Raw genomic sequence first — 243793 nt, forward strand, 5'->3', positions numbered from 1 at the left:
TGTGCATGCCAAAACACACTCCTACAGTAAAAGATGGAGTGCAGGCTGTGGCTGAGACGCTGTTCGGCATGGACGGCCACTGCTGGGAATTCATTGTCGTGCGTTTGGGAGAGAAAGTGTGTGTGTGCGTGTGTGTGCTTGGTTTGAACGTCTGCATTTAGACTGCACAAGAGCGTGCGCCGAACAGGACCAGTGTGTTTATGTGAGTGTCTGTCTGAGTCACTGACACACACACACACACACACACACACACACACACACATATATTCACTCAGGTGGAGTTGTAGAGCCCGGGACGGCAGGCCGGACAAGAGTGTTTTCCCGCACCCTCGGGAGGCTGTCCGGGGGGGGAGGAGGAGGGGTTTATTTTATTTTTATTTTGAGTGTTTAATGTATTAAAAGGGGCCGGGGTAATGAATTATAATCTTTAATGCAGAAACCGATCGATACCACCAGAGAATAAATCAGCTTTTACTGAGAGCGTCAAAGCCCCTTAATACACTCGAGGAGAGAAAGAGAGCGAGGCAGGACGGGAGGAGGGAGGGACAAACTGTTTGGAGAGGGAGGAAATATCCTGAATGAGGCAGAGAGAGAGAGAGAGAGATGACGGAATAGAGAGGTGGGGGTGGAGAGGAAGGGATGGAGGGAAGTTATAGATGGACAGACTCACCTTTGGGCTCACCTCATTCAGTAAAAGCCCACTGAAAGCACTGAGATTCTGACAGTTTTGCGAGGAGGCAAGGTTGCCGGGTCAGTCTGCACGCCGCAACACACACTCCGCTCCGCTCGCTGTTCTCCACCTTGTTGTATTGTGTTCCCTTTCAGCCCCCCACCCCCCCTCCCACTGCACACCTCTGTTGCCCGGAGCAGTACTTAATTAATTGAATTACACCACTGCTTCTCGATCAAAGATCACCCCTCCGCTCTCCCGGCTTAGCGCCGGCCCCAACCGGGGGGAGCGAGAAAATGTCTAAAAACAATCCATGAATTATCCCCTTTTTATTAACTCCGAGTGAAGTTTTCGCTCGGGCGTGTGCGAGCGGATTCCAAATCAGAGACGGAAGGGCCTGGGAAGAGTTTAAAGCCGTCTGGGCCCGCTTGATGTGGATAAAACTGATGCCGCCGCAGAGTCGTCTCGGCGAGCGAAGCAAGCCGCCGAGTATTTTGGATGCCCGGCCCGTTCGGTTAGTGGACTAAGTGGTTTAAGTGAGGGTTTTCGGTCGCCGGAGGCTCTTTAGCAAGACACGGTCATTAAAGTTTGATAGCTCCGGCAAGGACTGGGGGTAAAGGGGCGGGAGGGGAGCGATAAGGAAAGATATAGTGGAGGCACAGAGGTGGAGGGAGAAAGCGAGTCTTTGCCGACCAAAAAGAGGCCCGCTGTGAAAAAGAGAGGATTGGAAAGGGTTGGAGGAGGTCTTTGCGCAGGAAGGAAGGCCGCAGGACGGCGAGGCGGGTAAAAGCAATGCTGGCCGGTGGTGTTACTCTACTCCCGAGCTCAATAATTAAACAGCAGAGCAGACCCACGAGATGCGAGCGTGATGTCGACCCAGGCGCCCATCCATCATTCATTGGTTTGGAATCAGGAGTGATTTCTGCATTTAATCACCCATTTCATTACCAGGGTTTTTCCCTTTTTTTTTTTTCTTTTTTTTTTTCTCCTCCTCTGCACGCTCGGACTGAGACCGGCTTCAGAAATATGCCGAACAAACGCGGGTCAGGTTGCAAATGACTACGTTTTTTCTCTCTTAATTCAGCCTCCTCCTTTCGAGTGCCACTCGGAGAATTTTCCACATAATGGGCCGAGATTGCTAAACAAAACAACCCGAGGGGTGCTCTCTCTAACCACGAGCGCTCTCACTCGAGAATTTGAAGCCGTACCCTTCACTTTTTGTCTGTGGGCGCTGTCTGTCTGTGTGCCTGAGGGCGTGTGATTGTTGCATTGCACTCATAATAAGCCTCTGAGTGACTGGCAGACCCAATATCTTGCTATCGCTTCTGCCCTGCACTCACTCAGGCGGCTCGGCGTGCAGCCTCCCGTCATGCATCTCAATTCCACAAACAATGTTCGGAGCCGAGAGAAGGGGCCTGCTTTTTGATTAATGTCACCATGACAACTACATAATTCATGAATTGTATTAGCGTTCCATTTGTCATCTGCGAATCATAATTCAGGATGTGCGTGTGTGTGAGAGAGAGTACGGGGAGGGTTGGGTGGAGAGAGAGAGAGAGAGAGCTACTGCCTGCTATTATCCTTGGTGTCGTCTTCCACACACACACACACACACACACACACACACACACACACTCAAAAACACACAATGCCCTACCAGCAATGCTGACGTATCCTTGTCCTGATCTGGACAGTGAAAGCTCTCTGGGAGCTGCCGATGTGAAGTGGGCCTGTTTTGCTTCATGATGAACTCTCAGGTCTGCTCGTTTGCAAAGGTGTGTGCTCACTCCTCCTCGTTATGTCTGTCTGTCTGTCTGCCTGCCTGTCTGTCTGTCTGTCTGCTGGCAGGAGGCTGACCAGCTCTACACTGACACCATTTGGTGCAGCAGAGAAAAGACTTAAAGAGGATTCTCGTTAAGGCAGCAGTGAAGTTGATTTGCCATTAGATCAATGGCTGGATTTACACAGGACCCCCTAAAACGAGATGGGATTTCCAACCATATGTGAGCCGGATGAGAGGGGCTCCTCGGCGTTTATCCTCCTGTAAACACATCGGATCCGGGGGTTAGAAGGGATTTTTAAGTCAGATTTACGTTTTTGTTTTTGGCCCCTGTGTAAATCCAACCCCCAGACTGACGCCTGCTCTTTTCAGATGTGGAGCGAACTGATACTTTTCATTTTTTCTAATTGTTTTTCATTTCTTCACAGTCTTTGACTGCGGGTACAAAATAATTCATGTGCTTTTAGCTCTGAGGTATATTGGGTTTTACGTTTTCATGGATCTTTGCGGTTTTGGTCCACCACATCTCAGAGTTAATTTTCCACTTTTTATTTTAGTGCCTATCTAACAGCTGCTACTTTTTACCTACATTAACAATCTCAAAATATGCTTTGAGTTCTTACAAAAGCTACGTTTTAGACTCTTAGCAAGCCAACGTAAAGAAAAAACTATTGGAGAAAACTTAGCAGGACCACTGACCATTTTGGTTTCACATACAAAAGGTTAACGGAAGACAAAATAAAACACTTCTCAGCTCCGAAATGTAAAATTTTCATTCGAGGACTTCTAACTCTGCCAGCACCAATCCACCGGGGCACTTCCTCCACCGCTGAACTTAATGCATGCGATGTTTTCTTGCTAATGAAGTCCATTTGAGCGTCCCTGATGTCTTTTCTATGCATCTGCAGTTGAGCGGTATGCATCACACACACACACACACACACACAGACACACACCGTGGCAGGGATTTACATATGCAGGGCTCCAGAGAGGCGGTTCACTCCTTCAAAGGTAAGCAACACCAGAAAACATTTATTGACTGAGAAGTGTATTTATTTATTTATGTATTCCAAAATACTAAGAGGATCTCAAATATTGCAGAATTCCTCCAGATATACAAAGAGTTGGATCAGAACCAGTTTGCTGAAGGCACATATAATAAAAGAGTTTTTGAAGTGATTGTTGATAACAGTTTCTTCTTAGGCAGTCGCCGTGCCGTCACTGGAGTGCTGATTGTCTGAAAGGCAAAGAAAGAAAACCTCACTGTAACGCTGCAGTTGTGTACGAGGCACACGTACGCTTTATTAAAAAATAATATTAGCTGTATTTTGTGTGATGTCGGATGTTATGACCACTGTGTCGGTGCAGTTTAGCTTGCAGCCCGATTTTATTTAGCTTGACATTTAACTTGTTACCCAATAGATATTTTACAATGCCATACACATAACACACTGGCAAAAACACACACAGCTACTATAAAAGCTATCCACCTTAACAAGACATTTAATATGGAGTCTTACAATCTTTTTTTTTCTTACAACAAGTGAAAAAAATCTGCCAGCAGGGTGGGATGATTTCATTTGTCTCCAGTGCAAAATCAACTTGAATTAAGTCACACTCTGTGGATATTCATGGAGGGGTGTGACTGTTTTTAAGATGATGGTATTTGTTTCAAGAAAATTATCTTAACAGTTGAAGCTGCACTGCAACCAAGTCAAATGATTTCATGTTTTCAAGAAAAACACAGCGTTATGTGGCTGGTTAAGGTAAACACACACACACACACACACACACACACATATTTACCTGCCGTCCCCTGCTCACCTCTGTCTGCGTCCTCTTCAATGCTCTCCTGACTGGTCACTGGTGTCTCCGCCTCCTGAGGGGCGCTTGTTTGGCTGCTCTCTCCCTCCCAGAGGACGGAGGAGGCTGCCTGGGTGGAGCAGAGCCGCATGCGGGGTGGAGTCTTGTGGTCACCGGGACTGAATGACTGAGAAACACCGGAGCCTCCTCTGGACAGTCCGAGCCCCCAGCCGTGACGGGAACCCAGTTTACGACGGCCCCCTGAGTTGGAGCGCACGGCGGGGGCCCCGGGCCCTGAGATGTCTGGCTCTGTCTGGGACGGGGCTCTCCTCATGGGAGAGGGAGAGACGGGAGCGCTGCGGGGGTCTGGAAGCAGTGATGGAAGATGAAGAATAAAGGAAGGGAAATGTTTGTAGCTATTTCTATCACAGTGCTCGTACAAATGCAGTTTGAAGTGCTCTTCAAAGACTATTAGAAGTGCAAATATTTTAACTAAAATGAATCATATTCATTTTGACAGTGCATTGCTGTCATTTTGTGAATGTAATTATTGTACAAGACTACTGGCATGGAGACTTTGCAGCCGCTGCTGGCCTCTGCACAGCATTTAACATTGTGTGGCACCAGGTCGGCTTTGGCAGAGAAGCTGCTTTATGGCACAAACCAGGCGACAGTGATGTTCCTCTAGTGCAAACAGAGCTAAAGCTTTCAGTCTCACAATGGCAGCTGGTGAAAGGCTGATGGGAAAATCAGTTCCAACATGTTTCTCTTCTTCAGTAAAGCCAAAGCAAAAGCCCTCGACTGAACAGGATCCTTTTTGTGATACACAGCCACAGAATTTATCTGGAAATAAAGTCATTTTAAAATAATAATAATACTAATAATAATGAAAGTGTGAGAAAGAAACTAATCTCACTATTTTAAAATTCTACATGTAGGATCATACCGGTGATTTTGAATGTTTGGCATGTTAACTACAGTTTATCCACATTTTACATTGCAACAAAACATGCAAATCATGTGAAGCTACTAAAGATTTCACAACATATAATCAAAATTCCTTCATTTTCAAATATCAAATATGCTCAAGTCAAAATTTTTGCCACACACCAATACACTATTTATTTCTACATATTTTTCAAGTAAAAGACATGGCAAGCGGTGCATTTCAAACATGATGAAGCAATACGCAAAACGTGTTCCTTGCCATGTCGGAAAAATGATATTGGGGTTCTAAAATATGACTTGCTTGCTAGCTTGTAGATGTAATGCAAAACATGCAAAATCAGTGATCTGACCCTTTAAAATGCAAGATACTACAGAGGAGTTAGAAAAGGATTGTTCAGTTTCCTCGACTTTGTGTGCAGATGAAAAATTCAGTCTCTTGCTTGGGATGCGGGCTCATTAAAACATACTAGTTCTCTTGTTAGGGAACAGAAACAGGCCTGCAACCCAGTTTGGGCCTTGAGTCACGCTTTAGGAAACCAGGGTTTGGAGAATAATAGAAAACTCAATGCACAGAGGAACAAAATACATCGGGGACAAAAGTAGTACGTCCAAAAGAGAAAGGAAAATTCATGAATGCAAGTAAGGACTTAAGTCTAGGCTTTGAAAATGTCTGCAGACATTTCTTTTCTCCGAGTCAAATGAATGCACTCCACAGTCGAGATGCATAAAAAGAGAATGAAGCTGGTGCGAATCTTTTCTTTTCAACATGTGGTTAGCAGGGAGGGCCAGCCTCAATGGATCTCAGGACTCTTAGGGAAAAGATCTGAGAGAGCGAGAGAGTGCTATCAATGCCAGCCACACTTGGTAGTCATGAGATGATTTGTATGCATGCCTGTAGCCTCGCTTGATGGTGTGTGCATGTGAGCGTATCTTTGTGAAAGAGAGAGAGAGAGACTGTTGATCTGTCTGTGTGCATATGCGTGTATGTGCGAGGTGTCTCACCAGGCTGCGGTTTGTGTGTGTCGGGTGTGTACTCGGTGCTGTCGGCCAGGTTCTCCACGCTGCCCGCGGCGGTGAAAAGGGCGCGTCCCTCTCTTCCTCCTCCCCGGGGCTTGATTAGCTTCTTCATCCTGTCTGCTATCCAGTTGGATTTCCTAAAGGGATTCAGAGGCGGAGGACAGGGACGATTCACAAAGGGGGATAAGTTCAGGGCCAGTGTGTGCGCGAGTGTGTGTGTATGCATACTGATACAAACACCCTGATTTTCCAGATAGATTTTGACTTAAATTTGGCAAAGTCGCAGCCGCACAAAGCAAAAGGTCATCCCAGCAGCCCGCACAGCACAGTACAATGAGATGCTGAGGAGCCTGTTAAGTTGGCAGCGTCCCTGAAATATTTTAAAGGAGCTCCTGAACTGCTTTGTGGAGTCAGCTGCCTTTTGTAATTGTGCTGTAATAGGTTGGAGTCTATTAATCGACTCCAGGTTATGTAATGCTGCTAGAGGGATTGACTGTAAATTTGTGTGTGTGTGTGTGTGTGCGTGTGTGTGTGTGTGTGTACAATGGAACTTACAGCGAAGGCCACTTTGAGTTTAGAGCGTAATGAATGAGAATATTTGGGGAGGTGAGAAGATTTTAGACAGTCATCATAATAGCGATGCATCATTTGAAATTTGGTAAAAGGAGTTAACTTTAAAGGAGCAGTTCACCCAAAATGCAAAAATAAATAAATAAATAAATGAATGAATAAAAATTGTACATACCAGTAGCTGAAAGGACCATACCTGTGATTTTGCACGTTTAGCATAATATCTACAACATGTTTCATGTTTCTGCTCATTCTCCCAAACCACACAGTGATTTCAATTATTTTAGAATTCTGATATCATTTGTCCAGCCATTGGTTTCCATTCCTTCCACTATGATATGAAAATGAACTTTCAGGGACTTCAAACTTTTGTAACAAAGTCGTCCATATTGGTTTTCCTAAAAGCAGCAGCACTGTTGTGTTCTTACTTGAAAATGGGCGGAGTGAAACACTTCCTCCACCAGAAAATAGTGCCCAGGGAAATGAATGTTGACAACTTTGTTAGCCACAGAACCAGAGCATTATAAGGTGGGTGTTTCAACCAAAAATTCATATTTGAAAATAGAAGGATTTTGGTTATTTGCTGTGAAATCATAAGTACCTCCATGTGATTTCCAAAATGCTTTGTTGAAATGTAAAATGTGGGTAAATTGTAGTAAACAGGCCAAACATTCAAAATCACTGCTTTAGTCCTTTATTCTATCTATCTAATTTCTGTGTGATTTAGTGATTTTTCCAGTCACCTCAAACCATCTAACATTGAAAAGGATCACCACTTAGAGGCAGAGACAAACAGGTTGCAGGTGTTCTTTGTCAGGAAATAGATCCCCAGGAAACGATTTCCCCCTGAGTGCTGTGGATTATGCTAAGTATTCATCTCATTGTTTTTTGAGTGAGCTGCTGCTGTTGAGTTTTTCACATGTAATTATTTTTGCAGTTTGAGCACCACAAAACACAAACCATCCAGCCCGACCGCTGTGGGGGAAGGGAAACAGACTGGAAACCTCGCCAAATCACAGTGCACTAGGGAGGAGTGGGAAAACAACTGTTTTTGCATTTTGGATGAACTGTTCGTTTAAGGGAGGTGTTGATGCATGTAAAGGGTGATCTGTGTGTGTAAATATATCTGTGTATTTACTTGGCCTTGCTGGCTGGAGATTGCATGCTGGGCTCCAGGACTCTGTACTGGTCCATAATCTTCTCCACCAACTTCTGCTTCTCCCGACGGAGCTCATTCAGCTTCTCCCTGCAGGAGACCACATGGAGCGTCAGAAGAAAAAAAGGGAGGAGGATGAAAGAAAATGGAGTGGGACGGCTATTCATTTCACCTCATGCATGCATTATCAAAGGGAATATATGGCTTCATTCTGCAAGCACACGTGAGTGTATATATAATATGGCTGATAGTGCGTAATATGGCCCCAGGTATAACTATAACCTCACTCCTGAGTGGAAATGCAGTCAGCTTCACCATTTGAATTGGCTCCTTTTCATGTAGCAGATCAGATAGGAGAATGAGGATTGAAGCTTGGTGATCAGGCGGTCATGCCAGCGAGCAGAGGGTTCGTGCTTTGAGCCAAGGTGAGGGCAAGTGTGAAAGTGAAGTGGGGCACTGCTGAAAAAGAGCGTGCGCACTCAGCAAACGTCCAAAGGATGAATGAAAGCTACAGTAAGAATGTAAGTGCTGAACACAGGCTTCCTGACACTAATGGCTTACCATCAGTTACACACCCAGCTGTGGTGGGAAACGACCAGACATCGTTTAAAGTAAGAGGTGCGTTGTTAGCTATTGCCAGTTACTTTTTTGGAAGGTTTTTCTGTTTTACTGAGTAGCAGACGGCCCAAAAATTTTATTTTTATTTGATTGAGTACAATGAGACAGGCCATGCGCTGTGGTTGCTGCTGACTCCTTTTAAGTGGCATTTTTCAACATTTAACAGAAATGCCACTTCTATCCACAATGTCACTTCTATCCAAATTATATGCTTGAATGACATTTTTTTCAATTTTGCCTTTACAACAACAGGCCAGCTGTGCTCTTTGAGACGCTCCAGCATGCAAACACAACTACCTGTGGCTATGTAGGAGGTCAGTTAAGGTGCAGACTAGAGCAAAGCTCTTGGCAATGCTGAGAAAATAACATCAACGCTTGGATTTAGCGCAGTCAAAGCTGAGTGGTCGCGGGAGTAATCCAGCAATGAATAAGTATGAAAATATACATGAGATGTCATTTGTGAGACATTCTGCTCATCAGAGTCTGGAGGATTAGAGGGGTTGTTAGGAGACGCAAAAGCAAGTGTGCATGCTTTGTATTAGTTGGGGATTGATTTGCTACTGGTCATTTACAGCGAGTGCTGCTGACTGCTTTGGAGTGTGAAATTATAGTCTTAGAAACTCAAATCTATCAATATTACATTAGTAAAGTGCAACCAAAAGCAATATGGAAAATCCATACCAGTGCTTTTATGCACAGGATAATGAAAACATACTGCATTTTTTTTTTTTTTTTTTTTTTTTTTGCCCGTTCCCCCTCACATATTACATATTGCTGTTGTCAGGGAGACAGTGTATCTCCAGCATGCCAACTTCTCACAAACTAAGAAAGAGTGCCTTGTTTTCAGATGGACCGTCAAGACTTTCTGAGTTTGTCTAATTGGTTCTGAAATGCTTTCAGAAGCCCAAGGGTGGTAGATGTCTTTTCAAGCCACACCAAATCATGTAATCCCTCAACTGAAGTTCAAACATGAATATCACCAGAAATGAAGTTATGAGGTTTTCACACGACGGCAGCATAAATAATGTAAGTTAAACAACAGAGTAAAGCTGCTACAAAGTGAGGGGAGGAGAGTTGTGCTCTGCTTCAGTTTGCTTGCATTTTTCTTGTCGGTCATTCCCAGCAAACCAAATTAACTGAACTGCATTTCCTTGTGTGTGTGGCTGTGTGTGGCTATGTGTGTGTGTGTGTGTGTGTGTGTGTGTGTGTGTGTGTGTGTGTGGCTATGTGTGTGTGTACTGACTGGTACTCCCTCTGCTGTGTGTGGTGCTGGTCACGGCGCTCCAGGCTCTGCTCTAGTAAGGCTCGGTTCTCCTTCAGCAAACTCTGGTTCTGCTCCACTAAGTGTCGGTTCTCCTCCTCCATGTTCCCCTTCAGCTGGGTCAACAGCTGCGCGCGTGCACACACACACACACACACACACACACACACACACACACACACAAGAATATGCACATGAAACCCTGGGCACAAATCAAAATAAATGGCTGGAGAAGATCAAAATCCACAGTGTGTGTGAGTGTCTGTTTTAGTACACGTATGCCTTATGCCTCATGCCTAATTAGTCTCTATAAAGGCATGCTTGAGAATGTGTGTATGCATGGTGTGTATGTGGGTGTGTGCACATGTACTCACATATTTATGGAGTGGACAAAGTAACACAAACACCACATGAAAATGGACTTTCTTTTTTAAGTAACTAAGCTACACTTCCAAAAGGCATCTGCACAGGCAATATGAAGCTCTCTTCTGGTCCCTTTGGTGGCTTCATTATAGAACTTTATTTTACATTCTAATGAAAATCCCAAGGTTTCCAAAGATACCAAATATGGTCTGCTGAATTACAGGAAAATCTGTATAAAATGATGCGCAAGACATCTAGATATTTTCTACTTGATGTAATGCTGCAGCCGTAAGTGTAATGTAGAATCAATTGAGCGTAACCAGCAGATACAGAATATTGCTGTGACTTTGTGTTTGACATGATTTTTTTTTTTTTTTTTTTTTAAATCTAACTCTGAAGCTACTTAAGAGAACATCAGAGTTTAAAGAAAAGGTATGATAATAACCAAATTGTAGGTTTGTGATACGGGTTTGAATGCAACATGAGGCAACTAACAAAGCAGTAAGAAGTGAAACTGTGGCTGCCTGAGTTACAAGCACCTCAGTGATAAAAACAGTAAAATTACTATAGCATGGAGAGTAGTCTTGGAAATCACGACTAACTATGGCCTATGCTAAATACAGACAGAGGAAAAGTGGTCACAACAATACAACAACAGCGTCAAAAATAGATGCCCAGTGAACTGATTCAACGCCACGATGAGAATGGCTAAAAGTCGACTGTGTTGAGCTTAACAAAGCCAAACGTAAGGGCGGGCTGCTAAGGAACCACTTGAAAGAGTGAAAGGTGGGCTGCTAAGAAACCACTTGAAATCCAAGGCCAGCACACAAAGTCACATAACCTGCTTTACAGAGCACAAAACCTGGACCAAAGAGCGATGAAAAGCTGCAGTATGGTCTAATAGCCTTTCCCTGCATCTGAATGGAGCAATCAGCGTATGGCAGTCCTGATAATTGTTCACCATGGTCATAGGACAGCTAAACACTTCCTATGGCCTCTAATCATCACATTTGTTAAGGGAAGTTCTAGGCGCAAAGAGTCAAGCAGACTTCCCCCTCCCTCAGTCCTGAGAGAGCAGGAAACTGTCCTTGAGGAAAGGTTAAATATGCCACTAGACACAGCTCGGGTTTTGGGTACCAGCATTACAAGGAGACCTCAAGCTGGTCTGAAGGCAAAGGGTGACGCTGTTCCTTAGGATGTACCTCACATATTGTTTTTTGTTTCTATTGGGTTTTTAGAATGATGAATCGGTTTGCTGATAAATCACACCAAAAGTGGCTTTTTGAACCTCTGATATAATAGAGGTTCCTACAGAATAACTGTAGTAGAAATAATCTGTAAACCTGGCATGCTATTTTATTTTCCTCATGCATTTTGCTTTGTTTCTTTACAGGCATTAATGCGTCTCAGTGATTCTTCTGCCATGAAAAGGCCTGAATGTTCCCTCTGCATTAAAGAACTGAAAACTAACCCGAAAGAATGTCAGTAATGTCTGGGTTTCAGTGGAGAGTTTTTGTGCTGTGACTGACTAAATGTAGTTTCAGAGGCTTCTCCACGCTGACAACACTAATCTTCTGGGGAAAACACTGACTCCTTGTCATTTTGGGGTTGAAAATGGTAATATGTCAGCTTCAATACAACAATATTGGTATCAGCCTTCATATCTCTGTATCAGTCAAACCCTAGTTGCTATTATTTTGTCTAATTGCATTTTCCTCTGTCTTGAATGCCCCTATCCCTGTGTGTTTGCCTCTGTTTGTATGTGTGTGTGTGTGTGTATGTGTGTGTGTCTGCCCAGCTCTCACCTGGTACTGGCTGGTGAGGCGGGCGTTGCTGAGGTCCAGGCTCTGGTTGGTTTCTCTCAGGGAGCTGAGCTCCCCCTCCAGCCGAGTCCTCTCCAGCTGGGTGGCGCTCAGCTCCCCCCTCAGCATGGAGCCCTGGGCCAGCAGCTCTGCCTGGGATGCCAACCACTCCTTCTGCTGGGCCTGCAGCCTGAAGCACCAACACACACTCACTGCTGACATTCTTATGTGTCTTGTAGAGCACTTGAAAGAGCAGTGTGACACTGTTTGGTTTAGTGGTGTTTATGTAAAATGTGATTGTTATGTTATCACAACAACATGATGAGTCTCCAGAAGCCAGAGAGCCACGATAGGAGTTAATCTAACACCAGCTTTGATAAAATGGTTTTAAAAACACTCTGTGGAATGTAATTGGAGTTACTCAATGGACTACGAAATAGTGGCATTATAGAGGTATGTTTTTTTTTTGTAATGAAAAATGAAATGAAACTAACAATCCCGACTGAAGAAATTGGATAATATTAATAATAAAACAGTGGGGGACATTTTATGTTCCTAAAGAGCATTTCAGAGTATTTTGGAGTGAAACCTTTCATGCGAGCTAAAATAGAATCACAGCATGACTCGGTATTCAAGAGATCAGCCTCTGTCTCTTTTCTGAACTGAACAGATACCCAGCTAACATGAACAAAATAATATATTTAATATATTAGTTACAAAATTTCCTAAATGCAATTTAAACACCAAATTCCTAATTGAGATTAAAGGGCATTTTAGACTTCAAAGACATGTATGCTTTGTATTCTGATGCTTTAGTTCAGTATTTTCAACATATGTCATCTGAACCAGCCAGTTCCTGTTTCCAGCTTGGCAACCCATAATGTGAAACCAGTAAGCAATCAAATGCATTAATATGATGATGAGTAATGGTTCATTAACTGATTAAGGTACACAAGTGGCTTATCAAGATGATGATGATCTTAATTAAATCTAGCACGCCCAAAAGAAAAGAAAATCAGTGCTGGTGACTTTTTTTTCAACCTTAAATATGGAGTAAGCCTGCTCTGAGGCTGACATGCACAACACATCAAAGAAATGAGAAAACAAGTCTCCATCTGAAGTGAGCTGCTGCGTTGTGTCACACTTGCCTTTCACACATTCCTTCCTGTGATAAATATCTCAGCATTAATAGTTCTGCTCTCCTGTATTCAAGTGTATGTGACTGCAGGGTGGAGGGAGGACCAGATCTCACGACTGTGAGGCTAAAGCGGCAGACTTGGAGAGTAAGTTACCTCTCATTGTCTTCTTTCACTCTCTCCTGCTCCCGTTCTCGCTCCAGCCTCCTCTGGGCCTCTCCCTCCATCTTCTCTCTCTCCGTCTTCATCTCTCTCTCTCTCTCCTCCAGTTGGGCTTTGCCTTCCAGGAGCGTTGCGTACCTTGGGAACGCAAACACAATATTACACCTTCAAGTATGTAGGACTTAAAATGCATGAGCGCACAAGGGAAACAAAAATGCTGTGTGTGTGTGTGTGTGTGTGTGTGCGTGCATGCCAGTGTGTGGTGTGTGTTCATTCTTGAATTTCTATCCTTATGGGAGCCAAATGTTCTCAGAAGGATAAACAGATGAGGCAAATTCTCACAAGTGAAGACATTTTGCTGGAAGAGGGTTGGAGTTAAAATAAGGATTAGGCTTGGTTAAAGGATAATTCTGGTATTTTTCAACATGGGCCCTATTTTTCCTCCTTTTGGGGTCCAAATGACTGATAGGGACACAAATTTTTGAAATTGGTCCAGTATTGAGCTAGACTGTTTCAGACAGCAGCTGCAAAACAGGCTGCAACCTAATCACACAGGGCAAGTTCACCCATCAAAATCCACTATCTTTACAAGATAGGGACACACTGAATTTGTGGCTAGTTGTGCTACAAATGGATCTTAGCACTTCTGTTCATACACTGCATCTTGCAGACCATCAGGTCTTGACCATTTTGACCAGGAGTACAACTGCCAGCCAAAGAGAAGTCCTACAGTCCTACACCAAAGCACTTTTACCTAAAGAATTTTTTTTCCAAGAGCGGAGAGACCTGCTGCTGATGTTTATCTCTATAGGGATCCTTCCCAGCAGGACATCATTAAGAAGTTAATGGCGACCTGCCGTTTTAACAAAGCTGTCCAAAGTGACCACAAACACAGCGAATAGAGTCAGTCTGCATTCTATTTCAGTAACAGTCTGCAGTCTCCAAAGTGTTGCTATAGGTGGACAATTAAGACTTCTGTATTCCTTTATTCCTGATTATTAAACATGCAGGTTAGCATCTGCAGGCTAGCACTGTCAACTGGTGAGAAGGCTAACTTCTTCTGCCCTCTGGGCGCCGCTATATGGTGCCTAAGGCCATTGCGGCCATTACCCAACTCAGATAGGTTGGATTTCCTTCCTTTCACTCGTTAGATTCTACCTGCACTTTTAATCTTTGCATTTCTTTTTCTTAATCTTTGTATCTTTGATTATGCTGTTTGAACAACCCAATTTCTCTGCAGTAGGCTTGCATTGTGGACCTGTGGTGTTTTAATTTGTCAGTATTGTGTATTTGTGTATTTTCGTGTTTCCATGTGGGTTTTATGTGCTGCATCTGAATTGCCCTTAGGGGACAATAAAGATTTACAATACAATACAATGCAATACAATAGCTTGCACGTAGAGCAATGCCACTGAAGTGAGAACCTGTCAGGACTGATTCAACATTAAAATGTAGAGCATAAGTGAGTGAAAAATATTCTTTCAAAGCTGGTGCCTGAGTACCTAGTTGCCTTTGATAATCACAGTGTCTCTGGTGACACTGTTTGGATCACATCAAGGCATTTTTCAAACTGCTTCTGTGGTACTGGTTGAATGGTTAAGGTCAGTAGGTGATTTGAGGGGCGATACGGAGAGATGCCACCCCCCTTGTTGGCAAAATGAACAAAATGCATCCCCCTTGTTAAACGGCCTCCCTCCTTCTCCATCCCCTTGTAATAGGGAGAATGCAGGGGCAGAGGGGTTATTTAGCCCAATAGCTCGTCTAATCTTCCTGACCCATTGGTCCTCTATCTGACTGAAGTTTGTGCGGCGTTAGGATCTATGGTCCTGACCCTGGCTCTGAAATATCAGCAGCCTAACTGTGCTGTGTCCATCCACGGCGCTGTCCATAGTGCTGAAGTAGCAGACAGATTTGTGATGATGCCTTTTTCTCGCACCCCCCTCCATTTACTATAAATAGTCAATTATAAACTAAACTGTCAAACTAACAAACTATCCCTTTGAGGTGGTTAGGATCTGTGTGGTGGGGCCTGTGTGTTTCTACCTGGCCTCCAGCTCCCTGTGCTGGGCCTCAAGGCTGCGGTTGCTGCTCCTCAGCTGCGAGTGTTTCTCCAGCAGTTCTTCCAGCTCTGCCTCCTGCCGCTCCTGCAGCGCTGTCATTCGCTCCTGGTCCCGCCTCAGCGCCTCCATCCGGGCCAATGACTCATCCCGTTCACGCACCCACACCTTGGACTCGGCCTCCAGAGCAGCACACCGGGCCTCACTCTCGCTACAGCGTGCCAACACTGCTGCATGCTGGGAACTAAGCGATGCTTGCTCTACCTAGATGTGTGATTTCATTACCATTTCATTTGTAAATAGTAATGACACCAAAGTACTAGTTGATATAATAATCTTTAAAAATGCTAAACACAAACCCGAGCTCTGTTCTCAAACACAATTTATCCAAAATGAGAAAACCCTTTATGTCTATGTGTTACCGATGTGTTGGTGTGTTAGGTTACCTGTAGCTGGGTGTTGAGTGTCTGTAGCTGGGTGCAGGAGTCCTGCAGGCCTATGGAGTGGCGGCGTAAGGACTCTAGCTGCTCCTTAAGGTGCTCACATGCTTCCTGGGACTGGGACAGCCGAGACAACAAGGCCTCCTGTCCCGCTATCACCACTGCTTTCTGAGGGTGGGAATCAGAGAGGGAGAGGTGGAGTAGGTAATGTTAAAAATGATGGACGCTTCAATCCAAACCACTGGAAGGCCAGTACAGTACACATGATTACCAGCAGAATCTGTTTGCGCCATTGTTTCCTTATGGAAACAGTGGATACATTCACAAGTCACAGACATCTCAAAATTTCTACAGAGCTGCTGCACTCAACATGGAAATAATTTGAACTCTGACCCTCTGTGCAGCTGACCTTTCAAAGCGCTTCCTGTCAGATTACAGCTCTACTTGACATTTACATTGATGCACTGAAAATGGAGATGGCGAAGAACCTCTGCTTGTGTGCATCTGAATTTTTAGAACTACACAACATAATGTCAGATTTGAAAATAAATCAGTCCTCCCAGACATTGTTGGTAGTTTCTGTTAACACCTTTGCACAAGCATTAATTCAATTAGCAAATTAATTGAACATCCAGTCGTGGGACATGATTCTGTCCATTGTGCACTGAGAGGTAAAAAAAAAACAGGTAACAATGTCCCCCTGTATTGTTAAATTTAACTTCACACAAATAATGTCATGTTTTGCAAAATTGCCAGTGCTGTAAAAAACCCCTTCCCCTCCGAAGAGAGAATTTACCATCATCTAGTGTGTTTATAGCTCCCACCTCCCTGCCACTTCCATGCTGAAATATCAACAAGCCTGCCTACGTCCTCCTTAGCCATGACTGTAGTGCAGAACACTCATCATGTGTGGGCGCCCTCACAGCGCTACGAGCGCTCCCATTTTTAGTATGGATGGTCCCATCAGGAAGTCAACCCCTAACCCTGAGAGCGCCGCTGCCCCGCTTCAACACGGGGAGTGAGACCCCTAACAGCGGCCATGTTAATTACATGCTCTTGTCTCGTCCATTGAGCCACATAAAGAACTGGACCCCTGACCCACACAATGTTAATACAATATTATACCCATTGAATGAAACCCCTGAATATGGCAGTTGTTAGAGTTTATGCGTATGTGGATGTGAGAGGGAGATAGAGAGAGAAGGAGCGAGAGAGAGGCAGGGGAGATAAGGGAGATTAACAGTAGCTGAGGTGACATTATAAAAACTGATGAGAAGAGATAAAGCAGCAGTTCTGAAAATAAAGTGCTGCACTCAGGAAGCGGTGGACTTGGATGACTTGGTAGTTGTCACGCATCCCCACAGCAAGAATTTCAGCTAATATAGATTATCCCCACTCACTCAAGAGGTGCGCAGAATCACAAAGATTGAAAAAGCACACACACATACACAAGATAAAATCAAAGGGATATATTCACCTCTCTCTCCAGCTCTATCAACCTCTCAATCAGCGGCCTCTCCAGCTCCACTGTGGCATCGTCAGGGGGCACAGAGAGGTCATGACCTTTGCCATCTCGCTGGGGTTGATCCACAGTCGGCGTCCCTTGTGTTTGTGATGTGTTTGTTTTGTTTGGCTCATCTGAATGCGACTTCACGATGGCTTCTGTCTCCGAACTTCCCCGTCTCTTTTCCGACTGGAGAAGACATTCGCTTTTCTTCAGGCACTGGGAGAGAGACTCGATTCTACTCTGTGATTGTTTGAGAGAATCAGTCGCCGCCTTCAGCTCCGCCTCAGCTTTTTCTAGTTTCCGGCTCAGGCGTTCAACTTCATCGGACAGTCCCCGAGAACGCACCTGCTCACTGGATAGGTCCTGAGAAGAGATAGGGATGTACTTTTACTTACGTTCCTTCTTATGTAGCTTCAAAGTTAGAAGAACAAACTGGCAATGTCATACAGTTCTTCCAAATTATACAATGTCACCAGCTACGAACATGCCATTGTTCTGTGACTGCAACATTACATCAGATAGAGGATATCTACATGTCTTGTCCATCATAATATACACATTTCCCAGCAGCACATATTTGGTGTTGTTTGAAACCTTTGGATCTCCACTACCCTTTAAAATGAAGTTCTGTGGGGTATGGACAGAGCTTGGCCTTGGAGCCTGCATTTGTGTCAGTGAACCCACCGTTAGGACCAGTGGAGTTAGTTAGGCCAGTGGGTGAAATAAAAATAATACAAATGTCCATCAAAATACATTTTAAATCAATTATATTTTATCCTTAAAAGACCCTATCTTCATACAGTCATACAGTTTAATACTATGATATATGCTATGACTTTATGGCATAAAAATAAGCTTAGAGTGGTAAACCTTATTCCACAAATAAACTGAGTTAAGGTGTTGTCACCCTCCTACATGTGGAAGTGTGCTTGTACCTCCACCCACTGAAAATGACTCAACTACCACTGACACACAGACACACATACACACACACTCTCTCACACACACACACACACACACCCACACACACCTGAGACAGTGAGCTGATCTTGGCCAGGGCGTCTGCATGTTGCTCCTTCAGTTGCTGTTTGTCCTCCTCCAAACTGGATAATCGAGTGCTGAGCTCCTTCTCCAGGTCCTGCAGTTGAGTGCAGAGCTCACTTGACTGAGACAGCTGCTGACACACGCGTCTACACACACCAAGAGCGAGACACACACATTCATACATATGAGGTTAGAGTTTATATTGCAATATGAGCACACGTGCAATCGAGTAGCAATCTCTAATGCCTGGTGAAGATAAACATGTGCCTTGAGTAGGACTAAGGTCCAAGTATGTGTGTGTATGTGAGTGTGTGTGTGTGTGTGTGTGTGTGTGTGTGTGTGTGTGTGTGTGTACCTGTGTTCAGTGTCCAGGGCCCGTGCTCTCTGGTTGCTGTGCTCCAGAGCAAGGCTTGTGCTCTCCAGCTGTTGCCTCAGTCGGGCCGCCTCTCTCTCCCTCTGCCTCCCCTCCTTCCTTTGGCCCTCCAGCTCCAACTGACACGCCTCCTTCTCTTGCTCCAATCGCGAGGCCTCCAGCAGCGCCTGGTCTCGTCCCCGGGCTAGGGATTCGGCCTCCAGGCCAGCCTCACGGAGCTCCGCTTCTAGCTCCTCTTCCCGACGACGTGAGGTCTCCAGACTCCGCCCCTGACGCTCCAGCTCTGCCCTGAGAGTCTGGATGGTCAGCTCCAGCTGGTCGCCCTGTGAAAGGAGGTGGGTAACAAGTTTTAATATAAAAATTAGTAAATTAATAAGATTGTACAGGATAGATCTGTGAGGGGGGAGATGAGTTGTGTCATGCCGTCACAGTTCTTTCTGGTCACCAATAGAGGTCATAGACAACTTAATGCCCCTGGTTTGGCATGACATCACCACTGGCGTGTTTTCCATGATGTAAAAGTATGGAGTTTTGATATACAACAACAAAAAAATTGGTCTTTGGCATTTGTTATTAAATAGCTATATATTTTGCCATGGAAAAGTACCTCGCAAATTGAAAAAGTATTTTTATTATTTAATTGTTACATGTGTTTTATTCACCACTGCAGGTTGATGAAGAAACATGCTCTTTTATTTTCATTTGCCTTGCACTGTTTCCATCCGCACCTCTGAGCCTCTGCTATTCATGCTGTTATATAAATGAGCACTTTTGAATGAAACCACATGCTTTATAACCCAAAAACACATTTAAATTAATTGATTTCTGCGAGTGCTTGCCGTGCTGAGATGCAGGTTGATTTTATTTTCTGTTGCTGTAACTTTAAGTTACTTCAGGTCGTTCTCTGTTCAGTTCACTAACATACTTGCAGAACATTCTGGGACATGGACTATGCTTATCATCACAAGAAATGATTACATATCGCGCTTACTTATGGAATGGAAGGTGGTCATAACTGCCAGTCTTTCTGAATAGGAACATAAATGCCATATTTAGCGCCACTTTGGCACTGTTCTCTTCCTTGGCTTGCAATTTTACCACAAAGAGCACATAAACTACATCACTTTTTTTGGTCACAGTAATCACAAAAGGGTGATGTTTTTCCTTGAATCTGCACTGAATATGCTGTCTTAACAAAGGTAACGCCATCCCCTCCACCTTCCCAACCCAACTGTGTGTACAAGTGGCCTCTCAAATTCTCAAGATAAAAACCCACTTCAGAACCAACTCATTCGCTCAATGCTGGGTGCATAATATTTTTTTTTCAGTGTCACGACAGCTTGACTCATCCATTTGACTTCCGGCTGTCAAAACCACTTATGATGAATATTTTCTCCAAGACTATGACTAGGTTTCAACTATGAATATTTCAGATGGTGAAAAGAATTCATTTGAGCCAACCTCTATCCAATCATTTACCAAGTAATTATTCAAACAAGTTACAGAATAATATGAGTAGCTGATGAAAAAGCCACTTTACACTGGAAAAAAAAAATTTTCCTCCCTTCCTCTTGGTCACTATTATGTGCACTTCGCCTGTCTCCCCCGACTAAAATGACATCTCTTGTGGTCATGACAGTTTCTGTGCCGTGTGTGTGTGTGTCCTCTCCAACCTTGCGCTGGGCGGTGCGCAGGGCATCCACGGTGCTGCGGAGCGTGTCCCTGTCTCTCTCCAGCGTGGCCCTCTCTCCCTCCAGGGTGGCGATGACTGTGGTCTGCATCCTCTGGAGCTCCACTTGGCTCCGCAGGCGACACAGCTCCTCCTCCATAACCAGACCCTCCGACTGAAGAACCTAACGCACCCCAGAAAGAGAGAAAACTGTAGGCCATCTATAGATACAAGCATCGCCCGTACGCACCATCCCATCTATCCATGGAGAGCTGACCATCCCATTCAAAACATTTGACTTTGCAAATTTTGTGCCAGAATGAAAACAATGAAGCCGTGAACTGCATTGTTTTGTGCAATCAGGATCTAAATATCTTTCTAATCTCATTTCAGAACTGTTTCCATAACTGCATTAAAGAAACAGGTCATGCAAGTACCAAAAAAGGCGTCCATCCACGTAGTTTTCCGTATGATTTAGTGAGACTTGCCACAGTCATCCTTGTCTTCCAGCCAAGGTTGTTACAGGTTGGCATTTTTCATTAGTTTTTATATTTATTTCATTTTGACTCTTTTTTCAATTTCAGTGTAGTTTTAATTTGTTTTAAAAGCAGATTTGCTAGTTAAATTTTCACTTTTTAAAAATGCTTGGCTCTTTTTTTTTTTTTTTTTTTTTTTTTGGTAAAAAGGTCAGAAAAAGATTGTTGTAATAAAAACTCAACAAAACACTGTACCATTTTAAAGAAAAGATGTATTCACACAGGACAAATGGCCAACCAAATAAATTCGGACAAAAACTAAGGAAATTTTCTCTAAAACTTTAGATTATTTTAGTTCTGTAAACACACAATACAGTTTCAGTTTATTTTAGTTAATGAAAATGTCTTCTCACACCTGGTTTTCGTTATTTATTTTGTTAGTTTTAGTTTAATGACAATAACCTAGCACCCCGATACAGTGGGACTGGATTGTATTCATTTAAACAAACTGTACAGTATCTATCTGTCCCTAAGTTTCACTCTTTTGGGGTGGACAGATGCAGTTTGCAGGTGTGCTTCAGCAAGAAACAGCTCCTGCTGTATCTCTACACTCCCGAGGGCTGTGGATTATGTCAGGTATGAGTCATTTTTGCAAAGAGCTGTTGCTGTTGAGTTTTTCCGCATATAAATTTTTGATGGTTTGAACTCCACAAAACAATATCTGAATGGACAGATTGCACCAGGGCTTATGGGAAAACATCTTTTCTATTATTACTATTATTATTATTATTATTGCTTTGGGCGAGCTGTTCCTTTATCATCAGGTTTTGCTGTAATATTTTTTTGTGTTTGTTTGGGCTGATGTTAAACTTGGCTGCATGTCGCTTCCATCAAATGCCTGCTGGGTATTGTTGTTGTAGCATTTCATCCATATTACATCTATCCATCTATCCATTTCAACATAATTATAGTTCATCTATCCACTGAAGCAACCATCCGCAACGTCCACACCTCAATTAGCAGCTCATTCATCTGCACATTTAGCCACTCATCCAACCCTGCATCTCTTCCTCCGCCCCTCCATACCTCTATCTGCCTGCGGGCCTCTGCCAGGCTCTCGGCAGCCTTCCTCAGCCTCTGCATCTCGGCCTCCAGCACCACCAGCCGCTGCTCGGCCTCCCAGGCTTTCCTGCTCTGCTCGCCCAGCTTGGTTCGCAGCTCTTGGGCCAGCAAGGCCTGTCTGTCAGCCTCCTCCTGAGCCTCCTGAAGCCGGCTGGTCATGAGCTCCATGTCAGGAGCGGACAAACACAAGGCCTGGTCTGCAGCCGGACTCTCTGCATCAGCTTCTCTGCTTTCCCTCTGCTTGGTTTCAGTTAGTTTTTGGTTCTCTAAGTTTGTTGCCTGGACTTTCCTGAGTTCACTTTCCTTTTCTGGCTTCTCTCTGTCTTTCTCTTTCTGCCCTCCCTCGGCCTCTCCTCTCTCTCTGGCATGGATTCTGTCATAGCTTAAGTCTCCTTTTCCTCCTTCGAGGAGGAGAAGCTCTTCGCCGACTCCTGCTTCTCGCTGGGTACCGATGATTTCTCCTTCTCTCTCCCTCTCCTCCATCCTCCTCACTGTTCCTTCCCCCTCTCCCCTGGAGGACTCAGAGCCCTGGACTCCTCTCTCTCCCCTCTCCTCCTTTCTTTCTAGCCCTGTCTTTCCTTTCTCCCTCCTCTGCTCCTCCATGCGTTGCAGTTTGGTAGTCAGTAATTCCAGGTGCTGTTTCAGGGTGCTGTTTTCGTTCTTCAAGTTTTGTAACTGAGAAGATGAGGGGAAAAAAGGCAGATGGTGAATAATTCTTGTGAGTGCCCACATTTTTCCTTATTTCTGTTTAGTTTTCAAAATGTATTGAATCTGAGTTCTCCAATGAAGCTCTTCTCCAAGAGAATAAGGGGGGAATGGGAAGTTATTCTCTGTAGCAAGCCTACAAGAGGATTTCACTTGGACCTGAAAATCTGAACCAAACCCTAAAAACTATTGTCCAATTGCCAAATGGACATTGAGATACAATATTTTGATTATCCGACCCCAATTTAAGTCTAAAACTTATAATTTATAACTAAAATAACTATAAAAAACTAACTAAAAAAAATATCCTAAGAATAATTTTTCAACAATAGACACACACCCCTAGTCAATGTTTTAACTGATAATAGATAATAAAATAGGCCAAAATTACTCATGGAGTGCAGTATATCATTGGCTCCAGTGCTGCATGCTAATACTAAAGCATACACTACAGTATGCTGAGTAAGGCAACAAGACTGATCCAAAATAAGAAAACCATTTGCTAGTGGTTTTATTTGTATTGCACGCAGATTCTTACATTGAAAGAAAACGGAATTAACATGAATTCAGCATAGCTGATGAAGCCTGGTTTATTTCTGGAACTATTTCAGGTGAGCTACCACCTCCTGCTGAGCAGTGATTTTTAGCTGTTAAGTCTCCCATCACCCACCACCTGCTTACTATGGAAACAGGGAAATTGTCCCTGGATGTTCAAAACAGGGCGCTATTTTTGTATTTCCTGAACATTTTACAAGACTCCTTCACATTACTGCCAGACCTGACCACATATCATTTAGGATCCTTTAGCTTTAGAGCTCCTACAAGTTCTTATTTTCTCACTTTTCACATGCTACTCATCTCCTATTAATCTACACAGTGTACACCTAAAGGGATGGTAAACTAAAATATGTAATTTTTCATGAAAACATTTTTTATTGTCCTCACTGGGTGTAGAAAACATCATGAACCTCTGATTGGCTGACTGAGTCCAAGGTTCAGTTTTGCTGGTGGATTAAAAGCTACTTTCACATTTAAGAGTGGAGACGATCCAACCACAAGACAACCTCAGTTTTTATTCTTCCCACCCCCATTTCACTGACTCTTCAGCTGCACCTGTTTTCTCCTGCCAGGCTCAACAAATGGTAGTAACTGTAACTGTTGGCTTGTGAGCACGGCATCCCAAGGATTATTTTACCAATCTAACATCAGAAAAGGCAGGGGCAAGCAAAGCGCTTTGTCATATCAGCTCTACTATTCCAAGCCTCGAAAGCAGAGATTTTTAGCAAGTGGGCTCTGCAGTATTGTTAGCTATTTGCTACCATATCGTTGCATAACCATTTCAGCTCCAACAAGCAAGATATTTTCACTTTTCTGGTTTTATTAGGCACCAGACAATATTGTTACACTACAAGTGTAACTAAAGCCCACCGAGCCACAATGTATTACTGTAGAAAATGCAGTTTAACTGTAGAAAATGCAGTATATTATTACAGTCATTGACATTTGAGAACTCTCAGATCTTGGTGAAGTACTCAAGAAAAATACAATATTAAAAGATCCCCATTTTTAACTGTCTACCGCCCCTTTAAGCATTATCATGGAGCACTGCAGTTTGCAATCTACAGGACACTTGGATGATTTTAGTGTCTAAGTTCACATGACTAATAGACCAATCTCCAAAAAACTTAAGTTAACTGAGAAATCCTTTCAGATCTGGTTGATTTCAGGCATGGCAGTCAGCCTCTGCTATAGCTTCCCCTCGCCTCACCTCCCTGAGTGCGTTCTGACGCTCCGTCTCCAGGCAAGCCAGCTCATCCTTTGCATCTGGTAAATCAGCCTGCGGCGAGAGATGATGGGCTGTTAGCGCCTTCAATTATTGCCTTTGTCATTTGCTGTTTCATTTACATCTGCGTAGACTCAGATAGCGAGGAGCGAGATGTCTGATTAGGTGGACATGCAAGCTTGGTTTACTCACTCTGCAGAGCATTGGAATGGCTTTCCAAGGCCTGCTAGTGTTCTGACCACAATTCATGATTAAAGTTGTCTCTCCCACCAAGACATGATGACCATATCCATTATAATGCATGTTAAGCAGATGAGGAAAATTCCATAATGGTGAGTTTACATGTGGACATGTCAACCCTCTTATAAATATCCCCTCTTTGATCGATCCCTCCTACAACAACATTTATCTCCACGTCATTCTCTTGTAAATTTAACTGTCGACCTGTCAGATAAGAGTCATGACCTTTGACCCCTAAACCCTGACCTCCTGCTGTGCCTGCAGCTCCTCCAGACGCCTCCTCAGCTCTGCGTTCTCCTGCTCCGCTCCCAGCAGCCTCAGTGTCGACGCCTCGCCCACCTCCACACTCCATGGCTTCAGATCTGAGGCTGGAGGGAGGAAGATATAAGAGCGGGAGAAGCAGAGAGTGCGAGGCATGAGAGGGAAGACGAAAAGACGGAGGAGGGGGAGATGAATTGAAGAAGAAAAGAAAATGGAGAAAAAGAGGAAATGAATATATGGAGAGATTCACTTCATTATTGTTGAATGATAGCCAGTGGGCCGGCATTACCGCAAACATATTTTCTCTTATCAGTTAATTAAAACGTCTCAAGTGACAAGGGGCGGGCGGGCGGGTGCACTGACCAATCGTTTCGCTCAGCTCGTCATCGGACTCCACTTCTGACTGGTGGAAACAGTGGTGAACCACGGTGAGTGGAGCAGGAGCCCCGCTGCTGCTGCTGCTGTGCCTCAGGTCCGCCTCTAGGCTCATGTTCATTTCTAGCAGCTCATCAACCCTCTGCCTCTCAGTGTCCCGCTCCTGCACACCCACATACACACACACACAGACAAATGAACACATAAATGTTAGGTTACAAGCTATACAAATTTCATGGCACAGTTACACACACAAACACACACACAGATTACATTAACATGATCTCTTGAATAGTTGACTCCTCTTTAAATGGCATTTATTACACAGTGGGAAATAAGTGAGCTATTAATTTCCTTACATATCATATGGAAATGACCTTCTCTGCACAAACACACACACACAAACACGAATGTACACAAACCACCAACAACACATACAAATTTAAACAAACACACACACACACAAGTGCACATATGCAAACACAGACATATGCAAACATACAAAGACAAACACATGCTCAAACACTCAGACATACAAATATACACACACTCAAATAATACATAAACACAACGCAAGAAAAACTCAAACAAAAAAGTGTGCAAACACACGCAAGTACACACAAACACGGAAACACACACACTGCTCCACCCACCGCTTGCAGGTCTATTATTCGCTGGCGCAGCAGAAGGTTGTCCCTCTCCAGCTCCCTTAGAGAGGAGCAGCGCGCCCGTGCGTCCGTCAGCTGCTCCTCCAGGAGAGCCTTGGTCTCCTGCAGTGCCGAGCACAGCTGCTGCTGCTCCTGCAGGGGGCGCCGCACATGGGAGGGAACATACAATTACAAGATCAAGTGTAGCCACCATCATGTAAATCAGTCTTTTGGAAGGGAAATTTTATGTCGAGCTCAGCGGGTGGCACCTCAAAAAAACCCCACACAAGCCGAGAGAATCACATCATTTATTTATCTGTTCTTCTTGCTACAATGCTCGCGGCTCCTCCGGCTCTGAAATGCACATTCATCAGCCCGGGCTCCACCAGCCAATATGGTAACAGTATAAACAAATCAGTGCTTCACCGGAACATTTGTTTTGCTCCCCCCTCGGTTTGACAAAAAGGTCAGACACTCGGTTAATGATGACAGAGTATTAAAGAAAAAGTCCAATCACACAATACCCTTATATCGTTAGATCTCATCACCCGCTTTCCCTCTACCTGCCTCGTCTACCTCTACTTCAGTTAAGCCACTCTCACACAAAGTCCCCAGTAAATTACTGGGATAACCTTTCAGGCACCGCTGGTGATTTTCACTATTCACACATGCAGCTACATTCAGGAACATTTCCATCTTGTGCCTTTTCACATATGTCATGGCAATGCCGGAATAGGTGGGGCAAGGGACTTGAGACTTGGCCTATTTGGCCTCATTACGCCACGCTCACGTAGAATTCCTGTTATGTTTTCGTGACTTTGGCATCTGTAACTGTTTAAGACAGCTGCCTATCAATTTCATCCTCTACGCAGACTGAGGGGAGCTCCCTCATTTCTGAACCTGTCCAGCTCCCAGCCATTCTTGTATTGCAGTTATCAAATTACACAAAGAACCTTACCCCTTTACACGCCCTTCCCTGCAAGGGCACATACAGGATGCTTTCATTCACAGCACAGCCTTACCGGCATTTTCCCTGAAATGTTACTTGGAGCCCCTTTCACAAGTGCGCTTAACTCAACGACTTTTACCGACATTAGCCAGAGGAGCTGTATGTGTGATCACACATGTCCACATCAGTTGTTCAGCACTTTATCCTCCCAGCTCCCTAGTACAAAATCTGCAAAATGTAATATTTCCTGAAATAGAGTATTTCCTGTAGATGTGAACGTATCTGACACAATCTCCTGCTGTGTGCCACATGTGTGAAAGGGCAACCGTGCCTAAGTCTGGATCTATTCACATGTGAGAACTGCTTAGGTCTGGAGGTGAGAAAACTGGCAGTATTGACTTCCCTGAACACTGAATATCCCTGCTCCCACTCACACATGACCCCGGCGCAGGAAGTGTTCCTGAACATTTCAGGGAAAAGAATGGTTTTGGAAGAGAATGGCCCTGGTCATATCGCTATTTACATGTTTTGAAACTCACTTTTAAACTACTTCTAAAGATCTGTAATTTGCCATTGACTCCCAGATTAGGTATTTTAATGCAACATTGTTCTTCTCATCTGTCTCAAAAGGATTATTTTTTGTGGGTATACTAACAAAATCACAATCTGATCAGTTTGCTTATTCACCTTGTAACCATGGCATCCCTTAGAAATAGAAACAGGAGAAGTTTTTAAGGAGGGGAAATAATTACAAGGCTGGAGATGTGGAGAGATTTAGTTGTTTTGAGGGTCAGATCACCGAGTTGGTCAGATGTCTGGGTTAGTATTTACACACTATCTAGGTCCAAACTACCCTGATGGTGCACAAAGGGATACGTATAATGCCTACAAACAGGGCTACAAGTCTTAATTTGTTCTGCTCTTAAACTGCTCTTAAATTGTTGACACATTTAATGAGCCAGGAGTGATTCTGTTTTTGAACCAGAACCAATCTCCAGTTACGGTAGATTGTGTCTGAAGCCCAGTGGATTTTCCCAGATTTTTCTGCCAGCAAACCAGCAATGGCATACCCAGTTTCCTACTCTATTGGTTTGATGTTCAGATAGGTTAGACATATGGAGAAAAAATAGTAACAGCAATAGTGAGAGCCAACGGGAGTGAATTTAGCCAGGGTGGAAAAAGTTACAGCCCTTACTCAAAACACAGCATGTCTTATAGCCACTGTCTGCCTCTTCTGTGCTGGAGATCACTGCAAGATTTGTCTAGAGAGAAGATGTTGCTCTTCTATTCTGAGGGGCCAAAGCCTGATGTTAGTGTTGATGTACTACGTAGCTGCAAAATGCCCTGCTATGAAATATCTGGATGTGTTTGGCCAGAAAAATATACGAAATACACTAAACAACCTAGAAATGCAGGGGGCATCACCGATAACTGTTTTTTCAACAGTGTTTCAGGGAGTTTGTTTTTTCCTTTAAAAGAGATTACCTCTGACTTGAAATATTCAGCGGTTCCCCTTTATGCTACGCCCTATGACAGGTCGCTATGTATTTGCAAAGCTTCATTATTATCACTTAATAAAGCGAGATATGAGACCAAGTCCATCCTGCAACCTAAAGTGGGTTGTCACACTGACGCACAGCGAAGGCAGAATGAATCAAATAAGACAGAAAAGGTGACAGTGAGGACACTGTGAGGCATTTTACAAGGATATGGGCACATTTTCTGCTTCAGAACGGTTATACTACCATAGAATAAATCTCATTTGGGTGTAAAAGCTCCAATAACCAAAGCCATCCTCCTGCTCTCTGACAATGGAGCAGCTCCAGGCTGTAAATCCTGATGACATCACACAATATAATCTTATCCTGTGGCTTTGAGCTTTGTTGTTGCTCAGGCTCACTTTTTGACTGAAATGCTCAAAGCCATGTGAGTGACTATGACTTTGAAATTAGGTGGTGCTTCTTAAAAAAATAATACATATTCAGACGGATGGTTTCGTGAATGGAATCATTTTGATGTGGTTTTATAAACTAAGTGTGAGCGTGTGTGTGTGCGTGTGCAAGAGTGTTTGTGCGCTATTTCCAGATAAATAGCGAGTGTGGAAAATGCACTGCTTCCTGCATGATTATTTTTGTAATGTATAAGGGGATTTCCACTAGAGAATGGTGGCTGTGTAAATTACAGGTGTAACAAAGCTATCTGAATGCATCTACAATGTTTTGGTGTGCACCTTGTTTTATGTTATACATAACTCAAGAGTGTGTGTTGTGCTCTGTACCTTGAGCTGTGTGCGTGTCAGTTCCAGGCTGCGCAATCTGTGTTTACAGCTCTGAAGCTCAGTGTGGAGCTGCTCGGCCCGACCCGCGCGCTCACGGGCACAGTCCAGCTCGTCCCGCAGAGCGCGCATGCCCCGCACCTCGCCCTGCAGAGAGCGGTTCTGGAGGAGCACACACACACAAACATACCGCTGGGACCGAGGTCAGGGGAGGCTAAGAACAAGTCTGTGTGGTGCGATAAATCAAATTTTGACATGGTCTCATACAAGAACAAAATTGTTTGTGAGTATGTGGATGTGCACAGTCTTGTATTACCAAACAAATTAAAGGAATAGTTCACAGAAAAATGAAATATTTTTGTGTTTTACCTATTTGCCCCTGTGTAAGTTGATCCTTTGTAAAGTTTTAAGATATGTACTAAATAACAGTGTAAGATGCTATCTTTTGCCCATGCTGCATGAGCTGTATGGAGTCATTATGTTGTCACCTTTTTAGTCTTTAGTTACCTTGAATTAAAAGGTTACTATATACATAGTAACCTTTTAATTCACTGTTTAAATATCTGTTCTGGCATTTATTCCTTATATTCCTTATTAGCGCAAATCAGATAATGTGTGATATGCATGTGTAAACAGAATAATTCAAACAACTTGTAATTGACTTTTTTTCTTGTCTTTTTGTGTGCAATCAACTTGGGAATTTTTATAGTGATATCTGAAAGTAAAATTTGGAACCCCTTTCACCTATGTGTTAAAAAGGGTGTTTTTTGGTATTATATGGTCATATATAGGTGATTTTCAAAACTTTCCACCAATGGGATTTTTGGTACTTTTTTTTCCCTCACTCAGGACAAACTGAGGATACAAAATCAGTTGAGTTTGCTTCTCTTGCAATTTGTCCTAGGTTTTATCATAAAATGAATGGACTATTTGGACTCTAAAAAGCATTACCCATTGACTTCTGTTGTTTTAGAGGCCACTGCTACGGACTTCAATTAGCTTCCGCTCTGCATGTTGTATGGACAAAGGCACTTGTGTTTCCACTGGCACAGGAGTAGATAATGAATGAAAATTTTTTTGTAGTGAACTGTTCCTTTAAGATCAAATGTCCAAACAAAGACACAGATGATGAAAATCCTTGAAAGTGAGAACATGTAACAAATGTGTGCATCTGTTTGTGCATGAACCTCTTTCTGAAGTTTCTTGAGTTGTTCCTCCATGGTTTGAATTTCTTGCTTGTAATCTAGTAGCTGATCACCTTTATCTTCCCTGGAACAAAACAAGCCATATAACTGTCAGCCACACAGCTTTAGCAAGACAAAAAAGTCCTCTTGTCTCTTAAAAGCTGTTAACAGCAGTATATTTTACTTGAGATTTGCTCAAGTCTAATCATATGACTTGCAGTCAACACACTCCTCATAAAATCTGCCACTGGGCGATATATGTAACATGAACAGCTGGTAGAAATATTGGAAAGACAGGTATGTCTTACAAAATGTAAATTAGAATCAATAGTGTAAACTGGAGTAAGTGGGGATTAAAATAATTTGCACAGATTTTATGGTCCTTTAATTCTCCTCTTCTCCGACAGACACACACACATACACACACTCACAGTTGTTGTTTGAGGCGCCGTAGCTTGGCCCTGCTGTCTGCCAGCTGGAGTGCCATGCCTTGGGGTGGCTCCTCACTGTGACCACCCAGGGGTGCCGTGGTTGAGTCAGACTGGGTCTCCCGCTCCCTGCACAGCTCTGCTATCCTCTGGGAGAGAGATAGAGCGATGGAGAGAAGACAGAGAGGCACAGAATTGAAAGAGAGAGTCGAACAGTTCAAAGAAAGTCATGGGAATGAGGAAGAGGGACATGAGATTAGAGGCAGAAAGTGAGAGGAGACACTCAGAAAACTAAACTCTATGAACTCTATAGATAGTATGGGTGGTGACTAATAATGTCTCCCTCTCTTCATGTTGCACTGACTGCCAGCAACAGCGGCCATGTGTGGGTGTCACTGTGTCTCGCTGAACAAATGTGTATGTATATGGCTTGGATGCACGCCTCGATGCAACTTTCAGCTTTGCACAATGTCTGCTTGCATGTCTATAGTTTTGCGATGTTGCATTTCTCACGTTAATGCGAACATGACTGACGTGTGTGTGCATCTTTGCGTACCTCCAGGTGTGTGTCCCTCTGTGACAGCAGGCCTTGGATTTGTTTGGCCATGGAACTGAATACCAACTGTAACTCCGCCCCTTCCACCTGTACTAGCTCCTCCCACTGAAGCGGCAGCACCATCCGTGGATCTTGAGTCACCTGAGGCGAGCACAGTTTCTCAGGTCTCTATGATAACATGTGGGTCTGAGAAACCTGACACAAAATGGCTGCGGGCAATGATTCATTCCTTCAGGGATGGTTCACCCATTTGGAAAAAGATGATATTCTTTCACTTCCTCCCTAGTTGCTCCGTAGGACAGTAGCGATGCTATCTTCCTCTCATTGTTACTGAGTGCTGGATGCTCCAAATGCTAACTGTTAGCCTCCTGCCATTGAGCTGGACTTCCCCCCAGCTAACACTCTTAAAAATAAACACCTTAATCCGCTGAAACTGTTGAATAAAGAAAGTTTGAGTTTGATGATGTGTCGCAGAATTTTTGAAGGCAGAAATAGTGTTAAAAAAGACCATTTTACAGACTCTTTGTGCTGGTCCTCATCACAACGGTGGCTGGCAGGTGTGTGAAAGGTCATTAAATAAGCTAGTCAAGCTAGTTAGCAGAGAGAGGCATTCAAACAGAAGTGCGGCACAACAAAAAACACCAAAAACAGAAGTTCGACCAACTATTTACTTTTGCATTCCAAGGTAAGGTGGATAGCTAGCCTAACATAGCTTCTTCAATGAAGAAAACAAACAATAATAAACTCTAGTAATCTATCTGGGTCCCTTTGGTGGCCCCTGCTCCTCTGGTGCGGAGTGATATGGGGGTGAGGAGGCTACCGGATCTTTCTGGACGGTGATAACAGAAAAAAAAAATCAAGTTTTAAAAAGTAATTTGAGCAAAACTACCCTCCATGTTCACTCAGTGGCTATATGTTCATTTTCATTTCAGGAAGCCAGACTTTGTAAAGTGATGATGAGTGGATTAAGGCAGTTATGTTTTGCATTTGGAGCATCCAGCCAGTATCCAGCACTCAGTAACAATGAGAGGAAAATAGCACCACTGCTGTCCTACATAACAGCCAGGGGGGGGAGATGCAATAATATAATTTTTTCTAAAAAGGGAAAGTTGTGTGAATACTAAGTGCACCTGGAAAAAAAAAAAAAAAAAAAAAACACTGTCTCACATTTCTATGGGAATGCCAATATCTCCTAGGGAAATGTGTCCCAAAATGCCTGACGTGCAAAACAAATGCTCCTTTACACAGATTGAAAATGTGCTCAGGTGGAAGGCATATGAATGGCAAACAGGGGATGCATCCATCCATGCAGGAAAGAGAACCTCTCACCTCTATGATTTATGAGGCTGAAAAAGTTGGCACAAAATGGCTGGCAGGCAACATGCTGTTACTGTAATTCAGGCCTGTTCACACTATAATTTAGACATGCTGGTACTGTAATTCAGACATGCTGCTATGCAACATGCTGTTATTGTAATGCAGACAATTATTGGCATTTATGCTTCATTTTGGAGTACACTGGAGAGTGACGTGCAACAGAGATGTTGAGGCTGGTGGGTCCTGAAGTAGCACCCACGGGTTTTAGAGGTGGTTCTAAAGGGCTGCCAGAAAAAAAATCGGAATAGCTTATTTTCCTACACACTTCATTGACTCAAAGCTAGCGCACCAGGAGAATGTGTAACAGCTTCTATTCTGATGACAAGTTTCACTGTTGATGAAGCATTCCTCCACTAAATCATAGTTACTGCAGCCTAAAAACCAAAATCCTTTCACGTGTGGGTCTTTTGGGTTAAGACTCCCTTCATACTTTGGGTCAGTGTGGGAACGCCTCTCATATTTGGGGGATCGCTGACTTGACTGTCCACTGGACTAGAACGTACCTCCTGAATACAGCTGGCAATGGCTGCCTGGGTCTCGATGTCCAGCGACTGGATCTGCTGAATGAACGTCTCCTTATTCTCACACTGCAAATACAGAGCAAATGAATGGATTCAGAACTTAGAGGCTTGTGTGTGTGTGTGTGTGTGTGTGTGTGTGTGTGAGCATCACGCTGATATGCCCATTTGCCACTATGTAAACAACACGGTGTCCCAGTATTTTGGAGGAGGTGACCACTCCACTTCACACTGTGGTTATCTTCACCTACACCTCAGGCTGGGACATCTCTGAGTACAGCATCAAGCTTACACCATGGCCACTTGCCAGCTACTAAAAAAATTAAGGGGAGTTAATTAAATTAGAGAGCGATATGCTGTAAAAATAAAAATGTTCTCTCTGTACTGTTTTCATACAGGTCATACTAATATTTGGCAACAGAGATGCTACCAGCAGAGTCAATTACCGTTATTCAGCCTGAGCTGTGATGTTGTAGGCACTGCTGATTTGCCGAGGGATTAAATTCATCACATATCTACCAAGTATTGGTGTTAATGTTGCACCAACAACACACATCACAATAGTTTAGACGCAATTAGGATTTTAAAAACAGGGCTAGGTGTGCTGGCTAATGTAGGCTAATGTAATTAGAGCACATAATGCATCTAGTAGCTGTTGATTTATTGCTGCGATGGTTAGTGACAAATTTCATACGAGCTGAATGCATTAGTGAGCATTGATATTAACAGTGAATTAAGGATTATGGAGATTCATGGTTCAAGTATTCACAAGGGCCATGGCATAAAATGTTTTTTGTTATTTTTTTACTTAATATCAGATATCAGCATTTTCCACTGCCATTATGACTGATGTTCCTGTCTGAGCTACACAGACATTCAGTTCATTAAATTAAAAAAATATATATCAGCTAATTTCATACAGAAACACTGGTGTCAGACCATTTTGACCTTGTGTGTGTGTATGTGCGTGTGTGTGTGTGTGTGTGACATCACCTGAACTGCACAACCTAGCAGCAGCAGCAGCAGTCTCCTGAGTTCCTGCACTGCTGCCTCTGAGGACACAAGAAGACCTGTCATCATCATCATCACCATTACCATCACCACCCTCCTGCACACACACACTCACACACTCACACACACTCACACACACACACACACCACACCATATCATCCTCACTATCATTATCACCTTAATGTGCTTCACAGATAGCAGAGATATTGACTCATATAAAGGGTAATTGCTTTACTTGCTGCTGAGAGACGTGGCACTGATACGATCATTGTGTTATCTTGTACCTGTTAGGGGGTCCTGCCCCAGAATGGCAATATTTGGCAGAGGCATCAGTATCAACTGCTGCAGGTCTTCCTGAAGAAAAGGAATTAACATGAGGCGTTAAGAGGGGAAAAAAATGTGCTGTGATCGGCCTGCCCGTCCTGTCTGTCAGCACACGCTAAGCTAAAATGGCACAAGTTTCCACCAGCCTCCTGTGGTTGTAGTGCAAACAAACAGCAGGTATCAGAGAGGACCAGAGTGTTTCTGTTGGTGCATCGAGGTCAAGCAGGCTTTTCCAGGTCAAGCTTGCTTTAGTTTCAGTTACGCTAATTTACTCAGAGGAGTCTTTAAAACATCAGACAAGAACAAAAAGGAACACGTGAAAAGATAGAGGTCCCACCAAAAAACACGTTTTCAGTGTTGGTTCTTGTGGTTGAACTGTGTGGGCAGATTATACCTGATATGAGGGCAGCTGCTACTGATTATTTTCGTTGTTGATTTATGTGTTGATTCAATCATTTTGACTACAATATGTCAAAAATAATGACAACTGCTTATCAAAAGTTGTGATTAAAATGCTTCCTTAGTCTGACCAGAGAGCAATGAAAACACAAGTATTCATTTTTAAAGATATAAACCCAGAAAGTAAGCAAATCTTCACATTTTAGTGATCTCAGAGCAGCTGTAATAATCAAATGTTTGCCATTTGTACTACTTGACAAATTAAACTAAAGCGAATACTCAATCATGTAAATGGCATTTAATTCATTTTCTCTTGATTCTCTAACTAATAAATTAACTAATCATATTAGCCCAACTTCACATCAAAGCTCAAAATCCAGACACCTAAATCCATTACTACCTACCAAAGTGTTGCCTGCTGCTGCAATGATATTTCTCCTCACATTTATTTAGTTGACAGTTTAATCTCAACCAGTAATCAGTTTCAAATAAGTCTCCAAAAAGCCAGGTTTACACTTGCTTTGCTGAAACTAGTGGATCATAATGAGCTAATTGGCCCTGCAGCCTCCAAAAAAAGCAGACTAAGCTCTTGAATCTGGATGTTTCCTGCATGCTTCTGTCCTGGAGGGCCTCCGTGAAGCAGCAGAGACTGGGACAAATCATGGCTAGCAGAGGGTCCACCAGCACTGCCAGCTCGCTGTAGTTTCTCCTTCCCATAACTTGGACAAATCTCGTGGCAGTGGCTAAATGACGCTGAATCTGGATGGCAGATGCCAGAAACCTGGCTTCTCTGGCAAGCAGCTGAATCGATTGTCACCAGAACCCGCAACGCCATGCTCCCCCTACATTGCCATCTAGCGCACTACCGAGGCAATGGCCCCCTTTTCTGAAATCATTCTATCTAACTGCTATGAAGTGCAACTCGCCGACTTCATGCAACCTTGATCTTCAAAAAGATCAGACCCATTTTCCATTTTTAATAGATTTCTGGGAGAGTTTCTCTGTCAGTCTTTTTTTTTTTTTTGTCAAAGAGCCACACACTGGCTTTGGCTAGCTCCTCTCCCAACTGCTCTCAAAGTCTGTTCATATCTTTATCTGATCCATCAATGCCAAATCATCAGAACACAGAAAGAAGTCATAATTACAAGTCCCTCTCATTTCATCTACGTGCGGTGAAAAAGGCAGCGGCCCAAACACCCTCCCCCTCAGCAACAATGCACGAGTGTGCTATCAGAGGCATGTGCAGCCAACCTGAAGTTTCTCGTCCCTCAGGGCACGGAGGATGTGAGCCACTCCGGCGCTGCGCTGGCCACGCTTCGCGATGCCAACAGACTTCTGAATGAGATTAACCCAGCCTGACAATCATACAGAAGCTGTCTCTTGTTAATGGCACAGTAATATGTGCTCATGAACAGCCCTCCATAGCATTTCTGATGATACTGCCAAGACATGTGCTTGAATCGCTCCCACTCCCCGATCTATACAAAGAAGGGATTTTGGCATGCTTCCTATCATTTGGTACAATTATGTACCCTGCTTAAGTGAGAGATTAACAACGTGGGTAATACATGGGCAATTATCTCTACTATGAGATGATTCTTAAAACCTTGCAGGAATGATGCCCAGGCCAGTTATGCTCAAGGTTAAGTTCAGACAGAAGTGTATTCATAACGTTTCCCAGTGACACCGTAGTAAATGAGAAGGAATTAGCCTTTATCCCTTGGTGAGTCTAGTGCCTCTGAAAATAATCTACTCTTGCATAGTCCTGCACTTGGAGGAAGCTTTTTCATCAAGCTGCTAGCCACAGAGCTACATTTAGTCCATTTGCAACTTTTATCTTTTCTAAATTTCATCTTTATGTCAACAATTGGGCCTTACGGTGTTTGGACCGCTGATGGTTTTCATTTTACCTGCAGAGAAGCTCTTTTAATGATTTCCGGTGGTTTTAATGATTTCGTGGGCCGCCTTGCTTCTCCTTTGTTGCTTGCCTTCCAGCTGTATGGATGCTCTTACCCAAATCAGACATAAGCTGCAGCTTCTTGAAGTTAATCGAAGCATCATTTATTGATATTTCAACCTTCAAAATATCATGATTTGCTTAGGGCCAAGATCTTTTTATCCAGACGTGCTTGAAAAGGGGTCAATTAATTTATAACTGTGAGAAAATTAACATTTTAAATCCCACCGATACAAAATGGCCAACTAAAATTCTCCATTCACGTGTGTTGAAAGCTTTTGAGAGAAAATACAATCGAGTAATAGAATAGAAGAGAATAGAACAGAGAAGTGTAAGGCATGCAAAGCCCCGTGCAGCTTCTTCAGCATATCTCTCGGCAGAGTGCTGTGTATTCATGCTTGTGACGGCACAGTAGCTATATTAAAGCACTGAGGTCACAGCAGAGAGAATTAAGCCCTGCCTGGCCACACGTTGCTGCTGTGGCTTATATGTTTCACACTCCTGACAGTGTAACACACAGATCGACACATAGCATGAGAAAACAAGAAGAGAACAACAAGTAAAACCATGGCATATGTGAAACCGAACGTCCACTGGGACTCAGGAGGCTATTCTGAGTGTACCTGTCTACATTCTGGCACAATATAACCCTGCAAGACGTCGCTAGCGTCTCATGCTGTTCCGTGTTCTTCCAGGGACATTTAGTGATTCATTGAAAATAAGGAAGCGAAACTGTGATGCCTCATGTTTTTGTGTTTTCACAAGCTAGGCAATGGGTGTTCAGTCAGCGAGACTGTTTAGGGAGGTCTGCTTGGCCCAGAAAAAAAGGCTTCTGAATCATCCTTAAGGGAAAGATGTTATGTCACTTCCTCTAAAAGCCACCAGCACCTTTGATACCTGTTATAAAATGCATGACACTCTAAGCTGTGCATCTTTTTCTTTATTTAACTCCCAAACCGCCATTGCAGCTAATAAATTCAGTCCACAGCCTCTTCCTCTCTCTCTCTCACGCCATTTGCCTCACTATTAGCACAGATGCATCTACTGAAGATAAAAAAAACTCTATTTCATCTTCCCCTCCTCCTCCTCCTCCTCTTTCCTCCAAGTGCCCCGTTACCCCCCACACGCACTTTAAACTTTTTTACAATGTCCTTAGGAGGCATATTCATCTGTTGAGGATGATAGTGGAGCTTTGCTTCACTCCTCCTTCTTGCCCTCTGTTTTTACAACCTTACAGTGAGACAACTGCCTCCCCGACTCTCCACCATCGCCCTCTCCTCCCCTGCCAGTCGCTGTGGCTTAAAGGGATATTTCAGTTTTCCTACAAATGTATGTGCATAGAGTTAAAAGACAATTTCCTAAAAACAAAAAAAGGAGTTCATTCTTAACCCCAACCCCATTCCCAAACCATTTAAAGGATTTCAATATAATTTGTCACAGAATTAGTTTTGCCTTAATGTTGCATTTTTGCCCACTGCCTTGCCGCGGCTATATTGAAGTGAGGTTCAGCTGACCAAATGCAGTAACCGCATCCGTCAGTCAAACCCATCTAGACTCAACCATCAAACTACATGCTTACGCCACATTTTTATAAGGGGTTATCACTTCAATTGACACAGCTGATAGAGTGCACCTTTAAGAGGAGGGAGAAGTATTGCTGTAAAAGTCAGTTCAAGTAGAAATAAAAAAGTAGCTCATGTAAAATGTACTTGGAGCAAAAGCTGCTGAGCAACTTTTCACAAAGCATAACCATGCAGTTCTGAAAGACAGAGGAGAGACTTCTTGTAAGAATTACAAGAACTAGATTCTTGAAATTCTTTCAACTGACTTTACTTCAAGAATCAAAGTAAAGCCAGATTATTCTTCTGTTCTTGACTGATTGTGAGTGGCTCCACAATGGGACGCCTGACAGTTTTTGCTATGGAGAGCTTGCAATATTTGTAGGCTACTTACGTTATATTTAATTTGGTCAAAATATGCTCTTGTTTAAAAATTAGATTACTAATTTAAAAAGACACAACTGCAGAGAAACTGTTCAGTTACAGTAACAAGACTAGGCATTTCCATCCTTGTTGTTAACAAACACTAGTAAATTCTGTTTCAACTAGCAACCAAAACACACAGTTACACAGCGCATGTGCTTGTGAAAAGGACTGAATGCTCTCTATCTGTGTAAGTCCAATAGGTTTCCTCTACAGCTGATGTATCCATTAAAGAGAGGGAAGGTTCAAAACTTTTGGGAAAACTTGTGATTGCTCTGTTGACTCCCTCCCTCTCCCTTTCTCTCTCCTCCTGCTGATGCCTCTGACACTTTTGTCCTCGCCCCCCTCCTCCTCCTCCTCCCCGCGACCCCTCCCGTACCTGATAGTAGGCCCTGAGGTGTCGATTTAAAATGGAAAAGTTCTGGACTCTCAGCATGTGGTCGTCTCTGTCGCTGAGGTACAGCTGCTCCACCTTGGGGTTGGGGTCTCTGGGACAAACACAAGGAAGACAGAGCGGTATATTTACTGCGGCAGGATCAAAGAGCATCCAGCAACTAGCGCTGTGCATCTCTCCAGACGGGAAAATCTTATGCAACGGTGCATTTGAGCGTTGACTGAATAAAATTTTAATGAGTCTGAGAAGTAGGCAGCGAGAATCCACATGCAATCATTTGTTGGGATAAGTTGGCTTAGGTCAGGCCAAATTAATCAGTCGTTCAGCAAATACTGGCTGAGATTTTTGTCTTGCCGCTTGTGAGGGAATTGGTTTTATTCTGCCGAAATTTGAATGTGAACATCAGGGATTCAGCAGCGGTGACTAATCGGGCTGCACATATGCAGAACCCCGTCTCATCATTCACTGGCACAAACGCGCATGACCCATATGCCATATGCCTTTTATACTGGTTAGAGTACAATGCTGTGTTTTGACAGAGAGCTTGAAATTTGTCCTAAAGTTTGTGCGATGTAATTAATTTTATGCAAAGAGAAGAAAAAGCAAGTCATCTAAATAAAGGCTTTTTAATCGTTTTTACCTCAAAAAATATGCCTGTTATTTGGAGAATGGCCTCACTGGCCTATTTCCACAGCATTTTTCAACTTGTTAATAGAAGCCACAGCCAGTTTTGCAACTGATCTTAGCTCACAATACATTTATTCTCCATTTTTCAACAAATGGCTGCAGTAAAGTGAAAGAGCACTGCAAATGAGCTGGTATTACAGAGTGCCACAGCACCCTCATCATACCCTTATTTTTCATTTTGAAGAGTCACTGGACCTCTACCACTGCAACTTGATGAGGAACGTCCTTACACTGAATAAGCTCTCATTTTCTTTTATTATCCATGGTCACTTCTAGCATATAACTCTTTAGTTATATGAATATGATGGAGTTGAGTCATATAAATACTTAAGTTTTGTCTTGACTGCAGAATATCATTCAATGTTAACATTCAAGATTCTACTCAAAAATCAAACTAGGCGTATTATACAGAATTAAAGGATGTTTTCCTCCGACCATAAAACTACTGTGAGGCCATCCTTGACTATGAAGGTATTCTTAAACCTGAACTTACCAAGACTGAGACACGACGTTTGTGTTAGCTTAGCATAAAGACTTGAAGTCTGTGGGAGTCGTTAGCCTATCTCCATCAAAGTGAAACAATAAGCCTTACAGCAACTTTTATTTTCACGGTGTATCATGTGTACATGAAATATATGTCTTTGAATTTTAAAAATGAGACTTGGTTTGGGGAGAAGTTCATTTGTGATGGATCTACCTTAACCTCAGCTGTGCTCAGATCACTGTCAAAGATGGAAGGATTAACATGTTCAGCGATCATAGTTCCAAACATCTAACTTCTCCTGAAATGACTGAACTGACTGAAAAAAAAAATCCAAGAGGTGTATTTCAAATCCAAATGATACATTGTGTAAATAAGACAGCTTCAGAGTTTCTGTAAGATTTATTTTTTCACTTTGAGGGAACTACGCTAACGACTCCTATAGACTTCAAGTCTTTATGCTAAGCTAACACAGAATGCTACCCACAGGAACCGAACCACTGGACATACAGAGGTGAAAATGGTATCCAACATCTTGCCTCAATCTGGGTTGGTGGGGAAAAGGGAATTTTGCCCAATTCCTTTAGAGCATTAGTATCTGATGTCTTTTTATGATTTGTGCAACTTTTTATTAATTTCTTGTTTGTCTTATTTCTGCTTGCTGATTGTATCCTTGTCTATCGTTAGTTGTGTGATTTCTGTTTGCTAATTGCATTCTTGACTAATGAATGTTTCTTGTTCTCAGGTCTCTCTTGGAAAAGAGATCTACATGTTAATGAGACTGCCTGATTAAATAAAGATTAAATAATTAACTGGTGTAAAGTCAAACGTTGTGCATTCAAGCAAAACTTACATGACCCTCATAACCTCATTGAGGAATATCCCATTGGTCAGTTTCAGGTAGCGCTGACGGGCGCTCTGGGAAATGGAGTTTACTTCCATGTACTGGCTGTAGAGAGGCACGCCGTCCTCCCTGTCCACCATGCTCTCAAACAGCTGCACCTGTGACAGACAGGGAGGCACAGGGGACAGGGTGGAAGAGGGGAACGAGGCATACAGGCAGGTGGAGGGAGAAAATGAAGACAGAGATAGAACAGGTACAAACGGAGAGACAGAGAGGGAGAGATGGAGAGGTGAAATCATTTTCACACAGGAAGCCACTTTGAGTCGGTGCAGAGCAGCACCTGTCTGGACAGGTGGGCTCCGTGCTGTCACACTGGGAAGCACTTCACAGAGACAGGCGGCCAGGCAGGACCGCAGCCAAGGTCTCTCTCTCTCTCTCTCTCTCTGTCTATCTCTCTGTCTCCACTAGCAAGAGCTGTGCCAATGCAAACTGCAATATAATGAGGTTTATTCCCAACTAAACCCCCTAAAAACTGCACCGTGGGTAAACACAGGAGTAATCTCGAGCCGGTTCAACTGATAATGTGAGACGCTAAACACGGTGGCAGGATGGCCCGATGGTTAGCGAGGCTGCAAGTGTCCACCCTGCTGAAGCGTCCTTGAGCAAACCTCTAAATCACAGAGCGTGACCTCTGACCCCCCCTGAGGAAGACAGAGGATTTCCCTCCAGGGATCACTTTACATTATAAATACTAGGCCTATTCACCAGCCTGAGAGAGGACGTCCCCCTCCCTCGTGTTGTCTCACTGGATGGTTACCCAGGTGGAAATTCATCGTCTTACAAATGCAACACATCCTCAGCTTTTACGAGGTGAGTCCAGGCTGCTGCGCTGAATACACCAAGAACAATGGAGCAGCATTATTCTCAAATCAAAGAGCCCAAGGACACGGAAGAGTCAAGCCTAGCAGCCTAGCAAGCCGAGCAAGCCGAGCTGGTCATAAAGAGGCAGTGGAAGCTGCCAAAACGAGAAGTACTTTGTTTTGCTGCTTGGTAGCCACACAATAGGAAGAAGACATAATCTATTTATTTTCCTCCTTTTTTATTATTATTATTCAACTACTTTTTTTATTTTCTGTGGTGAATGAAATGGGCAGCAGGCTATTCTAAATCACATGTCTTAAGTATTTGTGACTGGAAATAATAATGTGGAATTTACTGCATCTGAACCAAGCAGCAGCAGTGGTCAGACTTGAGAGAGAGAGAGAGAGAGAGAAAGAAAGAAACAAGAAAGAGAGTCCCCACCACTCCAGTGCTGTAGCCTATATTTCTCTCTCTCTCTCTCTTTCTCTCTCAGGGTCCTTGTACAAATGATGACCTTTTCTCTAACTGTGAATGGTAAATGATAGATGACGTACCCATCGCGCCAACGCGCTTTCCATGAATTCCTCTATTATCTCCATAATGCTCGAGTCCATTGTTGAGCCACGAGAGCTGTGTTACACTAAAGACGCCGCTTAATTAAAAAATGTTATCACGGCCGCGCGTATAATAAATCAAAAAGGAGCGACTCCATCTTGCGTCAAGTGAAGTAGTTTGACATTTCCGCGGCCCTTCCCCTGCCTGCCTCCTCCTCTCTGTCAGCCTCTTCCTCTATTCTCTCTGTCAGTCGGTTTCATTGCAAAACCGCACCGGAATTTTCAAAACACACATGTTGCATTTCTGGGGCCACCATTCTCTCACCTCTACGCTTAAAACTAGGCCTACAAGTATTTACCGCCCTATGTGGTCTAGTTTTTCCTACTTTTCTATATATATAAAAAAAAAATATATATATATTTGTAAATGTAAATGACATTCATTCAGAGATCATTTCTGTATATGCTTGAAAAATATTGTTTTCCTATATGCTGTTGACAACCTGGAGGTAGATAACAGCCCCGTCCATAATATATATATTTTTACATTCTATTATAGGTCAGATGAGTAGATCAATATGTTTGAACTCTTTCATATTTCTAAACCTATTTTTGCTGTGATATATTGTGTGAAATATTTTTTTTTTTCCCGGATGGGTAACCTATTCCGATGAAATCCCCGCTCAAAGCCACATAAGGTGACGGGAGGACTTAAGTTGCATATTACAGGCTAATTCTATTGCCTCCGGCTGAAAGCGTGAAAACGACTCAGGTTATATTACCATAAAGCTGTGGGAGCTGTAATGGTGCCAGTAAGGCTCCGGGTTCCAAAAAAAAAAAAAAAAAAAAATGTTGTCCTCGCTGCCAAATTCATGCTCTGTGCAACGGCGAACTCTGCTGGGGCCAGGGAGTAAGTTCAGTGGTGCTTTTCTGATTCATTTATACCATATCCTGCATATAGTTATTATGTCGTCATTTAGTTATTTAGTTATTATGGACTGCTCCATTCAATAACAGTGCCTGGAGTGGAAGCGTGTAATTTAAGGTGGGCTGTATTTGCCCTAGTTTACAATTATCCTATAATCCTCCTTATAATAACCATTCCTGTTTGGTTAGCCTAGATATTTTATTATGGCCTTATCCTACTTACTTACTTATTTAATAATTTGGTCAGGTATTTATTTATGTGTTTCTTTCTTTCTTTATTTTTTTCATCTCCCATGGTATTTACTTTTGGATTACTGTAGCTGATTTCTGTAAGGACTTGAGTAGGCCCTTTCTGAATGACACTTTAACACTACATTAACAGTTTCTTCAAGTAACAAAAAATAACATATTTCTACCACCACTGACAGCATGTTTTCACCTGCTGCTCAGTATATACACTGTATCAAAAAAGAAAGCATTCAATGAGTGTCTGTGATAGGCTTTTATTTAAGAAGAAGAAGGAGAACATATTGGATAGCCCTGTAGGCTGTAACAGATCACCAGTTAAATGTTTTTGTATTAAAAAGCAATGTTAAAAACAAATGTTCTGCTTAGTCAAATGGTCTATAACATTGTCTACTAGTGAATGCTGTGTGACTGAGTATTCCTGTGTGCTGTCAGTGTGTGCTGATGCTGCTTGTGCAGCAGTTCTGGGATTAACCGCGCTGGGATTATCAGATTGTTTCAGGGCTGCCAGAGTAGACAAGATGACAGCTTCATATAGGGCACTAATAACACACTCACCTATATGCATGCACTCACACACGCACGCATGCACACCTACTTAATCTGTATAATTCTTCTTACTGAATTTAGATAACCCATAGTCACTTAATTGGCTCACCTATTATAGTATGAGTACAAAAGGAAGCAGACACTACAAAGCAGTTAAAAATGTCTACCTTTAATATATTTCATGCACTTTGCCAAGTTAACACGTTCCTAAGCATTTCAATGCAGTTTAGTACAAACTCTACAGCTTGCTGTGAGATGAATATAGTGCACATGGGATGAGCTTTTGCTTATTATGTCTTTGCCAAATCTTAGTCAAAATGTATTTAAATGTGTTCTCATATCGGCGTTTATTGCACAACAAATATTTCAAATTTGTATGTATGTGTGTGCAACACCCTTTTTAAGACTGCATGGACTCTCCTCTAGTTACAACAAGAAGTACTACACATCTCAACAGATTCTGTGATGTTTACGCGCTCAAAAGATCCTGCACAGAGGGGATGTTTGTTTTGCCATCTGCACAGGGCCTGATAAGATTCCCCATGTGTTGCCCTGGTTTGGCCATGTGAGAGGGAGCTGAGGCTGCTGCATTGGTGGAGCATAAATCAAGCCTAACATGTCAAACCCAACAGTTGTATCCCGCCACCAACCACACACACCCCAGCCTCCCTTCCTCCTCAGCACATTTGGTGGTGCTATCCTTTAGCCGGAGGTGGCAGCGTCGGCAGCACCCTTGTCTTCTGCTGGAGCCTCTGCGTCGCCGGGGTCGACCGGCCCGAGCTTTAACAGGGTGAGGACTTGGCTTTTGCAGTCCTCAATGGTTTCCGGAATGCTCTTCTCCAGGAGGTAACCCTCGCTGTCATCCTCTGGGTTCTCCAGAGCCATGGCTCCCTCCGTGGCTGTCTGGAGATACCGCAGGCTCACAAACACAGATGCCTGAGTAGAAAGAAGCGGTAATGATATGTAATATTACTAAGTAAGTGTCACCATTACAGCCTGCCACTGAGGTCCTTTTGTGGAGTGATGTCTGGGCAAAGAGCGGCAATGCTGTGACCATGCAGTTACTGAGTCAGACAGTGAATACACAATGGGTTCACCGACAGAGGTACCTGGAGAGAAGTGTCAGCTATGTTATTATCTCAGTCAATTCTCTGATTCATGAACACTGATATCATGGAGAGGGCGAACTTGTACCATCAATAGCATTGCTGAATCCCTTCATCCTTGAGGTGTCAATTCTTTTTGTCAGTGGAAATAATTCTACCCTGCTATATTGCAGGCTTGCAACCTTCAAGATGTGGAGATGAGGACTTGGCACTGTTAGCACACTGAGGGATGAATTTTGAGTTAATAACTCTAAATATCCACAATTTTATGGAATGACCCCTGAATCAGAATGGGCTCCCAAACAGTGAAGTCCAAATAGGGAAGAGCAGACTCTTGAGCAAACCATTCTAGCACGAGCTCAGTGCATCTTGTGACCCTGCTTACACATGGTATTATCCATCAGGGAGGAGCCAGCCCTGATAAGATCTGCCATGTCATTGGACTGTGGATAATGCCAGGACAGAAAAACAAAACCTCTGATAACCTTTTGGCAGTGGTCACTATCAGCATTTGCGTGAGCACCCAGTGACTCAGTTCTGTATCAGTTCTGTCAATCTCAATGTCAATATCAGGCACAATTCTCACCCTGTTATGGTACAACAAAATCAGATGTTAAATAATCCAATGTTATCTACAGTTCAGCTTGAGGCCTCAGCAACTGTACACATGGTAATCTGAAGTTGCTGTCATGGTAAACTAGAGAAACCATGGATCACTGAATAGCTGGATCAAAAAGTATGGATTTTTTGATGCCCAGTTAAAAATGTGAATGAGCATCCTGTTCTAGCCAAGGGCATCGTTGTTTATTTGAAGAGGTTGTGCTGTCAATATCGGGTGAAGTCTGTGTTTGATTAAAAATTGATTACAGAGAAGAAGTGAAAATTGATGTGTATCATTGATGCTTTTGTTTGCCTGTATCATGGCGGCCTACATATGAACTGTCATAATGAACTGAGCTCTGCTCATTTTCTGTGTGCTAGGGTAGCTTAAGGACAAATGTATGAATCTCTTCTCCCAGTGTGGCAAATGCCCGGAAGAAAAATAGCACAGCTTAATTTAAAATGTCAAAGCTTTAAATAAAATTGCATCAGTCAAAGTGCTGTGCCTTTGATGTGGCAAGAGCCATTCTCGATTATGGCTCTGTTATTTCTGCAGGCATTTTGATATGTTATTACTGCTGAGCAAACAGGGTAGGAATTAATTGTTTCACTATCATTGCAGAATGTCTGTTTTGACCGTTCCTGTGTCATCATCATGTAACCCACCTGCATGAAGATTACTGACAGCACACCAGGCCCAATCCGATTCATCAATCCCATGTAGTATTCGACCAGAGCCTGCCTGCAGCCACGGTTGTACAGATTGAGCTCCTCTGTTTGCAGCTCGAAGTTGTAGTGGGCGTTTCTATCCAGCAACTGGGTGTGCAGGCAGGGGCGTGGGGAGGCAGGGTTACAGCAGCTGAAAGGAACGCCATCCAACAGGTAACGGCCATCCACATTACTCCGAACACGACTGGAGAACAAGGAAGCAACAGGAGGACAGTGAGGGGCGCAGATTAAAAGACAGGAACGGAGCCACAGAAGGGGGCTCAGTAAAGTTAAAACATTGCAGGAGATTCCTGTCATTTTTTTTTACATCCTGCCTTCCCTGAAAGTAAAGGCCAGATGTTCTAGGATGTTCTAAAACAAATCTCTTCCAATAAAAACTTTCTCTCTCTTTCCCATCTTTCTTCCTATAGTAGATGGATTTAACTTAACTTCCTCTTCCTGCCTTGCAGTCCTCTCATTCTACACCTGAACAGCTACACTCCTGTTGACCCAGTTTCTTTGCTCTTCCTATCTTGTCACCTCCCTGCAGCTCAAAATGTGTTCATCTCCTTATTGCTGTTCACTCACTCCTTGACTTCCTTGGAGGTGAAGTCCAGGTATCTGTTGCTGATCCACTGGACTTCAAACCAGTCTCTGTAGTTGTTGTTGCCACAGCAGCGCAGCTCCATTTGCAGACGATCAATGGTCTCCTTCTGGAAACAACGGCCTGGCACATCTGTATCCCGGTAGAACCGGATTCCATTCCTGAGGCCCACCTGAAGATGAAGAAAGGAGAGAGAGAGAGGGGGGATAGGAGAGGGGTGTGATATCTTCTAAGAACCCATTTTTACACACAACTATTTTGAGTGTCCATTGGGCATCTCTACTTTGTTGAGAGTTTCAGTCCAATTTGTGCTAATCACCATTTGATAATTACTCTTACAAAAATGGCTTCTGGATTGCTGATTAAAACGTATTGTGAAATAATTTTAAAGTTGTTTTAGATCATGCCCTAGAAAATATAAAATGCTCTTTGTTTTCAACAATGCACATTGAGCTGTCTTTGGTTTCAAAATGCTATGTACCAATTTGGGGTACAAAACTCTCAAACTGTGGTCTATATACTCTAAACCCTATCTCAGCCCCACCTACTAGCACCCAAACATTAGCCTAGGCCTCCTAATATTTAGGAATTTAGCATGCACTGTCCAGAGAGCAGAGAGAGGTACCTTTCTTCAAGGATACCACAATAGAAGACATCCTATGGTTATGGGACAGTCTCTTTACCCACTGAGTCATCCACATCCCCATCCTGTCCCCAGGGCCCTCCCACCCCCCGCACAAAAGTCTGCCTGCAGTGGGCGCACCTTTATGGTCTCCTCCAGGTGTCCCTGCAGGGCAAAACACAGCACCATGGCAGCAAGGAGCAGAGAGCAGAGGACCACAGCCATGGCAAACCAGCCCAACAGGAATGGCTTCCAGCGGGGGAAACGCGTTGCGTCCAGGGAGTCCTGACAAACTCGGCTGGCAAACCAGTTGGTGCCAATGGAGGCCAGGCCCACCATCATCAGGATGTTGGGCACCACATGGATGTCTGTATAATCCATGATCTCCACAAGGAAGAGCACAATTAAAGTTAACAGTCACCACATGGGCTAGAAATAAGCACCAGCTGACAGCAGGGCACTTTGTCATTTCCCCTGCCCACTTTAGCAGGTAATAATCCTGCATTTAATTAGCCTTATCTATTCTAAAAATGACTTTGGCGGATAAAGGAATCAATTAGCCAGTGGTATTCTGAGTCCAAAGGTTAATGTAGTCAGATGCTGAAAATTTTAGTTTAATGCCCTGGTTACAGCAAAAATCAGCTATTATGGGCTGACGTTTTAAAGCCTGCCAGCCCTGAAGAGCACCTTTACCCCGCTGTTGTTGTTTCAGAGCATAATTACTCTTAGAAAACTCAACCCAAGCCTTGTGTATTCATGTCCTGTAACATCTGTGCAGCCATCTGCAGTTTAAATCAAGAAAAAGGAGAATGATCTCTGCTTACGGATTCTCTTTGAGTAGCACTAATTTAATCTCCATCAGGAATAATCACTGTTGTCAGTGATCTCTCCATAAGGTCATGTGTAAACTGTCTAAATGAGAGCAAGAATCTCTGCTGCCATTTGCTTTAGATCATATTCGGTACCACAAGTAAAATGGATACCAGCAGGTTGTGAATCAAACTGTAGGAACATACAGGTCCCTGACTGTTAGCTGCAAAGTAAAGGCCTTTTTCATGGTATGTCACTTTTGTGTCATTGAATTCATGGCTCAGTTCCAGATAGTCAGATAGTCATCTCTACGGCAAATCTAATAAATAAACAAATTAAATATTATTCCAATAACACTTTGTCAATACATTTCCTACACAGCTATCAAATCTGCCTCCCTCATTGCAGATCAATAAAGATCTGAAGGCATGCACAGATGGCCTTCAGCTTTCCTTGTGCAACTGATTGGATAGCAATCCCTCTAGTTTATTGGACGTAGACCATCAGTGATCAATTCAGCCCACTGGCCAGCTGCTCTGGGCAAATTCACCAATCGGGAATAAGCCACGACCTTCACTTGCTGTTCACAGGGTATACACAAGAAACCTATTTCTTGATGTTACCAAGAGATGATGCAGAGAAAATGATGCAGAAATAAACATTGCCTCATATCTCTGTATTTCATTAAATAAACATTGACACTAGTATTTTGTGTGTGCTTGTGGATAAAGATGCAGCACCTCAGTAATAATCAAAGTAAACAACCATAAGCAAAAGCAAACCTTTTGTAAACAACCGTAAACAAAAGCTTTTTTTTTTTTTTTTGCTTGCATATAAACCCAAGTTTGTGTATCAATGAGTATGTTTGCAGTGGTGTTTTTTAGGCCTCAGCACTATTTGGCTTTCAAGCCATTAAGTTGACACTGCTTTTATGCGTGTGTGCATGTGTGTGTGTGTGTGTGTGTGTGTGCTAGCCTGAGATGTCTACCTCGGCCCTGCGGATCAGCTCTGTCTTAAGGTAGACCCCCAGACAGAAGAGAAAGCCCCCGGATAGTACTGATAGCCAGGAGAGCAGCCACAGACCCTGGGCCAGGCGCACCCGCCTCTGCAGGGGAAACGTTATCTTCATCAGCACCATGGCTCACTATCACGCACCAGTCAACCGAGAGAGACAAGAGAAGAGACGGAGAGGTAGTCAGGAGACAGCTGAAGAGGACACGAGAGCCAGTGAAAAAGGGGGCTCAATGAATTCTGATCAAAGGTGGAGCTTTGATCTAGACGTGTAAAATAAACAAGATGGTGGTTTCAAGGTTGTTGCACAAGTTGCGTTATAAGAAAACAGAGCAAGCCAGACACTTGTTGCTTTGGTAAGTAATTAACAGGTTGAGCTCATCTAAGTTGTTCCAGTCGGAGGGGATAAGCAGCTAGATCCCTTAGATGGTGAAGGACGCGCTCGACCTCTGAGGATAATCCAAAAACTTTCACTTGGATAATGAAATTTTCCCAATAGAATTCTTTATAATCCAATCCTGTCTCGTTGTACCTTAGAAAAAAAGTAGAAAATTGTTGATTTATGAAATATGGACGATGAGAGGTATTCCTTATCCTGGAGACGAAAAGTTTTCTCTCAAGTCATCGGTCACATCATCGTAGGGCCCACCTTCAAGTTGAAACCCACAATTTTTTCCTCTCGTTGTTGTTGTCTTCTGATGGTGCCCCTCTGGGTCTGTGCATGTGCGGTGCCCCCCTATACCGCTGCACCCATGGTTGGAGGACACACAAACTGGCCAAAGTCGAGGGTTTGGAGCCGTAATCCCCCCATCATAGTCCTTGGGATCCTATTAAGGCCCAGGGGCCAATGGGAAAGCAGGCCAGTGTCTGATCAGCAAACTTGTTGTGATATAGACAAGTAGTCAGACAGGGCCTGCGAGAGATTGGACAGTTATGACAGGAGGAGTTACTTTGAGACCTATCAGCACAGGTGGTGCGGTGGATGTCTCAGACCTGCAGGGAATATGAGAGAGAGCGCCAGCTGAGGCTAAAAAGTGTAGGAAGGGAAGGTCTGGGGAGAATTTGATTTTCTGTCACCAGTCCAAGAACTATACACAGTATTATGACACAGGGATTGGGGGTGAGAAGACAGACGAATAAACAGATCGAATACAGACCCAAATGTTTGTCCATGGTTGGGGACAATTATGAACAAAAGTCCCAAGTTTGAACCTAACCATGGGTTATAGCTAGGGTCAGCTTTGGTCTGTCTAGTAATATTATTTGTCTAGTATTATTTAAACCAAACGATAACAAGTCCTCTACCTTGTCCAACCTGATTCCAGATAATGGCATCAACCTAGTCTCATTGGGACCCTGACTATTTTCCCAGGCCCCTATGTTCCCTCAATATAATTTTTTATACACAGTTATCAAACATCATATACTTTCAGATTATGCATTTTTGCTGATATACCCTAGATATTGTGGGCATTACTCCTCTTTTTTTATGTTGAGGGAACAGAGGATTGTGTATGTTGCTATAGCGGACTGTGCAAACTTGCCAAAGGTCAGTTGAGGTGGGGACCATTTAGATTCAATTGATAAAAAATGTGGAATAAGCTGTCATTTGATGATCAAGTCTATATGGTTCTCACCTCCTCCAGATTCAGGAGTAGGAGGTTTTTGCAGAGCCGGGTTTGAGGGCCCACACACAATTTTGTTTTTTCCCCGTTAACTGTACTGATCCATTTGTTCCTTATAAAGAGTTTTATGAGCACATTAGAGAGGTGATGTAGATGCTGCTTTATGGGAACTGAAGCAAACTTTTGTCTTGTATTGAGTAAGCTTCATTGGTATTTAGGCTAGTAGCCCATATTTCAATATTGCTAAAGCTTTGGTTAAGCAATAAATGAGGCTCTATACTTACAGTTTTGTCAATAAAGGAAAACAAAATCTCAACCCCTCTTGTCAAAATTAAATAAGTCAGTGGAAGCTTTTTTCTCATGTGATCTTCTGGATTTTACGGCCTAACACCTGTTCCTAACAGAATTCAATGCAAGAGACCGAAAGGGGCGACACAAAGAAAAAATAAAAAGCAACCAGTAGTTTCAGTGATGTCTGAACTTGCAGTGAGCATCAGCTAGTGAAGCGACTGGCACCTCTTTGGGCTAAAATATTGATTGCTATGCCTCTGTGTCACCAACATGTCGCGGGTGTATCAAGCCTCTAAAGCTCTGCTATTGGATGGAAACTACAATGAACTTCCGTGTTCATCATGCTGGGGAGGGTAGAGAGGGATGAAGAGAGGCTTATCTGGGAAGTAGAGCAGCTTCAGCCTCTCTGTGGTGTTTCCAGTACAAGACACACAAAAAATAAATAAATAAATAAAAATAAAATAAAATAAAATAAAAAATAGATATGGGTGGAAATTGAAAATATTTTTTTACAAGTCATTACATTAATGTTACCCACCATAGATAGGTGCTCACTCATTTTTTCAGAAAAAAGATGGGAAAAGTGTGCAAAATAAGTAAACTCCCATTCTGCAAGATGATTGGACTATGAACTGTACTATGATGCTGTCTGATCCTATCAGGACACTTTCCAAGGTGATTTTACAGGGTAATCATTTGCTTTCTTCTAATGTGGGTTAGGTGTCATCCTTCACTGACTCACTAATAAATTGTGAACTTATTCCACCATTTTGTCAGTGGAGTGTAAATGTTCCTCACTTCGGTCAAACACAGATAGGCAACTTTGCACATTGCACCTTTAATGTTATTATATGACTAATGGTGCTAATGCCAACAATGTTAATCGTCTGTAATGTTAGTAGACCTTTTTCACGGCAGCCATTTTGATAAATAGCAGAGTAAACACTGGTGTTATTAATGACAATATTTAAAATTAAAGTTAAAATAAAGTCAAGTTAAATAAAAAATTTCTGTTCCATTTAATTGTACCAGAGGCTTTTCAGTTAGCCAGCAGTGCTGTGTTACCCCCAAATGGAACAGAAACTTAATTATTAATGGTCTTACTTGTGTTTACCTGCTATTTTTGTGAAAATGGCTGTTGTGGAAAAGGTCTATAAAAGTGTGTTTTAATAACAGCAACTTTGGAAGCAGCTTGACCATAAACACTGTTTCAGATATAGTTTTACTGAACACATACAATCGGATTATGTGATTTTGTTCATATAATAACAGTATGCAAACCATTCTATTTATGTTGTAAGAACAGCATGGGGCTTTTTCACATCACACTGAGGGAGCACTGGGCCCATGGAGGGACCCCTGCCAATCCAGGCCAAGGTGGTTTGTCCCAAGGAAGGTTGTCCGACCAAATCTAGTTCCCTATTGTAACGCTTCATGTTCAGTGATGGATTAAGCAACCAAATCAACTGACAGAAATTAGAAAATCTAATTATCTTTGGCTGGGTTTGTGCCATCAGAATAAAGTACTGAGTAAGCCACATGTGGTGATTAGTGTCCTTAAGACAGCCCGCTGACAGATGGACTGGGCTGGAGTGAACATTGTCCCCCAAAATGAGCTGTGGCACGGTGATCTGTATCAGGCTGAGGCAGAGGCTGCTGCATGGACAGTGAAAGCAGTGAAAGTAGCACGACGGGGAGGACAGTTTAAACTCGCTGGGGATTATGTGAACTGAGTGCAATACAGCGAGGGAGGTTTAGGGTGGGGTGGGGTGCGGGTCAGAGGGATTAGATTATGATAAGCAGTTATGACAGGTTGAATCAGAGAGGAGGCTATAGTTAGTTTGAGGACAGTCTCGCGTTGCTAGGCCACCACGTCTCGCAACACTCAAACAAAATCAAAAGGACCATGAGGGATTTCCTTCCTGCTGGTTTACAAATGATTCAGTGGGTTGGCTCAGAAGTCAATACCCGCCACAGAGAATATTGTGTATAAATGTTCCACCATTCACTTGAAACCGTCAGAAATGTCATCAGAGAGTTTTGGTTGTGTAGGGGGATTTCTGACATAAGGAACCCTTTGAAGCTTGCCATCAGTGTTCAGTATCAGTGTGAGCACCAGACTGAGCATCTGTTACATCACTTTCAATTCCTGACTCATTTCGCCGGCAAAAGTAGGCACTCGCCTTGACGTCAATGGCACGTTGCCATGACACATCTTCAAAATTGCTGCATTGTTTCCACTGAGAGAACCGCATCATCTGCACTTTCTTTGATATGATACTCTTCAAAGGTTTAGGTGACGTTTTCCTCCAAGGTGAGTTGAATACTTACAGTCATATTTATTGTCCCCGTGTGTGTGCTGCAAAACAAGCACGACAAACCACTTTCTGTTGCTCAGTTTTCCCCTTTTAATCTCAGATCTCATATTCACAATTAGTGGAGAAAAGTAATGCTACATGGCCATCCAGTTTTAAACAACAGAAATAAATACTCAAAAAGTGGTGTTACAAGAGGTCATGGCAACTTGTAATTTATGAAGTCCATGTGAAAATGTTTACAATTCAAGCTGAATCTAGTCAGCAGTAATAAATGTGCTTATTGTTATTTTATTAATGCAAAATATGGTTCAGTATGGTGGTAGAACAGCAGTGATGGTCCAGTTGCACACTGAGCTGATTTACACTGGTAGTAGTCACAGTTACATAATGCAGATGAGTATAGTGTACATTAATTGGGGCAAGGGTATTATACATATTAAAATATAGAAACTGACACAGTGCCTAAATATAACTATACCTTTACATCTCATAACTTAAATTCTGCCTACCACAGGACATCTAATCAGGAATCCCTTCATTTTAGAAAAGTATGGCCAATATATCAATTCATACATCACTAATTAACATTGACACACATATCTGCATGTAGGATAATATTAAATATTTGATTACCTACTATCTAAGTTAAAAAGATATTTTAATTTGGTAAACGAGTTCAAGGGTTTAATATAACCCTATATGAGTTGAAGAGTGGTTAAGCTATTGGTTTGATCTGGGTATCTGTCATTTATCCACTCCATACAGTTATTCCTCAAAAATATGCACAACAGTGAAGGAAATAGGGATGATATTCTGTTCTGTAAAGTATCAAGAGTTAATTTACTTTTATCAGTAACAAAAGCTTAAAGAAAAAATATCTTTGCCCTGCTCTTGACATAGATAGTACAACATCTTAGCAATAAAAATGAAGTATACTTGACCTTTAATATACCCCTGTTGGTGATAATAGAGACTGAACAAGTAAAATCTAATATTACTGAAGTGTGTGTTAAAAAAGCCAATATTCTGCCAAATAGAGATAAGTGGATATCTACAATCGCTGTGATGGGTTTGAAAACGTAAGATTCACTCCACTGGTAGCAATACCACTCTTCGCTTAAAGAGTGCATATTTGAAATGGCTGAATTGGCAGCACAGCTGTGTTCAGAAGAAAAATTACCCTGAGAAGAAGCTTTAAACATTACAGGCATTAATAGTACATAAGATCTCCTTCACTCTCAGTACCCGATGAGTTCAGACTCTTTGTGCTTCTTAATCTTAAAAGCCTTGACTTTTATCTTCCTGAATAGGCTTAGAGAGTGAAATTCACCTTTAGCTGTGGAGCACAGTGCCGGAATGGGAAACCATATTAATACATGTACTGATAAAAATGCCATGAAATGTCAGTCAGACTTGAAATGCAACATTATCACAACTGCATTTCATAACCAGCTTTTTTGACATAAGATTATTGATCCTGTAAACCAAGAGCCTTGTGCAGGCTATTTCAAAAGCTTTTATGTAATCTTCTGAGCAAAATTCACTTTATTTTTTCTTTCTTTTTTTGTAATTGTAGTATTTTAAAAAAAAATCTTTTCTTGATTTTTCATCAAATTTCTTTTTAAAATTATTATTTTTTTTACTTTACATTTTATTTCATTTTAAATATATGATTATAATAATTGTAAATATAAGTTTTTCAAAAATGTTCTTGTAAATTCCCCTTTTTTTTATAATGGCAATTTACTGGTCAGTTTGGGCTAATTTGCTCATCACCTTTTTTCCCAGGGTTAAAATTAGCGCTTAAATGAAAAAACATTTTTAAAAGCAAACTTATATTCATTCCATTTATCTTCGAATATATAAAATGTTCAATGTACAATGTATTTTATCATTTAATTGCTCCCTTACTCAATTTAATCACCGTTCACTGCTACATTAATATAATGGGAATTCCTTTCCATGTATCAGCGTTAATGAATAACTTTCATGTTTTAATGCCAGTCAAAGAACGCATACTCCTCTATGCATTGAGACATTCATCACCATTCAAATCCCACTTGGTTAACCTAGAAACTGCATTGTGCTCAAGCCAAGGCTGTTCCTCTGATTTCCTGAAAAGCTGACATTTTAGAGAGTCAAGGTTTTCATCTGACAGAGATGACAGATGGATTCCAGTCCTGGCTGATTAAATATATATACACAGCCTGTCTTGCTGTTGGATTACACCTCTTTTCACTCTGCCACCCTGCCTGTCTGTTCTCCCGCGGCTCCCACCCACTCCTGCCCTCCCCGCTGCTCCTTCCCTCCCCCGGTCCCCTCACGGGGGCGCAGTTGCTGCATGAAATCATCCAGGATCCTCTGGGCTGACAGCGAAGTCACGTCCCCGGCAGCCTGCTCCAGCTCGGCCTCCCTCACCCCTTCTTTGCCTCCCTGACCATCACAAATGTCACAGGCCTGGTAGAGGCTGGGAGGGGTGTCAGCGTGGTTCACGCCCAGGGAGGGGTGCTGTTGTGCTTTGGGACAAACAAGCCTGGGACTGGTTTCATAGCTGGCAGCCATTTTCTTACAGATAGCCGTGCTGATGTCGGCTACAGAGAAAGGTGGGCTGGGACTTGACTCATGCTGGTCTAAGAGATGGTTCTCCTGTTTCCATGGCATGAATGCTGTGACCCTCGGCGGACTTGCCTCTGACTGTTTCATCCAATCATGTGGCACTTTCTCCACTTTGGGAGTGTGGGATTGGTTGTTGACTTGAGAGGAAGTTGCAGGGTGGCTGACTGGAGTGGCAGTTTTCAGAAACGTCTGGATGGCCTCAGAAGAGTCAAAGTGCTTTTCCAATAACTCTTTTATCAGGCAGGGCACCTGTGAATGAAATATCAAACAAGAGCAGTGACATTTACTCTGGATTCACATGACAGACAAACTGAGATGCACAGAGTTTTAGACAGTGCTTTTATAAACATTATTTTATTTACTGGGGGTCCCAGATGATGTTTGTAAGTCATGGGAACCTCGTATCCTAACCGCATTCAAACATTGGATGTCCCTGTGATCATCCAGACCTGACCTGGATGTAATCAGACTCAAACTGAGATCACAATTTTATATAAAACAACACATGAATCCACGAATCACAATCCATAAACCCTGATTTAAGAGAGGCCACACGAAACACATCTGACATTTTTGTGAAAATGTGACAGTAAAAGGTTCTTCATATAGTTCTTCATATGTAACTTCAAAATTAGAAAAATACTTTGTTCCTCGTGTTGTAAAATAATATCACTTCCATATTGTGTGAGCACCTCTCTGCATGTGGATGCATGTGTCTGTGAGTGTGTGTAAATGTCTGGTATTAAATGCCTGTATGTGGGTTTAAGCATAAGTATGTAGAAATGTGTGTTTCCAGCCAGCAGAGGGCACTCTGCTCACATTTATGTTCTCCAGGGCAGCGATGGTTTTGTGGGCGTCTTCCAGGTCTGAGCTCAGATGGGCTATGCGGTTTATCAGGTACTTTCTCTCACTGCTCAGATTCTCCGACTGCACACACACACACACACACACACACACACACACACACACACACACACACACACACAGAGTAGTTAAATAGTTTGACATTAACAATAAAGCACCTAAGGGACTGTGACAGCAGTGAAGATAAGGTCCTTAATATTATGTGCATGTTCTCACCGCTATGTGCAAGTGCTCCCCCAACAGGTTATTGGCCTGTCTCGCCCCTGAGTGTGTCTCCATAAGGCTGTAATAACAAAAGAGGAGAGGAGACACCTGTAAAAGCAGTGATTTGTTATATTCTGTACTATAAGAGCTGTGTCCGGTGAAAGGGGAATCTGAAACCCTCACAACATTTCTAAAACCATTGATACCAAAACCGAGGTCAGTCTGAGCCGACTGCCTATTCCAGCTCCTCCAGTTGGTTAAACCATGTGTGGAATTTGCCTAGCAAGCAGGAGCAGCTGGTGGGTGGTAAATAAAGGCCTGACAGATAGGGCCAGAGTCAAAACAAGAGTCTCACAGGAGAGTGTGAGGGGGACAGACCAGATGTCTTGAATCTCTCTCTCTCTCTCTCTCTGTGTTGGTCGAGGCTGCAGAAACATGACACACAAATGCGCAGGAGCAAATGTGCGAGGCAAATGTGCATTCTTCATCCAGTATGTTCCATGAGTCAATAAATCTATAGAGGCCGCCATACAGGGGCATAGTTTGACTCGATTGATTTCTGACCAGAGGATATGTATTGAAGTGGCTTTGGAGGCACAACAAGTTCTTATGTCAACGTGCTCTCATAGGGACATACCCGGATTATTATATCATCACGCTCCATGTGAGAGTCACGTTTTACTTGCATGTTCTCATTGCTGTGTAATTCTCCTAGTGCCTACTTGTGCAAATATTCCACAGACTTGTATGTATGTACAGTATAAGCAGCTCTCAGCAATCACACTGCATTACATTTCTTATTAATTGTCCTGTTGATAACTGCTAACCTTTTATACTTCTCCTTGACTTGGCTGAGCTCCTCCCTGGTCCTGTGTAACTCTGCCTCCAGGCTTTCGATGCACACCACTGTCTGCAGCAAGTTCTGGTGAAGATCTGCATTCTCCTCCTGCAAGGCCCTGAACACAGAGGAATACTGGGAATTGGAGTTTTGTCAAAGGACTTATTTATACCATACATAATTATATAAAGTGTGGGGCATGGAGACCAGGTTGTATAAGGATCAGAGTCTTTGTCGAGATACATAACCATAAAAATGCTATTTTTAGTATACTATCAAACACTTTTTTATGTGAGTTTTTTTCTCCTCCACCAGTATTCACCATCCTCCAAGCCCTTGTCATGAGAGTTGTATTTGATTTGACCTGGAAAGATGCATTTAGAAATCAGTGAATATTGACTGTCATATTTCCATAGAAGTGCAAGGCCACACAGATATAGTTTTCTTGCCACGGATGTTTATTATGCCATCAGCGTGGAGCTGATTATCTAAATGCATTCCATAACCAGCCAGGAGAGCAGGGAGACAGGATGCTATTTGGCGCAGTCAATAACCAGTGGCCCATCACAAAATAAGGGATGCTCTTTAAATTTCAATGCAGCAAGAGAGAGAGACAGAGAGAGAGTGTTTGGGAAGAGAGAAAGCAAGAGATGCTGAGACAGAAACAGAGAGAGGAGAAAATGAGACAGTGTAATGCACACTTACTGGAATTGGTCAGCACCACAGGGTGGGTCCTATTGAGATAGAGAGAAAAGGATAATGGAACGGTGAACATTGCTGATAATAGTCAGCTACACATATGAGGTAATTTGGGGTGTAATTTTTTCCTTGAACGGTATAATCAAGCATATATTGCTTTAGTTTTTTACAGACCCTGACCATAACAGATAATAACATTTTAGCATATGTGAATGTGTATATGAAAAAGACCTCTCCAAAAAGAAATGTAATGGGAGCTAGCCACTGGATAATGTAAAATGGGCTATACCAAAAAAAGGAAAAAAAAACTGGCATTTTTAAGCTCATATTATTGGCATGCGAAATGTTATTCCACTGAAATGTCAGTAAGCCCCATCTCTTAATTCCTTAGAAAAATGTTAAAGTACACAGGAACATGTCCAGGCTAGGTGGAAATCACACAGGCTGACAGCAGGATATAAAGAACAATGCACAAGAATGAGAACATGAGAGATTGAACTGAGTTTTGTGGTGAGAGAGCTGCTCCCAAAAATGGAGCCTGCGGCAACTGACTGGTTCTGTGAAGCAAATACTGAGCTGGAGCCAGAATTTACTCCTTTTTGCGTGTGTGTGTGTGACTTCACTATTATCTTTTGCTTAACTGAATCTTAACCAGGCAAACCAAATAAAGAACAAATCCTACAGAGCAATCACATGGAATGCAGCAAAACGTTATGTAATGTTGCCTGGTGTGTGTGCTTGAGTGTGTGTGTGTGTGTGTGTGTGTGTGTGTGTGTGTGTGTGTGTGTGAGTTGTGTCCTGAGCAGATACTTATATAAGAGCTAAGTGATACTTGTTGTTTATCAGCCCACTCGCTCCTTTTGAACAGTTTGTGTGGTTGGCATGGCTGCTAGTGTGTGGTAAGAGATTTGTCACTGCGGAGGTGTATTGTAACTGTCTCTCTATCTTGACACTGTGCACTTACAGAGCACACAGTGGCTCTTAACAGAGCCATAAAAATAACTGGTTATGTCAATTACATTTATACGTGAAAGAGATTCAGTGGGAGTTTCTGGAGAGCCCCAGCTTCTCCTGAAAGCACCAAACTGTCCTCTGCTGCATTGTTGAAGTATGACTCAGGAAGCAATGCATAGTGAAAGCTGACACATCCCACAAAGCCTGTGATTCAGCTACCCTCTGCAAGAGAGGAGCAACACTCAGCCATTTGTTATGCTTACCCTCTTATGGCTATAGAGAGACGCTCTCCCACTGATGAAGTACTATGACTTTAAGAGCTTAAAAGCTGAGTCATTTCGCATTGAGACCCACAATTCATCTTCTATTTTTAAAGGGGCATGACTCATGATAAAACACTCCAACGTATTTAGCATACTAACATGATTAGCATTATTCTGGCATGGTGCTGTTTGAATGGCATGTACAGAGTTGCAGTGTTGCAGGCCTGACGCTGCATTTTGATGCATACCAAAATAGCTTTTGTATTTGTAATATGTCCCATATCTGACATTTACAATTTCACATATCTTCAAGTCAGCAATGAAATACATGAAAGGATCTTAAACAGTTTGAGTCATATCTTTCTCACACATAGCCTTTTTTTCTTTCTTCACTTTTGTCTCATAATAAGCTGTCAGCCACATTGACTACATGGCCAAAGTATGTGGACACTTTACCACCATGCCCATATGTCCTTTTCGAACATTTACTTCCAAATTATGGGCAATAATGTTGGGCTGGTTCCCCCTTTGCTGCTATAACAGGCTCTGCTCTTCTGCAAAGGCTTTCCACTCGATTTTGGGACATGGCTGCAGGGATTTGCGATGTGGTCTGACTCTGCATTCCAAAGGTGTTCAGTGGGATTCAGGTCTGAGCTCTGTGCAAGCCAGCCAAATTCCTCTACACTAGACTCAGTAAAGCATTTCTTGGTGAATTTTGCTTTGTGCTCAGGGACATTTTCATGTTAAAACAGAAAGGGGCCCTCCAAAAAACGTTTGCCACAAAGCTGGAAGCATACAAGTCTCTATATTGTCATTGTATTCTGTAGCAAGGAAATGTCCTTTGATGTGAGTTGAGGTGGATAGCCTAATTATGGGTGAGGTGTTCAGGTGTCTACATGCTTTTGGCCATCTAGTGTATATTGTGTATAACACCTGTCCATTGAGTATTTGCTCCATCTCTACTCTTGCTCTACTCTCTTACCTTTTCCAATTAAGGGTTCAATGCTGACGGTTCTACCTGAACAGGGCATGATAGGTGTAGTCAGTGATTCTGGAGAAAGACTAATGATATTTAAAAATCAATGATTTCAGTGAATATTTCCTCAAGTCCAGTAGCTATCCAATCTGTGTGTTCGATGAAAAAAAAAAGTGGTGTTACTATAAATGGGAGACAAACAACAGGGGCCATTCGTGGTTGTGCACAGGACAGGAGGAAAGGGAGTCCACTTTTAAAGTATGTGGCCCATAACTGGATCAGGTGTACAAGAGTAGAGCTGGAACAAAAACCTGTGGGACAGGTCATACTTGAGGACTGGGTTGAGAACCACTGATCTAAGGCATGTACGCTCGTGTGTGATGTTGTCGTTTAAAGCTTTTTCTTTCATGTGTTGCATATCCTCTGCCTTTACTCGTATTTTTCCTGCCTTATATTACTGTACTTTATGCAGTAAAGCACATACATCATGGAAGGAGACTTAAACAGAGGCATCTCTTGTGGTGAACTCACCCCGAGCTGTTTAGGCTGCCCTGCGTACACTCCCCAAGAATGATGGGAGCCACTCTGCTCTGAGCTCTGACTGGTGGCGGTGGACTCCGTATCTCTGATCCTGAATGAATCTGATTTACTGGATGTAGACTCAGATCTGAGGCCTTGGCCTGAAGCCGGGGCTGGGGATGGAGGGGAGTTGGTTGGCCCTCTGTGCCCAGGTCCGGTGTGTCCTTGATGGTGCTGAGGTGGGCTGTGGGAGGTGGGAGTCTGCTGCTTGCGGTGGTGGCGGTGTTTGGGTTGTATGGGTTCAGGACTGGTACTGGTTCCATCTGTGAGATGAGGGCCACATCTGCCATACTGGTCCCTGACCATAGGGCCCTCAGTTGGTGACAGCCGTCTGTCTTTACGGCTGCCCCCATGGTGGGTATGGTGGCTGCGGGTGTGGGGGAGGTGATGAGGCGGAGGGCTGCCATTGTGGTTCCTATCTGCATAAGAGATTAGTCTGTTAGGACTTGAGTGGCCGGAGTGTTTCTGAGTGTGTGATTGAGGGTTGCTGCGATCAGATTTCTCTCTTCTCTTACGATGCTGCTCCTTCTCCTCTCCTGAACTCTGTTTGTGCTTCTTGGGGGGAAGCTGAGGCTTGGCTGGATCAGGTGCTTGGCCTGAGGTGGAGGTCTTCCCAGCATCTGGAAGATTTTTTATCCCCAAGGTGCTGAGGTGGGATGGACTTATAACCTGCTGTGTAATCTCATCCAGGAAGGCTGAGAACTGCAACTTCCCTTGCAAAAAATTCTCCCTAGCTTTCTCTATCTCTGCTTGTGTAATCCCTTTCCCTTTGTCTGCACTCTGGCCTTGTCCCTTGGCCACTCTGGGGGACAACACCTCCATTGACTTAGCTTTACGTATGTCTGCATGAGTCTCCTTGTTCTTGAGGATCCCCTTACTGGGTAGCTGGCTGGAGGACACCGCCCTCTTAGGAGGCTCAGTGACCCCAAGCAGAATGTCTTCCTTGCTGAACGCCAGGCTTCGGCTCAAGCTAGCCGTTTTAAAGAGGTGCTGACCCCCTGAGAGCTCACAGTTTTGCAGACCTTCATCGCTGCGGCTGTAGCCCCTGTGAAGAGCAGCAAAACTACCCTTTCCTTTCTGCGGTGACCTCCGATTTACCTGCCCATAACGGTTGCCATGTTTGATTGTTGCAAAGACTATGGGCTCGCTGCCATCATCCTCCTGGAAACCTCCATGCACATCAAGGATGTTGGAGCAGGACAGGGAATGCTGGGGCCGCGCAGCATGATGAATAGTGAAGGGATCATTTGTACTTGCCTCTGTGTACCAGGATGATGAGGAGGAGGAGAGGGAAGAGGAGGAGGCCCTAGAGAGAGTTACAGATGTGTGGTGGTTGTAGAGTATCTCGTCTTCCTCATCATGGGGAAGTTGCTGAGAAGGATGGTGATGGCGACGGTGGCGGGGATGGTGGTGCTCATGTTGAGGTTCATCTTGAAAATGGTGGTCATGTTGGTGATGTCCATGGCTCTCATCTGTGTTTGTGTCAGTGTCATCTAACTTTGTGTGGCTGCAAGATGAATATAAGTGAGAATGGACAACTTTAATGATGTGCCTTTGCATATCATTGTTAGATATGCATTGCCATGGCTGTAGTGTGTGAAATAGTATTTGTGCAAAATTTTAACAATTGCAGTGTCTTTATATTTGATTTCAGGGTTGAATTACTGTTGTCATTATGCAGCATTTTCTCTAAAATGGCAATGCTCAGCATGTTCTTGACTTTTATTTCCTAACACCCCTCCACTTTTATGAAACTTAATCCATCAAACTGAAATGGACAATCCTACCTGTGTGGCTCAGTCTCATGGTGGTGATGATGATGATGATGATGATGATGAAAACGTTGTTGGGGATCCCCTTGACGATGGTGGTGATACTTCCTTGGCTTGATCTCATCCTGGGCAGGGGGGCTGTGAACAGGCATGAAAAACTTCTCCATCACCTATCTCTTTAGGCTGTATAGCGGATCCTGATCAGTGATGAGTGAAGAGTTGGTCCTTAGCTGTCTCCTTGGCTCTGCAATTGTGGCTCTGGCTACACGTTGTCTTTTGATGCCCCAGAGATCATCACTCCAAACCAGAGACCGGTCTGCTGCTTTTGATCAGCAGTCTAGCTACAAAAATCTAGTGCCACATGTGGGGAGGTTTTGCCAAAGTCAAATAAAACTCTCAGGTGTCAAAAGGAATCTCAATCTGTTGGGTCAAAAACATCAGAGGCACAAAAAATTGATTGATCTCGCAGTAATTTCAACAGAAACTATTGAAATGAAATATGGAAATGCCAAAGTATCTCAGTAATTTATCCAGCTGTTGGGTAGTTTGTGTATCGGCATGTATTAATCAGTCTGTCTGTCTCAGCATCTCACTGCAGAATAATGGGGTGGCAGTCAGTTAACAGGGATGTATGCCTGGATGTCAGTCCGCTTGTCACTTCACATCTGATGTAACAGGGCTGCTCATTGAACCAGCTGAGAGCACGAGACCATTGTCCTCGTACAGGAGGCGATCGAACATGGCCCTCTGAAACAGGATCGTTAACAAGGTTCATTTAAACTACTGATATGGCGTGTGCTTTAGTGCAATGAGGTCCATGTGCTTGCCCATGTCTCCATCCCATAATTTTGTTTAATAGGTTGCAATCCTATTAATTTGAATTTGCACTGATTTTGCAAAAAGCATACAGAAAAAAAGACATTGAATTGCCCTATTGCCCCATTGATTTTGAGGGGTTTCCGGTTGTCATCTGCCTGAGGCCTGCGTGATTGAATGTACTGTGTTACCATTTCACAACTCCACCTCTTCCCATACAGTCATCATTTCCATAAATGTCATCACCATCACGACTGATGACTTTACATCTATTCCTTCTTAGCTACTCAACACCATCATCTGAGGAAAAGCAATGACAGTCACGCAGTGCAAGAACACTGATTGAGTACACCTTTGTTAAGCAAGTAGTTCACACCAAGGTATTTATAAGTCTATAAGTAAAAGAACTGTCTCCTCACATCAGACCTTTTGTAGGTGTGACATTGAATGTACCACCACCAACGACACCGGGGGAAATCAATTCATTGTAGTTACAAGGGGCTGAAACTCGTCCAGAGGACAACACCCCACACCCGGCTCTTGCTGATCAATAAAATAGAGTTGTTGTGACAATGGTTACATAAGAGACTGCTGCCTGTACTTGTCTGGTATAATCAACATAGTGGGAGCCAGCACTCTGCAGATGATAACACGGCGTGTCTGTTTAATATTCAGCTGCTTGAACAAATGGGCTGTTTCAAGCAAAGCTGCCCAAATCGAGCATAACCCAGTACATAAAACTAGGCAAAAAAAGTTCTGCTTTTTCAGTCTATAATTTCTCCCCTTTATTTATACCCAATAGTATTGTATCTTATACCGTTGTAAAGCCTGATTCGTCCTCTTTCCAATGAGATACAACTTGTAAGGATCCTGCATTTCTGGAATGAGTGACACCGGTAATTGTGTGGGAAACGACCAATTTTTTTTTGACAAAATCCCCAGCGATGTTTTTTCAGTTCATCATTTCTCCCATTTAACAATACCGATTGGTGTTGTCTTTTATACCGTTAGAAAGCCAGATTAGTCCCCTTTTCAATGAGAAATAAGTTGTAAGGATTGTCAATCGATTGGTATGACCAACATGGCTAAACATGTCCCCTCCCCCCCTTTTTGAGGGGAGCAAAATCCCATTCAATGTCCTTTCAGTCAATCAAAATTCCCTTCAGTGTTCTTCTGTTGACAATTTAAATTGTACTAACAGGTGTACCTAACTGGCACTTGACAGCATATGGCTTATTGTGCTTCCCACCTGTTTAGCTGTGTTGCCTCATCCTTACAGTTATACCCTATTGTAAAGGGGACTGGCATTCCAACAGTATAACTCACAAATCCAACTGGTCTTATCACAGGGAAGAAATGATCAACTGAAAACACATTGAATGGGATTTTGCTCCCCTCAAAAAGGGGGGAAAGAGGACGAATCAGGCTTTACAGCGGTATAAGATACAACACTATTGGGTATAAATAAAGGGGAGAAATTATAGACTGAAAAAGCGGTGCAGAACTTTTTTGCCTAGTATAGATAGATAGATAGATAGATAGATAGATAGATGGTCATGTTAAGTTACGGCACTAAGGCAGAGAAAAGTTTTTTGATGATTATAAATGGCATGCTATAGTTCCTCAGTGTCATCCAAATTAACTAAATCAAATGTGTGTAAAATGTTGCTATTTCTTATGTTTTATACAGCTAAAACAGCCTGTGGTAAAACTGACCCCAAAGAAATACTGATGCATACAAAACGTGCCCAGGATATTGAAAATATATTATTTTCTTTTATGTGTATCCACTTGCCCTCATTAAATTAGTAATAGTCATGAAATATGAAGCAAAAAATTATGTTGTCTATTTAGAAGAGTTAAACATTGAATGGGTTCAAACTGACCCAAAATATAATAGGAGGGTTAAAACAGTATAGCCAAGGCTGCAAATGAGAAAAAAGGGGAGATCACTTCTTGTCATAAACAGGCATGAAAAATGTCATTTTGACTCCATACTCCCTCTGGTGGTTAAAAAAAAAAGTAATTGCTACTCTATCACTCCTAGTAAATTTCCACAAAGTTCCAGCCAATTTTTAACCCTTCTTTCTGGATGTTTCTGGTTCTGTCACTTTTCAACTATCATCAAACACCCTGTTATGGCATATATGTCACTGGCTCTTTAGTTCAGGCTGAACTGGACCCGAGACATACACAAAAATAACTACATCTTATATAAAGTAGGTTTATAAATAGTTGGTGGTATGGTGCATGTATATTCTCTAAATCCTGCCACCCCGACATGCAATTACATACTAATCTAACTAAATAAAAACAAAGACGTTCCATCTGGGACAGGCCATCTAAATAAAAGAAGTAGATGAGTTGGCCATTTCCCATTGTTCATCAATCACATCAACAGCACAGCACTGCGACAAACGGCAAGTAGATCCGGAAAGCCAAACACATTCTGGTTTGATCCGGTTTGAAAAGCCTTGTTACACTCAGTTCAAGATTCATCCGAGCAGCCGTTCCTATGACGTCAGCTGTTTGACTGTTACTAGTTATGATTTGAATAAACTAGGGCTATTTTACACCGTTTTACATTATGATTAGTGTTATATGTGTTGTCATATAGTACTTGTGAAGTGAACTGCTATCCTCAACACGTTCGTATGATTGAATTCCTCCCTGTGATCTACAAAAAATGGAGATATCAGAATTATATGTATTTATTTTTGTGTTGATCATGGATCTAAAGGTTTCCATATACTGAGTTTATGTCCACGTAAACTCACAGACACACGCAAACCTGGTCGCAAGTAACATTAATAAACCAGTTTAACAGTTGTTGCTTTGTCATGCTACTGTGGATCTACTTCCTGGCGGATGAATACCCCCGCAACTGTAGCCGATTCACCCTATAATATAAAAAGCTGTCCTGACGCCATTTTAAATCACACTGCAGCTGCGAGCACGGCGCGTTATGGGAGGTGCAGGTTATGAAGATCTTTTTGAAATTCGTAGGAGGCACGATTTCGTACAATATAGGAATTGAGTTTTATTGTTGTTATATGCTTCAGTTAACTTAGATCTAAGAGGAAAACAGGATTTATATTAGCTACTAATCTTTTTAGAAGTGTGAAGAGGGCCCAGGCCCGCTTAGGCCTTGTTACCTGTTAAAGACCAAAAAATCAAGAATCGGCAAAACTGTGTAGTATTTTCAGTTGTCCTTTCGGGAATTAATAATGTCAGTTATGTTAGTTGGTATATTGGCTCAAGATTTAGCCAATTGATGTTTGTGTTTGTTAGCTATCATGAAGCCCGACGAGCCAGTTGTTTATCACCGTTTGAATAACGAAAACAGCGACGGTTAATTAGCCTTTACCATATGTCAGCACAGCAAAGTGACTTTTTAAAAATACAACATTATTCTGACTATTTGATAGTCAGAATTATGGATTATAATTTTAGCGACGGCAGTTGGCTCCAGGCCACGGCTGTGACGTAACCTGTGCCTATTGGTTGATTTAAATAACTCTGTTTTCAGTTAAGATGAGACGTTATCCTAAACAGATACAGCTGTTGTTAGCGGTCAAGAAACATGCCGTCTCTTAAACGGCAGCCAGTTTACTAATACTGATATGGTTAATTTCTTGTTAATGACCAGTCAGGTCAAGATGGCGTCAAGAGGTCGAAAGGGAGCGGTCAGTCTACCAGCTGTTCAACAGTCAGCCTTATCTAGGTTGTAGTTGATTTTAAGGTGTTATCTCGATCTTATCCTGGCATAATGTTATCAGTTCTTTGACTAATGCATTAGCATTTGAGGGTGACTCATAATAGACCCTTTTTATGATTTTTAAAGTCAAGCTGGTTAAAAATTATTCTCAAATGGGAAATTGGAGACTTGTTTTTGAAAAATAGAAATTTTTGTGCATGATAGAAAGCAACGTAGGCAATGTATGGCAGTATTCCTCAGAGGCAGTTAAGCCATAAATGGCAAGGACAGAGTTGGCAGCCAAGTTGCTTAGAATGAAAACCCAGGAACCAGATCAGTTTTATTGAAAAGAAAAGAAAATGTTTGTACAAGATGGAAACAGAAGACAGTACTTGATTTTTTTTTTTTTAGACATCAGTTAAAAATCACCAAAATTCAAGTGCACAGAATCTGAATTATCAGATGTTATCAGACCAGACTTAAATCTTAAAAAAAAAAAAAGTAGTTAAGCTATTAAGTTCTGTGAAGAAACCAAAAGTAATCAAGAGATGTGCAAAAATAGAAGCAGAAGTCAGTACTTTATTTTTAAGACATCAGGAAAAAAATTTCCAGAATTCTTCAAGAGCACAGAATCTGATCAGAGGTCAGACCAGACTTTAAAAAAAAAAAAAAGCAGCAGTCAAGCTATTAAGTTCTGTGACGAAACCAGAAGTAATCAAGAGATGTACACGATGGATGCAGAAGTCAGTACTCAATTTTTAAGACATCAGAAAAAAAATCGCCAAAATTCAAATGCACATAATCTGAATTATCAGGTTATCAGACCAGACTTAAATCTTTAAAAAAAAAAAGAAGCAGCAGCAGTCAAGCTGTTAAGTTCTGCGAAGAAACCAAAAGTAATCAAGAGATGTACAAGATGGAAGCAGAAGTCACTACTTTATTTTTAAGACATCAGGAAAAAAAAAATTCTTCAAGAGCACAGAATTAATGATCAGAGGTTGTCAGACCAGACTTAATCAAATCTTGAAAAAGAAAAAGAAGAAGCAGTCAAGCTATTACGTTCTTCGATGAAACCAGAAGTAATCAAGATATGGTCTTGCAAGATTTTTTTTTGGCGAGCTGTAAAGCCAGGAAAATGGGCAGTAGTGGTCTCAGCCTTAATCTGTCTGAAGCATGTGGCCTCTGTTGGCCTGAGCACTTAAGCAAAATTGCAGTGCTTATTTATTTTTGCTTTTTTTTTTTTTATCAAGTTGCACTTATGCCTTTTTTTTGGTAAAGGTGAAGATGTCTGTCCTAGAAGTGGGAGGCTTTAAGTTATTTTTAGTGCAAGCATTGGCATGCATTGCTGAAAGAAACAACAGCTTTAAGGAATGCAATCAGAGGCAGATTTTAAGAAACCACAGGCTTTCAAGCAACAAAATAGAGCCCTAGTGGTAGCTCAAGGAAATACAGGCTCAGTTTATGCCAGATGGACTTTGTTTTGAGTTGATTTTTTTTTTTATACACTTGCTGTAGCGAAGACAGAAGATTTTTTTTTTCCTTTTTTTGTGGAGAAATGGACTGAGTTATCGTGAGGAGAAATGGACTTAGTTATTAGAGGAAGATCACAGGACCAGCGGGGGAGTGAGGCCGTAGGAGGCGGGTGGACCAGAGTGGAGCCAGGCAGGACCAGAGGGAATCAAGGCAGGAGCAGAGGGAGCCCATGGGAGGAGCAGAGGGAGCCCAAAGGAGGAGCAGGAAGCAGCAGCAGCAGCAGCAGTCGGGTGTACACCAGAGGGAGCCAGAACCACAGGGCAGGGTAGCAGCGCAGAATGGCCACCACTGATGCAGTTGTCCAGAGCAAGCCAGCCAGTGATGAGAGGGTACCGCCTGCAGTGAGGGAGGGGCAGGGAGCGCCATTGTCTACTAGCTTCACCAGTTTAAAAAGTGTTGGGTTTGTATGTTGGGTAGAGGTATCTCTGTACAATTCACAGGCTTTTAGTAGTAGTTAACTTTATCTTTTGGAACACAATTTCTCGCACAGTTTTCTCTTCCTCTTTTCAGGCAAGGTGTGTAAAGCGTTATGTACCCCGGTGATCCCTCCTGTTGTGCGCTACTTGAATGTGGTGATGTCTGCTGTGATGAATGCCTTGGTAGTGTGCTGGCGAGAGGACCGTCCTAAGGACTCCCAACCTCAGATGTAGTTCTCCCAGCCGGAGGAGCAGGCAGTCCTTTATTGTTCAGTAGATCTTCCCCAGAGAAGTTGTCTGCAGTGGAGTGTGAGAGTGGATGGTCTCCTGTGTACCCGGGTGATAAGCGTATACGGCAACTCTTCAGTGCTGCAGCAGCGCCGCTTTGGTAAACAGCAGCTGCGTCTACTGTTTAGCAGTGAGTTTAATGCATGAAATGTACATGTGGGTGTAACTATCCTGTACATGGAGTCATTGGTTATAGTAAATGGTAATGATCTTCAATCAATGTTTGTGCCTAAGTAGCAGCCATTTTTGGTCAATGCGTTTCTTTGGGGTTGAGGGATGGGTGGGGGGGTGGTCTTAAAACGTGTGTCGAGTTCTTCTTTTCACAGGCCAACCCCCAAAAGCCGCCAACCATCGCAAGAATCCCTCTGTGCTTTCCGGCGATAATCAATACAAGTGCATCATATTATCTGTAGTGCTAAGGATCGGGATCATGTGAATCCACTCCGTTTAAAGACATGTAGGAAGGTATTTGGTACTGCCCATATGTGGTAAATTCAAGTCTTCATATTCTGCATTAAATTCTGAGCATATTGTTAAATTGGGGTCCATGCACATCTTGGGAAAATGGGGTGGTGGGGTGTGGGGCGTTAATCAATCTCTTCCTAGACTTCACAGCTTCGTGTTCTGCAACGCAAAAAGATCCAAAGGGGCTTGAATAGGAAACGACAAGGTGCGCCCCACCAGAATCAAGTGGACATTTTGCTTCGCAGCGTAGCAACATCAAAATCAAACTAGTCCTCCTCGTGTAGCAAGAAGCTTGGTCTTCCTTGGGAGTGTGGTAACAAGTCCTTTATTAGAAGCCATTGTAATCGTTTTCAGGTTTAAAGTTGCATTGTGGGGTTTTGGGGATGGGGGCTGCTTACTTGTGACTCTTGCAGATAAAGTAATAAGGCCCGCCCCTCATTAATAAACCTACTTCGAAGGCCCCGTCTACTGTCCATAAGGAAGGAATCCACCGCGCTCAGGCTTGTGGTATTTAAAATGTTTCTATTGGCAAATGAATAGTTGAAGTAAATGTTGCTTGAGTTGTATTCATAATGCAGTGCAGTTCACTCCTGTATACCAGTAATACACTTGTAGTCCTGTAACTGCTTCATTGTATTGTTTGGGGTCGTTATCATGTGGGAGGGAGGCTTCTTTTCCCCTTTGCATTTTTCAGTGTGCTGTGTCCTGTGCGCTTTCCAATACTCAAGACCATCAGGAACTCTCCTAACTCATTGTATGTAAAGATTTTCTTGCGCATCAACATCACGTAAGGTCACTAAATGTGTTCATGTTTTCTCTTTAACATTGATTGTTTGGCAAAATACCTCCATTGCAATTCCTTTGCAATTAGTTACTATGCTTTGTATTGATAATACAATGAGTGAACTATCTGTAAAGGATTCAATTATTGCATAATAAATGCATAGCTTGTTGTGGTTATACAGTTTTGGTATGCATTTGTCCTTTTTGGGGTATTGGGGCTTGTGTGGGGGAGCTTTCTTGTGCTTTTTCAGGTATGACTAAAGCTTGGAGCTTTGTAGAGCACGGATGTGACCTGGGCTTGATGACAGCTTTTTCAAAGTGGAAATTGAAGGCAGATAAGTTGAATTCATGAAATATTGATGTCTGAAAGCAGAAAACAATTGAACCTAGAGAAGACACTTTGAATGGGCTCAACTGCCCTGATTGGTCTTGACATGGAAACAACTTGCAATGCACTTGCAATACTTGAATGTAGAAATTGCACCGCTGAGCTTTCTTACAAGCAAGTCTCTTTGTGATAACGGGAAGATCTGATGGAACTTCATTGATTCTGACGTTATCCACAGTAAAGCATTCAGTGTCTGGGTAAGGATAACAATAGTCAGTTCTATGATACTGTAAGGGGATAGGGGTGTTGCTTGTCTGCCTTTTTTGATCTTACAGAATTGCACAAGGAAGAATGATCTACCTAAGACACCACAGGAATGACAGGAATCATCCCGCCCTTTGAATTCAGCCCAACAGGCAGTTTGAGCTTGGGAGAAAGGTTGTCTTTTATACATATAGATTTGATTGTTAGCCCTCAGCTACTGGCCCTTGCGCAACTGTGTAAGTGGCAGTTGAGTTATTGTAGTTAAACTACCTTAAATGATTTGCAGTCGCGCAACTGTGCGATAGTTTTCAAAATTAAGTAGCTGAGGATAGCTGTGCATTGTGCAGCTTTGATTTGGACTGAAATGCAGCGCAAATGTGTTGCTTTAGTTTGTGTTGTGCATTGGTTTTGGTTCGGTGTATCCCTGCACTTTTCTCTTTACAGAAATCACTATCAAGACTTCTGCTTCAAGCACGAGTGAAATCTTGTAACAGCGCATGTAGTAAGGTGTTGGCTTCTAACTTAAATTATAGTCACATTAAACTGGACTCCTGCAATGTTTTAGTTTGACACAATGGACATCTTGAACTGGCTTTATGTTAACCTCAAATCATCAATAACATCAATGCTTTACTGGCATTCTTGTGGCCATAGGGCCCTATTGCTTTGCATCTTAAACCATAAGATGAGTAGAACTCGAAGTCTTTGCGTACTCTGTGGTGGGTGTGTGTTGTGTAGGTCACTCTTTGTTTCAGATCATTCTCGTCTGTCCACTCCGAACACGCCTGCCTTTGAATGCAAAGCCATCTGTGGAAGCTGTCAGCGAATGAGTGTGGTCCTGAATGAAGTACCAACCCTCTGTGCGCCTGAGCTTAAACCTCAACCCCTGACGTCCTTCGAAGTCCCCCCACTCTGTGTGCTGTGTGTGCCTCTCTTTCCCTTTTGGTTTCTTAGGTCAAATTGCTCAACTTAAAAATTGTCTTGAATTGGCATCTGGGATGGCCTAACTCTGTGATGGAAGATTGCGAATCCAGTCACAAAACGATCAAGAGCCGCAAACTTGTCTTGCTAATGCAGCAAACTCATGGGTGCTAAGTTAAGTAATTTCGGTTCCTTGATTTTTCTTTAACATACCATGGCTTTAATGTGTAACTTAAAACGTTGCATGCACATCAGCTCTGCATAACATTTTGATTACATACTTCACAACATAATGTTCATGAAGTCACTGTCAAACATTGCAGTAGATTGGCTGGGGTTGTGGGGAGGGGCAACACAAATCTTTCTCTCTTTCAGATTTTTCATTCAGCTTAAAATCGCTACTGAGCCAGGCATCATGGAATGATCCGTGACTTGGTACAGCCAACCTCTAGCATAAATCCTTAATACCTCCAGGAGGTGAGCGTCGTTGAGGAAGAGTAGCCTGCTGTGGTATATACTGCGACGTCAGTCTTGGTAAACGACAACCATGTTGACTCAATTTGCCATGTTGGATGAGCACTTGATATCGTATCGGGGTTTTGTTTGGGGGGAGGGGGTGGGGAGGCATAAACTGTCCTCTTTTCTTTTCCATTACAGCTGTAAAGTTAGCCACATGCAAGCAAGGCTCGGCCGCCAGTACGTGAATCCGGATGAGTCGATAAGTCACACTTTTGGAAAGCAATACTCGAATATCACCAGTGATACATAGCACTAAAAATGGAAACTTGAAAGAATATCATGGAATCATCAGTAGCCGTGCACCAATGCAGTGTCGCTGTGGGGAGTGCTGGGGACGGGGAAACCAGTTGTCTCTCTTCTAGTTTCAGCCTCGTGACCAAGAGAAATCCTCAGGTGGTGACAGGATATTAGAGCAGCCAGGTGTTAAGGGGTTTTCTTTTCCTGGAGGAACAAACTCTTGAGTTGTGTTCCTCCAGGTTTTGCTTTTTGCCCTTTACAGCAACTACAAAAAAAGCAAAAGACTCCGGTGGTGGCACTCCTGACTTTGTCGGGACGGGGTTCAATTCCCTGCGGTGTCTTGCTTTTCAGTATGTTGTTTAAACCTGTCATAAGTAAGGGATTGGCAAACAAGTTATGGAATAATACCAAGTAAGATGTCAGGCACATAGCACTAAGTTATAACAGCTAAGATAGCACCTTTTCCTGTTTTCCAGGACTCGGATTGCAGAATACAAAGTAATGACTTAAGAGCTGTAGTATCATGGTAGGAGAAAACAACACAAGAACCTAATCTGCATTTTAATAAAGTCAACAGTTCACCATATGGTCTCTGTGTGCACTCTTAATCAAAAGGTCAATGGCTTGAAGAATCTAATGTGTGGTTCCAGCCCTGTGTTGCTCAGGAACTCAGAGTCAGACCACCTTTTCATGTCTCATCTGACTGGAGAGTGACCTGGTGTCAAAGTGCCTCGCCATGCAGAGCTGGAGACTGCAAGTCCTCATACCAAATGCTCTGCTGAGCAGCCTCATTGAAGAAATGTTACTCATGCTACAGTGTGGAATGTGCCTGTTCACACTGATAATTAACTGTTTCTAAGTATCACTGCCATATCTCATGTCATGCAAATCACTAAGGATGTGTTGCTAGTGTGCATGATAAGCAAAACAGATGAATTCAGAATTCATTCAGAATCACATGAATTCCTGCCACGAGCTCATTGACTGAGCAAATGGTTGCAGCTCAGCCCCCGTCTGTATCCTAAATAAACTGTCCAGTGCCATCCAAGAATCTGCTCTAATGAGCCTTCTCCTGGTGAAGACCTGTCACTGCTGCCATGTAACCAATCTCCTGTAGGAGTGAGTTCCATTTACAACCAATGGCACAGATCTTGACTTGTTCACATCCAGTTATTTTATTAGCTGGTCCTCTGGTGTTTGTTGTTATTTTGTTATTCTTTGTCTATCGTAGCTTGCACATGTTTAGAGAACAAATGTGTTAACCAATAAAATCTTTACACAGGAATCTTGCTCAAGTGCTTTGTTTATGGAATGCTTAGCCTCTGGTAGCCAAAACAGAGTACTTTATGTTGATTGATGAATGACATTTTTGAATAGGCTTGGATCACAGTCACCCCTATAGCAGGGCCTAAAGTGGTCTTGTGTATTGTTTAAGACTGACGTCTGTTTTATCATAGCATTCAAGGCACATTTAACCAAAACCGCTCATGTATTTGCTACAGACTCATGAAATATAGATATGGGCAATGGCCATTTTTACACTAAATGACTGACATTTTTTAATGATATGGATTAGTGCCTGGTCCCTAATGCTGGCAACAAACAGGCTGTATTGTGCAGCATCATGACAACTTAGTGGAGAAAATGAAGCATGTCATAGCTCTTGTTACAGCTTCAGAAATCAATCTTCCAACACCCATATTGTAAATAAAGGAAATGATGTATATATAATAATGTTTATGAAAAGCACTCATTTATAAATCCCTTTATGGCAGTCTTTCACTGCACATCTATGATAAAGACCATATTGCCAACGTTGTGACAGTTTTTAATTTTCATTAGTATTTAAATTTCGTTTTGAACTTTTGTTTTGAATTTCACTTTGATTTGGTTTTTAAGCGGGTTGGCTAGTTTTGAAAAAAATTTTGAAAATACAGTACACACATGAGCATACAATACAGTAAAATTAGTCAGGATAACGCAATAAAGTCGCAAGACTCATTTCCATCGCGGTCCAAGAAATTCATGGCAGGGAGGCAGGCAAGAATATGTATAAATAAGAAACTGCAACTAATAACTCATGTTCACCATAATGTACACAGATAACTAAATACATACTAAAAACAGCTAAAAAATGGAGGACAGATTTCATATCCACTCAAAAACCTAGGAATTCTATGAAATAAATCGACAAAGACGACAACAAAAGATATTGCCTCAATAATTTTAGTTTATTTTGGTTAATTTTGTAAACGCACAATGCATTTTCAGTTAGTTGTCTTTTTTGTAATGCCTTCTTTTTTTTTTTTATTTATTTCTATTTCATTTAACGGGTTAGGGTTACCTAACCCTACCCCTAACCCTAGTTTTACGTTATTTCGCAGTTTTTTGTTAACGATAATCACCTTGCCATATACCGGTGATTCTTTCTGTATTTGTTCAAAATGAGTCATAATTTCATGTTAATCCACAGGCAGTATAAACGGTGACTGAGCAGCAAGCTGTGAGCCAGTCACCACCGGCGGAACCACTGTCAGCGAGCAAAGTTTTTGCGGAGCCGTTTTAAGTGCGTACGAACAGCTTGCTAGCTTGCTAGCGGGGCTGGCAAGTTTTTTTTCTGTTGTGTGTATGTGCTTGATGCGGTGCGGAGGAAAGAGGAGATGTGGTCCTTTTTCGCCAGGGATCCCGTCAAAGACTTTGCCTATGAAATTCTGCCGGACACCCAGGAGAAGTCCGGCTTATGGACACTTCACCGGGGGAAGAGAAAGGTAAAGACCCGAGCAAATCACCGCCGAGCCGCGACGAGCTAGCCGAGTTAGCCGACAGCAGCTCGCCTTGATACGGCGGCCTGTACTAAGCTAGCTAGCGTTAGTGTTTGTTCGCTGCTCTATTTTAGCAACTTTACACGCCAGCTGGTTATATTTTGCTTACTTATTTATCAGGCATGTCTATGTCTTGCTGGTCCATCCTGATAAGTCGCTGTCACTGGCAGCCGTTCGTGTCAGTTGTGAGGCTGCTGCAAGGCTGAGCCGAGTTAGCTTTGTTTACTCCGGCACACAGACACGTATTTCTCGCCACGTCACCCCGTTTCAGCTAAGTTAACATGTGTACTGAGAAACGTTTAAGGACTGGTGCTGTGGCAAATAAACAAGATTATTAGTGTTTTAGCACCGGCAGCGGCTAGTTCGATACCGTCACTTTCTGAGCTGTAAAGTCAGTGAGAAGCTGAATCTGTGGCCGGTCAGTGTCAGCCCCTCACTGCAGCCACAGAGCTGCTCACACGGGACCAGCCCGGCTCCAGCTCCCTGTTCGCAGCACCATGCCAGCTGATCATCATATTTGCTCTGCATTAATGCTGTTGACAGACTGCTAGAGTGTCTTGATCGTCAGTTTATAAGCTTTGACTACATGTAAATTAGGCTTGGGGCGATATAGTTATCTCACGATTCCTTACTAGCACGGTGCTGTTTCGATATGTATTGGGATTCAATATTATGATGTATTGCGATTTTATTTTTTTACATCCACAGACGTGTGGATGTTAAGTTTCAAGAGGTTGTGATTATCTTAAATGTCACAGTATGACTTTTTGATACAGTGATGTCAAGTTTAAACAATGGTCTCGAGTCACTACAATGAAATGGCTCCTAGGGGGGTTAACATCATCACACATGAATCAAATGTGGCTCATTGAATCCACAAGAGTCTCAGCTTTCCAGTCAAACCCAACTTATGCAACTCCAAGACTGCTTAGGCTTCAGTCGGCTCCAATATACCATTTTACAACAGGCCAAGAACATGTTTTTACTGCATGTAAACAACTGCATCGGCTGTGCCCCAAGCTGCATGGGATAGCAGGGTGATGTACAACGTGGGCATGTCTGTAAAGGAGAGACCCACAGATATCCATGGAACCCATTTTAATTAAGATATCTTGAGGTCAGTGGTCAAGAGAGCTTGAAAATGCCAGTTTTCCCTTGCCAAAATTTAACCAAACTTTGGAGCAGTATTTAGTCCCCTTGCTGACAACCCAGCATGACATGCTTGGTATGCATGGATTCCTCAGGCTGTCTAGTTTCATATGTTACCATTATCTTTACTCCAGTATCTTTAAATCTATTCAGTAATTAAAAAAAAAAAAAAAATCATAAAATGAATTGTGATACTTAAGTGAATACATTTTTTCCCACCCCCATTGCTTAAGTACCTTGATCTTCAGTTTATAGGTTTTGCGCTGAGTAGATTGTATGCAAATGTATAAAATCCCTTTCTGTTTTGCATGAGGAATCACTGTCTCTCTCCCTTTCTTGCCAGACAAATGGAGAGCCGGTGTCTGTGTTTATGTACGAGGTGGCTCAGGGAACAGACCAACAGACCCAGCTTGCCAAGGCTGCCTTTAAACGGATGAAGACCCTGCGCCATCCTAACATCTTGGCCTACGTTGATGGATTAGAGGTGAGAGAGAGACCGAGACAGAGAGTGACTGAGTGATTTTTGCACCTATTCTTTTTAGCTCTACACACTCATTGTATATAGCGCTGGAAATCTGCTTGTTTAGAAGCCATGAATACCCATGTATGATAACACTATTATTATGTCGTGTACCATATGATCATTGTCTGGTTTCCACTGTGTCCTCTCCTCTGCATGTTGGTTTTCAGGGAGAGGTGAGTGTGTTGGCTGCTGTAGGCAGGAATTCATGTCTGTGCAGTAGTAGTAGTGAGTAGTGTACCGCATCATGTAAGATGTAGCCTGCAGATTGTGAACAGTACATCTAGTATTGCAGTTATGCTATTAAAGGACCTTACCAGTGATTTTTCATGTTTTGTGTAAATCTGCAAAATGTTTATGATTCATGTTTCTGCAAGCAGTTGTGTTTTAGAAGTGATCATTTTCCCTCCCTTTTGTCCAGCCGTTGGTTTCCATTCATTCCACTACAATATGTAAATGAACTTTCAGAGACTTCAAACTTTCTTTACACCAGTATTTCATCACTGTAATAAAATCGTCCACATTAGTTTTCCTAAAAGCAGCAGCACTGCTGTGTTTTGATGACTTGAAATTGGGCGGAGTGACACAGTCCCCTTTCTACCGGATAAATAGTCCCCGGGGAACCGTTTTCTTTACACGTCCAGTTATTTTAAAAAAACATTTCAGCTCCTGGTATTTGTAATGGTCACACTTTTAATGGTTACTGTCAAATTAGTCCCCAAAATAAAAAAAAAAATGGAATCATAAAATTTAATGGGTTGTATGAAAACTGAGCATTGCCTGGTGTATTGTCACCCTTCTGTCTAAACGTGTGTATTTCTCGAGGTAAAATCCTTTGAAACAAGACTGTGCATGCAAGAGCAAGCAATGACTCACTCCCTGGAGTGGAGTAGACCTTGCAAAAATTAAGCATTTTTATTTATTATTTTTCAGTGGGGTCATGTTGTGGTGAAATAATGGTGTTGATTATAATGGTAAACAGTTTTGAGTGTTTAGCTAGTGCATTTGCATATATTATATGCAACTAAAGCTATATAAAGCAATATTACATGCATTTTTTAAACAGTAAAATGACCTTTAGCAATGTGAGTCATCACAGTGGGTCTCCTCTCTACCATACAATTTACAGCCACCCTGTTTTTATTTCCTGGTTTTAGCTTTCTAAATGTATGTATTCTGTATTCTCTGTATTTATTCACATCACCCAGCCCAATAGTTGAGTGGCATCACAATAACGCTCGAGCTATTGAACTACCACATAGTTATTGTTGATTTTGCTTCCTGTTGACCTGCAGACAGAAAAGAGTCTGTACCTGGTTACAGAGCAGGTGACCCCCCTGGCCACCCACCTGAAGGCCCAGGCAGAGAAGGGTGGCTCTGGGGAGCTGGAGGTGTCATGGGGACTGCACCAGATAGTGGTGAGGACAGGAAAACCAATTGACACTCAGTTTTGATTGAGCGGCTGTTTTGTCAGCTGCTCCTCTCATCTCTGTTCTCTGTGAGGCATCCTCTCTTTCTCTTTCTGTGGCTCTCACAGAAAGCACTGAGTTTCCTGGTCAACGACTGCCACCTGCTCCACAACAACCTGGGACTGTGGGCTGTTTTTGTGGACCGGGCCGGTGAGTGGAAGCTGGGAGCCCTGGACCATGTGGCCCCAGAGCAGGGCGACCCCAGTGGGGCCTTGCTGCCTGCCCCCAAGACTGTCTACCCTGACATGGAGAAATATGACCCACCAGAGATGCCCAACAGCAACACTGGAGAGAAATGGTGAGTGTGTTAGACGAGAAATCCATATTACGAAATAGGGAGGAACAATAGGGCCTGGTGATTCAGAACAGAGGTTTATTACTGATTTAATTAGTTTAATGTAGGTAGGTTCATTCTTCGCAAGGTTCGTTTGATACAAATAAAAAATACGTTGCGAAGACACATGAAAAATGGTGTGGATGGGACAGTATTTAACTTGTTTGCTATGAATCTACATTTGCGTTTGAATTGAAGCATATGTGCATGTTTGTTCCAGGGCAGGAGAAGTATGGCGGATGGGCTGCCTGATATGGGAGGTGTTCAATGGGCCGTTGCCACGTGCCTCCTCTCTTCGCTCCTTGGGGAAGGTAAGTCACACTAGCAGGTATTTGATAACAGACCAGCTCTCTCAATAGCAAGGATCTTTTAGAAACACAGCCAGAAGGTCCATATAGTCTTGAAAAATGAGGAATATTTTAATTGTTATAACTTCTTTTGCAAGGATGTGGGAACATTTTATGTACAGTTTGTAAACAAGTGACATTGTGATCAGAGGAGCTGTCAGACCAAGTCTCAAGTGGGAAACCTAAATGAGTAGGTATGGATGTCTGTAAAGGAGTGAATGGGTAAGCAAGTTGACATCAGAAAAGAGGCGTGCATGTGTAGGAATTCTTCCTTGGATAATTAAAAGTAAAGAAAAAGAAATTTGAGTTTACGTATTTTATATTTAAGGATTGCTGTTTGTCATTGTTTGAGCTCCTTGGCAAGAACATGTGGTCGAGCTCCCGTCTTACTGAACCTCGTAGCAGTGTTGAGAACAGGCGAGTAGTGTTGTTCACAGTGTGGCGCCCTGTCTTCTCTGCGCCTCCAGATCCCCAAGGCCTTGGTCCCCCACTACTGTGAGCTGGTGGGGGCCAACCCCCGCGCTCGCCCCAACCCGGCCCGCTTCCTCCAGAACTGCAGAGCCCCCGGAGGCTTCCTCAGCAACAGCTTTGTTGAGAGCAACCTTTTTCTGGAGGAGATCCAGGTCCATACACACACACACACACACAAACACACACACACACAGGCTCAGTTGTGCATAACAGTGGTTTTGTATCAGTGGATGAAGTCTTCTGTGTCTTCTGTAGAAAGTTTTAAAGACTAAAAAACACACAAAGATCAATACAATCCGAGTGTGGTGATGTTGTCTTTACTTTGTGAGTTGATCCTAAAGAGAGATATTCCTTTTTTGTGATTGCGGCACTGAGCTATTATTGTTATTATGTATAAGACACAGAAGCTGGTATTGTATCATTAGTGATAACAATATAACATTTAATTATTGACCAACTTGCCAGTTTGAGTACAGAATAGATCCCTTACTTTCACTAAAGAGCATGGGCTATCTATATATTTCAGATGAACTCTTTATTCTCCTGTCTTGTCTTTCTGTGGTTTCTTTGGAAAATCAAAGCCCCACTTGTTCTTGATATTTCTAGTCGACTTTTTCCATGGGAAATTTAATCTGACTCTACGCCCTTTAAATGTTTTGTCTCTCTTGTGCATACCTGCTTGCCTTTCTGTTCAGATCAAGGAGCCTGCAGAGAAGCAGCAGTTCTTCCAGGATTTGAGCGACAACCTGGACTCCTTCCCTGAGGACTTCTGTAAACACAAGGTCTTGCCTCAGCTGCTCACCGCCTTTGAGTTTGGCAACGCCGGCGCCGTCGTCCTCACGCCGCTTTTCAAGGTGACTCATTGGACCTTTAGGAGAGATTTTTGCATAATATTCAGTTTTACTCTGTATAATCTAGATCGTCTTGTAGCAACGGTTTCGTCATCTTCTCTCTCTCTCTCTCTCTGCTAGGTGGGGAAGTTCCTGTCAGCAGAAGAATACCAACAGAAGATCATTCCTGTCATTGTGAAGATGTTTTCCTCCACGGACCGAGCCATGAGGATACGATTGCTGCAGCAGGTAGGACTGTGAGGGAATTTTCTCTGAAGCTGTAGGTCACATTTAGGTCCCTTTGAGCTGCTTTCCGTCTTTGTGCTGACATTGTAAGAAGCTGCACTGATTCAAATAGTTTTTCATCAGATTTGTATGTGTCAAGAAGGGTATAAAGTCCCAGGGGTCATCTTTGGGGTTGCAGTTTGAACTCAAGGTTCTCGGTGAGCAGAATAAATCAAAATACTTGCTCAACTACATCTCAAGAGAGTGACTGCCAACGGGCCGCCCATGGGCCACATCCAGCACACCAAAGCTTACTATTTGACATGTCGAATATTAATGAATTCAGAAAATGTGAAGAGGAAAAAATGCGTTCCAGTATTTAGAATATCTAGCATTATTTTAACCAGGTTATTGATAACACTGGATAACATCCCCACACAGGTTAATTACATTGTAGTCTCCAACACTATGTCAGAAACAAACAAGAGTCCAGTTGCGGGTGATAATGACATAATAATAATAAAAGAGATCTGGTAATCTCAATGTGACTCACATGGTTAAATAAAGGTTTAAGGAATAAATAAAAAAAAAAGATTTTGGGATGTCTTGACAATGTGCCAGTTATCCATGGAGATATTGCTCCATAGACACAGTGATTTGTGTTTAGCTGTATTTTTTTATATAACAGGTAGATAACTTGGCAGCTGCCCCAAGGTGGCCCCAAGTTTTTGTGTCCCTGCTCTAAATGGGGCCATGAGGCAGAATTGAATGGACAAACAGGGCATTAAGTATCCCTCCTGGCTTTTATCTGACACATTATTAAAACATAGGTGTGTTTTGTCCTCCCTCTCTCTCAGATGGAGCAGTTCATTCAGTATCTGAATGAGGCGGCGGTCAACTCTCAGATTTTCCCTCACGTTGTTCATGGCTTCACGGACACCAACCCTGCCATCAGAGAACAGACTGTTAAGGTAGTACAGACACTCGCATACAACCATATTGTATACCATGAGCTACAACATATGACTTACATGTATTTTGGTAGTCAAGCCACTGAAGCCTCTGCTGTACCTCCTGTCCTCCAGTCCATGCTGCTGCTGGCTCCCAAGCTGAATGAGACCAACCTGAACCAGGAGCTGATGCGCCACTTTGCCAGGCTGCAGGCCAGAGATGAGCAGGGCCCAATCCGCTGTAACACTACAGTCTGCCTGGGCAAGATCGCCCCCTACCTCAACGCCGGGGTAAAGCACACACATGACATTGAAATGTGGATCTAAGGGTGGGCAACATAAAAAAAAATCTTTGCGTGAATACCTCAGTAATGATATTATAGGGATAACTATTTGTTCTAAAATATTTAAATCCATCTCAAAGTCAACATGATAACCTCTTATTTCTGACCTCTTCCTTTCCTCCTGCTGTCACCCCTCTCTCCACACAGACCCGACAGCGTGTGCTGATCTCAGCCTTCTCTCGGGCCACCAAGGACCCCTTCCCAGCCTCGCGCTCTGCTGGTGTGCTGGGCTTCGCCGCCACACACAACTACTACAGTGTAACAGAGAGCGCCGCACGAATCCTGCCCACCCTCTGCACCCTCACTGTGGACCCTGATAAGACTGTCAGAGACCAGGTAAGAACCACTGCCTGACGGACGTGTGTGACTGGATTGTGTGTCTTGCAGCCATTACACTCCACTGCAGAGCCATTGCTGTGAAAAAGTTCTATTGACAGTCCCTCATTAAGTGTTTTTGCATTAACCACTTCAAAAACATGCCATTACACATTACTACAGACTTCTTCTGAACCATATGCATACAAACCTTGCATGTTTACTCTACATGTAATTTTGTGTTGACACTGGCCTGAGCTGCATTGTTTCTGCTCAGTGTGTGTTCCTTACTCCTCCCTCTGCCAGGCATTTAAAGCCATCAAGAGTTTCCTTTCCAAGCTGGAGACAGTGTCAGAAGACCCAACCAAGCTGGCTGAGATAGGTGTGTAAACACAATAATAATGTACCATTCTTATTAGTCATTAGGTGACAGAACAGCTTTTAATTAAATATACTTCTGAGCTATGAATAACTTTTGAAATGTATGTACTTTTTGATGTTCTACATAATTTAACAAGACTGATATTTGCATTTTGAATTTCAAACATCGTGGATGTTCTCTACCACGTGCAGTTTAATTTGAAATTCTCTTACCTGTCCGTCTCGCAGAAAAGGATGTAGCATCGTCAGCTCAGCCAACAGGTGTGTCATCCAGCTGGACAGGGTGGGCTGTGACCGGCGTGTCCTCGCTGACCTCTAAGTTGATCCGCAACACGCCAGGAGGGCCAGAAGCGGGCGGTCCGGCAGAGAACAGCGGGCCGGACCAGGCCACCAGCCCCACCAGTGCCACAGATGGAGCACCTGCCTCTGGTATGGAGAAGGGATGCTTTGGATGCCAGTCAGCCCTATTACCATGATACATTTATTTAAGCAGGTTGTTTTTACAGCATTTTTTTGTATAGAGGAAGGTCAGATCTTTAATGGGGAAAATACCCTACAAATGTATTACTATTAGCAGGTCTTAAAATGTTTTAAAACTGGCTTTCTGAAACTTGCAGACACCCTTGCTTTCATTCACAGAAAGGCAACTTTTTATCTGTGTTTCATATTGGGTGTTGTGGAGAGACAGGAAAGGGAGATCAGAGAGAGGTTTGTGAGGAGATGGAGCCTTTGCATACAAGTCAGATGACAGTTAGACTTCACCTTTTTTTTTCCCACAAACAATATTCTCAACTTTTTTTCATTTTCTCTCCTTCTCCTCCTCCTGCTCTTCATTTGTGTTCTTCCAATCCCAGGCTCTGAAGCTAAAACACCACAGGCCTCTCTAACTCACCTTGCTGCCTCTAGCCGTGCCAACCAATCACAGACTCTGGAAGTGGCAGACAACGACGATGAGCCAATAGGAGACCGCTGGGATGACGAAGAGGACTGGGGAAGCTTGGAGGTATGATTGTGATATACAATCATACCTCCAGATATACATATTATTGATTCTGTCATCACACAGTTTTCATTTGTAAATCTCATAAAGCGCTGACACTTTTTCCCAAAGGACCCAGAGAAAGGTCAGACAGACCCAGATGACTGGAACACAGACTGGTCGGGAATGTCGTCCTCCAAAAAGAAGGCCAGTGACAGAGGAGTATGTATTCTTTAATTTTGACATATTTTAATGTTACCACTACTCAAATGCTACTTTTACTATGACTTTTTCTTGCAATACCACCAATACTTTTACTATAACTGAAACTACTACTACTACTACTGCTGCTACCTCTACTACTACTACTACTACTACTACTACTACCGCTAACATCGACAGCAACAACGATAACAATAATAATGCTAATAATAATAATGGTAATCATTTTTATAATAGTAATAATTCTACTAGAACTAAGCACTACTTATTACTCTTACCTCCAGGTGGGCCGCTCATCCTCCACAGCAGTGAAAAAGCAGAGCTCTGATTGGAGCAGCTCAGGTTGGGACGCCGATGACAGCTGGTCCAATGAGAAGGAGGGTCAGGGTCAGAGTTCACCGGGTGAGGAGGGCTGGGGTAACGACTGGGGGGAGGACGAGACGGACACGTCCTCGACCAACAAGACAGTCACGCTGCCAGAGGGGGTGCGGCTCGCCAGCGAATACGACTGGGACAGCAGCACAGCCAAAGGAGCCGGGCAGAACGACCTGTTCGCCAGCCTGTCCCAGAGGAACACAGCCAGCACTGCCACCACAGTGAGGAGGGGGAGGGTGGTGGGAAAGGCAAAAAGATGGAAAGGCCAAATAAATTAGATGAAACTTGAATGATTTTTGCTGAAGAAGTAGCTTCTAGAGAGGAGGCAAGAAGACATTAGAGAAAAACTGATGAGGTGATGATATAAAATAAGGAAACTGATGATACAGAATCCCCAGACCTGGTTTAAATGAGGTGAAAAACCGGCTGCCTTTGAATATTTAATCTACATGGAAGAACAACATGGACATGAGCAGTTCAGTGACCCGTATGTGTGTGTGTTTTCTCCCCGTCAGGCCGGAGCAGGCTGGGGCTCAGAGCCAGCAGGAGACTGGGGAACTGAGGAGAGCTGGGAGTCAGTGGATGGAAGCCAGGGTAAGTGTGTTTTCAGACACATGGGAGGCTTTAACTGCAAGTCTCTTACATCTGTTAAGATGTTTAGACTATGTTTTTTTCTCCCTTTATGATTTTAGTAGAGTTTTAGAAAGAGCCCTGCATAAAATATAGGCAGTGCACACAATATTTGTTATGATCATATTTGAATTGAGATCTTTTGTCCTTAAATGGAGGGAAAAATTATAGTGTACATAACATGACATTTTTAGTTTTTGATCATAAAATCCTCTATAGTGTTATAGTGACTAGGTCCACATAGTGATCTGTGCAGACCCTTGCAGATGCAGAGGGCATACTTTGGCCTTTAATTGGTCATTGAATATCTCATGCCGGTGTGCTGTCTGTCCACCAGGCCTCAGCAAGGCCGAGTTGTCCAAGAAGAAACGGGAGGAGAGGAGGAAGGAGCTGGAGGCCAAACGGGCAGAGCGCAAGGCTGCTAAAGGCCCACTGAAACTGGGCGCACGCAAACTGGACTGAGGGTGACAGAAAGAAATGAATGAGGCTGGGGAGGGGAAGGGAAGAATACAGAGTGCAGTGACTGGACCCAGACCCTGGAGATGGAGATGGGATGGACATTCCTTGACTAAAGGACCTGAGAGAAGAGGTGACAGTGGTATGAAGGGGGATGCTGTGAACCTGCCTGCAGTCACTGCTTGCTGGCTGAGCAGAGAGCAGTGTTGTTGCTCAGTAGAGAGGAGGCACTCTGCCTCATGAGTCTCTACCTTTCTCTTCACTGAGAAACTGTGCCACAATCCAAAGGTGGATCCCTGCAGAAGAGAAGAGTTGAAAAGAGGCAGAGACGGAAAAGAATAAAAGAAAAGGTTGACAACCAGGAAGCAACACAGAGCAGCACTCCTCGCAACTGAGGCCCAAGTTGGTCAGACTATCAGGGGAAACTGACTTGTCTCATAGGATTCCCCCTCCTTTCCATCTTTTTTTTTTTTTGAAATACTTTGCTCAGTTGCAGTTGTAAAGTAAGTGTATATAAGTGGTGCATCTTGTCTCAAAATGACATGAAGAAATGACACTTTTTTTAATGGAAAAATATATAGTAATATAGCAGAATTTCAGAATCAAACGTGTATTATACCGAATGTTGTTCAGTACACATGCACACACCAAGGATATGAATGTTTTAGTTCAGCTGTCACTGATTACAGAGTTAAGACTACGGTCTATCCATGCATGCACTTGTATATGTGTGGTCTACCAAACAATCTTATGGCAACCGATTTCCAATGTGTTCTGTTTACTTTGCTCATGGCATCGCAATACTGAATTTAACTGTGCTGAACCATTCTGACAGGTGACACGTGACTAGAACCATGTACTAGAACAGCCAGGCGATTGGAATAAGCAGTCAGGTTGGGGCTCTAAGGCATCTGAATGAATGAATCTGTCTACCTAGCTCTGTTTATGTTTTCCATGAGGTTTAGTGGGGCGGTGGAGGGTTATTGAGATTGAAATTGATTAATTTCAAATTCTTTGCAAGATCTTACATGCCATTGTACCTGTATAATCCCACAGACCCTGTTAGCATCAATGAAATCACCCTGGGGATTAAGATCTGCCTAGCAACAGTTTTGTGCACTATTGGGGTTAGTCACGATGAAGGAAATTTAAGTTTCCTTTTTGCTTTTATTTGTGCCTTTGATTTGCTCTATAGGCTTGTATACAAGTGTTAATGAATCCAGGTAGACCTGACATGTCTCATGCCACCAGATCCAGATGCAAGATCTTCGCTTAAAACTCCTTTGTGACCCCACAGCCGGCCACTGCCTGTGACAGACAGTGCTCTGAGGCTTGGTGTTGCCTACTAAGTGGAATGCTATATAGATATGACACAGTCCATCACCATGGGAGGTCAGGGTCCTTGCATGGGCGTGGTCCGGAAAGGAATGACATCATTCTTAATACTGTAATGAGGATGGATCCTGAATATGTCCTTCCACAATGGAGCAATGTCTGGATGCATTATTTTACAGAGAATCCAAAACATGTACCAGGTGAGCTGTTCTAAAATAATAATAAAAAAAAAACACATACAAATCGTAAGTTACTTTTTTTGTTTGTTTGTTTGTTTTGTTAAAAGAAACACTGTCTATTTTGTATGTAATGCCTTTTTTCTTGGACAGCGGAAGATGTACAGACCCTTATGCATTTTCTACTAAGTTGATTGACTGACTCCAGTGTTGTGCATGAAAGCATACGGTGTAATTACACAATTGAGCCATCAAATACATAGGGGGACTTTTTGTTTATTTGCTGGATTAAGGAACACCAGAAATGGAAGCATGTAAAAGTTGAAATTTATATAGATATTGAAATATTGATCATCACAGAGCAATGAAAGTGCACTTAAAAAATACTGACCTAAAACCTAAATCTCTTTGAAACTGCCTTGAAATTGCTTGTAGGCTACAATAGAAAACAGTTCTGTCAGCTGATTAGTTCTAATGCTGTAAAACTCACTGAGTCAACCAAAGGCAGATAGATTAGCTGACAAAATGTTTGGGCAAGCTGACAAGTGTTATAATTGTTGAACCCGACTGATGAACAGCATTCTCTCTTCAGGTTTTCAGCTCAGACTGTTCATACATGTGTCAGAGCTTGAGATGATTTAGTTTCACGCCACCAAAGGGGTGTCTGTAGTGGATGGGCCCCACCAGTGTTGGGACCCTAGTATGTGTGCTTCAGGACTGACACTAGAATAATAATGAATGAATAACCATCTTAAATCACACCTTAAATTCAAAGCCAGGAGAAAAGGAGAAAAGCTGCTGAAACAGCCAAATGTGCAGTATATCATATTAATTTCTTTGATTATTTTTCTGAGAAATAATGGGTTCTTTGTTGGCTGTTCTAATTTGTGTAAGGGGGGAAAACGAGTTATGTCTTCTTTAATCTCCAGCCAGACTGACTTCATTCACTCAGATGTTGCTGCTCCATAGCTCATCAAGTTAATAGTGGAAATGATTCTTACTGGCCTCTATGTTAATTGTGTTCATAATATTTTTAGTATATTTTAGTACATTAATAACCAGCTAGGTCATGTGCAGAGTTACAGAGCTTCACATGGTCCAGAAAATAAATTAGATATTTTTACCATCAGCTCTGATAGTGAACCTACAGTCCACTCAAGTTTACAGAGAACCACATTTTCCGTGTGCGCTTTTATTTATTTATTTATTTTTTTACTTAATTTAATTTTTTTTAAATTTTTTATTTTAGTTGTTGTGTATTTGATCATTTAAAATAAGAAAACATGAGCAACACTACATATAGTTATTTTTTATTTATTTATTTATTATTATTATTATTATTATTATTTTAGTTAAAGTACTTCTCGTGTTCTGTGGAGTGTAAGAGCTTTATTTGATCATTAAAAATAAGAAAACATGAGCAACACTACATATAGTTATTTTTTATTTATTTATTTATTTATTTATTTATTATTATTATTATTATTATTATTATTATTATTATTATTACTTATTTATGTATTTATTTATTTATTTATTTATTTATTTATTTATGTATTTATTTATTATTTATTTATTTTTTTTAGTTAAAGTACTTCTCGTGCTCTGTGGAGTGTAAGAGCTTTAGGAGCAAAACCCTGCCAGGCAGCTGAACCACCATCCTGCCGGTGAGCTACAGCCGGATGACGGGCACAAGAACAGGGTTTATTGACCGGGAAGTTTCAACATTTTTCTCAATATATTAGTCAACTTAGACTAAAAATTGCTGGCTTGTTTTTGAACTATACAAACTGAGCCTCAGTCGATAGCATTAGCACCGAGGCAGGCACGGTGCTAATTACTTTGACTGCTAGCTAATTCACACGAATAACCCCGCTGGCAGACAGTGCCATGGAAACGGGCCTCATGCTGGTCGTCAACAGTAACTCAGCACAAATTCCTCAATACATGTCAAAAATCGATAAAGGGTTTTAACAATGAAAAATAGTTGCTGTCATTTTGAAATGTAACTTGTATGACTTTGGAATACCAAAAGGGATAATATTTTCAGTTTTGGGCGAACTTAGCAAAATGGTGAGAAACGATATCTAGGTTAACAGTTAACGAGCTAGCGATAACTTTGAACTTGATAACGTACCTCAGAGGGTGTTGGAGGCTGAAAAATATCGCATTTTCAGTCATATTAACCTTCAAAAGTAATTTTAGCTTTTAGTTTAGCATAATTTATTGTTTATGAGTGTCATGCATCACAAATGATACCCAGCTCACATGTAATGGGCTTCCAAAACACCAGCTCTAACAAACATAACCACAGCTAGTCTCAAACCGTTCAGAGGTAAAGAGGCAACTGAATAAATTAAAGATTAAGCAAAGGCATTCAAATAAAGGACGATGCTTTCTTTCTTTCCAGAGCTTTAGGTAAATAGTCTTGAAAATCTCAAAATGGTGTATTCAAAATGGTGCAGTTTGACAATGTGCTTTTTTCATAGTGGAGAAATCAGTTCATATGTGCCTCTCTCTCTCTCTCTCTCTCTCTCTCTCTCTCTCTCTCTCTCTCTCTCTCTCTCTCTCTCTCTCTCTCTCTCAGTGGGGCACAAATGAGGTGTTAATGTCATTTTGCAGTTAAAAAAAAGAAAGAATATAAAGGACATGCCTCATGGAACAGGACTTGGTAACAGTTACTTTTTCTGAATCACTTTATTCAAACATGAAACTCACCAAGCACAAGCAGCATTTATTCCAATATTGTATATTAATGAAGGCTTGTGCTTCACCCTGCTCTCTGACGCCCACCACAACACTTTGTGGAAGATCCTAGTGGGAATGTGGGCAGGACAGGCAAAAGTTGGCAGGTTTTAAGTAGCATAAGTGCTTCTTGTTGGATTAATTGCATGGCAAATTGAAGGTTGATCCCAACAGTTTAGAGAAGGTCTGAGCTAGCAGGGCTCATAGGGTCTGTAGTAGTTTTCACATTGATTTCAGTGATGAAATGGTGTCATGTTTTGTTGCAAATGGAATTACAGGTGTTTAAAAGTGTTGGATGTGGCTTGCAAACACACAGCATGATCAGATATTGTATGCTTAAAAGCTGCTGGTTTTCATAGTTGAGTTTGCAGGCTTTGGTGTTTATGATTATTTACTAATTAGTTTGATCAACTGATTTTTTTCATTCTTTTTGTTTTACTCTGCTTTTTTTCCAGGTAAGGAATGTTGTAATGGAGGCGAAAGGAGGAGAAATCTAGAAGGATGGATGTGTCAGAGGATGACAAAATGTGAGTGTAGTTCACAGGCTTTGGTGTACAAAAAAATGTGTCATATATATATATATATATATATATGTATATATATATATATATATATATATATATATATATATATATATATATATATATATATACATACATATATATATATATATATATATATATATATATATATATATTATATATATATATATATATATATATATATATATATATATATATATATATATATAATCCAATTTTCATACAGGGATCAATAAAGCATTTCTGATTCTGAGATATATATATATATATATATATGTATATATATATATCTCAGAATCAGAAATGCTTTATTGATCCCTGTATGAAAATTGGATTAGTTGCAGTTGCTCAAATTCTTAAGAGAAACATATTTTATAAGCATAAATTAAATTATAAGAATTAGAAAAAAAAAGTGCTTTAGTAAATTGTGAAAAAGTATGTGCATCATGTATAAATATGTGCATTAGTCCTACGTGTGCATTAATCCTAGTTGTAAAAAAGTTTGTATAAATATATGCATTAATTCTACAAAATAATACAACAATGAATACCAAAATAAGAAATTGAGCACATGTAAATGTACCTATATACACCATATACACACAAGGATATTGTATTTTTGCTATGTAGACCTCTGTCCACAACCATGAGTGAGGAAAATAATTTCTTTTTAAGAACAGCCCAGAAAAAGGGAATTTTGGCAGAAACTTATTGTGCTGTGTGTGTGTGTGCATGCGTGTGTGTGTGTGTAGGCAGCTGAAGGTGATGTCTGAAAAAATAGCTGAGCTCGATCACAGCCAGAGCCAGCTGAGGAAGCTGAATGTTGACATGAGGCACTGGCTGGAAGTAGCAGATGATGAAGTGGCTCAGCTGCGCATGGAGAACGAAGTGCTCTCAAACAAAGTGAAGATGTAAGCAGCCACACTTTACTCCCTCTCTTTTCGTCAGCAGCAGCGTATCAAATCTAACTTCAGTGGGCCGACCGCAGCCGCTGGTAACCGGCTCCTGTAATACCACTGCACAGGGACAGCCAGTCATTCATTACTTATGAGCTTGTTCAAAATGACATATCAGCACACTGAAAACTTAAAAAATAAACGGTGATTGTTTTTGCCTTCATGTACAAGTGATCTGAGCAGCAGTGTGGTGTTTTCTTTTTTTGACCCAGTGTATTAACGGTGTCAGCGTCTTGTGTGTGCAGCATGGAGCAGGTGGTGAACGATGCAGGGCACGTTGAAGCAGAGCTCTGCAGGGTCAGGACTCTCCTGGCTGAGGAACAGGCCAGGAACAGCTGCAATCAAAAGGAGATCCAGAAATGGGTGTGTGGACAGGCGTTTCCTCACTTCCTCATCTTGTCCTTGTCAAAAATGTGAAATACTCTGCTTACTTATTAAGATGGCACATTAGCTCTTGTGTCGTCTTGTTTAACTTGCAGCTGTCAGGTGCATGTTAAATCGGTTCTGTGTCGTTTTGAAAATCTGCTTCAAAAGCAGAGCTGCTGGTTGCCTAACTTTGAATATCTTTACATTTTGGTTATAACTTGCTGCGGTCTTAGTGCTGTTGGCGAGTTGAGGCAGCAAGTTTTATGATTTTTGTTATTTTTCATCCAATGCTTTGTATTCGTCATGATTGCTATCTCTTTGTTTCAATAGGGAGGTATGGCAGCAGGGTTTTTAAGATACAGTCCAACCTGAGCCAGCAGTATGAGCACCATGTCATTGTAATTAAGGATATGTGCTGATCACCCTTAGTCTTGTTTTTGTTTTGTGCAGGTGAGCCAACAAAATGCCCTGAGGGATCAAAATGAAAAGCTCATGGCTGAGGTACGGTGTCTGTTAGCTTTTAGAAGAAAAACTTACTGCCAGCACAGCCAGATTATAGATTCTGTTCCTCTGACTTGGAAAAATGCAGCCATCATGTGGTGTATATCTGGAATCACACTAAGCAGGGACAAAGTGGGTCTGATGTCAAAAACTCTGTCCTGCAGTGTTTTTCTGTGATTGCAGGTCACTTTGAGCAGAGGCACAGCTTTACCTGGCCTCACCTTTCACAGAACATGAATCTTAGGTTGTTTTTTTCATCAGCTGAACTGAACTAGCATTTCATTTCAGGAGTGTGACAGAAACTTAAAAATGCTCTTTGCACTTTCCCTCTGACTTGGTTCTATGCAGTGGAGCCACCTGCAGCAGCAGACGGAGTCGGACCGGATCTGCATCAGCAACCTCCGAGCTGCACTGCAAACCCTGCAGGTAACACCAAGTCAACTCATTCTCTGGTTATTTGTACAACTGCTCAGTATTTGGATTAGACCTGGTTTAGACCTTTAACATAATGAAGCTGTGTGTTTTTTCAGTTTGAAATGGATGAGACTCAGCTAGGGCTGAAGTGTAGGGATGATGTTATCCATCAGGTAGGAACAGACTCAAATGCAAGTATCAAGTATCAAGCTTGAACAAAACTCAAGGAGATCTTCTGAGGGATACTAATAGGGTTGGGCAATACTGACCAAATCATTCACAATATTTTTGACAGAACATCTTGATACTGATATTGTGACAGTATTGTTGGAATGTCTACTGGTACTCTCATAACATATTTACATACAAGATTTTTGATAAACTGTTATTTGTAATGTGGATATGATGACCAAGCAGCTAGAGACACATAATGGAACAGCTACAACAGCCTGATACGTTCAGAAAACTGCAGCCTTTACTGTAATTCAGCCTTTAAAACCAGGAGGAGACAACACGTATGCCGTATCACAATACTGGGATATCTAGAATCCCAGACTATATCTAGACTCAAATCATGATTTTGGTATAATATCGATATATTGCCCAGCCCTAGGTACTAATCTCTTGCTTTTTATTCCAACATTTTTACTTTTAAAGAGGTTTATAAAGAAGTCACTTATGTTTTAATATTTGTAATATTTTGAAGATCTTATAATTGGTGTGTGTTTATGTATGTGATAGCAAAATTTGAGTTTGAAGCACTGCGGGGAATCGGCAGAGGAGTCATCCAACGTAATAAGGGTATGGACATTCACTCACCACTGTCTGACCACTAACTCTGCCTGTTACATTTGAAGGTATCAGAGACACTGAACAGGTTTTGTAAACTCATTATACTGATTCTTTGCCTAAGTAACAACAAGCAAAAACATCAGTGAAGAGTAGAATGTGGATAAAAATACAAAAAGTGGAACATCATGAAGATCGGAGCTGCAGAGTGTTTTATCATTAGTTTTTATCAGATTTAGGAGCTGTCTGATGTATCTACTGCAGGAGCTCAGGCTGAAGGTGCAGGACCTGAGGAGTCAGCTGGAGGCCAGGCAGGATGACGCCTCGTGGTGAGACAAACTCTCTGCACTGCTCTGCCGCTTTATCATTCCCCGTATGGGAACTAAATATAGTGATGTCCACTGAGTGTGTTTTCACTCATCTGTCTACTCTTGGTTTCCAGCGCTAGACTGGATGATTTGATGGGAGGAAAAGATGGATCAGCTGCACGCCCGCTGTCTTTTGCAGAAGAGATGGCGCTGCTGGCCACTTCAGTTGTGGTGAGTCAGGACGTGCTAACACGTCATACTTTACACAAAGAGCCAGTGGCATTACAATGGGAAACAGCCATGCTCTCTGAAGCTGACAGTATTTTAGTAGGACACGCTTTATAGTATGAGCCATTCAGTCACAACAGAGAGGAGCAGCTGACAGTTTAACAGTCACCTTGCCCTGCTCTGCTCCTCTGCCTCCATCACCAGTGTCAGTGCAAACACTCTTATCTAAAATACACAGAGACCCAAACCAGCAGCCCATGCAACGTGTTTGTTTATACCACCTACATTTATTTTACAACATGAACAAAATGCTGCTCTTTTTCTACAGAAAAAGCAGAATAGTAGTTAACATAATGTGCATGTACTGAACTGTATCACCCTGTTGTTAGACTGCTGAACCAGAAACAATGTAACCCAAGAAGGCCTCAACTCCCCTTTTTGATAATGAAAATCATTTTATTTGACAAAAATAAAGAAATAAAGCATAAATAAAGGTAGGCTGATTTATGGCATTTTTTTTAGATCAGTCAAAACTGAACAAACAGAGACATTACTGTGCATTAAAAAGTGCATTAAACAGCACACATGTAGTCTAATTGTAGACTAGAATAAAAATTGAAACAAACCTGACTGAGGAAAAAAAAACAGCCTAGATTTGAATAACACAGAGAAAAAATAAAAATAGAAAATAGAAATAGAAATAAGCTGACTTCTTTAGCCTAACTCTTTTTAGCCATCAGCAACTTGACAAATTGCCTCAGCTTGGCACCTCCACTTTTGGCTTTTGTTAGATTATTCTTCACAGAGGTCCTGTGCATCGCTGTCCTCACTCTCGTCCTACTGGCTCCTCCCACAGAGGGTCGTCTTCACTGCTGACCCTAACTAGCACTGTGTCGCCACCTGCTGTTTTGAATGCATAATGACATGGAACTGTCTAGTCCTTGAATATAGGACAACCTCATCCTACACATACACACATACACATCCTGTATTTGTGCAAATACAAATACTAATACAACCCTGTTTGCACTTAGCCATGCCCCATTTTGGTAATGCTATTGTCACAGGAAATGACCAATCAGTGTGAAAGCTGGTCATTGCTTTCCTGACCCCATGACCAACCTCCCCGCCAGATGTATTATTGTTTCATTATCTTGTGATTACCCTGCATTTCCACAAGTGAGCATTAGAGTGCCCCACTTTGAAGCCCCCACTGTTAAGCATTCTGTCTTCTCAGGAGAGCACTGAGGCTGTGGAGCAAGAGGCCACAGTGAAGCTGGAGAGTCCACCTGTCCGGGTTCACACCAAAAGGTACTGAGGCTTTGCATCATTTGACAGCTCTGATGGGCTTCAGTACAAGTTTGACTCAAATCCTCCTGTCCTTGGACACTTTTTATTCTTGGGACTTTTTACTGAATGGTTTGGATCAGGGTTAGTCAAACAGGTGCTGAGAGTCTGCAGGCTTTCATTCCAACCCAAAACTCCACCAGGTGATTTCACTGATCACCTCACTTTCAGGGAGAGAGGAGGAACTGATCAGTGAAATCACCTGGTGGAGTTTTTGGTTTGGAATGAAAACCTGCAGACTCTCAGTCCTCCGTAGCACATGGCTGACTAACCCTGGTTTAGATTCTGTCTGCTCACTCACCGTCTTCCTCGTCCTTCTGGCATCACTCACCTGTGTGTGTGTGTGTGTGTGTGTGTGTGTGTGCGTGCGTGCGTGTGTGTGTGTGTGTGTGCGTGTGTGCATGTGCATGTGTATTTCCAGCTTGTGGTGCAGTTGCACAGGCAGCCTAGCTTTCATGGTGAGCTTCCTGATGTCTCTTGGTGTTTGGACGTATTTTGGAGAAACCTTCTGGAACTGCATGTGCTGTATACTAGAACCTTTCTGCGATGTGCACTATGTGGGCTTGCCTCCCATCTAACTCCCGTGATGCCTTCACATATTTGACACTCCCTTAAACTCCATCAGCTTATTATTAACTAATAAAATGTCTTTGTATCTAACTGCTAGAAGCAAGTTTTTTTTTTTTTTTTTTTTACTGATTCTCTGATGTTTTTTGAAATATTAAAAGCACAGTTTGGCTTTTTTTTTTCTGTCCATCACATTCTAAACCCTTTCTATTCAGACCGCTGTTGCATGAACATTCAAGGAAATGTTTTAGTCCATATCATAATGAAATTTTAAAAATGTCTGCTTCTCTCAACGTCATTGTAAATGAGGCCTCAACCTCAGTGACCATTGGGAATAAATAAAGGTTGAATGAAAAATAAAAAATGTCCTCGATTGCTAGAGGGTTAGGGTTAGTTTAACAAAGTGTAATAAAGGTTTGATTAAGGTAATCACTAGGGATAATGTCTTTTACCCAGACTCACCTCATCAGACCTCATCAAACATGAAAAAGTGTTAATTTATACATTGAATGTGTAATATATGGTAATATACAGATATCTGTAACCAATTTACAGAGTTGCCTAACAAAACATTTCTGTATTTTAATGCAAAAGAGAGAGAGATCATTTTAAAGTTGTGCCATATATGAACATACTCACTCACACTCAAATCAGTGAGAAAATGTTACAGGTGTCTTTACATGAATTGTTCCTCTTGGTTGGACAACATGCAAGGTCTTGGTTTTGCCTCATTAAATAAAGAAACAGTGCTTTCGTTTTATTTTGAAATGAGTGCATTAAATTGAATGCTTGAAATTTAGCTTGGTCCTTGCAAACCATATTTAGCTCTATTGTGGACAAAGGATCCTTAATATAAAACAAAAGAACAGTACACATGATAAGAAACATGTTTTACACACCAGTATCGCAGTCACAGCTCTATCAGTGTAAAATGACCTCTGCCGTCCTTATGCAACTAGCTCGCCTCTGCAACAAACCACAGTCCGGTGCATTTTTTTTGTCTGTTGTGGGCTGAATGGTGGCCAGCAGTAAATGCCAAACATTTCATGTACATAATGTAATCTTGAATACAGACAACGGATGAAATGAAGTATCACTGCATAGATGAATTTAACTTTACTCTAGACGGGAAGGGCAACCAATACTCCTGTCTCCGCCTGGCTGTCTATGCTGTATTTAACCTGTGGAGTGGCACTGTTTGCAAGTGTCTTGCTCCAAACTGAAGGGACTAGTTTTTTTCAGTTTTTGGACATATGGATAAGTAAAATTATGATTTTGAATGGACTGTGTAGGCTTGGTCCACTTCCCTGTGGCATATGAAAGGAGCCGATGCTTAATTCTGAAAGAAAGACAGCAATCAACCTTCACAGTTAAACTTTTCTTTAATCAAAGTGTAGATCATTAAATGTCAAATAAACACCAACTGTTACAAAATACATCTAAAACAGTGAGTCATTTTTCAGAGGCAAACTGCAGGCTCTTAATTTGTTTAGTTCAAGATCCACATTTTCCCTCTCACTTCTATGTAACCCTTACTGCAACAGTACTCTATTGTATTGCACCTTTAAATTCCTTGACCTTTGTGTGAAACATAGTATCACTTTCATTAAACTGGTTAAAGTTTATTGTTGGACATTACTATGTAGTAGTATGTCTAAGGAAGTGATGATAAAGAACTTTGTTTTATAAGGTTAATATTCCTTTATATGCATCTCATTTGTCAGTGTTGTTAGTGTTTTTTGTTTTTTTTTATCTAGTCAAGTGAACACACTTCCACAGTATAAGCAAAATCATTTTCCCATTTTGCATATTGTTTCCAAGCTTAAAAACACAAATTTCCAAACTATATTCCTTTACAACCTTCCCTATTTATTTTAAGAACTTGAGTAGAGTAAATACCAGGCACAATCAACAAATCAGTTATATGAAAGATTATAAAGTATTCCCTATTTTATGTTAAAACATTCTAGCTTAGTCTAGCTGTCCTCATGGCACCATTGTTATTGGCATTACCTGGCTGCTGTAGACCAGAGAGGGGCTCATACCTCTTCTCTCACAATATTGTGCTTTTGTCTGCGGTCTGTATAAATGTTAAAAAGATTGGAAAAATATGAGGCTTTGATCCCAAACTAATCTGTTCTTCCCTCCTATGGAAACCAAAGATGAAATGCGGGACAGATGCAGAGAGGGTTAACATTACACAAAGTCGTTGAAGGTACAACCATCAGTCCATGGGGTGGGACAAGTTTGGGGCTGCTTTGGGATTTGGGCTGGAGAAATGCTGATACACTAACAGCCGCTGACTTGCAGATGGTTGGAAGTGACTCGGGCAGTGTTATCTGTGGCTGGGAGCGCTCAGTAACATTTAGGTCTTGCTGGTGATCAGGTAACCCTTTGAAACCCAGGAGCCTATTGACAGGTTTGACCTCACGCCCTCAACAGAATTTGCTGTATTTCTTTGAAAATTTTGTGAGATATTTATTTATTTGGTCTTTTTCCTAATAATTTTCTGGATATTTTCTCTCTTTTTAATTTTATTTATTTATTTATTTTTACTAATTTCTTGCTATTTTTTTATGCCATTTCTTGCCATTCTGCACATCACCATTTTTTATTTTTTTCCCATGTTTCTGAAGGAAACCAAGAGAATTTGCTGGGGTTTCAAAGGGTTGAACAAGCCAACAGGTGAACTGGGACATCAATCACTGCTTGCTGCTCTTCTCTTTGCTCCCACCTCCAAACAGGGCTCCTGCCAGGGCCACCAGACCCAGGCCCACCACTGTGGCCACGCCTGCTGCTACGACCACCTCTCCTGCCTTACGCACCTGTGGGGCGACACACACACTTGAATTTGCAGTTGGGATAGCAGTACAACAAACAGAGCCCTGACATTAAATTCTCTATTAAAGTTATCGATAATTACGGAAAAAAATAACATTTATACTAGCAGTTTTATCTGATATTTGGGGGTACTTTGCACCTATTCAGGAGGCAGTTTTATTGATCTGTGAAATCATAAACACTTTATTTGTACCACTAAGATATTTTATTTTACATCCCAATACATCACATCTCCCAGACTTCTTCCCCACTGCTGGAAACCTCCCTGTCTCAAACTATTTCCTCCTCCACCCATTGGCTGGTGACCAAATTCTGGGGCTGTGTGTGTGTTTGTGCGTATGTGTGTGTCTGTATCCAAGTAGCAGTTTATATGACGTTAGGGTTTTTTCTACACTGGCGACATGATGCCAACATTTTCTACTGCTCCTGGCTCCGTAACTGATTATTTACTGATCAGACACTGCTACATTATTCTCAGCCAGAGCGCACAAGACAGAATTGGCCGGCTATAGGCTCCACACATCAGCCATGGTGGCCCCCAGGGGACAGTTCTGTTAACAGAATTGTGAAATGTAAAGAAAAGATTTTCATCAGCTGGGGTTTTTTTTTTACCCATACCCTTTAATTTAACAGACACTTTATGAACCTTCAAGAGCCTTCTGCTCCAAGTCTCACTTCATGTCTGCCCCTGCTCTCCCAAGTCACATTCAGGATCTTTGTGACAGACTTTACTCTCACCAGAGGGAGAACGTGTGCTTGTGACAGATCAACGCCGGCCCACCTACCTGCCGGGACTCGGCCTTGCCGTAGCGCAGCTCAGTAACAAAGTGCTCACAGTTGCCCCTGAAGACGCAGTAGGGCAGCTCCTCTCCCACCAGCGAGCGGGCCTCCCTCACAATAACATGCACCGGGCGGGGCTCGTACTTCTTGTCCAGGCTGTTGTTGATTTGCCAGTGGTCGGTACCCACCACATCCCACAGCTCCTCTCTCTTCACTATGGCCTTCTCATAGAGGACAGACATCATGCTGCTGGCTCCTGCCCCAGGAACCTCGGCTGAGGACAGACACCGACAGGAAATATAGTTACACAGGGACTGAGTCAGAGCTGCAACATAGTTTATGACTTTGGGTGAGTTTTTTTTTTTCTTTAAAGTGTACTGTTTAGTGCCTTCAATCACATAGAATTATATCATGCATGCCATCAGTTAACCAAGAAAAGGTTAATTTATTTATTTCATACCCAGACATATCACCAGGCACTTAACATAAAAACAAGAAAGAAAAACATAAAAGCCAAACACATGATCTAAGCCATACTGTAGTCTGCACAGCTGTAAGTCACAGTTAAAGGATCTTAAATGACAGGTTATAGACTTGGTCAGTGTTTGTGTCCAGCTGCTGAGTGACTCACATGGGGGTGCCAAGTGCACAACATAGCCGTCTCCTATGTACACAGCCCAGTGCTGATAGGTGCCACGGAAAATCTCCACCAAGTCCCCAACCTCGGGCTTCTCGTCATACTTGAGTTGGGTAATATGGAGGGAAAAAAAGGGAAAAGCTGCTTGATTTAGCAACAGACTCGTGTGTTTGGCAACAAAGCTAGACATCTGACCCGGTTGGAGATAAACCAGCTCTGAAGGGAAAATGCATTCATGTAAAAATGGCCTGTGTGACCAGACCACACTGACAGACAATATACCCACCTTACCTCACTGCCTCAGTATACAATATGTTATCCTATCTGATACTGGATATTAATTATATTTGTTGTTTTCCATAGGGCTGACAGCCTACTCTGCCACATGGAAATTAGGTTTACGATTACACATTATGAGTATGCATCCATTTTGTATATTTACATATTCTATATCAACCTGTCTTGATCGATCTGACATACTTTCCATTGTGTAGACTTGTAGACTTACCAGAGTTGGAGCCATGACAGTTTCGTTTCTGTGCCTTTCACTGACTTCACTTCCACACACCAGCTGCAGGAGTAATCATGTCGTCAGCCACATTTTAGCAGAATAGATGCACATTAATGCAAATATATAACAAAGTCCCCTACTTATCTCAACGGCTAATTCAAAAAGCTGTCTTTCCATTGACACAAAACTCCTATCGCTAATTACTAAAATGATAAATTTTTAAATTTTACGCCTGACAGAGCAGCTGACTGACCAACTATTTCCATTTCACTTTCAAAGACAGTATTCCGTGGTTAAGACCAAGAGATTGTAAATGTCAGTTATTTAAATCGCTCGAGCTGATCAGTGTTTAGCTGTGACATTTTTTTTTAAAAAGTGCGTTTAATTCGCATTTTTAGCTAGTTCGCGTCGAGTAACGCTGCTCAACACGGTGGCATCACGGCATCTTCCAGGCTGTGACCCTGACAGCTAATACTACCGATAAAAAATTATCTGCATCATATTCTGACCTTTACTGCCTGTTTTACGACGCGCTTCCAGTCGGAGACGGAGATGTAGAGATAATGCTCGCCGTCAAAAATCAGCTGGCAAGGATCAGGTGACCGCCCGGCACCTGCGTCAAGTTACACAGTGCAGCCCGGAAACGAGAGGGGTGTTCTTCAAAATAAAAGTCCGCCGTGGTTTGCCAAAGATAAATATCGGCGTGTGCGACACAGTGAAACATATTTCGCTATGTTACGCGATTAAAAGAACATTTAAGGTTATTTATTAGTTATAGTATTTGTATACATTTATTATCCTTCGTTTTCTCTGTTACGCCAGAGGTGCCCGCCAGCGATGCTTTTACTCTTATAGTGTGCCACAGGAAATCATTCATATATTATGGCTGTCTTGACACTGTCATCGCACGCTGAGGTAACTTGCACATGCTGCCTTCAGGGCTGTCGGAAACGTCGGTTTTTGTTTTGTTTTCGTGTGTTTAAGTGCAAATAGACACAACATAATAAAATGGTAACTATAACTGGACAGCTCTGATATTTTATGATAACAAGGTGTCCAGACATATGACGTTTAGTATATCGTGCAGTTCGCAGTAAAACGCGAGTGCTTAGTGTTAACCTTTATACGGTCTTTATACGGTATATTATTGGAAATCATGTGATTGCTTGCGAGTAATCCCGTTAAACCGGCCTTTTGTTCCAGTCGCTGCCGCTAGATGTCGCCAATGATCTGAATAATCCGTATTGGCTTTCCTTCTGTAACGGCGAAGAAGACTCGACTTCCGGATTTGGGGCGCCCTTTCGGTATTTTGTCCTGAAAAACTGACCAAAAATACAACATTTAACTCTCACTGCTGGTTTCGCCAAAGCCCGTAGCCAAGAGCTGGCTTTAATGTGATGCTTTAATGTTAAAAGACCAAGCGATGTCTGTCGTTTTTGACGGGAATCCTCTGAAAGCGATGCAGAGCTCACACACTCACACACCGCAAAATGCACTGAGGTGAGTAGTAGTAGTGGAAGCGGCTCCGCTGCTAGGAGCCGACAAGTCACTTTGTACATTTAGCAGCACTTCTGTGTTTGATATTTACAGTGACACTGCCCGCAAGTGTGGGCCTTATCCGAATGAAGAATGAGAAAGTAGACGAGACTGTAGTATTAGGTCAAGCTCTGGTGGAAAGTTACCAGATTAACAATAGAATCTTTATGGCATTATTGGCAATGATGTATATATGATGTGTCCATATGGATGGGACACACACACACACACACATTACCCCGTATTCCCCCCTCCCTCATCTTTTTCTATTATGGTTTCAACTAACGATTATTTTGATGGCCGATTAATTGTATTTTTAAATGAATAATTTATTCTCACGGTCAAATATAATGATATAATGGCTAAAGTGATGACTTCAGATTGTTTCCTTAGTCTGAGCAGCTAAAATAATCCAGATTTTATATTGATGTGAATTAAGGCTCGCCGCTATATCATTATCATTTCGTTATCTACATATGAATATGCGTGATATTAATATTAATATCTCAAAGGCAGCGATATGGACAATATCAAGTTTAGCGTTAGGATCAGCCTCAGATATTGATTGGTCTGTTCTGATCAATAAAATACTTGAAATACGTGAAGTAACTGCACTTTCTACATCCATGCTCAGTATTCGCTGTTGCTGCGCTTAAAATTTCAAATAAGTGCGAGCCCATAGTCATTATATATTATCTAACTATCAAGATATTTGGCATAAATATCAAGGTATGAAATATGAGATTTTGTCCATATCGTGTAGCCCTAATGTGAATGAAGAGAACTAAGCAAATCTTACCATCTAAGTGAAGATTAGAGATTTTGACTTAAACTGGCTTCAATGATTAATTGATTATCAACAAATCAATTCATCAGCTAATCGTTTCAGCGCCAGACTAAACCAAACCGTCTCTCTGTTGCCTCTCCTCCCCTCCAGCACCCAGGAGCTGTACCAGGAGATCAAGTCCTTCATCAGTGGTGTGGACACGGTTCAGGGCCGGAAGCTCAGCGTCCGGGAACATGCCCGCTGCGCCGTGCGCCTGCTGCGCTCTGTCCCGGCCTGCAGAGGAGCGGTGCTGGAGCATCTGAGGGGCGTGTACGATGAGCACGTCTCTGCCTTCCTGCACAGCCTGGAGACAGAGGGAGAGGCCAGCACCGGGGTCGGCTCCAACCTGGAGGACATCATACAGGTAGGGCGGCACGACCTCCTTACCTCAGGGTTGTGGGTGCAGGAATCTGCTGAGGTGTATTTCACAGTCTGCACGGGAAGTGTCTGAAAGTACTCACCAAATCATCAGTCAGCTATCAAGCTGGCAGAACTGAAATGCTTATTCAGCCAAAGTGTGCCAACATATGGTTGGTGGCTCATGAATTTCACGTCTTGCACAAGGTTATTTCTGTATATTATATTCTGAAACACTTAAAAACTTGTAAAGCCAATTCCCAGTTGTGAAAGTGCTTGAAAATACCAAGAAAAACAAGACAATCAAATGAAATCAGAGGGCCATTTTAACAAGCCACCAAAGACAAATGATTATTGACTCTGAAAAATGTCACTTCCACCTCACCACTCATGTTGATGACCTTGTTAGTTTTGTTCAGTCTTCATTGAATATTCTAAAATGGTGACATGACTTTTTATATATTCTTAAATATTTGATAATGCTCTGAAAAGCAAATGGTCTGAAAAAAATTGGTAACTTTTCATAGTGCTGGGTTGCAGTAAGAAGTGCTGCCGTATTATTATCATAAAGTGTTAATTGTATTCAGTTATTTAATTATATTTTAATGATATTTGATTCCTGTTTGTCTCCAGGAGGTTCATGGTGTGCTGTCAGAGTTCATCCGCCTCAACCCCCGTGCCTGGGCTCCTCTTGTATCAGCCTGGGCTGTGGATTTACTGGGCCAGCTGAGCAGTAAGCACGCTGGGCGCAGGGCGGCCCCCCACTCCTCCAGCCTGAATGAGCTGCTGCAGCTCTGGATGTCCTGTGCCGCCACACGCTCCCTCATGGAGGCCTACTCACAGTGCTTGGCAGCAATGCTGGCCTGGTGCCCCGACGCCTGCGTTGATGCGCTGCTGGACACCTCGGTCCAGCACTCCCCACATTTTGACTGGGTGGTGGCGCACATTGGCTCTGCCTTCCCAGGAACCATCATCAGCAGAGTTCTGGCCTGTGGCCTCAAGGACTTCTGCTCACATGGCACCAAGGACCAAGGACTCGGGGTCATGGGAGGAGATAAAGGCAGCAGAGTGCCCAAGATCGGCTCAGTGGTGGGAATCCTGGGTCACCTGGCGGCGCATCACTCGGACAGCATCCGGAGAGAGCTGCTCAGGATGTTCCAGGAGAGCCTGAGCCCCTCAGGCCCTCTCTCTCCCTCTTCATCCTCTTCCTCCTGGGAGAGTTCTCCTCAGCTTCGAAGAGCTGCAGTACCCTTCCTGCTCCAGCTGGCAGCGCTATCCCCCAACTTGCTTGGTGCTGTATCCGCTGAACTAGTGGAGCTGCTCAGGCCCCCTGTGCTGCTGCAGCTGCAGGCGTTGCTGCAAGGCCTCCCCAGGGAGGAGCTGGATAACATGCTGGGGCTTGCTGTACACCTTATCAGCCAGAGCCCAGCAGGAGGGGCGCGAGTTCTTCGCTTTCTGGCCGACACCGCCACCCCAGCCTCAGTCATCATCTCTGGCCCTACACCCTCTCCTCATGAGGGAGTGCGTGAAGCCTGTGACCGCCTGCTCCAGATGCTGCTCCTGCACCTCCATAAGCTTGTCTACAACCGCTTGGATGGAGGAGAAGGCAATCCCCACCACTCTGCTTTGTCCCAGTCTCAGAGGGTCATCCCCTTCCTGGAGGAGCTGCAGGCCCATGTGGGCGAGCTGTGTGCCGAAACCTTGCGGCTTGAGAGAAAGCGTCACCTCTGGCTGCACCAGCTGCTGTGCCTTCTGTCTGTGTACGGAGGCCCCAGCGTGGCCACCGAGGCCCTCTGCCAGCTGCTCACCCAGGCCCGCAACCCAGAGGAGCTGGCCCTGGCCTGGCAGCTCCACACCCCGCTCTCTGCCTGCCTGCCAGGCCTCATTCCTGCTGCCGTAGCCCGCTGTGTGGCCCAGATCCACACACACACCCTGGGGCCCCGGCAGCTCCGGCAGCTGCTGCTCAACCTGGCCGCAGCCATCCAGAGTCAGGATGAGGAGAGAAGAGGAGCAGCAGGCACCCAGTCCTCCATGGCTGTCCAGGTGGGTTCGGCAGTCTCAGGACACCTCCATGACTTTTGCCTGCTACTCCTTCACGGTGACCCGGCCGTATCCCATGCCGCCGTGCGCCTCCTGTCCTCCAGCCCCCTCCCTCGCACCTGCTCCCCGGCCCACCTTCTCCTGCTGTCCCGCACCGCTGTCACTCACTTCTTTTTGGCACTACGGAGGAGAGGCGAAGGGGGGAAAGTGGGGCGAGATGGGGGCCAGGCAGGAGAGGCGGTGAACTGTTCGGTCCTGCTCCTGTCCCGTTTGGGCGCCTACTCTCCCCTCACTCTCAAGTCGGTGCTTCAGCAGCTGGTGGAGGGAGCGCTCCATAAAGGCAACGCCGACCTTTTTGGAGGGCAGATTGCTGACATGGCTGGCGACCCCCCACTCTCCCCATCTATGTCCCCTGACTTAGGAGCCTCACTGCTGGACATCAACTGCCGGTTCGGCACCACTGTCAACTTCTCCGGCAGCGTGTGGTCTGTGTTTCACGCCGGGGTGATCGGCAAGGGGCTAAAAGTCCGCGCTGCCAGACCACTCGCTGACCCAGCTGGGGTCATCCAGGTAAGCCACCAAGTTTCAGAACTGGAATCTCAGGCATCATACAGATTAGATTACATTAGATAACATGAAATAATCCCTGTGGAGAAATTGGGTCATTGCAGCAATAGAGAATAGGATATAGCTAAGAATAGTCAAAAGTGCTAAAGCTAATACAAGTAATCCCACTCGCAGAAAAAGAATATGAAGTCCTTTATCTCAGTTTCTTCAGATGATCAAGGTTACTATAATTTGTGTGAGGTCTGATTTTGTGTTTATTCTTGTGTTTGTCCTGAGTACTGTCCCACAAAGACCATAAAAGCATCATACATCATGATTCTTATCTTTTTGCCACAGAATGTCCAGACCCTGCTGGCTGTGACCGTCCAGTGCTGCAGCTCTTCTGGACTCAATGGTACCATGAACGGATCTCGACACCCACAGACTGATCCTGATGAGCCGCTGCCCATCAACGCTGAAGCAGCCAAGGTGATTGCAGTCACACTGGTGGAAAACATCTGTCCAGATGTTGCCAATGGGGAACTGTCCTGGCCGCCAGAAGAGCATGCCCGTACCACGGTGGAGCGGGACATCCACATTCGCCGCTGCTTCGAGGCCCACCCCATCCTGTTCCCCCTGCTTCACGTGGTGGCTGCCGGACGCCCAGCTCTCTGCTACTGCTCGGCAGTGCTGCGGGGCCTGCTGGCCACTCTGCTGGTCCACTGGGAGGCATCCCGTGAGGGTTTGGCCACTGACTCCCCATGGCACCTCCAGGCCTCCTGCCTCCTGGTGTCCTGCATGGGAGAGGGCCAACTCCTGCCTCCCGTGCTGGGGAATGTCCACGAGGTCTTCCCGTACCTCACCCCCTTCGAGGTGAGGCTGCTGCTGCTGGCCGTGTGGGAGTATGTGAGGGGCAATGGGCCCATGCCCCAGAAGTTTGTGTTCAGCTCAGAGAAGGGCCTGTTCTGCAGGGATTTCTCACGGGACGGGGATGTGGCACGTTATGTGGCGCCCATTCACAGTGTCCTGCACAAAAACATTGATAGACTGGGACACCTGTGCTGGCGGTTCCAGCTCTGAGAAATAACAGGGGAGCAAACACAATTGGATGTTTAGGAGATTGTAAAACAGAGGGGGAGAGGGAATACACTGTTGCATTGTTTCAAACGTGGACTGCAAATTTATCACTTCAGCTCCATACCAGTATAGCTGTGTGTGTGTGTGTGTGTGTGTGTGTGTGTGCGCGCGCACGCGTGTGTGTGTGTGTGAGTGTGTACTTTTTGTACCACATTTTTAGACTTTATTCTTTTGTAACTGGCTGTTTCTGTGAGAAAGAAAAATTGACAAAATAAATGACGTGTGTTGTACATTTAATACAATATTTGCCCCCAACAAAAACAGCCTTAATGTTTTCCTTTTGGTTGAAAATGCAGTTCTGTTAAATCATTTCCAGATTATTAGTACAGTTTTCAGATTGTTCTCACAAAGTACATGGTATGAGATTATCTTTGGTATCATTCAAAATCTGCCTTGTGTCTTTTGTTATACATGCAGCTCTTGTTTCAGGCACTTCACTCAATAAATTTTCAGCTAGTTAAATCAGCTTGAGGATCATGTTATGCATCACATCATAACTCTCTCTTGGTGATTACTGTGGTAGATGTAAGTATCATTACTTCAAAGTTCCTATCAGTCACTCTCATCTATCCATCTATCTATACCTATATCTATACACACACACACACACACACACACACACACACACACACACACACACACACACACACACACATACATCTACAGATAGATAGATAGATAGCGAGAGAGGTGTTTAAGTTGTTTATGGTGCCCTGGTTTGAAAGCAGTCAAGTGCAAGAGGTGAGAGAAATCCAGATCAATGTGCACTGATTGGAGCAGGGCTGGTGTCTGGACTGCTCCACGCTGACGTGTCTGTGCCTGAGAGGATAAAGACACACAGGAACAAGACATGCACCCTCGGTCACTTAGAGACCCCACCAAATAATAAGACAACATGTTGGCAAAGGGTTTCTAAATCACACAGATCCCTATATGTTGGAATCTGCCCGGTTCATAAAATAAAATTGTTCATAAATTTGGGGAAATTAAAAGTCAGTATACCGCTCAGGGGTTCAAATCTTGCTTTCCTAACGATCTTTGATGCGGAGTGAATGGGCGGAGCCAATCCAGAGCATTATCAAGATGGCCACCTTCACTGAACGGTAAGACAAAGCAGTTCCGCCGTTTAATCTTGTTTTTATCATCTGTTTGATATCTTATCGGTGCGCAAACGGGCAGCGATTATCGCCGGTGACCACCATCTTAGTATATCTGAGAGCAAACTGACCGAGCACAGTTTTATCGCCGCCAGAAATATGAATACTGGAAAAGTCTAGATCCTCCAATTGAATTAACGTTAGCGGCTTGACAGCCTACACTGGCTTAGCTAAGGTTGTTAGCCAGGTTAGCACGTTATTCCGCTCCTGTTGGGTCAGTGAATGACAATGCTGCAGCCGAACAATAACTTAAGACTTACTCCACCATTGAGAGATGAATACTCCATTGACACGAATAGGAACTTAGTTGTTCAGAAATCCCGTTTTACTAGAATACCGGTTAGCTACTGCTAGCTTACTAGCTACTAGCTAATTCAGTCTGTGCGAGCACACCATTCTAACCTCTTTGGCAGGAGCGTATCGACTGAAATAAATGCGCACATGCAAGCTCAGTGTACAACACGCACAGAGCATTTAAAATACAGTTGAATTATTACTATATTTACATCGTTGAGTTGTAGGAGGATGAGGAAACAGGAAATAGCTAAGCCCCCTCTGACATTTTCTTTCTCCACCTTTCACTTGACGCGTTTATCAGGACGGGCAGATCAAAGTCCGTTGTCTTTTCTCGTATAGTTTGCTCACACATAGCTGTGCTAGGAAATGCTTAGGAAGCGAGTCAAACACAGATGCTGTAAAAGAAGTTACCTGAGCAGTGGTTGTTAGCCTAAAAAAGTTTGCCTCCATCTCTCCTCTGTAGGATGGCGCCTGTCCTGCTGCTCTGGCTGGCTGTGTGCCTCAGTGGGACCTGGGCTGTGGACCGGGGTAACTTCAAGACCTGTGACCAGAGTGCCTTCTGCAAGTGAGTCGGCTGACTGGCAAGACAGACAAGCCTGCATGCATTCACAGTAGATGGACTCAGCTGAAGTTACAGTTGCCATTTGCCAAAGAAAAGCATAAGGCTGCCGTGTGACCTGTGGTGTGGATGCTGTTAAAAGTATGTGTATCCCAACAGGCGCCAGCGAGCGTTGAAGCCCGGCCAGTCTCCCTACCGAGCGCTGCTGGAGACCCTGGAGCTGACCAACACCAGACTCACCCTGCAGCTCATCAATGACAATAACAAGGTACAGCACAGATACTCGAACACATCACATAATGCATGATGTTCCTAAATCTTGCCTGTTGCCTACTTCCCATGTCACAACCCTTTCCATGTTTTTAATAAAGCCGGGACAACATGTTTATCCTCTGATTCAATACTATCACAATATCACAGTGCAGATTCATGTGTTGCAATTCCTAAGTTGTGCAGTTCTACAAGTATTGGGATTTGATATCACAATTTATTGCAATTTTTGTTTTTTGAACTATCCTCTGTTCTGTAAAGTGCTCAGAAACTCCCCCTTATTGTCAGTATGCTTGGAAAACCATACATCCTCTGAATGCCCTCGGTATCTAGTTTGTAGTTTCATGAGGCTGTGATTATCCTATAGGTCACAACAGATATTTTATTATGGGAGCTAACACCATCACGCATGATTAAAATGTGGCTCACTGAATCCACAAGTGTCTCAGCTTTACAGTCAAGCCCAATTTATGCAGCTCCAAGCCTGGTTAGGCCCCAGTATGCAGAAATAGACCATTTTAGAATCAGTGAAAATAACACGTTTGTACTTCATGCATGGTTTCTGCCTGCATGGGATTAGCATAAGGTCGTAATGCCTGCAAAGGGGAAACCTGTGGGTGCCCATAGAGCCCATTTTCATCCAGATATCTTGAGGTCAGAGGTCAAGGGACCCCTTTGAAAATGCCATTTTTTCCGTTGCCAAAATTTAGCCTAGCTTTAGAGTAATATTTAACCCCCTTGCTGACATCCTAGCATGACATGCTTGGTACAACAGATTTCTTAGGATGATACCAGCATCTTTACTCTAAATCAATTGAGGAATAAAAAAAAATTGAGTAAAAAATTTATATTAGAAAAGGGATCACAATACTTATGTGAATAATTTTTTTTCTTCCCCCACCCCTAATGTTTATTGTTACTTTGAAGACGTACTGGCATTTAGAAATGCCATAACTGGATGTGATGAACTGCTGACGTCAGATATCATCCCAGCCACAGTGAATGTTAAGCCCATTGTACAGTATGTCCTTTTAAAAATCCCTGTGGATTTTTACGTGGTCGTGTCAGATAACCAGCCATCATGTGAGATATTTGTGTGTAGTAATGTAATCAAATGGAGGAGATGTGTGTTTATAAAAAATAAATTACTTAATGTAATTTCATTTTTATACTAACTGAAGAAGCCATTGGTGAGTGAAATCAGCTGCTGTGTTGTGCTGTTGGAATAAAAAACCTGCAGACTCTCAGGTCTTAATGGCATACAGCTCGGAAAAACACAGCTATAAATGGATTAGGAAAAGGTACTAAGCCATTAAGTTTGATTCTGTTGACCCGTAGACACGCAAATCAGTTGAACCCAAAGGTAAAAAACAGCTTCTTTCTTACCCTTTGAGATCTGTTTCGAACTTTAGAAAATAAAGGTAAAATGTAGGATATCTGCAAAATTCCCACTTGCCACAGGCCACAATAGAAAACCAAAGTAATTCAATCAATAAGGGAGAAGGGGCAGTCTGGAAAATGTTCACCATGCACAAATGAGCCTTTTACGTTATCTCATCTCATACAAGTTAGAATGTAAAACCTCATTGTTCATCAGATGATGATTAAATTCCTCACTGTGTTCCCCCACTTCTCTCCCCCCTCTTTCTCTCTCTCTCTCCTCCTTCTCTCTCTCTCTCTCTCTCTCTCTCTCTCAGGTGCGTCTGCTGCTGGAGCTCTACCGTCTCCAGGGCAACATGACGAGGGTGAAGATTAACGAGCTGAAGCCGCTGAAACCTCGCTACGAGGTCCCAGACGTGCTCATCCAGGAGCCGCCTACAGAGCCGTAAGTCCCCCAGGGCTTGGACTGATAATGGGAATGGCGGGGTGAGGCACATAATGTACGCCAGTGACATTAAGCGTTCATGTCCCTCAGTCCCGGAATATGCTCAGTTTTGATCACAGATTAAATAGTGCCATGGATTTAAAAGTCAAATCAAATGGAGCAAATTTTTTAAATACGATGCGCAGTCACAGCTGTGTCTTAAAGCGAGCCAATTAGACTGGTCTGAATGAGCCAACAGCAAACAAATGAGGAAAATCTCAAGTAAGAACTAAGTTTGAGTCTAAATCATTTGAAAGAAAAAAGAAATTACTGATCCAGTTTCTTGGACAACATATGTACAGAGTCTGTTTACTTACGGCCTGGTGGTTGAGGAGGTGGTAGGAATACAGGAATTAAGATGTTAATAATTAGTTTTTTCAGTGAAACAAGTTCAAAAGGGCCATCTCAGGAAAAGAACCGGACTTCATGATTAATGTTTTGTGGCTTTTGCAGTGTGAATCTGTGCCATTAGTTCAAACTGTGATCATCTAGGTTCTGTTAAAAGATTAACTCCAGCACTGACCATTTTCAAATGCAGACAGGCTTTAGAGGCTTTAGAGGATTTTTTTATTATGGAGAGAGATGAGCTGTAGTGGAACATTGCTGTGTCGTAGGTTTTTTGGGGATAAAATAGGGTTCGAGTTTACAGTGTAGCATAGTAATTGACTGATCATAAGATTCCAATGTAATTCTCTTCATGTTTTTACTAAACTGAATCCACTCCATTCCTTCACCCTCCCTGTCCTCGCTGTTTCCCTCCACAGCATGTCCCTCCTGTCTCAGGATGAGAACGGGGTGGTTCTGTCCCTGGGGGCGGAGTCTCAGAGGGTCATAGTCAGTGCCCGACCCTTCCGATTGGACATCATGGAGGGGCGCGAGGTGCTGATGTCAGTAAACTCGCGCGGCCTGCTGGCCTTTGAGCACCTGAGGATGCGCAAGGACACGTGAGAAACCACGCGTACACACACGCAATCACGCTCACATTTACACATACACACCTTGACCAGCCCTCTCTTTTAATCCACATCCTCACTCAGTGGATGATTCTCTTTTTGTTCCCATGAAATGGTTTATTTTTTCAGTATTGTCTGACTCGTTGTTCTGTCCTCTTCTCCCTATCATCCTAGTTTCTCCTATAAAGTAACTAGCACAGTGGCTAGCGTGTGGGATAATATCAAGTGGGTATTCTCTAGGTAAAGACCCTTAAGCTTTGTAAGTGTGTATACTGTTTCTTGTGCTAATGCTGCCAATAGTGATGCAAGATGCAGGGCGTGCTAGACTTCCCATTACACTGAACACAGCGTTTAGTCTCAAATATGTATGAATGAGAGAAAAGTGTGTGTGTGTGGGTGGCAGTGTTGATCCACATAAATTTGTAAGGGGTCAAATTGGCCTCCTGTTACTTTCTAGTGAGCCATTTTCATATTTTGGGGGGGGGTGGTAATTTAAAATGTAAGTGCAACTTAAGAGGTTGATTTTCAGCATATTTCATGAAACAAACAATAAGAAATCATCCAGAGGGAACGTGAACATTCATCTGAAGCGCACAGGGCCTGAACGGCTCGGGCCCGGCAATGATTTTCACTGTATGTCATTGTCTTGTCAGATCAATGTTTGGTGGCTGAATCACACACCTAGAGTGTCACAGTAACAAACTGATCCAACACTGCAACTGCATGGACTGATTGGGCTTCATGACCACTTAGGTTAACTCAAAGTATTTATGCCCTGCCTGCAGAGTTCATGGTGCCAGCTTGTTGCAATAGCCAGGAAATGCACTAGTGCCAGGTCTAGAATTCAAGTGAGAGTAATCATAATCTAGCCTGATCATGTCCGTAGACCATTTCCCACCAGATATTGTACCTTGTGTTAAATCCTCAGGCAGTGCAGCCCAGTTTCCCTAATCCAACAGCAACATCTCTCTTTGTGGTTATGCTGCCATTTACACCTTATGTTTACATGTAAGATTCCCCTAAATGTGGATTTCTTTGGAGCTCGATTGAGCTTTAAAAGTAAGCTACATCCTGCATGTGTGTGGAGATAGCAGTTACATGCACCTACTGAAATTTGATCAGACCCTGGCTTGTCTGAAGGGGCCTAGATCACACACTGTGATGTGGTTGGTCCATTGGGTACAGGTGGTTCTTTAAAGGAGCCTTATGGGTGTTACAACATGCAGCCGCCTATAGAGGTCCTGTCCCATGATGCCTAGCTTGAAATAGCCACAAGGTAGGGAGTTGCTCAGTCCCTTTTGTCATTTAATTCCCGTAGGAGATGTAGCTGATTTCTTGTTAGTAATTAGTGTGCAGTCAGGAGACAATCACGGACCACCCTGTATGTATGTCCTCTTCTTTTTATCATAGTGTGATTTTTAAACTCATATCTCATTACCCATCCACTGCATTTGCTTCTGCCTGGGTAACATGTCTCTCTTCCTGCCCTATACTGTCCTGTCCCCTCCTTCCATTCTTCCTGTTGTGGAGCAGTCAAGCAGACCCAGAGGCAGAGAAGAAAGAGGAGGCTGATCCGGCTAACCAGGCCGAGGAGGTGGGAAATAAGACACATATAAATATATCTTATCACTCTCCTGTTTCTTCCCCTTAGTTTTCAACCCCTTTCCTACAATCCTGATTGGTTTTTCTACTCTAAGACTCTTTCATTGTTCCCCCGTTCTCTACCAGGCAGTAAACGAAGAGGAAGAGAAAGTAGAAGACGGGATGTGGGAGGAAACGTTTAAATCGCATTCAGACAGCAAACCTAACGGTAAGTCTCCTTGCTGTTTGGTCCTGCTCTCTGCTGGTCTCTTGGTGGTGCTTGTGATATTTTGAATTATAATGAATCTCAGCTCATACAGCCCTTGTCACAGTGTGTGTAGGAAGGGGGAGTTTTGCATTCCTTTGCTGAAATAAGCTGGCATGCAGGAAGTAGCGATAAACTGTTTTTACTTTACCATTATCAGGTACATAAAAATGACTGACTACAATTCTTGCTTTTATCATTTGTTATCTCCTCTAACACCCGATTGGTTGCTCTCCCTCTACAGGCCCGTCTGCTGTCAGTTTAGACTTCTCGTTGCCAGGAGTTGAGCACGTTTACGGCATTCCAGAGCATGCAGACACCCTCAAACTCAAAACCACAGAGTGAGTCCCAGCAGCACCCAGTTGCATTTGCACTGCTTTTTCATTTGGTCACTGAAAGGATTCGTTATGTTCTGAGAAAATTATGATATATTTGAGTAGTTCTCTGATGTTTCTTTTTACATGATCTGTAGCATTGTTCATTCTTGCATCATGGATCAAGCTTCACTTTGTCTGTGTGTGTTCCAGTGGGGGGGACCCATACCGGCTCTATAACCTGGATGTGTTCCAGTATGAACTGTACAACCCTATGGCCCTGTATGGTGCTGTCCCAGTCATGCTAGCCCACAACGCCCAGCGGACCACCGGCATCTTCTGGCTCAATGCCGCTGAGACATGGGTGGATATCAGCTCCAACACCGCAGGAAAGGTAGAGACAGCCAAGAGCTGGCACAACACAAAAACGTGAGCACACACACACAACTTGTTTGCCTTACAGTCCTTCACTCAGTGTGACTCTGTGGTGTCTGTGTCTATGCAGACAGTCTTTGGCAAGATGCTGGACTATGTGCAGGGCTCAAGTGAGACGCCACAGACAGACGTGCGCTGGATCTCTGAGAGCGGCATCATTGATGTTTTTGTTATGCTGGGACCGAAGCCCCAAGATGTTTTCTCCCAGTATGCCTCGCTTACAGGTCAGAAGATGGATGGCTATCCTCCTGCATGAACATTATAGCACACTTTCCCACATCTTTCAGTGATTCATGTACAAGACCGGGATTAAAGTTTTAATTTAAAACTTTCTCATTTACTTATACAATAGATAAAAATTTGTAATTCATTATAAAATGCAACAGCTCAAATTATAGGAGAATTTTGACAGGCAAAATTAAAGACCATATATAGCAACATCACTCAAATGTTACTGTTACTGTCAAGTTATTGACTTATCCACCACTGACAGATTTTACCAGCATTTGGCAGATAGCAGATATTAATTTTGCACTCTGGCCTTTAACATCAGATTTTAGTTGGGATGGGACATTTTAGGTCCAACCTATTGGGCCTATATCTGATAGCAAGGTGGACATTTGTGAACCCCAAAGACACTTTCTGGTCTTAAGAAACTCTCTCTCTAATCATACCTGACATCCTTGTCTTCTCTTGTCTTCTCCCAGGCACCCAGGCCTTCCCTCCCCTTTCTGCCCTCGCCTACCATCAGTGCCGCTGGAATTACAACGACCAGGAGGACGTGCAGGCGGTGGACGCAGGCTTTGACCAGCATGACATCCCCTATGACTTCATTTGGCTTGACATTGAGCACACCGACGGCAAGCGCTACTTCACGTGGGACCCGCACAAGTTTGCCACACCCAGGGACATGCTGCAGGGCATCATGGACAAGAAACGCAAGGTAAGGGTGACAAGTTACCCAACACCACTGTGCTAAGAGAAAGTGACACCCACCAAGGACAAAACATAGGACAGAAACTTGCCCGAAGCTTTAGTTGACCTGCTTCCATTTCCTGCAGTCTGAGCGAAGAAAAGTATCTATATTTTTCTCACTTTCTTTTCTTTTATCCATCAACAGATGGTGGCTATTGTGGATCCTCATATCAAAGTGGACAGCAACTACAAGATCCATAATGAAATCCGTTCTCGGGGTTACTATATCAAGAATAAAGACGGTGGAGATTACGAGGGCTGGTGCTGGCCTGGTAAGAGATCGAGGATGTGCTACCCATCCACAGAAGATGCTCTCTCAATTTATATTGCTCTATTATAAATCCAATTTCATGGTCTTTTACTGAGGTGATGAGAGTTAATAGCTCCTATTGGAGAGACACATCTAAACACTTGAGTCATTGCAAATTACATTATTCTGCTCAAGGTTGATTGGTTGATTTCTCACCCTCTCCCCATCAAACCATTTTCTGATCTGTTTTGTTTGATGTCCTTCAGGCAATGCAGGCTATCCAGACTTCACCAATCCAGAGATGAGGGCCTGGTGGGCCAGCATGTTTGCCTACGATCAGTACGAGGTGAGTCTTAAGGCTGCCTTCATCTCTGCTCTGTTGAAGAAAAATATTTTCTCATGTGGAACTGTGTGTGTCAATGTGTGTGTAAATAACAAAGCACCATAATTGGAACAATAGATGTTCACAGCTTTACACCCACTTTGGTCAATGATACCACTAATCATTTTTTTTTAACCTATATTTAACCAGGGAAAATCAAAGGCTATTTTTCAGCAGCATCCAGTTTCATTCACACATTCCCACCGGGATGCTGCTCAGTGCAATGATTTTTTTTTTTTTTTTTTGAGGATGGGGAGAAATTTGTCTTAGATTCTTAAGACTTTCTCTGTCCAAGTTTTCCCAGCCTACATCTCTAACTCCTCTGTCCACTCCACAGGGCTCCATGGAGAACCTCTACACGTGGAACGACATGAATGAGCCGTCGGTCTTCAACGGCCCAGAGGTCACCATGCACAAGGATGCAGTGCATGGTGCCTGGGAGCACCGCGACTTGCACAACCTCTATGGCTTCTATGTGGTGAGTGTACACCATTTTATGAATTGTGGCTTTGTGCAAACAGTGTATTCTGAGCAGCATTTTTTTGGTAATATGTGTGTGCATTTCGGATGCTGACTCCTCCACTAACTGTCCTGTATGTGACCTGCAGCAAATGGCCACAGCGGAGGGCCTGGTCCAGAGGTCGGGGGGAGTAGAGCGGCCATTTGTCCTGACCAGGGCCTTCTTTGCTGGGTCACAGCGCTATGGTGAGCGTTCTGCTGCCTTAATGCGTCCTTATTTTTCTGTACTGCAAGCAAGCAATATTATCAGCAAAACTGGCCTCTCCCAGGTCAAAGCACTCTTTGTTTTTCTGACAGTATGGCTCAACATGTAATGTTAATGTGCTTGTAATACAGTGTTGTAACAGTGAATTAGATATTGTTTGTCATTAATTATTTCAACCAAATTTTCATCGAAGGTCTTGTGTAAGACTTGGATCACTTGAAAGTGAAAAAAAGGATTGTGTTCTTTTCCCAGGGTATTCTAGCACAGGACCTTTGTAGTCTTTAAATAATGGGTGTTTGTGTGTCTCCAGGTGCCGTGTGGACAGGGGATAATGCTGCTGAGTGGGATCACCTGAAGATCTCCATTCCCATGTGCCTGAGCCTGGGCCTGGTGGGAGTGTCTTTCTGTGGGGGTAAGCATCACCCGCCTTAAGGTCAAATGATTCTTCTTCGCTGGAGAGTCTGTGTGCGCACTCAGCTGACTGCTCAAATGCTGGACAGCTGAGTGTCAAGATTTGATCAGTGTTTGGGACATATTTCTTACCATGAATTTGTGATCTCTTACAGTTTGAATAAATTTAGGATGAATTGGCAACATCAGAGAATCTTTGCAAACCTTAGTTCAAGTCAGTTGAAGAGATACGACAAGATGACCTGAACCTGTTAGCTGTATGATCTGTAGTATTGTTTTTTTAATAAAAGGAATGGATGATACATTTTGTTTCTAACTGCAACAAGGTACCCAAACTTAATTTGTCAGTATGACAAACAAGTGAGCCATCAAAATTAAAAGCTAGTTATGTTTCCTTATCTCCACATAATGCAAATGGTGATTTAATAAGCAAATTAAAACTTTAAATAGACTGACAAAATAAAATACGGGCTACATTGATACATTGATGCTCAGGTGTTCTGGTGCTTGACGGATATAGGTACATTTTTAATGGTGCAATGCCATTAATAATCATTGTTTGCTGAGAACACATTGGATGTTGAAACGGTTGTTCAAAGGCAACAATGACCTGTTGAATTTCCTCTCTGTTGGGAGTGGTCAAACAGGTTTTACTGTTTAGCAACATGTTGCCGCCTTTGACAACTAAGAACCACAAGTGTTGGTTATAATGTGCAACAGTTGCCCTCTTTAACATCAGCATGTTGAAATTCCCAGCAGTCTAAAACCCAGCATGCATTGAATCACAAGTGGCTCAGGAACAGCAATGGAAGAAGACTGTGATGCTGACTCAGGTTTTGAGGACAGGCACAGGACAGGCACCTCTGTTAAAAATCAGTATTCCTGAAGTCATTTGACCTGAATCACCAAAAAGTAACTGATAATGCTATCATTTAAATGCACATGATGTGTTGCCATAGTGAAGGCACTCGTTCCCTGGGTATACCAGTAGCAGTTATATTTAACATTCCTGCCTGCTGTGCCTCATGCGCTCTCCAGAGAATGAAGCAATGATCACTGTCATATTTTATAACAGTCATCAAAGAAAGTTGCCTGGGCACATCAAGCAGCTCTCTTTCTATCCCCTCTAATTCTGATGTAGGTCATTACTGTATTTGTGAAGCACTGCTTTGTTCCACCAATATTTTATCACACTGCCCAGGTGCTTCCTGGCTTGACTTAACATCTTTCCTGTCTGTGCCACAGCTGATGTGGGTGGCTTCTTCAAGACTCCGAGCAGCGAGCTGCTGGTGCGGTGGTACCAGACAGGTGCCTACCAGCCGTTCTTCAGGGCTCATGCCCACCTGGACACACCACGCCGCGAGCCCTGGCTGTTTGGACCCGAGAACACAGCGCTAATCCGGGAAGCAGTGCGTCAACGCTACGCCCTGCTGCCCTACTGGTACCAGCTGTTCTACCACGCATACCGCACTGGACACCCCGTCATGAGGTGGGCACATGGAGATGCGAGTATATGTTTATATTTGTGTCCCCTCCAGTAATCTCACCTGTGGAGGTGAGGAGAGAAAAAAAATCAGTGCATCAAGACATTGTGTTTTTATTTTTTGTTGTTCAGAATCCACTCTGCATATTGTGATACTGACAGGTGTAAGCCCTGTTATTTTACAGAGGAGCAGGTTTTTCACTTTATAAAGACTCTAGGTGTCAGATGAGGAATCACAATGTTGTAGCTTTGAGAAATTCTGAGGCCCTACTGGAACTTCATCTGGACTACTTCTCTCAGTCAAAATAGACACCATTAAGCCTGCACCAGCAAGCTGCAAGGTAGATGATTGGATGTCTTTAGCATTTTAAAAACAAAAACAGTTGACATGAACTCCCTGTTAACATCATCTATAAGCTTTTCGCTGGTTTAGTGTGTGTCTCCGGTATTAAAATACTGGGGCAATATGCAACCTAACACATTTACGCAGAAACCAAAGTGAAAACTTCTTGGATGTCTTCCTGTATCCTGTGATTAAGTCTGACACAACTGAGTTTGAATGCTTGTTTAGTTAAACTCAGATTTGCGCTCTTCCAGTGTTTGCATTTTCATGGTTTTGCAAGTTATTACAATGTGCTACATCACACAGAAATGTGTACTGCGAATTCAGTTTTTGTCAAAATTGTATTTTCAATACCAAGTACCCTATAAAATACCCACTGCTACTCACCTCTCTCTCGTAGACCGTTGTGGGTGGAGTATCCTCAGGACACTGCTACTTTTGCCATGGATGACCAGTTCTTGATTGGTGAGTCAAACACTCTTGTGCACAAAGGTTTTCTTCCACATAGTTTTAGCAAACACACAGTGCATGCATGAGCAGTTAACTGATCGCACGGCAGTACAGTGGTAAAGGAGGGATCAGAACATTTGGCAAAGTGTAGGTGCTTTGGATCATGTTTTCAGTTTTCTTGCTATGTTCGCTTTCCTGCAATACACTTCAGCTACAAGAAAACTGGAAACTGAACTGGAGGAGTCAAGGGCAAGATAACTGAATAGCAAATGAAAACTTGAGAATTTTGTTGGTTGGAAGTGGTTCCCAACACTGCTCACACCATTTTGCTTTGCTGCAGGGAGGGACTTGTTGGTTCACCCAGTGACTGAGGAGGGAGCCAGAGGGATCACTGCTTACCTGCCTGGTAAAGGAGAGGTGAGAGGCTTGTTTCATCTGTCATAACAGTCCTGAAAAAGAAGCACAGACATCTCAACACATGCTTTGGCTGCCTGTCCTGCCTAATGCCCTAAGGCATGGTCCTGTCAAGGGAAATGTTCCTTTATATGACTGGATGTCATTAAGATGAAAGCACATGCAGGTTGTTGAGTTCCTGTTCTAACTTGTGTGTCTCTTAGGTTTGGTTTGATGTCCACACCTTCCAGAAGCACAACGGGGCCCAAAACCTTTATGTCCCTGTCACCATGAGTTCTGTAAGACACACACGCAAATAAACATACACAGTGTCCAGCTAACACTTTAATTACACATCAAGGACGACCAATAGATTGTTGAATTGTACTGTGTTTCCTCATTTGTCTCTGGTTGATTTGTAGCCTTCTGTCCTCTTGTCAGATCCCTGTATACCAGCGCGGTGGCTCCATTATTCCCAGGAAGATTAGAGTTCGTAGGTCTTCCACCTGCATGGAGCACGACCCCTACACTTTATATGTGGCTCTCAGTCCTCAGGTAACTCAAAGACTCACACACAGACTGCTAACACGAGGAGAGCCTCTCATTGTCCTTTGTTATTTTGTCACACAGCCTGCCAAATGGCACGGTCATATTTGAAAGGTCTGCCTGTCTCTCCGTAACAGAGAACCGCCGAGGGTGAACTCTACATTGATGACGGCCACACCTTTAACTTCAACAAGAAGGAGTTCATCCACAGGAGGCTGTCCTTTGCCAACAACGTCCTCTCTTCCATGTGGGTGATTAAAGGACTCTCTCTGTTTCAGTTCTATAAAAAACAAAAAGACTGTGTGCTGAGTTCATTATCACGCCACCATGAGTGATAAGTTAATCAACAAAGGCATTTCAGCAGCTGGCTGACATTATGGAATGTTTTCAGATGTTTTTTTTTTTAATCTATACAAGCCATAGTTGTCTTACCTTGGCCTGCATATCTGGACAGGAACTATTCCACAAGACCAACAATGTAAAATGTCAATTTCAAAGTGAAAATACCAACAAAAGAATGTGCCAACTAACATTCCCTGGCACATACATTAAGTTGAATCTCTCGCAAGAAGACACAGTGGTATCCACGTTTGAATCTGTGGCAACAAGACATGATTGGTTGTCCCTAGCAGAAAGAAATAAAGGAAAAAAAACAAGATTCCAAACTGAAGCAGTTGTTGATCACTTGCGACGCCCACTGGCTGCTTAAGAGGAGTGAGGACTCAACTGTGGTATAAAACAGGTTTTTCAAAGGTTTTAAATGACCGCAACCACATGAGGTCCTTGATGATGCATCCATAAGTGGGCATAAAAAAAATTATTAGGCTGATAGATTAGCTGCAGCCAGACACACACTCTCACACACACACACACCAACAGACACACATGCCAAACACATGATCCCCTCCAGCCTGCCACCTGTCAAGTCTACTATCAGATATTATTTCTGTCATCGCCAATCTGTGATGTTCCTTGCATTCTGTGATTTTAATTTAGGGTTAAGTGATATAAGGATATACCTGACTCAGAATCAAATAAGATTTTTTTCTTAGTCTTTCTGGAAATCAGAAAATGAATTGGCACAAGTGTCTGTGTTCATAGGAGTTCATAATCTTGATCATTTCTGTATCATGTTAATGATATAGATGATATCGCAGGAGCTTCAGTTTTTTTTTTTTTTTTTTTTTTTTTTTTTTTTTAGTGAAGGTGAAATGTGGACAAAACTGAAGTGTTGACCTCTCTCTGTCTCTTTCAACAGTAATCTGGCTCCAGATGCCCAGTTTTCTACCCAGTCTTGGATCGAGCGTATCCTCATACTGGGAGCCAGTAAGCCCAGTAAGGTTACCCTCAAGACTGCCGGTGAGTGCTTGAAGTGTTTCTTCATGTTTTTATATGGTAAAATTATTATGTTAATGTTCCCTAATTTGGATGTGGAGAACCTGGTGGAGTGGGTGCACACTGAACTTGTCAGGATGCTGCAACATGTTGGAGCAAAGAATCAAAATCTGAAATGTGACTGGGCATGGATTATTCAGGAGTACAGCATAAGCTACTTAGATCTCTCACTATATTTCATTATTGTGGCTTATAAAAGCTACTGCCAAAAATAACTCTCCCTATAAATAGACTAGTAGGTAAGTAATACTGTTTGCTTTAGGAGGCCAAAGATAACTTTTCAGTGATCTTTGCTTGTTGCCCCCAAGAGATTCAGTTTTTCCTAAATAATTTTTTTCCTCAATTCAGTGGTTGCACTGTTAGCTTCATTGTTCGATGCTTTCACTCTCTCTCTCCAGATGGTCAGGAGAGCCAACTGGAGTTTGATTTTGACGCCTCCATGTCAGTGTTAACGCTTCGCAAGCCCGGCATGAACGCAGGGGCGGACTGGACCGTGGTGCTTCAGTAACCATGGAGACCAGACTGGAGGAGGAGGAGTAAGCGACTGAATTGTACTGAACAGGAGAAGGAGAGAGAGGGACTGAGTGGAGCAGACACAAGCGCTTATACAAGAGACAGACTCAAGCAAGACGACAAGAGAACTGGCTCAGCCACTGTGGAACATGGAGACGAGAGAGACTGAGGACCTAAACACACACACACACACACACACACACACACACTTTAATAGACATGCCATTCGCACACACGCCTCTCCATACATCATTTGTAGTTTTCATCCATGCATACCAATTACTCCCTTCCTTGCCACCTACTGTATAGACACACACACACACACAGTGTGTACACCTGTCAGCAGGACTAAGCCACATTACATCTATACCATGTCCCTCTTGTGTTCAGTCAAACTAAAATGGTTGGTCACCTAACTGAAGGGTTACTACTAGATTGATAATTTTGTCACTTTTTTTCAGTTTTGATAAAGAATAAGAAAATCAAACCATGATGTCATTGTAATGAATCTTTGGGGGTAGGAAAACAACACACAGGCACATTGTTTGTCTTCTTTTTTTCCCTCTTTTTTTTCTTTTTTTTAATCGTGGACTTTGTCCCCCGCCCCCTTTTCCATCCAGAATGTGTCAGAAGAGAGATCACTGTGGAGATTGTTTGTTGTTTCAAATGAAGGTGCACACTCAAACACACATGCTCCAGTAACTGTTGATTCCCTCTCTCTGGCCGTGTGTATTTGACTTGACTCTTGGGGAGAAAAAAAAAAAAAGTTCATTCCATTCCCCCTCTCAGCCAAGCACTTCAGTCCATAAAGAAATCAATGTTTATAACTTGTGCCACATTTTAGGCAAGTTGCATTCAGGGAGGCTTCGCCAACAATCCCTTATGTGGCTCTGCACTAACCTGTATTGTCATGTGCATTTTCAACTTTCCTTGCAGCCACAAAATGTAAAGAGATAATCATATTTGCTGCCGACCAAGGCTACTTCATTCTTTTTTTAGTCTCTCCCTAAATTAACCTTTGAATTTGCGCGTGTGGAAATGTCATTATGGTTACTAAATTTCAGAATAAATGTTCAGGCTGTCCAACAGCAACTGCTGAAGAGATGGGGGATTTTTGGCGTTTCTTTTGGACAAGATGCTGTTTGGCAACAGGAATTGTTCAGGGGACTGAACCACTGATGTGGAACAATCATCCTGTTGACATGTTTTCTTTATGTTCTTTTTCTGATGTGTCCAACATTGTTTACTTGAGTTTCTTTTGTTTTTGTTTTTGTTTTTTATTTTTAAATGAATGCACTTGAAGAGTGAGAACTAAAAACCAGTTTAGATTTTGGGTATTAATTAGATAATGGGATAGTCCAGGATTTCCAGTGTGTCATTTCTAATATTTAAGTCAACAAGGGACGGGTCAAGCCTAATCCTCGACCTTGAACCATGTTTCAGCAGTGAGTATCTACTGAAAATCTTCTCTGACTTTTGATCATGTGCGTCCATAAAAAAATGTCTCCAAAATGTGAACCCAGCAACTGTAAATATTCAAATGAACCTCTGGAGACTCTGGAATCCGTCTAGTCAAAACTTCTGACCTTTTAGGGGGAATTGCTAATGTCTAAGTTTGTCTCCTTGATTGTTTTCATGATCAGGACATACACTTTGCTGCAGGTTTTTTTGTAGGAGGTAAGCGTTTTAGTCGGTGAGATGTCCCGAGCTGGTTGAAACTCAAGTTTAAGGAGTCTGCAGCTGTCTGAATGGAAAGTATTGCAGATGTATTTAATGAGACCAAGTGAAAATAAACTTGACCAAATGTAAGAAAGAAGCTACCTTTGTTTTGATTGAATGAAATCAAATTGGGTGTTAATAAAGTGTTCATTCTCACTAGAACCCATGTGTCCTGTTCAGTGTCTTAATGGGTGTAAATGGGGCCACATATTTACTTTGGTTTTGGTATCATACACCACTCACAAAAAGTTAGGGATATTCGGCTTTCGGGTGAAATTTCAGGATGAACCTAAAATGCATTATAACCTTTACAGGTGAACTTAATGTGACCTTCTGTAAACTTTTGAATGCACATGTCCAACTGTTCAGTGTTTCAGTACTTTTTGCACACGTTGCTGTTCTCTAACAAGGAGTTTAACGGCAAAATTCACATCAGGTGTTTGATGCTCCAGCTCATCGAGGTCGTATCATTAGGGAACGGCTGCTGGAGACTGGGGTACCTCAAATGGAGTGGCCTGCACTTTCTCAGACCTGAATCCCATAGAAAACCTATGGGATCAGCTGAGTCGCCGTGTAGAGGCTCGGAGCTCTGTACCCCAGAACCTCAATGTCCTGAGGGCCGCCCTTCAAGAAGAGTGGGATGCCATGCCTCAGCAGACAATAAGTCGACTTGTGAACAGCATGAGACGTCGTTGTCAAGCTGTAATTGATGCTCAAGGGCACATGACAAGTTATTGACACTGACATTTTTTGTTGTGGTATATCCACCACTGTTGTTGGCTTTTGTTTCAAGAAATTGTTTGAGATGAGGAAATCACCAGTGTATGCTTCTACTTAAATGCCCTACTTTCATGATATAATATCACTGTAGCGTGAACTTTTTACAATTTCCATAAATTTCACCCAAAAGCCAAATATCCCTAACTTTTTGTGAGTAGTGTATATTTTAAATGATTTGTACTAACAGTGCTGTCATAGAAAATGCAGATTTCTTGTGCTGCTGCGTTCAGACGCCTTTCACAATTGGCTTGATTAGTTTCAAAAACATGGAGAAAATAATAGGCAACTCACTGTAGCAAGAAATGACCTAAAAACTGGCAAGAAATTAGTAAAAGGTTACAAGAAAAAAGATTTTTCGAATAATGTTCTCTTTTGTACCATTTTCGGGGCATTTTTGTATGTTTTCTTTTTTTTCCCCTAATTTTCAGAACTTTTTGTTGTTGTTGACTCCGCTGAGGTCATCTCCTTATTTGTTTTTTGTTTGTTTGTTTTTTGGCTGGTGTTTGCATAGCAGTCCGCGCCACTGGGTTTGTCTGTCGTCGCGCAGAGTTGACGTCACAGAACGAGTTTGGTGATGGCGGCGGAAGGCTGTGAAGAAATGAGTGGCAACGGGGAGCTCGAGGACTCTTCAGGTTGTTACAGTCACGTTAATGAAATTTCACTGCGGTGTTTATTTGTTGTCTCACAGTTCGGCTGTTTTTTACATTTACAACCGGCTTTCGGGGCTCGCTGGCTGAGCAGAGCCGCGTATGACTGAAATGGTAGGCTAGGCTAAAGCTAAGCTACTTCAAACACACATACATACACGCACGGACACACGCACGCACGCACACACAGGGCACGACATGCACCGTGACAGTTGAGTGACTTTAGCTTCCTACTTGGACACTTTGCTCGTGTGTTTGAATTGTGGCAGTCCACAGTGCTGAAAATAAACAATAGAAACACTACACCAGCCGTTTTAGCATCATATAAAACTTAATTGTTAGTATGCACTGTAGTGTGATGCATGGCTTTGCTCTGAGTTACATGACAACACTTGCCAACTCAATCAGGGCTAGCTCTATGTGTTTATCTACTGGTTCGACACTCACGATGCCTTGGTGCAGATTCAGTGTGTATGGTGATTGTGCGAGCGTTGTGATTCAGTGATTCATTCAGTTTTTTAAAAAATTATCCTCTAGTTTGTGGATGTAAAGTTTCATGAGGCTGTGATTATCCTAGAGGTCACTATAAATCATTTTATGCAGTGATGTGAAGTTTCAAAAATGGACCTTCTATGGGGGCTAACATCGTCACATATGAATACGTTTTCATTCAGATATCTTGAGGTCAGAGGTCAAGGGACCCCTTTGTAAATGTCCTGCCAGTTTTTCCCTCGCCAGAATTCAAACAGACTTTGGAGCAGTATATTGCCCCTTTGCCAGCATCCTAGCATGACATTCTTGATACCAACAAATTCCTTAGCTTTAAAAAAAAAAAAAATGAAAATGAAAAAGAATTGCAATACTTAATTAAATCATTTTTTACCCATCCCTAGATTCAATATGTATTTCATTTCTGGGCTCACATAATTTTTGTATGTCCACAGCACTTGACTTTTTATACAGCAGTGCTCGTGTCTAACTCATCTTTACCTTCTAAATTATGACAGCCAGTTCTTTCAATTTCTGTCAGAGTTTTGATTCAAAGTGTGGTAATGCTGCATGAATCTGTCAGTCAGCCAGGCGCTGTTTTCTTTTAGTGTTTAATTCCTGTAATAATAAGAGTCCCACAGTGCCACACCAGAGACCTGGAAGGAAATGTTTGTTTGAACAGGTCAAACAGCCATCTGTTGACCTGTTTGTAAGTGAATTATCTTTTCCTCACCCCTAGTACTCTCTCAGTATTGGTATATCAGGTACATTTGGAGGCATCACAGACTGAAATGATTTTTATTAGATTTTTTAAAAAATATCACATGCTCCAGTTAACATTTTGTTCCAGTTTATAAAACTGCTTTTACACACATAAGTCTTGTTTCAGGTGTAGAATTCAGTGGAGCCCATGTTAATCCAGCTTATTTGGTACATTTTACTTTGATCTCTGTCCATTTGTAGCCATGGAGATCATCGAGGACCCTGCGCCACCTCCAACAGAGACCAGTGAGATGTCAGAGAACGGCGGTGGCTCCATACCCCCTGAGGTCCCTGAGGCCCCCGAGGCTCCTGAGGTCCCTGAGGTCCCTGAGGTCCCCGAAGCCTCAGTGGTTCCCAACCCTGCCTCCTTCTCCGTGCCCCCCGCAGCAGAGGACGAGGAGGGGGAGCTGCCCGTGGATTTTGAGCGTTTGTGGAAGGCCGCTCACGACAACCCACAGGACTTCACCAGCTGGACTGATCTGCTGCAGTATTGTGAACAAGAGGTGTGTGTGTGTGTGTGTGTGTGTGTGTTTGTGTGTTTGTGTGTTTTGACTCAGGATGCTTGTAGCCCCTCCTGACAATAGGCCAGCATCATGAAATATGTTTTCTCTCCTCTCTCCACAGAGTCACATCACAGCGTCCCGCAGAGCGCTGGTTGCCTTCCTGGTGCGCTACCCACTGTGCTATGGCTATTGGAAGAAATTTGCTGACTTGGAGAGGCGCGCAGGCTACAATGGAAAGGCAGAGGAGGTGAGGCAGCAGTCACTGTGTTCACTGTGTCTTCTTGAGAAAAACATATTGTTATGATTTAAATCCTGTGTGTAGCTTTTTTTTTTTTTTTTTTTTTTTTGACTTAGACCATTAAAATCGGTTTAACTGGCGGCTATTTATTGTAGTCAACAAAACACTGAAAAATGTGAATAATAAGTTTCAGTATTCATTCAGTGTTCATTCCTGTTTTTTAAACAGTGTTAACACAGCACTGTGAATGGATGCAAATGTTCAATGAATCTTTCTAATGAATAATGAAGTAAAGGATATTCTACTGAATTTTATGCCGACACAGATGTATTTACACAGTAAGTATTTTGCAATGGCTTTACACCTGACCCAGCTGGTCAGAGTTGATGGCTGGAACTCCGTGTTTCGTCTTCTTTTTTTTTTTTCAACTTTTAGTTTGACACACTGTGTGTGTGTGTGTGTGTGTGTGTGTGTGTGTGTGTGTGTGTGTGTGTTGGGGTGTTGCAGGTGTGTGTGCAGGGTCTCCAGTCCATCCCTCTGAGTGTTGATCTGTGGATCCATTACATCAACCTGCTGCTGGGAACGTTGGACATGAACCTGCCTGAATCACCCAGGCGCATTCGCAGGTTCTTACACACACACACACACACACACACACACACACACACACACACACACACACACACACACACACTCACACACACACAACATAACAGAATTTAGTTGTTGGCATGAATTTCATCAACATCACACTACTCAGATCTGGTTCAGACAGTATTATTATAGACAGAAAAACAATAGAAATGTAGAAACAAGAAAGCTAAAAATAGGTAGAGGAAAACATTGGCACAATCATAAATCAGTAAACAAAAGTCATTTACAGTTTGTAATAGCTTCATCCTCCATCATCCATGCCAATGCTTTAAAGGAATAGTTCACCCAAAAATGATCCATTATTTAAACTTGTCCAAAGGTTGCAACTTAATCTGTGATGTAACCGCTTTGTTGATGTGTCTTGTGACTTTTTTTTTTTTTTTTTTTAAATTGCCATGTCAAAAAACATCTTCTTATAGGGGTCAGTAAAATAAATAAAGGACAGAAGTATCATCATTTTACCTTTTTGTTTACTCTAGAGAGCCACTTCCTGTTCACTTCAGGTGTTTTGGAGAGGATTGACAAGGAGTGGAGCTAGCTGGTAAACAAATGACACCTGTGTTTTCATTTCTGGGTGAACTGTTCCTTTAAACTTACTAAAAGTTACTAGTTGCTTACAGGAGAAACCCATGCCAAAGCACTTAACTACACACAGTCCTGTGGCACTGTTGCAAAAAAAAAATTGCATAAGAGTCATGGCTAAAGTTTGACAGACAGGAGGCAAATGCTCATGTGGAGAAGTCACGTAACTTATGGCAGCTTATAGCCTGCAACACTCGAGCATGTGGAGTTGGGCTGCAGACATTTTCTGACTTCTTTGTTTCCATCTGTCACTGTTAGTGTGTTTGAAGACGCGGTGGCAGCTGCAGGGCTGGACTTCCACTCAGACCGGCTGTGGGATCTGTACGTGGAGTGGGAGAAGGAGCAGGGCGACATGAGAGCAGCCACGGCCGTCCTGGACCGGGTCCTCATGGTTCCCACCCAGCTCTACAACACCCACTACGACAAGTGAGACCAGATACACACACACACACACACACAGCGTTTATAATTGGACGCTGGTTTTCAATCTAAATTTCAGGAGGTCTCAAAGGTGTAAAAATGTATCTTAAGTGATTTATCATTACTTGCATAATTTTTTTCAAATCCCATCAGAACTTTCCCTATGGTGTTTCCTGTTCCTACAGTAGTCTTCTCGTCTTCCCACTCCAAACTAAAATGTTGCCCTTGCCTCCATCAGGTTTAAGACCCATCTGAACAGCCACACGCCCAAGGAGCTGCTGTCCCCTGAAGAATATGAGGAGCTTCGAGCTCTGTGCCGTCAGAGCCAAAAGGCCGAGCGAGCTGAACAGGCCCAAGAGGAGGAGGAGGAGAGGCCGCCGGGGGAGGAGGAGCCTGCCACCCCTGAGGGCACTGACACAGTTAGTAACTTCTCACTTCTTCACGCTTCATCTCAGGGACGGTTTTTGAAATTCAATGACAGTTAACAAAAAGTACCACCATAATTTGAGAAGAATCTCGAAACACACTGTACAAGTGCAAAGATGAAACATTTCAACACTTCAAAACAGAAACCCTTAAAATATCCATAGTTTCTACCTGAAAACACACTATAGTCCTTAATAAACTCTTAATTTCATGTAATTGAGACAAAATTAAGATGTGTTATCGGACTGTCCCTGACTCCCAAATTTCTAGAGTTGGGACAGTTGAGGCTTTATTTTTCTTCTTCCCATAATATAGCATTTCAGGGATAATTTAAATGTTAAAAGTGCACTGCCAATGCTATATTCACTTTAAGGTGTCGATTTAGATTTGTATGATTTAAGTGGCATTTTAGGGAAAATTCAAGAACAATAATAATAATAATAAATAAAAATGCATCAGGAATTAATAAATATTGATTCACAGCATTAGTTCATTCTCTTAATCCATGCACAAAACCCAATTCAGAAATATTTCATGGTGAAACCCACTTTTAAGTCTGCAAGGAAGGGGTTATATTTCCATTTGAATTATTATACCTCACTGCTGAATTAAAAAAAAAAACCTCCTGAACAATTATGAGGTGACTGTGGATATCCAGTAGGAGGCAGTATCAGCATAATTTTTTTCTCACCGTGTCTTGCTTGAGGCTACATTTTAAATGGCCGAATGTTAAGGTAATTTACAGCAAAAAACTGTCGAGGGAATTTCCACCCCTGATATATTCATTAAATTGCCCGTCCCCATAATACAGTTACATTACTTAAATACTGCAGCAGACATGAGTTGTTGAAATTGATTTTTTCTAGTGCTGTAAGCCATGACGAAGTTTAATGGCACAATGAAGGAACGGTTTCATGGCTATTTCCAACTCCCATGTGCATGTTCAGGAGGAGCTGATGCAGAAGATCAGGGAGCAGGTTCTGGTCCGGAGAGACAAAGTCTACCAGCAGAACGAAGGAGAGGTTCGCAAGAGGTGGCACTTCGAAGACAGCGTGAGTCGTGTTTTCTCTGTCTGCCGCTCTCTGCCCAGCCGTGTTTCTGTCTCTCTCTTTTCTGGCCCCATGTGCATTCTGTTTGGCTCCTGTGCATTTTCTCTCTGCTTCTCATTCACACTGTTTTTTCTGTCCCAAGTTCAAAACCAGAGCTTTTCAGAAACTGGAATTTTCCAGAACCCAGAGTACTTAATTTTCCTGCCTTTGTGCATTGTGGTTAAAAATGATTAACTTTAGTAATGTCTCTTATAGTTTGAGTGTCCTTTTTAGCTATTATCACTCAGAAATGCCTGTACTTAGGGCCAATATTTGGCAAAAGCATTGTGCTTAATCATATTAAGTGACAGTAAGTTTTAACTCCAAAGCATTACCTCTGTCCTGTCTTAGAATTTTGTGTCAGTTTATGTTTTTCTTTTTTACATTCTTATAATTTTTAACAAGCCTTGATCAAAACACACTTAACTCACCAGTCTCTTTCCCATTGATCTTCGGTGTATTTTATACACACACACACACACACACACACACAGAAATTGCATTTCCATAAAATATTTGAATTAACTGCAAGTGAATAATTAAATGTTTTCAATTCTCCCATGTCATCAACAATTGACAGTTGCTATTGGCAACCAGTTTGTTTACTAGTTACATAGCTGTGCCTAGTTTTGCAGAGACAGACAAGTAATTTCACCATTTTGTTGTTGCATATATGAGACAAAGTCTGTACTTCTTCATCTGTCCACCTGCACCTGCGGAGGTATTGACATGAGCTTATTATCTCCATCCTGTAGATTAAGCGACCATATTTCCATGTCAAGCCGCTGGACCGCATCCAGCTGCGGGCCTGGCACTCCTACCTGGACTGGGAGATAGCTCAGCTCTCCAAGGACAGCGAGGATCCCAGCCCAGGTCAGTGAGGGAAAATATTGTCAAAGCTTACAATGTGTCCTGTAGCTCTTTTGGTGTATGTGCGATGACAGTGTTGTCTGCTTCTAGATCCAAACCAGGAAGCCCAAGAGGGGTCAGAGGTCACGACCCAGCCACAGGAAGCAACAGAGGGTGAGGCGGTTGCCCGTGACGACCACAGAGTTCGCATCCTGTTTGAGCGCTGTCTGATCGCCTGCGCCCTGTATGAGGAGTTCTGGACCAGGGTAAGGACCGAGAGTGTGGATCCCAGATTTACAGGACGGTGCCACTCAGGACTGCGCTGTCGTCTGATATTTCATGTGTATTTGTGTGAAGGCTGTTTGAGGTTGTGTGTTTGATATGCACAAATTATTTCTAAGTACCGTGTGTTTTTGTGCTGTGCTGCTCAGTATGTGCAATACCTGGAGCCACAGAGTCTGGAGGAGGCGCGGGCTGTGTACAAGCGAGCGTGCGAGATCCACCTGACACACAAACACACCATCCACATGCAGTGGGCCACCTTTGAGGAGAGGCACGGTAAGACACAAGAAGAGCTTTCAATTTGATGCAAATATGAATGAAGACAACTTTAAACATCTCTGTTTCAGAACATGCATGTTGCAGTTTGTGATGTTATTTAATGGTCGTGATGCTCCCTGCTGCTTTACAAGGTTCTCTGTGGGAAATGATGTAGACAGAGAAACAAGCCAATCAGAATTAAACCCAGTCCTTTTGTCACTACTGGGCCTCATGAAAAACAACCAATAACTCAGGATTGTAAGAGTATTCACGTTATTTATAACAGAAGTGCAGATGCAGCTGCTTTAGGTTATTTTTTTTCTTCTTCTTCTGCTTCTTCTTTTTCTTCTTCCGGTCAGGCACTTCTGGTCATTAACTAGCTAAGTCACGTCTCACTGCGGCAGCTAACACAACCACTGATTCATTTTTGGAAGTGCTCCTGCAACATCGTCAGATAAGCTAGTCAAGCCAGCAGGGTGATCATACAGAAGTGCAGCACAAAAAAAACACTCTAAATTATATATGGCAGAAACGTTGTGCTCCAAAGGTTGAAACTTTCAGGCATGTTGCACCTCCGGCCACACCCAATCAGTGATGTCACAGAGAGGAGGGCCGTGCCATTGACACCTGTTGATTTTCCATCAGCTGTCAAGGTGGCAGAGCTTTTCTGCTAGAGAGTGTCCACTCTTTAAATGTGCATCAGTCTGGCCTTGAGCAGCCCTGTGGAGCAGCAGCTATTGGCTTTGTCCCAACACCTGCACTTGAGGTCTTTGTACTCACTCAAGTGGTCACTTGAGTGGTGTATTTCCAGAAACTGTCCTAAGTGTTTCAGTAGATGTGAGGACTGCGTGTGTTGGGGGATTTCTCAAGTCATTTCAGTTCAGTTCAGTTCATTTCAATGAACTTTATTTATCTGTTAGAAACTTCATTTGTGGAAAGCATCAGTTTGTAAACATACCCAAAAAGTCAACACAACAAGAACATACCACCAACAATAAATAGACATTAAAAGTGTAAAAAAAAAAAAAAAAAAAAAGTTATAAAACAATGGCATTAAATGAACAGATAGATAAACACATCAGCCATTCATGAGTCTGATGGATGTGGGCATGAAACTTGACAAGGTTTCCAGGTTTCCACTTACTGCTGTTTTATGGCCCAAGAACGGTATAAAGATGATACATTTCAAAAGTAAATATGTGTGAAGTAAAACCCAATTTAGTGATATAAACATTGGCCAAGATCATAAATTTACATTAATGAAGATGTAAATAAATAAGAAAACATAACAAGACACATAATTCTCTTAATTTTTTTTTTTTAAATCCATCAAACAGTATCCAAGATCTTGTATGTGATGGATTGGCGGACAGATTGACCTGGGCAGATCTATAATCCCTCTTCTAATTTCATCATCAGGGACAATCATAGTCAGAGTTAGAGCGTAAGGAAAATGAAATATAACAAATGTAATCAATTTTGTTGTTCCACCAAAAGATGTGAATGGGACCAGTAGGGTTTTATACACCCACGTGCGTGTCTAAACAGAGCTAATACATTATGTTGAGCATGTTTTAGTTATTGCATTAAGGTTTATTATTCCATTATTAGCATTCAGATGGTCTTATTTTTTTATTCTCTGAAACCTCCAGGCATTTAGCACATATTTCAAACACAGTAGCACCCCTGAACTGCAGCCTCAGTGCCAAGGTTAGACATCAGATTCCCAGTGGGCCCTCCTATATTAATACATGGAGGCTTTTGTAGAAATTCTCAGGCATTTTGGTTGAAGGGTTCACCACATAGCAGATAATACATTCAAACTGAGTTTGCTAGTCCTGTAATGTTAGAGTCAAAGGAGGAATTTTAGTTTCCTGGGTTGTGAAGCTACAACAGTCTCAGACTTTCCCCTGCGCTCTGCATCAGGTGACCTGGCCGAGGCCCGGCGTGTGCTGGAGGCCCTGGAGAAAAGACTGCCCGGGCTGGCCGTGGTCCGACTCCGCAGGGCCGGGCTGGAGAGACGAGCGGGTCGGCTGGATGAGTCGGAGGCTCTGCTGCGGCAGGCGGTGGCCGAGTCCAAGGAGAAGCCGTCACTTCACGCCTTCTACTCCATCAAGCTAGCACGTCTGCTGCTGAAGCTGGGCAAGAACCCCGGCAAGGCCCGCGGAGTTTTACAGGAAGCTCTGGAAATCAGTCCGGTGAGACACCCCCCTAGTGAAACCCCAGCAGAGATATCAGCCGCCTGATACTATCAGTCGATACTGATTCATCACATATGTGTTTATATCGGTGTATATGTTGCCCAGAAAACAGCACAGTACAGAGCTGTAACAACCAGGCTCATCATTAAATAGTTTGCCCAGCTGACTCCATAGTTTCCAATGAGAGGTTAAGAGGTTAACAAGTGTTTTGTGCATCTGTAAAATATCAAAAATCCTGTACATATCTATTAGAATGATTTGATTGCATTGCACTGATTGAATACTTAAGCACAGGTTTTTTGTGTAAAAAAATATCCACCACTATATATCTATATATATCTATATCTATATGTATATATGTGTGTGTGTGTGTGTGTGTGTGTGTGTGTGTGTCTCGCAGACGTTTAAATCGGTACACCAGTATCAGCTCCAAAAATCCAGCATCAGTCAGGCTGTAGTCTACACAAAACATACTGCTCAATTAATCTTGCATCATCATACATCACAGTATTAGCTTTTACAGGTATAATCATAATGAAATGAAAATTTAGTTTTTAAAAATCTTTTTAACTTCTCTGTATCTTAAAAAAAAAAAATTAAAAATAATGTTTTATGTCTTTAATATGCTCATTTAAATGAAGTATTTAATGGTTACTTAATCCCGTACCAGTACTTGAATATAAAAAATTTAACCAATAACTGAACCATATATATTTTTGAACATTCCCTCCTCCTGCCTTTCCACTGTATAAAACCTGCAGCTTCACAATTTTCAAAGTGACAGTAGCAACTCAAGATGAAGAAGTTTCTGTACAAAGAATTTGACGGTGGATTGCTTCACCAACTAAACTGAGCATGCAAGTTTCACTGCCTTTGCTATGATCCAGCTGCCTCCTGTTTGAGTTCCTCTCTGCGTTATGTCCCCTCTCAACATCCTGTTTCAACTAGAAATATGTAGTTTCTGAAGCAAAACGCCATCAAAATGTCGTTCCTTCATGACATTAACGCTGGTAGAATTTGACCACATGTAAACATTTCTTGTGAAACCCTCTGACTGACCCTCCCCACCGCTCCATCCCTTAGGACAACGGAAAAGTGCACATGAATCTGCTGGAGCTGGAAGCGGCAGGGGATCCCCGGCCGTCAGCAGAGGCAGTGCAGGAGTGTGTGACACGAGCTCTGGCAGCACCACTCTCCCCACGCACCAAGATCCTCTTCTCCCAGAGGGGCCTGCAGTACGCTGAGGACTATGGGAACTCCATCCAGAGGTCAGGGCGCAAGCTAAACTTTTTCAAAATCTAGTCACGTAAATCAACACTGGTATCAAAACAAGTCACTGAACCCTTTTGAGGAATTTTGACCTGAGTGGCTGGTCAACACTGCCTGTGTTTCTCCTCCAGTGTGCTGTCCATCTACGAGGAGCACCAGAAACTGCTCAAGGAACTGGGCGGAAAAAAGAGAGGAGCAGAGAACGGGTGAGACAGGAAATCTAGGTTCATGACTGAATCGATTTAAATTGTTCATGTTCCGGAGAAACTTTTCAGACAATACTCAATTTTATCTTAAACAACATGGTTTTCACTCACATAATTCAATGGATTTTATGATTATTTTTAACATAAAGAACATAAGACTCCATGGGCAGTGTTTCAGAATTTCCCTCTGCAAAAGTTAAGGATGTAAATATTCTTTTATGGGCTACACCTGCCCTGTCAGGCATTGGGCCAGTCCCTGTGCAATATCCCTATGTATATATGGTGTATATAGGTATACTTTTTTTTTTTTTTTCTTACATTTGCTCGAATTGTTATTTCTGTATTTATTGTTGTAGTATTTTGTAGGATTAATGCACATACTTTTTAACAACTTTATACATAATGCACATACTTTTAATTTAATTTTTCTCTTGAGAATTGAGCCATCTGACCCAAGTTCCCCTCCAGGATCAATAAAGTATTTCTGATTCTGAGGCTCCGACATGTGGGACAAGGGCAAATACTGGTCAAATTATTGGCATGCTGGTAACTGGCTGCTTGATTGACAGGGACAACGAAGACCCAGAGAAGCTCAGCAAAGATGACGATGGCTCAGCCGTCGCCATGCCACCGCAAGTCCCGCCCAACATGCCACATGTCCCCATAACCACACCCCCTCCTCCTGTGATGGGCAGCGACATGAGCACCCAGGCCGGCTACGGGGGATACAGCAGCTGGTACCAGGTACAAGACAGAAACCATCACACACTTTGCCAACTGTGCCATCAGACATTTCAGAAAATACAGGAGACATTGCTTTGAACAGGCTAGTTTGGAAAACTGTGAATCAACAAAGGGTTTGGCTCAGCATCACACTGCCTTTATTTCCCCTCACTGGGAAAAATACATACCTCACACTGCACTCACTGATCGTTTGTGTGTGTTTGTAGCCTAGAATGTAAACCAGCAGCGTCCATAGGTCAAGCACTTGCATTGACCTATGCAGATGCTTAAAAGTAAAAACAGTGTAATGGTCTTTACTTTTAATAATTCCTGTTGAAACAGGTTGTTAGATAAGGACTTTTTTTGTGGTGTACTGGCCCAGCAGGATATTACCACTGTTTTCCAGGATGCAGAAGTAATGGGATTTTTTAATGGAGTTTTTTTTTTTTTTTTTTAAATGGAAATTTAGTAAATTAACACATTGAACAGGTAATTTTTCATTTCAATGTGAGTTTAGGGCTAAGTTTTTGTTGCAGCAACCCAGCTTTAGTTTGGCCCAAGCCCATGTCATCCCCTCTCTGTGCCATGTCGTTTCTGTCTCTCCACACTGGTTGTCCAGTAACTGTGGCAAAGTGCAGTTCAAGCTGTTCTGTCCAATTATTTCCTGTTTCTCAGCATCATTTCTTTCACTTCTCTTCCAGCAACCACAGTACGGCAGCTATGGCTACCAAAACACCTGGAACTACAGCCAGGGCTACTACCCTCCCAGCTAAGGAGAGGGCAGGGCCTGTGACACCAAGAGGCCACAGGAGGCAACGGTCACCCAGGATGAGCTCCTGGACGGACTAGCCAGTCCTCCAGGTCTGGACCTGAACTGCATCCTTGCATCCTTTCCTCTCTGTCCTTCTCAAACCTTCCTCAGAGTTACCTCACTGTCCTGGATTTGTGAAAATAAGGCGCTGCCATTTCAGTGTAGATTCAGAGGGAAGAGATGGAAACACAATGGAAAGGAAATAAGGATGGCCATTCTCAGTGTATCAGTGTCTCTGCCTCAGTTTGACTCCTGTCCATTGTTCAGATGCAGCATTGTGGGCAAGGCTGAGAACGTCCACCAGTCTGGTCCCGCTTCCCCAAACGGATATGAACATTTGTTACGTTGCTGCTCATTGGCGTTTGACTGAAGAAAGATCACCTTTTCTCTTCAGTGCTTTTTAAAAACACAGACAGCATCTTTGAGGTGCCCTCTTGTCCTCTCTGTTTTAATCATAACTATTTTTGTATGTCATTTGCTCAAAAATCCAGCCCCTTTGCTCATATTTTAAAACTGTCCACATTATTCAATCATACATATTGACTTGTATGGTTGATAAATCATTCCATGAAATAGGCTAGTTGTTGTTTTTCTAATGTATATAGAGGTGTTTTATAGTGTGTCACAACAGGACTGTTTTGCGTCACGTCTCAAATTTTGCCTGTTATCCCATGCTGCTCAAGTCTTGGGAAAATGACTTGGATAGTTAATAAATGTCAAAAACAAATTGCCTGCTAAAGAAAAATGCTTGCGTCATACACTGTTTCTGCAGCAGATTTGTTTGTTTTTTTCCTGAATGGGTGGAGAAAGTTTTCTCTGGACTGTGGCATTGCCTCATATTGGAATACAGTACAAGAGTCTCATTTGCAGAAAATCAAGTCAGCAGCAGTTCTGTACCCAGACCGGTGTTGCAATTCAAACTACAACTCTAAAGCCTCTGAAAGCTGCTGGTTGAACAAAGCAATTAACAGCAGTCCCCATTTGATCCGTCATGGCATGCCATTTCACTGGTTGTTCGAGAATGAATCCGGTGGAGCCAAACAGGCATGGGTAATATCATTCAGCTACACTGTAAATGCTAGATAAATACATGTTTTTTCCACTGATTTAACTTGGCCTGTTCTACTTTTACACTGTTAAATAAAAGATCTGTGAAAATGTGTCAGTTTGGAAGAAATGGTTTGTTGTGAGCTTTTAAGTAAGTGGCATAACATTTTGTGTGCTAATCACTAATCACGCTAAGTGTTTTTTTTTTTTTTTTTTGTAGTAAATTCAGTCTCCCATGAAATTCTCCAAGTCAGCTTTATTTTAAGTAGGTTCTTGGTGATTATGCAGACATAGCCGTCAATATACTTTAACTTATAAAAAACAACTGTCAAAGTAGTGAACATCACAAAATCAGGAAGATCATAGGGGTTGAATTTAAGGCCCTTTCACAACCAATCAAGTAAGTCATGTGGTGTGGTTCTTTGTAAGGTTCAGGTTAAGATCAAAGAGCTTTATTGGTTTTCTAAGTATTCTGCTCATGTCATGAGTGGTGCTCCTCGCAGCAGCAACAGTCAACAGCCAGCTATCTTCACTATGTTCTCAAATAACCTAGCTTTTAAAAAAATTATTGTCTACTTCACTGCACACAAAGCAACCATTAGCCAATCAAATCAATCACTCAGTCCGAGGTGGCTAAGCGCTGCAGTCAGCTTGTTTCAAAACTCTCCCCTTTTGTCTTGCAATTTATCCATAACAGGACTTGTATTGTTGATATTTAAGAAGTCAGAAAGGGTACACAGTCTGAACCCGGCCTCGAGCTCCATCTGACCGCCTCAGTTCAGATAGCTGGCTTGTTGAGTGATACTGCGAGGTGGGGTGTCCGTCCCTGTGTCACGCCACATCTGGGGTCTCTTCTTGTGATATAACAGAGGTCGTGATGAGGTAGGCTCACAGAGCAGATCCACCTGTTCTCACTTTTTGGTAACAACCAGCACAGCCGAAGGTACCAAACCTGAATGGGTGGAAAAGAAGGAAGCATTAAAGAGGTAACCAACATACACTAGCACTGAAGTAAAGCTCTTCTGTGTTAATATTTTGGTCAATACTGATAAGGCTTGCAGATTTTTTTTTAGAGTTGGGCATTGAGGTGAATAGTGATGCTACCAACCAAAGAAATATAGGAAATCCATCCTTAATGACAGTTCCCATGATAAACTGATATCTCATTTACTCAATAACCACAGCAGACCATTGTCTCATAGAACTGTGTGTGAATATTATACACGCATTATGGATCAAATGTGATTAAAGCATAAGACAGAAAATGCAGCCAAGTCCTCAGAAAATCATCCTAGTTGAAAAGGAGGAGAACTGTAGCCTGCTCTAATCCAAATCCAATAATATGCTCCAGTATTGTGTGTTCTCAATACAAATTAATCCACCAAAACAAAAGTCTTCATCTGACGCAGTGCTCACCGAGCTCTTTGAGGGGCTTCTCCATGTCCAGCTCGGTGTAGACGTGGCGGGGGTAGGGCGACAGCAGCGTGAAGTCCTGGCCCTCGGGCGTGTTGCCGTTCATCTGCACGTAGACGCGCACGGCCGCCAGGGGCTCCTGGGCCTTGAAGTTTGCCGTGATGGCCGAGCCGTCCAGCAGACGAACCTGACAGGAGGGAGGGAAGTGGACAGGCAGGCTGATACCACTACATATGCATTCACACCATCTGAAGACCTAACTAAAAGCCTCTGAAACAGCACACCGACCGCAGAACTAAAACTCAACCCCGACACCCAGGATGATCATAAAATATATTTATGCATTTGAATGGATTGTAATCAGTGTACAGCAATCTGATAATTTGCCCAATTTTCTGGTCATTTTCATTTAACTTTTCACTCATCTCTTCCTCACATTCAAATTATTTCTTGCTCATTTTCCACCTTTTTTCCCCAACGTTTTTGTAAGAAATTGAGTGAATTTGTTTCAAACAGTTAACGAAAGACCATTTCAGTTTACTGGCCTGAGCCAAAATCCCCATATGTTCAAACATCTGTTTACCATTTATTGGAAAAAGAGAATGTCTTGTTTACGACAAGTGATGAACTAAAGTCCCTGTTATATTCTGCAATGTGAGCACCTAATTCTAGCTAAGGTAAGCGTGTGGGTGGCAGAGGCCTGTACCTGTATCCTGCACTCATCGTACTCCTTCTTGGTGGGCGGTGGGCCCTGACTGGTCGGCGATGAGGGGTTCGGCTGGGAGGGAGGGGGGGACACGGCCGTGCTGGAGGCTCCACCTCCTCCAAACTGCCACAAAAGAGACAAAAAAATCATCTGAGTGGAAGTAATTGGCTACAAGACGAGGGAGGAATGTTAAGTGAGGAGGAAAAAGGGAAAGTGAGGAGAAGGAACAAGGTCAATGACAGAGGAACCTTTTGCGCTCTCTCCTCTCTGTCGCGTGCTATCTTCTCTTTAACCCTTTGCCTGATGGGAGGAAACACAGGTGGCACAGGGTCAGTTAGGGATTATGAATATAATTCACAGAATTTACCACTTGTGACAATTTATTTCTGAGCATCACCACACTCAATGTCATAAATGGCTGAGTGTTAATTCACCTGACATAGAATTATATATGAAAAACCAGACAAATAAAAGTAAGTTCACCTTACAGAGGGCATGTCTTTTCATGTATGCAATTAGTTAGAAATGAATTATCAACTTCTTACCTGACTGCTATTTCGATTATTTCGACCCATTGTTTATTTCTTGGATGAATGAGTTGGCATTCAACCAGTTAGATGCAGATCACGCCAGCTGTGATCTGCCTTTTTACATCAAACCTTATGTTAATGTTTTTAGGAAAAGGGAAAAGAATGGAAAGGGAAACAAAAAGGTTTCTTTTTACCCCAATCAGGTTATTTATCTATCAATCTATCTATCCATCTATCCATTCCCACTGCTAATATGATACAACATCTGTTTAAGTTTTGGGATGCAGAGTCAAATCATTTCTATAGCACAACAAAGAACAGCATGTAAAGGAGTGCTTTACAACACGGGGGAGGTTACATAACAGGGGAAGTGAGAGTTAAATAATATTACTTGGAATTACTTTTCTTTGTAGTATGATTTTGTGACAAGAGAACCGCAAAACAAGGTAGACCGTGGTATTGACTTTGGCCAATTTTAGTGTTTAATCATTTATAAACCCCAGAGGCATGCGCACATACTAAAAAAAAAAAAAAAAAAAAAAAAAGAAGAAAATGAAGCGTCACGTTGAGCCTCTGAGGCAGAGGGTGCCTTACTTGGCCAGTTTGTCCTCCATCTTCTCTCTCCTGCGCTGTTCGGCCAGCTTCTTCATCTCGTCCTCCTGCAGCTTCTGTCGGATCTGCAGCAGCTCCTGGCCCTGCTTCCTCCGCTGCTTCTCTCTCTCCACCTCCTCGGCCCGCTCTCTTTCTCTCCGCTCCGCCTGCTTCACCCGCATCAGCTCCTCTAGCCTGAAGTGCACACACACACACACACACACGCACAGTGGCTTAAATAGCATAAAGCACAGATTTTGTCAAATTGTGCTCAAATTCTGCCTGTTTTCCCCACCACACACACAGAAGGATGTTAAATCTCTGTAATGGAGAGAAAGGAATTATGACACAATCATTTTTGTCTACTGACCCCAAACAGTGGCTGTAGCCTTCTCCAAATTTTATAATATTTTAAGAATATTATTTTTATATTAAATATATATTATTTTATAATATTTATAATAATATTGAGGGAGCACACAGATATATCAGGTTGTGTTAGTTGACCTAAATAGGCATAAATTCAGTCCTTTCAGTATTTCCCCTGGATATTTTTCTTATAGTGATGTACAGCACACGTGTTTTCAACAGCAGCCACATTACCAAATTACTGTAGAAAAACAATGAGAATACTACAGGCAGCACTGTGTGTATGTGTGTGTGTGTGTTTCACTCTGTCTGCGACCACACACTGCTATTTGTCAGTGTGATCATAAAGATATCCTGTGGCAGAAAGGGGCAAAACTGTTTTGTTGTGGTACTGCAGCCCACAGTGCCTGTCTTAAAAAGAAAGACAGAAAAGAAATTGACTGCTTGACTTGACCTAAACTTCGAGGTGACTGTAGGGAGTTTATGATACATTATTCAAATCCCTGACATTCAGGGGAAAGCCCTGAAGTCAACATTACTGTGCTTCCTCATGCATGGAGATGAAGCTCTGGAGTGGACGTCCTGAGGATGACACTGCTCACTGTGGATGTGTGCTGACCTTTTCACCTGTTCGCGTTTCTCCTCCTCTGTCATTGGCCGCTTGCTGCCCTCCTGTGTGTCACTCTGGTCCAGGTCGCCAGTGTCCGTCCCTGAGACCAGAACCAAGGTGTGCGAGAGACTTAAAGAAAGAATCATGCTCTGTACACTTATAAAACATCTCACACTCAGACATAACGTGGAAAGAAACCTCAATACACATGAACTAGAACCACAAGCTGTTACACCCACCACCCACCCATCCACACACACACACACACACACACACACACACATCCTGAAAAGCAGGACAACCAGCAAATTCACTCCTCTGTCGTCACTCTTGCCCTCAGTTGCCCCCTGCATTTGTTCCCAGAGGGTAAACACAGGCTCGGCCCCCAGCAGCACAAAAAGCCCTTGCCTTCAGCAGGATCTGCTACTGTGGGCTGGGCTGGGCTGCTCTGGCTGTCTGCTGCACCTCCCAGCATGTTCCCCTCCGGAGGCACATAGGGCTCATCGATGTCTGGGTCATTCTCATGCTCCATCAGCCTGGGGAGAGCACATGACAGAGGAGACATAAAAAAAAAAAAAAAAAAAAAAAAAAAAAGAGAGTGAAAGGTCTATTTTAATCAGTCATTTACCAGAATCTCAGTGATGCTGGAGTATCAGAGCCAAAGGTAATGGAGACAGGAAGTGAGACTAACTACAAATCAAGCCGTGGTGATAAATCTGGGCAATTCAACAGTACGGAGGCAGACTCACCAGTCCATGGCTCTCTCTATCCCCTGGTTACCTGTGTTGGCCACCGCCTTCTCCCTGTCAGCACCAACAGGAAGACGACGTGTTAGACAGCACCAGGTTTTACTTTCTGATCGTCAGCTCAGTCTCTAAGTATTTGCATGGCCAGATGCCCGGTTTGACAGTATGTCAGTAGGAGGAGGGGGAATTGATTCCCTTAAGTATCGCAATGCTTTATTTCAAAGTCTTTCTAAATAAATTTTTTTAATTACTGAACTGATTTTAAGTACAGATATTAGTATCATATTAAAGTAAATAACCTAAGGAATCCGCTGGAAGCATGTTATGCTTGGTTGTCAACAAGATGGCTAAATGCTGCTCCAAAGTTTGGCTAACTTTTGGTGTTTACCTTTAGGGTGATCACAGCTTGATGAAACTTTACAACCACAAACTAGAGGATCATTCAAAAGACAAAAATTGCCCCCAAAAATTGTAATATCTAATCGCAATACTTGTAGAATCGCAATACATACTGTTTTGGCATCCAAGTATAAATAATAGTAATAATAATAATAATAATAATAATAATAATAATAACAACTTATTTGTAACGCACTTTACAAAAAAAAAATCTCAAAGTGCTACAGAAGGCAGTGTAAATATGCTAGATTAAAAACAGACAACATGATAAAATACATTAGTATTTTATTGAAGTATCGTGACAGTATCAAATCAGGAGATAAACATATAGTCCCAGCCTTAATATTGAGAATATATGAGAGTTGCTCACGCTCTGTTTCTGTCAAAGCCCATCTCCAGCAGGCTCTCTAGTGTTGTCAGCTCTGCCATCTTCTGCTGAAAGATTGAAGACACACACACACACACACACACACACACACACACACACACACACACAGAGTGAGTGAGAGAGAGAGAGAGCTATGTGATAACTGTTTTATCCAGTTTCATTTTCCAGTAAACAGGCAGTGGCAGGTTATTACAGGAGGCACTTCGCCAAAGCCACACAAAGACCACAACATGTAGCAAGCTAGCTGTCTCTAGCTTAAGTTTACAGACACACAGCACCGCTGTCCGACAGCTTTCTTTTAGCCTAGTCAGCGACAAAAGAGCTACACGTCCACTCTAGCCAGAATGTAAAACGACACAAACAGAGGATTTAACCTTCCTCACCGAGCCAGGCGGAGAGGATGTTTGTTTAGCAGCTAACTGACTTCACTCTGAGGCTGGGAGCTAAAATTAGCCTCCGTGTGGCTAACGTTCAAATCAGGGGGCGCTAGCTAACGAGGCAGCCTGGCTGGCCCCGGTCAGTGACACAGACACACTCACACGCTCTCTGTCAGCTTCTCTGCTAGTGCTTACTCCTGTGTCACACACACGACACGGACAGAGTTGTTATTTCTCAAAGTTTGCTGGCAGGAATGTTTAGGAGACAACGGTTGCTACTCACATCAGTGTGCGCCGCTTCCACACTACGGGAACCCGTTTGGGTTAAACAGAACGGCACGTGACAATCTCCAAATCTGGGTTTGGGTACTGGTTAATGTGTCAGCACATAACTAACTAGGTCTGTTATTATAGAGGCTGTCCACGATCCCCACATTGACCCACATCAGGCTGTAGACCTGTGTTTGATAAGATGTAATCTCCATCTCCATCTGGTCAGATTAAGGTATTCTATTACTGTCTGTACTGGAGACTGGCAGATTGACAGTGAAGAGTGAAAGCTATGAACAGAATAGTCTTTCGTATATATATTGTCTCACTTCTAGTCAATGAAATAATCGTGAAATTTAAACGGTCCCCACTGTTCTGGAAAACCCTTGGGACCCCCTCATGGCACCCTGGGGGTCCCTGCAGCCCAGGTTTAGAACCGCTGTGCTATTCCAATGTCCCCCTGACTCTGAGAGCATGAATATAGGCTACCTCTCTCTCTCTCTCATGACCCTGTATCACTAAGTCATACAGCAGAAATTGTTATTAATGTCCATCCAGCTTCACCTCACCTGCACCATCACGTCATCATGTTAAAACTGAGTGTAAAAACGTCATTTCTTTTTGTGAACATGATAAATCTATCACTGATTTCATTGTAAACGTATTGATTCTATATGATAAATTTCATATACACTCATGCAGAATTACAAATCTTACCTCCACTTTCATTGCTTTTTCTATGTGAGTTTAAAGAATATATAAAGACTGTCAAACTTGTAAACACTAACAACAGTAATTAAATTTGTCAGTCTGTACTGTGAACTGATGTGCTGTATTATTATTCTCTAATGATTTTATCATAATGGAGTCTATTTTCCCAGTTATATTTTCATTAGATTTTTTTTTTATCCATACACCTGTTTCTTTGTACAACACTATGTTGAGCACATGTCTGAAATGTTTGTATATTTGAAATAATTTTCAATAAAGATAAAAATAAAAAAAAAACATTCACTCCACATTAAAACAGCACTTGATAGGCTACCACATATCTCCTTTTTTGCAGTTATTAAAGACCTTTCTTGCAATTATGAAACATGGTAATCCAGTTTTATACAGTTATGAACTCCAACTGGCCAAATAAGTCAGATGTCTCCTTTCAAATATCGCATGAACTGATACTCTAATATCATTTTTATTCATTTCTGCGTGTATCTTCCACCCAGCAGGTCCTGTATTCATGAAAATTGGTGAACACCCATCAGACCATCTGTTCTCTAATAAACAAACTCTAGCAGTCTGTCTTCCCCAGTATGAGTCCAAAAACCACAATGTTGTACAAATTTGAGAGTAATTCTGTGTGAAGTGATATGGCATTCATTTTGCAAAAAGCAAACACTTGTTTATGTCAGTCATGCAGTTTCCACCATTCTTTGGGTCTTCTATGCCACGATTTAGTCCATTAAAGCTATTTGCATGACTTTTAATCTAGTTTTCTGATTAAAATACAAAATATAGCCACCACGGGACATCACTAGATAATATCTGGACACATTTCAGCTTCTTCCCTACAAAGTCCTTGGTCTGCTCTTCTTTGTTTTGAATAGATGTTGTCAAGATATTTCTTTTGGCCTCAGAAAGTGGTGACTAAAGGTCCCCAGAGTCTTTCTATGATTAGGTTCACAAACCCTGACAAAGGCTGTACACCGAAATGTCAGTACAACAAATAAGTAATTGATTTCAGGATGGTAAGTGTGTGAGAATCTCTTTCTTTCTCAACTAGTGATTATGTTTTCTTGACCTCTTGGAGTGAGGAACCCAAGAAAATAAAGTTTTCTACCACAGAGGATTACGACATGGAGGCAGCACACACCACACCACCACCAGTCCTCTTCAAAATCAACCTTTCCTGTGAATGCATGACTAAGACTTTGCAGAAGGTTGCAACATTTTTCTGTTCCCAATGCTTTAAACTCGAGAACACACAATTCCCTCAGCTACATAAATGTAACAAAATCACCGTGGTATAACTGATGCTTAAGGGTTATACACAACAACTGCAATGAAAAAATAACGATATTTATTTCTTTTTTCATATAATTTATCACATATGGCCATTTGACCCACACCAAATGCAACTGAAAAAACAAATCAAACTAAAATACATGATTTATACCATGCTTTCAATTCCTTTCTCACAAATTTTGTTAATATTTAATATTTAGGAAAGGATTTACACCCAATGGAAATCCCAAATGGCATTTAATTTGTTCCTAGATAGGATGTTAATTTTCACTTAGGCTACACCCAAGAGCATTTGTGCTCTTTTTGCACTAATTCACCTATAAAATGGGAAAAGGTCCAGTGTTTCTGTAGGTACATGTATGTCTCTGTTTAAATGTCCCTTCAAGAACTGATAAAAATCTTGATGTATTTCCTGCATTGGTAAATGGAGGTTACATTACATCCTCAAACACAACCAAACCATTTTTAAATGTAATATGCAACAAACACATGTGAGAAAGTGTGCAAGAAAATGTAAGATTTCAAGCCCTCATTGGCATAAACACAGGTAATTAAATGTGACTTTAACCGAAACTGTTTATCTGCATTAGAATGTGTAATCAGGGGAGACTTTTAAAGCACAAATTAAACTCATTTTACTGAACTGTCTTAATGCTGATGAAGTTATATGGTAGTTTATCATTCTAATTTTCTATTCAGCTGGTATTTTCATGACCACTGTTTCTTCCTTTACTTCTTTTATCCATTAATTATGGTTACCAGCGTCCCACAGCCGGTATGTCTCTGTACAGTCTTTTGAAAGGAGGGAAGTGGTGACACAGTGAATGAGAGGAAGCAGTCTGAGTGTGTGAGGAGGCTGATTTGAAGTGTTTTTAGGCTTGATAGCTTCTCTTATTGGCTGTACTCCATCTTGAATGACATTATCCCATCCTTATGTGTCTGTGGGTGTCCAAACAGAAAGCAGAGTTTGCTGAGTTTTATGGGCAGACCTGGCCCGTTACATATTTACAGTAAGTGTAATGATTAATTTCTCTCTCCCACACGCAGTCTTAAGCAGCCCTCATTCACCAGTGTGCCAGTACTCAGGGACAAACTTCCAAACTTCTCTCTCTCCCTCTGCTCGCTCACTCCTTTCTCTCCTCTGTCTTCTTTTAAAATCTCATCCACTTATTTTCATTTCCTATTTGTTCTTTTTTTCAGCTTGGTCACTCTCTTTTGGTGTTTTGCTCAGTTTTCCACTGTCTGCCTTTACTCACAAACACTAATGATCGAATCCAGCTTCATTCGCAGCATGTGTTTGGTAAGTATGGACTTCCTCATATATATTCATATAAACATGGGTAATGAACTGAAAGTATAATGTTAAACTAATGAACATGTTTCAATATGTAAAATATAATCACAGTACACTGAATACATGGAGCTATGACAAGTCAGTGTATATACAGGATCGTCCTCCCTGTAGTTTGTATTTGTACCAAAAGAATCCCCTAAGGCATTTTCTGTTATATTGTGTCTTATTACTGATTAAATATTAACTGTGTGCCTGCACTGCAAGCAACTGAAGCAACATGTCATTGGAAGTGCACTCATTTTCAATGACCTGTGAAAAATCATTTTTGAGAAATAATTGTGGTCATCATCCTGTGTTTGCCATGAAAAATGACCTTGTTGACATGATGCCTTTTATCTGAGAGGACCTGTACATTGATTTAAATCACTGAACCCTACAGGTACTACCTTCTTTTGCACCATTTTGCTTCCCCAATTAAATTGAGCTCGATGCATATACTAAGAGGTGCTCAGAGTGGCCGCTGAGGAAAGTTGTGAATCGGGTGAAAACTGAAGAACACTTCCAGTGGTTCCTGTTCGAATCTTTAATAAGCAAAGGTTGCCAGGCAACAAACCCACTCCCATTCAGTAAGCAGATTGCTGGATAGTATTGCTTAGCAACAAAATTTAGCTCCATTAAGTACAAGTGCAGAGCTACTGTAATGTACTGTAAGACCAGCTCTTCAGTGTTTGAAATGTATGCAAATTTCATTTCAGTGGTGAGGAGAGGAGGCCCTCTTTCCTCCACACTCCCTTCTTGTTGGGATATCGATACAGGCCTATATATAAACTACAATAGGGGATTAGGGCATTCATGAGGATAACTTTACTTTCCAATGGATTGTGATCAGTGTCAGCTGTGCAGATTTGACCAGAAGTGAACCTATCATTATTTCAGTCAAATCCTCGTTCGTTTTTGAATGTGCTTTGATCAAACAATGAAGCCATTTTAACTGTAAGTCCAGCAAAGCATCAACATTCATGATACTGAATCTTTGGGTACAAAAACACCTTGATACTGGAACTGGCCACTTTAAAACACAACACACAGTATAGCAGTGGCCAAGGTAAGCGGGATGACCAAAGCTCAAGGAGGCAATAGAAACCAAGGTCACTTAGTGTACCCATAAATTGTTTTATGGCTGTGTTTTTCACAGAACTGGAGGGTTAAGGGTCAAAGCTCAGTCGGGATAAATGGAGAGAGATACTGGGAAGGAAGATGAGATGCACCGGAGGGATTAATGCACACTCATGTTTACCACTTCTGCTCAAAGCCATATCAATTCTTGTCAGTCAAAGATTAATTGACCTGGAATGCATGGCTAAAATTCATTCTTTGAGATGACACACCCACTGGATGCCTGTTAACACTCTCCCACACATTCTCTCATTTATTCAGCACATGACCCTGATTTTACTGGCACCATCAAGGCCAAGTGTAATCTTATAAGCAGTAAAAGAAGGAGATCAAAGGGCATGCATGATGTTTTAATGACTATTTATTAGGTCTGTCAACATTATCATCTGATAACTTTGATATAAAATCTGTAGTAAAATGATCTGATTTCACCCAGTCAGCAAAGGTTTGTGTTTGACAGGAGAGGGCAGTATTATTTCATATATGGGAAACTCCTAATACTGCAAACCATGAGACAGTATGATATCTATTTTGGTACAATTGCTGGTATATGGTGGTTTCAGAGTATATACATAATATTGCAACAAACACGATGTGATTCCCTTATACATGTGCTAATTAGACCTTTAGCAGCCTAATCAATACATAACCCAATTCTGCATGAACACAACATATGAAACACACAGCAAAGGCCAGGGAGAACTCACGCTTTGCCTTTTATTTGTAAAGTGTACGACACAACATGAGCAAAAAGTGGTTTAAGTCGCATCTCAACACCCAGATTTGCAGATACATCAGTTTCTCTTTGTCCCTCTGGAAGGTGGAAGTCAGCAGCAAACAGCACAACACACACTCCTCCTGCTGCAGTACAATCACATGGTGTGCAAGGTGCTGTCAGCCGTCCCGTTGCCGTGGGTCCCACCAGCTGTAACAGCATCTCCATATGGAAAGGCTCAGGCTTCCAGTGGAGCTGCTGTTATCCGTGGTGGGACACCTCTGCTCATCGAAACGCTGCCGGGACACTCTGTGGCTCACGGCCCACACGATGTGGCTTTCACATGACAGTGTGAAACTGCAAAGTAATGTGCTGTATTTCTGGTTTTCAATTTCCATAGCTATTTCTAGCAATTTCCTCTTTGCAATAAAATTAATACCCTTACAGTAATTGCACCTCAGCATGTGTGTCATTTATTTTGCATCTTGATCAGCAGCAAAGCAACACTGAGGGACACCCCACCCATCGCGTTGTGTGTGTGTATGTGTTTGAGATTTGATGAACTAAAATTAAAACCAAAATCAAACTAATTCTTGAAAGTATCTTTTAAAATCGAAGGGAGTGAAAAGCCGAAAGAAACAGTTGCAGTTTTGTCACACTAAGCTGTGAATGGATGAGTGGACACTGCTATGTATGAAGCTGTGGTCAGTTAAAGTAAGCAGAGCATTCCTCTGTTTGGGTCAGGATCAGCCCACAAACAACCAAAGCCCAGATCAAACTACAAACATAGTTATCAGCAAAAAAACCTCAGAACTATAACTGAGACTGAATGTGAAATATGCAATGTTGGCCTATATAACCAACCAGGGGTCATGTAAGCCAGGGCTGGACGGTCACCCTTGTCTGTGTGAGGGCTTGCTCATTAATATTCCCTCATTTATAAGGTAATTTTAGCAAAGCTTCCATGTTATGTATGTAGTTATATTGAGAAAAATGTTGGCAGCCAATTTAGTTTGAGATACCATGGCTCCTTTCTTTAAACTGGACTGGGTAAGTTGGGCAAAAAGCTGTCATGGTATCTGCCTGCACTGTATGAAACAACATAAAGAGGACTAGAACTTAAGGAAATGATGATGCACACAGAGTTTCAAGCTACAGTAAAAAATATGGAAGATGATGCTATTCAAAGCTGTGAGTGTTTGACTTGTGCTATTTCTGTATAATTCTTCAGTCTGTGTTGAGCTGACGCTACATTTGATGTGTGTGGCTGCCTTCTTGGCCAGGTCTCAGTGGGATTTTCCCTGAAATAAAGGTCAAAAACATAATAACAAGAATATGAAAACTAAAACTAAACATCAAAATGTCACTGCATGCGAACTAAAAGAGAAAACAAAAGTAAAAACAGTTATGGCAATCAAACCGTAAACTGACACCACCATCTCACACTGCACTCAGCCCTGGGCTAACAGACATTTCACACCTCCAACTTTAGAATGTGGGATATCCCCTCCCCTTAGCCCGGGGCCTTCTAAACCCCTCTCTGGAGCAGGGTTATCCCTAACGTTTTGGTAGGTATCCCTAAAAAGTCATAGTTACAGTCTGCAGGATGAGTCAAGGTTAGAAAGGTGACAACAGCAGCAACAGAATACTCTTGAGAAGCACAGAGTGTTTGTTGTCCAATCAAAACGGTGCTCTGAGGACATTGTCCCTGAGCTTTGATTTACAGGTGAATCCTTTAACCTGGGGGCTTAAATGCCTGGGTTAAGAAGTACAAGTGTGATTTGAGACTAGCTTAAGCCTCAGGCTATAATAAAGCCAAGGGCTTATTTGTAGGCTTGCGGGAAGGACCCTCAAATTTTGTGATACCTCCATCAAAGGTCGAACAAAACACAAGAACGTTTTAACATCTCCAATAAATGAAATAGATTGTTGTATAAAAATAGTTTACTGCAAAATTGGGTAAATCGGTCAATATTTCAATAGACCCCATTAACAAAAAAAGGTGAAAAGCAAAGCCAATTCGTATGCGACACCTTAAACATAAACTCATGTAGATTCACAGCAGAAGGTCAGAGCACTCCTAAACTTTACATAACCTCAACATAACTAGTAGTCAGGAAGCATCACACACTCAAAGTAAAGTATGTGAACAGCATGATTTATATTGGAAATGTAAACACAGATCTCAAGAAGGAAAACAGGTATCAGATTTTTTTTTATTATTACAAATGTATGTGTACTTGACAAATATAATCATACAGTTTTTAATATCTCTGCTATAGTTTGTCATAGGAAGACAAATGAGGGCTTGTTGGGTAGGTGTGATTGTGTTGAATCTGGCAACATCACTGTGTGTGAAAACCATTCAGACATGTCTGAGCTGGCTGTTTGTTTAGATTAGGCCAGTGGCTCTCAAACCTTTTGGACCAGGTACCACATCTGATCACACCAAGGAATTCAAAATACCATCCACAGTCTCACTATGAGCTCACAAGAAAACCTCAGTGACCCACAAGCACATAACTGCAAACACACACACACACACGCACGCACGCACGCACGCACACACACACACACACACACACACTTGCTGCCTCATTACAGCAGAGGTTCAGCATTGCATGTGAGCCACTTTGTTCATATTCAAAAGGATGAGGTTTTACATGAAAACCTCAGTCTCTTAACCACTGTCTCACAAGTGCCGATACACCGTCACATATTTTGCAGTGATGGCTGCTGTTTTTCCGTTCTGTGTGTAAATATTTTTTTATTTGTCAGTATTGGCAAAATGAGGAACTAAAAGTTTCAAAGAAATGCTTTCTAATATTTTGATACTTTCCACTCTGAAGAGAGAAGTGCAGCTCTGTGTCAACCTCACCTGGTGTACAGTGACCACAGATTCCCTGCTGGGCCCTTATTTATCATCAGTGTGTGGAAAAGCTTCTAAAGTCATGACTACAAACAAAATTTAGTATATTTGGAAGTGCAAGAAAGTTGGTATTTAGCAAATGTACTTGTGCATACCAGTAGGTAATCTGCCTTGATTAATCCCACATTTTCTAAATCACCCACACCCCTACATGTTTGCCCCCAAATGACAATTTATGTAACAAACAATCCCTTTAAACGCCATCGATGCTTCCTATCTCTGCCAGTTTATGTGATTCATTTTCAGTTCATTTTTTCTGTCATCTGGTGTGCTACCAGGGAGCACGTATAATTTGAGAACTTCTGCATTAGGCTGCATTCTTGATACCATAAATGTGTGTGTATATCGTGAGTTGCAGTTTTGCCTTCTAAATCAACATAATGAATGACACAGACTGTAGCCAAGTCAGACATTTTTTGACGGTTTTCACTGACAGTGCATGCTGTGCTGACACATAATGCCTGATTCAGCACAATCACACCTACCCAACAAGCCCTTGTCTTTCTATGACAAACTATGGAAGAGATGTTAAAAAGTATATGAGTGCATGTGTCATAAAATCTCTTTTTTGTTTAGGCCTTCTTATGAGTTTAATATTTCCAACATACATCCTGACTAACAGTAGGGTACGTTTAAGAGCTCTATGACCTTCTGTGACGATTTCTTTGTTTTTCACCTCTTTTTGTCAATGGCGTGTATGGAAATATGGACCAAACTGCGCAATTTTGCTGGAAAATGTTTTTTTTTATACAACAATCGGTTTCACTTATAGGATTCTTTAAAAAAAAAAAAAAAAAACTGTGCTTCGTTGTACCTCCAGTTGGGGTGTCTGACAAACTACAGCACTTTTTGAGGTTCATCCACCAGCCTACGAGGGCTTGTAAACGTGTGAAAGGAGCTAGAGTGTCAGCATCCTACAGGACATACGTTGTTAGGGCTTTTATTGTGAAATATTTATGACTTTTCCGGTATCTGCGTGTCATCCTTCTTTGGTGGTGCTCGTCATTCGACTGACAGCCGGTAGCTACGCCTGTTAGCTACGCTCAAACAGCCAGGTTTAACTGCACGGCACTGTGCAGGCAAAAACCTACATCAAGCCCTTTTCTGCATTAAAGCGAGTAATTCCAATTATTGTGTGACTGGGTGGAGAATTGCTGGATATCGAGCCGACGTAAGCCGAGAGAGGGTGTCCTCCACGAATGATTGACTCACCGTGTGTGGCTAGCTAGCGAAGAAGAGGGTGGGGACAAAAACTTCCAAGACCTCGCCCAACGTTGCTTCATTCCGGCAGGCAGCTAACTACACTCTTGACGGTGTGACAGAACCACACCAGAACTAACCCGGTTATTATCCAGGGGGAGACTGACACAGCGGTGTCAACCAAGGGCAGAAAAACTAAGTTAACGTTACCATGTTCAGGAAAAACGGAAAGAAAGACCCCGAGTTGTTCCAGAATGTGTCGGAGGGTCTGCGGCGGCTCTACCGGACCAAACTGTTCCCTCTGGAGGACACGTATCGATTCCACGACTTCCACTCCCCCGCACTCGAAGATGCCGACTTCGACAACAAGCCCATGGTCCTCCTGGTGGGTCAGTACTCCACCGGGAAGACGACCTTCATCCGTCACCTGATGGAGCAGGACTTCCCCGGTATGCGGATCGGCCCCGAGCCAACGACGGACTCTTTCATCGCGGTGATGCACGGTGAACAGGAGGGGGTGATACCAGGCAACGCTCTCGTTGTCGACCCGAAAAAACCCTTCCGCAAACTCAACGCCTTCGGCAACGCATTTCTCAACAGGTAAAGCCTCTCAGTCAGTGGTCAGTTCCCACGCCTCGGCCGAGAGGGCATTAATGAGCTTACTGAGGACCCTGAGCAATGTTGAATATGTAAAGCAGTGGGATTAGAGGAACGGGACAGCAGAAGGCACACGATTATTGAGTGGTGACTGAAACAAATTGATAGAATACCATTCTCATGCTTATGTACAGTTGTCATTCACTAGTACAGTAAGTGTGGCAAGTAAGTGTCGTAGCAGCACATGCCAGATGGATTGAATGACCTCTTACAGGATCCTACATGTAGCACACTTGGAATTGCACAATTATCCCCACTGTCTCTGAGCCAAGTGTATCTTTTTCCTTTCTGTTTCATCACCTCATGAGAATGTTTGTGTTTAGCGTCACTATCAAGGTTGGGGAACCAGTCTGTTTGGCAGAGGCAAGAGCGGATAGGTGCTTTCCAGCTTGCCTTTACAAAGGCTATCACTGCTGGCAGAATAAGCTTGTCAGGTTCAAGCAGGCCTTTTCCTTTCCACTTTAAAACAAATGTTGCCAGTGATCATTCTTGTACTTTGTACCTTACAGCTGCTTCCTGCTCAGCACCTGACAGAATGACTTGTGGCACATAGCTTTGCTGTGATGTCACATTGCGGCCCCTGAACACAAGAAATAGTTGTTATTGACGTTGCTAGGCAACATCAATGTCTTGTCCTTGGATGTCAGTGCCACAGGTCACATATTTCCTGGCTGTATAAGTTTTGCCACATCAGTAGGAGCCGACCGGCCAACTTCCGTCGTAGAAATCTTATCTCAAAAGGTTAAAGGTTTTGCTCTTTGTCTTCTTGTAGGATTGTGACATTGATTATTTGTGGCAGCGCTGTGACTCCTGTTGAGTCAGCAGGTGTTCTACTGAGGTGATGCTTTTGACAGAGGCTTTCAGCTGATTAGAGGTCCATCTGCACAGCTTAATGACGTAGAGGCGCTGAGGAATCTTCCAGAATCTTACCCAAACTTTTGTGAGTCACTCATGGTGACACTCAGCTGTGGTATCCACTTTGATGTCCCAACTTCAAATACACAGAATCGGACACAAAAACTTCCTTGTAAGGACTAGTCATCTTTCTCAGAGGTGTCACTCAGTGATGTTACAACATGTAAAGAGTCTGGTGTTTCATTTGGATAAGTGGAAGTGGGACTCTCACTAGATATCCAAAGTCATGCTGCGAGCTGGGATGACATAAGCAAGGTGGTATGACACACACTGCATGATCATGTTTGATGATGCAGTGTTAAACCCCTGAATGCCTCTCTGTCCTGTCCATTCTGTGCAGGTTTCTGAATAATTCACAAGGCTAACAGCAGCAGCTGTTGGTGTGCTCATTTCCTGTGCTGATGTTTGGAGGATGTAGGTACATCCCCTCTCTCTTCTCCCTCAGCCTGTGTGGTATCACCTTGTGGGAGCACTGTCAGCCAAACAGATGGCTGAATAACACAGAACTACTTTGTGTACAGTCATGATGTTAATCTGTCCCATTAGCTTCAGATTATCAGCAGGGCCATGTAGCCATATGCCGGATTAGGACAAACAGTGCAAGGCTAATTCACTCCCAATTAGGCAGGTTGCCATTATTCATTGAAATTCTCTCAATTATCCAGAGTTTTTGCTGTAGTGTGCCTAGAGTGCAAGCTCAGTGGGATTTATAGTTTTATTCATTGATTATTTTGTGCCAGGCAGCCTCAGTTGATCTGAGGAAAGTAAAGCAATTTATTTCAAATTGCAGTTTTAGTTTCTCTTTTGTCTGACTTCAACAGCACACTCTGACTACATTCCTTGATAGTCTAACATATTCCACAGAAGGAAGCAGATAAGAACATATGAAAATACAGGCTATTGTGCATTGTAGCATTGCTTGTCAAAGTGTTGGATGGAATCACATGGCTCTGTGGGGCTTGTGGTTTTCTTTGAGGCAACGCAGAAGGATAGTGAGAGTTCAGTGGTCATAGGCTGGCTTTATGAGAGCCTTTTGTAACACATATCATCATATATATAGCTGGATGTGTGACAATAGCAGGTGCACAACCTCTGTGCTGCTAAGTCTGAATAGGCTTGATGCATAACTATTGCAGCAGTAATTATAACAACGGCTTATAGCCAAGAGAAGGCCCACATGAAGCTTTTGTTGAGAACCACATGTTTTTGGAACTGGGCTGTTTTTGGCTCAGACTGGGCCACTTTTCCATTTTCCTCAGTCAAGGCCAACAGTTTAGATTGGCCTTCGACTATGGGTTGGCTAAGGGTCTTTTTTACTTATAACAGTAGACAGGGAATATTAAGGGTCAATTTGATAATTGGGTGATTTGTGGGGAAAAGAAAATACCGTTTTATAACTTGGAGAAGTGCACAGGGCCTGGTTAGTGTGATGATAGTTTCACTGTGCGGCTCTCTAACCATAGTTATTCAGCCTGTGGATTAGCCTTTAACTACCAGGCTTAGATAGGGCTGGCACTTGTAACCACTTATTTATGATGAGAGTAAACAGAGCTCAGTCAGGTGATCCCCACATCTACAATGTACTCTTGGGAGTGTGAAATAGCTGATGCACCCTAGTTGCTTGCTAATTCACAGTTTTTCTTCTGCTGTTGCAGCTGAATGTCTTGTTGAAGTAGCTGTCCCAGGGCCCAATAGTGTTTGTGTCCTCTTGTCTTTTTTAATAGCTATCTTGACTCTTCTGTTCCACCTCCAGATAACCCTCAGGATTCTGTGCTGTGCGTTTTCCCACTCTCTTCCCTTTTATTCACAGCAGCACTGCTGTCATAGGGCCCCTAGTGTGTTTGTGCGCCCTGTGTGAGCCAATAGTCAGTTAAACCCGAGTCAGCAGAGTGTAAGTTCCGCTCTGGCCCGCCCTAGCCTGCACTGTCCTGTTCTGTCCTGTCCCGCTCACAAGCTGTTATTCCAGGACACTGACTCGGCACTTTACCCCGGGACAGGAGCTTACCCCTGCGCTCTCTCGTAGAACGCATACACCTCACACACAAATGCACATGTGGATGCACGAGCACATGCGTAAGCAGGGGCGTTTGCACACACTCACACACACTCAGCAAAACCACAAAGGAAACAAACATGTGGAAAAGAGCCACAGTTGCAATCTCCCTGTCTACATCCCCAATGCTCGTTCCAGTCACCCTGTTTCCTCTTTTCTCTGTGGGAAGTTGAGGTTATGGTGTGAGGGGAGTCGCAGGGCAGGAGGTGGGGCAAGGGAGGAAGCCGTTGCATGCAGTGTTGGAGTTGGACTTCCAATCACAGACCCAGGCCTGACGTAGGACTGTAACCCTGGCCAGCATGACAGAGCTGCAACCCCACAAAGGGGGTGGGTTTCACACTTTCTTGAAACATATTTTTCGGGAGAAAAGGGTTTTAGACAGCTCCAGGCTCCTCTTGGGCCCCCCGTGCCTGGTAGGAGCCTCTGTTTCTAAGAATTCTGCTCGAGTTCTTCTGACTATTTTGTTTTGTTTTTTTTCTAGAGGCTCTGTGTGGAAAATTTGGGCTAGATAGTTTAATGGAAAACCTGAGCCAAGATTCCAACTGGATATCATACCCCATCAGCCAAGACAGAGGGAGGGAAAAAACCCTGCATGGTTGTTATCTTTGGCAGTCAGGTTTATTGTAATATAATACAATGCATAGGACCTCTATACCAACCCGCTCTCAACTTTCTTTGACTTCTTGTTTGTCCTTGGATTTTTCCTTTCCCCCCCTGCGAGTGGTATGGAACCTGTGAAGAGGTTGTGGTGTGTGTGTGTGTGCGCCCTGACTGCGGTTGCAGCAGGAATGTAAAGACAAGGCTCTCTCGGTCTTGTGACCTGGTGCCTCTAAGCTTATGTTGTGAATATTAGTTCAGAGTGACTGAACGAGCAGCAGAGCGAGACTGAGCACTCTGAAGCTGTGGGCCGTTTTAACAATCACCCTCTTTGTCCCTGGCGGGATACTGTGGGCTCGTGCACTGCCTACTCATCTTCTCATGCTTCGTAACGTAAGATTATTTGTTTGCTTGTGTCTGTCTGCGTGTGTCCCCTCCTCACTCGGCCTTACCATTATAATTATAATGTATCCCACTGTTTGGCAAACATTCTCACATCAGTGGTGGCCTCCCACAGCTACTAAGCACCCCCCCCAAACACACACACACACACACACACACACACACACACACACACTGTCAGAAAACTTTGATTAAAAAGATGTATTATCATCTGGCCTTAATGTAAATGTTAAAAAAAAACTGAACTACACATTAATGATAACCCCAGGCTAAGAATGTGCAGTACGTCATCTAATAATCTTCTAAAATCCTCAGTTTTGTCAAAAGGAGTTATGGAAGTGGAAACAGGATGGTGGCTGCATTGCTTTTTAAACTTCAGTTTAGTTTAATTTTCATATCCAAGCCTATAAAATTAATTCTATTGTGCCAAAACAAGAATTTAAATGCTTGTGAGAGGTATCTGATTGGAGCATTTAACTCTAATTTAAATATAAAACCACCTAATTTGGAGTCATTCATTCAGGGTTAGTTTTTAATTGTGCAACAGAACTGTGTGTCATTTTAAAGCTGGATTTAGTTTTTCTAAACTCTGATTAGAACTAATCTTAGACTAAATGAATCCTCAATCGAAACCTAAGGGCTTTCTGTTGATGTTATGCAGCAGAGCGAGGAGTTTGTCAATGGAAAACACCTGAAGGTTTGTTTATCACCAAGTTGATGTACAAACAGTCTCACCCAACTGGTTCTGTGCCTCTCACTCCCTACCCCCCCACCCCCCCTTCCTCTTTCTTGGTATACCTCTCTGTCTCATTTCCGTTGCCTGCACCCTCCCTCCCCCCACCTTTCCTGTCTCTCTCTCTCGGCAGGTTCATGTGTGCTCAGATGCCCAATCCTGTCCTGGAGAGCATCAGCATCATCGATACTCCTGGAATTCTGTCTGGGGAGAAACAGAGGATCAGTAGAGGTCTGCCTCACACACCCACACACGCACACACTCATTCACTTACTCATCTAGTCACCAGAACTTTCTACATAGCCGCACCCTCGCCTCATGAACCTCATGAAATACACACGATCAGTAGACTCACATAATAAGCCCGCAGAAAGTTCAAACATTAAGACGTACCCAAACATGCTTAACCTACAAGTAAACACTTAACAGTCGGTGTATTTGGTCTCTCCCGGGCTGTGTGTTTCCAGCATAATAGTGCTCTTCATAATGTTGTCAGACCAGTATTCCACTCTTACCCCTACAGGCCAGAGCCGAAAGAAACAGGTCATGTAAATCCCAGTTAACACGGAGGCCTTCACAGCATGACAGGCAGCAGGGCACTTTGAAGACTGCTCACTTCCTGTCTCTTTTTTACGTGTTTTTCTAGGTCACCATCCTCTCTCACATCTCTTTCTCTCTCTCTCTCTGTTTGTGTCTCTGTTTCCATATTTTCCATTAGCTGTGTTTCCATCCATGCAGATTCCAATGTACTGAATGAACGGGCTGAATGGAAAAAAATCACAAACATTTCCTAGGGTGTAGCACAAGATCTTACACTTGTTTGAAGTGGAAAGGGTTTTTACTGATAAGGGAATTAAGGGATAAATTTACTTTGGTTAGATACGTAATAACATAGAAGCAACATTTTTGCTGTTGTCATGGACATTCCCACAACAAAGGTGAAAATGTCTGGTTGCAATAGCAACAGGTATCAATGGACCAGTGTGACCAAAGTGTGCTGTTGCACCGTGTATACAGCCCCTGTCAAGGTCATAAGGTTAGTTGGTGCATTGCGATGTTGCTAAGTGCATTTTTCCTTCATCTTCACACACTGTGAAGTGTGACAAATATTAGACATCACACAAAGGAACAGTAACATTTTATCAAGTGACATTGCATAAGTTTACGGCAAAATTCCCCTCATGATTGGATGGAAACATTATTTGTGGCTCTGTATTTTTCCTCTTTTTCTATTTTTCTTAATCTCCTGTCTTTAATTTCTATCATAATGTCTTTCTGCTTGAGTGTTCCCTGCAAAGAAGCCACCTCACACTTTGATCCATCCTCCGCTTGGTGAAACAATGTCATGACCTTCATGACCGTCCCTTAAGAATCACCACATAAACAGTTTTTCTGTGCAAGTTTTTCAGCCAAAAGATAACAGAGGAGCAGAAGCAAGCTTCTGTTTTTTGTACCTGCTTTGTGCCCCTTTTTAGAGGAAGTGTTAATATAGCAACAAGAGATGATTCAACTTTTTTTGTGTGTTCTCTGGTGAAAGGAAGAGGAGTAAAGTGGTGAGCGTAGCAAGAATTTCCAAAGACACAGCACCCACCCACCCCCCCTCTGCGTTGCACAGAGGACTGATATTACACAGTCAGTCAGTCTGCTCTTTATTGGCTCCCATTTCTCATGAGACACAGCGAGGGAGCAAAAGACGAGAGTATGGAGAAGAACGAAATAGGGAGCGGTCAGATAGAAGGAGCATGAAGGACGGACGGGAAAGAGACAGAAAAGGCCAAAGAAGCGACTGTAAACACACCAATGTAAATAGGCACCGTTAGATAAGGAACAAAAGGAAGTGTGTGTGTGAAGGGACCGGTGCATGTTGAGGTGACCCTGTTCAGGGACCGAAATGTGATGCTGCATACCTCGGACAATTTTGTTTCTATACATACATGCTCCACACTTTCTAAGACACAGACATACACACACACACGCATACACACACACTTCGATTTCATTTGATTCATACATGCACGCATACATACAGAGGTGCTGCCCTCATGTCTACCTCTGTTTCTCCATAAACACAGATAGTACTGTACTCCAGATATAGTGCTGTCAGTCTAATATGTAAACATGGCTGACTTGATTCTGCAGATGAGGGATGGCAGACCTCTGTGTGTGTGTGTGTGTGAGTGAGAATGATTCATTAGAGTGCATGAGCTAGGAATGCTGCTGGATGTCTGGCACATAGTGGTCTGGACCAGTGTTTTATCAGGGAGTTTCCCTCTAAAAACCTGACGTGTCAGATATGAAAGCCTGAGATATTTCTCATTGAGAGAATCATGGCTGATCTCCGTCATATGTAATGGCATGCTAGGATTGGCATGTGCTGTCGGGCAGCAAATTTAGTCCTCTTTGACTTATAAGCCGCGGCTGCTTCCCCAGTAAGCACATGCATGCATTAGCAGTTGGTGCGGGCTATAGTAAGCAGAAGCCCGAGCAGCTGTCTCTCTGTCTGTTTGCCTGCCTCCATAGGACACGTGCGTCAAAAGCAGCCACTGGACAGGAGGGAGGGAATGTCCTCGGCTGAATCCCACAGGAATCTTGGCCTTAAAATATTCCCTTTTTTTACCCCCCTCCTCCTTAAGTTTTTCTCTCACTTTTTAAACGCACGTCCGCAGACACACAACTCATGTTTGGCCACGATGCTTCCCTGCTTCCCACATCCTCTCCCTCGTGCTTTCACTACTCTTCATTCTTTCTCTTTTAATCACTCACTGGGTTTTAGTTTCACTTTAACCACCCCCTCCTCCCTTTTCCCCTTTTTCCTTCTCTCTTTCTGTCTTTCCCTCTCTCCTCTGTCTCTGCCTGTCTCTCTCTCTCTCTTGTATACACGTGCTCAGACACAGACAAAAGCTAGGCATATCGGAATGCGTGTGCAGCAGATCTGGCGCTGATTGTGCGGCAGCCTAGATGAGCTTTTAGACCGACTGCATTCTTCTCTGCTCAGATGACACAGACAGTAATCAAAACCATAATTCTCTCTCACTTCCTCTCCTCCCAGCTCCTTAAGGCAAAAGAAACCTCAGATAAAAAGTCCTACTACTAGCTTCCCCTTATTTCTAAATTTGATAAAGGCAGAAGTGAATATTACGCCTCATGTCTGTATCAGCAACAAAAATTTGTTTGGAGCCAGTTACATCCCTGCCACAGGAGTGTCACTTTCTTTCATGTTGTGGGCATGTGGCTACTCTTTCACCATAGTGTTTTATTCTGATACTCCTTAGTCTGTCCCAAGCTCACTCCAAGCGCTCCTTTTTTTTTTATTCAATTATTTACAGCCTCAACATACATGTAAAGACTCAGTTTGTCAGGCCTTTTCTCAGAGACTCAGTCAGTCAATTATAGAGTGTCCTGAATCCATTGAATCAATTCTTAAACTATTCCTAATCACTACATTGTGTTTACAGCTTCAGTCATTAAACAGCCAGTTTCTTCTCCTTTCCTCCCCACAGGTTATGACTTTGCAGCGGTGCTGGAGTGGTTTGCAGAGCGCGTGGACCGCATCATCCTGCTGTTCGACGCCCACAAGCTGGACATCTCCGACGAGTTCTCCGAGGTGATACGCGCTCTCAAGAACCACGAGGACAAAATGCGCGTGGTGCTGAACAAGGCGGACCAGATCAGCACTCAGCAGCTGATGAGGGTCTACGGAGCACTGATGTGGTCTCTGGGCAAAATCATCAACACTCCTGAGGTATGGGACAAAGGGGGTTTAAATGGGGGTCTGTCCATATTTTGGATTTTCCTTAACTGCTTTTTGTCATATTGTCTGCTTAAGTTTTTTTTTTTTTTTTTACATTTGTCCTACATTTTTCAGTTAACTTTCATTGCACTGCCACCATGGCACATAATCTCTCTGTCACAACAGAAAAACAATGTTGGATTACCTCCATCAGTCACAATACTAGTCCCAGTCTCTCCTTCACAGCCTCTTCAGAAGTAGTTAAGAAGAACAATGTAGTTTCCTTAAATGGGTAAAAACAAAGTCAAGTGCCTTTTCCGAGGGTGTGTTAATAGAGAACAGTGACAGGTTTTCAACATGTCATTGGTACACTAATCATAGAATTGGAAAACACTGTAATAGTGCTTTATCACCATGCATATTCCATGTGATATCATGTGACCCACCCTTGTCTTGTGATTTTGTGCCAGCAGTTTAGTTAATGTTTGGTGTATGGCCATAATTGTAAATCCATTCGAGAGTAACCTTTGGATTGTCTTGATAATTATTTACTGACTTTGGGAGTGCAGTTTGTCGCATGGATTCTCAGTGCAATCTGAAACAGTTTGCACAAAATGTTATTCACTCACTGTTATTTCGCTGTCAGCCGACAATCTTGTGTTGCATTGTTGGACATCCTGAATGTCATTTTTGCATAATGTGTATGTATTTTTGTGTCTGTTTATATACTCTAGCCGGGTTGTGGAGTCACACATATGTGACCTGTGGAAAAGAATTTCCTCTTCTTTGGGTGTGGGCAGTAAACTAAAACTTGACGGACAATGGAGAGAAAGCTAACTTTGTCAAATCTCATCCCAGGTGGTGCGCGTTTACATCGGCTCATTTTGGGCCCAGCCCCTGTTGGTCCCCGACAACAGGAAGCTGTTTGAGGCAGAGGAGCAGGACCTGTTCTTAGACATCCAGTCGTTGCCACGTAACGCAGCACTACGCAAACTCAACGACCTCATCAAGCGGGCACGCCTCGCTAAGGTTGGTGCTCATGACACTCGCCTTCTACCTTATGCATTCTCTCTCTCTCTCTCTCTCTCTCTCTCTCTCTCAATCTCTGTCTCATGCGCTTTCTCAGGCTATCACTTCTCTCTGAGGAACTTCCATAAAGGTCCGACTTTATGCAACTTTGTTAGTATTTACCATCGTCTTGTTTCTAAATCAGCCAAAGACAGAAGTGAGTACTACTCACTTCATGCTTGAATGTGTCAGCAATCTGATATTACTGTAATCTGGTAAACTTGAAAATGAGAAAAGAGGGGATGTTTGCTACTTTTGCCCTCTAATCCATGTTGAGTAATCAGTATTTCTCCTTTCGGTTTTTCTTAGGTTCTTACATTGTGTAAGATGTTTATGTGCCACTGAATGGCCAGCATTGAAACAAACCTTTTTTTTTTTTTTTTTTAGGAAGGCATAAGCTCTGCTCACAGTGTTATGGATTTTTTATTTATCTATAGTCTCAGTTTAATTAGTGGGCAAGACTAACTGTTCTGTATATTTTTGAACACGGTATCCAGGTACAAGCCTACATCATCAGTTCTCTGAAGAAGGAGATGCCGAGTGTGTTTGGGAAGGACTCCAAGAAGAAGGAGCTGATCTCCAACCTTGGAGAGATCTACCTGAAGATTGAGAAGGAGCACCAGATCTCACCTGGAGACTTCCCCAACATCAACAAGATGCAGGTAAGACCATAAAAATGAGCAAACACTGTGTCACCCAAATGATGATAAATTATAGTGGAACAATAAGTGCAGAATATATAGCCTCATGTTTTGTGGCTGGGAAAGGGGAAGAGGAGACAATAAAAGACACAGTCAGTGAAATGTACCAACAGTGTAATGTGAAGTTTTGTCAGAATGAATCAATCAGGGCAACTGGTATCCATGATATTGTGTATCAAAGAGACGGTCGAGAGCCAATCTGTAGTCTGGCCCCTTAGTTTGTCATGGCAGACAAAAAGAGTGACTTACAGCTAACTGTGGTATGAGTGACTTATAGTCCAGAACTGTTCAGATTTGATGAAATGATAAGTTTGACTGTCTACTCCAAAGTACGACATTTTGAAAAATAAAGGGTGGAGTGTAAAAATGTGCAAAGAAAAGGTTTGGAGTACAATGACCTTCCAACCTTTACTCTTTGCCTTTTCTACCCTGTTTTCCGCCCCTTACCCCCCAGGATGGGCCAGGATGGGGATGAGATTTATTTTTCCTGGTTTGTCAGGAAATCCTGCTTCTTGTGTGCTGCTCCCATTGGTGGCCAGTCAAGAGTGATCTATTTCCATCACCAATTCCTGTTTTCCTTCGTCACCCCCTCCCTTTAGGAGCTGCTGAATGGCCAAGACTTCTCCAAGTTCCCAGCGCTGAAGCCCAAGCTGCTCGAGGCCGTGGAAGACATGCTGGCCAATGACATCGCCCGTCTCATGGCCTTGGTACGCCAGGAGGAGGCCGCCATGCCCAGCCAGTCTGTCAAGGGTGGAGCTTTTGAGGGCACCATGTCCGGGCCCTTCGGCCACGGCTATGGTGAAGGCGCCAGCGAAGGTATCGACGAGCTGGAGTGGGTGGTGGGCCGTGACAAGCCCACGTACGATGAGATCTTCTACACGCTCTCACCCATCAACGGCAAAGTGTCTGGCGCCTCAGCCAAGAAAGAAATGGTCAAGTCCAAGCTGCCCAACACAGTCCTGGGGAAGATCTGGAAGCTGGCTGATGTGGATAAAGATGGCTTCCTCGATGATGAGGAGTTTGCCCTGGCCAATCACCTCATCAAGGTAAAGCTGGAGGGTCACGAGCTGCCCGCAGCGTTGCCTGACCACCTGGTGCCCCCATCAAAGCGCGGGGTGGTGCTGGAGCGCGGGGTGGTGCTGGAGGCCCAGTAATCCAGAGCAGAGGGGCGTGGCCTGGAGACTACCCACTTTTGAATAGGACTTAGACGCAAGTCCTACACAGCCGTGAGCGTCATCCTCTCGGAAGCTGTGGGTCTCCAGGATTCCTAACACACCGTGAGGAGGAATTGCTGTGATCTTTTTCACCAGAGAGAGACTGGAGGGATTCTGTGGGAGGGCTGGGCGGCGGGGCTTTGTGCATTTGGGGATAAGTGTGCAGATATCTGTGAGGAATAAATAAAGGGGAAGTGGGTTGGGTGAATTGCCAACTAACAGAAGGACAATACTGGGTTCAGTAATTCACACGAGAGTTGGAGGTTGCATGAGAGGGTTGGACATGGATTTGTACATCCTGTGTAAAAGATGTCTGATAAGTATACAGTCCATATTATTATTATATGTTCATCCAAAGAAACATAGCTTTTTTCCATTTGGAGAGAGAGGAGAGAAATCAAATCAGCTGTTAGAATTGTTTTATCTATATTTTTGTATTTCTGACTGTTAACTTTGAGGCTCTTTCCAAATGCTTCCCTTTTTATTATTTTGCCAGATAAATAAAAAGGAAATATTTACCATCAGTCTTTTGGTTATGTGGATTTATTAGAATATTTAAGTTTTGAATGAATGAATGAAATGAAAACCACTTTCTCTAAATTTATTGAAAGCCGTTGGGTAAAAAGATACCAAAAAAAAAAATAAAAAAAAATCAGCCATTGCATCTGCTCATGGCATTTCAACGAATAATAAATGATATTTCTTTTACTTAGACTTGCTTTAATTGTAGGTGGAGTTGGTTGTGGTGGTGACATGATTAGGAAGGGAGGTGGGAGTTCAGGCAGAGGACTGTGTCACCCTGAGGCCAATCGGATACATTAATGTAATGTCAATGACATATACTGTACTGCCCTCTATAGGCCAGCTCAGCAACAGCAACCACAGTCAGCCCACAGACACACTAGGCCATTTGCTCATAAAAAGAGTTAGCTTCTGACTGGACATTTTTGTATTGAGGACAGTGGTGGAGACAGAACAATCATGAGATACTCTGGAACACTTAGAGGACATGTGGAGACAATTTACTGGCATGGAAATTTACTCCAGGCCTAGAGCGAGGAGCACAAATCATAAGCAGCCACAGAAAGTCAGAAGGCTCTCTCATACGAGCATGCATCGCAACCAGAATAGAAATGAAGCTCGGCAGATTTAGAATAAAGGAAAGAAGACATAACAACATGTAACAAGCCTAGATCGGCTCCCAGGTCTATTTGCACAATTCAAATATCCTTGTTTTCATGTCAGATTTAAATGGAGCCCAGGCATGAGAGAGAAACACAAATCAAATGTCGCTCAACAGCCTATCAAATTTGACTGACTGTAATTATATGGTGTTCCCCTATTTGCATACCATCACTGTGACCAAAAATGAGTGTGGCTACTAACTGCCTTGCCTTTTGCACATGATAATCATAAATCATTCTCTCTTTCTTTCTCTTTCTGTTGATAGTTGGATATGGCCTGGTGAGTGGTGCAGAGGCAGGAATGTAAATTATGTGAAAACATTTCCACTGCATGTCTGTGCATGGATGTTTACATCTATCCACGTTTGTGTCTCTATTTGTCTCAGCCTTGAATAGATCACATGCTTGTTTAGCATCGTGTTTGTTATCTTTTGGGACCTACCATACAAAAAAGAGCTACTTAGAGCGCTGATCTATCTATCAAACACCTATTGTTGCTTGTCTGTGTCATTCTCAGCCCAAACCACTTTGGAAAGTCATATGCCTCTCCCTCACCAGCACACTGCGCCAGCAGGGAAATGCAGGGAAGTTCTGCACACTGACTTATCTGTCAGCGTCAGATGTGCATGACCTCCAGTGGGTGTTACACACCAGAGTGGTGTGATTTCATCTGTTACAGAGTCCGGAGGCGCTCTCTTGTGCCGTCGTAGGTTACTACAGGTGTAGCCTTTATCTGATGTGAGGGCCATTTGCAATGCTGTGCTGTATTGTGTCCTGTGCAGATCCCTACTGTCCTGTACTGCAGCTACTGTGAGTACATGGGCATGTAATATGTACATGTCATATAGTGGATCTCCATATATGATATGCACTCAGTGGCCACTCTATTAGGTACACCTGCACAATCTAAAACAATCTAATACAATCCAATACAACTGTTCTGCCATAAAGTTTCCTTTGGTGCTGTTGAACTGGACTGCATTTTATTGCGAGGTCTTTCTAATATTCTGACCCCCTCATGTATATCAATAGGGAGGACAAAAAACGAGAAACACCTCTCAATATAATGTAGTCCAGTACAAGAGCTCTACAAACTTCAACCTCAATAATAAACATAGAATTAAATCTACTATTATTAAAATGTCAACAAGAACTGAACATTATAAACTTTCTTAAAAGGTAGAGCTAAAGGCATTGGGCTGCATTAGATTGTACAGGTGAACCTAATAAAGTGGCCACTGAGTGTAAGATCCATGTCAAGTCCATCCCTCCAGTAGACTCCCAGAGACGTGGAGAATAATCTGCAACATCCTAAATGAAATAGAGCTATCAAAGCTATTGGTAACTGTCAGTCAGGTAAGATGGTTCATTATGTAAGGCCTTATGAATAATCCTTTCACATGAAATCCTCTTCACCATTTGGGTTCTCCACTCGCTTGATTAAATCGAGAGACTACCAGGTGCTGCAGCACTAAAATAACCTTCCCTCTTGCAGCTGTATAGTTCATAGTGGTGTAAATGGCTAGTTTACAGCAGTCTGGTGTCCCACTTGTTGTGGTATGATAATGTACTGACAGGGAGCTGTTGGAATGACCACAGCAGTGTGAAGTGAGCGTGCATGACTGTATGTGTGCATATGTGTGTTGCTTCGCTGTCTGTTTGTATAGCTGTTACCATACTGTCTATCTCTCCTTTGCTCCGCTTCCTTTTTCCTGTCCTCTTCTGTTAGCTCATCACTATCTCCTATCTCCCACTCCCTCTTCCTTCATTTCTTTTAACTGTTTTTACAGGGCACCACTTTTCCCTGTTTTTATTTCTTTCTGTTTATCTGTCCCTGTCCATTTGTCCCTCTCTGGGTCTTTACCCATCTCGTGAAATCCATGGGTCCCAGTTGTCCCCTCCCTGTCTAAAAATAGCTCCTCCAGCTATCACCCCCTCTCTTGCCATTTCTCCGTCTGACACACTGACCCTGGCAGATAGGTGACTAGTTCAGGCTTATATAACACTGCTATGGTTAGCGAGTGCCATTTCTCAGATGCAGGTGAGGAATGGGGCGGTGCCGTGTGTTTATGTATGTGTACGTGATGCATTTGTACAGAGCGGCTACGGTAGGAAAACACTGCATTTCCACCGTCACACACCCACATGTTGACGAAAAAGACTTGAATCTAGATCATATAGATTATTCCACACAAAAAGCTCTTAAAAATGGCCAAATGTTTTTGTGACTCTAATTTCAGCAAAAGTTTTCTTAATTCCTGAAAAGCTGACAGTTGGGAAACACAGGCTTTTTGGCCAACAACAAAAAATGAAAACCTGTCAATATTTTAAGATTATGTAAATGAGAAATCATAAAATGACTTTGACTAACATGTAAAACAAACACCCTTTTAATCAACTGGGCAAAATTGAAGGAAAAATTTTGTTCTTGGTATATCATTGAGTTTCAGTCTAAAATAAAATTTACTGTAAGTCTATTCTGAATACAACACACCACGCACAGTCAACATATTAAAAGGACAAAGATCGTTTTATTTGGCTGGATACAGAACAAATCCAAGCAGCATAAAATTGACATCCAAGATTGTCTTAACAGTCCATTGCATTTCACATTTTTGTGGGAGAAAGAGGATGGAGAGGTGATCAAAGGAAGTAGAACATATAAGTGCTTACAAAGGAGTCTGATGACCAGCAGACATTAAGAAGTAAAAGAGTCGAAGAGAAACTTTTAGCATTTTGAATTCAAACCTGTTTTCACCAGGCATATCTTTACATGTGACAATGTTCGCGTATCGGCAATGCAGTTCCATGAAAAATGGCTTGTTAGCATTGTGACCTGATGTTTTTTGTTGGAAAAACTTAGAAATTTTTGACGCACATTTTAACAAGTGCCTGGTGAATAAATATAGCAGGCTTGGTTTCAAAATGTGAGAGACCCTTTAAGCTTAAGGTGTGACAGAGAACTTCTTACATGTGTTTAGTAGGACGTTCATCTCTCTCTTGACTGTCTGCTCAATAAACTATCAAGAATCACTATCCACTGATTTCTACTCAAATCAATCTCTCTAAGCTTCCTTTTTTTGTGTTATCTTCTAAGGCAACACGCAATCAGTGAGCCACTTAGACAATCAAATAATCAATTAAACATAATCAGGGTGAGTCGTGTCCAACCCTGTCCACTCTTAGCTGGTTGACAGAGCCATGAGAGAAGGGGATGGTGTGATTTGTCATGTCAAAGGTCCAGAAGGGTCCAGTCCAATGAGGTAGGTAGGTATGCAGTTGGGTCAAAAAAGTTGACAAAATAAAAACAAAAGTCAGCATTGGTTGGGTTTAGCTCAGTTCGGCCTATGTGTCCTCGACTCCAGTTGTGTTGTGTTGTGGCACCACTTTGGTCAGGGTGGACTCAGTTCAGTTCATTTCAGCTGGTTTGGACCATGCTGGACTCAGCAGGGCGGCGTGGCTGCTGGGTGAGCCCCAAATATTTCCTGTGAGGCATAGGTGATGTAGAGGAAGCCATCGGGGTCTCTGTACTGGGAATAGACCTCCCCCATGCTGGCGGACATGCAGGACATGCTCTTCTCCGAGACCAGGAGGAACAGTGCCTGGCTCGACTCCAGATCGATCTTATTCCTGAGAGACAGAGAACAGGAAGGGAGGAAATGACAGCGTGATGACAGTGTGTGGGCTGCATATCTCAGGACAGAGGAAATGAGAATATGAAGAGGCAGAGAGGCGGACAAGCAAATCTAGCAACCTGGTGGAGAAATTAGAGAGGAAGGATGATTGGACTGAGAAGGGTAGGCGCAACCTGTCTGAGAAGTGTCTGGGCTAAGATTAAGAACCGAGTCCCAGCGGACTTGAGTTTAAGTATAACATATGCATACAAGCACATACACACACACACACACACACACACACACACACACACCTTGCACCAATCCTTACCTGAGCAGGCAGAGGAACTGGCCCAAGGTAAGCTCAAATGGCACCAGGAACTTTGTTTTGTCCAACAGGGGAAGGGTCTTTTCGCGAATGTACCTTTCCACAATCACCTGCACGCAGAGACAGTGGTGATAAGGTTATGGTGCAATCACAGCGTCAAGTGGAATTATTTCCCCATTTTTTTTTTTTTTTATTATAACAGAAAATAAATGAACTCACAGGCAACTTGTTTGGGAATTTAGACCGAATACTGCACACTTCATGTTTTCTTGTTTCTAAAGCAAAAGAGAGGACATTTTAGATACATTTTAATTATCTTGTAGAACCAAAATATTATAAGAATACGTATGTATCTAGGTCCAAAGTATTCATGCAAGAAGACACTGTCATCATAGAGCTCAAACAATTGCTTAAAATATGAGGTGAGAGCTCTCCTGATGGATTTACCTAGGCATTTCCTTTGCTTGAAGGGCATCATCTCCATAGATTTCTCGTAGGGAGCCATGTTGTTCCTGTTCGGGGTGGTTTGCAGACCAGCGGTGATGGAGGCAGTGCAGCTGGTGGTGCCGGCGGCGGTCTTGCCCGGGCTGACAGGAGTCCCCACGGGTGGAAGTTAGCAAACCCCACTGGACTACTCTGTCAGCTTGTCTTTTATAGGGCCCGAGCTGGGAGGGCTCGAAATGTGACACCAACAAACAAAGGCACACTCCTTGTTCTGATGACCAGCATGTGGTTGTAGGTGTGCATCTGTGTGTGTGTGTGTGTGTGTGTGTGTGTGTGTGTGTGTGTGTGTGTGTGTGTGTGTGTGTGTGTGTGTGTGTGTGTGTGTGTGTCTGCCCTCATCACTGGTTCACACCAGCTTCACACATACTGGTTATCTCACAGAGAGCTCTCACATCTACCTGAGATATTGGTGCTGCTGACACACACATATACAAAGGCATACAAACACACACATGCAAAGAAGTGGAATGGGGACATCCAATCAGCTCAGCAGCATAAACAACACATGATAATAATGCAGACATTAGATAACAGTGACTCCAGACACCATCTAGCACCTAAACATGACTGGATGCACCCATACGCTCACACTCTATCATACAAAAACACATAATATCCATCGGCTCCTGACCCTCAAACTCCCTGTCTCATAGCCATGCCGGCCACGGAACAACTCTTCATCCCCATTCCTAACTCTGTCCCATGTTACACCCTTGTTGAGCAATGATTGAATCATCGTCAATGAGAACAGTTATTGATGTGTGCCGGCTCCATTGAACGTTGTCTTGGAGATTACTCCACTATCTCTCCTCTATCCAAACTGTGGCAAAAGGGGATGAGGATAATGTGCATTACTCCTTTTTTTTTTTCTTTCCATAAAGTGCTTTTTATTTATTCTCCTGCCATTCCACCACAAGAAGACAATGGACCTTGTTGCCAATCAAGTCCAGAAAGGAGGAGTTTCAGCAATAACAAACCTTCAAGACCATATGGGACAGTATTAGTAATAGCAGTAGTAGGCGAGTGATCAAACTAGACCTTTCCTTTTCATTCTGTTAAGGAAGCAGCGCTGAGACTAAACTGTATCCAGTCCGGGGAGCTCTGTGCTCTGTGGTGTTAAAGCCAGGCGAAGATCACCCTCTGCTGGTGGAAAGTCAGTCTCAGAAGGCACTGCACCTGTCATACTTCTCATAATATGCAATGCTAGCATTTTACTGCCAGTTGTACTAAATAGTATCGGTGGGTTAAATTACAGTAAGCAGAGCTACAGCCCTCCTGATTTTCAGAGACTGTGACAACTTCTTCGAAAGGCAGCTATGATTAAAACAGCTTTTTCCCTTTATCACAAGTTTTTTTTTTTTTTTTACACAATTCCCTCTATAGTTTGCTTTACATGTAGATAGATAGATAGATAGATAGATAGATAGATAGATAGATAGATAGATAGATAGATAGATAGATAGATAGATAAAAACCAAACTTTCAACCCCTAGACTTTCATTAATCATGATTCCTGAGATTCTGGATGATAAAACTTACATGATTTCATTCGCTGAAAAGACCTTATTTTAGGTTTTGAAATTTATAAAATTTGACATTTTGATACTAATGGATAGCCTAGTCACAACTAATATGAAAAGCCATTTCCCCTCAGCTCTGTGTGGATATTCTTTTATATATACAATATCATCTTTTTTGCGTAATAACATTAAGTTGGCATCATGAGACAAAAGAATAGAAAGTCCCGATGAGGATAATAAAGAGCCTTAATAATCATTAGTCCTTGCATGGAAACAACAACAATAATGCTATAATACATTTTTAGAGGGACACCATGTAAATATTAGAGCAAATCTGCACACTATGCATAATATCCCGTGGGAACGTACACTGACACCATAGGTGGTTTTGTAAAAGAGCGTTAAGCACGATGAGCTCCCTGCTGGGCATCACAGACGGTGCCATGACTCCCTATGGGAACACTATAGGAATATAGTGATTACAGTGAAGTTGGACACATAGGGGATTTTCCATGCGTCCATTCGAAAAACTTCCCTGACCAATCCCAGTCCAGTTCTGGTGCAGTGGCTCCTCCTCCCTGCTCACTCCGGGCTCCGATCCTGATCCCACATGTAACGCTATCTCCCTCTGTTGCATTGTTTCATTGGGACCCAGCATAAGGACCCCAGCTCTGGCGCATAGGAAGGACTGAGACGCCTCATTAATAATAGTGAAAAAGACACTATGTTGATCGGAAATCAAGCTTGGATTCATATGAAAATGGTTTCTGAGCTTCTCGTTTAAGGCTACAAGTGGATTCATTAATTCTAGTCTTGTGCCAGTCAGCAAGGTTGCCTGGAAGGTGCATGGCACGTTAGGTGGAGATGGTGAGCACGGGCAGGATATTAATATTTCGTTGATTCGGATTTCAGGTGGCTACTATGTCGCTGTCGTCGGTCGCCCGAACGTGTGCTGCACTGCCTGGTGTTGGACCTTAGCCCACTCATTCGTTACACGGTAACAGAGCGGTAGTTAGCGGTGCGCCGCGGTGCTGCCCGCCGGCTTCCCTGACGAGGATGGCTGGCCGCCGCGGCTGCGTGAACTCGCTCTGGTCCGGTACCGAGCGCGTCCGGATCGGAGAGCGCCTGAAAGCGACGCTGGCCGGGGTGCTGGAGCTGGAGCTGCTCAGGTGCAAACACCTGGAGATGGTGGACGCCGCTCTGGAGGACAGACCCACCGCAGCGAGCGCCGCTGCCGCAGCAGCAGCAGCAGCCGCCGCCGTGGATCCGCGGGCGGAGGGCAGCGGAAGCCCGGAGAGCGCTGCCTCGGATGCCGACGAGGGCTCTGCGACATCCCGCAGGCAACAGGTCAGTCAGTGCGTCTGTCAGCTCGTAGCCCGGATCTCTACTTGACGAGATGATTAAATATGGATGCGGGGATGATGGTGATCTGCCAGCAAGCCATTCCCTATGCAGCTCAGTGGACAGATTTTTATCGCTGCCTGGCTGCGCCGGGGGCTGAATACCCAATTGATTGAGATGGTGACAGACCATCCAACCATGCAACCTGACTATTATACAACAATGTGTGACCGTCACATGGAAGTAATGTCATTCAGGTCAGGGTTACAGTAGCACATACTGTCTGCCTGCCTGCCTGTCTGTCTGTCTGTATGCTGTGGCAAAAGGTTATGAAATGGATGGGAGATGGGAGCTAGGTATTAACACACAAAGCAGATGCTGGGGCATTTTGGCTCTGGCTGGTAAATCTGTCAGCTGTAAAGGTCACTCTAGCATCCAGCTTGCATTCAAATCACCTCTGGGCGATTCGAAAAACCTACCCTGGCACCTGGACAATTAAATTGAGACTGGTTAAATTTCTACATTAATTTTCTACTAGATCTGGTTGAGCTAAAAGTTATTTTCCTAGAGGGTATAATTGCAGCCTCTGTCTTCAGGTTTCAGTGCCTTTGACAAGGAAAATATGTAACCGGTGGTTACACCCCCTGATGACACAGCCTCCCTGATGATAGTATGTCTGTTCCATAATCATGTCCCTATTCTGGACCAAAAGTGCAGGTTTCATCAACTGTGATCCTTTATTGTGAAAACCTGAAGGCTCCATTAAGAGGGGGAAGTGTGACCTACTCACCCAGGTTAGGATGTGAACTCTGCCTATCTTCATCAAACACACATGAACACACACCACCCCTTTCCCAACCATATCCTGAAACTAATACACAGGCCTTTTTGTGTGCAGAATGTGGAGAATGTGGGTTGACATGTAATACAGGAGGACAGAGGCTGAGCAGGTCCCAGGACATCCTGAACCTTGTTTAATGAGGCTTTACTGCTGGTGTAGGATGGTCCAGTCAATATTTGTGAACATGAAGAGCCAGAAACGACAGAACAAACCCTCGAACTTGTGATGTTATCACAATGTGAAAGCCAGTGCTACTCACTACAGAATGAATTGGTAAAGATGGTAAAGAAGGTTTTCTGGTTCAGAAATTGCAAAGTGAAGCTCGGAAAATATACGCTGAGAGAAAGCACTGACTGGGTTCACAAAGTTAAACATTTATGACTGGATTATCCACAAAAATGTATTGATGCCGTGCTGTGTGTGCAGGAATTTACTTTTCTATGCACTTGTCACTTCAGGGAGACTAATTCCATTCACTGGCAAAGAGAGTGCAGTGGTGTGCATGTTATTATCTGTGGATCAGCTCCAGATTTTACAAGCTGATGACATGATGGGCTCAAGTGCTGCTCAAGGTCTGTTTCTGGCTTTGGGGGACACTTGTTCACCTCAGATATTAATTGGGCCGTCCTTGTCTACATGAATAACATGCAGGAGTTTGTGACTGATATTATCTTTTAACAAAAGGCGACAGAGTCTTTAACTGTCACTGTGCACAAAGTGGTGTAACACTGTGCCTGTGTGTGTGTGTGTGTACGTGTGATACAAGTGAGTGGTGTTATCCAACAGCCTGCCACTCCAACATAATACATGTTCCATTAAAATCAGACCACGGCCGGGGGGCACTGTTCCATCAGAACTTCGCAGAGCGGTGTTTACATTTGCCAAAATATTCATCTAACAATATGAGATGCGTCTCGCACAGACTGCACCGGGAGAGGAAAAATAACTAGAGACAACAAAATCTGTTTCCTGTCTGAGCGAGGGCATCTGAATCGAAGTGTTGCTGATAATGTGCAGCCTGCCTCTCTCTTCCACCACCCACCCATCCACATCTCCCATGTAGATCCCCCCGTGGTGTTGAGACATCCTATGGTGAGGGTGAGCAGCATTACTCATTCTCACCTCCGAAAGGGAGCTGCTAGTGTAGCGGAGCTGGCTGGCTTCCTGCCCTCTGCCCAAGCCGGGTTCCGCCAACGCACTCCACCATTTGCATAGCGGGAGATAAATTGTTATTCTTGTTGCTGCCAAAGTGACCGTGTCCACTTTAACCAGCACAGCCCATCTGGAGAGAGGACAAGACAGAGAAAGTAGTTTAGCGCTCGCTCTCTCTCTCATGAAGTTGCACTTACTAACTAAGGTCTCCTTCCCAAACATGAGGTAATTATTTGAACAAAATCGTGTAACCTGATATTCATTAGTCATTGCTTTGAAACACACAGATTGTTCTGGTCCCTGAAATGTGACTGTTTTGTAAGCCAAGGTATTAGGATGACTCAGAACGTAATGCATTCTACTTTCATGTCAGCAATCATTTTGTAAGAGTAGGTGTCATTTATTTAATTAATTAATTTATTTATTTTTCAAATGGTTCAGATTTCATTTTGAAATGAAGCCTTTCACATGTGCTCCACTTTTTCGATCTCTGACACACCACAGTGGAATTTTTCACTGAGGTAATCCATATTTGGCAGGTTAAGATTATGGCTATGGCATCATCATCTGAGATGGAAAATATGAATCCAGGTGTTCACTAAAAAAAGAGTGGAGGAATAGGAGCTTCCAAACTGACCCTCAAAGTCATATAATAAAGAAACTGGAAAGCACACAACTCTTCTTCAGGCTGGCATCACATTGTGACAAAGTGGGGGGTAAGGTCCACTTTGTCCTTAGAAAAAAATATGATTGCAAAAGACCCTTTTCATTATCATTTTCCATGAAAAAGCAGGATAAATACAGGTGTTCCTAAAGATGTTAATGAAGGTTCTGTTCTGTTTAGGTTGAACAGAGGCTCTGCTAAACTCACAGCAGAACCTTAATTAACATCATCAGCACCTGTATTTATCCTGCTTTTTCATGTCAAAATGGCTGCTGTGGAAAAGGTCTGTTTGAAATGCAACCAACTTGGTAGTCACCCCGTTTTTTAAGGCTAGGTTTTGTTGGAAATCTTTCCTGTTATACCACCATTTTTGCTCTAAAACAACACTCTGTTCAATATCTTTCTGTGCTGAATGAGCACATTTCATTATTCAGTAGCATAAATAATTCTCTGTTTAACATTTGTATGTGCCATCTGCTTTTGTAAACAGAGCCACACAATGCTCAGTGGTTTCCCCAATAAATATGTCTATCAGCTCTGCAACTGTGAAGGAGTTTTCCCATCTTTCACTACCTCTTGATGCTTTAAAATGGATGTCAAGGCCAAAAACTTGTGAGATGCTGACTGTGGATGCCCTGGCATCCAAGTGTTCACTTCTCAGGAACTAAATTCTTCAGCTGATACACAACACATTGAAGTAGGAATGGGGTTAGAAATAGGGCATGTGCTGCGAAAGCTTGCCTTAACTCAAATGTGTGTACGAATTCTGGATGTGCATGTGTATGTGTGTGTGTGTGTGCACTGCATGCCCTCTTTCCCAAGGCAGCCTGTCTTGAAATGAGGTTTAGTATTCGAAAGCATCGCCTTACATGGAGAGCTATTACGCTGACTTCTGGAGTGAGACAGCCTTTTGTCTCTGGCTGTTGCCTCGGGTTCCTTCTGAACTTCCCGTGAACGTCTGTTGTGTTGATATATTCATGTGTAGTTGCACAGTTCACCTTAGAATGTCGAAATACATTACCAAACTGTTTCACATGGACATGCCCGTTGTGGGATGTCTTTCAATTCTAATACCACATTAATAATGCATGCATGATACATACACACTGCACCATGGAGAACATGCTTGTGACTATGTTGCACTATTTGGCCAGACTAGCAAAACATGGTCCACACCGCACTCCCCCTCACTCACTACTGCCCATATTGTTATTATTATGCTATGACACCTACAGTATTATTATCTAATCAATCTATACATTTTGTACACACTGTTCCAGTGGGGCAAAAAGGCTGTTTCTCTCTCATATTGGAGAAATATCATGTTACAGAGTCCTGAGTGGACCCCTCCCCTTCTGCCTGTTGGTCAGCCTCTATGATTTGATTAGGCACTTGCCTCTATGTAACGTTATATGTACATTGCATTATGTTGTTAAGAGATAATGTGGATGTGCACATGTGCAAGGCTAATGTCTGTCTGAGAACAGAACAATGAAGAAATCCGCTCCACACAGTGGTCGACGGTTTTGCAGGATTGTACTTCACCAAGGGTTTTTTTAAGGACTAAAATTACAGAATTGCTGTAGCAAATTAAGGCCTTCACTAGTACAGCGTAGTGCAAATGTACGTGTGCATTTTTATGGCAATGTGAGGAGAGAGAAAAGAGCAAGTGGACATTTGCGTGAGGCACGAAGACAAGATTGTGCGTGTTTAGGCTCAGGATGGGTTAAATATTTTGCCAGGCCTGTTGTGCTGTTGTGGTTCTGTGTGGGAGGAGAAGAGAGAGAGAGAGAGAGAGAGAGAGAGAGAGAAGCTCTAGCCATGGTGAGTAGGGGGTGGCTGGCTAAAAGGATATTATAGAAGTGGGAGGGGGGATTATTTGTCAAGGGGAGCTATGGGGAGTGTGGGGGGGTCCTTCAAGATGCCCTTCTCTCTCACCCGGCAACCCTCCCTCCCTCCTCCACTCCACTCACTCTCACTCACTGTCTGACTCACTCTTTCTTTCTTCTCCCTTTCTCAATCGGTCACCCACTCAACCACGACTCACTTTAAATTCATAAAAAAAAGAGAATGTACAGGAAAAGGGGGGCGACGAGGAGTCAAGGCTCCTAATCTCACAGGGGAGGGGGCAGAGAAGAGAGGAGAGGACAGGAGATAAGCCGCAAGACAGGTCAAAGTCTGAAACTCTTTCTCTCCCTGAGCCCCTTTCCTTCCTCCCTCCTGCCCCCGTCCCTTCTGCTGCTCCCGCTGTTCTTTGTTACGTCATCTGTCTTTTACCATTATCCTCCAAATCCCCCCTGAGCCCCCCCCCCCCCCGTCTTCTTTTACCCCAGCAGTGAGTCACTACCTGTATTGTTTCCTCAGTAACAAGGGGATTGATCAGCGCTTGCCACCACTCACAATGTCTCTGTTGTCCAGGCTTGATCAGTCTAATGTAAGGGGCCTTTGCTATCCTGGAGTGGGTGGGGGGGTTGGGCTGGGGGGGTGGGAGTCACCATGCTATACCAGGCCCTTACTAATCTAGGAAATGGACCCACTCTGCTATTGAAGTAGCAAGCTTGACGTGGCAATTGTTATTTTCGTTGTTGTGCAGGGCCTCAGTCTTGAGTGTTCCAGTAAGGGTGGTGACATCATGTGTGTGTGTGTTTGTGTGTGTGTGTGTGTGTGTGTGTGGTGAACAACGTCACAGACATTCCGCCCCTGCACTTTCTTTCACACTGGTCTCTAATTGTTCCAGACACGTTGAGGCCGCGCACCGGCCTCAACAGGCCTCACTGTTACACTTAAAAAAAAACAAAAACAAAAACAACATTTTTGATATCACCTGCTCCTATTTCAGCACACACACCTCTGTTAGGTCAAATATCAATATATCTTTTGCCCAAAAACCTGATATTGATATTGGGACAATATTGTAGAGATGACTGTCAGTGCTTTCATATGATATTTACACATGAGATTTTTAAGCAGTTATTAGTAATGTGGATATGATGACCAAGCAGGTGGAGGCCAATAACAGAACAGCTACCACAGTTTAATAAGTTCAGAAAGTTGCATCCCTTTACTGTAATGCAGGCTTTAAAATCAGGAAACATCCCAAATCCCAGACAAAATCTAGTCTCATATAACATTATCAATACGATATTGATATATCGTCAAGCCCTAACCTTCACAGACACTTCAGAGACAGTGTCCTCCAGGATGTGCTGCCTACGTACTCTGCTGTCGCCACTGGCATTCAGCCTGCTTTTCTTTCCAGGCAGATCGTCTCTTGAAATGTTTGGCTAGAGACACAGAATGAAATAATGGTAAATATTTCAGATTAAACTAAAGGTGAAAGGTGGGGAGTACAGGGGTCCTCCAAGGGGTCAGTTTTAGTGTTTGACCATTCAGGTCAAAAGAATAAAAGAATAAAATACCCCACTGAAGTTAAATGTGTTATCCTCTTCAGCTCTGCTGCTCCCAGGTGGGTTTGTCAGTGCTGTGCTGCTGGGCTTTGTTCAGACCTGCAGAAATGTATTTTAAATTCTAGTGGAGATCCCAGTGCTTCCAAAGATCTCGAATATGTGCTGCTGAATTCCTGGGTAATGTGTATAAAATGCCTTCTATATGTTTTCTATTGGATGTGAAACTACATTCATAAAACAATGATTTTGTGGGTTTGAGTGTTTCACTGAATATAAGTGTGATGTAGTTTCAAAGAAGCGTTCCAGCCTGCAGATACAGAATATGAATATGTCATTGTCGTACGATATGAAAAATAAATGTCCTGTCTAATTTTTTTGGTACTTAAGGGGACATTTAAGAGAAAAGGGGTTAAAGACCAAGCTCTGCAATGTCTCATTTGATGATTCCTTTTATTACAGACATCTCATTTTTTTCTCTTTTTTCCAGGACCCCTCTCCATCAGATATAATGGTAGCACCCCCTCAGAGCAGCCCAGTGGACTGTAGTGCTAACTCTGGGGACGGGCCAGTTCATTCCACAGCTGGTGGGGGTGGTAACTCACGCTGGTCCACTTTGTCCTGGGATGCACCCTCCGACCTGCTGTCTCCCCCAACTCCAGACCCCAGCGGCACGGTCCACCTGGACAGTGACTCCAGACCCAGCTCAGGTACCACTGGATGAATGCTACACACACTCACACACTCAGGTGTTCAGTCATTTAAATGGATTCTGACAGTGTGCGGCCCACATCATGAGCTTGTATGAAAGCCAACACGCTTTGTCACCCTCTGTTAGAACTGGAGCTCACCTTGTGAGAGACGTCCCATTAAACATTAACCACACTTTTCACCTTTGTTTACTCGCAGCCTGGCTCACTCTGCGCTTGCTCATACCTTCTCTTCTTTCTCACTGTCAACAACTTGTCGCCCTTTCTTGCCCAACTCTCATCCATTCACACTGCCACTCTTATCGCTCTCTAAGCCCATACACCCTTTTCTTCCTGCTACATGCTCACGCAAACCAGAGCTGCCAATCTCTATACTTTCTCAGAATCATACCATATACATTTTTAGCTCATTTTTATCAGAATTTAGATGGAACAGTTCAGTTGACAGGTTAAAACATGAAAACAGTTTGTTCATTTTAAGTTTTGAATTGAATTTGTCATTATTTTCACTAGTCCAGGGATTTTCAAATGTTTTTTTTTTTTTTTGTTCCAAACCCCCAAACTGATCTTTATTAGGATGCAGACTCCCATTTGAAATGATTTTGCCCTATGGATTCTGAAATGAAATGTTAATTTGGTGTGTGTAAACTATTTATTTGTTTAGATGTCATACTTGAACACTGTCAACCCTGACATGTTAAAAAAAAAATTGCTCATCCTTTTAAACAATTAAACAGCATGGCCAGTCTTTTCTTAGATTGATAAAGTTTGAGTTTCTCGTCCCTTTTTTTGCTCAGCCATGCTGGTTATCACTGCTCATGCTAATTACCCAGTTCTTCTTCAGTGTTTACAGTGCGTGTTAAACAAACCCGTATTGCTTCTGACAGAAATGTGAAATGCAAATGTAAATGTAAAAATTTAGAAAAAAAACTGCTTGGAAATGTAGAAATGTAAGATACTTCCTGGCAAAAGGTGTTTTCCAGGAAAGGCCTACCAGCAAACAAAATGATGAAATGGATATAGATTCAGCTATTTTTTTTTAAATTTTTTTTTTACATTAGTCAAAATCATAGAGTTGCAAAAAGACATTTATAGGAAAATGATTCAGATTTTCACTTTAATGTTGGCAGACATGGCACATGCTCACTCGTAGACGCCGTGCCCACATACTCTGAATTTCCCTCTCTCCTGTCCAGGTTTCTATTCAGTGAGTGGGAGCTCCCTGTCAGACTCCTGCTACTCTGTGTCCAGTGATGCTGCTCAGGGAGGCTCGGGGCCACTAGCCAGACCCCTCAGACTGTGGGAGCAGGGCCTTCTGCCTGGTGACAATAGTGACACCCAGTGGCTGGAAGGCACAGTGCAGCATCAGCCTCCAGTGCAGAACAGCCAGGAAGACACAGAGGTGACGGAGAAGAGAGCAGTTTCAGGTGAGCTGGTACTCAGCTCAGGTGAGCTTAGGTCCATAAGTATTTGGACAGTGACACAGTATTCATAATTTTGCCCTTGTACACCACCACAGTGGAATTAAAATGAGTAGTGAAGACATGATTGAAACGCAGACTTTCAGTTTTAATTTAAGGGATTGAACAAAAATATGGTGTTAACCGTTTAGGAATGACAGCCAGTTTAATACAATGTCACCCCATTTTCAGAGGCTCAAACATAATTGGACATTCTATACATAACATGCATAATGACCTTCAGTTTGGTCTTCAGCAGGTGAAAAGCAGCTCAGTTGGGTTGAGGTCTGCGGACTGACTTACCCATTGAAGAATATTCCATTTCTTTGCTTTCAGTAACTCTTGCTTTCACAGTATGTTTTGGGTCATTGTCCATCTGCACTGTAAAGCTCTGTCCTCTCAGTTTTGTGGCGTTTGACTGAATCTGAGCAGAATTCATCCTGCTACTTCCATCAGCAGTCACATCATCAATAAACACTAGTGACCCAGTTCCACTGGCAGCCATACATGCCCATGCCATAACACTGCCTCCACCATGCTGGACAGATGATGTGCTCTGCTTTGGGTCCTGAGCTGTGCCTTTCATTCTCCACACTTTGCTCTTCCCATCATTCTGGTACAAGTTAATCTTTTTTTGATCTGTCCAAAGAACCTTGTTCCAGAATTGGATAGGCTTTTTTTTTTTTTTTTTTTTTTTTTTTTTTAGATGTTTTTTGCAAAGTCTAGTCCTTCCTGTTTTTGAGTGACACCAGTGGTTTGCACCTTGCTGTATACCCTCTGTATTTATTTTCATATTTTCTGAGCTCAGCACTGCATTCTGTCCTTTTTCAGGATGTACCAAACTGTTGATTTGGCTGCTCCTGAAGTTGTTGCTATTTATTTTCTCACAAATGTCTCTTGACTGTAGATTTGGACAATGATACTCCTACCTCCTCCAGAGTGTTTTTGACTTCCCTTGATGTTGTGAATGGGTTTTTCTTCACCAGGGAAAGAATTCTTTGGTCATCCACTTTAGATGTCTTGTGTGGCCTTTCAGGCCTTTTGGTGTTGCTGATCTTAGCAGTGTATTCCCTCTTTTTCAGGATATACCAAACTGTTGATTTGGCTACTCCTAAAGTTGTTGCTATCTGTCTGATAGGTTTGGAAATCACATGTTGAGGGTTCTGATAAACAGCTACCAAATGCAAACACAAACACTTGGAATTAACTCCAGACCTTTAATTTTCTTAATTTGTTAGGCCACACCTGGCCATGAAGCTGCTTTTTAGTTGGTTAATGTCATATTTTTTAATGTTTTTAACTTAAGTCTGCACTTAAATAATGTCTGGATTACTCCATTTCAAATCCACTGTGGTGGTATACAAGGGCAAAATTATAAATATTGTGTCACTGTCCAAATACTTATAGACCTAACTGTATATATCATGAGCGCAATATTTTAAATTTACATTTTAGGCTGCTTCTGAGCACCTTACAGTGGAAACAGAACAAACATGCACTTCCAGGTTACCAACATTATAATGAACTACAAGGATTCCAGGGGTCAGAGTCACAGCTATAGATGTAAAAAAAAAAATAATAATATTGAGACCCTTACAATGGTCATGAAATGGAAAGGTGTGAATACAAGGAACAAGAGACATAAGATAGATGTACCAGGTTCGTCTTTCATCAAGAATTCCCAAGTTGGCTGAAGTATCTCAGAAAACTAGGTAGAGCCGGGCCATTGTCCTCACAAAATGCTACAGCAACTATATATCACCTGTTTCCTTTTCTTTCTCTGTTTCTATAACACTATATGAAGTATAGATTGGAAAAGGCTGCTTTTATTACATTTAGCTGGGGTTAGTCTAATGATGATTTTAGTGAGATCACTTTCTACAATATACCTCTGGCAGACCTGTCTGAGTGAACTTGTTTTTTTTTTTTTTCTCGCATATTGTCTCTTACAGTCCCAAGTGACCTTGAAATGACTGGCCTGAGCTTTCTGACTGATCTCTGCTCAGGCCTTGGTGACCTTCAGCCTTCTTCCCTCCTCTTCCTTCTTGACCCAACCTCATCTTCCTCAACCCCCTCCCTCCATCTAAGGCCCCAGCTGGACCCCCGCTACTGTACAGATCTGGTGTCTCGTCGGACCAAAGAGGTATACCCCTATCCCAGCCCACTGCATGCAGTGGCCCTCCAAAGCCCCCTCTTCACGTCCCACAGCCAGGAGCCATCAGCCATCCCCAGCCCTGAAGGACCCCAATCCAGTGAACCACAAGAATCCACCACTGACCCCAGTCTTACCCTCAAGACTCACCAGCCGCCTGTCCTGGCCTCCCTGACCCAGCTGGAGCAGTATATCTCACGACTGGCTCGCCAATACCGTCGTCGGGTGGCCTCCTCCACCTCTGACCTCACTCCAGCTGCCACCCCTGGCTCAGTCAGCTACAGAAGCCTTTGCACCCCTGGCAAAAGTCATGGCTCCACCCAGTCCCTTTCTGCCTTTGAGAGCCGCAGTACACCCTCCACCCTGCCAGGGGACAGTGTCACACCCTGTAAGTCCTTGCTGGGGAACTCAGCCAGAGTCAGCCTCAGCAGTATTGGGAAAAGAGCCAGCAGGAACTCCATCAACCTTGGCAACCTTCCTTCAGCAACTGGAGAAGACTTGAATATAAGTCTGCATCTTAACCTCAACCTTAACCTGGCTCCTGGTTTAAATGCTAGTCTGGGTTTGGTAGATAGCGCCAAAAACAGTGAAGCCAAGAAGAGTGACTCTGCTGCAGCCCCTACTGCCTCTGCCACATTTCTGTCCTCCTCTACACCAACCCCAGCACTTAGAGCTCGGCCTCGCATTTCTACCTGTCCCTCCACCCTGAGCCACCGCAGTTCTCTAGAGGTAACATCGGGGCATGGAACCAGTTCTGGATCTGGACCACCAGCCTTCTGTCGCTCCCTGGACTGGAGCAGCAGTGCTCCACCTGGGGCTGCATTATCCGTGTTGGGTGCAAATTCTGGATCAGCTCCTGGGTCTCAGCGTAGTAGCTTGATCCAAGAACCAAGCTCCAGTCCCAAGCTGAGTGAAGACTCACCCATGGTGGGGGAGATCTCTCGCCTTTCTGGCCTGTCTAGAGCTGTGGTGGTAGGACTAATGGAACAGGGTGTGGAGCTGGACGTTGACTGCTTCCAGGCAGATGCTGCAGATGAGGCAAGGGGTCAAAATCAAAGTCGCTTGACGACCCAGGCAGAGCAGTCGCATGACTACTCTAGAGTGCAGTTACATACTGCATCCATGGAGACGGACCTGAACCCACAGAGACCAATACAACTGTCTCTCAGTGTCACCCATTCTCCACAGTCTCAATCTAGTCTCACCCCCCCTCTCTCGCACTCTCCCCTGTCGCACTCGAGCAGCCCAATTCACCCTTACCAGGCCATTCATACCCCCTCCCCACACTATTCCTCACACTGCCATTATCAGCAGACCCCTTCCCCATCTGATCCTCCCTCCTCCACGTCCTCCTCTCCTGCTTCTCGTCCCAACCCCAGGGGCCGCTCCCCTCCCCGCCCTCTTCAGCCCTCCCCACTGAGCGCCACCCCTCTCTCTGTTTTCCGACGGGATGCACCCTCCCAATGTTCACTGCCCCGTATCAATGCCAGGGGCCCTCCAATGGATCATGGCAGCATCCGGCCAAGGGGGGGATCACTTCGGCAGAGTGGGGGAGGAGGAACTGTGGGTGGCAGTGGTGGTGGATGGAAGAGGGTAGAGGGGGAGGGGCTCTACAGAGGGAAGCATGCGTCCCGTGAGTTGATTAGGGCATCAACGGTGAGTGGCTTTGCCAAGAGAGAGAACTACAGTTCTGTTTGGGGTGAGGAAGAGGAGAGAGAGCAAACAGTGTCACAGATGCCCAGGAAGACCTCCAACAAAGTCTGGAGGGGCTTGGAGGGACGCTTCTGGGGAAAAGAGTCGGAAATTGAAAGGGAGGAAATGGACAGAGCTGAGTATGGCTATGGATGGAGGAGGAACAGCAGTGGGAGCTGGAGGAAAGAGCACCAAAGGGTAAAGGCCGTCTCCAGCAGTAAAGACAAGAAACCAAAAGTCGAGAGCTCCCCCAGCTTGTCCAGGAAGAGGTGGAAGGATGACAGGGAGAAGCGCAGCTCCAGCCTCAGGCTGTCCAGAAGGGCTCTGTTCCGGAGCGAGTCCCAGGGCTTGTTGGTGCCTCGTACACAGAGGGAGGAGCCCACCAGGCGGGCACACTGGGTCTCATCCCTGGATGTGGGCCGAGGTGGCTTGGAGCTTGACAAGGAGGAAGGAGTCAGACCGTTACGAGGAAAAAAAGAGGACAAACGCCTCTCTTCTACCGCCAGTCTTTTCAACCTCTCTCGTTCTCAGAGCCTGGAAGGCAGCTGCCACTCCCTCTCACCTCTCTCCTCCCCCTCCTTCTCTCCATCGCCTCCTCCACGGGTGCCCCTCCAGCGCTCTCGTTCTCTGAGGGACTTGGGCAGGAGAGTGTTTGGCTCAATGAGATCTCTGAGTCTCAAACGGAAAACATCCAGGAAGTGAGATATGTCCAATAAATGAACATTTAAATAGTTACATTTCCATGTTACAATCAAAACACCAGTGATGGTCTTTAATTTATATAAAGGGAAGTGCCATCACCTTTCACTTTTCATTTTCAAGCGTAGAGGTTTATGACTCTAAACTAAGATCAGACTGACATATTGATATTGGATCCAGTGTTGGCCATTTAAAACATTAGGTAGCGGCCAGTCATGCCATTCACCACGATATTAACGAATATACCACAGCTAGTCTGTAAAATCTGCAAAGAAAGTGCAAAGAAAATACAGTTTAATTAATTTGATTGTTTATTAATGTTTATATGTAAAATTTTAAAGGCAGTATTGTACTACAAATTTTTGCCTACCCTTGAAAAGGTGGGGTGGGTGTGAGCAGATAATGACTGAACTTTTATTGTCGGTGAATTATTTCTCAAAGGGGCTATAACCCTCATTAGTTTGGGTTTTGGTGGAATTTTAGGAACAAATGCTCTAAATGCTGTTTCAGAGACTTTTTCATCTTGACAGAAATGAAATTCTGGTGGAAGCACTGATTACTTTAAATTTTGTGGAAGGAAATTATTAAATTTATAGATACTGAACTTTGGCACAATATATTGGCTAACAGAAGCTTCACTTCAAAAAATATATCGGTCGAACTCAACTCTAAACCATGAGTATGAATGTGTACGTGTGCACTCCCCTTCTGCATGCTGCTCTGTGACTTTGTTAAGTGATAATGCCTATTGTGAGAATGTGATATTCTTTTTTTGTGGGCAATACTGCCTTGAAGGTACAATCATATTGGCCAGATGTTGACCAAAATAAAGCAAATACTCTTTAACTTGATATTGTGCTCAGGATTTTGAACTGTATATCAAATGATTAAAATACTATTGATAAGAGTTATTGAGACAAAATGTGACTTATCATGGCTTATGATTAATAAAAGAAACTTGTAACTAAAGTGTAATGTGCCTGAAACACCTAATTCCTCTATCCAATGTGTTATTTCTCAAACCTACATTTACAACCAAATAACAGTGTGACATTACTTCTGAGCATGGAGATAATTTAAAAAAATATTTATTTTACCAAATAAGAACAGGAACACATGAAATTGACATTCACAGCACTAACTGAAGACAACCACAATTGTGGGGGGCATAAAAAAGGACTTTGAGTAGCGCACAAAACAGTCTCAACACGGCTCTCAGATGCATTTTTGTGAGCTATCTCGACCCTTGCTTTTTTGAGCTTCAAAAACATTCAGCTTCATCTCCTTGTTGCTAGGAAACTAACTCCTTTCTGCCCTCTCCTTCCCATCTTCAGCAGCATCATCTTCTCCACTTTCCTGTTGACTGCACTCCAGAATTCCCTAATAAGCATTGTGTACACTTCTTTACTCTGCTCACTTGCAAGCATAGGTTACTCTCTCCTCATGCAGACCTCAATGCAAGGTGGGTCGTATAAACACTTCATCGGTGGGTTTGTCAGCTGAAGTTGAACAAAGTCTCTCAGAGGTTGAGGCTTTCTTTGGTGGGCTCTGCTGGCACACTAAACCCCCCCACTGGCACCGTTGGTCTGGTTAATCCCATCTCCTGCGCTGCTGCTCAGACTGGAGGAAAACATGCCTCGGTACATGGCCTTCTCTTTCTGTAACTCCTTATTCAGCTTCTCCTCAGCCCTCTGCAGGTGCTTCCTAACGTTGGCATCTGCAGTAGAAAGAGAACAGTCAAGAGTTTGTGTTTGTGCTTTTTTTTTTTTTTAAAGCTTCATGTAATATATCCCTCTGATCCCACACGTGTTCAAATATATAGAAGGCATGGAGAGTACCCATAGAATTATGCTAATTTAAAAAAATATTGTGGATGTGTGGATTATACTGCAATTACTTAATGTCAGAGACAAATGTCCCTATATTTTCTAAACTCTGGTTAAATATCACATATTTGCTCTTTGCAAAGTGCCCAGAAAAAAGATGAATCATGAGTACAGCATGTAATTTGCTCTTTTCCAACTCAAGTTTGGGGAATATTTTTAGCTGAGAGGAGTGTTCATACAGCACAAGTATGACATTCAGACTCTTCCCATATTTGGTAGATAAAGAGTTTGAAAATATCTCCCCTTTTAAGGTAATGCAGTACACTGCTAGGTATTTACTGGGGGCTTACATTTCAAATTCAAAGGCCTCTGGTCAAATTATTAATTACAGGCAATTTTACTATGTGCTATGTGAACTGCTAGCAAATGTGAAATGGTAGTCAGAAGAATCAGTGTGAACAATGTGGTAACTTGAGACACACCTCCATCTGAAAATACATCATTCGTCAAAAGTTATAATACAAGTAGAAAATCAGAATGGCAGAGAAAAGCTCCGTATCTAAATATTTAAACATTCCTCCTATGGATGTGTGAAGCATGCTGTGTCCTAGTATGCTGGCTTCTACTTCTTACCATTAGGCTGCCCCCTGCAGGCCTGGGTGAGATACTGCTTGGCAGTCTGTGCATCTCCCAGCTCCAGAGTGGCCACTCCTGCCCTGTAGAGAGCTTTGACATCGCTCGGTCGCCACTGCAGCACCCGCAGGCTGTACTCCTGCACACGAGAATAGTCGACACTCTCTCTCTGCAGCAAACAGGCTGAGAAAGAGAAGGAGCAAACAGTAAAATACTGTTATATATTCACAGGTTAATGAAGCTTTTACATACCAAATTATGTACACACAGCTCCTATACTTTCAAAACATCACATTTTACAGGAGTGGGAGACAGAGGAAAACTACAGGGTTGGAATCAAGCATCTTCTACTGGCTGCAGACATTTAAATTTTAACAGACTAGATAGCTCACCCTTAATGAACCTTGTTCACAGCAGCTATATTGACAGGAAGCAGGTTAAACACAGGGGTTACTAATAACATTAAGGTTCTGTTCCATTAAGGTCTAACAGAGCAATGCTGTCTTACGGGAAAGACTCTATAAAGACGCTATAATTAAATGTAAATGAACCTTAATTACTGTCATCAGTAACCCCTGGGTGTACCCTGCTATTTCATGTCAAAATGGCTGCTCTGAAAAAAGTCTGTTATGACATATGGCATAATTATAATCTATCTATGCAAAGGCCCCATTTTTGTGTCATTTTCATGACTAATAAAATAATGATTTTTCTAATAGTGAGAAATGCCAAATATAAGTAGGAAAAAACAGCAAGAGGAGCACAAGCAAGCACCATCTGCCTGTTTATAACCTACCAGCCAGGTTGTTGTAGCAGTCCACTTGTGTGTTTCTGAGCAGCTCCTCCTGTGCAGGTGTGAGAGCAGGCGTCTCGGGTCTGAACCCTTTCACTGCCGTCGTCACCTCAGAGTCCAGGCCCCGCAGGATGAGCAGAGTGCGGTGGTAACGCCCAATGGCTGACCGGATGTTCTTCTCCCGGTAGAAAGCGTTCCCTTCCATTTTCAGACGCGTTGCCTCATGTAGCTGTGCGTCCAGTTTGGCAGAGGAAGGCTGGGGCTCTGCCAGGCCAGACAAGTTCGCTTCTGCTGCAGCTGCTGCCCCGAGCCTCTCCGGACTGTCCTCTCCTCCTGCAGCCGCCATGTCTGCTGCACAACTGAGACAAATTACAGTGATTTAATGAATCAACACTTGGAGAAGAGTGAATATATGAACATCTTTAGGAAGAAATCAGTTTTACCTGCTTTTACCATTTCACTTTTGAGCATTTCCACCCCAGTACCCATGTGTGTATGCCATTTAGGTAATATCATTTAATGTCACTGGATTTTCTTGATGTACTACTTTTGATGCATTTAGTCAAAAATTTTGATTTTCCCACTGTTTAAAACATACTGACTGGTTGGGTTTACACAGCATTAAGTATAATACAACAATCTCTGACATTAAATGTAAAGTAAATGTGATACAGACTGCAAAGAGAAGGAACTAAGGCAAAAACTCAATTCAGTGTGTTTTTCATATTGGGGGGAGAATATGATTTAACATTTACCAGTGTTTTGTTAACTTCTATCTGGAGATGATTCACCTACATGCTTCATTTCACCTTAACCTTTTTAGTTTTAAGAGTATGAAAAGAGTGTGGAAATACGACGAAAAATCTGAAATTACCGTTATGTATCGAAACGAACATGATTTACTGTGTTTACAGTGTGCCGAACTGAAAAGTAGCTCTTAAATATCCCTGCTAGAGTCAAGTCATGTTCTGCCAGCTTCGTTGTTTACCAATAAAACAAAGCGACATTAATTCGGTTAATTTCTGAATGGAGTCTGGCGTCCATTATCTCGCCAACGCACACCCGGGCTACACTACTGTACACTACAGTAACACTGGGCTCCAGCTAACCCAGCTACCAAGCTAACTTCACCTACTCACATAAAAACATTTCAGTGGTCAACAGAATGGCGATATTACACAATGAACGTTTGACACCACGCGCTACACTCAACATTATGGTACAAGGAGAACTGCGATGTTTAAACTCACCTCGCAAGCCAACGGAAAGACACTTAGTAGGTGGTTATTTATTGCACTTGACAATCATTATACTATTAGTTTTTACCAGTGAAAGTCACTTCCTTGTTTTCTTCTTCGATGGTTATAACAACAACAACATAACTTCATGTCACACACTGCCACCACATGGCCTAATCAGGAAATGACAATATCGACGCAGTGAGAACGAGGCACCAGTGCTGAAATGTGACAGATGACGCGCAGCACAGCACAATGTCACAGCCTTCGTGAGCATGAACTGTATTTTCTATGCAAAAGGGTGAGATGTGCATTTTTTTTTAAATTCTTCCTCTAGTGAGACCCACCATACCACATAACAGGGTCAATATTCACCATAGCCAGGCTCTTGAGGACTCTGGCCAGGTCCAGGTGATATGGAAGAAGAGGAGGAAGAGGAAGCAGTGCTTGATTGGATGGAGTGTGAAGGAAGGCAAGAGATGGGGAAGCTGGAGATGAATGAAAAACAAGTAATGTAATGAATATATCAACAACCTGCATTCAAATTTTATTTCCCAATACCTTTTTAGAATGGAAACCACACCAGCACACTTCAGGCTGCCCAAACAGAGTCTGCTCCCAAGCTACACCTGGCTTTTCTCAATCTATGATATTTCATAGCAGCAAAATCGAACAAGAATATCTGTCTATTTAAGAATGTTGATCAAGATTGTAAATAACTGGACTGAGTGTTGAGAAACACCCTAGTCAAGCTCTTGGTACTGAGAGCTCAGAGTGCTGTAGCAGACACAATGCTTTCTCTTTGAGATCTAGGATTTAATCCAAGAGACGCCAGGCCATGAATACCAATCAGATTTTCAAAGCCCTTTTACAATATGTTGTGATCAGCTGTGTCAAATGTTGCACTCAGATCGAGTAGGTGAAGGTCAGCGTAAACGTTATGATCTCTGAGGGGCTATTTGTTGCACAGCCAGCAGTAAATACCATCATCAGCAACAATCAACACACTCCAATCCACTCTCAAAGAATTGGCATTACATCAAATGATTGAAAAAGCCAATAGTAGCAGGAACAGTGGATTTCTAAATATATTGGTCCTGCATCTGGACAGAAAATATCTGCGTGCAGATAGAAGCAACCTGAACTCACTGAACAAGGGGTGACTAAGGTCGGCAAGAAGTGACAGAGTTGTCTTTGTGCCTCTAACTCTGAACACTTGAGAGAAAGGTAAAGCATTGTCAGGCAGGGAACCAAGAAAACCTCTATGTATGTAAAAGTTCAGCAGGAAGGGGGTCAAGCAGGCAAGAAGCTGCCTTAGCAGACTGCACCATTTGGAAAGTGTGTCTAAAGAGACAGTATAAATGAGTTAGATGGTAAACATCCTGATTAATCTCTGCAGCAAAAACAGAGAACATGCAAGTAAACCGATTAGATTGGCTATTTTGAATATCATATGGATTATATGGATTGATTCTTTTTTTTTCTTTTGAGAGAGAGAGATTTTTTTTAAATGCTGTAAAAGAGCTTGACTGAGGAGAGTGATATCAGGGTTAGTTTATATACAGTGGCAAAAATTAACCTTGGGGTATGTTTGTTATGGTTAATGATTTTTGAGTAGCCAGCGGATTTGGTTGTGTAGACAACACGTTGATAATCTACCAGGCTATCATGCCAGGCAAGGTGGAAGACCTCCAGTTTAGAGGCACACCAGTTTAATCAGTGTTAGGCGTTGCAGGCTGTTCTGAAACTTATGGCATATGGTCACTGTTGAACAGCCTGTCCAGCAAACCAATTACATGTTCACTGGAGTTTTTCTTCTCCCTCATTAATTACATCAGCTCCTCGGTTGGATCATTCTGGAGAGCGGTTTGCAGCAGTTCAGCCACATATGCAAAGGCTCTAGGTTCTTCCTCTTTCTCTTTGCTGAACTTTGCTGAACTTGAACTTGGGTCGGCTTGGCTCTGTTGGAGGAATGCCTTGTAATGTGTTTGCTTCAGTGGCCAGATCAGGTTGGCAGGATTCCCTGGCCTTGACCACTGCAAAAATGTTTTGTTCAAATCTGTTGCAATTACCCCCTGTCTGTTGCAATAATATTTATTTACACAAAAGAAAAAAAAAATGTTCAGTTGGGATATTGCATGACTTATTGTACTTCTTTAACAGCACTTCAAATTTTGCATAACATCATAAATATCGATGCTGCATTAAAATGAGCAAGGATGTTTTTTGTTAGGTGCCTGTTGCCTCGACTTGTCTCTCCTCAAGTCTCTTGTTTGCCTCCTCAGCTTGTACCTCCTCTGGGTGACACTAAGATGCAAGGGCAGGAGGTGAGGATGAAATATGATTATGCACAGCACAGTACAATGTTGCAAACTTGATAAACATGAACTATAATTTATACATGCAAAAAGGTCCTGATTCCCTTTTTTTTGCGAAATACAATCTTAAAGATTGTAAAATATAGACTATGTATTTTTTTTTTTTAAAGCTTAACATCTGCTGAACTCATTTTGAAAGGTGATTTGCACCTATTTATATAGGCACCTAGCACCTGTATTTAAGTTGTTGTAGGCTGTACAATTGGTATAAGACATGTGAGTAACACAGGTGCTTATTAAAAATATGATGTTGTATCCCACAAAACATTGCTCTTTCGGGCCATTTTTTTTTTTTTTAACATCATGAATCTACCATGAATGAACTCTCATTCTGGACTTCAGTTTGTCTGCTCTGGTGGTGCCATTACTACTACTAAAATTTGGTCCTGTGGTAGTTGTTGGGTTTTCACTTTGAATACATCCCACTTCTCAGGAATCAGCCTGCTGTTGAAGAGGAGTGACACCAGGTAGGAGAACAACAAAGTGGTGAAGATGGCAGTTAGCACAAAATTCCAAAATTCTCAGCAGTGTCCCAGCCACAAAGCCCATGATAAAGCCATAGCCATTGGACAGTTTAAAGAAGAGGACACAGATAAGTTGAAGGAAAATTAGTGTGTAGATTTGGAGATATGCCCCTATCTGCTGACTGACCGACCAACCCACAACAGACACGGTTAGGTATAGGCCTCTCTTCCCACCAGGGCCAAAATTGCTAATGTACTGAAGGTTCCCAAGAGCAGAGAGGGCTCCGTCATGAAAATGGAATTAGTTTGAGTCCACCAAGACTTTCTTAGAGATAGACGGCTGGCCCGTCTTGGTAACCAGACATTAAGGTTCTTGGTCAGGAAGGAGAACACATTCTGCTCCATGTTTTCAGAGCACCGCTTAATTTTATGGAAATATATTTTGTGATTGGCTTCGATCGAAAGAGTCGAAAAGGTTAAAGCTCAAAATATTTTGTGTCTCAGGTTAGTTTAAATGCATGTCTTAAAGATACCAACAACTGTGCAGGGCACATGGACTGCATGGCACGCTCCATATTTTGATATTTTAATGTTTACCTAAACTAAAAAAAATCCTTCGGGCAAGAAGTAGTCCAATATTGACCACATCAGTGAGTCACTATGGGACAGAGCAAATTGGTAACTTGACCCAGTTGCTGTGTTTTAACTGAGACTGCTGGTTTAATGAAGGACCTTCACACCTTATCAACACTTGGCCGCAATTTCTTCAAAGGTGGGAGAACAGAATCACTTAGTGGCACATGTAAAACACAAAAACAAGCAGGTGGAAGAGCACCATCAACAGCTGTCCCGGGACGTTCAGGCACATGATGCACTGAAGCATCATGTGCCTGACTGAGGAAATACAAAAAAGTAACGATTGGGTGCTGGACCACCATTGTAAATAGAGTAACTATTGTTTTAGGTTTATTCAGCAACACTTGAAAAGATGTTTAACGGTGCTTCGGGGTGAATCTGTACACTGAGTTTGGTTCTCTGCTCCGATAATATTAGTCTGGGGTAATGGTGTACTGCTCCATTCTGATAATAACCTGTGGGTGACAGCACAGAAATATATTGGCATGTTTTGTGTAAAGCTGCAAGTATGTGTGCACTGTAGACTGTCCAGCTGCTCCAGTGTCCTTGCATTTGAGTCCTGCCTTTCACGGTTCATCAACATCGTGCTCAGTATAACATTATAAAACTGATTTGCAGCTTTTGCACATAAATACTCATACTCCACACTGCACTCCAAAGGGTCCACAGCAAAACACCTGTCAAGTTTGTAGGCAGTGTGATGAACAGTCGTGGAAATAACAGAGCCACAAATACACATACAGACAGAGATCTCTCCATTTATAGTCGTTTGGGGCAAACAAGGGTGAAATTAACAGTTTTTATTCATATATAATTTTAAAAGAAGTTTGTGGTATGCAAACTTTAACAGAAGTTCAACATCTGCTTTAGTTATCATGAAGACGAGTGGCACAGCACTTATTAAGTATAGGAATATTAGACTTGTGCTCACCCCTCCTGGACTTTCAGCCTTATCATAGTGTTTGCACCTGTGATCCTGGGAGCTGTGCCGTCTGGACCTTGTTGTTCTGGGTAAGGTCACCCAAGGCAGAGAGGCCCAAGGTGAGGGGCAAGACATGTAGTGATTCAAGACATCCCTATAGATCATCCTAACAGTAATACAGGCACATTGATCAGAACAAGGAGACCAGGGCCAGGCAGGGGGGTGGGTTGTGTGTGTGTGTGTGTGCCTGGTGGTCTACTGGGTCGCTACCACTGAGATCTGGCCCGGTCCCAGAGAAGCCAACAGTACATGGTAGTTGGCACACACCCAGTTGGGAGAAGCCAGCAGGAAGAGGAAGCAGAAGGGCTGTCTGATGGCAAAGTAGAGCAGTGAAAATATTCTAAATATAGCATACACTTACACTGATACAGTTTCTTTTTGGGTGTGTCTTTAATTTGGGTGGCTAAAACATGTTCGGCTTCTGCCCCCATCCTCAACAGTACATTGCTAGACTTCAAGCCCATGTTCTTCTGCTGACTTCTCCAAACTGGGGCTGTGCCGACCGCCATCCACTGTTCGCAATACACTAACTATGGATAAGAACCTCATACTGTCCCATTTCAAAAAATCCAAAATAACTCTTCACACCCCAGTAAGTTTGTTTTAGCTCATGCACAGGGTGTGGCCAAGAAGCTGGAGATAATTTTTATTTTACAAAGAGCAAACATTAGAATAAAACTAGGGATTAATTATTTTAAATATGATGTTGCATCCTACAAAACATTGCTCTTTCAGATCATTTGTTTTCAACATCATGTATCTAGCATGAATGAACTCTCATTCTGGACTTTGGATTCCTGATCCTTGTCTGCTCTGGTGGTGCCATTACTTAAAATTAGGTCCTGTGGTAGTTGTTGGGTTTTCACTTTGAATACATCCCACTTCTCAGGAATCAGCCTGCTGTTGAAGAGGAGTGATGCCAGGTAGGAGAACAACAAAGTGGTGAAGATGGCAGTCAGCATACAGATGGTCCGGATGGGAGCGTGCTGGACATAAACACCATCCTCCAAAGTGCACCCTGGGAAGTGGAGGACGACAGGCAACCCAAATGTTGGCTCTCCGCACAAAATTCTCAACAGCGTCCCAGCCACAAAGCCCATGATAAAGCCATAGCCATTGGAGAAGTTGAAGAAGAGGACGCAGATAAGTTGAGGGAAAATGATGGTGTAGGTTATGTCGGAGCCCAGGATCCAGAACACCATGATGCTGTTGTCCAGGAAGGTGAGTGCTGTGCCAGCCACACCCACCAACACCACGGTGACACGGATCACCCACTGGAGCTCCCTCTCTGATGCCTAGACAAAAAGGAGACACAGGATGAAATAGGTTGGGCTTTCCTCTCACATTCAGATCTTTCTTAAACTCTTGAGTCCATTCTTTGTCTTCCTTACGTCTAAGCATCAGAGGGAGCTCCAAAGACAAATTTGGAATCCCCCTCCTCCCATCTCCATCTTACCTTGGTCCTCAAGATGTTCTTGTAAATGTTATTTGAGAAGATGGAAGCAGCAGACAACAGGGCCGAGTCTGTTGATGACATCACAGCGGCAGCTACGGCTCCAATGCCAATGATGGAGATGTAATTTGGGGTGAGGTGTTGCAGGGCGATGGGCAGGACGAGACCAGCCTCCCCACGCTCAAATGGAGACGGGGAACCATATGAGGTCAAGTTCCAGTCTAAGACCCAAACAAGAACATATACAGAAAAAATCACTAGTACCCTTCATTAAAATGAACAAAACTTAATGTAAAACATTAACACATTATCGGCTCAAACATATAGAGGAGTCATATGCATCTATGTAAGCACAGTAATTATTCAAACACAAAAAATACACACAAAAGTGATACATTTTTTCCTCCAAAACATAGTTTTCAAAATAATTCTCTTGCCTGGTGAAGCCTCATTGGAGAGAATAACAGCACTGAGCCTGTTCCTGTATTGTCTGAGGAACAGTTTTGGAGGGATCTTGGACCCTTCCTCATGCATAAAATATTAAAATCCTTGACATTCTTACTTTTGCACTTGTGGTCTGCTCTATTTCATACAGACCACATGTTTTCAACAGAATTTCAATAAGTATGCAGATGGAGATGGCCATTACAAAACATTGATTTTATGGTCCTGAAACCATTTCTGATTGGATGGTAAATCTCAACCTCCTGGCAGAGGCAGCCCAACTTTGGTATAACATATCATATGTGTCAATCTGTCCAATCAACTATTAAACATGTCTTGAAAATCTGTTTTTGGCCATTGGATTATCACATTCATGCTCCTCAGAGGATGAACCCTGAAAAATTTGGTGAGCTCATGACCCTTCCGTTTTGTGCTACTATCAGGCAAAAATTTAGATTGTACATGTTTCAAAATCTACTGGGTAGATTTCCTGAAATTTGGTGTGCACATACATGATAACCAGAGGATGAATATGAACCCTGTCAAATTCGGTGTCCTTATGGTCGTCTAGCACCACCCTCAGATAAAACTGTCACATGAATGCACTCATCAAGTGTCATGGAAATCAACTCATTACATTTCACTAAATAGACAGATAGTGATTACCCCCATGTGTTTCCTCTAGCGTTGTCCTCAGGCCAAATATTTGTCTTGAATACATACATACTGTGTCTCTAAACAGACAGATTGCTGAGGAATTTGTTGAACTTACTCATGCTTACATGTTAGTGGTGTCACTACTATCTTTCCTAAAGCAGCACCCTTAATAGTCCAGCAGCTACGCGCAATATTTTGATGGAATCGTGCACTTCACGATACAAGCATGAAATTTGGCACAGTGTTAGAGCATGCCCTAAGGATCATTTTTGGCTATAGGGCCATCGCAGATTTGTCCCGTGGTAACCGTGGCAACCATTTTTCAACATGGCTGCCAACTGCTGTGATTTTACCTGTAACTCAGGTTCTAGACCACCTAGGATCTTGGTCCTGGTGGCTAATCCTACATTTTCAAGGATGAGGAATACAGTGGTACAATTTACAACATGCTAGCAACTACCTAACTACATATTTCCGGCATTCAGTTAATTAAATAATAGTAAAAACCATCAAAATATGTATTTCGGTAGAGTATACTGTACATGTTTTCTAAGATGTTGACAGATATGCCATGAAATGCATGTGTGTTATGGCAATGGCCAAAGTGGAACAGTACAGCAGGACAGTCACATGACACATTTTACAGGTGTAAAAAAGTGGGTTAAATTATTCATTCATTCATTCATTCATTCATTCATTCATTCTGTGTCCTTCCTCTTCCACCCCCAGTCACCTGGGGAGGGGAGTTCAGGGACTGCAACCATGGCCTGTCCCAAGCAGTGACCAGTTTGGTAGGCTGCCCTCTTTGTATGTTGTGCTGCTTGTGTTTGGGGGGGAGTCCACCAATCGTTCTACCTTTTTGCATGAACAGACAACAAAATTTCCCATAAAGAGAAAAAAAGCCTCCCTCTAATTGGCTGGCCTCCAGTCCAAGCCTCGAGAACAAGGAACAGTCATTCTTCAGGAATGATATTTTCTTGTTGAGACTTGGATTTTTCTTGGAGGCCAGCTAATTAGAGGGAGGCTTTTTTTCTCTTTATGGGAAATTTTGTGGGGTATTGTCTGGTTGACTGGACTGTTGAGACTTGGATTTTTCTTGGAGGTCAGCCAATTAGAGGGAGGCTTTTTTTTCTCTTCATGGGAAATTTTGTGGGGTATTGTCTGGTTGACTGGAAATGCTGAGGGCTGAAACATGCAGCAAGAGAGGGAAGGGAATTTGTTGACACATTGAGCCATCCAGTGCCATTCCTGGAGTATCTACGAATTGATGAGAACAAAGCTGTTCTCCTTCCTGGCAACTTGTGTTACATCCCCTTCCACTGAGAAACAGGTAATCAGCACTCATCATGCTGCTTGCCTTTACTGGTTGTGACACTGTGTAATCATTTGGAGGCAGGGGCAAGAAGACGACATGGGATACATGGAAGAACTTCAGTGATGTGACTCGTGCCTTCTGTGCCTTGGCTACCACACCAGACTCTGTAGATGAGTGGATGGAGCCTCTTGAGTGATTTGTGGTATTCCTGAATGACCGCACTAGCAGCCAGGAATCACAGAAGCAGCTGTTCACCCAAAAAGGTAGAACGATTGGTGGACTCCCCCCCAACACAAGCAGCACAACATACAAAGAGGGCAGCCTACCAGGCTGGTCACTGCTGGGGACAGGCCATGGCTGCAGTCCCTGAACTCCCCTCCCCAGGTGACTGGAGGTGGAAGAGGAAGGACACAGAATGAATGAATGAATGAATGAATAATTTAACCCACTTTTTTACACCTGTAAAATGTGTCATGTGACAACAAAGTTGATTCTGATTCTGTCAGGTGGATGGGAAGTTCACTGGACCACACGACCAGAAGCAAGCCTGGCATGTCGCGACCTCCTCCGCTGTGATTGGAAAAAGGTGTTGTGGAAGATGCAAATGTGCCGAGGCAGCACTTCAGCGCACTGCCCTTTGTCACTGTGGTGGACTGTGTCATCATACACAACTTTGTGTTGTCACACTTTCTTTCCTCTTTGGCTTTATTAAATATGCCTTTAGGCTAAATGGTATCCTGTCTCTGTACTGCTGTATAGTTCCACTTTGGCCATTACCATAACCCACACATTTCATGGCATATCTGTCAACATCTTAGAAAACATGTACAGTATACTCTACCGAAATACATATTTTGATGGTTTTTACTATTATTTAATTAGCTGAATGCCGGAAATATGTAGTTAGGTAGTTGCTAGCATGTTGTAAATTGTACCACTGTATTCCTCATCCTTGAAAATGTAGGATTAGCCACCAGGACCAAGATCCTAGGTGGTCTAGAACCTGAGTTACAGGTAAAATCACAGCAGGTGGCAGCCATTTTGAAAAACGGTTGCCACGGTTACCACGGGACAAATCTGCGATGGCCCTATAGCCAAAAATGATCCTTAGGACATGCTCTAACACTGTGCCAAATTTCATGCTTGTATCGTGAAGTGCACGATTTTTCGCATACCCGCTGGACTATAAGCCAAAATGTCAGTATGATATCTCACAATCTAGTGGGTTAGATTGTCATGACATTCCATGAACACATGAAATGTCATGAAAAAAGTATAACAATTGTGTCATTCTATTCTATTCTATTCTATTCTATTCTATTGACATAAATGTTTTGTACCTGTTGATGCTGCCACTGCTCCAATCAACACAGAGGGGATTCCAAAGGTGAAGATGATGCTGGCTGCTACGAAGCAGGTGACCCTGGCTGTGGCTGAGGAGGAGGCTGACAGCGTCCTCTGGTGGAAGTCTTGATAACCCAGGTTACCCAAAGCCTCAAAAGAAAATGATGGAAACCACTCTTAGTAAATTTTCTTACCTTGAGCCTTATTACTCATTTAACAAATTGAAAGACAGAATCTGTATTGACGAAAGGGCATGCAAAAAACATCCTTGAAATTCAAAAAGCCAAAAACGAATTATATAATTATGTTATAGCTACAATTTTCACAAACCTGTTGATCATATTCTCCACAGAAAACATTCAGACCTGTTACCTCAAAATCAAGTCTTTCAGTTTCAACTAGTATTTGGTTCTGAATTAAAAAAAAAAAAAAAAAATTCAAATGTGCAGCATTATCATACGTATGTCAATGTCCATTAATCTCTGTGAGAATGATTAACTGGTATTCGTAATAAATGTACAAGTACCCCTTTGTTTATAACTTCTTGCATCAATGGTAATGGTATCTTTGAGAAATTTCAGTTGGATTTTAGCCAGGCCATAGCACAGAAGCTGCACTCCTTAATGTTTTAAATGATCTTCTCTTAGCAACTGACTGTGGTCCTTAACACACTGAATGGGTCCTGTTGGAGCTGTTTGTGGCTTTTGAAACTGTTGATCATAGGATTTTAATTGAACATCTGAAAAATTGGGTGGACATTTCAGGTTTGTTTTTAAATTGGTTCTATTTTTTTTTTATCTTGTGTGGAAATTGGGAATTATTTATCAGCTCCAGTAGATCAACACTATGGAGTTCCTCATGGATCCATTCTCGGGCCCTTACTATTTCCTATTATACAACATGCTGCATATTTTTAAAACACAATATCAGTTACCATTTCTATGCCAATGATAGTCAATTATAACTCTCATTTGAAAGTAATGACACCAATTAATAAAACAACCTCTACATATGCACTGCAGATCTCAGTCACTGAATGGCACCAAATTTTTACCATTTAACTGAGAAAAATCTAAGATTATTATCTCAGAGATCCAGATTCATCACAGACTTCCATTTCCTCCCATCTTGAATCTAATCTTGGTCCCCTCTCAACATTGCTATAACTTGCAGAAACCTAGGAATTATCATTGATAACCACCACATCTTCGACCAACATATTAAATCTTTTGGCCAATTGTTTTTTCCAACCAAGAAAAATTTCTAAAAATCAGGCCCCTCAGTTGTGGAGTGGCCTGCTGGAGGAGATCAGAGAAGCTAACACACTGTCTTCTTTCAAGTCACTTTGTCACTTGTAAAAACTGCGTATTGTCTTTATGTAAAGTGCTTTGTTTTGAAAAGCACTATATAAATAAAAGTATTATTATTTGTTGTTGTTGTTGCCTTGCAGAGTGGAGGCTTAAGAAAGTAGTCCATTTATCACTGAATTAGGATAAACAAGCCACCTCTACACACAATGTTATTTTATTAGTCAGTCAAGTATTTATGCACTGTGAGGAATATACTGCAGTTCTCATGAACTGTGACATGTGCTAGACCTGAAAACCAAACACTGTAGACCTTACCAACAGTAAGAAATTATCAGTCCACCTCCAGGCTCTGTCTGCATCTACTGTACCGACCCAGGGGGCCTGGAAGGTGAAATTGAAAGCGGTCTTGGTGATGTTTTCTGATGAAGGGTTCATCAGGACGAATGGGACACACAGCCACTACATGAGAGACAAAGAACTGACATAAACATTTGACATGAAAATGCATAATGCACATAATATGTTCTGTGACATGGTGAGTTTCATACCTCCCTCAGTAGCATGTAGATTCAACATGGCAAATTACATTACAGGCAAAAGTGTCTTCTCAGTGGTTTTGGAACAATTTCATTTGGAGCTAAGAACATATTCTTTCCTGGCAGAGTATGGAGCTTCACTCTGTGACTTGCCCCCAAATGCCCAGTTGTGCAGTTTACACACGAGACCTTCCAATTTGGTAAGGACATTGTAATAAACTTTAAATAAACTTTATTTGTATAGCACCTTTCAAAACACAGTTACAAAGTGCTTTACAGATCAGATAAAACAATACAGGCAACGCCAACAACAACAACAACAACAACAAAAAACATAGTCAGGAGTGTTGACATAAAATAAAATAAATAATAAATAAGTAAATACAATAAAATAAAACAAGATAAAATACAGCAATAAAAGTGGCAAGCAAGAGAGAGCTACTCTAAAAAGGCCTTCCTGTAAAAATAGGTTTTGAGGTGTGACTTAAAAGAGGGCAATGAGTTAGCTGACCTTAGCTCCTCAGGCAGGGAGTTCCAGAGCTGTGGGGCTCTGATAGAGAAAGCCCGATCACCCTTGGATACTAGGCGGGCTGTGGGAATAGTTAAAAGGGTCATCCTTGAGGAGCGTAGGCAGCGACTAGGCTCATAGGGTACAAGTAGCTCTGTGATAAAAGAGGGGGCAAGGCCATGAAGGGCTTTAAAAGTAATAAGTAAAATTTTTAAATCAATCCTAAACTTAACTGGTAGCCAATGAAGGGTGGCAAGGACAGGTGTTATATGGTCTTGTCTTCTAGTGTTTGTTAGAAGCCGTGCAGCCGAATTCTGAACAAGCTGGAGACGGGATACGGTCTTTTGACTAAGTCCTGCATACAGAGAATTACAATAATCCAGTCTAGAGGAAACAAATGCGTGGATGACTTTTTCAAGATCTGCTTGAGAGAGGAAGGGCTTTACCTTAGCAATATTTCTTATTTGGTGGAAGCAGGACTGAACTACTTTTGTAATTTGTTGCTCAAAGCACAGCTCTGAATCCAAAACGATGCCCAAATTACGGGCAGAGTGTTTGAAATTTAAAGATAGTGAGCCGAGATTCTTTTTTAGATTGCTGGTTTGGCTGGGGGGACCGAGTAAAATGAATTCAGTTTTAGATTCATTCAGCTGGAGGAAATTCTGAGACATCCAACATTTAATATCATAAAGACAGGAGAGAATTCTAGCACAGTCATCAGTGTTATTGCCAGTAAGTGGAAGATAAAGTTGCGTGTCATCGGCATAAAAATGAAAATTGATATGATGATTATTAATAATTTCACCTAGAGGAAGCATATATATGGAGAAGAGCAGAGGACCGAGAATTGATCCCTGGGGAACACCAGATAAGGAAGGAGCTACGGATGAGGAGAAATCTCCCATCACCACCGAAAAGGATCTGTTAGAGAGATACGAGTGAAACCATGCAAGGGCGGTATCCTTAATGCCGACATGATTTTCCAAACGGCTTAAAAGGATTTCGTGGTCGACAGTATCAAATGCAGAACTTAAATCTAGTAAAATTAGGATTGAGCAGGCCCCAGAATCAGCAGTAAGCAATAGGTCATTTGTAACTTTAATAAGAGCTGTTTCTGTGCTATGATGTGTGCGAAATCCGGATTGTTATTTGTCAAAGATACTACAGTTGTTCATATGAGTGATAAGTTGAGATGCAATGCATTTTTCGAGAATTTTAGATAAAAAAGGTAAGTTTGAAATTGGTCTAAAATTGTTTAAATCAGAGGGATCAAGGGTGGGTTTCTTTAAAAGAGGACGGACGATGGCTTTCTTGAAGCCTAGTGGGAAGGAGCCAGTAGTTAGTGAACAGTTGATAATAGACAGAATTTGAGGGCTGACTGTCTGAAATACCTCTTTGAGAAACCTAGTGGGGATGGTGTCTAGCTGACAAGTGGAGGAATTCAGAAGGTAGGTTAACTCCTCTAGGTCTGACAAAGAAATTTGCTTAAAATGAAACAGATTTATGGATGGTTCTGCAAGGGTGGAAAGATTTCTTGGCAAAGGACTGATGTGACGTCTAATGTCTTCTATTTTATTGATGAAGTGGCGGAGAAACTGCTCGCATTTTTCAGTAGAGGCTTCAATCGGCTGGTTAGGTGGAGGGTTAACCACAGAGTTTATTGTCTGAAATAGAACCCTGGGGTTGTGGCAGTTACTTGCTACAAGACTAGAAAAGTATGAGTATCTTGCTTGCTTGACAGCTTGTTGATAGGCACACATGAGATTTTTGAGATTATCGAATGAGACCTTTAGTTTATCCTTCTTCCATTTCCTTTCTGCTTTCCTGCGTTGCCTCTTTATACCCCTAGTATGCTCATTCAGCCACGGGAGGGCATTCTGTTTGGTTCGTTTATTTTTGATGGGGGCAATTTCATCAAGGATTGACAGGCAAGTGCTGTCGAAACGGTCCAGCAGGTCATCTACACATAGATCTTTGTGGTTAAGGCTGTTACCGGTAGAGGCAGTTACAAACATACTGTTGAAATGGCTTGCTGATTCAGAGTTAAAGGACCGAGAGCGAGTGTAGGTAGAAGGTTTGGCCGCATAACTCACCAAGCTGATGAATATAAGAATTAGCTGTATGATGTCTGTGTACGCAACAGAGTAGAGGCCTCCCAGTAATGTGTAGATAATAGCCACTGCAGCGGAGATCCAGATGCAAACAGAGTAGGACATATCTAGAACCACACTCATGGATGCACCTACAAAAATAACACACACACACACACACACACACTTGCTAGTACTTTGTAATAACTGTTTGCTTGGTTAATTTAGCATTTAGTAAATGCTTAGTAGTGTGATAGATTCTTTCATCTCATCTACCTCACATAAACATCAGCTTTTAACAAGTTAAAGATGATTTTAATTTTTAATTTTTTTCTCTTATCTGGATTAAACTAGTCTGGATTATTATATTCTATGATGTCTCTGACTTAGAACAAATTTCAAAGTGCAAAACTGGTATTTAAAATTCTTGAAACATACAATGCTCTATAAACCCCATGAAAACCCCATACAAACAATAAACCACATGCACATTTCTATAAGAATCATATCACCAATGGTAAAATGTTTCCTATTTGACAGATAACAGTAAATGAGTTCGACTGTCATTTTTTTTTTTTTTTTTTTCCTTTCTGTACAAAAAAAGTACAATCAATGAATATTTGTCATTTCCTTTTGTTGTCAGTGATGTTGGTTTTTGTGTGGTTGAATTAAAATTCAGAGCATGTTACTAAACTACTACTAACTAGCAAATGGCTCAAGAGAAAAATTCATGTCAGTTAACCAGGGATGAGACACATCACTCCTCAACATGTTTCTAGCACTTGATTTTAAAGCAAAATCATTTTCTTCAAATCACGCCTGTTCTTTATTGTGCAGTATCTGTTTTGTAATTTTTCCTAAAAAAAAATGTCAAATTTTGTCACTTACCTAAGCCAATAAGCGTTCCAGTCACCCAGATAATTTCAGATATGAGCAGTGCCACAGATAGGACTCCACTGACGATGTTTCCATACTTGATCTGGAACGGGTCCATCAATGTTATGTATTTTCTGTCTCGCATTGGCTTGGCGAAGAAAAGTCCACCTTCAGTGATAATAATTGAACCACAAAAGAAGAGATTTACATCAGTGTATTAGAGTGGCCATAGCTATGGAGTAGTACAGAAACATCATTGTCAAATTTTGCAGAATATTTTAAGGCATGACAGCAGAGTTGGAAAGAGTAGGGGATAAATACGTTGGGCTGAATAGTGAATACATATCCCTGGGTTGCAGAGATGGACTAAAACGCATCAATTGAATAATAAGGTAATGTGAAATTAGAGTAGTTAACACTATAGGATAGGTATGGTGTGCCATTAAAGAACCATACCAGTGAGTTTGCATGTTGGGCCTAATATCTACAAAATGTATATACCTCACTTCTAATCTTCTCTACGCAGTCTTATTTTAGAACTCTTATAATATGATAATATTTTTCTTCCCTTTTATCGAGCCATTGGCTTCCATTCATTCAATTATGACATGAAAATAAACTTACAGAGTACTTTTAGTGAGTGCTTCATTCAAATGTGAACTTACAGTAAAGAACTGCATCCAAACTCAGAAAGACTTTTAAGTGAAATTTCACTGTATGGCAAAAACTGAAATACTGTAATTCACATACAGTATTACACAGAAAAACTCAAAGGAGTTGAAAAAAAAAAAAAAAGTATAGAATACAATTTATAGGCCCCGTTTTTGTAGGTGCATCCTGATTGATTGGTGAATGGTGATTTGTGGAAAGGGTAGTGATACAGGTGGACTAGTGATTTCACAGTGATGAAGGTCATTTCTATTAGCTGTGAGCAGATGTTTTGCTTTTTACTACCATAGTGAAGTCAATGGAGTCAGGGCCATGTAAATGACACATGTGAGAAGTGTTGTGCAAAAGAGCGTGAAAAATGTGTGAATCCAATGAAAAGGTATGAGCACATTTGCAAAAGAAAACTTCTGCTGTGGTTTGGAGGTGAAGATGACGACAAAATGGACCCCAGTTCCATTATACTGGAAAAAGTGATTGAAAAAACTGTAAATATTTTTTAAAGAGTCTGGATGCTTCAGTAATAAATAACCACAGGGTCCATATCAAACCTATCTTTTTAGGAAAGATTACTGAGAAAAAAAAAAAAATCTTACTTGTCATTTTGACATTTTGCATTTCCTTGTATACTTGTGCTTTTGGTTTGCTTATTTGTTTGTTTACTCTGCACCTTACTTGTCATTCATTCATTCATTTGCTTTCTTAAGTTTCCTTAAGAAATGCAGCCGTTTCTGAGCTTTTTTAACCAGGGCAGAGATATGTGAAGTCCATGTCAGGTTCTCTGTTATGTTGATTCCCAGGAACTGCTCACTTGCTCCACCTCAGCTCCATTGATGTAGACAGGGTTGTGTGTCTTTGCCTCCTTTTTTCGAAAATCAACTATCAGCTCTTTGGTTTTGCTAACGTTGAGCAGTAGGTTGTTTTCTGTGCACCATTCTGCAAGATGGTTGATTTCCTCCCAATATGAAAACTTATCATTGTTAGAAATCCGGCCGATGATGGTTGTGTCATCCGCGAACTTCACAATAGAGTTCTCTCCATGTCGGGGCTTGCAGTCGTGGGTGTACAGCGTGAACAGGAGGGGGCTGAGCACACAGCCCTGGGGAGCTCCGGTGTTGAGCACTAGAGTGGAGGAGGAGAGACTGCCAATCCGAACTGACTGGGGTCTGTTTGTGAGGAAGTCCAGTATCCAGTTGCAGAGAGTGGTACTGATGCCCAGAGTGTTCAGTTTTCCAATCAGCTTCATGGGGGAGATTGTGTTGAAAGCTGAGCTGAAGTCAACAAACAGCATTCTGATGTAGGTGCTGCTTTTCTCCAGGTGAGTGAAGACTGAGTGGAGAGCAGTGGAGATGGCATCCTCTGTGGATCTGTTGGTTCTGAATGCAAACTGCTGAGGGTCCAGACTGGCAGGGATGTTGTTCTTTATGTGCTGGAGAACCAGTTTCTCAAAGCACTTCATCAGGATGGGGGTGAGTGCCGTTACTATCTATGCATTGTTCCACAAACACGGACACCTGCTTCATCTGAGGGAGTTTTGATTGAATCCTGCTGTTGCCATGGATGATCTGCTCATGTGCTTCCATTTCATGCACAAGTGGATCAGTTTCCTTGGCAGAGAAGCCTTCTTCTTGTCTGGAAAATCTACCATTATAAAAGCAATCCACCAAGGTGTAAGCACGCATGGCTTTTAAAGGAAATGGAAGATGGCATTCCGACTGCTTTAATGCATGTTATGCCCAAAACACACCCATGATTAATGAGAAGACTATGTTCAACCCTTTTGAACCATGTGCCTGATGCAACAACCCTTTTTTCTGTTGTTAAAATAGCAAAAATGGACTTGGACACAACATAAACACACTTGTGCCATGCTCTTCAGACTATGGAGCTACTCACACTACCAAGTTTGTACCGTGCCCAAGCACGTTTGCCCCTAAAATCCGGATTATTTGACCAGTGTGATCGCTCTGTACCGTGCTTGAATACAGTACACTTTCCCCGCTCTGGCACGGTTGGAAGGAGTGTGCTCCAGCACGGTACGGGCGCATACACGAGTACATGCACGGTCGCGTACTCAGCACACGGACGTAAATCATGCAACTTTGCTTCTGCCTCTGCAAAATTGTTTAATGCACACAGCGTGATTATCGGCGAATGGCCGCGTTGCGCAATCAATAATCAACCATGCTGTCTGTGTTGCTGTCCATTGTGCTGCTGCAACCTCGTATAAACAAAAGTTGGTTTATAATTAAAGTACAGCAGTCTGTGTGCACGGAGATCCGGCAGACCTTGTCAGGCCTGGTCTGCCAGATCTGACAGGTACCGCTCCAGCTGTCAGTTGAACCTTTCTGAAGAAGGAGGAAGTTACCTCCGAAACTGTCAAGGTAAATAAACATCCCATGTCCCATGGAACAAAAACGTCTTCTAGTTAAAAGGAAGACATGATGAATGTATTTGAACAATATTGATATTAGGCTTTAGGTAATGTGAGAGCAAGCCAGCAGGGGACTGGGGAGGGGGGAATTTTTGCTTTAGCACGATACGGAGCAAATGGCCCTAATGTGAGCAGGCCCTATGTGCTTAGATTGTTAAAATAGCACTCTTTGTGTCAATTGGTAATTATGAACCTGTGCAAACAAAAATCAGGTGAGGTTCCTCAAGGGTCCATGAGCTCAAATTTGAACCCCAGACACTGCGGTCAGGGCTTGTACAAGTTGTGCATGCTCTTACCAGGTGAGCTACTTGGACATCCAAGCCATAATTCTTGGTATAATTGTGGTCTCAGGCTTAAATTTCAACAGCCATGTCAAGACAATTACAAGGTTAGCCTAGTGCTACCTTAAAAACATAGCAAGAATGAGAGGTTTTCTATCTAAAAAAAGATACCGAAAAACTTGTTAATGAGTTTCTTGTGAGCAGGACAGGTCTTCATAAAATAAAAAAGACAGATGGAGCTCATCCAGAATGCTGCTGCCAGAGTCCTCACATGTAAATGATAGCCCAGTTTGGTATTTTTAATAAGTTTGCAAAAAAAAAAAAAAAAAAAAAATATATATATCATTTTTAAAAATTGTATTCATCGCGTTGTCTGATAAACAAGTGACTAATAAACAAGCAGAGCTGATTTCAGTATGCAGTTCAACTGAAAACTGGTTGTGTCACTTCTTGCCAGCCCAGTTTTGATAGCTGTCATTAGCATAGTCATGTTGGAGTCCATTGTTCCTTGCAGATCTTAATCAGGCAAGTGATGTTTAATGGCCTGGTTTGAACCTCCGATTCAAACTAGGTAAATATACTACAAAGCAACAAGATGGTTCCAAAGAAAACTAAAACTTAAAATGCCTTCTGTTGCCTGCTGAACAACAGGTGTGGAGTATGCCACAAAACTGTGAAAATAGTCTTGTATCTATTAAAGGACATTCCTGTTCAAATTAAACCTGGGCTTCAATTTGTCTCACTTCCCAAATGATTGCTGTGGTAGACATTCTAACGCTGACAGTGTGAAGTTCATCTCCTCCACAATCTACAGTCTGTCTACAGCCAGCAGGTGTTGATGGATTATTGTAAAAATGGTGGAATACCAGTCCAATTTTGAATTTGCAGATAAATACTTCCAATTCAGTGGCCAAACTTAGTTATATATTTAATTATTTATTCACTTACTTACTTAGTTACTTATTTATACGGATGCTGAAGTCCAACAAATGGAAGAAGGGATGGTAAATGAATATGAGGCAGAGATGATGAGAAGAGGAACAGGTTTTGTGACTTTCACAAGTTTCGCAAATTTCACAGGAAAGGAAAGCAGGAGACGGGTGGTGTTCCTGCAGGCAAGGTGAGACTATGATAAGAGAGGAATGCTACAAGGACATGGGATCTACTCCTGTTTGATGAGGATGCTCTGTGCATGTCTACAAATGACATGGCAAAAACAACACTGGAAGAACTCCCTTATCTTTTTAGCTTTTCTCCTGGCCAGGGCTATTAGCTTTTTGCTCTGGCTTTTGTCTTCTGTATCCAACACACGCCACTGCCACCCATGCAGCATTCTGCATTCATGCTGATCTTGCTGATGGATCATTAACACCTTGTTTGTTAGCTGAATTTATTCTTTTTAAAATGAAATTTGGTTAATTATATCTACTTGGTGTGGTGGCCCACACTTTGTTATGGCTTTGATTCCAGTCATAACACAACGCAATAAAGATCAAACTGGGCAAAGTCCATGGCGATGGCTGCCTTAAGCTAAAGCATCAAATCTTGAACCAATACAATGTACAACAGAACAAACCCTGGTAACATACCATGTTACCAGATTATTAATAACTGAATCTTGGCATTAGCATGTTGGAGTCAGTGTTTTTTGCCCTAGGGTTGTAGGATGGGATTCTGAATTTTACTTTTTTATTGTTGCATTTTTATTGCAGTTGAACCTTGTTTCTCGTATGCCACAGTAAACTCTGGTCGACAGACTTGTCTGCTGCCTAACCATAATTCATGCAGAAAGTTAATTTATTCTTTGTTGCAGCTTCATTTCATATTTTGACACCTCATTGTTTGCTCTTCAAATGTTCAGTTTGGCAATAGCTTACTCTACCTTAAACTGACCAGTAATTGTTCTCACTCTCTCTGATACCTGCAGGCATTCCTCATGTAAACCTGTATTTTTTGTTTCTGTGTTAATGAAGAGACAGAAAATGGAGTTTCATTTTTTTTTTTTTATCTTGTTTTGTCTTGATGTTCATTGTATAGAATGAATAACCTCGAAGAACAGATAAGTACAGATTGCTGACTCTGAACACAACGTGAAACTGTTATGGCTGTTAAGCCCAGTCTTACCAATAACAAAAGACAGGGCTGCTGTTAATGGCATGACAGCCCAGGTCAGTCCCATGGTAGGAGTGTACACCGCCTCCGTTAGACCCATGATGAAGCCCCCTCCAACAAACGTAGCTGTAGGAAACACACACACACACACACACACACACACGCGCACGGGTCATTCTATGTCATTTCAACAAATGGCCCATGCACTTGGGTCTCAAAAAATTCTGAAATTTTCACCAGTTGTTCCTTATTTATCCAACAGGCACAATGTAAAATTTTAGTTTGCTTGGATGGATACTTTTTGAGATATGGCCAATTTAGTGAGGGGAGTATGTGTCGATTTTGGTGTGATTTTCGTGCATCCTTATTTTTCCTCCATTTTCAGGTGTCAATATCTCAAGAGCTACACCACATAGGAAACTGAAATTTGGTATGATAATACACCTCCACCTACTCTCTCGGAATATACAAAAACATCTGTCATACATCATAACTGGTAGGCATGCCAGCCCCTCAAAAATGGGAAAAAAATTACATGGGTTTCATGGTCAGCCATGTTTGGGCCCTCAGAAAACAACGTTGTGTATGCGCCAGCTTCTTGATTTTTTCAGAGCTTTGAGATTCATACATGGACTGTTCAAAGCATTGTTCAAAGCAAGGATGTCGTCACCTAATAAATGAACTGAAAAGCAAACTGGCCAGGTTGATGACGAGCTACCAGAACTGAATTAAACTACAGCCAAGCCTCTGCCTCACTCCTGCTGGTTCTGGTAGGAGGCTCCTTGCAGCCAGAAGTCTCTTTTAAGAACCTGAAGAACTCTGCCCAATAACACACACACACATCAACACACAATTTTCATGGACTCTTTGCCATAAACTGCAAGAAAGGTGTTTTGCGTTGGCATATTTCTGAGATGCTTATGATGTTTTGTGCTTGGGACTGAGATGTGGAAAAAAAAAGACAGCTGTGGAATTTATGTTAAAAATTGTGAATTTCAGTTAGAATTCTTAAAGGACATTGAATGGCCATTTCACACATATGATATTTTCTGTTGCATATTGCTATTTTTGTTTTATTTTTCTTCAATACATGGTACCATTTTATACCAAATTGCAATACTGTTTCTGTGTGTGATTCAAGACTGTTCACTTCCTTCCTGAGCCGAACTTACAACTTCTGGTAACTAGTCCTACTTTTTAATAACATTTAGTTTATATTACACATATTTATAATTTTCTATTCATGTAGGCTACACTCAGTATGACAAGCATCTTGTCTGGTTCCCTTATGATGTTCTGTAGACTAGATTTCACAACGCTATTTCATAACCCTCATGTGAAAGAAATGTGGTATTACGCAATTCTAGCAACAGATCACAACCCTACAGTGAAGTATTAGTGTCATTATAGGGAAAAAGAATTATGGAGCCAGAAGAGGAAGGTAGTATTCTAAAAAAGACATTAAAGTCATACATTTATGAGAGAAATTTATGAGAAAAAACTCAAAAAATCTGAGATTACAAATTCACACATTTACAAGGGAAAAAACCTTGGAAAAACTGAAAGTTTGATCAGTCTGATCAGTGACACCCTGCAGACACTGTCGGTTACCATCTATCAGGCCTGCAGCTGACGGCCTCATCAAAATACGCTTTCAGTGGAATTCAGTAACAAGGAAATCTAGAATACAACAGCCTGAGTCACAGCAATGTCTCTTCAAAGTGCTGATGATAAGATTGTGACCTCACCTGTCATGGTGAAGATTCCCACCACTAAGCTGATCCCACGGTTTCCTAGAAGAGTCATCTCTGTCCCACCTCCCTGGCTCTTCTCCTCCACCCGCTTGGACCTGACCGAGGCCCAGATGCCGGTCCCCAGCACCAGCAGGTAGAAGAACACCATCACCAGCAGTCCTGGGACGTTCAGGCTCATGGTGTACTGAAGTACTGCCTGTCTCTCTGCCTTAAAATAATAAGAATAACAGGACACTGCAAGACCAGAGGAAAAGGCAGTGGCCAATACGTTTCCCGTAATATGTTCCAGTTTTTCTTTCGCTTTGGTGCATTTCTCACATCACTATTACAGTTCTTCTCAGTTCTCTGTTTTTCCCCACAACATTTAGTCATTTGTGCACGTCATAGCAGTTTCTCATTCCTTCCAACAAATTGCAAATGTTTTTGGACATGCATTAATTGCTTTCATACAACTCCCTGCTGTTTTATAACATTATCATTTGCTTATGTCATGTCAGTCAAAATGAACTATACTTGTGAATGCTGAATAGTCATTCCCTATAAAACTATTAGTCCTCATTTCATTGCTTGAGTCATTACATACAAAAATGTTGAACTAGTTGTCAAAATCTGTCAAGCAAATTTTATACTTTTTTTTTTTTTTAATCTTTTTTTTCCCCTGAAAATGTTTCCTAAATTGAACAATTTCTCTCAGATGAACCTCAGCTTTCACTGATGAGAATGGGTGTGTGAAGCATTAGTTGCAACCAATGATAAGCCACTTCTCCACAGTCACTCAGAGCCCCAACTTTACAAGCATATATGAACCAAGCAGGACATAGTGTGTACCATTTCTACAATACTGTGGCACAGAAATAGAAGGTCACCATCGTGGTAGAGGGGTGAGGATGCGGGGAGGAAGGGGAAGGGGACAAAACAGGGGGAGAGGAAGAAGAGGTCAAGTACATAGGCGGATTTCTGATGAAATCAGGGCTACAATTGTGGATCATGTTGTCAATCACGGCCTCACAATGGCTGAGGCTGGTCAAAGGGTGCAGCCAAATGTTGGGAGAACCATTGTAAATTCAATCATTCAAACATTTTGTCGGGAGAACAGGTGTGTATAATGGACAGTAATGTAGCAGCTTGTACATGAAGCTTGCAGTGGGACAAGAACTTGTCACTTTTTACATTTTACATTTAGACTTACAGCTTTACTACAGTGTATTGTAGTGTACAGTAATGTTACAGTAAAGATTTGCCATTTTTACTGTAATTTTACTCTGCACCACATAGGATTGCAAGACAACCGTGCAGAGGGTGGATTTGCCACTTGAGGAGATACTTTCCTTGCTGCATTGCAAGAGATGATATTTTCTGTGATGTAGATGAAAATATGTGGCCAGACAGACAGGAACGTCTGGATGTGCATGAATGATTTACAGTACTATGCATGTTGTATGTTCAATTCCAGTATGTACTGCAATATTGTTTACAGTTGTGCACAGCTCTACCCAAAGGGAGTTTATGTTTGTTGTAAATAAGGGTGTATTTTTTCTTTTGCACAATGCTGTGAAGAAATTAGAATTGCAAAGATCATGTGCAGTAAAAATGTGAAGCATACATATTAAGTGTCTTGTACTCAGTTACCTCACTAAATACAGTAATGTGTAACTTAACTGTAGTCAAATGGCTGTGTAAATAGTATATAGTGCTGTCTTGGGCATTTTCAGGAAGTGTCACCTGACTTTTTTTGCATTGGAAAACACTTACAGAGTAAACTGTCATACTGAAAACATGACAAAGCCATTTGACTATCTTGTTCATAAACAGTGATGTCAGGACTTTTCATCTTGATGACACTGACACTTTCATTCACTTGAGAAAGGCATTAACTGTTGTGCAAATGTATATAGTGATGTGAGAAATGCACCAAAGCAACTGAGAAAAACTGTAATAATAAGAATTTAATTTCTTAAATTACCATGTTTTATATTGGTGAAACTTAAAACTAACCTTAATGCGATGGCTGGAGCTGCTTCTCTGTCAAATGGTAGTGATGATGATGATGATGATGATGATGATGATGATGATGATGATGATGATGATAGTCGCAGCTGGTTTTCCAGGGTGAGTCAGTCTTGAGCGGAACCGAGTCTTTCAAAGAGTAAGTTTTGACAAGATTGTCCCAGGATGTCCCAAGCAGAGATGCAAACGTCAGTGCATGTTCTCTCGAATGGGAAAGTCGTCAGGACAGGTACGTCCAGTCTACAGAGCTCAAGCAGAGGGGGGAGGTGCTTTGCAGCTGAATCATCCTGAACTCTCGCCAAATGCCTGAAGGAGTTTTTGCATTTTCATCACCAGCCACCAGCACAGTCAGATGTCAAAGCTGTGCATTGCATCGTGAAGCCACCTGTTCACACCTGCATTGCACTCTTATATCATTAATTGGCCTATAAGATGAGAGCACAACGACAGCAACCCAAAACTGAGCAAGTAGGATTTTCATACCATGCACATCATGCCACCATGGGCTTAATCATGCCCACGGTGCTTTATTATGTAACAACGTTTAGTTAATAATTAAGCATAGTGCCAACATGCCAGTCTACTGTTATTTCCTTTTTATGTTAGCACTGTCAACTTTGTACGTCTCGCTTGATATCCAATATAAAACATCAGTCAGATTAAACAACTTTTAGTAGCCCACTCGGTTGGATTTCTTAATATTTCCAGCCAAAAGCACTTTTGAATGCGCGACTGATATTGCCAGTTGGGAAGTAGGAGTTTTCGAGGCGCACCTTAACGTAGCATATTTCTTGGCATTTCTAGTGAAAATAATAAGAAAAGTAAAAATAAGAAATTAGTAAAACCCCAGGAAAAGCACTGTCAGTGTCGGTTTATCTATTACATTAACTTTTAAGCCTACAATAATGTTGATCACGATCACTTGTTGCTTGCTTCACGAGGCTGACTCTGCGCGTCCCCGCTCTTGGTTATTCAATTAGATATGGGCATGTATACTGCATAAAAAATGGCTGTGTAAAGAATGTTTAAGATTACAGCAAGAATGGCCATTAGAAGAAAATATAGCCTAATCATTACTAATTCAGTCTATTTCATAGTAATATAGTATGATAGTAACATAGTAATATATATCACCGGACAGTTGCCAACCTTTTGCCGTTGCATATGTTGTGACTATTCCATCGTGAAGCCACTGCACTTCTCCGACTGACCTTATCTGTCTCAAACACAAAGCGAGTGGTCTCTATCTTCGTGGCATCCGCGGTGTCCCTGGCTGCCTTAATCAGCTTTTGTTCCTCAGACTTGTCCCGAATGCTCAACCGTCTGTTGCACCCAAACAGTGTCAAACACGCGTCACCGGCCATAATCTTTGCTTTGGTTACATAGCCTTCGCATCGCCCTAAATACACAAATACAGAGAGAGAGAGAGAGAGAGAGAGAGAGAGAGAGAGAGAGAGAGAGAGAGAGAGAGAGAGAGGTCGCATATAAACAAATAGATGCACAACAGTTTGGACTGCTGTGCATCCTCTCGCCATTGCGCACAAACATATCATCCGACCCAAATGCGCACCAAACACACGGGACAAAGGGAAAAGATCTAGATCTACTTTTTCGTTTCTTATCCTTCTTATCCTTTGCTCTTGTCCTTTTTGAACATGACTAATGCCACTGAGGTACACAGTGAGGGGCTGCAGTCTTCAAGGGGGAGGCAGTGATTTTTGTATAATTGGCTCAACAAGCTCAAGTCCACATCCCTCCTGTTGATGATCCCTGTCTAACAGGATGTTTCAAACCCCGGAAGACTTTTATTTTTCTTTACCAAAGGAATGGATCATGTTTCCCTCGGGGACTGGGGATGTATTTTTAGGCTGATGCAATGTCTTTATGTCTTTAAACATTTTACACGTTTGTCCGATCTTTTTTGTGACTCCCTGCTGATATGCCATATAAAGAAAGAAAAGAAAAATATAAAGAAAAATAAAAATGAATAAAACAATGGATGTATTCAGTTTTATTGGTTCATTTATTCCCATATATTTTCTTTATTCATTTCCATTCTTTTGCAAAATGTAGGCCTATTTTTGTGTCCATATTTATTTATTTCTATATATACTTTTGTATGTATTTCCATATGTATTTCTCTATAGATAGGGGAATATAATAGAGTAATTAATTTATTCATCTTTATATTTCCGCATATATTATACTTTTAACTATTTATTTTTTATTGTGACATTCTGACAATTCAGTTCATAACATGTTGTTTTCCAAATAGAAAAACAGCCATGTTATGCAGCCCGGTGTTCCAGTTAGGCTACTGTTAATGCAGTTTCAAATATGAGAATACACCATTTTGTTTACCAGTGTTAAAGATAAGGCTGAGAAAGGGTAAACGCCCTCAGCTTCATGCCAAGACTAATAACTCACTGTGATGCACTGTGGGAAATAAACAAAATAAAACAACGGCAACCAGTTGCACAACCTTTCTCAAGTTTATCTCCAGTGGAAAACTCAACTTGAGTGAACTCAAAAAGGCTGTGCAGCTTCCGGAGAGAGCAGCCAGAGAGGGAGGAGAAGAGGAGAGGGAATGGGCAGCCACAGCACAAGAAGAGCAATATCTATCCCTCTCTGAGACACATGGGAATAAACTGAAGTTAAATGAAATGTCAGTAAATATTGTTCACTTTGAAATTCAACCCAGGCAATTCTTGAAAGCAATGTGTATATGTAGCCAGCCTACAACACAGCAAAAAAGCCCTATATTTTATTTATAGTTTAGTTTTTAATTATATACAGTTATTCATAGTCATGCATTTAAACATAAATTAACAAGAACAACAATAAGACTACAACAGAAAGACACTACACATCTTTCAGTGGTGGAAAGAGAAATGCCACTCGAGTACAAGTACTGTTACTGTGATGACATATTACTTAAGCAGAAGTACTATTGTAAAAATCTACTTAATCTACTCAGTAAAGAGCAGCTCATTTAACTCGATCTTTACCAGTGAAGTCTGAAAGGACAAGAGCATAAACTTTAAACTAGTTTCTTTCAGCTGGAAATTTGGAAATTTCAGCAAAGTGCCTTCCTAAGTGCCTTCCTCCTCCTCCTCTTCCTCCTCCTCCTGCTCATCCAGAATGCTGACACACAAATGTTGTGGAGGACACAGCAGGCACCAATCACCCACAGGGGGCCACACAGGGGCCGGATCTCCAGGGCCCTCAAGAAGCTGGGGCGCCATGTTGGTACATGGACGATCTGTGAAGAACAAGTACGTCATGTTCAGATCCTGGATTGCCAGTACGCACATCCAGAAATGCTCCCTTGGGAACAGGAATTCACATGCTTTTCTGTAGCTGCAGTAAGCCAGACTAAAGCATCATAGCTACTGCAGGCTTTTTTTTTTTTTTTTTTTTTTTGCATTTCAGTAGTGACAGTAGAGAGAGACTTGAAATGCTGAGAAGACAGAGGGGATGGCATGCTGGTCTAGAATTAGACCTTGGCTGATGTGGTAATGATGTAGCCTTGATATGTGGTGCACACTGTACCACCCAGGGCTAGGTGAAGTTTAAGTTTTTTTCCTTTTCTGGTTGTATTGATGTCTTTTTCCTGACTCAGCTAATGTGACACGAGGCACTGCATAATCACCCTCCAGAGTACTGTGCAGGAAATATACCAGCAAACTGACTGCTCATAATGTAGTCTTATCCTAAATTTATAAAATGCTGATTCACTGACATATGTTGACCCAACTAAGCAGGACAGTTTTATTGTGGCAGGTTGAATTTCTCTGGGTCCACCAGCTTCCAGAAATTTCCGTTCATTCATCTGCTCTCAGCTCAGTGTCACTCAGGGAACTGAACATGTCCAGCTCCAGCGTTGCAGCACTGAGACTGAACAGGCTGGTTACTTGTACATGTCAATAACACCAAAGCTCCATAAAAAGGTTAATAATGAAACTTGCACAGGAATCAACTTGCTTCACAGAACAGCGAACGTGTTCTGCTACATATTTGGGATGTTTTCTTTTTTTTTTTTTTTTGATTGCTTGAACTCATTTTGCAAAGGCTTTGTTCACTGTGCCAAAACTCAAATAAGACACAACACCTGGAAATAAACCATTCACATTTATGATAAACTGAAACTCAGTCATCAAAACTTAAAAATCCTTTGTCAAAATGTAACTCTGATGACAAAAGGATACACATTTCCATCATATGAACACACTTTCACATCAGCAGCCATACAATAACATACTCAACACAAAACACTGCATTTTTTTTTTTTTTACTGCTTTTCATTTATTTCTTCAAAAAGAATTCAGCAGAGCTCAAAATAGAAATCAAGCACCTTTTTCACAGTAACAACTGTTTCCAAAATAACCAAAAAATAAAAATAGAGTATAGAGTATACTGTACTTTACAGTACAGTACAGTTTTTTTCAATCACTTTTTTCAGTATAATGGAGCTGGGGTCCACTTTGTCGTCATCTTCACCTCCAAACCACAGCAGAAGTTTTCTTTTGCAAATGTGTTCATACCTTTTCATTGGATTCACACATTTTTCACACTCTTTTGCACCTGCATCACTGTGAAATCACTAGCGCACCTGCATCACTACCCTTTCCATAAATCACCATTCACCAATCAATTAGTATGCACCTACAAAAAAGGGGCCTATAAATTGTATTCTGTATTTTTTTCAACTCCTTTGAGGTTTTTTTTTTTTGTGTGTAATACTGTATGAGTCAATATCAATATAGGGTACCATTTGGTGTCCCGGGCAGAAATCACTCACTTTTCATGAAAAATTTGAAAAATAACAAAACTTTGAGGGTTTATTATAAATGGCCAAACATTTAAACGCACATTGGTACAGAGATACATCTTTAAAAGGGTGATTTTGCCATGTCCCAAACTCCTCTCTACTAACTTCACTGAGTGTAATAAGTAGATAAATGATATACAATGTACAAACCTTTTACGTGCTCTTGTTGCTCTCATCAAGTACTTGAATAAAATGAGTCAATTGGATCATTTATGGTCTAATTTCATAATAATAATAAACGTTTTGCATGTGTCCCTGGATTTGCTGTCCACCCCGTCATTAGGTGGTTACTGCCACTAAAAGAAACCACCTGCTGTAAACAGCGACATCACTACCACTGCTTTGTCTTTTACAAATGGAGTGAAGAATAGCTCCTGCAGAGAGAGTACATATCAACATTTATATTTTGACATTTTCATCATTTTATGATTGAACTTGAATGTGTTCAATCTTAATGTGTCCACCCTGTCATTGCAAAAAATGAATCTATATAAATGCTTTTCAGAAATTCAAAATATGTTTGTTAAAGTATACACAGTCACCTTCCTAACTGATACATGTTGCTCGCTAATGGCCCACCATGTGCTCATTAAATGCAAACTTCAGCCAAAAACGTCCTCCCTGTCATTGTCCACCCCGTCATCAAGTCTAGTTTTATAACAGTTTTATAAGTTTTTCAGTGTTCCAGAAGTCAAGTGGAGGACAAAACATATGCAGAGAAAGAAACCATTTGAAAGGATACCTATGTTTATACTTTTTGTGGTAGGCCTACATTTAGGGACCAAGGGTTTTTGTTTTGTTTATATCAATCTTGTTTGTTCATCTAGTCGAAGGTTTTATTCATTTATTTTTGCTGTTGTTGAGTGTCATTTCCAAATGTAGCCTACCTGTGCACAATTCAAAATACAGTAGGTGAAAAAAGTCATGTTTTGACAAAAATCATTTGCTGACAAAACCATAACATTGTTTCCTTTAAATATATATGAGGCACTTCACTATTGTCCACCCTGTCATGCCAAGGTCCACCCCGTCATGTCATTGTCCACCCCATCATGTTCATGTTTTATGTGAATAAATAATTATTTTCACAAGTTATCAAAACCTTTTGTGTGATTTTGCTCTGAAGAGATTAGGGCCAAACAGTATTATTTCAAAGTTGGACCAGATACCTTTATTTATAGAGTTTATTCAGAAAAGAAAGTACAACTTTCACAGATTTTACATATACAAACATATTTTTCCATAATTTTTGTATTTTTGAGAGATGTTTTCCAGAAACTAAAATATATTCCTGAACGAGGGACCAAATACCTTTCTGAAAATGTACATTTTGTAATCAATATATGATTAGAACATATTTACTCTATTTAGAAATTGTCCCATGACAGGGTGGACACATTTGCAATTCGCTTGTACTTTCTATGCTTGCAGTCAATTTATAAAAGGTGCAGGAGCTTGACCAACATGCATTTCTAACAGCTTAAGGTCTACTTTATACAATGGATATGGAGTTCAGTGGAAAATCTCATCTTTTTTTGTGTGACATTGGGCACTCTATACTGATATTGACTCGTATGTGAATTACAGTATATCAGTTTTTGCCATCAATACAGTAAAATTTCACTTCAAAGTCTTTCTGAGTTTGGATGCAATTCTTTACTGTAAGTTGACATTTGAATGTGCAGCACACAGGAGAACCTTGTTCAAACTGATAGCTGTATTTTGTATTCTGCTGTCAGCTGTGTTACAGTACAGTAGAGCTGATTGAAGGAATCTACTCATTTGGGCAGAAGTTCAGCTGTTTGAGGGAAATATTGGCTTTTGCTACTTGCTTTACAATATATAACTATGGAAATGGTCAAAAAATATGACTGCAATACGCACAGGAAAAAGTAAGGTTGAACCTGCTCAGACTGAAAAGGGTATGTTGCTTTTTGGTGTTGAGTATGAAGTGAGTGAGCGGCTGGATTAGTTGTATTGGGCGGTGACAAAATACTGCTTTTGCTGCATGTTTGAAATGTTTTGTCATGGTAAGAGCCTTTTTCAAACAAAATGTGTTATTTTGGGCAGAGAGCCTCTCATTAGGCCTATGTATTTACTGTTTTGAAACCAGGGTTTCTGAGTTGACAAACATAAATAAACATACATGCATAATATGTAAATCAAAAATAAAACAATTTACAGTTTTTTTCAATTGCTTACACACATTTTCAAAGCTCTGTGTCTTCTTCTCAAAACTTTACACACAAATCCAACTACTGCTCACACAAAATGCAAAATGCGCCCTATCTACTGCAAAATGAAACACAGTATTCAAAATATTGTAAACACATCTCAAAAGCAAGCATTTGTCTCACATCACAAACACATCTCCCATTGTGTCACATACTTGTGTATATCATTTACACACTGTTGCTCTAAATCTAAAGCTCTTTTGTTTCTATGGATTTTCTTGATATATTGCCATATAAGAGTGAAAATACAGTAGCATGCAAATAGAAGTCAACTAAAGCAATAATGGAACCAAAAATATTTAATTTTCTGAATAAATCAGTTGCTGTTGTGGATGCAGCATTCACGTGCGGTTTTCGCAGAAAAAAAAAATTTGGCTCCTGGAAAAAAAAACAAAAAAAAAACACAGCTCCCAGTCAGGAGCTGGTCCGTTCGCAAACGACCCATCACTATTCCAAAGCGTCCTCCACGAACCTGGACTCGTCGTCCTCTGCGTCTTCGTCTGACTCCCCTGGCTCTCTGCATTGTTATCCATTGTTCAAGACAGATAGTTTTATAGGCCTATGTCAAGGAGTGATTGGTTGGTGTTCAGTAAAGCAATTACTGTTTACACATGTGAGGACAGAGTCTGAGGCACTGATGAATAAGTGTGGCATTTTGATTGGTTGTGTTTGAAATGGGAAATCAAGTTACTTCCTGATAGATTTTTGTGTGTTAGCTAGAGAATTGTGTGTATTGATTTGCAAAAAGTGAATAGCTAAATTGAAAACTGTGTCAAGGCTGAGAATTAGTTTATGGTTTTGCAGATTTGAGGTGAAGTTGTGAGGTTTGAGTGAAAGAGTTTAGAAATAGTGTGATATATAAATGTTTTGTGTGTAAGCAATTGAAAAAAACTGTAACAAAGTCAAACTACGCATGGCCACAAAATCTCATCCACATCGCATACAATGTCTTCCTGTGTCTCTTTCTCTGACCACCTCCACACAAAGTACTCAACATGGCTGACCTGGGGCCTGTTTGTAGAGCTTAGGCCCTGACTGGTTGGTGTTCAGTTTTCTAAGTAAGTGTTTAAGGTTTAGTTCCAATGAGTTAAAGTTCTGTCACATTGGTTCAAGCGTATGTTCTTAGTGTGTAAGCAATCGAAAAAAACGGTAATTTATCCAGCCACTGGTTTTAGCTAGGAAGCTGCTTTGTCATTTTCATTTTGACGTACATTTTGTGAGCTGGATTGTTGCTTTTTTAACATGTAGGTCTCAGAGAGTTACGGTAAATGGCTTCCTGTCAGAGCAGCGCTCATCCTCCACTGGCTCTCCTCAGGGCTGTGTCTTGTCCCCTCTGCTTTACATTCTTTATAGCAATGATTGTAGAAGTCACATTTTGAAGTTCGCGGATGACACTGTTAATCATTAGCTTACTTCATAATGATGAATGTGAGCATGGACCAGTGATGGATGAGTTCATAAAATGGTGTGACGAGGCTTTTCACCAGTTAAACACATCTAAGACCAAAGACATGGCTATTGATTTTAGAGGGAGAGTTTCTGACCCTTTATTGCAGACAGTGACCAAGGGAGATGGCATTGAAATTGTTGATCATTACAAATAGCTCGGGACAGTCATAGACAAGGACCTAAATTTTCATGGCAATTCTGATGCAGTATGCAGTAAGGGCCGGCAACGGTTATACTTACTGAGAAAGCTAAATTCTTTTAATGTTGACCGGAAAATGATGTCACTGTTTTACAAATCTTTTATTGAATCCGTCCTGACTTTTTCCCTAATGGCCTCGTTCGGCAATCTGAACGTCAGGAACAGGGACAACATGAATAGCGGCTAGCAAGGTGCTGGGCGTTCCTCAGGCCTCTTTAACAGGTTTATATGACCAGCAGGTCCTGCACAAAGCTAGGGACATAATGGCCTTTGCTAGCCACCCCCTTCACCAGGAATTTGAAGTCCTCCCCTCTGGTTGTAGACTTGAGTGCCCCAGGCAAAGTGCAATAGGAGCAGAAATTCCTTTATTCATCATGCAATAACTCTCATAAATGCCAACAAGTGATGCACATAGCACTCTGAACTGTCTTATCATGACCCTATGGTGGTCTTTTTTCTGTGTATACTGTACGATATTTTGTTTGCTTTATAAATTCTGTGTTTCTGTGTTGTTTTAAATGGTTTTCCCCCTGCCTGCAAAACAAGTTTCCCTTTTTGGGACAATAAAGTTACTTGACTTGACGTGAACTTGCTCAGAGACATGAAACAGGTTATCAAATTCCAGTCCATCTCAGCAGCAGTGTCATTCCTCTGCTGGCCTGGTCCCACACACCTGTGAATTACACCCGAGTCGACAATTCAGTCGTCATATCATCCATTTCCTTTGCAGTATTGTTTGAACAAAAGGGAAATACAACCCAGATAGCAAAATACAGTGATTCAACGTTGAATTTTGGTCAAATTGGTTATTTTTGGTTGAGGTTGATAAATCTATGTTGATTCAATGTTTAATTACAGCTACCATTTCAACATTTGAAAAAATGTTGTTGAATCAGCATTGTATAGATGCTGTTTTTTCAATGTTGAAATGTCAACATTAAATAGACATTGTTTCAATGTATGGTATGCTGTGCATCTGTGCCCCCGCCCCCCCACCCCCGCAGGGGTAGGCGTGCCGTGGGAAGCTCGCGAGACCTGCTCTCTCCTGAGACTGCAGGAGACCCAAAAGAGTAAAGTGGGGCAGCACGGTGGTGCAGTGGCTAGCACTGTCGCCTCACAGTGAGAAGGTCCTGGGTTCGATTCCCACCCAAGGTCCTTTCTGTGTGGAGTTTGCATGTTCTCCCTCTGCGTGGGTTTCCTCCGTGCACTCCGGTTTCCTCCCACCGTCCAAAGACATGCAGGTCAGGTGAATTGGAGAAGCTAAATTGCCCCTAGGTGTGACTGTGTGTGTGAATGTCAGTGTTTGTCTGTCTGCCCTGCGATGGACTGGTGACCTGTCCAGGGTGTTTCACTGCCTTCGCCCTATGAGCGCTGGGATTGGCTCCAGCGACCCTAGTGATAGGGTCGAGTGAGGATAAGCGGTTTATCAGATGAATGAATGAATGAAGAGTAAAGTGATTATTTTGGGCTTGAATGAGGCGTATTTAAAACCTACAGATAAAGGTTGAAAAGTGATGTAATGGTCCTTTAATAATCAATAATCAATGTAATTTCAGTGCATTTATAGATGAATCAATATTGATTCAATGTTTGGATTGATTGAGAATTCTACATTATTTCAATGTTGAACATAATGTAGTTGGATAAATATTGAATTAATGTTGAGACTGATTGAAAATTCAACATTATTTCAATGTTGATCATAACGAGTGCTTTCAATGTTATTTTCAACGTCTGACATCAACGTTGATTCAATCTTAAGCCATGACCATATCTCAATGTTGATTCAATGCATTTTTGCTTTCTGGGAATAATCTTCTGCCCTTCACCTACTGCAGGTATAGACCCATTTTTACTTTACTTTCTTCATGGCGATCGTGTCACATTTAATTTTGCCTTTTCCTTGTTGCTGGAGGTTCAGCTGCTTTAATGTTCCTGTTACATCAAAAAGTGAGGTCTAGCAAAGAGAGGAAGCCCTGCAACATTCACCCTCTGCTCAATCACCTCACCACAGTGTGAAAAAAGAGATTTCGCTAAAGATTAAAATGAAAATTAGGCTCTAGCCTACAGTGAAAATGGATGCATTTTCATGTGAAGGAGCCAGGTCCCTCAAACAGCCCACCAAGTCCGACTTGGTACCGGTTCTCAGCTTGCCCATTTGTGACAGTGCTGGTGGACATGCCTGGTTTTCATGCTCAAAGAATTCATCCAGATTTCCATCACGTGTCTGTGATGCAATGTAGAGCCTTGAGAACAAGGAACAGTTATTCTTCAGGGATGATATTTTTTTTGTTGAGACTTGGATTTATCTTGGACTGGAGGCCAGCCAATTAGAGGGAGTTTTTTTCTCTTGATGGGAAATTTTGTTGGGTATTGTGTGGTTAACCAGAAATGCTGAAGGCTGAAACATGCTGAAACATGCCCTGCCAAACCCCCCACCCTCCACCCCCCACCCCCGCATCCCCCACTCCACCCCCTCCACCCCCAAACACAAGCAGCACTACATACAAAGAGGGCAGCCTACCAAGCTGGTCACTACTGGGGACAGGCCATGGTTGCAGTTCCTGAACTCCCCTCCCCAGGTGACTGGGGGTGGAAGAGAAAGGACACAGAATGAATGAATAATTTAACCCACTTTTTTACACCTGTAAAATGTGTCATGTGACAACAAAGCTGATTCTGATTCTGGCAGGTGGATGGGAAGTTCACTGGACCACACTACCAGAAGGAAGTCTGGCATGTCGCAACCTCCTCCGCTGTGGTTGCAAAAAGGGGTGCTATGGAAGATGCAAACGTGCCAAGGCAGCACTTCAGTGCACTGCCCTTTGGTACTGTGGTGGACTGTGTCATCATACGCAACTTTGCGTTGTAACACTTTCCTTCCTCTTTGGCTTTATTAAAAATGCCTTTAGGCTAAATGCCATTGCCATAACACACATGCACTTCATGGTATAGCTGTCAACATCTAAGAAAACATGTACAGTAAACTCTATCGAAATACATTTTGATGGTTTTTACCATTATTTAATTAACTGGATGCCGTAAATATGTAGTTAGGTAATAGCATGTTGTAAATAGTACCACTGTATTCCTCATCCATGAAAATGTAGGATTAGCCACCAGGATCAAGGTAGTCTAGAACCTGAGTTACAGGTAAAATCACAGCAGGTGGCAGCCATTTTGAAAAATGGTTGCCACGGTTACCACGGGACAAATCTGCAATGGCCCTATATAGTCCAGTAATTTTAGGCCGAAATTGGGGTCAACCTAGGACAAATTGCAAGAGAAGCAAACTCAACTGATTTTGTATCCTCAGTTTGTCCTGAGTGAGGGAAAAAAAGTCCCAAGGAATCCCACTGGTGGAAAGTTTTGAAAATCACCTATATATGATCATATAATACCAAATAACACCCAAAAGGTGGACATACTGAGGATACAAAATCAGTTGAGTTTGCTTCTCTTGAAATTTGTCCTAGGTTTTTTCATAAAATGACCGGACTAATAGCCAAAAATTATCCTTAGGGCATGCTCTAACAGTGTGCCAAATTTCATGCTTGTATCGTAAAGTGCACGATTCCATCAAAATATTGCGCGTAGCCACTGGACTATAATGAGCTGACCGTTTTTCAAGAAACATTTTGTAGTTCCTGTGCTGTTTTGACATTGCTTGAATAGAGGTTATGATTTTTATCACTCATCATAAAAACTAGTCTGGGCCTGACCAACATTTTGCAATACAACTGGTGTGCCAACCTGTCATAATGGCAGTACCAGTAATTGTTCTGAATAACAGCTTCTTGGCTGTCATGCATTTATCTGCAAAATATACCTTGACAGAATTATACATGCCCATACAGCTTTTTGCTATTTTGAGTGGAGGCAAGGTAAGAGATTCCTCTTTCACAATAACCAGTTGAACTGCATCACTTAGCATCTGCTTATTCATTGCACAGTATAACACCAGTAGGCTAACATATATTTGGTTGATGTTACTCAGAGCAAAGTACTGGTCCTTAGGATTTTTTCTCCCGCCCTTTTCTGACTCATTGCATCTCTTGGCTAGCTACACAGTGCACAAACAGTCAGCAACCAACTGACCTGCTGGAGATAACAAAGCTCAAGCACCACCCTTTATTCATGACACCAAGAGCATGTTCCCTGTTTATTTTGGTGACCGTTTGGATTTTTCTCTGGCGCCACCTTCAGGCCAAAATGTCAACTTGCGATATCATGATATGATATCATGATACGATATCATGAAATCTAATAAGTGATTTGCAATGGTATTTGGTGATTCCTGTTGATTTTGGTGACCTTCTGCCACCTTTGGACCAAATGTCAAATTCTATTGGGCAGATTTCCATGGCATTTGATAAACACGTTCACAGTCAACAGGCCCTTTTGACATGAACAAGCAGGTAAACACAGGTGTTACTACTGACATTAATTCAGACTCTGTTCCATTTAGAGAGCCTGCTGCCTCCTTGCTGTCACCATGACCTTTCCTTTGGCGCCACTATTAGGCCATAATAGCAAATTGAGGTTTTAAAATCTTTTGGGTGGATTGATGAAGTCTGATAAGCACACAGATTCTCCCCAGAGCATGCACCCTGTCTACTGTGGTGACCTCATGACCTCTCCTCTAGCACCACCCTCATGCTAAATATATGACTCCATTCAACATACCTTCAAATGTAGTGGATGGATTGCCATGTAACTTACAGTACACCACTACATGTAATTAATATTCTTACATGAAATTCATAACTACATTAATCACACTCCCACAAAGAGGAATCCTATCGCATTACCCATTTCATTCACCCTGACAGTATTGGTAACTTAATAACATTTCCTCTATCACTATCCTCAGCTTCCCTTCTCCCAGCACTTGCACTTCCCCATAATGCACCACACCAGCAGGGTTATCAGTTGCGACACCCATGCTTGTTCTCAAGAGAACTGACTTGCTGTTTGTGGTCACATTTCCACTATAGGGCTAAATATCCATTTGCATAGCTATTTGTATGCTGTATTTATTTGCATATCATATTTGTCTTGAAGTTACTTTCAGCTATGACAAGACTTGTTCTGAGCGTCTGTCCTGGTTTGTCCCGTGTGCAGAGTCTCTGCAGAGCTGGAGGAAAAGGGCTGTCAAACACAACACTCCTTCTACTGGGCATTCCTTATCAGTTTATTTCAAACTGAATCAACTTAGTGTTACATGGGGATTTCAAAACCTTCATGGACGTTCTTGCAGAAATTCCTTTAAAACTTTTCCAGCTTTTTATAGGCTACACTGAGTTTCATACCACCGTCTACAGTTATGACAATGTATTGATTTTACTTATAATTTAAGCTGTAATTTTGTATATCATTGCATTTGGCTGACTTTTATGCACAGTTTTTTTTCTGCTGTTATGGCAATGCCCACCTTCGAAACAAGATCTTAAACAAGATTTCTAATTTCAGTGGGACTTTTTGGATAAAACTAGTCTAAACCAGTGTGTTTCCTCAAAGAAACAGATGAAGAGGTAATGAGCACATTTTCTATATAACATGGAGCCTTCAACATACTTTACTTTTATTTGAAACTTCTTTATTTACGTTTTGCACAATTCAAAATGGCATACAGCATCATGGCTGAGATGAGGACAGATGTAAAGAGAAAAAAGATGCAAGGGAAGAATTCAGAAGACAAGGAGGGACAGACATGACACACTATGATTCATGTCGGTCTGTGCAGGCTGCTCAGTGTTTACTGAGAGGGTTTATTTTACAATTGTAAATATCAAAGTGCACAAGCAAAGACATTTCTAGTAAAAGTGCTCCTCCTACACTGTGGTTCTGTACCTGCGTCTAGGCTTGGTTTCAACACGGTTATCTGATTCCTTGTGTACTTATTAAATACTATGGCTATAGAGTGCCAAGAATTTCTTATAATATTTTTCAGTACTGTTAGGGAAACCTGACTCTCTCTCTCTCTCTATTTCTAAGATGGACATGATTCATAATGGCACAAATTTGATGTTCAAGTCATTCATTTATTTGTGTAGTTATTTTTACCACTATATATATAAATTGTGTTTCCTAAGACAGTTATGAGAGAAAATTCTTATTTGCACATTTTTTTTTTTTTTTAATTTTTAGATTTGAGTTAAAGACCAGAAAAGTGACAACTAAAAATGTCTACCAACTCAATGCACTGTGACAAGGTCCTTCCTTTCTTAAAGCTAATAATGTATAAGAAAATGTTAAAATTTCAAGTACAAATTTGGACCACACGTGATGTGAATAACAAACCATCACTATCGCCACTAATGCACACATAATAAAAGTGCAAGACATAATTCCAAGTACAAATATTCATCACACAGAGATGCATACACACACAATGTTGAGAGAGAGACAGAGAAGGAGACAGACAGAAAGACAGAGTGAGAGACAGGGCCTCTTCTTTCCCAGAAGAAAAATATCATTTCTATAAATATAAATTCCATCAGTTCCATCTAGACACAGTTAAATTAGAACATGCAAAAAGCTACACATATTTAGGTCTCAATATTAGGCAAACAGGTAGTTTTCAAATGGCTGTGGATGAGCTGAGAGACAATACAGAAGGGCATTTTATGCAATTAAAAATCAAAATAAACACCCCAATAAAAATTTGGTTAAACATGTTCAAATCAGTCACAGAACCCATTGCTCTATATGGTAGGGAGGTATGGGGCCTGCTCAGGACACATGTAAAATTTAATACCTGGGACAATCACCCAAATGAGAAACTCCATGTTGAATTTTGCAAAAATATATAACACCTCCAAAAAACATGCACAAAATAATGCCGAGCAGAACTGGGACAATATCCCGTTAAAATTTCAATTAAAAAAAGGGCTATTAGATTCAGCAACCGCGTGAAAACAAGCAGCCCCAGTAGTTTCTACCACAAAGCTCTCCAATCCCAAGAGAGAAACTTATATCTTCTTCAAATATCTTGTAGGAGAGATACCAAATAACACTTAACTGCCAACATGTCCAAGTAAATTAGTTATTAATATGTAGCACTGATAATCTGTCACCCGAAAGGTTTTTCTTTTTTGTAGCTTTAGGTTTTTGAAAGGTTTTTTTTTTGCTGTTATCACTTATGTTGTGCCAATAATTTACTTATTTTATTGTTTGTATCTGTTATTGGCAATATAAGCACTGTCTTGTCATGACAATAAAGCTCTTTAAATATTGTGTGTGTGAGAGAGAGAGAGAGAGAGGGAGAGAGGAGAGAGAGAGAGAGAGAGAGAGAGAGGGAGGGAGAGAGAGAGAGAGGGAGGGGGAGAGAGAGAGAGAGAGAGAGAGAGAGAGAGAGAGAGAGAGAGAGAGAGAGAGAGAGAGAGAGGAGAGAGAGAGAGAATGGTAGCCTCGACTCGTCGTACTCCAAGTCCTCCTTTTATTCTGAAAAGGTGACTGTGGAACGTGAGGGCTTTTGTGCGCAGGCGCAGTGCTACTTCATACAACTGCATCAAGAAAACATGGCGGCGGCCGTCGATAGTGTTGTGAAAGTGTAAGTTTACCTTTTTATACTGAAAGAGTACACGCATACAATACCCAGACGGTGCGAATGTAAAATTGGCAACTTTCCACGACACCGTCAAGTGCTGAAAAAAAGTCGGCGCCTCGTCCGGAGTGTGGGAGATAATATTTGTCCCCAGAGAATAACGATATCTAGTGAGCTAGCTAGCTTAGCTCGCTGTAGTCATATGAATGAGGCTGCCCCACTGCTGGACTTTATTGTCTTCATCCACTACTAATTAGAAAGGCAGCCAAGCGGGGCTGTTTGGTGGTGATATAATGCTCCGTATTGACCAATTGTTGCCAGTCGGCCGCTCAGAGATGAAGTGGAGACATCATTTCTCAGTTGGCTGGCAGCTTGGCGGGCGCATTGTTGAGACGTGGGGCTCGCTAACAATCAACCTTTTGTTCCTGATCCCTCCATCAGCACCGTGGCGCTAATTGTCTCAGAAATCACACTTGCTTATTCGGATCGTAATAATTGTTGAGATCATCTGGGGCTTTGATTTGTTGAAGTCTAACAATACGACAGAGTAGTTGGATGAAGCCGAGAACACACATTAATATCTCATTAATTAAGAGGAGCTGATAGGCCACTCGTGTGTTGTGGCTCTGATGTTTTTCTTTTATCCTAAGCGTGCTTAATAATATTGTTGAGTGCTTGGAGCCGTGGAAAAATATTGACTATTTCATGTCTAGCCTAAATTCTGTTTGACAGGAGGTAAAAAAAAATAAATAAATAAAAATAAAAATGCGGCAGAACTGCCACTTGAGCCCTGCCAAATGATCCATTTACCAAGGCCGGTTTCATGTGTTTTCTGTTTCATGTTTCTTCTGTTTTCTTCTTTTTTTGTATTGTTTTGTTTTTCATTGATTTTTTTTTTTCAAACCTGTGGTGTAGTGTATACACACTCTGGTTTCACAAACACAAACACACACACACACACACACACACACACACACCAGTCAATCGGTTGCTATTGTTGTTGCAAAAAGTAAAAGATTCAGACTGAATGCACTTTCAGCAAAGTGAAATATAAGCATATAATAGTATGCAGCAAGAATTACAAAGTATACGTAATACAACAAAATAAAATTACAGTAAGAGCTAAACATTCATGACGTCATACTATATGTGAACACACATTGTTGACATTTTAAATCTGGGTGGGGGGGTTAGGGTTCATGTCAGAATTGACTTACTGTTATTACTTATAAACATTGTTAACTTTGCAGTATTTACCAGACATAGACAATTAACAGTTTATTCCTGATTGCTATTTGACGTGTCAGTGTCCAACCTGCACATTTCAGGCTGGGGGAGCAGTATTACAGAGATGCTATGGAGCAGTGCCACAGCTACAATGCCCGCCTGTGTGCAGAGCGCAGCATCCTCATGCCTTTCCTGGACTCTCAGACCGGTGTGGCCCAGTCCAACTGCTACATCTGGATGGAGAAGAGACACAGGAGCGCAGGTCTGGATGAATAGCAGGGCTGCATTAAATCCAAAACAAAACAATGTTTTGGATTTAATTTGTTGATGATTGTGCTGGACAATGTGGACAAAATCAAATATCATGACATATTTGACTGAGTATCTCAATATCATTATTGGTTGTAGATTTCCTGTTCATAACAGAACACCTAACTTGTTGAACCTTCCATTTCATGTTTTTGCCATCAGGTGTCGCTCCAGGGCAGCTCTACACCTACCCAGCCCGACGGTGGAGGAAGAAAAGGCGTTCCCACCCCCCTGAGGATCCTCGCCTGGCTTTCCCCCCTCTCAAAGCAGGTAGCCCCTCTAGCATGTGGACGACCCTGAGTGTCACCTTAACGGTTATTGGGCAATTCGTCAAGTGATATTTAATTTTACAAGAAGGGGAAATACCCTTTATGTACTTTGCAAATGAAATTATCAGTCTATCAACGAACAGATGAAATCACATAAATCAACTAATAAATAGATCAATTAAAAAACAGAACTGCGAAATCAGTGTGATAATGCAGATAATAAAAGTGAAGTCAGTTGCTCTGTGAAATTCATGAATCCCTTTAACAATATTGAGAGGTTTTGATTATATGTTATATGAGTACCTCTGTATGATTTGCAGAATCCAGTCTGTTTGTTGCAGTGTAAAATTAGGGTAAATTGCAGTGAACATTTTTTTTTTTTTTTAAAAAGGGAATGAATTCTTACTCTGTTTCCTTTTCTGACATTTGTCTGCTTTCAAACATGGCAAAGGTTTTGCTGATCTTATTGATCTACCCTTAATTGTGGTTCAGCCTTGCATAGGTTCTCAATAGAAATGGTAGCTAAACTATTTGATATTACTAGAGGGCACTTGTTTCTCATTTCAAGTTAAAGTATTAAGCGCTTCCAGCACTCCAAGCACGTGTTGTTCAGTTCTGGTGGCTGACCTTACAAAGTGTTGGTTTTTCTTTTAAATTTTTTCCCTTTTAACTATGTGTGTGTGGTCTCCCTTGGTGTGTGCAGCGGATCTGGAGCTGGGTCTGAAGCGTGATACGTTGGGAGCGGTGGACGGCAGCAGCCTGGAGGCCCTGCTGAAGGGGGAACCCCTGGACAGGAGGAGCGGTGTGTCAGAGCTCCGCGGTCCTGAAGACGACCAGGCCGCAGCAGAGCCTGCTGCTGCTTCTGCATCCACCCACACTTCATCTGGACGGGTCCGCAAGGTCAGGCTTGTGGCAGGCCAGCCACTCCCTTGTTTTCTACCAGTACAATTAATGCATCCAGAGACAAGAGACAATGTAACTAAATCAGTGTCTCAAAAGGGCAGATCCCGCTGAGCCATCGCCCCAGGCAGGCTTGAGCACAGCGTTTGTGTCTCTGAAAGGATTTCAGTTAATGATCCAGCTCCTTTTTGAATGCGCACATGGTTTTCATAGGGGTGTTTTCAGCTTAGCAGATGAACTTGAGAGGTGTAACATCAGTATGTATTAACCAGATGAAGGCCCTCCACATACATTTCCTCATCGCAGTTCTACAAAACAGACATTTGACATTAGTTCTCAGTTGATCCTTCACTTTTCCCAACAAGCAGAGTAAGACAGATCAGTGCATAAATATATGCTAGACAAACAGCAGGGACTCATTTTAGGGACGAAGGTGACCTTGTCCAATCCCTCTGTGTCCTCTAATCCCTGCCCCACAGAGAGTCCTGGACCATGACGACTACCTGGACGACCTGGACGATGAGGACTTTGAGGATGAGACCCCCAAGAGACGAGGCAAGAGCAAGTCCAAGGTGAGCGTCACATCAAATCCCCACACATGATCCCAGGAGAGCAGGGTGTGTGTGTGTGTGTGTGTGTGTGTGGGTGGGTGGGCGTGTTGCAGTATTATCTAAATCCAGTTCCCTCAGGATGGTTTTTATAGTGGTTTGATTGCTGAACTAGGAAGGGTTTATTTGCTAGTGTCAGTTTCAGCACATTGTCGTTCAGAAAAGGCTCATCTTTACTTCTGTTGCTGGGACTAATAATACCAGAATTGTTTGCTTAGATGATTTATTACCATTGTTTACTTTTTTTTTTTTATCAGTGGGGGGCAGTTTTTGTTGTGTTTGAGACCATTCAGTGCTGGTTAATGGGTGGAAGGGAATCATGGCAAATGCCCATGGTAAACTGTGTGGTATTGCTGCTGTGGCATTACCCATCTCAGCTGTCACTGGTTCTCCGTGGGTTTCCAGGGTCGCAGTGACAGGAATGGCAAGAAGAAAACAGAGGCGGCTGCTGCAGCGCTGGAGGAGAGGGACAAACCTTATGCCTGTGACAGTGAGTAGAGGCTTCGCTTGCTGATGTCCGCTGGTGTGCCTGTCGTGCATGTCGGAAAGAGTTGTGGCAGTTGTGCAGTTGATTTTTTTTTTCCTTTACGTGAAAGAGCACAATGTGTGCGCCCGTGAAAAGGAAACCTGCCGCCAAGCATGCATAAAGACCCCATCTGGAACTGAAGCCTGACAACATAGAAATTGGAAAAGTTGCTGGATTTTTTTTCTTTTTCTTTTTCTTTTTTTAAATACCACTCCACGTGAGCTCAGTAACTCCCTGCTGGTCGTAGCTCACATCGCAGATGCTCAGCTCCGCGGTATGATATTACCCCTTTTTAAAAAAAAAAAAAAAAAAAAAAATCCCTAAAAACTTAAACAAAGCCGGTTGTGGGACGATGAGTGGCGCTGTTTTCCGGTTCCACCTTGGGCCTTTTTGGACGGTAGTCGTAGTTATTAGCCGCCGTTACTGTAACACTTTTGTATCACCGTGTGTGTGTGTGTCAGTCTGTGGGAAGCGCTACAAGAACCGTCCAGGCCTGAGCTACCACTACACACACTCTCACCTGGCCGAGGAGGAGGGCGAGGACCGAGAGGAGATCGAGGCACCACCCACTCCTCGCCAGCCTGAGGAGCAGAAGAGTGAGTCACACTCTAGTGCCGAGAGAGAGAGCGAGAGAGGGGCAGGGGGTTTGGTTACATGCACACTAGCGCGTGTGCACTTGTACAAGGGCAGTCTCTCTCATTCTTTTTTTTTTCTCCCTCCATTTTTCATGTTTTTGATTTTCCAAATTATTTTGAGCCCTCCCCTACAAAAGTTCAAAGGGAAATGAGACTCAGCGTTCCTGGCTGACTATGAAATGCATGCACAGCTGGGAACCTCGGCGTCCATTCAGCACATCATCCATAATATTGTTTTTCAACAAATCCATCGCATTGCTTCAGTTTTCCTGGGTGCACGCTGCACTGTGCTAGTAAACGCACTGAACCAGCAAACTGACACACTTTCATTAGTTTTGACTGTAATTCTGTATGCGCTTTCAGCAAACTAGCTGAAACAAGGTAGTGTATTTGGGTGAAATGCATTGCAGAGGTTCGTAGAACTGCACTTGCAAGGCAATAGTCTGATTTTTAAACTGCACAAGACTGCATTAGTTGACTCAAATTTTGTTGTTTAATTTGAAAGATGCCACTCAACAGATATCGCTCAATAATCAATTTTCATGATAAAGTAACAGTACCAAGTGTGCATTGAATGTTTTCTTTTACCGTTTGGCCTGCGTAGCTCCTAAGAAGGGTCCCAACGGCCTGGCCCTGCCCAACGACTACTGTGACTTCTGCCTGGGAGACTCCTCTTTAAACCAGAAGACCGGCCAGTCAGAAGAGCTGGTATCCTGCTCAGACTGCGGGCGCTCAGGTACAGGCCAATCACCTTTTCTTCTTTTTATAGCCTAATCAAATCCTACCTAATCATAGGATGGCCAAAACTGCTGCCACTTTCATAGTTGAAACACCTTCAGTCAGTGTTCAGTTGGGCTCTGTTCCTCTTTCTGACTGTGTGGTCTGTCCTTCCCCCAGGCCACCCGACATGCCTGCAGTTCACAGCAGTGATGATGGCTGCGGTGAAGACCTACCGCTGGCAGTGCATTGAGTGCAAGTGCTGCAATGTCTGCGGCACCTCAGAGAATGACGTGAGTGCTGTGCCTGTATTTGCTGCCACTTTGGCTCGCAGTGTTTTTCGCATGTTGTTGCAGTGGTGTGCCATAACGGAGTAATAAAAGAAAAAGGAATTTAGCTTGATTTCCAGCCAGTGTTTGGAAGTAATCATTTTCATTTCACCTTACCCTTTCTTTTACCTCTAGCGTTTCTCCCCTGGCTTACTTTTGTTTCATTTTCAACAGTTCTCAATCTAAATCAAGTATTTATAATCTGTTAGGCCAATACATGAGCTATAGTTTCACTTTGCATCCAAAACACTGATGGTAACGACAGACCTTTTGTTGCTTTGAAAGAATCTTTTCAGTGTTGTGTTTGTGTGCCCCCATTGTGAGAAATGCAATTACTCTCATGGAATATGAGCAGCACGCGCTACAGCCCTCACAGCAAGCTGCCTGTCCAAATCACAGTTGGAGGCACAACACCCCCAAATGAAACTGATATATGTTGGAAAAGAAATTCCCTCTGAAAAACTGAAATGTTGGATGACAGTGTAATCACTGTCAGCTTAAATTAGCACGAATGACTCCTTGTCTCCATGAGTTTGGGGATTCAGCACTTGAATCCAAGCCTTGCAATAGTGGGGTTTCCATCCTCCTACTTTTATGCTAATTTTGAATTGGTGGTTTAAAAGCCTGAGGAGAAACACAACATTTCCACAACTCATTTTGACAAAGAGAAAATGTGACAAAGGCTAACGGAAACACTTAATTTGAAGGAACTGTGATGTAGCAGCGCCCTTTGGCCAGTGCTTCTACTCCGTTTAATGATAACTCCTCTCAGAGCAAGGAGGTCATCTCCATCTCATATCCGGGACTGTTTTGTTTTCCCAGCTTTGCTTTTCAAATTTATTTGCATAATGTGGTTGATGGGAATGCATACTGATTTGCATTTTCTTCTGCTGAATTTTTGAAAGTGTGCTTGAAATACGGGCAAAAGTTGGAAACAGAGCTGCTGATTTTGTGTACTGCTTCACTTTGGCTTGCCAGTCCAGTTGCTAGACTGCACCTCATGCCTTTGTGCTGCCTTTCCCCAGGACCAGCTGCTGTTCTGTGATGACTGCGACCGAGGCTACCACATGTACTGTCTCAGTCCCCCGATGACTGAGCCTCCTGAGGGTAAGCTGACACTGAGGACTCCCTGGCTTGTCACTTCAGTGACATGTGCATGTGGTTGTTGGCCCCAGCTAGTGTTGCTGTCTGCAGGGTTGAGTGCTGCTGCAAGGCCTGTCGCCCAGTGAGCGGGCCTGGCCTGATTTGTCGCCTTGTTCTCTAGTCACCCTGATACAGAAGGGTGAAAGCTCGTCACAAGACGACGTGCCTCCTATTCCAACAAGTATTGATTCTCTGCAGTCACACGGTACATTTGGAGGTTTGCAAGCAGCTCTCAGACTCAAAACATAAATGCATGGTAAACATGCAGATATCCCTAATCCAAGTTAGACAAGACTTGATAACTTCCATCAAAATCGTTTTCTCAGAAGTATGCATCAAAAAGCAAAAATGATAGAGCAGATTGATGCTGACATGAGTAATCAAAAATGGAGCAGCAGTAGTGCTTTCTGAATAGGAGATGGATGGCAGGGGCTGTGTGAAAACTCCACTAACTTTTTAACATTTGTGTTTTTCACAATAAGACAACCTATACATTGTGGAGTTTGCAAGTGCAGAGGTAGAGAGGAGAGAAGGGTGGCTCACTGACTACAGTCTGCCTCTAGACGCCCACAGATTAATCAAACACAGTAATCAAACTTGCCTCTTTGTGTGTGTGTTTGTTTTTTCAGGGAGCTGGAGCTGCCACCTGTGCCTGGCTCTGCTGAAGGAGAAAGCCTCCATATACCAGCAGAACCAGAGCTCCGCCCCCGAGTGACCTTCACAGTGGCAAACCCCGCCCCCTCGGCAACGGCACCCCACCCCTGAGCACCACATCAAAAGCCCCTCCCACTCCGGAGCTGCGGGGCTCTGTCCGGACGTGGCAGAGCCAGACGACAGGTCAGCCACAGCAGCACCGCTCGCATCTACAGCATCAAAGGGGGGATCCTCCCAAAACAGACCCCAGATCAGTCAACATGGGGAACAGAGTCAATCATGTGATCATCACTACCAACCTGCCAGCCAAGGCCCCAAGGCTTGCTTTCAAACACACACACACTCACACTCACACACACACACACACAGAGCACTGTCACTCCTCTGGACTGTTACACACCTTAGATCAAGAGACAGAGAGCATGCAGTAACCATAGCAACCGCTGTCTCCATGGGAGCTCCCGGGAGCAAATGGATCAGCATCACTGCTAATTATGTGCACCCTGACACACTCAGAGACACGGTGTGGACTGCTAGGACAGTTTGTGTTTTTCCTGCCAAATGATCTATTTTTCCTCCCTGGACGGGGAGAACAGCATCACACACATGGGTTTTCAAAATGAATCCCGTTGTCGAGGGATGATATTATTGTTCTTATTACTGTTCTTATTACTAGTGGACTTTTGTAGTGGCATTTGTCTGTGTACTTCTGTCTGATCTATTAGAACATTTATCTAACGAGGAGGTTTCCCCGTGGGGAGCCAGTCGGTGCCAAGGTCCATCATCACACAAATCAGACGTGTCACCACCTCTTCCCATCTCTCCGCTCAGCACCAGTGTTCCCACAAGCAGTCAGGCCATCTTTGTTTCATTGTGAGTCGGTGGGACAAAGAGGGTCCACAGTGTCTTTTGGGAGTGCAAACCTTAAAACTTACTTTTAGAGCTTGATTCAACAGTAACACAGACTCTTCGTCTACATAAAGCAAGACATTCAGATATTTAGAAAATGCTGCCAAGAAGAGTATCAGTTGATTTATGCTAATAGCACAAATATATAATCTTCAGCCTTGCCTGTTTAGCAATACGCCAAAACCTAATTTCCATGGCTGACACTGATACTGCAAACTAAACATGGCCAATACAACAGATCAGTCACCTTTACCAAGCAGTGTACAACTTTACCAATATTTTGGGATCATAACTAAAATTTATTTTACTGTAACATTCCCTTTGTGTCAGAAAATCCAGTTGCTTTAGTTTGATTTCTGATGTTAGTTGTTGCTGTTAGTATCAGATTTTAGTATTAGGGAATTTCTGTGGTATCTGTTCTCTATTTTAGCCTGCTGTAAGGCCCAATAAATGAAACTCGTGTCATTAATGGTGCATCCTTTTTCTGGAATAGGTCTTGTGCCAGCATTTTAGGAACAATTTGATGGTGATATCTTTCATAAACCCCGGCCATTCTCGTCTCCTGCTGTCAAACTGATTAGTCTGACCATGAGCTGCTCCCAGCCGTCACACACAAACCAACTGTAGCTGCTTTTATCATTTGTCACACTGAGGCAGATTTGCATGCAAATTGCACCCGTACGAATGCACACACTCACACTTCACAATTCATTTTTTTTTTCTTTTTTTTTTTTCTTGGTTTGTATTTTTTTTACATTTTGTATACTGTATCTTACTTGATATTTCATTGGTATTGGGAGTTTTTAACTAGTAGAATTTTGTATGTATATGGTATAGCTAACAGTTCACATTCAGATACTAATGCATCGTATGTATTGTATTGACTTTTTCTATTTTGTTATGACTGTGACATGTTTAAATTTCTTTTGTGATTATTCTGATATGTCATTGACCTCCATTATGAGTATTTGTAAAATGATGTACTTTGTTGTACTATTATTATTATTTTTTTTACATTTATTTGGTATTGAAGTTGATTTCGCCTGACTGAAATAAAAATGTCCATGTATTTGAAACTGATGTTTGCGATGATTTTTTTGACATTCATAAAATCTTGTACAATTAAAGCAAATGATTATTAATCATGTATATAAAATTATATACAGAGAGAGGGAGAGTTTTGACAGGCAGAAATTTCAGAACCTGTATTGGTAGTACTCAACAACCCTGTCAGCCTCCTGCAGTTGTTTATGTTAATTTTGTGCATACTATCCCTTTAATCCTCATACTAGTCTTCAGTCTCACTTTTTATGATGTATTTAGATGCATTCAAAGTAAAATATCAAAGAAAGTCATCATAACATAAATCGAAATCTGCAGTAAAATTTAAACTGAACAGGAATTCACTCTCAATCTTAATTCATTACTGTCACATTGAGTCTTAAAATCTTGTTTTTCTTA

The 243793-nt window shown here is 42.4% G+C and overlaps 15 protein-coding genes across 31 annotated transcripts; 8 read left to right on the top strand and 7 right to left on the bottom strand.

Moving 5' to 3' along the window:
• Positions 1-3326: 3326 nt before the first annotated feature.
• Positions 3327-43083, bottom strand: ccdc88b (coiled-coil domain containing 88B). The gene is made up of 28 exons (XM_030062270.1): positions 42768-43083; positions 41362-41510; positions 39326-39434; positions 34569-34638; positions 34266-34324; positions 33258-33341; positions 31378-31518; positions 30825-30970; positions 30397-30478; positions 29213-29371; positions 25992-26138; positions 25327-25501; positions 24949-25070; positions 24448-24516; positions 21939-22649; positions 20381-20560; positions 18690-19030; positions 18321-18480; positions 17261-17653; positions 15790-15951; positions 15330-15607; positions 13281-13424; positions 11992-12178; positions 9806-9951; positions 7927-8034; positions 6204-6355; positions 4257-4619; positions 3327-3687 (listed from the first exon to the last, which is right to left on the bottom strand). Exons 1-28 carry the CDS (start codon positions 42825-42827, stop codon positions 3650-3652), a joined length of 4935 nt encoding a protein of 1644 aa, XP_029918130.1. The 5' UTR covers positions 42828-43083; the 3' UTR covers positions 3327-3649.
• A 1098-nt stretch (positions 43084-44181) lies between these two features.
• rom1b (retinal outer segment membrane protein 1b) lies at positions 44182-50753 on the bottom strand. 3 transcript variants are annotated; one of them, XM_030061494.1, is made up of 6 exons: positions 50600-50753; positions 49928-50083; positions 48271-48513; positions 47492-47679; positions 46862-47108; positions 44182-45425 (listed from the first exon to the last, which is right to left on the bottom strand). In XM_030061494.1, the coding sequence occupies exons 2-6, from the start codon at positions 50075-50077 to the stop codon at positions 45192-45194; spliced, it is 1062 nt and encodes a 353-aa protein (XP_029917354.1). In that variant the 5' UTR covers positions 50078-50083; positions 50600-50753; the 3' UTR covers positions 44182-45191. The 3 variants fall into 3 exon arrangements, with proteins under 3 accessions (XP_029917354.1, XP_029917353.1, XP_029917352.1); XM_030061493.1 differs by having other exon boundaries at positions 50483-50751; XM_030061492.1 differs by having other exon boundaries at positions 49928-50753.
• A 25995-nt stretch (positions 50754-76748) lies between these two features.
• Positions 76749-88619, top strand: scyl1 (SCY1-like, kinase-like 1). 2 transcript variants are annotated; one of them, XM_030061860.1, is made up of 19 exons: positions 76749-76984; positions 78531-78671; positions 78878-78883; positions 80003-80125; positions 80245-80474; positions 80731-80821; positions 81325-81480; positions 82024-82182; positions 82300-82407; positions 83241-83354; positions 83469-83624; positions 83825-84013; positions 84299-84374; positions 84602-84802; positions 85228-85376; positions 85485-85574; positions 85859-86170; positions 86465-86543; positions 86917-88619. In XM_030061860.1, exons 1-19 carry the CDS (start codon positions 76877-76879, stop codon positions 87039-87041), a joined length of 2613 nt encoding a protein of 870 aa, XP_029917720.1. In that variant the 5' UTR covers positions 76749-76876; the 3' UTR covers positions 87042-88619. The 2 variants fall into 2 exon arrangements, with proteins under 2 accessions (XP_029917720.1, XP_029917721.1); XM_030061861.1 differs by lacking the exon at positions 78878-78883 and having other exon boundaries at positions 76750-76984.
• Positions 88620-91745: 3126 nt separating this feature from the next.
• LOC115366760 (dynactin subunit 1-like) lies at positions 91746-97353 on the top strand. 2 transcript variants are annotated; one of them, XM_030062353.1, is made up of 11 exons: positions 91746-91818; positions 92586-92744; positions 93035-93152; positions 93606-93656; positions 94005-94082; positions 94187-94243; positions 94812-94871; positions 95124-95188; positions 95302-95398; positions 96633-96706; positions 97164-97353. In XM_030062353.1, exons 1-11 carry the CDS (start codon positions 91793-91795, stop codon positions 97318-97320), a joined length of 942 nt encoding a protein of 313 aa, XP_029918213.1. In that variant the 5' UTR covers positions 91746-91792; the 3' UTR covers positions 97321-97353. The 2 variants fall into 2 exon arrangements, with proteins under 2 accessions (XP_029918213.1, XP_029918214.1); XM_030062354.1 differs by lacking the exon at positions 94187-94243.
• A 1319-nt stretch (positions 97354-98672) lies between these two features.
• Positions 98673-102695, bottom strand: LOC115366893 (phospholipase A and acyltransferase 3-like). The gene is made up of 5 exons (XM_030062555.1): positions 102588-102695; positions 102076-102138; positions 101562-101670; positions 100936-101204; positions 98673-100134 (listed from the first exon to the last, which is right to left on the bottom strand). Exons 2-5 carry the CDS (start codon positions 102088-102090, stop codon positions 100012-100014), a joined length of 516 nt encoding a protein of 171 aa, XP_029918415.1. The 5' UTR covers positions 102091-102138; positions 102588-102695; the 3' UTR covers positions 98673-100011.
• A 645-nt stretch (positions 102696-103340) lies between these two features.
• ints5 (integrator complex subunit 5) lies at positions 103341-108985 on the top strand. The gene is made up of 4 exons (XM_030061354.1): positions 103341-103578; positions 104552-104804; positions 105431-107407; positions 107741-108985. The coding sequence occupies exons 1-4, from the start codon at positions 103484-103486 to the stop codon at positions 108461-108463; spliced, it is 3048 nt and encodes a 1015-aa protein (XP_029917214.1). The 5' UTR covers positions 103341-103483; the 3' UTR covers positions 108464-108985.
• Positions 108986-109480: 495 nt separating this feature from the next.
• ganabb (glucosidase II alpha subunit b) lies at positions 109481-125961 on the top strand. Of its 3 annotated transcripts, none has more exons than XM_030061355.1 (25): positions 109481-109623; positions 110438-110539; positions 110693-110801; positions 112501-112628; positions 113432-113611; positions 113795-113860; positions 115154-115214; positions 115349-115430; positions 115711-115807; positions 115994-116174; positions 116286-116439; positions 116923-117158; positions 117336-117462; positions 117707-117786; positions 118160-118300; positions 118431-118527; positions 118857-118958; positions 120203-120446; positions 121184-121248; positions 121574-121650; positions 121851-121925; positions 122068-122181; positions 122310-122419; positions 123431-123531; positions 123966-125961. In XM_030061355.1, exons 1-25 carry the CDS (start codon positions 109562-109564, stop codon positions 124073-124075), a joined length of 2901 nt encoding a protein of 966 aa, XP_029917215.1. In that variant the 5' UTR covers positions 109481-109561; the 3' UTR covers positions 124076-125961. The 3 variants fall into 3 exon arrangements, with proteins under 3 accessions (XP_029917215.1, XP_029917217.1, XP_029917216.1); XM_030061356.1 differs by lacking the exon at positions 109481-109623 and adding an exon at positions 109731-109864; XM_030061357.1 differs by lacking the exon at positions 113795-113860.
• A 1123-nt stretch (positions 125962-127084) lies between these two features.
• On the top strand, positions 127085-140149 carry LOC115366393 (pre-mRNA-processing factor 39). The gene is made up of 15 exons (XM_030061813.1): positions 127085-127211; positions 128679-128980; positions 129102-129227; positions 129726-129844; positions 130713-130880; positions 131113-131293; positions 132248-132352; positions 133144-133261; positions 133349-133503; positions 133669-133795; positions 135704-135975; positions 137062-137246; positions 137379-137453; positions 138023-138197; positions 138878-140149. Exons 1-15 carry the CDS (start codon positions 127154-127156, stop codon positions 138947-138949), a joined length of 2238 nt encoding a protein of 745 aa, XP_029917673.1. The 5' UTR covers positions 127085-127153; the 3' UTR covers positions 138950-140149.
• A 121-nt stretch (positions 140150-140270) lies between these two features.
• Positions 140271-146540, bottom strand: ubxn1 (UBX domain protein 1). Of its 6 annotated transcripts, none has more exons than XM_030061815.1 (10): positions 146447-146540; positions 145769-145833; positions 145003-145056; positions 144662-144789; positions 144263-144353; positions 143278-143469; positions 142402-142453; positions 142154-142276; positions 141451-141634; positions 140271-140986 (listed from the first exon to the last, which is right to left on the bottom strand). In XM_030061815.1, the coding sequence occupies exons 2-10, from the start codon at positions 145825-145827 to the stop codon at positions 140946-140948; spliced, it is 924 nt and encodes a 307-aa protein (XP_029917675.1). In that variant the 5' UTR covers positions 145828-145833; positions 146447-146540; the 3' UTR covers positions 140271-140945. The 6 variants fall into 6 exon arrangements, with proteins under 6 accessions (XP_029917675.1, XP_029917676.1, XP_029917674.1 ...); XM_030061816.1 differs by having other exon boundaries at positions 145769-145830; positions 146447-146476; XM_030061814.1 differs by having other exon boundaries at positions 146326-146451.
• An 8955-nt stretch (positions 146541-155495) lies between these two features.
• Positions 155496-168366, top strand: ehd1a (EH-domain containing 1a). The gene is made up of 6 exons (XM_030062722.1): positions 155496-156372; positions 161263-161360; positions 164630-164871; positions 165718-165888; positions 166425-166589; positions 167228-168366. Exons 1-6 carry the CDS (start codon positions 155984-155986, stop codon positions 167780-167782), a joined length of 1620 nt encoding a protein of 539 aa, XP_029918582.1. The 5' UTR covers positions 155496-155983; the 3' UTR covers positions 167783-168366.
• A 4103-nt stretch (positions 168367-172469) lies between these two features.
• On the bottom strand, positions 172470-173473 carry map1lc3cl (microtubule-associated protein 1 light chain 3 gamma, like). Its single transcript, XM_030062724.1, has 4 exons — positions 173416-173473; positions 173188-173243; positions 172972-173078; positions 172470-172656 (listed from the first exon to the last, which is right to left on the bottom strand). The coding sequence occupies exons 1-4, from the start codon at positions 173471-173473 to the stop codon at positions 172470-172472; spliced, it is 408 nt and encodes a 135-aa protein (XP_029918584.1).
• Positions 173474-175825: 2352 nt separating this feature from the next.
• LOC115367026 (mucin-5AC) lies at positions 175826-190076 on the top strand. Its single transcript, XM_030062721.1, has 4 exons — positions 175826-176339; positions 182885-183104; positions 184301-184531; positions 186517-190076. Exons 1-4 carry the CDS (start codon positions 176049-176051, stop codon positions 189108-189110), a joined length of 3336 nt encoding a protein of 1111 aa, XP_029918581.1. The 5' UTR covers positions 175826-176048; the 3' UTR covers positions 189111-190076.
• A 97-nt stretch (positions 190077-190173) lies between these two features.
• ttc9c (tetratricopeptide repeat domain 9C) lies at positions 190174-193719 on the bottom strand. The gene is made up of 4 exons (XM_030062723.1): positions 193610-193719; positions 192363-192718; positions 191567-191749; positions 190174-190824 (listed from the first exon to the last, which is right to left on the bottom strand). Exons 2-4 carry the CDS (start codon positions 192703-192705, stop codon positions 190667-190669), a joined length of 684 nt encoding a protein of 227 aa, XP_029918583.1. The 5' UTR covers positions 192706-192718; positions 193610-193719; the 3' UTR covers positions 190174-190666.
• Positions 193720-197234: 3515 nt separating this feature from the next.
• On the bottom strand, positions 197235-219135 carry LOC115366962 (high-affinity choline transporter 1-like). 5 transcript variants are annotated; one of them, XM_030062636.1, is made up of 10 exons: positions 218994-219135; positions 217833-217973; positions 215832-216045; positions 214096-214209; positions 208603-208758; positions 207718-207866; positions 204896-205039; positions 203267-203420; positions 199514-199731; positions 197235-199352 (listed from the first exon to the last, which is right to left on the bottom strand). In XM_030062636.1, exons 3-10 carry the CDS (start codon positions 216013-216015, stop codon positions 198810-198812), a joined length of 1662 nt encoding a protein of 553 aa, XP_029918496.1. In that variant the 5' UTR covers positions 216016-216045; positions 217833-217973; positions 218994-219135; the 3' UTR covers positions 197235-198809. The 5 variants fall into 5 exon arrangements, with proteins under 5 accessions (XP_029918496.1, XP_029918494.1, XP_029918495.1 ...); XM_030062634.1 differs by having other exon boundaries at positions 217833-218150; positions 218994-219103; XM_030062635.1 differs by having other exon boundaries at positions 215832-216041; positions 217833-218269; positions 218994-219102.
• Positions 219136-234035: 14900 nt separating this feature from the next.
• Positions 234036-243402, top strand: LOC115366796 (zinc finger protein ubi-d4-like). Of its 2 annotated transcripts, XM_030062428.1 has the most exons (11): positions 234036-234112; positions 235435-235595; positions 235805-235912; positions 236615-236811; positions 237291-237383; positions 237825-237909; positions 238407-238541; positions 239185-239316; positions 239478-239590; positions 240652-240733; positions 241399-243402. In XM_030062428.1, exons 1-11 carry the CDS (start codon positions 234081-234083, stop codon positions 241482-241484), a joined length of 1224 nt encoding a protein of 407 aa, XP_029918288.1. In that variant the 5' UTR covers positions 234036-234080; the 3' UTR covers positions 241485-243402. The 2 variants fall into 2 exon arrangements, with proteins under 2 accessions (XP_029918288.1, XP_029918289.1); XM_030062429.1 differs by lacking the exon at positions 238407-238541.
• Positions 243403-243793: the final 391 nt, after the last annotated feature.

Source organism: Myripristis murdjan, chromosome 10 (genome assembly GCF_902150065.1).
Source record: "Myripristis murdjan chromosome 10, fMyrMur1.1, whole genome shotgun sequence".
Classification (NCBI taxonomy): Eukaryota; Metazoa; Chordata; class Actinopteri; order Holocentriformes; family Holocentridae; genus Myripristis; species Myripristis murdjan.

What these genes read in the sequence shown, in the direction of transcription:
- ehd1a (XM_030062722.1), top strand. Translation starts at nt 155,984, where the DNA reads ATGTTCAGGAAAAACGGAAAGAAAGACCCCGAGTTGTTCCAGAATGTG. An exon ending in GAAACAGAGGATCAGTAGAG is followed by an intron (nt 161,361 to 164,629) that starts GTCTGCCTCACA and finishes TCCTCCCCACAG; the next exon opens with GTTATGACTTTGCAGCGGTG. An exon ending in AAATCATCAACACTCCTGAG is followed by an intron (nt 164,872 to 165,717) that starts GTATGGGACAAA and finishes ATCTCATCCCAG; the next exon opens with GTGGTGCGCGTTTACATCGG.
- LOC115366760 (XM_030062353.1), top strand. Translation starts at nt 91,793, where the DNA reads ATGGATGTGTCAGAGGATGACAAAAT. An exon ending in GTGTCAGAGGATGACAAAAT is followed by an intron (nt 91,819 to 92,585) that starts GTGAGTGTAGTT and finishes GTGTGTGTGTAG; the next exon opens with GCAGCTGAAGGTGATGTCTG. An exon ending in CTGCACTGCAAACCCTGCAG is followed by an intron (nt 94,083 to 94,186) that starts GTAACACCAAGT and finishes GTGTTTTTTCAG; the next exon opens with TTTGAAATGGATGAGACTCA.
- ccdc88b (XM_030062270.1), bottom strand. Translation starts at nt 42,827, where the DNA reads ATGGACTCGAGCATTATGGAGATAATAGAGGAATTCATGGAAAGCGCG. An exon ending in AGCTGCAGGCACAGCAGGAG is followed by an intron (nt 24,517 to 24,948) that starts GTCAGGGTTTAG and finishes CTCTCGCCGCAG; the next exon opens with GCTGATTTACCAGATGCAAA. An exon ending in CACAGGGAGCTGGAGGCCAG is followed by an intron (nt 13,425 to 15,329) that starts GTAGAAACACAC and finishes TGCGTTCCCAAG; the next exon opens with GTACGCAACGCTCCTGGAAG.
- LOC115366962 (XM_030062636.1), bottom strand. Translation starts at nt 216,015, where the DNA reads ATGAGCCTGAACGTCCCAGGACTGCTGGTGATGGTGTTCTTCTACCTG. An exon ending in AGCCCTGTCTTTTGTTATTG is followed by an intron (nt 208,759 to 214,095) that starts GTAAGACTGGGC and finishes TTATCACTGAAG; the next exon opens with GTGGACTTTTCTTCGCCAAG. An exon ending in TTCTTATATTCATCAGCTTG is followed by an intron (nt 205,040 to 207,717) that starts GTGAGTTATGCG and finishes TCTCTCATGTAG; the next exon opens with TGGCTGTGTGTCCCATTCGT.
- map1lc3cl (XM_030062724.1), bottom strand. Translation starts at nt 173,473, where the DNA reads ATGGCTCCCTACGAGAAATCTATGGAGATGATGCCCTTCAAGCAAAGG. An exon ending in AATTCCCAAACAAGTTGCCT is followed by an intron (nt 173,079 to 173,187) that starts GTGAGTTCATTT and finishes CTCTGCGTGCAG; the next exon opens with GTGATTGTGGAAAGGTACAT. An exon ending in CAGTTCCTCTGCCTGCTCAG is followed by an intron (nt 172,657 to 172,971) that starts GTAAGGATTGGT and finishes TCTGTCTCTCAG; the next exon opens with GAATAAGATCGATCTGGAGT.
- ubxn1 (XM_030061815.1), bottom strand. Translation starts at nt 145,827, where the DNA reads ATGGCAGAGCTGACAACACTAGAGAGCCTGCTGGAGATGGGCTTTGAC. An exon ending in GGCTTTGACAGAAACAGAGC is followed by an intron (nt 145,057 to 145,768) that starts GTGAGCAACTCT and finishes TGGTGCTGACAG; the next exon opens with GGAGAAGGCGGTGGCCAACA. An exon ending in AAACGCGAACAGGTGAAAAG is followed by an intron (nt 143,470 to 144,262) that starts GTCAGCACACAT and finishes TGTGCACTTCAG; the next exon opens with GCTAGAGGAGCTGATGCGGG.
- scyl1 (XM_030061860.1), top strand. Translation starts at nt 76,877, where the DNA reads ATGTGGTCCTTTTTCGCCAGGGATCCCGTCAAAGACTTTGCCTATGAA. An exon ending in GGATACGATTGCTGCAGCAG is followed by an intron (nt 82,408 to 83,240) that starts GTAGGACTGTGA and finishes CCTCTCTCTCAG; the next exon opens with ATGGAGCAGTTCATTCAGTA. An exon ending in AACCAAGCTGGCTGAGATAG is followed by an intron (nt 84,375 to 84,601) that starts GTGTGTAAACAC and finishes TCCGTCTCGCAG; the next exon opens with AAAAGGATGTAGCATCGTCA.
- LOC115367026 (XM_030062721.1), top strand. Translation starts at nt 176,049, where the DNA reads ATGGCTGGCCGCCGCGGCTGCGTGAACTCGCTCTGGTCCGGTACCGAG. An exon ending in CGACATCCCGCAGGCAACAG is followed by an intron (nt 176,340 to 182,884) that starts GTCAGTCAGTGC and finishes TCTTTTTTCCAG; the next exon opens with GACCCCTCTCCATCAGATAT. An exon ending in GGAGAAGAGAGCAGTTTCAG is followed by an intron (nt 184,532 to 186,516) that starts GTGAGCTGGTAC and finishes TGTCTCTTACAG; the next exon opens with TCCCAAGTGACCTTGAAATG.
- ints5 (XM_030061354.1), top strand. Translation starts at nt 103,484, where the DNA reads ATGTTAAAAGACCAAGCGATGTCTGTCGTTTTTGACGGGAATCCTCTG. An exon ending in ACACCGCAAAATGCACTGAG is followed by an intron (nt 103,579 to 104,551) that starts GTGAGTAGTAGT and finishes CCTCCCCTCCAG; the next exon opens with CACCCAGGAGCTGTACCAGG. An exon ending in ACCCAGCTGGGGTCATCCAG is followed by an intron (nt 107,408 to 107,740) that starts GTAAGCCACCAA and finishes TTTTTGCCACAG; the next exon opens with AATGTCCAGACCCTGCTGGC.
- ganabb (XM_030061355.1), top strand. Translation starts at nt 109,562, where the DNA reads ATGCGGAGTGAATGGGCGGAGCCAATCCAGAGCATTATCAAGATGGCC. An exon ending in GACCAGAGTGCCTTCTGCAA is followed by an intron (nt 110,540 to 110,692) that starts GTGAGTCGGCTG and finishes GTATCCCAACAG; the next exon opens with GCGCCAGCGAGCGTTGAAGC. An exon ending in TCATCAATGACAATAACAAG is followed by an intron (nt 110,802 to 112,500) that starts GTACAGCACAGA and finishes TCTCTCTCTCAG; the next exon opens with GTGCGTCTGCTGCTGGAGCT.
- ttc9c (XM_030062723.1), bottom strand. Translation starts at nt 192,705, where the DNA reads ATGGCGGCTGCAGGAGGAGAGGACAGTCCGGAGAGGCTCGGGGCAGCA. An exon ending in CTGCTACAACAACCTGGCTG is followed by an intron (nt 191,750 to 192,362) that starts GTAGGTTATAAA and finishes TCTCTTTCTCAG; the next exon opens with CCTGTTTGCTGCAGAGAGAG. An exon ending in CTGCAGGGGGCAGCCTAATG is followed by an intron (nt 190,825 to 191,566) that starts GTAAGAAGTAGA and finishes TTTCTACTGCAG; the next exon opens with ATGCCAACGTTAGGAAGCAC.
- rom1b (XM_030061494.1), bottom strand. Translation starts at nt 50,077, where the DNA reads ATGGTGCTGATGAAGATAACGTTTCCCCTGCAGAGGCGGGTGCGCCTG. An exon ending in ACCTGGAGGAGACCATAAAG is followed by an intron (nt 47,680 to 48,270) that starts GTGCGCCCACTG and finishes CTTCATCTTCAG; the next exon opens with GTGGGCCTCAGGAATGGAAT. An exon ending in TGTCAGTAATCTTCATGCAG is followed by an intron (nt 45,426 to 46,861) that starts GTGGGTTACATG and finishes CTTTCTACTCAG; the next exon opens with GCATCTGTGTTTGTGAGCCT.
- LOC115366393 (XM_030061813.1), top strand. Translation starts at nt 127,154, where the DNA reads ATGGCGGCGGAAGGCTGTGAAGAAATGAGTGGCAACGGGGAGCTCGAG. An exon ending in CAGCGAGGATCCCAGCCCAG is followed by an intron (nt 133,262 to 133,348) that starts GTCAGTGAGGGA and finishes GTCTGCTTCTAG; the next exon opens with ATCCAAACCAGGAAGCCCAA. An exon ending in TATGGGAACTCCATCCAGAG is followed by an intron (nt 137,247 to 137,378) that starts GTCAGGGCGCAA and finishes TTTCTCCTCCAG; the next exon opens with TGTGCTGTCCATCTACGAGG.
- LOC115366893 (XM_030062555.1), bottom strand. An exon ending in TGTGCACTTGGCACCCCCAT is followed by an intron (nt 101,205 to 101,561) that starts GTGAGTCACTCA and finishes GTCTGTCCTCAG; the next exon opens with CCGAGGTTCCTGGGGCAGGA. An exon ending in GCAAGGCCGAGTCCCGGCAG is followed by an intron (nt 100,135 to 100,935) that starts GTAGGTGGGCCG and finishes GTCGCCCCACAG; the next exon opens with GTGCGTAAGGCAGGAGAGGT.
- LOC115366796 (XM_030062428.1), top strand. Translation starts at nt 234,081, where the DNA reads ATGGCGGCGGCCGTCGATAGTGTTGTGAAAGT. An exon ending in GAGGCAAGAGCAAGTCCAAG is followed by an intron (nt 237,384 to 237,824) that starts GTGAGCGTCACA and finishes GTGGGTTTCCAG; the next exon opens with GGTCGCAGTGACAGGAATGG. An exon ending in GATGACTGAGCCTCCTGAGG is followed by an intron (nt 240,734 to 241,398) that starts GTAAGCTGACAC and finishes TTGTTTTTTCAG; the next exon opens with GGAGCTGGAGCTGCCACCTG.